At 40.9% G+C, this 288,358-nt stretch overlaps 7 protein-coding genes and 1 long non-coding RNA gene across 13 annotated transcripts; 5 read left to right on the top strand and 3 right to left on the bottom strand.

Annotated features, from left to right (window-relative positions):
- Positions 1–9,163: 9,163 nt before the first annotated feature.
- Positions 9,164–15,920, top strand: LOC307030402 (zinc finger MYM-type protein 1-like). Of its 2 annotated transcripts, XM_079666788.1 has the most exons (7): positions 9,609–13,008; positions 13,177–13,261; positions 13,428–13,559; positions 13,646–13,755; positions 13,843–13,964; positions 14,110–14,184; positions 14,480–15,920. In XM_079666788.1, the coding sequence occupies exon 1, from the start codon at positions 10,775–10,777 to the stop codon at positions 12,419–12,421; it is 1,647 nt and encodes a 548-aa protein (XP_079522914.1). In that variant the 5' UTR covers positions 9,609–10,774; the 3' UTR covers positions 12,422–13,008; positions 13,177–13,261; positions 13,428–13,559; positions 13,646–13,755; positions 13,843–13,964; positions 14,110–14,184; positions 14,480–15,920. The 2 variants fall into 2 exon arrangements, 1 of the variants encoding a protein (XP_079522914.1); XR_013805652.1 differs by lacking the exons at positions 9,609–13,008; positions 13,177–13,261 and adding an exon at positions 9,164–9,602.
- A 20,643-nt stretch (positions 15,921–36,563) lies between these two features.
- On the top strand, positions 36,564–41,538 carry LOC307029836 (uncharacterized protein). The gene is made up of 3 exons (XM_079665923.1): positions 36,564–37,080; positions 38,489–38,674; positions 40,905–41,538. Exons 1-3 carry the CDS (start codon positions 36,744–36,746, stop codon positions 41,165–41,167), a joined length of 786 nt encoding a protein of 261 aa, XP_079522049.1. The 5' UTR covers positions 36,564–36,743; the 3' UTR covers positions 41,168–41,538.
- An 11,149-nt stretch (positions 41,539–52,687) lies between these two features.
- On the top strand, positions 52,688–164,704 carry LOC307030403 (anoctamin-9-like). The gene is given in 25 exon segments (XM_079666789.1): positions 52,688–52,844; positions 87,289–87,354; positions 90,728–90,850; positions 91,045–91,184; positions 93,028–93,077; positions 93,189–93,247; positions 94,310–94,389; positions 101,432–101,566; positions 105,989–106,082; positions 109,597–109,657; positions 109,795–109,877; positions 111,137–111,241; positions 116,253–116,417; positions 117,587–117,623; positions 119,584–119,695; positions 141,803–141,857; positions 141,965–142,062; positions 142,176–142,372; positions 143,613–143,765; positions 144,267–144,403; positions 144,405–144,412; positions 144,503–144,622; positions 144,706–144,799; positions 144,896–145,008; positions 162,587–164,704. Coding segments are annotated over 25 exon segments (2,340 nt in total). The 5' UTR covers positions 52,688–52,823; the 3' UTR covers positions 162,621–164,704.
- On the bottom strand, positions 62,803–64,534 carry LOC307027904 (uncharacterized protein; the record flags this gene model as incomplete). The annotated part of the gene is made up of 5 exons (XM_079662598.1): positions 64,484–64,534; positions 64,109–64,220; positions 63,598–63,738; positions 63,218–63,332; positions 62,803–62,927 (listed from the first exon to the last, which is right to left on the bottom strand). Exons 2-5 carry the CDS (start codon positions 64,214–64,216, stop codon positions 62,803–62,805), a joined length of 489 nt encoding a protein of 162 aa, XP_079518724.1. The 5' UTR covers positions 64,217–64,220; positions 64,484–64,534.
- LOC307028960 (uncharacterized protein) lies at positions 64,445–72,022 on the bottom strand. The gene is made up of 7 exons (XM_079664377.1): positions 71,487–72,022; positions 71,311–71,391; positions 70,927–71,000; positions 70,676–70,797; positions 65,179–65,372; positions 65,007–65,092; positions 64,445–64,737 (listed from the first exon to the last, which is right to left on the bottom strand). The coding sequence occupies exons 1-5, from the start codon at positions 71,568–71,570 to the stop codon at positions 65,299–65,301; spliced, it is 435 nt and encodes a 144-aa protein (XP_079520503.1). The 5' UTR covers positions 71,571–72,022; the 3' UTR covers positions 64,445–64,737; positions 65,007–65,092; positions 65,179–65,298.
- LOC307027903 (uncharacterized protein) lies at positions 65,534–69,217 on the top strand (the record flags this gene model as incomplete). Its single annotated transcript, XM_079662597.1, has 6 exons — positions 65,534–65,546; positions 66,609–66,881; positions 67,410–67,575; positions 67,842–68,119; positions 68,238–68,572; positions 68,708–69,217. 6 exons carry the CDS (start codon positions 65,534–65,536, stop codon positions 69,215–69,217), a joined length of 1,575 nt encoding a protein of 524 aa, XP_079518723.1.
- A 148-nt stretch (positions 164,705–164,852) lies between the features above and the next one.
- On the bottom strand, positions 164,853–171,695 carry LOC307030406. The gene is made up of 3 exons (XR_013805655.1): positions 171,632–171,695; positions 168,806–168,938; positions 164,853–166,452 (listed from the first exon to the last, which is right to left on the bottom strand). It is a non-coding gene; the product is annotated as an uncharacterized lncRNA (long non-coding RNA).
- Positions 171,696–181,448: 9,753 nt separating this feature from the next.
- On the top strand, positions 181,449–189,542 carry LOC307030503 (uncharacterized protein). 5 transcript variants are annotated; one of them, XM_079666983.1, is made up of 8 exons: positions 181,449–181,770; positions 185,689–185,830; positions 185,966–186,360; positions 186,586–186,900; positions 187,025–187,206; positions 187,894–188,066; positions 188,572–188,786; positions 189,094–189,542. In XM_079666983.1, the coding sequence occupies exons 2-5, from the start codon at positions 185,702–185,704 to the stop codon at positions 187,152–187,154; spliced, it is 969 nt and encodes a 322-aa protein (XP_079523109.1). In that variant the 5' UTR covers positions 181,449–181,770; positions 185,689–185,701; the 3' UTR covers positions 187,155–187,206; positions 187,894–188,066; positions 188,572–188,786; positions 189,094–189,542. The 5 variants fall into 5 exon arrangements, 4 of the variants coding, with proteins under 4 accessions (XP_079523109.1, XP_079523108.1, XP_079523111.1 ...); XM_079666982.1 differs by having other exon boundaries at positions 188,567–188,786; XM_079666984.1 differs by lacking the exon at positions 181,449–181,770 and adding an exon at positions 185,224–185,593 and having other exon boundaries at positions 188,567–188,786.
- Positions 189,543–288,358: the final 98,816 nt, after the last annotated feature.

Below are 288,358 nucleotides of genomic sequence, written 5' to 3'. Positions count from 1 at the left end.
GGCTTCCCCAGCAAGTATAGCCTGTGAGGACTCCCATACCTTCACTAGGCCAGGGACTCTATACCCTTCCAGCCGTTAGACTCAATACCCTACGCTGAAATACTTGCTGATTCACTTTTATATGTATAAAAAATTCCCCGTACAGTCTATTCAGCTTTTATTGTCCGATGTTTATTCCAACAAGTTTAGCAAGCCTCTCAGCGCGCTTCAACACCGTCTTTCAACGATGTGACGCTGACATGGAGTCGTAACCCAGGCTTATAGAACTCTTTATCGTGACGTTTGGCTTTATAGATTCAACCCCAACACACCAAAGGATATAGTGAGGCCTGGTCACTTCAGAATGACTTTCTGAAGTTTGCGTTACTCTCCTTTGGATCACAATCTCCAGCCCCGTCGAGCTTTGGATTTGTTATTTTGAGTCAGTCTTATATGGAGACTTAATACCTCCAGTTTTTAAGCCAGGGACTTCAATACCCTTCCCGCTGCAGGAACTCAATATCCTACTTTCCAACTAAAACACGTATTTGTATTGTTACTATAAAAAAACTGTAAACTTCGTCTGACAACCCTAAAATTTGGAATATGGTCAAATCATAGATTTCGAATTAAACTGGTGTCTGCTCACCTGGTAGCCTATTGTACAGAGCTCTGTTTTTAGTTGTCAGAAGAGGCCGAGATGTTTAGCCCTGGACCATTCGTCCGCTTGCTGCTGGAGGTCTTTTCCCCGAAAACACCCCACTCAGACACGTCGGGTCACCATTTGTTGGAGATTTGGAGGATGTTTAAAACCAACCTCGTCTCCGCGTGTCGTTTGGTAAGCTGGGTAAATTCGTAAAAAGGAAGGGATTAAGAAACACCAGAATGCAAGTTAAACAATAATCTTGTTTTAATGATAAAAAGTAACAATACAAAGGAAGTACTTCCTGCTCTTCCTCCAATCCTACGGATCTGGTCAGTTTGAAGAAAAGAAGAGACTGGTCTAAAGAAAACATAGGCTTATATCCAAAAAACCCAGGAGGAGCTATGCGGCTAATAAAACATGTTTAAGTTAATTTCTCCACAATGTTTGTAGCCCTCCAGTACCCACATATGAAAGAATAAAAACAGAGGAATCAAATAAAACACCAATACAGGAATAGTTGATAAATGATTATACAGGACATATGATCACAGTAAGGAATACACACACATATTCTCAATGAAGTGACCCTTGTTATAGGTCCGAATGTCCTGTCCCCGGAAAGTCATGAGTTTTGGTTGATTAACCGAAGTTTAATTGTTCTTGTGGCTTAATGGCTTCCCTGAACTTCCCTTCACCCCAAAGTTAGCTTACTAGGAATGAATACATTTTATTGATAAGCTCAAAAGGACGTTTATCTTGTTTACTGCTGGGTGACCCAAGTCTCAAGACCTGCAGGATGTGTAGGAGATAAACATTAATTCTACAATACTTTAACTGCCTTATATCTGAAGATGTATCCGGGAATTCCCCTGTTAATTGCAAGGACTATTGATAATTAACAGAGAGACCCTAGGGGCCTCTTCTTGGTATCTGCTAGGCAGAAGTCACTCAATGCAGAAATCACAAGTTTAACACACATTCTATATAAGGTGACATTAAAATGAATATAGCAGATTGAACTTTCCTGCCATAACACGTTACTTTAATCCTTAAAATAATTCAAATTATCCTTCACTAGCTAGCATACATTGTCACTATCTGCTAACGTTTTAGCCTTCTATTTCTAATAGTTTTTTTCATAGGCTATAAACAGAGGTGGTATAAGTATATATATATTGTACTTGAGTAAAAGTAGAAGTACTCAGATCTTGTACTTGAGTAAAAGTAGAAGTACTCAGGTCTTGTACTTGAGTAAAAGTAGAAGTACTCAGATCTTGTACTTGAGTAAAAGTAGAAGCACACAGATCTTGTGCTAGAGTAAAAGTAGAAGTACTCAAATCTTGTACTTGAGTAAAAGTAGAAGCACTCAGGTCTTGTACTTGAGTAAAAGTAGAAGCACACAGATCTTGTACTAGAGTAAAAGTAGAAGTACTCAGGTCTTGTACTTGAGTAAAAGTAAAAGTACTCAGATCTTGTACTTGAGTAAAAGTAATAGTCCCAGAGTGTAGGAATACTCTGTTACAGTAAAAGTCCTGCATTCAAAATGTTCCTCAAGTAAAAGTAGAAAAGTATTATCATCAAAATATAGTGAAAGTAGCGACAGTAAAAGTAGTCATTGTGCAGATTGGTCAATTTCAGAATAATAGATATGATATGTTTTATAATGATTGATCATGAAAGTGTTCTCAAAGCTGGTAAAGGTACAGCTAGTTTGAATGACTTTGTATACTGCAGGGTAGCTTGTGGATTTACTCCAGGTGGAACTAAAGTCTGATTTAACACTTGATTATATTTCACATCATTCATCCACATCTGTAAAGTAACTAAAGGTATTACATACATGGAGTGGAGGAAAAGTACAGCATGTACCTCTGAACTGTAGTGGAGTAGAAGAACAAAGTAGCAAAACATTGAAATACTTAAATAAAGTACAAGTATCTCAAAATTGTGCCCAAGTATAGTAGGCTACTTGTTGAGTTTATGAACTTAGTTACTTTACACCATGTGGCTATAAAGATAAAAAGACTTAAGCCTTGCACAGAGGCATGAAAATACATTTTCAAAATGCTCAACAGTGCTGTCAAAATTATAAACTGACTGCTACACAATTTAAAATAAATGCTTTTATATATTTCTATTAGATGTGACTCTTTGGCGTTTCTGTTATTATTAACACTGCTGCTTTAGTTGTTCTGACTGCTAAAATCCTCTGTTATTCCGTGGGGTGGGGGAGCCGGGGGCTCGGATCCTTGTCACCTTTTTTATACCTGATGAGTTTGCATCCCTGTATGTTAAAAAGCCTCAGTCACCTTAATTCATGAAATAAAAACATCTCAGGTCAGTAACACTCAAAGCTAAATGTGCAATACCATGTTCAGCTGTTACTATTTATAATGTTATTGTTGTTACATCAGAAGATGTACATATTGGAATGATTTCTTAATTTACAGTAGGCTATTTTTTACAATGTGTGTTGGAAGGATTTATTAAATTACTATGAATATTGTCATTGTTGAAGGCTTTTAGAGAAGGGTGAACTATAAGCCTGAATTACATAACATTTTATACCGAAAAACATAAAAGCCACAATAAATAAATCACAATTATTCTAGTTATTTTTACCTCCAGTATTGCTTTCAACCCACCAGCTTTTATGGTGTTGTTACGTCACTAACTGTAAGCTTGTCACATACAGTCTATGGTCACTCAGAGTAACCTACTGTTAATTTAGCTGCTGGAGAAGAAAGATCAGGGGGGAGCGGGGGAGAGAGCTGTGGTTTTTGGTTTCATTCAGACTGTTTAAAAAACGGTAACAACGGACTATTTTTCTTAGCGGATGCATGTCAATTTAAATCAATACAACTATTTTTTAAATCAATAAAAACATTTTCTAAATCCATAAAAGCATTTCAATTAATATTGGGAGTCATGTTGTTACTTTGTTGAGAATGTGGCCATGTAATAAGCGGGATAATTTGCAGCGACTTGTTCCTTATGGGGAAAATAACACCCTTCATCCAGAGGAGGATCCCTCCGCTACACTTTGGGATCCTGATCGACCAACGAGGCTCCATTAAAATATACATATTTTTAGTGAATTACTGAGTTTAGGCACGTTAATAACGTTTTAATGAAGTTGAATACAGTATATTCATATGTGTCAGTGATTTCATGTCAATTCGGCGAACATAAACATAAATTATCGTGGTGAAGATGATGATTAAATTAGGATTAAAAATCGGGAGCCGGGCTGCATTTCCTCCCGTTATTTTGTTAAATAACAACATGGTGATGTTTTGTAAATGATTACATGTCTCTTATTTAGCACAGTAGTATGATATCCGTGACATATGGATCTTAACAAAGTTCCGCTGTACATCCAGCGTACTGTATCTGACTTTATTTCACATGAGCTCCAGTGTGGAACCCCACGGCACCCCCTGGTGGATCAATGATCCATTGCAGCTGGCTTCATTATAATTACATTTTTCTATCACGGGGGCGGTCTCAAGTCAAGCTGGAGGTTTTCCCTTGAGCGAGGGCAGATCACGTACCAATCACGGCCCTCGCATTTCAAACTGTCTGAAATTAATCGCTACATCTGTAGCAGCCCTTGGACTCACGCTTATGTTAAATCATTTGTTTACCTCCCTCACTTCCGTTAACGCTTCTCATGCCCTGATTCGCTAGCTGAACAGCCAATCAGTGTTATCCCTTTGTCCGACTTCCGGTGGTGTTCTCGACGCCGATTCCACATGTTGAATTGGCAAGTAAAGGCGTCAGGTTGGCAGAAAAGACCCGACGGTGCGGCGCACACCACTCCGAATAGGGCGTGCCCACGCTCATGTTCGGCCTGACTCCCATTTACTGCCGATTTCGGGCCGGTGTATCTGGGCCTTTACATCACACCTATGTAAATGGATGGAAAAGATCATTGTCCGTAGGCTCTCACATGTACTGGAACAGAAAGGGCGGCTGAATAGTTTTCAGAGCGGATTTCGTAAAGGGCGGTCCACAATAGATGCGCTAGTAAGAGTGAGTAACGATGTGGAAAAAACATTGAAAATGAAAGAGATAATGGCAATAGTGTACTTTGTCATTGAAAAGGCGTATGACTCTATGTGGAGGGATGGGTTACTGATCAAATTGGGTAGAATGGGTATTGGAGGGAGAATGTACAATTGGGTAAGGGCCTTTTTAACAGACAGGACATTTAGAGTAAAGGTTGGAGCAGATATTTCCAATTATTTTGAAATAGAAAATGGTATTCCCCAAGGGAGTGCAGTCAGTCCAATATTATTTAACATCATGATTAATGATATATTTACATGTTTAGACACATGCATACAATCGGCTCTGTACGCAGATGATGGAGCTATTTGGATGAGGGGAAGAAATGCCCCATACGTAATGGAGAATATAGCTAGAGCGATTACAAAAAGTGGAGAGGTGGTCATATAACTGGGGATTCAAAATGTCAGAAAGCAAGTCATGTTACATGGTATTTACAAACAATCATTAAAAGACATTTACAGATCAATTATGAGGTCCACAATAGACTATGGTTGTATAGTGTATGGAGCAGCAGCAAAAACATCGCTTTTAAAAAAATTGATGGAATACAATATAAAGCATTGCGGCTGTGTATTGGAGCAATAAAGTCATCCCCTATTAATGCAGTACTGATAGAAGCAGGAGAGACACCTCTGGAGATCAGAAGAGAGAAACTTGCTCTGTCATATTGGGTCAGACTACAAGGAAGTGGAGAAGAAAATATTTCAAACAGAATATTACAGGATTGCTGGGAATATGCAAAATTCCAGGGACGTGGGTTTGGCTGGACGAGTAAGGAAAGAACGAGGGCATATGGAGTGGAGAATATCACGTTTGCCAAAACAACCCCATTTAGCAGTGTTCCCCCATGGCTGTTCCCAGAAGCTAAAATAAATATGAGTATTGTAGAAAGGAAAAAAGAGTGGCAAATAAATGAAGTGACGAGAACACCACCGGAAGTCGGACAAAGGGATAACATTGATTGGCTGTTCAGCTAGCGAATCAGTGCATGAGAAGCGTTAACGGAAGTGAAGGAGGTAAACAAATGATTTAACACAAGCGTGAGTCCAAGGGCTACTAGCTCCAGTACCTCCCGTTCGTCCTGCTCCTGTTCGTTCATGTTTCAATGGACGAGAGTGAAAATGGAAAGAAAAACGCTATTTGTTGTTTGTTTATATCACGGAGTCTGTTCTTCTTCTCTGTCTTCCGGTTTTTCCGGTTGTTGCCTCTTTTGAATGATGAATACACACTACTGCCGCCTGCTGGTAAGGAGAGTTATTGCCACTCATGCATGCGCAGTTCATACGTGCTCGGCTCAAATTTGCGGTGTGTTCCAGTGCGCGAAGTCAGCAAATACGCAGGAGAGTCCGGCAATGCAACAGTCGGTGTCAAATTTATACAGATGGCTCTAAGAACAAGGAAGAGCATGTTGGAGTTGGCATATACATCCCAGACTTTAAAATATATTTTTTTAAAAGAGCGTCTGATCAATTATCAGTGTATACAGCAGAAATGCCTGCTGTAATAATAGGATGTCAGTGGGTTGAAGAGGTCAGACCAGATAGGGTGGTTATATTTACAGATTCATTGTCCATATTACAAAGCATACAATCAACAAAAACTACTAGAGAAGACATTCTCATAGAACTGAATCATAGCCTGTTAAGACTGCGGCATAGATCTGCAGTTCTGCTGGGTGCCTGCACATGCGGGGGTGAAAGGGAACGAGTGTGCTGATAGATTAGCAAAAAGTGCACTACAAAAGCAAATAACATTACCAGTTCAACTTGGTAAAGGAGAAGGAAAAGCAGTCATTAAGAAAAAAGGGATGGAGATCTGGCAAAAAAGGTGGGAGAAAGACCAGAAAGGCAAGGACTATCACAAAGTACAAAATAAAATTACAATTAATATTCATAAAGAAAGAAACAGAAGGGAGGAAATCATGATGGCTAGACTCAGAATAAATCACACGGCTTTGAATAGTACGATGTATATCATGGGGAAAAGTGACAGTAACAAGTGTGGGAACTGTGCAGTAAAAGAAGATGTAGAACATATATTGTTACATTGTGACATCTATAAAGCGGAAAGAGAACAATTAAAGGCTAAAGTCTTAGAGGCAGAGAGGGAGTGGAGTGTGTTTGGTGTTTTGGGAACAAAAGGAGAGGGAGTAAAAGCTACCAGAAAGGCATTGTTTAAATTCTTGAGTGAAACTGGGGTAGGAAAAATAATTTAACATTAGGTCTGGAAAGAACATAGATTTGTTTTTTTTGTTTTGTTTTATTTATTTAATGGTTTTATTGATGTATTGATTTATTTTAATTTAATTTTGATTAGAACATAGGTTAAAGAGTTGGAATGATGTGATGATTCATACTCATGTACAGTAGGTGGTGGTATGCACCTTTTAAGTTGTTTGCAATCCGCCAAAAGCAAGAGAAGAAGAAGAAGAAGGTTCTGTGTTTTCTGTTAGTCTTTGTGAGTTCCTTGTGTATCTTGACTGTGTTCACGGAGAAGAGTTCTGTTTTGTTTCCATTTTGACCTTGGAATAAAGGTGTTTTTTCTTTGAAATCTGCGTTTGGGTCCTGCCTTCCTCGCTCAACTCTGACACCGTAGGGTTGAAACTCTTGCTACAGATGTGAATGAAACGCTGTTGCAAGAACTGAAGAAAGCCGATGTCATGTCCATTGCAGTAGATGAGTCCACAGACAAAAGTGATACGCACAATTGTGCATATATGGCAAATGCTTCCGAGAGGAATTGCTTGGCTTACTGCCGTTAGAACAGTGGTTCTCAAACTTTTTCTGTCAGGCCCCCCCTTTGGAGAAAAAGAAAAGTCGGGCCCCCCCCCCAACACAAATAGTCAGGCTCAGTGGCAGCGCCAGAGATTTATTTTGGGGGTGCTGTGGGGTAGCTTGACGTTTCATAGAGGGTGCTCAAACATTTAGGGATTCCCATTAATGTACCGGGCGCTACAGTGGAATTTTCTACTGCAACACTCCCCACGCAAATACACAGTGTGACAGTTACAATGAAGGCTCGATAATCAGCCCACGGCACAGGTGTAAGCAGGGGTCAAGTGCTATTTTTATAGGTGGTGTGTGGACCTCACATAGGGGGGGTCCAGGGGCAAGCTCCCCCGGGAAGATTTTTAAATATTGAAGTTAAAAGCATCAATCAGGTGCACTTTGACAGCAAAATGAAGAGATCTATGGATACATCTCTCAACACCCATATGAAACAGAACTGTAAACAGATTTACTTTTTCTCTATGGATATTTTACAAATCACCCTTTTAAACTTTATTCTTTTTTTACTGTCATATAGTATTTCATACCTGTTTTTAATTTATTCTCTTCTTTTTTTATAACTATAATGATCATATAAACGTGTGCCTCGGAAATAATTGTTTACATTAATGGTGACCAAAACATTTGAGACCCACTGAGATAACACTGAGAGAGTCCTTTAGCTCACTAAGTCTCTCAGTCTGACAGGAGAGGACTCTCCTCCACTTTGTTATTGAAAAAACTCCTTATATCCGTTAGCGTAGCTCGCTAGCACCAGCAGCTAACAACAACGATCTCCGGTACCGGTGCGGTCTCTCTCGCTCGCGCACACACACACACAAAATGGCTCGTTCCACACACACACGCAGAGCCGAGCTTTAAAGAAACACAGAGACCCTGACATAATAGTACTGTATCATATTATTTTCGAATCAATAATTTTTCAAAATATGATTTTTTTTTGTTTTAAATAACCAATTTTCCTCCTCGTCTCTCGCGCCCCCCCTGGCATGCCTCTGCGTCCCCCCTTTTATACACTGCACATCAAGCCTCCAACACCGCTTCTTCCGCAAGCTGCTGTCAGAGATGTCAGCTGAGCACCACGACCTGCTTTTGCACAATGATGTCAGGTGGCTGTCCAAAGGCAAAGTACTGGAGCGTTTCTGTGATCTCAAAGAAGAGATTATAACTTTTCTCCGCAGCAGCAAACAAAATAAGGCAGAAGCAAACTTACAACGCATACTGGTCGACAGCTACAGGGCAGATGTCTGCTTTCTGAGCGACATATTCAAACATCTGAATGACCTAAATGTGGGACTGCAAGGCAGAGACAAAACGGTCATTGATCTTGTGGAGCAGATGCGCGCATTCCAAGTCAAGCTGGACCTTTTCGCGACCGACTTGAGCACGGGTCGGATGCTGCATTTTCCGACGCTCCACAAACACATCACATCCCGGCACAAATCACGGATGTGATGACAGATTTCATTGCGAGTTTGAAAGAGAACTTTGCCGGTCGATTGGATGGACTTGTCAGAGACCCCTTCACTGTTGCAATAGAAGAGGACGTATCCACCAGAGCAAAGGAAGTGGTCCCCTCCATCGACGAGGGGAAATGTATACTGGAACCAGGGGTGGACTGGCCATCTGGCATACCGGGCATCGTCCCGGTGGGCCGTTGACCCAATGTGGGCCGGTCCGCAATGTTTTTTTTTTCTTTTCGTTTTTTTTCGTCTAAATTCCCTCCAATTGGGCCGGCCAATTGGCTACAGAGGGCTAGCAGTGTGTTGCCAGCATCGACACATATTATTGGTCTATTGTTTGTCATTGTCAATCAATCATGAGCTGATAAGCTCAGAGAGCCCTGACAGTGCTGTCAATCACAACACAAACCAGGGTGGGGCGGGACCTCATGGCATGGGTGGGAGTCGCGGGACGGGCTGCCTGCTGCTGAGCTGAAAATGGATAAGCAGAAGAAACGCCCGGGTGGCGCTGAAAAACTGCGACTTAAAAAGCTGAAGTCTCTGGAGGTGGAGGCTGCTAAATATTCTAAATTGACGGACCTATTTGGTGCCGTGGTCACCGCCCCAGCAGGTGCTTCTGCGCCGGGAGACGAGCGAGTGGAGGCATACATCGTAAGTAACGTTAGCCTGGGCTGGCTAGGCTACATTTTTGAGACATGTCCAAAAAAAAAGTAGAAAACGTTTTTACATTGAATGTGATGTGACCTAATTAACTGCATAGTCCTACTTGTGACAACATATTAGCCCAGAGTTGAAGGGCTGTGAATGTTGGTAGTTGTGGTTGATTTAGTTTAAATATGCCGAATTGTGATATTATGGGTTTTTATTGTTCAGATGATTTAGCTAGGCTAGCTAAGAGCTGCTAACGTCAGCGGTTTCTTGTAGCCATAGCAACAGTAAACGTTCACATGGACCAACGAGCTGTAAGTAGAGATGAAGCTGCAGAATCAAGCTGTATTGTAAATACAGATGAGATACTTTGAATTTTAGCAAAAAATATAAGTAAACCTATAGGAAATAATTAGATTAATTTGCAATATTTGCCATTGAATTTATTGTAATCTTTCAATTCATTTATTGTTTACTGAGGTGATAACTATTTCATAATTTGTGTGTAACTTTAATTTCTTTGTAAATGTGTTACTTTTACTGTAGTTTTCAAATGGCTGTGTATAGTGCTGTCTTGAGCATTTTCAGGTATTGTCACAAAGATCTGACTTTTTTGCATTGGAAAACACTAAGTGTCATAATGAAAACATGGCAAAGCCACTAGTGTTGTTACGCTCGCGAACGTTTCGTTCAATATGAAATAATCTTTTATCTTGTACATTATTCTGTAGTTTTGAGTTATTTCCCCATCTAATGATAAATGCTTTCCCTATGTCCAGCCCAAACAGGTTCAGGGCAAGTCCAGCTGGTCAGTTCAGGGAGAGAGCCAGACCAATTCAGGCAGCCCAAAGACTGCACCACCTGAGAGGGAAAAGGCTGTAGAGAGTGAGGAGTATGTCAGCCCAAAGACAGGATCACCTGAGAGGGAAAAGGCTGGAGAGAGTGAGGAGTGTGTCAGCCCAAATACAGGATCACCTGAGAGGGAAACAGCTGTTGAGAGCTATGAGTGTGCCAGTCAAATAACAGATTTGTTTTCACAACCTGATCAGAGAAATCTCCAGTCATTTTTAAATTACCATCCTCAGCAAAAAAGTAACAATCCAGTGGTGCAGAACGTGTTCTGTAGCAGAGACGGCACCATTAGAAGGTGGCTGACATACTGTCCAGAGCGTCACATGCTGTATTGTTTCATCTGCATGGCATTCGGTAAGAGAACTGATAGCAGTCTGTTCATCAGTGGAATGTCAGATTGGAGGCATATACACCAGCGCACAGAGGAGCATGAGAGAAGCAGTGGACACAGAAACTGTGCTGAAGCTTACCTCTTGAAATCCGCCAGTGCTGATATCAGCAGTGTGTTTGGTGGCAGTCAGATGTCGGCGCACAGAGAGCAGGTCAGAAAGAGACGGCAGGTTTTGGAGCGCATCATAGATGTCATCAAGGTTCTTGGGAAGAGGGGGCTTGCATACAGGAGGTCAGAAAATGAGGCAGCATATACTCTGGAAGACCACACAGTTGATCATGGTAATTTCTTGGAACTCATACTTCTACTGGGGAAGTATGATTTCTGTTTAAAAGAGCACCTGGACAGCTGCATTGAGAACAGCAAAAAGTTGCATTTGTCTGGTGGCACGAGAGGCAGAGGCTCCCTTGTAACTTTACTCTCCAAAACCACAGTCAACTCAATGATAGATGCAATTCACCATCTGATTCAAGAAAACATCTCCAGTGATATCAAGAAAGCAGGAATGTTTTCAGTGCAGCTGGACACAACACAGGACATCACCTCTCAGGATCAATGCTCTATAATTATGAGGTATGTTAGTGATGTTGTTCATGAGAGGCTTGTTGCAGTGCTGAAGTGCAGTTCATCCACTGGACAGGCCTTTGTCAACATGCTGTCAGAAGTTCTGGACAAAATGGGCCTCAGCAAGACCATGTGCATTGGAAATGCGACTGATGGGGCATCAAACATGCAAGGCCAATACAAAGGATTCTCCTCACTATTGTCTGCACAATCTCCAAACCAGGTGCATGTATGGTGCTACGCACATGTACTAAATTTGGTGCTTGCAAACACAACCCAGATTGTTATTGAGAGTGGGTCCCTGTTTGCGCTCCTCAATGGCATTGCGGTATTCATCAAAGAGTCATATAAAAGAATGAATGTGTGGGAAGAGTCAGGCCGAAACAAGAGACGTAGACGCCTTGCTCCTATTGGCGAGACACGCTGGTGGGCCAAGCATGAGGCCCTGAAGAAGGTGTTTGGCTTCTTTGGAAAACCGGAAGATGGTCTGTACGTTGATGTGCTGTTGACATTATCAGCTATACAGAAACAGGCAACAGTGAAACCATGTATCCGTGTCATGGCCAGAGGATATGCAGAGTCATTGCTCAAGTATGAGACGATCTTGACGGCTCAAATCTTCCTCCGCATATTTGAACATACCTCTCCATTGTCTAAATACCTTCAGACGGCAGGATTGGACATCCTCTCTGCTCACAGAATGGTGGCATCGACACAGGATATGCTGAAAAGCTTGGGAAGAGATTTTGAATCTGTAAAAAAAGCAGCAGACACATTTGTCAACTGGACAAACACAGAAATCCAAGAGAGAGATGACACGGACATTGAAGTGGAGGCAACACTGCCACAAAAGAGGAGGAGGATGAAGAAAGTCTTGCCTGGAGAGATGGCTCAGGATGAGACCCTGGATGATGCAGAAAAATCCTATGAGGTGAATGTGCATAACCGGATCATGGACACAGCAATTGAAGCCATTCATAGGTGCTTTTTAAACACACGGCAATCTATATGCTGACTTGGCATGTCTGGATCCCAGAAACTTCCCTCAGCTCTGCACCAGTGCTCTTCCCCAGTCTGCCCTTCAAGACTTAAGCAAGTGCTTGCAAGGATTCGACAGCAGGGCAACCAAGGAAAATATGCAGGCCGAGTTGAAAAGCTTTGCACTCCAGTGGAACAGGCTGAAGGCATCCCCATTGGCAGAGTACAAAGCAAGAACAGTAGAAGATGGATCAGGTGGTGAGGAGGACAACACAAAAGAGGTTGAGATAACTCCCATAAGCTGTTGCTCCTGCAAAGAATGCCCTCTGTGCTGCTACCAGATACTTCGCCGTTTCAACATGCTAACAGATGCATACCCTGTCCTAGGCCTTGCTTATAAATACCTGCTTACATTATCCCTCACACAGGTGGCTTGTGAGCGCACATTTTCAATTTTGAAGTTTATTAAAAACAGACTCAGAAGCACTCTCTCATCTGATAAATTGGAGGCATTTATGTTGATGGCCACAGAGAAAGACATCCTCATGTCCTTGGACTCTGACTCTGTGATAGACAGACTTGCAGAGAAGAGTGAGCTGCTTAAAAAGCTGCTCCACTGATAAGGCGAGAAATATTTAATATTATTGTTATTATCACACATCACACATTATGGATGTAGTAATTCATTATTTGTCATTTTAATGATGCTTTTCAGAAGTTGTATGGTGCTTATGTGTTGATCCTTAATGGTGTGATCATGTACACTAAATTATCAATTATTCTCCATTACAGGTTGTTCTGATATATTTGAGGAGTCGTTCTCCCTCTGTTCTATATGTGGACTTGTTCTCTCATTTGGGACCATTGTTAGAATTTGGTAAGTTTATCATGTATTTTTTAATGTTGTATAAATTCATACTTCATAATTTAAAAAAGGTTTTGAAAGAAACGCACATCCCAAAAGTTTTCAACTCTAGGTGCAGGACAGAGGAAAACATTTTATTTATTTTTCAGACTTAATAATGTATCCAATTTCCTCTCAGGTTGACCACTTGACATGTGAGAGCTTGAGGAGTTGTTCCCCCTCCGTCCATGTTCGAGGACTTGCTCTCTCTCTGCCTCCACTCTCTACCTTCACTGCACCAAAGTTTGGCTGTTGAGTCTCCTCTAGTATGGTGAGTTTATCATTTTTTATGTTTTATGAAATCATACTTAATTTGTGATGATTAGAGACTTAATAATGTATCCGATTCCCTCTCAGGTTGACCACTTGACATGTGAGAGCTTGAGGAGTTGTTCCCCCTCCGTCCATTTTCAAGGATTCGCTCCCTTACCACTTCACCACTTTTTGAGAAGTCTATGATTTGTTGAGTATGTCATGTGTCTTATAATGTTATATGAATTCATACTTGATTTGTGATGATGAGAGACTTAATAATGTTTCCATGTCTCTTTTAGGTGGACCACCCTATATATGAGAGCCTAAGGAGTTGTTTTCCCTCTGTCCCCTTTTGAGGACCTGCTTTGTCTCCTCCATCATTCACTGGGCCACTATTAGGTTCCTGAGCTTATTTCATGTGGTGAGAGGAATGCAATATGTGTATGTTTAAAGGTTATGTTTAAAGGTTTATGTGAAGAAACATACTATATGTGTGATAAAATGACAATTGGTAATTCATAAATGTCTCTTTATATTCTCTGCTACCATTATCTCCTGTCAAACAGGTTTTCCTGACCTGCTAGAAGTTCTTCTATGATGCTTGAGTCATCCATCATATCTGAGAGCTTCATCTTGACTTTGTGAGTTTATTATGCAACTTGTTTTGTCTCAGATTGAAACAAAAGGTTTGATTATGATTATTTCCTGGCTGAAGATTTTCATATTGATGGTTTTAATTTCAAACATCTGCATATCTTTTAAGTTCAATTAACAGTTATGCAGGTAGGCCTTAGGGCTCTTTTGAGACTTAAGTCATCCTTCATGACAGATACATTTGTTGACTAAGTGTCACTACGTCACAAAAAGGCTACATGGCTACATATATTTGTCAGTACACAGATACTGAGTACAAGTTCTGTTTGCTGTTTCTTTCAGGTCACGAATTTGGTGAGGAGTGGAGCTGGCTGGCTGCGGACGAGGAAGTATAGAGCAATACATACTTGTGCACATACACGTATATGAGAATGCATATCTATTCAGACCTGTAACCCATGTCTTAGACTTTTCACACAGCTACAGTATATATATATATTTTTTTTTCCAATTCTCTATTTATGGTTTCATAATGAGTGAGTGAGTGAGTGAGTTTCAGCTCTAATGCTGCTACTGTCTGTAATATGTTTCTATTTAGATTATTTGTCAGGATATATTTTTGTTATTATTGTCCGAGGCTGGTTTTAACTAATACTGGGCTTACACCAAAAGATTTTCACAGTCACAGACTAAAAACTGAAAGGGTAGCATAAGGGTTCTTCCCGTTAGTCTCGTCCCACCCCTAGTCATGACATAACTTCTGTTGTGATTTGACACTATAATGAATAAAGATTGATTGATATAGCTGTCAATTTTAGTCCTTGAGTTCATAGTTAAGTGCTTTATTTGTTAACTGCTATCAAGGAATATGACTCTCCTTTGTAGTATGCATGAGAGAAGATGCCGCAAGTTTAGTGGACTTCTATGTAGTGTCCGCTGAAAATGTAGTGGGCTGGTCTGGACAGAAAATGCCAGGGCTGAATTTTTGTCCCAGTCCACCCCTGACTGGAACTTGTTGACATGCAGTCATCCGTAACCATGGCACAAGAGCAGCGCACTAACGGGCCAGCGAAGTTTTGGAGTGACGTCAACAGACAGCAGTTCCCCAACATTCAGAAAGTAGCGATCTGTGTGCTCTGTATGTCTGCTCCTTGACTGACAGCACTCTTCACCAATGTCTTAGGATTGCATTGACATCCTATGAGCCAAAAATCCCTGCCCTTGTTAAAAAGAAAACATTTTCCCTTCTCCCATTGAGAAAGTCAGCGATGACAAATCACAAATGAGGTGATAGTAAGCACCTAGTTTACTATAGTAGACGTGTAGTGTAGTATTCATTCATATAGTTACCCGTATCCCTTGTTATGGGTTTGTGCACTGAAGGGTTTGACAGTTCTTTTTGTATTCATTTAAATCCAATTTGTAATGTGTCTGGGTCAAATGTGACCAAAACTTATGAATTTTTGTTATTACTTGAAAAGTGAAAAAATAGTATTGCTACAGTACTACCTCTTTGTGTTACATTGGAGCTCTTTAACTGTTTGTTAATGCACTTTTTGATGTGCATGTATCATATGTATCCAATTTTATTTTGTATGTATGAACACATTTATGCAGACTGCTATTATTGTATTCGGTTAAATGCACGTTGTGATGTGCCTGGTTCAAAAAAAGAACCTGAATATTTTACTTCTAAAGCGAACAAATGTGATGCTACAACTGTGCACTTTTTGTTTTGTATGCACTTTGAGAATCCTCAGATTCTATTAAATTATTGCTAATTTGTTGCGTTTTTATGCACTTTTTGAAGTTCCTTTGTTAGATTAAGGATGATTAAAAATGGCATGTTTTTCATCGCAGTAATATATGTTGGTTTAAAATGTGTCATTACCCGCTTTTTACAGGCCGCCGAATGTCTGGCCCAGCTGAATTTAGTAATTATCAAATCTGGCCCAACTGAATTTGTAATTGAATAGCTGCACTAGATAGTAAATTAGAATGCTTCTCAACCATAAACCTTGAACAACTGAATTCAATGATTGTTTCTTCTAAACCATCAACGTGTATCTTAGACCCGATTCCAACTAAGCTGTTAAAGGAAGTTTTTCTATTAATTAGCACTTCCTTATTAAATATTATGAATATGTCTTTATTATCAGGCTATGTTCCACAATCATTTAAAGTAGCAGTGATAGTAGTGATAAAACCTCTTCTTATAAAGCACAACCTCGATCCAGAGGCAACCGACCTATTTCTAATCTACCGTTCCTCTCAAAAATTATTGAGAAAGCAGTCGCAAAACAGTTGTGTGATTACTTAAAACACAATGATTTATTTGAAGATTTTCAGTCTGGCTTTAGAACACATCGTAGCAAAGAGACGGCACTTGTTAAAGTCACAAATGACCTTCTAATAGCCTCAGACAAAGAACTTGTCTCTATTATTGTCTTGCTCGATCTCAGTGCTGCATTTGATACTATCGACCATGATATCCTATTGCAAAGACTAGAGCACTTAGTTGGCATAAAGGGAACTGCTTCAGGCTGGTTTAGGTCCCATCTATCTGAACGCTCTCAGTTTGTGTGTGTCAACGATGAATCATCCATGCAAACCAAAGTTAGTCATGGAGTGCCACAGGGCTCAGTGCTTGGACTTATTTTGTTCACATTATATATGCTTACGTTAGGCAATATTATAAGGAAATAGAGAATGCAATTACTGAAGAAATTGCTAGTGGGAAAGCTTTATGCTGAAAAGCTGACGCTGAATTGCTATGCTGAAATGTAATGTGTAAGAAGAAAGTGAATCATTTAGATTGAAATTATACATGAACACTGGGGGCTTGAATGTGTGTGTGATAAGAGAAGAAAATAAAGTAAAAAGGGTTGGAAAATCAGCAGAATATTTGAACTGCAAACTATTAAACTAACTTGATGGCGAATGATCTGTCGCCATGGCAACGGTATTTCATCACACCTTATAATACGCTTAGATATGTTGATGGCTGCATCGTTACCAAACCTGTTTAGTTTTGGGCTGTTTGGAGCATTTTCACTGAAGTTATGAGAAAACCGTGTTTCATGGCGAGCATTGTGTTGCCATGGCAACGGCATTTGAAGAAATCTCAAAAGTGTCCTGTTGATTTCTTCACGGCTGGACTGTTAGGATACATGTGAAGTTTTAGCACTTTTTGACCATTTTCATATAGAAGTTATAGCAATATCGTGTTTTAATGCAAGGGATGCGTTGCCATGGCAACAGCTTTTGAGGAAAACTCACTAATGGCACGTAGACATGTTGAGGGCTGGAGCATTAAATGTCATCTGAAGTCTGGTGGTGTTTTGACCATTTTCATATCAGCTACGACAACATTGTGTTTTTTGGCGAGGGATGCGTTTCCATGGAAACAGCCTATGGTGAGATTTCAGATTTGGCGTAGAGCTGTTGAGGCATGGACCGGTGATGTACAAGCAAAGTTTGGGGACAATCGGACTCTCCATTGGAGTTACAGCGACATCGTGTTTCATGGCAAGGGATGCGTTTCCATGGAAACAGCATATGATGACACCCCATAATTGACATAGAGCTGTTGAGAACCGGACCATTAACCATTATCTGAAGTCTGGTGCTGTTTTAGACCATTTGCATAGGTATCACGACAACATCGTGTTTTATGGCGAGGGATAAATGGTGAGATCTCAGATTTGGCGTAGAGCTGTTGAGGCATGGACCGGTGATATACAAACGAAGTTTGGGGGACGACCGGACCGTGACCATTGGAGTTACAGCGACATCGTGTTTTATGGCGAGGGATGCATTTCCATGGAAACGGCATATGATGACACCCCATAATTGACGTAGAGCTGTTGAGGGCAGGAGCATTAACCATTATCTGAAGTCTGCTGATCTGAACATGTCAGTTGGAGTTATGAAATCATCCTGTTCCATGACACAGGTGTTTATATTTGAGCTAACGATGTGTCCAGAGATCAAAGGTTTCCATGGTGATGTGCAGTAATCAGTGAAAAGAGAGCATTTTCATCATTCTGAATGAGAGGTAAACCTCTTACACGTGAACGTTTTGTTGAAGAACCGTAACAGATATCGGTAACATTTCAAAGCGTGAAGCATGTCAAGGAACTTGAGCATCTGAAGTGTACTTTTTGCGTACTTTCGGGTTAATAATGTGGCCTTTTCGGCAGATTAACTAAAGGTGTGCGGCTGCTGTGGTGGGGAAAGGTGAGGCTGAATTTAGAATGGGGTTTAATGGAGACATGTTGAAAGTTTTTGTCAGTTTCATGCCCTAAAGAGGCCTTTTGTTTAATTATTTTGCTTAATTCTTTTTAATTTTACAAGCTACGAGATGTTTTCCTAAGTTTCTCATGAAGAATTATGTCTCAGGAATGTAGGGTTTGGGAGTTATGGCAGGTTTAAAAGAAAATATGAAGGCAAAATTAAATCTGTCCTGCACTCTAGCTGTGACACTCTAAAATCTGAAGAAGGCCTCTTTACCAAGGTCTGAACAATGTTTAATATCTCTAAAAGTAAGAATCAGATTTAAAAGTTGTGTTACACGAACAATGTCAGAAAGATGTGTAACATTTTAAAGTTGGAATGAGGCTTCTGAGTGAAAGTATGAAGGAGTAGTTGCAGTTGAAGTTGCATGAAGATTTTTGAAGTCTGAAGAGTTTCTCCATTGACTTCCATGTTAAAAATGTAATGAATTATGGGATGGATTTCTGGAATTATGAAAGTTATGAATAAGAAAATAGCCATCGATTCCCGACCGAGCTGAACGCTTTGATGTTCGAACGGAGTTTCTGCGATGTGGAATGTGGGAGGAGAAGAGGTGCAAAATAACTAAATTAATAAATGCTGCAGCATCTATACTAACCAGAGTTAGGAAAAGGGACCACATTACTCCTGTTTTGGCTGCCTTACAATGGCTCCCTATAGAACATAGGATATCATTTGAAATTCTTCTTCTCGCCTACTTGTTTGTTAGAAGTGAGCTTTAGAATAGATAAGGACACAAGCAAATAACAGAGCGTTAGCAAAGACTTACCATGCAGGGACTCCAGTGACGCGGTTGCAGAGTCCAGGCATCCCTCCCTCCCTACGTTGGCCGGTCTATGGCCATAAATAGCGTCCAACAGGTCGAACCACTTCCAGCTTTTCCTATCTGAAAAGGGCGCCTGCCCGTTAAGGAGCAGACATCTTACCTTAAAGAACTCATTATACCCTACTGTCTTACTAGGGCATCGCGTTCCAAGAATGCAGGGTTGTTGGTTATTCCTAGAGTCTCTAAAAGTACAATGGGAGCCAGAGTCTTTTCTTATCAAGCTCCACTTTTGTGGAATCAGCTTCCAGTTTGTGTTTGGGCGGCAGACAGCCTATCCGTTTTTAAGAGTGCGCTTAAGACCTTCCTTTTTGATAAAGCTTATAGTTAGGGCTGATTAGATTCAGCCCCTAGTTTTGCTGCTATAGGCCTGGACTGTCGGGGGACACCTTACTTCTTCCTTGTCTCTGTCTGTACCTGTGTACTCTCATGCTCCGAATAACCCAGCTTCCCCCAAATGTCTTTTTGTTGTCTATCTACGCCGGGATCCTGAATCGTGGCTGATCCTGTTGCCGTAGTCCTGAGTCATGGATCACGAGCCCTGGATCCTGAGTCGTGGCTTAATTTTCTTACATGCTGTGCAAAGAAAAAGCAACCCCTTAATCCAGATATCTTACCATGGCACGCGCATGCATTCACGTGCACGGTTGTGGCAAGACCACCAAAACAGAAAGATATGGACACAAGATGTGTGCAAATGTATTTAGTTTCCTATCCATGTGGACATGATTTAAGTAGGGGGGGTGGGGATTTAACCTCCTCTAGGGGGGTCCGGGGTCCTGAGATTTTTTTTTTAATGTTGAAGTTAAAAGCATCAATCTGGTGCACTTTGAGAGCAAAATTAGGAGATCAATGGATACATCTCTCAACATCCATATGAAACAGAACTTTAAGCAGATTTCTTTTCTTTATGGATATTTTACAAATCACTCCCCTTTCAAACTGTATTTTTGTTTATTAATAACAACTTTTTTTTACTGTCATATACTGTAGTATTTTATACCTGTTTACTTTATTCTCTTATTTTTTTATAACTATAATGATCATATAAAGATGTGCCTTTACCTCACTGGTTGGAGAAAAAATGTCTTATAGTCGTTAGCATAGCTAGCTAACCAACAAAGTTATTGACTGTATGATCAGGATGACAGATGAACAGATCGCCACTGGGCTTTCAACTAAAGACACAGCCACGCAAAAACTGCGGCATGTGTAGGGCTCCTTATGGGTACTGCAATTTTTGGAAGTGCCGGAGCGGTGTTCCCCTACCTCACTGACCTCCTCATCCTCTACCAACCCCCCCGGTCCCTCAGATCCACCTCAGCCGGATTGCTTTCCACCCCCAAGGCCAAACTCCGGAGCTTTGGGGACAGAGCCTTCTCTGTGGCAGCCCCGAAACTCTGGAACTCCCTCCCCCAAGACCTCCGTGAGACTGAGTCCCTCACCCTGTTCCAGTCCCGCCTCAAGACTCATCTCTTCAACTCTGCATATCCATAAGCCCCCCCCCCTTCAATCAAATTCCTTGTGACTGCCCTTTCTGTTTATCTTATTTTATTGGTTTTGTTTTATTTGATTAATTTATTATTATTTTTTGTTTGGATTTGTTTTGTTTTGTTGATTTTGTTTGTTTTTGCCTGTCCTTGTTTGTCTACCCTCCCCCCGACTGTAAAGCGTCTTTGAGTTTGAGAAAAGCGCTATATAAATATAATGTATTATTATTATTATATTATTATTATTATTTTAAGTTTTTAATGACAGCCTTTTATCTACTGACTCTGGGAACTGCGTTGTGCTCCTACTTTTTTTTAACTGCTGCTTTCGATATAGTCGACCATGACATCCTGATCTTTTGCTTGGAGCAGTGGGTGGGCATCGAGGGGAAAGGCCTGAAATGGTTCAGATCATATCTGAAGGATAGAACTTTCTCTGTCAGCCTTGGTGACTCCGAGTCATCCTCTGCTCCACTCCTGTATGGGGTCCCACAGGGCTCAGTATTAGGCCCCCTCCTATTTCCCCTCTATTTGCTCCCTCTTGGGTCCATACTTATGGCGCATTTCCACCATGGCACGGAGCGCGGTTTAAGCGTGCCGTGTCGTGCTGGGCCCGTTTTTGGTTGCGCTTCAACTAGGCCTGGTCCCGGCCCGGGGCTACTTTTTCACCTTTCTTCTGGCCCGACAAAATTGTGGTTCTATCGAGGCCAACAAACGGGCCAACAACAAATATGCTAAACTAGTGACGACTGCTGATTGTTCAGAGAGAATCGTCACAATTCTCAAGCGAGTTAATGCATAGCGTCGCATATATTAAGGCAGTGTTTTTCAAAGTGGAGGCCCCGACCCCCCGGGGGTGTTATAAATAACTGTATATCTATCAATCTATGTGTGCTTTGATGCCAATCTTTTAATATTTTTTATTTATATTTGTTTTTTAAATCACACGACCGCCCTTCAAGCCAATCAGAATCAAGCTGCCGCTACTGAGAGTGAAACTGAGTATCTGCTCAGCTTTTGGAGCAAGTGAGAGCTAGTGAATATTTCGTTCTGCAGCTGGATGAGAGCACGGATGTAGCAAATATTGATGTTTATATAAATGAATATAAATATGTTTATTTTTAATATTACTGTTGAATATTATATATAATATTATTAATAAGTAGCATAAGTAGCTTTCAAAAATGCAAAAAATATACACTGACGCTCACCTGCAGCTCGTTACTCGTGTTGAGACCGTGTTGCTGTTGGTCCTGTCCTGTTGTCTGCGGAGGCCCACTCCCACCTGTTGAGTGCGGCTGTGCTTGGGTGGTTTCCCCCCGACGAAGAGGTCGCGAGGAGACGGAGCGGCTCCACCGGCTGCTGCCTGCTTCCACCTGTCTGGTGTCTGTGGTCTGCGGAGGCCTGCTCCAACTGTGGAGTGCGGCTGTGCGGAGAAGGATTTTGCCCCTAGGACGTCGCGGAGAGACGGAGTGGCTCCACGCTTCGGGCTGGGGCCTGCTCCCGTCGGGCGTGTGCTGCTGTGCGGAGGAGGATTTGCCACAGCTGGGGCTTGCTTTTCCACCTTTTCTGAATGCAGTGTGGCTGAGGAGGAGGGTTCTTGCCCGGGGAACATCTGAGAATGGCACATGTTGTGTTTCTGCTGTGCCTGTTTGCTGTTTTGGACTGTGGGAAGATCTCTAGTAATCGAGAGGTCTACTGGATTCGGGTATGTTCTGCTACCCGCGGTGGGCATCCCCTGCGGAGGTTCAGATGTGCTGCACAAACAATTGCCAGTTGCCTTGTCGCGGACAATCTGCTCGACAAAATATGTTTGTCTTTTTTGTTTGCCTGCTATGATGATTCTTCAGGACTGTTTCTTAAGCTCTAGTCACACTTTCACAGACTTTGCTGGTGATTCTAGAGTAGATGACGGTGTATGTGTGTTGTTTAAGAGGAAAAGATGCCTGTTTTTTTTGTTGTTATTACTGTCAGGAAATGTACAACCTAACCCTGGTCCGCCCAGTAGTAATAGTCAGATCGCTACTCCTGCGGATTTTAAAGCTAGGTCTGTGTTGAGTTTCATCCACTTGAATGTGCGCAGTCTGTTAGGTGAACTAGATTTTGTCCGCATTTGAGCAAGCTCGACTGATGCTGACGTCATTGTTTTATCAGAAACATGGCTAAACAAATCTATTTTGGCCTCTGACATTGCCTTAAATGGTTATAATGTGTATCGTACCGACCGGCCTAATAAAGGTGGTGGCGTTGCCATTTATGTTAAGAATAAGTTCAGTGTAACCACATTAGTTTCCAAATCTATCAGTAAGCAATTTGAATGTTTAGCCATAAATATAGAAGTGGCAAAGGGGCAACAGGTCATGGTAGTGGGCTGTTACAGACCCCCCTCAGCTGTCAAAGACTCCTTGTCTTCACTAGCAAATCTTTTATCACAACTAGACTACAAGGAAATAGTGCTACTTGGAGATTTTAACTGGGACTGGTTAACTACAGTGTCAGAGGATTTTAAAAACCTTTGTATGTCTTTAAATGTTACTCAGATTGTTGACAGTCCTACTCGCCCAAACATTAAGTCCCCTAATAAATCCTCCCTAATTGATCTCATTTTAACTAATCTTCCCCATTAATACTCATCTGTGGGAGTATTTGCAAACGATCTGAGTGATCACTGTGCCACAATTAGGGACACTAAGGTCCAAAAGGTTAAACCTCGCATTATCATTAAGAGAGACAAAAAACATTTTGTGGAGCAGGGTTTTGTACATGATCTGTTTGGGTTTGATTGTGGAAAAATCGATCTGTGTGCTGATGTAGAAACTGCATGGTCTTATTTTTATCTTGGTTTTATGGAGATCATTGATAGACATGCACCCCTGCGTAAATTTAGAGTAAAGGGACGAGACAATCCTTGGTTTTCTGCTGAACTGTCTAGTCTCCTTCATGAGAGAAACAAGGCCTGGGAAAAGGCTAGGAAATCAGGCTCAGAGGTAGAATGGCTGCATTTTAGGCAGCTAAGAAATTAGTTGGGTCTAGAACCTCAATTCCGTGACCATTCTTCTGCTAAGATGTTTTGACACTTGATTTGACATCATTGGACCTTTTATAAAAAATATAGACCCAAGGTCTCTCCCAAAAATCCCGGCAATTTTTGCTAGAGGGCCAAATCCAAGATGGCTGCTCGCGCCATCTTAAAAAATTAACTTTTGAACCAGAGCGCCTAGAGTCATGTGTAAATGCACTTTTTGGGGTAAGTCGGCCACAAGGATTCAATTTCTGACATCAGTTTGGTGCGATGACATCGTTCGGACCCACAAATCCAAGATGGCCACCATCCGGTCGAGAAAATATACACGTTTTGAACGGGAACATGCAGGATCACGAGGTACCGGTCACGGCAGTAGAACAAGCACTCACTGTTATAAACTGAAGTATATATATGTACTATATATGGGGGCGGAGCTTCCTACAGGCGATATAGGCATTTGCCTAGAGCGCCACCCAGAGGGGGGCGCCACAAATAAACAATTTTAAAAAAAAAGTTTGCTTGGCGCAGTTTTGGCTCTATATCTGCAACCATTATTTAAAAAAAAATAAAATAATCTAACATAAGGGAAAATGAGCCAAAAATCTAAAATGGTCGGTCGGTCTAAGAGCCTCAGCTTTAAGTGTTCACAGTCAGAACATGCTAGAGCGCTGTGCATTGATGGGTATCTGTCAAGTGTTTTTAAAATTGAGCGTTGAGGAAAGAAAGACTAAGTTTAGAGAACTGTGAAGAGGCAAAAGCCATCGGGGCGCAGTATAAAAACAGAAGAAAAGAAGAAGAAGAGAAACGTGCCAAGTTGAAAGGTAGGCTAGGCCATTTTGATTGTATTGTCAACATTAGCGAATGGATCATGTAATCTTGCTAGTTAGCCAAGCCAACGTTAGCTAGCCAGCGTTTGTTATTACCATTCAGTAGAAACTGTCATAAGGCTATTTTTGTTGTGTCATGAAATAGAAATATTAGTAATAATAACAATGTTAGTTTTGGTGTAGCGAGCTACATGTTAAGTTTACCTCAGAAAGCAGATTGACTATCCGAGTCAAAAATTTGCCAAATTCAACCCTGTCATAATGTGCGCTAACGTTAGCTAACTAGCTCAGTGGTTCTCAACTCCAGTCCTGTTGAATGTTTTCGTTCCAACCCAGAACTAACACACCTGATTCAACTGTTCTAATAAGATAGTCATAGCTCTTGATTAGTTGAATCAGACCTGTCAGGCTGTCCAAATGCTTACTAACTAAATAATAGCTACATTTAACAAATGGAAATTATTCTTAATTTCTTATCTGCCCCCATATCAATATCTAATACGTAGGCCTACTTGTGTTTCTTATAGGGATTCATGAGTATGCCGCACGATATGGATCATAGCTTGTGACAATGTCCAACATTCCGTGTATCCTGCAGTGTGGAAGGGTTTGCAGCAAAGCCACCGATGCCATTACCTCAATTGAAAAATGGGACACTCTAAAGAACAATACAGAGTTATGGAGCGGTCTTGACAAGTTCGGAGACGTCCACACATCCATCGACTGGGATACAGGTCCCGTCGGACACTGTGTCCATGATACATGTAGGTTGACCTTATGCAATGCCACAAAACTGGAACAGGCCAACAACAGACAGAAAAAACGAGTTGTCGATGAATGCCGAGCTCAGTCTTCGTCTACGTCTGACATTAGTTCCACAGCTGCAACTCCATCTTTCAAGCGGCTGCGATCTAGTCTAGGGCTGATACACGATAAAAATAAATGTGTGTGGTGTTGTAAGACGGAGTCGGCAAAACATCCAGAATCAAAGTTGGTCCTGATTTCATACGATCATGCATGGGCAGCGTTCAAGAGCCATACGGTGGCTCTGGAAGATGAACTAATGCGCGACAGAATCAACTGTCTGATCAATTATGCAGCTGATCAGCCGTATGCACTTGAGATCAGATATCATCACAAATGCTGGTTTAAATATGTTCGTAACTACCAGAGAATGAGTGAAGATGACAAACTTCCCCACATGCACAATGTCACTCTCCGTGAAGCTCAGACAATTTTCTTTGATAACATCAGAACAGTTATCTTTGATGAACATGAACTAAGGTCACTGCAGAGCCTCCTCAGAGATTACAGCTCTATCGTTTCTCGGTATGGATTCCCAACATCTGGAGTCAAGTCATCCTACATCAAAGATATCCTGACCCGGGAGTTTAAGGACAAGATCGGCTTCCACTCTCCCCATCAGAGAAACCAGAGCGACCTAGTCTATGACACGTCTGGGAGCGGTTCATATGTCGAAGCAGCGATCTCCTCTATTGGTGTCAGCAGTGAGCAACTGGTGCAAAATGTGGCTGCGCGGCTCAGAGATGATGTCAAGTCCATCAAACTCGTCCCATGGCCTCCACGAGTCGAGGAGCTAGAGGAGGAGGAGGAACTCCCGCCTCTCGTTTTGCAGTTGCTATCGGCTTTGCAGGGGAAGCATGGGGTAGATCTGTCTCCAAGCACACTTTCTCTCACCTCTCTCATCACACAGTACATTATAAAGCGACCCACCACTACCGCCATCAATGCCACCGTCACCCTTCACGGATTGACTCGTAGCAAGGAGCTTGTTGATTCGTACTACAAGCTGGGCATGGGGACCGAACGTGCTTCTGCTACGTGATGTTTGGACAATGCATGACCTTGAGCGGTGCTCGGTCTGTCCGGCAGAGATCGCTGAAGGGGAACCAAGCATTAGTATCATCGACAATGACGATTTTCGGAACGATACATTGACAGGAGGAGGTACTTCACACCGCTGTAATTGGATGTTTCTGCAACGCGAAGAACGTCTTGTACATAAGCATGAGGCAAACACCCAGGATGAGCAACCGCGGATCAAACATGCCAAGACTGTCTCGGACGTGCTGACTGAGAAGGCCTCTGAGATGCAAACGGTTATGCCATATAGGACCGTCAAGCGTGGCGAGCCTCCGATCCGTCCTAAGCCTACTACTGTCTCATCGAGTACTGAGCCTCAGCGCCAGCGAAGCATTATTCATGCCCTTGCACGTGCTGATGTGAATGGTGACCGCCCTGTTGCAGCCGAACAGAATATCCCTTCGTACAACGGGTTTCACGCTGGATTGAATATGTGGCAGGACAAAAGCAAGGCTTATTTTCATACATCTTACAATCAACCGCCCGACAAGTCAGTTGTGAAGGACGTCATGGACAAGCTGGTTACCATCATCGCAACTAAGCACATACCCTTTGCCTTCTTAGTTGGAGATCATCCCGTGTATGTCCTCATCACCCTGCTCAAGGCCGAAAACCCAAGCAAATTCAGTGCCATTGTACCTTTTCTTGGTCCCTTCCATACACAGTGTGTGATGATGAGTGCCATCTACAAGCGGTACAAAGGTAGTGAACTAGGTGAAGTACTTGTCGCGGCTGGAGTTATTGCCGATGGCTCCGTCGATCGTGCACTGAAAGGCAAACATTATAAGAGGGGGCTACGCTGCTTGCGACTCATGTACGAGGCCCTTATGTGTCAGCTGATGAAGGAGAACCTCGGGCCCGACCTGGCTGATGAGACGAGGGAGAACCTTGACATTCTGAGAGATACGAGTCAATCCGAGGAATCCCGCGCTGATGCTCATGTGGCACTAGAGAATGATGCTGACCTCAAGAGCCTTGTCACCAACATGTTCACCCACGTTGAGGCCAGTGACATGGCAAACTACTGGAGGGATTTCCTGTCCATGACAGACGCGCTCATGCAGAATGTACATGCGGTCCATATATGCAACTGGGATGAGTATGTGAGCTCTCTGCGTGCGATGCTGCCATGGATGGTAGCTTACGACAACAATAGATATGGGAAGTGGCTGCCAGACTTTTGGGCGATGTTGCCAGCTCTCCCTGCAGATCAGGTTGCGTTCCTTCGTACTGACTTCACCCAGTCCATCACAGGCAACCCCTATTCCAACATGGCCTGGGACATGTGGATCGAATGCACCATGAACAAGGGTAGCAAAATGAAGTCTGGTTGGCTCTCTATCCTACAGAATGAGAAGCAGCTGCTGGTGCACTCCAGAAATGTGAACAATGTGGCCCAGATCCGGGCAGCTCACAATGCCCTTGCAAACCGAAAAAAGACAAAGAGGAAGCACACGGAATGCGGCCCCAAACGGATGCGAGAAGATGAGCAGTGTGTGCAAGACCTGGTTGAATGCATGCATGAGTTTGACACCTTCCCGTTCGATACGGCCTCAACCACCCTCCGTACCTTGCAGTCGGCCATGCCCGCCTCTGATGAGCTCGTTGCAGACTTCAACTCAGCCCATGCCGCAGGGGAGAAGAAATTGACCCACTTTTTGGAAGAACGGGTATTCAATAAGAATACCTCTCTTCATGCACCCGTCCCTCTGTGCAAACGATTGACGTTTGCGAAGGCGTTAAGCAAGGAGAAGCCATCAGATGAACTCAAGGCGAAAGCTGCAGAAATGGAGCGAAGCGCCCTCAAGGCAATGATAAACCTGGTTGAGGGCAGTCAACTTGTGAACCTCCCCGAGTTGCTCGAACATCGTATTGTCGAGGAGTGTGTGCCATTATTTAACTCCAACGGCACCTTCAGAAAGACACAGAAGAGCATGCTCGTGCAGAAGCTCTCTCTGGAATCTGTAGATCTGCAGGAATCATACATCGCTCTTGTGGACATGGGCATGATCTGGAGGATGGCAACTCCATCAGCAGAGGATCGGCGGACGCAAGATGGCAACCCATACAAGTGGTCGGACTATGTCCAGAAGCTATCATCTATTATCCTTGCAAGCCATCATAATGCTCACCGTATCATATGTGTGAACGACCCGTACGACACAGCATACTCGACGAAGGATGACGAGCGAGACCTGAGGGTACAGGGAAACACACATGTGCCCAAAACCTACATGAAATTGGGTGACGCATTCCCCACTGCCAGAATGTTCAAGACGCTGCTGTGTAGCTCCAGCAACAAGGGGCGGCTGCAGAAAATGATATGCAGCTACCTGACCGATCTTGCACAGAGTGTTGATGTGGAGATTGTCTACTCTGTCGGCTCCCACTGTACCAACTTATCAACCCAACAACCGATGCAGAACTACAGCTTTGACCAGTCTGAGGCTGAGACTGTCCTGTTCTCCACCTATGTAGTTTTGCGCGAGTCAGGCTACAGTGGTCCAGTTGTCATCGATGCCACTGATACTGATGTATATGTTGCGGCAGCACTTATCTCACAGCAGCTGCCAGGTATGCTCTGTATCAAGAGGAAGCAGGAAACGGTACGCTGCTGTGACATGACAACTGACATGATGGCCGACTGTATTGTGCAGCTGCATTGTATGACAGGCTGTGATGCAAACTCAGGCTTTTACGGCAAAGGTAAGAAGTCTGTGTATGACCAGGTGGCGAAGAGCCCTGTTGCCCGACAACAGCTCTCGCGATGTGGAGATAACCTTGCCCTGACAGAGGAGGTGCTGGAGCAGCTCTTTGCCTTCACACGTAGCATCATCTACGGTGACAACAAGAGCAAAACCATGGCTGAGGCCCGTGCTGCTAAATGGAGGACCATCAAAAATAAATCCTTCATCCGTCTCCCTCCGGATGCCGACAGCTTGCGTCAACATTGCCTCCGTGCCAACTACCTGGCGTATCTGGTGCGCCATCCATCGCTAAAGCACCATCCCTCACCAATCGGACATGGTTGGGAGCTGGTTGGTGGTTGCTGTCGCCCTGTACGTCACACGCGACCCGCACTCCCGATGCATCTACCTGCACCAAGGCCAACTGAAGAGGGACAGGAAGATGAGGAAGATGAGAGCGATGATGATGACGAAAATCGAGTTGCTGCTGTCCAGAGAGGCGATTCATCGGAATCGGAGGATTCAGAATGTAGCGAGGCAGGGTGCTCTGATTCAGACTGATACGGACTCTCAGTGTCATATTGATAAATAAAAAAAAAAAGCAGAATTGTGTTTCATTTGTGTTATTGTTCAAAACTTGCCATTTCTCGAGGCAGCATTTTTGCGTTATTACATGTTGTTTGAAGTGTTCTCATTTGCTAACTAGTCAAGTTACAGCTAATAAAAGTATTTTATTTGAAGGTTAAGTAGTTGTATATCTTGTCATACATTCTTATTTCATGGTAAAATATTAATATGCAGATTATTTGCTTATAAGTCGATCAGTACTCAAAACGTGTGTAATTTCTCGACCGGGTGGCGGCCATCTTGGATTTGTGGGTCCGAACGATGTCATAGCGCCAAACTGATGTCAGAAATGGAATCCTTGTGGTCGACTTACCCCAAAAAGTGCATTTACACATGACTCTAGGCGCTCTGGTTCAAAAGTTAATTTTTTAAGATGGCGCGAGCAGCCATCTTGGATTTGGCCCTCTAGCAAAAATTGCCGGGATTTTTGGGAGGGACCTTGGGTCTATATTTTTTATAAAAGGTCCAATGATGTCAAATCAAGTGTCAAAACATCTTAGCAGAAGAATGGTCACGGAATTGAGGTTCTAGACCCAACTAAATAGCTTCACTTCACATGTCAAAAGTGCTAAATCAAAGTACTATCTGTCAGTTACCACAAACAATCTGAATAATCCTGGAACATTTTGGAAAGCCATTAAATCGTTATCCACCGGTGATATCCGTAATGAGCTACCTCCGTGCATTACCACAGCATCTGGCTCTATATCGGACAGGGCTACTATGCTAAATTGCTTTAATGAGCATTTTGTGTCCTGTGGTTCTCTATTTGATTCTGTCACTAACTCTGCTTCTGTGAACACTACAGTCTGGGACTCTGAAAAACGTGTGTTGGAAAACCCTTTTAGTTTTACTCCCTTTACTGTTGATGTTGTTCGTGAAGCTTTAACCAAGTTAGGTCCTAAGAAACCGGCTGGCCCGGACAACGTAGAACCTTTCTTTTTAAAGATAGCTGCAGATTTTATTGCTCCACCTCTCACTACTCTTTTTAACCTCTCCCTCAGCACAAACAAAATTCCAAAATTGTGGAAGTCAGCGTATGTCCTGCCTTTGCTAAAAGGAGGGGAAGCCACCTTATTAAATAACTATAGGCCAATCTCTAAATTGTCAGTTCTGGCTAAGGTTCTTGAATGCTAAGTGAGTGAACAGGTAAAGGTGTTTTTATGTACAAGTGACATCCTGTCTAAACATCAGTCAGGCTTCAGAAAGCAACACAGCACCATCACTGCCACAATAAAAGGGGTGAATGATGTGGCAAGTATTTTAGATAATAAGCAGAGTTATGCAGCTCTATTTATTGACCTTTCCAAAGCGTTTGACACCGTCGATCATCGCATCTTAAAGCAGAAGCTAGCCAGTATAGGCATGTCCAGCCATGCAGTGGGGTGGTTTGTGAACTACCTCTCTGAAAGGTCCCAATGTGTTCATTAAGATGGGCTGTCTTCTGAGTGGTTGAACATTGCAAATGGTGTTCCCCAAGGTTCTGTTTTAGGTCCACTTTTATTCTCCATCTACATCAACAGTTTAGGTGAAAATGTCGATGAAGCTACTCTACATTTTTATGCGGATGATACCGTGATGTATGAAGTATTATTTGAATTATTTGAAGGATTAAAGTAACGTGTTATGGCAGGAAAGTTCAATCTGGTATATTCATTTTAATGTCACCTTATATAGAATGTGTGTTAAACTTGTGATTTCTGCATTGAGTGACTTCTGCCTAGCAGATACCAAGAAGAGGCCCCTAGGGTCTCTCTGTTAATTATCAATAGTCCTTGCAATTAATAGGGGAATTCCCGGATACATTTTCAGATATAAGGCAGTTAAAGTCTTGTAGAATTAATGATTTATCTCCTACAGACCCCAAAAGAGGCCTTGAGACTTGGGTCACCCAGCAGTAAACGAGATAAAGGTCCTTTTGAGCTTATCAATAAAATGTATTCATTCCTAGTAAGTTGACTTCAAGGTGAAAGGAAGTTCACAGAAGCCATTAAGCGACAAGAACAATTAACTTATGTTAAAGATATATGATAGGATGTTTGTGTGTGTTGAAGATGTTTAGGGGGAATGAGTATGTGTCCTGTCAAAGAGTCCTCTGTCATGACTCCAAATCATTGATTGGGGGATCTGCCTAAGGGCAGAGGGACAAACACACACACACACGCGCGCACAGAAGCAACAGATGGAATCAACAACTGCTGACCCACTACCTGGGGTCCCGCCCAAAAGTGAAACCGACCAATGGAACACTGCCAACTCACTGGCTAGCTCGCTCAGAAGTGAACTCGCCAATAACAAATAGCTAGGGAAGAGCAAGCGACAAAACTCCTCCCCACCTGTGTATAAATGTTTTGATGATTTTGAGGATTGGGACTCTTGTTTTTGACTGGCCGTTCCTGAGACGTGTCTCACACGGTGGTAGAACCTGAGCCCGGAGTACTCTGCAGAGTGCTTCGTGATTAGGTGATTAGGTGATTGGGTGATGTATTGTATGTTTTTGCCATTAAAGCAGATTATTGTTTAACCCTTATCCTGGCTGCTTTGACTTTTCCTTCTTTTAAAACAAACTCATAGAGGAACGAAGAGATATTACTGTTGAATATTATTAGCAGAGATTCTGCCTCAGCATGTACTGTGCAGGTCCCTCCATTAAGGAGGCTGGTGTTCAATTACAGACTGTTTTTAACATTATTCAGACTCAGCTCTCTGAACTAAAGCTTCTTTTAAATGTTGAGAAAACAAAGGTAATGCTCTTTTCTAAAGCTAAAAAGACACCAGAGCCTGTTGTAGATATTGTAACTACGCAAGGAATAAAACTTGAAGTGGTTACCTGTTACAAATACCTTGGTATCTGGCTTGATGATTGTCTCACTTTTAAACTTCATGTCAATAACCTGCTTAAAAAGCTGAGGGTTAGGCTAGGTTTCTTCTACAGGAACAAGTCCTGTTTCTCGCTTGAGGCCAGGAAAAGGCTAGTCACTGTGACCTTTTTACCTGTGCTGGACTATGGTGATTTGATGTATATGAATGCACCTGCCAATTGCCTGGTCAAGTTAGATGCTGCGTATCACAGTGCACTGAGATTTGTGACAAACTGTAAAGCATTAACCCATCACTGTACCCTGTATGCAAGGGCTGGTTTGCTTTCACTAACTGTACGGAGGCTCAGTCACTGGTACATTTTTATATACAAAGCCATGTTAGGGAAACTTCCATCTTATATTTGCTCCCTGATCTCACGGAACATTGTAAGTGGCTACTGCCTGAGATCGAATGCTGTGGTTCTATTAAATGTGCCAACTGCTAGGACTGTCTTAGGGAAGACAGCTTTTAGATGCGCAGCTCCTCTGTCTTGGAATAGTCTGCAAATTAAATGGAAACTGAACAATCTGGTGCCACTAAATGTTTTTAAAGCTCGGTTGGATGCTACTCAATCGGAAGCTATTGGTACCTGTTTATGTGGATAGTTATGTAAATGATGCTGTATGATGTCCTTTTGTTGTTCTATTTTTGTTTTTATGTTTCATGTGTAACTACTTGAGCAGGTCTCCCTTGAAAAAGAGATCAATGATCTCAATGGGATTCATCTGTATAAATAAAGGTTTGAAATGAAATGAAATGACTGAACAAAAATATAAATGCAACCCTTTTGTTTTTGCTCCCATTTTTTATGAGATGAACTCAAAGATCTAAAACATTTTCTATACACACAAAATTAACATTTCTCTCCAATATTGTTCACAAATCTTAAAAAATCTGTGATAGTGAGCACTTCTCCTTTGCCGAGATAATCTATCCCACCTCACAGGTGTGGCATATCAAGATGCTGATTAGACACCATGATTATTGAACAGGTGTGCCTTAGGATGGCCACAATAAAAGGCCACTCTGAAACGTGCAGTTTTGCTTTATTGGGGGGGGTCTGGGGGGGTCCGAAAACCAGTCAGTATCTGGTGTGACCACCATTTGCCTCACGCAGTGCAACACATCTCCGTCGCATAGAGTTGATCAGGTTGTTGATTGTGGCTGACATGTTAGGGTTAGGGTTAAACCCTAACCCTCACCCTAACATGTCACCCATTGAGCATGTTTGGGATGCTCTGGATCGGCGTATACGACAGTGTGTTCCAGTTCCTGCCAATATCCAGCAACTTCGCACAGCCATTGAAGAGGAGTGGACCAACATTCCACAGGCCACAATCAACAACCTGATCAACTCTATGCGAAGGAGATGTGTTGCACTGCATGAGGCAAATGGTGGTCACACCAGATACTGACTGGTTTTCGGACCCCCCAGACCCCCCCAATAAAGCAAAACTGCACGTTTCAGAGCTGCTTTTTATTGTGGCCAGCCTAAGGCACACCTGTGCAATAATCATGCTGTCTAATCAGCATCTTGATATGTCACACCTGTGAGGTGGGATGGATTATCTCGGCAAAGGAGAAGTGCTCACGATCACACATTTTTTCAGATTTCTGAACAATATTTGAGAGAAATGGTTATTTTGTGTATATAGAAAATGTTTTAGATCTTTGAGTTCATCTCATGAAAAATGGGATCAAAAACAAAAGTGTTGCAGTTATATTTTTGTTCAATTTATGTTAATTGTTCATTTTACATTACATTACATTGCATTTAGCTGACGCTTTTATCCAAAGCGACTTACAATAAGTGCATTCGACCAAGAAGATACAACCTTGAAGAAAACAGAATCATATAAGTACATCAGGTTTCATAGAGCCAAACATTTCAAGTGCTACTCAACTGGCTTTAGTTAAGCCAGCCCTTTATTAGTATATAAGTGCTTTGTTAGTAATTCTATCGCTCGAAGTGGAGTCCAAAGAGATGAGTTTTCAGTCTGCGCCGGAAGATGTGTAAGCTTTCTGCTGTCCTGATTTCAATGGGGAGCTCATTCCACCATTTTGGAGCCAGGATAGCAAACCCACGTGTTTTTGCTGATGGGAACTTGGGTCCCCCTTGCAGTGAGGGTGCAGCGTGCTGTTTGGCTGATGCAGAGAGGAGTGCACTGAAGTATTATTTGAATTATTTGAAGTATTAAAGTAACGTGTTATGGCAGGAAAGTTCAATCTGGTATATTCATTTTAATGTCACCTTATATAGAATGTGTGTTAAACTTGTGATTTCTGCATTGAGTGACTTCTGCCTAGCAGATACCAAGAAGAGGTCCCTAGGGTCTCTCTGTTAATTATCAATAGTCCTTGCAATTAACAGGGGAATTCCCAGATACATTTTCAGATAATGCCGTTAAAGTCCTGTTAATTAGTGATTCATGTCCAGCATGCATTAGTTAAGAAACGATAAGGGTGTGTGTTTTGTTTGATTTCTTTGTTTTGTTCTTTCATGTTTGGGTACTGAATTGCTACAACATTTGTGCAGTGGTTAGCTAAAACATGTTTTATTACTCTGTATGAAAAGAGAGCAGTTCTGCATTCCAGTAGATTGGAAGAGCTGGGGGAGGAGACATTCTTCTTAAAAGATCTCCAGCATGTCAAATATTAGGGAAGTCTACATGATAAATATATGTGTGTGTTTAATTACTTTGTATCAAGAATAGCAGTAATGTTTTCCTCGGTATTGTGGATATTAAGGTAACTCACATGTGATATTTGTATAATCCAACTATATCTTAAAAGATGCCAAGAGTAGGTGAAAAAAAAGGTGCTTTAACAACTGAGGAGGGGAAGATGGCCACAGAGACAAAGAGCCATAAAGGGGAATATGTGTGTGTGCTGGCTGCAAGATGTGAAATAAGATAAGGAAACTTGTTATTTAGAGCAGGTTTGTTCCAGACACCTGGTATCTGGTTTTCGTCAAACTGAAAGAGACTTTTTGTTTCCGGGTTTCTTCTGTTGCGTCGCGCTGATTGGGTACGACAGGCCATGTGTTGGTCTCTCCCAATGAGATGACCTCTGGGGGAATTATCCACACACCTCCTCCTGTGTTTTTAGTATGAAAGCCTGTGTTTTCTCTAAGTTCGTTCTCTTTTCCTCCTGTTGCTGAAATGGTAATTCCTTTTACGGCTGGATGAACCAGAGCCGGAGCATTCTGCATTCTGAAGCTGCTGTTGCAGAGTGCTTCGTGATTAGGTGATTGGGTGATGTATTGTATGTTTTTACCATTAAAGCAGATTATTGTTTAACCCTTATCCTGGTTCTTTGACTTTTCTTTCTTTTAAAACAAACTCATAGAGGAACGCGCGAAGCAGAGATTCTGCCTCAACAGCACGTGCTGGAGTGTACGGTTTAACCATGTCCTGGATGTAGGAAGGGCCAGATCCATTCGCAGCATGGTACGCAAGTACCAGTGTCTTGAAGTGGATTCTAGCATTTACTGGAAGCCAGTGAAGGGAGCGGAGGAGCGGCGTGGTGTGGGAGAATTTTGGAAGGTTGAAGACCAGACGAGCCGCTGCATTCTGGATGAGCTGCAGAGGTCGGACGGCAAATGCAGGTAGACCAGCCAGGAGGGAGTTGCAGTAGTCTAGGCGTGAGATGACGAGAGCCTGGACCAGAACCTGTTTTTGAACCTGTTCAAAATTATATAATATTATAAAAACAGAAATCATTTAAAAAATGCTTTAAAAATATGTTTACTGTTGATATTACTGTTGTAATATTGTGTTAAGAATGTTTATAACAGAACCTAACCCTAACCTAATGGCAAACAAAAGATGAATACAAACATTTTTTAGAAGAATAACTGATTATTAATTATTAATACAAATATATATTAAGAAAATGTATTAAGCTGTATGATTAATTTGTCATATTTTCCATCATAATGTAATCATCATTTAAAAAAGAAATTGCAACAGGGGGGTCCCCGCCAGAGGATAATGCTATATGGGGGTCCTTGGCATGGCAAAGTTTGGGAACCCCTGTATTAACGGACGCTTGCAGCATTTTTGAAAACAGAGAAGCTAAAAGAAATGGCAAAGAAAAGCACACCGTGGTCGATTGATGAAATTACGACGTTCCTCCAGCTGATCGCAGATGATAAAATCCAGCGGGAGCTCGACCGCGCAACTCGCATCCTAAAAGTTTTTCAGGAGGTCTCTGCACTGTTGTCCGAACACGGGTTCTCAAGGACTTTCCAGCAGCGTAGGAAAAAACTCAAAACGCTTAAGAGTGAGTATAGAGCCATCAAGGAGCACAACGGCCGGAGTGGTTCAGACCAGTTGGACGCTATTTATGGCCATAGACCGGCCAACGTTGGGACGGAGGGAGGCCTGGGCTCTGCAACCGCGTTACTGGAGTCCCTGCATGGTAAGTCTTTGCTAACGCTCTGTTATTTGCTTGAAAGCGTTGTGTCCCTATCTATTCTAAAGCTCACTTCTAACAAACAAGTCTATTTTATCCTTACATTATGTTCGACAACCCATGCTTTTATGGAATCCCGAAGAGCTGCATAGCTAGCCAGTAGCGTGGCGTGGGAAAAAAATTAGGGGAAGCCAATAATACGTCCTTTCTTTTGGGGTGGGGGGTGTGTGGTGGTCAATGTAATAAATAACGTAACCAGATGAGTGATTACAGCGCCCGGTATCATTTTACACACATTTGTATCATACAGATGCAGGACTTACACACGCCTGTTATCTGACCGACAGGTCCGCACGCACTCTCCAGCTGAAACTCTAATAAGCATTCATTCACAAACTAAATCAGGAGACCTTTAACATTTTACGTCCGGTTCGCTCCTTTGTTCCTCGTTGTACACAGCTCCAGATTGGGCATTGGCCTGTCATCAGACTGTATTTGTTGTTGCTGCTGCAGCGGAAGTTTAGTACAATTATTTTTGATTAAATACTCCAAATCTCCACCCTCCATAATTGCACTTGCTTCAGTTGCTTGCTACTTTCTAACGGTGGTGAGAGTGGTGCAGTGACGCTATCTATCTTCTATCGATTAGATTTATGATTCGAAAATTATAAAAGTAGGGTAGACATATGGATATTATCCGACTGAACAAAACGTGCATTTATCCAACAGGTTCGTTTTACAGTGACCTTTTTTCGAGCTATTTTCCAAAATCCTATGGAGAAATCCCATTGCTATTTTGTCGAGGGAAACCGAGCGCAGCTTACTTCCACTTTTTGGGACGTGTCACTGCAACACTAAGTTGATGCGATTTGATTGGATTGTGAGGCAAGGGAAGCCAGCCGCCTCTGGCTTCCCTTGGCATGGCCCTGACCAATCACAGGTTGGCAGGGGCATGACGTGAGCCTCATCTGATTGGTCAATCCCTCCATTTTTTTTCACCAAGGGAAGCAAATTTCGGCTGGCCTCCTCTCGCAACAGAGAGTGCAATCTACTGTTTCACCATAACATCTAGAGGGGCGCTGTTTCACTCTTTGTAAAATACTCAATGAGAATGGGGGAGAGACGGGCCAGCAGCAACACACAACAAAGAATTTCCGAAACTAAACGAAGTGCTTTTATTTATTAATTAAAATTATAACTACAATCCGAAAAAACAGGGGAAGCCTGGCTTCCGTTGGCCTCCAGGAGAAAACGCCACTGTAGCTAGCTAAGGCAGATAGCATTAGCTAGAGTTATTGTTTGCTACCACATGTGCCATTGTTTACGTTCAGTTTTTCTTTTCTACAGTTGTTGTTGCTATTTAGTATTTTGCTGCAGTAGTTTGTGGAATTAACAAGTCATGTTGCTGTTCTAGATGATGCCATTGGGACTAGTGAGGAGGAACAGTCCCGAACAACGGGTGATGGCAGTGTTCCGTCCTCAACATCGTCATCGAATCCAGAACGGACACCAACTCGACCACAGACACCAGCCGAAGAACCGACACCAACTCAACCACCAACGCCGAGTGCCATCACGACATTGCAGCGTGTGGTTCTAGGTAGGCTTGGGCGGTATGACGGTATTACGGTATACCAGGGTATTTCGAAATACCGTCGGTATGATTTTCAATACCGTGACGTCACAGACTGTGCGCCAAATCATAGATGCGTTTCATTCTATTACACTGACACGGAGTTTTGACAGGGACGACATTGGTTGTAATGCACAGCACGCGCCAGCAGAGGGCAGGGGAGGGCAGTCCGTCTTTCCCGCTCTCAGAGCTCAGCACAGAGCTGAGCTGAGCAAGATGGCGGCAGCATTTGCCGGCCCCGAACTCGGACAACTAGTAAAAAAGAAAAATGCCTCTGCGCCTGTTTGGGACTATTTTGGGTTTACTCGTCGCCAGTGACTTCATCCAGCACAACGAGAGACGGAGGCACTTCTTTGGGAATGTTTAAGACGGGGTGAGTGAGTGTTGAAATTTTTTAATCCTATGCAACTGGTTGATGGTTTTGTAGTCGAGGTCGGACGGTTTTAAAAACGAAAGCATTTACGTGCTAAACATTCACGCGAGTAATCCAATGAATCAAATGGAAATAAGGTTTTTAACACATGCACGGAATAATATTGCCAAACTAGTTAGTGAATATAGCAAACTTTATTCAATAAGTGTTAGAAATTAAAATCAATGTTTTAATGGGGAAATGTAGTTTAAACATGCCGTCAGTTTTAATGCTCTTTTATACTGAAAAACCAGAAATTCTTGTGCACAAGCAGTTAAGCTTTTATTCTGAAAATCCTTCATCTACGCATGTAGCATGTGGCTAATATACGATTTCCTAAAGAGGTGAATTTAGTAGCGAAATGATATGGAGTGGTGCAAACCGAAGCCTACTGATTTAACACTACAACTATAGATGTCGAGATACTACCATGCTGAATATTAAATGAAGGTACAGTTTATTTGAATACATTATTGTTTACAGACGAAAGTAGCATGTGACAACATCCGGAATGACCGGAAACCAAACGAGCCGAGAAGTATTTTTTAGAGTATTGATTACAGCGTTTAGAATGTGTTAAATGAAAAGTGATGAAAGAGAATATGAGGAGAAAAGGCGTGTTGAGCATATATTGGATGTGAAAGGAGCCAATCCTCTGTTTAAATGCAACAACGGACATTGGAGACGAGGCGAGCCGGCAGGCGGGGAGGAGCAAGCAGAGGATATATAACAGCACCGGAGGAGAGATCCAGCTCTTGGCTTCCCTAACGAGGAGCGGATCACAGCTGTTTGTCTGACTGAACAATATCATGCTTGTGACCAACCCGCGCCTTTTTTAATTAAAGTACCCAATTGAACTTTCACAGAGACTCCATTTAGTCTCCTTTTAAAGCTTCTCTCCTGGACGGGAGAATAACGAACACAGTTTACATAAGTCAAGTATTTACTCCCGGAAAATCTTTATGTATGAAGATATATTGTTAACTTAGCTCACTATGGAAACAACGTCGGACATCTACAAACGCGTCCTGTATCCGATCTCAAAATGTGCCATTTGCACAATGTGTCATGTATGCAGCACTTGCGCGCACGTCGCGGCACTTTGCGAGCGTCTACCGGCTCGGGCTGCATTTTACACCGAACATATAATATACCGTTCGAAACATCTATTTGCCGCCGAACGCCACCTCACTCAAGTCGACCCAAGTCATACCGTCAGTGGCGGCTGGTGGAAAATATTTTTGGTGGGGCTGTCTGTTGATATAGTGAGTAAAAAAAAATGTGGGGGGAGAAATTACCCCTTAAATTGGGACTGATACCGTCATATACCGTATACCACGGTATGATGTCAGCAAGGTATGACGGTATGAAAAAAATGATACCGCCCATGCCTAGTTCTAGGTAAGAAATAGGCATGGCAAAACGACTGGAATTGTGACTTTTTTTAAACTTTAGATCATCCATCGTCAGTAAGTAAAATAAGCTATACCACTGTGTGGAAGTGCTCTGTTACAAGTAAGTAACTAGCTAGTAAGCAGCTAGTACAATTGTGTGTGACATCCTATTATATACATATATTTATATTCATTATCAACAGGCTGGACATAATGTAATTCACTTTTACAATCATTGTAAACATCTAGGCCCATAACTGTCTTTAGTTCATCCTTACTGTTGTTCTGCTTATACATTTTTTTTTTATATCCTTGTGTGACCTGTACCTGTCCTGTGTTTTTCATTCTTATTGCTAATTATTATTGCTATAATTATCTTATCGTCATACAGGCAAGAGGAAACGAGAAGGAGACAAGCACCTAGCACAGCAGGAACGGCAACATGAACGGAACCTGGCCCAGGTGGATCGGCACTGGCAGCTGACCATGGAGGCTGCTGCCCGGGCGAGGGAGGAGGAAAAGGCCTTGAGAAGGGAGGAGAACGCTCAAACTCAGACATTTAACCTAGCCTTCCTGCACACTCTTGGCCAGGTTCTAGGGGGCAGCCGACGTGGGCCCGTCTCCTCAGGAAGACGAACCACCTCTGTAATTTAATATTAATATTATTAATTTACATCTCTCTTGGTTTTGTTAATTTGTAAATGCAACATTTGCACTTTCTTGTTTATTTCTTATCTTTCCTTTTTTTTTTTTATAATGCCATGTCTTTTTATGCTGCTGCAATACAAACATTTATTTATTTATTTGTATTGTACAATGCCATGCCTTTTTATGCTGCTGCAACAAAAACACTTCCCAAATTGGGATTCCATAAAGTACTTCTCATTTTATCTCTTGTTGATAAATGCATCATCTGATTTCCTCCCATAATCTGATTAACAAACTGATTTTCGTGAGCATGTAAACAAAGTCACTGAGTAGCCACTCACACACAAACACAGTTTTGGAATCCATTCATAAACTGAAATGAAATGTACACGTTTAATTAAAGGGCTTTAAATCAGCAGAACAAAAACACTGAGAATTGTGTCGTAGTCCAACGTTTAAAAAAAAAAATTCAGAGTCACATAATTTTGAAGCAGAAGTTTTAGGCCTATATTTTTTCTAAATAATAATAAAAATAGGCTACTACTACTAATAACATTTATGTGGATCTTTGAAAAACAAAGTAAGCCTACAATATCCCTCAAACACAATTGTAAAAATAGCCCAATTTAAGACCTAGAACTGAAGATATAAAAATTATTCATGAATTTATAAAACAATAAGAAACGCCATCAGTTAGGAAAAAGCCCATAAGATAAAAGTTAATTTTAAGAAGAGATTTAAAGCAAGAAATTTAGTTTGCTAGCTTGAGGTCCTCCTCTAAAACATTATTTGACACAAATCATTACTTAAAGTCAAAGATTTCCTTTTATAAATAAACTGGAAGGGGGTATTTAGAAAAAAAACAGAAAGAGAAGGAGGATAAAAGATCATTTGTATTTATTTTTATAGTTTACTTTGATATTTGCTTAATTTATTAGAGAGATTTTCTTTTCATGATCTGATATTTTTCTGAAATGTTCTTATTATGGGTCAGTACTTACTGGTGTTTGAAATTCAAATATTTACTAAATAGTCAATTCTGATAAAAAAAAATTGTTTAAATCATTTGACAAACACATGTGAAAGAGAAAAAAAGATGTATTTATGTTCAATAGGCAAGGCAAGTTTATTTATATAGCACCTTTCAACACAAGGCAATTCAAAGTGCTTTACAAAAAAAGAAAGACATTAAGAAAATGGCATTAAAAAGAAAAGATAATAAAAGAAACATTAAAAGAAAAAATACATGGATAAAAGTTACAGTGCAGTTTAAGATTTGAATAGTTCAATTAAAAGCAGCGACAAAAAGAAAAGTTTTCAGCCTGGATTTAAAAGTAGTAAGAGTTGCAGCGGACCTGCAGGTTTCTAGGAGTTTGTTCCAGATATTTGGAGCATAATAACTGAATGCTGCTTTACCATGTTTAGTTCTGACTCTGGGGACAGAAAGCTGACCAGTCCCTGAAGACCTGAGAGATCTGGATGGTTCATAATTTACCAGGAGGTCAGAAATGTATTTTGGGCCTAAACCATTCAAAGCTTTATAAACCAGCAGCTGTATTTTGAAATCTATTCTTTGACATACAGGAAGCCAGTGTAAAGACTTCAGAACAGGAGTGATGTGATCCACTTTCTTAGTGTTAGTGAGGACCAGTGGCGGCGACAGATTTTTTCTAGGGGGTGCTGTGGGGTAGCTTGACGTTTCATAGAGGGTGCTCAAACTTTTAGGGTTTCCCATTAATGCACCAGAGCTACAGTTGAATTTTCTACTGCAACTCATACTTGTTAACCCTCCCGATTTTCGCGGGAGACTGCCGATTTCATTGCCCTCTCCCGGTTTCCTCCTGGGTTCATATTTCTCCCGCATTTCTCCCGATTTCTGACAAAATCCGATTTACTCAGGACTGTTTCCACTCGGACTTTAATACAACTACACCATTGTTTGGTTTCCATGGTAACACGTCTCTTTAGTAGCGCGCGCAACTGAAAGTCTGAGAGGGTGAGGCAGATAGTCACAGAAAACAAAACAAAAATCGACAACTACTCTACTCTCTGCTCACTCCTTTCCTGCCCACACATATGCTCCATCAAGGATGGTGTTACAGGCCGCAAGGCAGTGCACTTAGAACTACAATATAAGCATGTTAATGTTAATCTAACAGCTCCGGCGATCCACTAGCATCCCCCCCCCTCCCCCCCATCTTGCATTTTGAAAGTCTCCCGAAGATTTTTTTTTTAAATATTAAAGTTAAAAGCATCAATCTTGTGCACTTTGAGAGCAAAATGAAGAGATCTATGGATACATCTCTCAACATACATATGAAAAAGAACTGTAAACAGATTTACTATTTCTTTATAGATATTTTACAAATCACTCCCCTTTTAAAACAAAACGTTTGAGACCCACTGAAATAACTAGACTAAAGTTAACTATCTAAACACTGAGAGTCCTTTACTTCACCTGAGCTGAGGTTATCTGAGACTCTCAGTCTGACAGGAGAGAGTTCTCCCTCCACTTTGTTGTTGAAAAAGCTCCTTATATCCGTTAGCTTGGCTAGCTAGCACCAGATGCTAACCACAACGATCTCCGGTAGAGCTAGAGACCCACCGGTGCTCGCGAACGCACACAAAATGGCTCGTGCCACACACACACAGACAGAGCAGAGCTCGAATGAAACACAGAGAGCCAGAAGTAAGCTACTTGCATGGGCGCGGGAAGGGGGGTGCTGAGGGCGCTGCAGCACCCCCTAGCGGCAGGCAGGGGGTGCGTAGCTCCCCTGTCTGAATTATTATTTGACGGTTATTGCTGCTCCCGCTGTGCATAATCTGTGTAATATGTAGCCAATAAATTCCACATTGTTGGTAAAATAATATTGGCCTGCCCCGAATGTTTTTTCTGTAGCCCCGGACAATTCTACCTCAATAATATAATACATTAACCGTGCTTTACATGAAACTCATCAAGACACTAGAAAGGACGGCAGGACTGTAATTTCCCGTGTTCAGTGAATGCAACAGAGGGAAGACACCAGACCAATCAGAGAGTTGCATGGAAATAAAAGTGTGCTTGTGTCATTCAAGCTCGCGGCTCTGTGTGTGTGCGGAAATAGCGCATTTAGTGTGTGTGAGAGAGGGGGAGAGAGAGAGGGACCGGTGCCAGCAGCAGGGAACGTGTTGTTAGCATCTGGTTAGCTAGCTGCACTAACGGACAAACGGAGCTGTTTGTTCCACAACAAGCTGGAGGAGAGCTCTCCTCTCAGACTGAGAGAGAGTCCTTTAGCTCACCTGAGCCTGAGTGTTTAGATAGTTAACTTTAGTCTAAGTTATCTCAGTGGGTCTCAAACGGTTTGGTCAAAAATTATTCAAAAGATTATTTCCGCGCCTTCATATGATCATTATAGTTATACAAAAAATAAGAGAATAAAGGAAAAACAGTTATGAAATACTATATGGCAGTAAAACAAGACTACAGTTTGAAAGGAGAGTGATTTGTAAAATATCCATAAAGAAAAAGAACATCTGCTTACAGTTGTGTTTCATCTGGGTGTTGAGAGATGTATCCATAGATCTCTTAATGTTGCTCTCAAAGTGCACCAGATTGATGCTTTTAACTTCAATATTTAAAAAAAATCTTCCCGGGGGAGCATCCCCCCGGACCCCCCTAGAGGAGGTGAGGTCCGCTCCCCACTCGTAAAAAATAGCACTTTACCCCTGCCTATATGCCGTGAGCTGATTATCGAGCCTTCATTGAAACAGTCGCGGGTTTACTGTGTGTTTGCGTGTGGGGAGTTTTTTTTGTGCGTGCTCTATAGCGCCCGTAATAGTGTTCACTGGAGTCCAGCCCCTCAGCACCCCCACTCAAAATACCTTCCCGCGCCTCTGGCTACTTGTACTCACGAGGCCTATTATGTGCAGAATCCCTCTCGCTTTCAGGTGGTTTTGATTGAGTGTCCACACGTGGACGTTTAAGGACTAAAAAACGATCCATTTGTCACTTTGCTGTTAGCAAATAATTTGGCGCTCCAGCTAACAGGAAGTCACTCAAGTGTCAGAAAGTAATTTAGCCTATGGATAGGTCAAAAATCTAATGGGTGCTGGCCATTGGCCTTATCACCTGTGTTGGCTTTATGTTTTTGGTCAAACATTTGTTTGTTTCACATTTGCATTGATGTAATCAATAATTTTTCTAATTTAATTTAAAAAATAATAATAATTTTCGAAAAGGACTCGAGCAGCGGCGTTCTGAATTAGCTGCAGCTTTCTAATAGATGTTTTAGTGAGACCTTTGAAGACACCATTACAGTAATCGAGTCTACTGAAGATAAAAGCATGGACAAGTTTTTCCAAATCCTGCTGTGACAGTCTTTTAATCCTAGATATATTGTTTAGGTGAGAGTATGCTGATTTAGTAACTGTTTTAATGTGACTGTTGAAACTCAGGTCAGAGTCCATGACTACACCTAGATTTCTGGCTTTATCTGTTGTTTTGAACATTGCAGACTGAAGCTCAGCGCTAACTTTTAAACGTTCTGCCTTGGCTCCAAAAACCATTACCTCAGTTTTATCTTTGTTTAATTGGAGAAAGTTCTGACACATCCAGTCATTGATGTGTTCAATGCACTTACTCAGTGTTTGAATTGGAGCATAGTCTCCTGGTGAAATTGTTACGTAAATTTGTGTGTCATCTGCATAGCTATGGTAACTTATTTTGTTGTTATTCATTATCTGAGCCAGTGGTAGCATGTAGATGTTAAAGAGAAGAGGCCCTAAGATGGAGCCTTGAGGTACCCCACATGTCATATTTGTCAACTCAGATGTGTATTTACCTATAGAAACAAAGTTTTTTCTGTCCTTTAAGTAGGATTCAAACCAATTTAGAACTGTTGCAGAAAGTCCCACCCAGTTTTCTAGTCGGTCGAGTAATATGTTGTGGTCAACAGTGTAAAACGCAGCACTGAGATCTAATAATACTAACACTGAAGTTCTGCCACTGTCTGTGTTTAAGTGGATGTCATTGAATACCTTTACAAAAGCAGTCTCAGTGCTGTGGTTTGGACGAAATCCTGACTGGAACACATCAAAACAGTTATTTAAATGCAAGAAATTACTCAGCTGTTGAAAAACAACTTTTTCAATGATTTTACCTAGAAATGGCAGGTTTGATATGGGCCTGTAATCGTTCATTACTGAAGCGTCTAGATTATTCTTTTTTAAGAGCGTTTTAATGACTGCAGTTTTCCGGGCCTGTGGGAAAATACCTGAGTGAAGAGATTTGTTTACTATATGAAGTAGATCTGAGGCCATGCAATGAAAAACATCTTTGAAAAATCCTGTTGGAATAATATCAAGGCAGCAGGAGGAGGATTTCAGAAGTTGAATAATGTCCTCTAGGTTTTTATCATTAATCTGATGGAATTGTGTCTTGGAGTTTGAATTGATATTAGGTGGACATAGGGACAACATATTTGCTGTACCTAATACAGAGGCATTGACTGCTTGTCTGATTTTCTGAATGTTTTCAGTGAAGAAGGAGGCAAAATCATTGCACGCCCTGGTGGATAGAAATTCAGAGGCTACTGACACTGGGGGGTTAGTTTTTTCTTGGTAATGATGTCAGAGAAGAAAGACTGTCGTGCGTTTTTTAATTCCAAATTATAGAGGCCAAGTCTCTCTTTATAGATTTCAAAGTGAACCTGGAGTTTTGTTTTTCGCCACCTACGTTCAGCTTTTCGACACTCTCTTTTTTCTGCTCTCACGGTCATGGCCTTTCTCTATGGAGATATTTTCTTCCATGTCACTTCCCTTACCTTAGTTGGAGCAATGGCATCTATATCATTTTTAATTTTTGAATTAAAATGATCTACTAGCTCATTTACTGAGATGTTAGCTGGGGCAAGTGTGGAAGAAAGATTCTGAGTAAACATTTCCCTAGTATTTTCAGTTAAATATCGCTTTGTGGTTACCTCTTTTTGAACATTTTTGTGAACAGAAATAGAGCTCTCAAAGAAAACCCAGGAATGGTCAGAGAGGGCAACATCAGTCACCACAACCTCAGAGATATGCAGACCCTTTGAGATAATTAAGTCCAGAGTGTGCCCCTTATTGTGGGCTCCGTCACATGCTGAGTCAGTCCATAGCTATCAAGAACACAAAACAGTTCTTTAGCCCCTCTGTCCTGGGGGTTGTCAACATGGATGTTAAAATCACCAACAATGACTAGACGGTCAAAGTCAATACACACTATAGAAAGCAGTTCAGTAAAGTCATCAAAAAAGCTTGCACAGTATTTGGGTGGTCTATAGATATTTAGGAACAGAGCTCGAGAGGAGCATTTCAGCTGAAGGGCCACATATTCAAAAGAAGCAAAGTTCCCATAAGATGTCTTCCTGCATTGAAGGGAATCATTGTACAAAATAGCAACTCCACCTCCCTTCTTATGCATTCTTTCCTGACTCATAAAACTAAAGTTGGGAGGTGTTGATTTGATAAGAACAGCTGCACTGTTATTTCGTTCAATCCAAGTTTCCGTTACAAAATTAAAATCGAGATTGTGCTCAGTGATAAAATCATTGATTAAAAATGTTTTACCTGCCAAAGACCTGAAATTTAATAAAGCTAGTTTAAGTTTGTTGGATACACTATCAGTAAGATTTTTTGTGACAAGCTGTGGCTGACATGGAATCACTGCTAAATTGGATAAACTCACACAAACATTTGAGCACTTCCTCTTTCTAAGCTGATTCACCGCACTTAATCTATTACCTATCAACACAGATATCGGCAAAGCTAGAGGCAGGCAGGGCCCCGGCATGTTGAGAGTGCCATACGCCCTTGAGCCTGGACCCAGCACATATCAGTAAGAGATTGTTGCATTTTGTACACACACATCCTTATCAGGCTTCGGAGACTGCAGATGCTTTCTTGAAGGGAGGGGAGGTGGTTGACGTAGGCACGGTGCTCTGCTTCGGTGATTTTGGTGGGCGTTGTTGAAAGACGGGGGTAAAGGACATGCCAGGGGGCGGAGGTGGCTGACGTAGGCACGTTGATGAAGAAGGGGCTGATAGTGCGCGTCTCTGCGGTGATTTTGGTGGGCGTCGTTGAGGGGCGGGGGTAAAGGACATGCTGCCAACCTTGCGTATAGCCTTAGTTTGGTCTTTGAACTCCAGGAAGGAATCGATGCCAACCCTCTGTATCTTCGTGTGTTCAGCGATCTCCAGGAGGGTGGGCGAGGGTGAAAGGGTGAACGGAGAGAAGAGAGAGATGTGGGGTGAAGGAAGAGTATCCTCAGAGGTGATAGGGGGGGTGAAGGGCGCTGGAGACTTTTCCATTTGTCTCTCATAATCAAGACATTCCTCAGGCGGGTGCAGTGATAGATTTTCAAGGTTTTCTGAGCGATGTGTTGTGTCTTTCTCTTGTTTTGATTCCTCTTGTTGCTTGTCCTTGGCAGAGGGAACAGATTGATGACGTAGGCAGTTGAATACGTTAGAGATAAACAATTTCACTCCTGACTTGTTCAGGCAAACTCCATTTGCCTTAAAAAGATGTCTGCGGTCCCAGAAAAAGTTAAAGTTGTCAATAAAATTGACAGAATGGTCAATACAGACAGATGAAAGCCAGGTGTTCAGTACAAACAGTCTGCTGAATCTCTCCACTCCTCCTCTGACTGGCGGTAGAGGGCCACTGATGAACACCTCTGCATTTAGAAAGCTGACAGTTTCCAACAAACATTTAAAGTATTTTTTCAGCATTTCTGACTGTTGTTTCACAACATAATTTGTTCCAATATGCAGTACCACATCCTTGGGAAAACAGAGTACTTTGGTGTTGTTCTTACAACACAGACCTTTTACATCTCTTTCAGCAGAGTCACCCACAATCAGAGTTTCAGGCCCAGTCGTTAGCTTTCCCTCTAGCCTTTTACTTTTGGAGTAGCTATTGGTCCTTACCCTGCTGTGTGAAGAGGACAGGTTATCCAGGTCATCAGAAAGAGATCTCAGGTTCTCGGTCAGCGGAGCGTATCTGTTCTGGATTGGCACACTCTGTGGTTTAGGAGGATTGTTTGTAGTTCTCCCTGTAGCAGCTGTCTACGGCTGTTTACTAGTAGGAACAGGGGTTGAAGAGGCGCTCTTCCTGGGTGCTAACAATGCAAGCCAGCCGGTTGCATCAAAGATTTCAGAGCACTGGGCTCTGCCTGTTGTTCGTCCTCCCAAATTCCATGGAAATGATTTACTCTTCGGCCTTGCACCCAGAGAGTTCGAGGGAGGACTACCACTTGTAGATTTATACACAGTACACAGCCCTCCTGTTCCTTGGAATCCTTGTAGCTGCTAACTAGCTTTGAGTTAGCATGCCTTTGTCCATTCTTTTGCAACACTGGTAAAGTGGTGTCATTCCAACCTAGTCCATTCACTTCCACGTTAACGTCCAACCGTTGCATTGTCATTTCCAGCACGGCCATCTTCTGTAGAAGTTTGTGGAAGTCATCTGTCGAGAATGGAGGCATTTTGCTGCTAACTAGCTTAAGCTAAATAGCATGCAGTACCAGGCTTTAGCTGTTGCTAGGCCACGCGACTGTAAGACTGAGGTCGTCGTAAAGATATTGAAATATGGCTGAAACCCTCCGTCTATTTACAAAGAATAACTGTCCCAGTGATAAGTTAATGTCCAGGAGCCACTGCTCGAAGTTTTCAGAAAAGAAAAATAGAAAAACAGCATAAAAAAGTAAGCAGAGGCAAGAACAAGCAGAAAAGCGTCTGCACTGTAAGAAGGCTGGTACTACAATACAATGTAGTAATAATAAAAACAATAAAAACAAAACAAAATGTCACTAACCTTAATGGCCCACAATCTTTCAATTTTGGTGTTTATAATTACAAACACAAGAAATGTATATCAACTTACTGAACCATGATATTATGAACCAAAACATTCAAGTTTCCTGTATACAATGAATATTTAGCTATTCAGGTAGCGCATCAAACCCTCTCGTATGTCAGTGCCCTCCTCCTCTGCACCTTGCGCCACTGCTACTGCTGGTGCATCCCATTCATCATCATAGGCCTCTCCATGACTCTCGCAGAGGTTATGCAGAGCACAGCATGTCATTTCTTTTCATGAGGCAACGCCACCTCACCACGCCAGGACAGCCTCAAAACCCGAGCGTCATGCAAGCTCCCAGGCATTCCTGAAAACACATTCCAGAAATGTCCCTTTCCATCTACAACTCCTCGAAGGATGATGGAGTGCCAGCCTTTACGGTTGAAATAGTCACAGTGGTATTCCTGTGGTGCCAAGATGGGTATGTGTGATCCATCAATAGCACCTACACACTGTGGGAGCCCCCACCTGTTCTCTGTGTAGTCGGCCATTTCTGCAAACTTCTCCCGGTCTGGTGAACAAATTAGTTCTGGTACTAACAACGTCTCTGCAGCAGCACAGAAGTCTTGCACACACCGGCACACAGTTGTGTTGCTCATTCCGAAAAGATCTCCAATGCTTCTGTACTCTGAGCCGGTCGCAAGCTTCCACAGTGTGATGGCCACTCTCTTCTTTAGAGGTATACACTCGCGGAATGTTGTGTCCTGTCTCTCCATCGCTGGCTACAGTTTGTTGCACAGGTAGACGTAGGTTTCCTCAGACATCCTGAAGTTCTCCACCCACTGAGTGTCTGTGAAAGATGGAACAATCACAACCCACTACTCGGTAGCTCTGCCGTGCATCCAAACACATGGTCTGAGGCGGCGACCTAACTTCTGAAATACACAAACAAAAGGATACATATTTTTATACGTAAAAGTGGTAGCTACAATTAATTAAATACTTGAAACACTTTGGTTGTATAGTGAGCGTGAAACACATTGCTAGTTAGTGAACGTTAGCTTACAGAGTAGCGTTGTCGTTGAGTCGTCCTGGAGTAGTCTCTGCCGCGTTGTACGATTGCCATAAGTCTCCCAGCTTCTTCTGTATTATGTCTTGCTATAAGCAGCCCTATAAGCAGCCTTTTCCAAAACAAAGTTTTCCTTCTTGCTGTGATAAAAAAACACATACCAAGAAGCAAGGAAACGATCGCTTCTACATCCTCCATTGTTGTGTGTTTTGTGAGTTGTGTCGCATTGAAGATGACGTCACAGCAGTTGTATGCAGCATCGCTTCGCCCGCCAAGAAGCCGATCGCCCCGCCTACACTGCGTTACTATAGTAACTACCCCAGTTCCTAAACTGTAATGGAAGCGCAGCATTAAAGTGAGCCAGGCCTAACAAGGCCTAACAAGGCCTAACAAAACCGTACTAAGTCGAGCGAGGCCTGCGATGGAAATGCCCCATTAGAAAGCGCGGCATCGCATTCCACATTATGCTGATGATAGCCAGATGTATGTCCCACTAAAAAAGAAGGATGGTTACTCAATTAGCCCACTGTTAAAGTGTCTAGAGCAGTGGTTCTCAACCTTTTTACACCAAGTACCACCTGAGAAAATAGTTGTCTCTCCAAGTACCACCATATGACCAATGTTAAAATACAGTCTATGCACAGTTCATGCAGGACTCGGAGGCAAATGTATTCATAATAACATTATTTATTGTCAGCCACAGCTACATGTACAAAGGGCAGTCTCTCTCTCTCTCCCTCTCTCTCTCTCTCTCTCTCTCTCATCACTCACTCACTCACATCCCGAACTAAAACTTGAGAGTCAGATTAAATCAGTGGTAAAAACGAGCTTTTATCACCTGAAGCAGCTAGCCAAAATAAAACCTTTTCTCTCCGGACAGCAGTTTGAGACAGTAATCCACGCCTTTGTCACCACTCGGCTGGATTACTGTAACTATCTCTACATGGGGGTCAGTGGGTCCTCCCTTGCTCGTCTGCAGCTGTTGCAAAATGCAGCGGCAAGGCTTTTAACTGGCACACGGAAATATGACCACATTTCCCCAATTTTGGCTTTGCTCCATTGGCTGCCAATACATCATAGGATTCATTTCTAAATGGCATGACCCCACCTTATCTTTCTGAGCCGCTACACCCCTACACGCCCAACCGCCCTCTCAGGTCAGCAGATCAACTGCTCCTGAATGTGCCCAGAACCAGGTCTAAGCTCAGAGGGGACCACACTGTGGAACGATCTGCCCATGCATATCAGACAGGCCGCCACACTGCCTGCTTTTAAAGCGCTTCTTAAAACCCACCTCTTCTCCTTAGCGTATTAACATCTTTTAGAGTGTTGCTTTTATTGCTTTTAAATTGTCTATTGTTTTTACTTATACTTGTTTTATGGTGTATGAGCTGTGCTGTGAGGTTTTTTGTATGTTTTTGGTTTTTTTATTTGCCTGTACGGCACTTTGGTCTGGAGCATAGGTCTGGAGGTGTAAAGTGCTTTATAAATAAAGCTGTATTGTATCTCACCTGCAGCACAGCGCAAGTAGGCGTAATATAAGAAGTAATGTTTCCTATCTTTCCCGTGGAACATTGAATGCAACATTAAATGGGTCCGTTGATGACAAATGTGACGTCAGCGGCTCGGCTCACCTTTACCTGTGTGAGCGCTCACGAACAGCAGTTACGCGTGGACATGCGGAAGTGAACGCCAGCAGTCAGAGTTCCTGTTGGAGCAGTAAGACGAGGGATGGTGAACATGTGAGGCGGTATACTGCCTTTCAACCCGGGATACAACATGTTCTTCAGGACCGCCGAGGTAGGCCCTGGCCCGGGAAACGGCTTCTTACACTTGTATTGAAACGCTACAGTTACACTGTTGACCATCGCGTGTCCCTGTCCGAGATCACGGACTTCAGTAGTTCTGATTTAAAGGACGTGTATTCCTCTGTCTAACCTGTCCACAGTAGCTTACTGAATGTATGTAAGTCACTTTGGATAAAAGCGACTAACAAATGACACGACGTAATGTAATGGAGCAGATTAACACTGCGTGTGTGCAATGGGTCAGAAATGGAACCTGTTTATCAGCAGGAGCAGTGTACACACCCTGCTTGAGTTTACGGCAGAGTTCTCTCTGTGTGTGTGTGTGTGTGTGTGTGTGTGTGTGTGTGTGTGTGTGTGTGTGTGTGTGTGTGTGTGTGTGTGTGTGTGTGTGTGTGTGTGTGTGTGTGTGTGTCCACACAAATGCATTTAAAAGATTTGCAAACTCACAAATACATTTGCAAGTGTAAAACGGATCTGCAAATACGCTAAATATTTTCACAAATAAAAAAAAAAAGATCTGTCAATATCTTAACATTTACAACTTTCGATCAGGTATTTATGAATCCATTTTGTATTTGTCGACCAAAAATGCGCTCAAATCTCTGCTCGGATCTCACATTTCTGCTTGTGGATCGTCTTTTTACACACACTGAATTTTTTTACACACACGGAATTTTGAGACATATTTTCCGCCGGTCTCCGCTAAAATCTACTCGTGTCACTCGGTTATTTTCGGAAACCACGTGATGGCCTGCTGATGACGACATTTCCGCATGATTTCAAAGTAAGAGCATGATGGTTTGTTTAATGCTCTGTTTTTTTTATTATAATGAACAGCGGAACGTTAGATGCATTCTTTATCACCATCACCATCTTCATCATCATCATGTTATAGTGATACAGTTAGTTTGTGTTATTGGTTTAATATAGCATATATCGAGCACTTTCTTTGATGTTGAAGTACAGGCTACAGGCTATACGCCACTTTCAGGTCCGGGGGAGCTGCTGGCAGCGAAGCAGCCCAGATAAAACTCTTTCTTCATTGTTTGTTGTGTATTCAGTCAAGCGGCCGCGGGTCGAAGTTACAAAGCACTTCACATCTTATTAATCGGCCTAATTTTACCTTACCAGTCCAGTAATAAAGTAATCTGTAGAAAAGCACCGTATTTAGGTCAGCCTTCATAGTAAGGCTACATTAAATGTTATAATATTCATCGTGTCCTTTCTACTGTATACGCATATATTCCTGTATTTAATGTTGTCATGTTTATACTTGTTTCCACACATTTCACCATTTGGGATGAGTGAAGTATTTATCTATATATGATATCCATATATCTACCTATCTGCCTGCCTACCTACCTACCTGCCTACGTACCTACCTACTAGTTGTTTTGTTTGGAAAGGTTTTGTCATTGTATTGCTCTTTACCAGCACCTGCAGAGTACAGGACTTTACATTGTAAATAGTATATCAATCCATTGGTTTCTAGCATATATCATTTGCAAGTGTTTAAAACAAATGTGGGATACTGATTTCATAAAAAGAAAGACATTAATGATTGTCATATTTTATTATGTAGGATACAGGACTGGACTATAGTCAAGTAAACTTACTTTACTTATTAGTATTTCCATTTTATGGATTAAGAGGGAATTATTCTTACTTTTTACTCCACTTCATTTATGCAACAACTTTATTTAATTTTATGATTAGATTGTTTTGCTTGTATCATCCTTTGCAAATACATAGTCACAATGCTGGAAACAGGGCTGTTTCCCTGAGAAACGTAGATAATCACTTATGAGAATATAATGCATTGGTATAAATTAAACTAGCCAACAGTATAAAAAGCACTACAAAAGTTTTGTCAATATTAACCATAAACATTTACATAAGTTAAATGACACATACTCATTAATGCAGCTATATAATCAAAACACATACAGAGAACCTTTTTTAAAAGCATAATGAGTACTTCAAATGTAAGTCCATTTTGCTAGTACTTACATACCTTTACTTAAGTAAGACCATAAAGGCAAGACTTTTACTTAAGTCAAGTATCTGAATACTTTGTCTGCTACTGGTAGTCCATGGATCCATTGCTCTTAATTTCCAGTCGTAAAGAGAACCAACTGTAATGTGTTTAAGTAGATGTCCTTTCCAAAGGAATCTGATGGTAACATTGGGTCAATATTAGCATTTAAGGTGTTCCATCTGTTGATCGCTCAGATGACTCCGGGTGACAGGAACAACTATTACCGAGTGTTCCTCACGCAGATGACCACTGGCCTCCCAGTCAATGTAGGGGATCTGTAATCTCTGTCACAAAAAACAAAACCGTTTTTAAAAATATGTATACTTTTCTTCCGCTGTTATGTACCGTTATAATTGTATACAAGAGAAGAATAAAGAAGTATCACTACATTCCTATGCATTTATTCCTCCATGCACATATCCCATACAAATGATTGATGTTATTACCTCAACATCATCAGGATCATGAATGGGATTATGCAGTTCTCCCATTGCCCACATTTGATTTGGAGTCATGTTCTGCTCAGTCCTTAAAGGATGGTGGTCCCAGCCATCACGGAACACTTTCAGGCTGTGTTGAAGACGTGGCAGGAACACATAGTGGCAACAGAATAAATGGGTACTGTTGCTGGGATCCAAATGCCCTTCATCCTCCAGTGAGTGCAGGACAATGTAGAAGATGCTGGGGACTCAGGGCTCGACATTAAGGGCTGCCCGATGGCCCGTGGCAAACTAGTATTTAGCTCGGGCAATGAAGACTAAACATATCTAGTTTAGGTAGTTTGAGAGGTAATTAAAATAGCTACGTGTGATATTCTAACCTGAAGTGTGTGTTTTGTCCGCTCACCGCTGCATTTGATCATGCAGAGCTGCGTGTCGACTCGTCAGCAGCAGCTGACTCTCTCTCTCCCGTCAGATTAGACTTCACTCGCGTTTATGTCCATATCGATCAGATCCAGCTAGTTCTAGCTAATGATATGACTACCTGATTATTAAAAGACACCTAAACAATAAGGGTCGCTATGCAACTGGGTGAGGCCACACAGTATAGCGCAGCATTATGCATTTGTTTACATGCCAACCGGAACCCCGAGGCATTACCAACAGATCAACGCACAATCAACCCATACAGCACATCTCTTTCTCCACATTAAGTGTTAGACATTAGAATTGACTATTCTTGTCTGTCACATAAGTGGCGCAACTGAAGCGGTATTGCGATAAAGGGAAATAATTTTGACCGAAGAGATTTAGATTTGCCGGCTAACGGGAACTCTGACGTCGCCATTTTGTGTGCTTCGCGGATGCGCTCGGCTCCTCTCGACTGCTGCTCGGGTCTGCTCGGTCAGCTTCCGGATGAGGAGGCATTCGTTCGACCAACTTACAGTAGATAACATTACAAACATTTTTAACAGGGGCCATAATAGTGTAAATAATGTTTGTTTTGGCAGTTACAACTGAATGTAATGTTTTCTACTTTTTTACATCTGGGAAGGCATTTGCCTTCATCAGATGGAAAGTGTCTTGACCAACAACTTAAGTATTTCTTATAGCTATGCAGGACATGCAAGAGAGCAAACAAGAACAAACAAACAAGTGAAATGAAGAATAACATTGAAATTGTACAATATAATATTGTGGTGGTTCATCTTATAATTCAGTCTAGAGAATGCACCAGACGGCATCTAAGGCCGGCAAAAATCTAAATGTTTTAGGGGGAGCCCCCCCAAACCCTTCGTGTGTCATTTCGTCCGCTCGCATTTTTCAGGGCAATCTCTATTGGGCTCAGGGCCATCTGTAAATTAGCTTAGATGGCCCACAGGGCCATCTGTAAATTAGCTTAGATGGCCCACAGGGCCATCTCCCAAAATCCTTAATGTCATGCACTGTGACTGCCATCCAGACATCTCTCCACAACCGTTCAATTCTAGTGTTATAAAAAATTAAATAATGGGGTTTAGATTTCAACATTTTCAGCACAGCATGTGGAAAAAAATATAAAAATATTTCAATGTATACAACAATCAAAAGACATGCCCTACTGTTGATTGTGCACACTTTTGCCTGAAATGAAGCTGCCACTGTTAGGCCCACGCACAGTCAACATGAGCTCCGCCACCCCAAAATTCTCCACACCATGCTCTGCTCTCACTCTAAAGAAAAGTAATCTTCATGAAATGTACAAGTTATCATTTCATGTAAAAGCATTCTAAAAGGCAGGTATTACAAAAACCACCCATTTGATTTTGTTAGAGGAAGGATAGATTAATATTGCTGACTAATCAAGATAACAGGTTAGGTGAATATATTCGACAATACGACATACAGTTCCCCATAACCTCAATCAGTAACCTGTTCTGTGTGATTACGGCATTTGGTTCACCATCTTTCACTTTAAATGTAGTGTTCTGCCACCAGGTGGTGCTACTGTTACCTAGCCTCCACTTTAGACAGATATTTGTACCTGAGTGGGTATCCAAACTGTTCGACAGATTCTCTGAAGAATGCCAGTGTAGTAGAAGAACAGTTGTCATTTGATGTTCCAAGGTACATAATCTATGGAGACACAATCAATTCATTTATTTTTAAAGCTGAAAGGAATACTAATAGCGGTCAGATTATTGAAGTCTGAGAGGTTAGGTGTAGTACATAATGCGTGGATTTGCTGTTAACTGGATAAAAACATTAGCATTTCTCATATGTATATAAATGTGTGTGTGTGTGTGTGTGTGTGTGTGTGTATGTCTATGGATTTTTAAGTATTGTAACACACCTTTCTGGAAAAACCATCAATGACAATGTTGTAACTTTAAAAAGAAAAAAACAATTGAAACATATGCATGTTTAAAGAAATCCCAATATTACTTACAAAAACGTGTCCTGACCATAGCAATGGCAAATAAACACAAAATTGAATTTCTATAAATAATCACTTCAAACTTACCAGATAAGTTTATGGTCGGTATCTATGTGCACCAGATATTTGGGACAGGGTACAGAATATGTGAATCTTACCGCACAACCCAAACGTGTTAGTCTTGACAAAACACCAAGAGTGTCTACACGGTGCATTGATGCCCTGACCCGATCCCACTGTACTCTGTGTCCTTGTGTGAGAAGAGCCCCTTTCACCAAGCGGTATCCAGAATTAGGCATTGTTGTCTTGATGGTTGACACCATTTCGTCAAGCTCATGGTTTGTACATGTGCTGTACAGTCTCCTAACAGAAATGTTTACTTCATTCATCCGTCTGTACAGTGTTGCTCTTGACACACCTAACACATTTGCAGTTACCGTTGCAGGCATGCCCATTTCGAGCAGATAAACTAGGTAGTGCTCAGACATTTCAAGTCTGGGGCGTCCGACTACAATCTCACTCTGTTGGGTTAAAGCTGTGATTGGCTGTTGTTGGCTTTCCCTGTAGCTCCATAACAAGCAGCTCAGCTAACACATCTGTGATTTCCTGGGGAATTTCAATTTTTGATGTTATTGTGCTGATGAACACCATTTCCTGGGTGCATAAGAATTCCAAAAAGTCAATGTCCAATGGCCTTTGTTGGAGAGCCTGTTGAAGTCGTGTGTAAAGCCTCTCCAAGACATGATGCCTTAGCAGTTCCTGCAGTGGAATGATGCATGTTTTAAGTTACCCATGATGACAAGTTTGGACAAATTAGTTTACTCATTCCTTACAAAACAACAAATCCAAAGATAAACCTGCAAAAAACTCTGTGAAGACTACTTATTGTGTAGTACAATGTGTAGGTCGAAGATATGTAATCCCATTTGTTGCAGTATACGTTTGCCAGAGGGAGGTTATTTGTTGATGCACGGTTGGGACCGTTGATGAACGGTTTGGACCTGCGGGACATCAATGGTGGGTGCACCAGTCTAAAGCGGCAGTTCAAAGCATTTGTGCAGTTAGCTATGTATTTTATCTGAAAGATAAAGTACTCAAGTTTAAGACAACGTGTGTCTTTTTTAAACGTATAACACTATACACATTGAAACCCCATTTAATTTAATATATTTTTTTAATGTATATAGGCCTTATTTCAGGGTGCTTTTTGTATTCCACATTTATTTCTAATGCCCTATTTATTTTGAAGATCTCTATAAAGATGTTAAATGTTTAAAAATATAAAACGTACGTTGGTTGGAAAACAGTAACAACATTGTTTATTATGGTCCAAATTATTGATTTATATGGAGGCCGATGTCGTACAATTGATATGCAAACGTCTTTAATTATTGCTTTTACGTTGGTTTGCCACCTTCACCCTGAAAATGGCAGTGACATAACGTTAAACGTGCTACATTTATCCTTTTAGCTTGGATTACAGATGAAACATTTCGGACTTGTTGTGAAAAGTCAATACATTTCCAATGTATATATTATTTATAAATTAAAGCTACATACCAAACTTGGACGATTGGATCCACCGACAAGCTCCATGGTTGAAAGTTTTTATAACTCAACAGGTAACGGTTAGCCCAGCGCCATATAGCCAAGTGGACAATGTTGTACCACAGCCATGGAGAGTGGCAAAGTCCCACCCCTTCCGGTGGACCTCCATGGGACCTTATTTTCGGAAAAATTATGTATTGAAGTCAATGGAAAGAGAAAGATTATCTTTCAATCCCGTTTGAATTGTGCCACGAATTACACATTATGTTTGTCAATTTAAAAGATAATTTTGCAAGTCAAAAAAATAAAAATGTGTCGTAAAACTGTGAAGTAACACATTTGTTTGTGTGAAACGCTGAATGAACTACAACTCCGGTCTAGCAGAACAACACACGTCACCAAGATGGCCGTCACTACTGTCTTGTCAACAAAAGGATTGACTACCCTCACTCAGTAGCGTGGCGTGGGGAAAAAATTAGGGGAAGCCAATAATACGTCCTTTATTTTGGGGTGGTGGGGGTGTGGTGGTCAATGTAATAACGTAACCAGATGAGTGATTACAGCGCCCGGTATCATTTTACACACATTTGTATCCTACAGATGCAGGACTTACACACTCCTGTTATCTGACCGACAGGTCCACACGCACTCTCCAGCCGAAACTCTAATAAGCATTCATTCACAAACTAAATCAGGAGACCTTTAACATTTTACGTCCGGTTCGCTCCTTTGTTCCTCGCTGTACACAGCTCTAGTTTGGAGCAGTTCTGTCATCAGATTGTATTTGTTGTTGCTGCTGCAGCGGAAGTTTAGTACATTTATTTTTGATTAAATACTCCAAATCTCCACCCTCCATAATTGCACTTGCTTCAGTTGCTTGCTACTTTCTAACGGCGGTGAGAGTGGTGCAGTGACGCTATCTATCTTCTATCGATTAGATTTATGATTCGAAAATTATAAAAGTAGGGTAGACATATGGATATTATCCGACTGAACAAAACGTGCATTTACCTAACAGGTTCGTTTTCCACTGACCTTTTTTCGAGCTATTTTCCAAAATCCTATGGAGAAATCCCATTGCTATTTTGTCGAGGGAAACCGAGCGCAGCTTACTTCCGCTTTTTGGGACGCGTCACTGCACCACTAAGTTGATGCAATTTGATTGGATTGTGAGGCAAGGGAAGCCAGCCGCCTCTGGCTTCCCTTGGCATGGCCCTGACCAATCACAGGTTGGCAGGGGCATGACGTGAGCCTCATCTGATTGGTCAATCCCTCAATTTTTTTTCACCAAGGGAAGCAAATTTCGGCTGGCCTCCTCTCGCAACAGAGAGTGCAATCTACTGTTTCACCATAACATCTAGAGGGGCGCTGTTTCACTCTTTGTAAAATACTCAATGAGAATGGGGGTAAGACGGACCGGCAGCAACACACAAGAAAGAATTTCCGAAACTAAAGGAAGTGTTTTTATTTATTTATTAAAATTATAACTACAATCCGAAAAACAGGGGAAGCTTGGCTTCCCTTGGCCTCCAGGAGAAAACGCCACTGCCCTCACTATCACCACAATGAAACACGTCCAGAAGAATGTCATGCAAAGCTGCCTGCCTGCCTTCCTTTGATTCTCTCTGAACTGCCTGGTCTTTTTAATGTTTAATGTCAACCATTTGTGCAGATAGCGTAAAGTAGAAAAGATCGCAGATGCTAATGTAGCGTTAGCATTTCTCCCCCGGGCTTAAATTGTGAATGATCACACCGGTGTGACAGTACTCTTCAAAGGGTTCACAAAATATGACTACTACTCTTACTGTTTAACATGTTAGGTTGCTTAATGTTACTTCATGTTAAGGCTAATACAAATGACAAGGCTGTAATGCTAATTAAAGTGCTAGCTACTAACTAGGTAGCTAACTTGATCCAGCCACTCCTGGTCCTTTCATCAGACGGGAAGTGAAAGAACGAGCAAGACCCATTGCTGTTATGATAACAACCTGGTACTAAGCACACAGGCATCTTGTTAAAATTATCTTATCTTAGCCAGCGCCTTATAGATAGATTCTGTCTATATGGCGCTGATCTTAGCTATCTCTTAGTGGAGGAAAACAGTTATGACATCACTTACGCTACTCTGGGATTTGTAGTCTTTCTAGTGGCGTATTTTTCATAGTCTTATATTTCAACAGTTTTACGACAAACTGACTTTTTTGACATGGAAATTATTTTTTAAGATTGACAAACATCACGTGTAATTCATGACACAATTCAAATGGGATCGAAAGATAAGTTTTCTCTCTCCATTGACTTCAATACATTATTTTTCCGAAATAAGGTCCCATGGACCGGAAGTAGATGGCATAGGCCAAAATGTTTTATAATAGGTTGATGGTGTCACGGGAAACTCGCGAGAAAACAAGTTCCCATTATGCATCCGTGAAAAATAGATACAAAAAAAAATCTACTTTATTGCAGCAGGGGTTAAGGGTCGAGTTGACGTCATGTATATAATCATACACATATGGCTAACTCCATAATATCATGACAGAAAAGGCGGTATTCTGTTCCCCACAATGACCGTCTCGCTGCACATTATCCCGCTCATTAAACGGACAGATACTAAAATAAACTAACGACTCGACTCCCAATATTAATTGAAATTATTTGTATTGACTTAAAATTATCTTATTTCTTCCGACAAGAAAAAAAACAACGTTCCACGGCGCACCAACGGCTTGAACTGCGACAACAACTTTACGGCAGCACAGTCCAACTTTGTTCAGTTTCTGATCCACTCACAAGTCCTTTAACACTGCAGAGCCCATTCCGTGTTCCTGTTTACTTCCTGTCTGCCTTCTTCTGGTGAGTTATCTGACGTCCAGCGTTCCGTCTTTTTTAACCTATTTTCCTTTCTCTCTCTTGATCCTCCTTAGCAAAGGTCATTATAGTCCTTGACAGCGGCCTGTAGCTCTTATTATACATCCATGGTCTGTAGTACTGTATTAACAACGTGTCACATGTTCAGAATCGAGTAAATGTGAAATGTTCGATACAGCTGTATAGAATATACAGGGTGGGTAGGCTATATTGTTGGACCACTACATTTCACCCTATACCTCATTACACTTATATTTCCATAAAATGAATACTGTACAATATTTTCACAATGTTTTACCACTATTATGACAATTGGCTCTAACGTTATTGCACTTTTGTCAATGCAAATTGAACTCTAAATGCAAACATAAAAACACTGTACAGAACTACACGTAGCCTACAGGCATCTTCATTCATGGTGAATCATTTCTCAAAAATATTTTTACAAGGTTTATTAACGAGGCTTTTTGTAATGTGGCTGTTTCAATTATGTAACATTGCATGTGGTTCACCCAGTGTAAGTTGCTTCTGCCACTTTACACAAATAAAAACTCATGAAATGTGGGTCCAGGAGAATCTTTATTGACAGGCCTGAATCGCAAAAATTAGATTCAGGCCTTAGATGAGACCAAAACCTGTTTCATTGGTGGCAATGTACGGCTCTAACTGTGCTGCAAAATCCAAATAGCTCGCATGATGGCCAGGTAGGCGCAGGGTCCCATCCTACCCAGAAGTTGACCAGTTGTCTTAGCTGTGTTGGGGATGCTGAAGGAAATGGAAACAAAACAATATTTTGAAGAGTAACTGAAACATGATAGCATATTATGAATATGTTTTAATAACGCACTCATCGGTTAGAAAGCCATCCTCCCAACAAAGTTACAACACTTTTTATGGAAGAAAATGAAATAATGAATCCCTGTTTTTAGAACTAGGGCAAAGCCATCTTAATGATATCCTGCCAGTGATGTCACAGGGACAGTTGACTCCTCTTTTGTAAACTTTAACTCTTAAACACACTTAAAGAATGAACAAATATAAAGAAAATCAATTACCATACTCGATGAACTGGCGAAGATACTCTGCAACCTGACTTTTGACAGCCATAGAGTACTCCCCTTCGTCATCTGACGACAACTCCAAAGGCCACTCAATATGGTCAAGCACGGTCTGTAACGATAACAGGTATAAAAAAAATCTATCTTTTGGAATAAACAAAGATCAAGGAACATTGTATTTTTGTAAAGCTATACAATTGTAAACATAAAATAGTTGTTGAAAGAATTATGTTGTCCATTAACACATTGCACATTTAATGATCTTTTGCAAAATGTTCACTTTCATAATATTTTAGATGTATAACATGCTGGAGTCAAAAAGTTAAGATATTTAACTTGCAGAATGATTACATTTAATATTCTACATTCAATGTTACCTTCGCACTACAAGCTGTAGCAGAATTTATTGGGAACATCATCGGCACCACATCTGCCCTTCCTGTCAGGAGTTGGAACACTTCTGTCTCCTTTAAGCCCTTCCGGATTTGTTTGATCTGGCGCATTGTACGCCCAATTACCTTAAAGATGCAAAATAATTGCGACATTAGGTTTATTACCATGTAAATTATTACAGTATGTGATTTACGCTAGTAATAACATAGTTGTTGGAATGAATACATATTTATTTATATTCTAAGCCAGGTTCTTCAATGTTGTCTAAGGACCCCTTATCTAAAGATACAGGACACTAAAGGAGAGACAGAGCAGAGCAGGGACTCCATATGTAAAACTCAGTTGTGCATTAAACTGGACCTACAATAACATGTTGGGTGTCTTAATAAGCCATGATACAAACTAAGGCTTGACAATAATATTATGAAGACATACAGTAGACATGGGTAATGTTTCTTCATGAATAGGCTGATAAATGTGTGTGTGTGTATTTACCGCCATCTGCAGCATTCTGTAGAAAAGCCATTTCCTGTTGTCCACAGTGACCCCTGGGAGGTCCCATGTGAGTGCCAATGCTGTGACATCCTGCCTGACTCTCTCCATCAAGCTTTGGTAATCAAATGATTATAATCAACGGATTAATTGATATTTAGTCAGTGTTGGGGTAATAACTCAAACAAAGTAATGCGTTACACATTACTAGCTACTTAAGCAAGCAGTAATCCCTTACTTTACTTAGTAACTCATTGCTGAAATAAATAACTTAAGACATTTTATTTTTCTGTCCTCCCATTATGCAGATTGTGATAGTCGAAGACCTATTTAATAAACTCAATTTACATGGGAAAGTTATTAAATTGTTATACATACCAGCCCAACTGTCTGTCGGATGTCCAGGTCAGCAATATCCTCCAGCTGTATTGTGGCTGTGTCCATGTTGCCCCCAAGCAACACGTGAATAACGGCTGGGCAGAGACCAGATAGACACGGACCACCATGAATGAAAGAATGCCCCATCATCCTGCCTGCCATAAGGAAAAGGTCGCTCTCGGCTAATATCTGTGAGGTCGAAGGAATTAGGTGGTTCTGCTGTCCCTCAAACAGCAAGGTAGTGTTGCAGTTACCTGTAAAATAAATATATGAGATGGAAAACAAAAAAAAGTTAAATGTTTTGTTTCACTAATATTGGAAATTTTTTGTCTATATCAGATGTCCACCACTTACTTATACTTGTTTTTTGTGTATTGTTTTTTTTTTTTTTTTACTATTTGTGCACCTGTATGTTAGGCTTTTTATCTAGTGTGTCTTGCCCTGTGGTGTTTTTCTCAACTACTACGGTAGAACGTATTGACCCTTGGAAACAAAATAAATAAATGCATTTTTGAACATCTACCAAAGTTGATGGGAACCCATGCTGGAGATTTTTCATTATCAGGCTGAAAAGGTGTCGGGTCACACCATCTCCAGTGGCGACATCCCCTACAAAATAGAATGAATTGCACTTAAATGATAGAGAGGAGACAACTAAACCAGAATGAAATCAACCAAACAATTGTAGTATGTACCTTCTAAAGTCCATCTTAAGGGCCTTGACCACTTAGTTTGTCGGCTTTTATAGAAGCCATGGCCATCTCCTGCTTGTCCACATCTTCAAGGATGTCTATGCCTAACCGGAGAGGAGCCATCTACTCCCTCTGGCCAAGCAAATTCCTCCTGAAGACTTCAGTGGCCCTCTGAGGGTCAGCAACAGTCTTCCATGCTGAAAATACAGTGTGAAAGCATTTTAAATGGACCAATTCATTGAAGTGCAATTTTAAAAAAATGGTAATTTCAGTTATCGGCATGGTCCAATTGGGATCAGGATGCCCTAAATAAAGGGACAACATTGCTAACCTGGTACACTTACGCGAGCGACGCTACATGAATAGATCTGGTTGAACATGATTGACATTACATTTACAATATATATAATATATAATATAATTTACAATTTGAATTAGACTTGATGCTGAAAAAAACCTCTTGGCTAACTGGCACATTTACGGAAATGTTGATTAATGTGCACTGTCCCTTAAATAAAGGAATAAATAAACCTGAATGCAACTCATTTTATACAGCCAGGTCAAGTTAAAAAAAGTGTCATTAAAATGAAATGACTAAATGGGAACATCACCGCTCATAAATACAAGCAGGCTTATTGAATCAACAAATGTGACCCGCTCTATCGAAATCAGTCGGAAGTCGCAACGGCTCATTTCAAAATAAACGTGGATTTGAGTAAAAAACTAGTTTTTCGGGGTTTTGGTGTTTTTGTTTGATTTCAAATAAACAAAGTCTTGGCTTTCAGAATCTGAAACTTTTATTTTCCAAATCAAACGATAAATACATGTTTGAAGCTTGTAATGGGAAGATGACAGCTCTCACGCTGCTCTTCCGCAGCGCTGCCCACCCTCCCTCCGGCTGACATTATGAATGAAAAGCGTATAGTAATCATAGATTACACGGCAGAGTCCGTGACAGTTGATTTTCATCTGATTTCAAATAAACAAAGTCTTGGCTTTCAGAATATTAAACTTGTTTGCCAAATTCAGATGATAAATACAACTTTGAAGCTTGTAAAGGCATAATTACAAGCGGAGAACGGAGTAATGTAACATCACAGCTGGCATAACAACGGCCGGTGTTTCTTGTGAGTGTTTTCCCCGGGAAACCAACACAATACACACAAACGCAAAAATACACACATGCAAAAATACACACACACACACACACACTATATAAACCAACATTATTCCTCGTGACCTTCCCCCAGTAAAACGGAAATATTTTTCCTCTGTACTTTGACAATTTATTAGCCGCTAATCAGATCGATGGATTTCAGAGAAGAGCAAATTAGAAGACTGTTGAACTCCAACATTGTGAGAGGGACAGCTGATCACTGATTACTTTTTGACGGCACCAGTTGAAGTTTCCCCGTTATCTGGCTCCGATTCAGATTCAGACAGCCCTGACACTGACAGCAGCCCTCAGACCACGGATGCTGAAGATGATGAGGACACCACAGAGGAGCGACCACTGCTGAACGACCCGGTGGCTGAGACACTTCAGTCCGTACGGCATTATGTGAGCGAGGACAGCGCTCAAGATATTGAGAGGACCCGTGACTACAGGTGTAGCTATACATTTAACGATGGAGTTCCCTGTTACACCCGTTACACCCCTGAGGAGATGGTCAAGAGACGAGACCAAATGAATGAAATGACTAATGGTAAGTAACGTTATATTATTTAAATAACTTTGACTGTGGTAACGATATGTGTGAGTGAGTATGGGTTAGTGTTAAAAACATAACAACAATTAAAATAATGCTCACATAACCACCTACAACTTAAAGTTGGCTAATACTCATTGAAAAATAATTGTGATGAACATTTTCATAAATGTTTCAACCCTAAATTTGATCCACATGGGGAGACATATTTTTTTGGCTACCCCTTAAATCACATGTGGCCCCAGCCTAATTATCTAAATATGTGCAGAGATAGGCAGCTACAAATGTATTATCTCATGTGAGAGCAGTTTACTCTGGAGTCACTGCCAACCTGTGGGTACAGGCTATTTGCCAGACTAGCCTGTACTTATTATTACCCTTTATAATAGATAGAATATGTGTGTATGGGAGTGTGTTTAACATAATACTATAGGCAATGTGTGTTCTGTTACACGTTAAAGATTTAAGTTGTGTGTGATGAGTGATTGACACAACACATTATGCAATGTTATACGATTTTTCCAGGTGAAAAGCATTTGGTGCTACTTGGAAAGATAAGCTCCAACATAAACCTCTCCAATGAGACCGCTTGTGCAAAGAGAGGACACCAAAAGGAGCGGCAACAGCAGAGAACGTCCTATTTCTTAGATGGGCACAAAATCTGCCGGGAGACTTTCAAGTTTCTACATGGGTGAGTTTGATTTTGAAAAGGCTACTTCAGTTTTGGTAGTGTTACTATTTTCAAATGAAGTGGTAATAAGCCATGCATGAGTTGAACTGAGTTTGACAATAACTGAATAGAAGCAGAATTTAAAGCAATAGTAATATATATATATATATATATATATACTCTATGCTTTTACATAATGAAAAAATACAACAACAATGTATATACTTCAATGCATACATTAAAGAAAGCCATAAACAATCAAAGACTGATGTTTTAAACCATTCCAGAATTTCTCAAGACAAGCTGACAGGCATCATCAAGTTCTACAAGGAACATGGCTTGGCCCCAAGGATGAGACGTGGTGGTCGTGTGGTGACCAAAAGGGTGTTGTCCTTTGAAGACATCCAGCGAATTGTATGGTTCATTACCAACTTTTCAGATGTCTTTGCCATGCCACTTCCTGGACGGATTCCAGGGTTTAAGACGACGGACATCAGTGTTCTACCAACAACTGAGACCAAGTCCTCTGTGTGGCGGAAATACAAGGTTCAGATGCAGGAGAAGGGTGGGTATTTTCTTATATCTTAATCTTGTTTTTTGGGGGTTTTTTACACGAGGAAACCTCAAGGGAAAACTAATGAGTAATCTAACAATGCTATCTTTGTCTTTAATCACCTTTCCAGGTCACCGTGCTGCTGGCAACAGCACATTTAGGAAGCTGTGGAAGGAGCTGACTCCCAGTGTCATTATTGGGGGGCCGATGACAGACCTATGTTGGTTCTGTCAGAAAAACAACATTGCCATCTACCGCAGCTCCAACCTTCCCGACTGTGTCAAGTCAGCGAAGCTCAGGAAGCAGGAAGAACACCTCCGCACCGTGGGGGTGGAGCCTCAGGCTTACCAGGAGATGGTCGCCGGCTGTAAAGAAACAGCAAGAGAGCTGGGTTTCAAATTAGGACCCAACCAACCCTGTAGCAGAGACATCACCATCCACTACAGCTTTGACTATGCACAGCAGGTGAGGTGTATGAATGTGATGAATGCTGTGATAATCCAGAATCTTTGGAATGTAACAATATGAATATTCACACATTTTTAGAATTAGAGTATAGATCACTCATTAGTTAATTCATCTGTTGGTCTGGTGTTACAGGTTCACTACCCCAGTGACTCTCTCCAGCCCGGGCCCATTTACTTTATGGTTCCCAGGAAGTGTGGACTGTTTGGTGTCTGCTGTGAAGGTGTTCCTCAGCAGGTAAACTACCTCATAGATGAGGCTCATTACAGCAGCAAGGGTTCCAATGCTGTCATTGCCTACCTCCACCACTTCTTCTCTCAGTATGGGCTTGGGGAGAAACATGTTCACCTGCACTGTGACAGCTGCTCTGGTCAGAACAAAAACAGATACCTCCTCTGGTACCTTGCTTGGCGGTGCATGGTGGGACTCCATGAAGATATCTCCCTCAACTTTCTTATTGCTGGCCACACCAAATTTGCACCTGACTGGTGCTTTGGCCTGTTTAAGCAGCAGTTCCGCCGCACACCAGTGTCCTGCCTGAAGGACATCATCCAGGCTGTCAGGTCCAGTACCGGCACTGGAGTCAACATCCCCCAGCTGGTTGGCAATGAGTCAGGGGAGACCTTCGTCAAAACAGACGACTAGCACAACTTCCTTGCCCCCAGCTCCAGACCGCTTCCAGGTATCAAGAGATGCCATCACCTATGCTTCACCAGTGCCGAGCCTGGAGTGGTCTACGCCAAGGAGTTTGAAGGTAAAGAAGAAGAATCCTTCATGCTGCTACGCACAGGGTGCTTTACTGACCAGGAGGCATATCCCACTGAACTGACTCCCCCTGAGCTTGATGAAAAACGGCAGTGGTATCTTTTTGAGAAGATCAGAGAGTTCTGCACTGAGGAAACCAAAAACATCACCTGCCCCCAACCCTTAACACCTCATCCTTAATGAGTGAGAGTGCACAATACATCAACACTATGTAATTCTTCTATAAATGCTGTAAATATTTCAAATTGGTTTTAAGTACTGTTAGCTACTCTGTTGCTTGTTTGCTATTTTTATATTGTGTAGTATATTTATCTGTTCTGTTGCTTGCTTCTTTCTCTGAATTAACTTTTGTGCCAAATGATTCTAATGTTGTTATAGGTTAACATGCAATCAGTTCATTTAAGTATTTATTCATAGTGTTTTTCATAAAAATTGTATATTGATGAGTGTGCACGTGGGTATGGGTGTGCACGTGGGTATGGGTGTGCACGTGGGTATGAGTGTGCACGTGAGTACGGGCGTGCATGTGGTCTGGGTGTGCACATGGCCATGTACATGGGAATAGATGTGTGCGCATAAGCATGTGCTCAAACATGACAAATACATGTTAAATTGATGAGCGTGCACGTGAGTTCGGGAGTGCACGCGAGTACGGTGTGTATGCGAGTGCCTTTGTTCCATGTATTGATGTATGAAAGTGACATCAAGAGAACGTGTGTGTGTGTGTGTGTGTGTGTGTGTGTGTGTGTGTGTGTGTGTGTGTGTGTGTGTGTGTGTGTGTGTGTGTGTGTGTGTGTGTGTGTGTGTGTGTGTGTGTGTGTGTGTGTGTGTGTGTGTGTGTGTGTGTGTGTGTGTGTGTGTGTGTGTGTGTGTGTGTGTGTGTGTGTGTGTGTGTGTGTGTGTGTGTGTGTGTGTGTGTGTGTGTCTCTCTCAAAATCATGGTTCGGTGACATTCATTATGTAAAGTGACGTATTTTGCTTAATATTTGGAGGACAAAAACAATGTTGATATCATTAGAAAGCTAAGAATCTCATCTTTCCAACAGTGTATCAAACTCAAAATGTGTTTCAGGGTCAATGTGACTGAAAATGATAGAGCAGGTCACAAATGTGTCAGCTTTTTTGTTATATCTAACTTGTGCAATTTCATGACTGTCAGTGACCCCAGAATGCACAATTCTTCAAATACACAATGTTAGGGGATAATAACACATTTATCCCTCGTACAAAAAACTGCTTTGGGTATCAGAGGGTTATAACATTTAAGTACTAACACATGGGAAAATGGATGCTATAATTATCCACAGTGGAAAATACAAACCAAAAAAAAACAAGTACCTGCATCAGGAGCCATTGTGTAAGTCTGTGACGGTCCAGCCACACAATCTTCAATCCCGTGATCTGCTTGTCCATATAGGCTTTCCTCTGAGCCTTGATTTGCAGTTTCAGCAGGGTGGTTACTGGAAATATGTTTAGATGTTTTTTAAATAATTTAACAAGTATTTATTGTTAAATTGGCTTAAACGTTGAAATAAACTCAAGAACAGACAACATACATTTGACAAACAAAAAACGTTGGTTTTATTTACCTCTCCCCGCATGTGCTGGCGTGAATTTCTAAGAATTCAGCAGGGACTGTTGAACTGCAAATAGGACAATTGGTCTGCGCAGAAAAAAAAAGCAATTAAAAATAATGACATTTGTTTATTGTATGCTCTTAAGACCAATGCTAAATACTTAAGTAAAATTACACTTGGCAATAAACTTTATCTGCATTTAATTGCCTAATATACTTCATAATAAACAGAAGAAAACCCACAGGGAACTACACACTTTAATGAATTCCCACATCCTGTTTGAATTTTTTTTTTTTTCTGTAGGAAACTCAGATAAGGATGTGAAATGTGTTGGGTCTAACAAAAAGTTAGTCACTTTAAGATAAAGATCTAAGGGAATGTAATAAATGATATGACCTCCACAACAGTTTCCTTTGAGGATGACACCAGCAAAACCTCATCAGTGTCAGTGTCCCCAAACTCATCGGATTCAGCATTCTGGGAATTAAAAGTATTACTTTTAAAATCGTATGTCATAATTATGCAAAAAAAAGTTTGGGCTTATTCAAGTAAATTTAGGCTTATCAACTCACATAGTCTCTGCACTCCTCCAAATGTATGCCGAGGAGTTGGAGTGGCATGCTCTGTCCACATTTGCGACACGTTGACTTTGGCATCTTAGAAAATTCTGTAGCATTGAAAGGCAGTGGAGAATCATCCAGATGTCCTTGCTGAGGGACAATGTAGAGTCATTTTTCCTCAGCTGGAGACATTCTTCAGTTGAGTTCCAGTATACCCTTCAAGTTCTGGAGTAATTACCGTAAGATTTCTTTGGCCACTGTCACCTTAAATAAAATAAAATATGTAAATACATTGGTTAACAATGTTTAAATGTGGTAAAAAATAATTATGTGATGTGATTAATATAACACTTCTACCTGTAGCCTTATAGAACAGCCAATCTCCGTTGAGGGACTCCAGCTTGGTAAATTCCATTTCAAAGATAGCACCGATCTGAATGTAAGAATGCAAATAGTTTAGAGCATTTATGGATTAAATGCATTCCAATTTATATAAAAAATAATTAAACTTGGTTTTACCTCACTATGGTCAGCATCCTCTGGGATTAGCGCACATTTTTTGCCAAGGCCAGCCCGCATCATTTTCAAGTCGGTGCTTGCATTTGGAGTTTTATTTGATGGCCTTGGCAGAGCGACAACACTGAGTTTCACACTTTTTACCATCCTTGGTTTTGGAGGATGTGCAAATCTTTTTTGGCCTCTTTTTGGTCTTGGTCGACCTCTTCCGAAGTGTCCAGGGAAAAGTCTAAAGCAATGAAGAATGAATGAGATGGTGTGTTAAATGCACAGCATTTTATTGAATAACTGGATTATTTCAGATCTGTATATTTTGCAATTTAAACAATTACCTTGCCATCTCAACCTGAATCCCTGAAGTACTAGGCAGCGGGGCAGCATGGGGGAGGAGTGAAAGCAGCGGCAGCAGTAGGAAGCGAGTGGGCGGGAGGAGAATTCCCTCTTCCAGAAGAATTTGTGACATTACGGGATGGACTAGCCCCAATAGTTCGGCCAATTAGCTCAACCAGGTTTAAGGCCAGTGCCTCTACATCTTTTAGGTTCTATTGGATACAAATACATAATCAACAATGAAAAAGAATGCATGTTAATTAAATTACTTTGAGTATATTACTTTGAGGATTTCCCAAGGTAATTCAAAAAGTTGTTAAATGACACAATGGACAATATAACCCGTTCATGCGGCTTATGAGTTTATCCTGGTAATGATCATATTTGGGATAGGGTGTTTACATGAGCATAGTAATTCACATACTGTATTTCGTTAAAATCTAAATCTGAACATGGTACTGATTACTGAATAATTTTTGAGTCGGAGCCGTGATTTTTACAGGAAAAAAACTTGCTCATCACATAAACTCACTTAGCGGCTATGCTGGTCCTTTAACACCAGGGCTCGATATTAAGGACTGCCCGATGGCCCGGGGCCATCTAGTATTTAGCTCGGGCAATGAAGCCTCATCTGCTGGTTGCCCGATCGGGCAATCTATTATGCCAGTATCATGCAGCTCGCGGATCCAGTATTGAGTGACCCGACAGTAAAACTAAACATATCTATAACTAGTTTAGGTAGTTTGAGAGGTAATTAAAATAGCTACGTGTGATATTCTAACCTGAAGTGTGTGTTTTGTCCGCTCACCGCTGCATGTGATCATGCAGCGCTGCGTGTCGACTCGTCAGCAGCAGCTGATCTCTCTCTCCCGTCAGATTAGACTTCACTCGCGTTTATGTCCATATCGATCAGATCCAGCTAGTTCTAGCTAATGATATGACTACCTGCTTATTAAAAGACACCTAAACAATAAGTGTCGCTATGCAACTGGGTGAGGCCACAAAGTATAGCGCAGCATTATGCATTTGTTTACATGCCCAACGGAACCCCGAGGCATTACCAACAGATCAACGCACAATCAACCCATACAGGACATCTCTTTCTCTCAATTAAGTATTAGACATTAGAATTGACTATTCTTGTCTGTCACATAAGTGGCGCAACTGAAGCGGTATTGCGCTAAAGGGAAATTATTTTGACCAAAGAGATTTAGATTTGCCGGATAACGGGAACTCTGACGTCGCCATTTTGTGTGCTTCGCGGATGCGCTCGGCTCCTCTCGACTGCTTCTCGGTCAGCTTCCGGATGAGGAAGCATTCATTCGACCAACTTACAGTAGATAACATTACAAACATTTTTAACAGGGGCCATAATAGTGTAAATAATGTTTGTTTTGGCAGTTACAACTGAATGTAATGTTTTCTACTTTTTTACATCTGGGAAGGCATTTGCCTTAATCAGATGGAAAGTGTCTTGACAAACAACTTAAGTATTTCTTATAGCTATGCAGGGCATGCAAGCGAAAACAAACACAAACAAGAACAAACAAACTTGAAATTGTACAATATAATATTGTGGTGGTTCATCTTATAATTCAGTCTAGAGAATGCACCAGACAGCATCTAAGACCTGCACAAATCTTTTATTTTCTTGGGGGAGGCCCCCAAACCCTTCGTGCCATTTCGTCCACGCAAATTTTTCAGGGCAATCTCTATTGGGCTCAGGGCCATCTGTAAATTAGCTTAGATGGCCCACAGGAACACTGAACACTGTCATTCACATTGGTCCACATTGTTTGTATTTTTGTCACCTGGCTCAAGGAGGTGTTTTGTTAATATGTGTTCCTACCTACTATTGCTGCTTAGCTTTAAAAATGTTCACCAATATGACTCTTAGTCTTAGCTACTAAGTCGCTACTTGCATTTTCAGGTAATTGTGCAGATAACTTGTTGGCCGGATAATAAGGTAGATAAGTGTGCTGGATATATTTACACACAACTGTTTCTTTCCATGTCTGTAGACCAACCAACTAACATATTTGGGTTATCTTCATGCTCAAAAATAGACAGAACAACATAAATCCTAGAAAGCATAATTACCATATTCATGTCCATGTAACGACATATTTTATGTAAAAAAAGTGTAAAAAAAATTACATAAAGTGGAATTTATAGTTAAAGTGTTATCAAAAACATTAAAGGAATTTTACTTCAGAATTTCATTGAATATGTTATCTGTTAAGCTAGCTAGTGTTGGCTAACAGGCATGTGGCCAGGTAGCATTAGCTTAAAAGTAATTTGGGAAATATGATAAACATTACACACCTTTTTTAAAATATGAAATTTAAAAAACATTCGCTGCATCTTAAATAAAATAAAACATATTTAAAAAAGATGGAACTCACAGGGGGTTGATTCGGTTGATTCGGGTTGTCCTACTTGAAAGTTGGTCTCTTGTATCGAGGTAAATCTGCCAAGCCCAAGTCGATCACTGTATCAAAACGGCGCAGCGCTCTAAGCCCCAAGGGTACTACCGCCATCTACTGGCTGCAGTGTTTTTGTGTTATGCATTTTTGCATGAGAAAAACTAGAACACTCAGTAGCTATAACAGCATTTGGTTAAATCAGATGAAAGAATAGAATTACTTATATTTATATTGACTGTGCGTGGGCTTGGCAGTGGCAGATTAATTTCAGGCAGAAGTGTGCACAATCAACGGTAGGGCATGTATTTTAATTGTTTTAATAATTTATATGGTTATAAAATATAACATTGAAACACTGACGCAAATAACAAGTATGTGGAATGTGTTAAGTAAGTTTACTTGACTACAGTCCAGTTCTGTATCCTACATAAATCGTTAATTTCTTTGTCAATTACTTTTATCAAATGAATATCCCACATTTGTTTTAAGCACTTTCAAATTATATGTTAGAAACAAATATTATAGGATTTATATAATATGTACAATGTATTTAAGTCATGTACTCTGCAGGTACAGATAGATAAAGAGATAGATAGATAGATATATGGATAGATGGATATCATATATAATAATAATACATTACATTTATAAAGCGTTTTTCCTGGTGCTCAAAGCGCTTTCAAGCAAGTAAAACAAAAATAACAACAAAAGTAGAAAGTGCTAAGCTAGGAGGAATAAGGGCAAGGGGTTATATAGATACTTCATTGATCCCAAATTGTGAAATGTGTGGAAACAAGTATAAACATAATAACATTAAATACAAATGAAAGCAATAGACAGGAATATATGCATATACAGTAGAAAGGACACGATGAATATTATAACATTTAATGTAGCCTTACTATGAAGGCTGACCTAAATACGGTGCTTTTCTACAGATTACTTTATTACTGCACTGGTAAGGTAAAATTAGGCCGATTTAATAAGATGTGAAGTGCTTTGTAACTTCGACCCGTGGCCGCTTGACTGAATACACAACAAACAATGAAGAAAGAGTTTCATCTGGGTTGCTTCGCTGCCAGCAGCTCCCCCCGGACCCGAAAGTGGCGTATAGCCTGTACTTCAACATCAACGAAAGTGCTCAATATATGCTACAGATGTAGCACTGAATTTCGGACTCCAGCTTGCAGCTTCCTGCCTACGGCCCGCCAAAGACCAGTATAGAGGAATGTTAAGCCCTCCCACTATTTTCCAAGAGGGCGTTGCCAGATTTTCAATTTCAGGTTTTAACCAGGAGATGGCGCTTCATTCACAAATACAGAAAGACAAGTTTCATGGACTTTCAGTTGTGTTTTGAAGAGCATTTGAACACATCAATATTTTAGATCAACTAAAGTATATCTAATCTTGTAATTCAATAATATATAGTCTTTATATATTAAATAATCATAATGTAAATGTTTACATTACACTTCTTTATTTGTTATGCTCATACTTTAACCTTTACAATCGTTTGCTTTAATATGCAGTATATTTTTGTGTTTGCTTCCTCCTGCTCCCTTTCGGACACATACTGTATGATTTATTATTATTATTAATATGAAGATATTATTAAGATAAGATAAGATGTTACTTTATTGATTGAACATTTTAGTTTAGAATGTGCTGTCCCACGGTAATTCAGAAGGCTCACAGGTCACATTCCGACCATTATTTAAAACAATAGGTGCTTTCACACCGTCTACAGTTTGATTTGTATAGAGGGAGCTCTGTCAGTTTTCGAATTACCCATTTGCTTTCGGGGAGCCCTATTTTTCAGAGCACATCCTGCTACTAAATATGTCACACGCACGCTCTGTTGACTGGCGCAGCAGCGCGGATGCGATCAATTGCTATAAAAACACTCTTCTACTAATACAGACGGTGTCACTATGCCGGCGGATGTGGCCGTTGTTGAAGCCTCTTCAGGCTCCGCATCGGCAGGCCTCTCCCTCGGTGTGGAGCTGTCAAGCTTGACCCTAACGCCGCTTACAGCCGGCCAACTAAAAGTTGTTTTCCGTTCACGTTGTCATTTTTAGACTCCTTCGCTTCTTTGCTTGTGAATCCAAAAGCTGTGACGCTTGGCTGTTTTCGTTTTGCCATATTTTTTTTATTACACAGCCAGAGTTAAAAAAATATCAATATGAACATTTCAAATACCGCGCCGGCATCACCGCCATAACCATAGCAACGTAAGTAAGAATGCAGCGCCGCCACGTACAGATGGCAACACCCAGACATATTCACAAATATAAAACAAATATTCAGAAACTGTAATGAACAATAACTATTATTTATTTCAAGAACTGTTATTTACAGAAACTCAACATTTCTAATCTGTGTGACACAAATATGCACGATTGTTTTGGGCTCCCCCTATTTATCTCAAAGTCAGCCTTCAGGGGAGCTCCCTCCCTCTTCGGGGGAGCCAAGCTCCCCCTAGCTCCCCCCCATTTCGAACAGTGTCTGTGGCTGAATGGCCAGCGATTAGGTGCGGCGCATTTATCATAGGTGATCAGAGCTAACTGCCTGCCGTCAGATTTCATTTAAAAAACAGATCTGATTTTAAGACTATTTCTGCGCTCATAAAGAATGATAAGAATACGAATAATGCGTATTGAACTGGTTTAATTAATTGGTGAGTTTATTTAACACTAGAACCGCCAATCGGGTCAATTTGTGTGATGTGTGTTGTGTGTGTGCAATGTAACTTTTTTTCAATAAAATATTAAAGTCTCCCAGTCCGTGACTTTTCCTGAAAGTGTGTTATGTAGCACCCTATGTTAAAAATTGCATTCTAATAGCGGGATTTGACGGGTTTAGGTAGGCCTATACAAAAACCTCTGGCGGTTCTAGTGTTAAGGTAATTAGGTACAGTAGAAGCCCTTTTTTATCAGTAACGAATTTAGCAGTTTAACATAAAAGTCAACTAACTGAGGGTCACTTTCAATGACAGTGTTGTGTCTAACTGTAAGCTTGTCACTCAGAGTAACCTACCGTTAATTTAGCTGCTGGAGAAGAAAGATCAAGGGGGGAGGGGGGGAGAGAGCTGTGGTTGATGGGCCATTAGTTGTGTAAATAAACAGCTGAGAGCTGCCGTTTCATTCAGACTGTTTAAAAAACTGTAACAACGGACTATTTTTCTTAGCGGATGCATGTCAATTTAAATCAATACAACTATTTTTTAAATCAATACATACAACTGTTTTTTAAATCACTAAAAACATTTTCTAAATCCATAAAAGCATTTCAATTAATATTGGGAGTCATGCCGTTACTTTGTTGAGAATGTGGCCGTGTAATAAGCGGGACAATTTGCAGCGACTTGTTCCTTATGGGGAAAATAACACCCGTCATGTGTGTGTAGAGGTGTGTGTGGTTAAAACACTTTCATGAAGTGAAGGAATTTCCTTCTGTAAAACAGCTGTGGGCAGCAGTGAGTGTCACGGACATGAATTCATAGATCAAGGCAGACTGGTGCACACACTCTCCTGTCCTGCCAGGCGACACGCCCGTTCTAAGCCGTGTCCCTCACTCCTCACATCCCAAGCATCCCCACAAGTGTATTATGTTGTTACATCGTTTCAGATGTTATGTTTCAGTTATGCTCTGTCTATGTTCAGTGATGCCAACTTGTCACCTTTCGGCGAAATTCGCCGTTTTGAATCCAAAATAAGTCGTTTGCGTGATTCATGTAGATCTGCAATACAAATATTTTTGGGGTATGGGGGGGGCTGGGACCCGGAGTAATCTGTGGCCGTGAGCTGTTATGTGCCATCATGACACGCATGGTGTTCTTTTTTTATATATTATAATGAAGTACGAGCTGTGTGCTCGAGTCTTCCTGCCTGTCGGCTCTGCTCATGGATGTATAATAAGGCTCTGCTGCTCCGAGATGATGGTCTAGCTTCAGCAGCTACATTACCTACGGGTGCGTTCGTTAATATTAACTGTGCGTCCGGAGTCACTGTGGCACAGACTGGACCGCTGGTGAACAGCTGTTAGAACGGGCTGTTCAGGTGTTCAGAGCAGAGCTCCCTGTCGGAGCGGCAGAGCGTGATGTGAACTGAAAAGTTTTTCTGTGGCAATATTATTTAAGGAATCGTTGAGCTAGCTAGCTAGCATACATTGTCACTATCTGCTAACGTTAGCTTTAGCCTTCTATTTCTAATAGTTTTTTTCATAGGCTATAAACAGAGGTGGTATAAGTATATATATATTGTACTTGAGTAAAAGTAGAAGTACTCAGATCTTGCACTTGAGTAAAAGTAGAAGTACTCAGGTCTTGTACTTGAGTAAAAGTAGAAGTACTCAGATCTTGTACTTGAGTAAAAGCAGAAGCACACAGATCTTGTACTAGAGTAAAAGTAGAAGTACTCAAATCTTGTACTTGAGTAAAAGTAGAAGCACTCAGGTCTTGTACTTGAGTAAAAGTAGAAGCACACAGATCTTTTACTTGAGTAAAAGTAATAGTCCCAGAATGTAGGAATACTCTGTTACAGTAAAAGTCCTGCATTCAAAATGTTCCTCAAGTAAAAGTAGAAAAGTATTATCATCAAAATATAGTGAAAGTAGCGACAGTAAAAGTAGTAATTGTGCAGATTGGTCCATTTCAGAATAATAGATATGATATGTTTTATAATGATTGATCATGAAAGTGTTCTCAAAGCTGGTAAAGGTGCAGCTAGTTTGAATGACTTTGTATACTGCAGGGTAGCTTGTGGATTTACTCCAGGTGGAACTAAAGTCTGATTTAACACTTGATTATATTTCACTTAATTAATCCAGACCTGTGAAGTAACTAAAGGTATTAAATACATGTAGTGGAGTCAAAGTACACCATGTACCTCTGAACTGTAGTGGAGTAGAAGAACAAAGTAGCAAAACATTGAAATACTTAAATAAAGTACAAGTATCTCAAAATTGTGCCCAAGTATAGTACTTGTTGAGTTTATGAACTTAGTTACTTTACACCATGTGGCTATAAAGATAAAAAGACTTAAGCCTTGCACAGAGGCATGAAAATACATTTTCAAAATGCTCAACAGTGCTGCCAAAATTATAAACTGACTGCTCCACAATTTAAAATAAATGCTTTTATATATTTCTATTAGATGTGACTCTTTGGCGTTTCTGTTATTATTAACACTGCTGCTTTAGTTGTTCTGACTGCTAAAATCCTCTGTTATTCCGTGGGGTGGGGGAGCCGGGGGCTCGGATCCTTGTCACCTTTTTCATACCTGATGAGTTTGCATCCCTGTATGTTAAAAAGCCTCAGTCACCTTAATTCATGTAATAAAAACATCTCAGGTCAGTAACACTCAAAGCTAAATGTGCAATACCATGTTCAGCTATGTTACTATTTATAATGTTATTGTTGTTACATCAGAAGATGTACATATTAGAATGATTTCTTAACTTACAGTAGGCTATTTTTTACAATGTGTGTTGGAAGGATTTATTAAATTACAATGAATATTGTCATTGTTGAAGGCTTTTAGAGAAGGGTGAACTATAAGCCTGAATTACATAACATTTTATACCTAAAAACATAAAAGCCACAATAAATAAATCACAATTATTCTAGTTATTTTTACCTCCCGTATTGCTTTCAACCCACCAGCTTTTATGGTGTTGTTACGTCACTAACTGTAAGCTTGTCACATACAGTCTATGGTCACTCAGAGTAACCTACTGTTAATTTAGCTGCTGGAGAAGAAAGATCAGGGGGGGGAGGGGGGGAGAGAGCTGTGGTTGATGGGCCATTAGTTGTGTAAATACACAGCTGAGAGCTGCCGTTTCATTCATACTGTTTAAAAAACGGTAACAACGGACTATTTTTCTTAGCGGATGCATGTCAATTTAAATCAATACATACAACTATTTTTTAAATCAATAAAAACATTTTCTAAATCCATAAAAGCATTTCAATTAATATTGGGAGTCATGTCGTTACTTTGTTGAGAATGTGGCCATGTAATAAGCGGGATAATTTGCAGCGACTTGTTCCTTATGGGGAAAATAACACCCTTCATCCAGATGAGGATCCCTCCGCTACACTTTGGGATCCTGATCGACCGACGAAGCTCCATTTAAAATATACATATTTTTGGTGAATTACTGAGTTTAGGCACGTTAATAACGTTTTAATGAAGTTGAATACAGTATATTCATATGTGTCAGTGATTTCATGTCAATTCGGCGAACATAAACATAAATGATTGTGGTGAAGATGATGATTAAAAAATCGAGAGCCGGGCTGCATTTCCTCCCGTTCGTTTTTTTCGAATAACAAAATTATTTTGTTAAATAACAACATGGTGATGTTTGGTAAATGATTACATGTCTCTTATTTAGCACAGTAGTATGATATCCGTGACATATGGATCTTAACAAAGTTCCGCTGTACATCCAGCGTACTGTATCTCACTTTATTTCACATGAGCTCCAGTGTGGAACCCCACTGCACCCCCTGGTGGATCAATGATCCATTGCAGCTGGCTTCATTATAATTACATTTATCTATCACGGGGGCGGTCTCAAGTCAAGCTGGAGGTTTTCCCTTGATCAAGGGCAGATCACGTACCAATCACGGCCCTCGCGTTTCAAACTGTCTGAAATGAATCGCTACATCTGTATATTGAACCAATAACACAAACTAACTGTATCACTATAACATGATGATGATGGTGATAAAGAATGCATCTAACGTTCCGCTGTTCATTATAATAAAAAAACAGAGCATTAAACAAACCATCAGGCTCTTAATTTGAAATCATGCGGAAATGTCGTCATCAGCAGGCCATCACGTGGTTTCCGAAAATAACCGAGTGACACGAGTAGATTTTAGCGGAGAACGGCGCAAAATATGTCTCAAAATTCCGTGTGTGTAAAAAAAATTCCGTGTGTGTAAAAAGACGATGCACAAGCAGAAATGTGAGATCCGCGAGCAGAGATTTGAGCGCATTTTTGGTCGACAAATACAAAATGGATTCACAAATGCCTGATCGAAAGTTGTAAATGTTAAAGAGATATTTACAGATCTTTTTTTTATTTGTGAAAATATTTAGCGTATTTGCAGATGCGTTTTACACTTGCAAATGTATTTGTGAGTTTGCAAATCTTTTAAATGCATTTGTGGATGGTGTTTTACACACAAATAATTATGAGACATATTTAAGCCCATAGAGTACTTAACTTCTCCCACCACTGCACACCTGACGTGATTACGTTACTCAAATTTGTGGCACAGAGCTACAAATTATTGAAGTGGAAAACTGTGCATTTCTCCAAATGAATATGATGCCTCTTGGCCAGATGTTTGGCCAAGTGTTCGGACAGATTATTCGGATAATTGCTTGTGTTTCCGCGCTAAGGCAGAAAAACAAATGGCAAACGAGCATTGTCCACATGGGGCCTTAGTTAGGGTAATTCCTGAATGCTGCGCAGATCTCTGTGTGCACGACGCTGCAGCGTGAGAGAGAGCTGCCGCGCACACAGAGCGAGAATAATGAGATTGCAAGTTAGAAACAGAGTTGGTTCGATTAAATGTAGGTAACTTTTATGTAGCAATAATAAATATGAAAGCTGTTTTTATATATATATTTTACATTTCTCCAGTACCGATAAAAAAAACGATAACGTTGGAGCTATATGGGGAAAAAAATACATATATTATTTAGCTCATAATTACTTTCTACAGATCTTTGTAAAGATTTGTACATTTAAAAAGTTACTTGAAAAGTCCAGGGGCCTCATTTATAAAGGGATATACGCTCAAAAAATGGCGCACGCCAGTTTCTATGCAATGTTTGCGATTTATAAAATACTAACTTGACGGGAAAACGTGCGGTCCTCCACGCAAACTCTAACCCATGCGTACGCACTTAGAGAAACTGCGACACCGTTGGCAGAAGGAAGAATGGAGAGAAATATGTGGAAATAATACCATAAATAAAATGTTACCTCATTAATCTGAAGAATTCATTTTTTCAAACATTGATTAAAGCCAATCTTAAAATGATTTAACAAACGCCTGTTTGCGACTCCTCAGTGCACACAAAAACATAACTTGGAGAAAAAAAAAAATACGGATATGTTATTTAAAACCACCTCGAATATGTTGTGTTAATGTTATGAAATGTTTTCTCATAAATGATGCGGTAAGCAGGAGGACAGAATTACGCCTAAACCAACACACTCTCACTCCATAATCGTCCAGGAGCGACGTTTTGTCAGGGTCCCGTGGCGTGCAGTTGTGACGCTCCGAGGCTCCTTCAGCTTCATAACGGGACGCAAATAGCTTTCAACTGATTGCAATGTATTCCCATCTGCTGCGGGATTTGACGCTCATGGAAGCACGGCATTCGTTTGTGTCGGCTGCCCTTAAAGGCAATGTGAGCATCCATTCCCATTGGATAACGGAGAATTGTACACCCGGAAATAAGTCCCCTTACTGTCGATTGATTTTACAGTGATATCTGCACTACTCATCGACTAAAAAACACCAGATTATCCTTGTTAATTACACAACATTGATTGGTTTAAATTGTGTGCAATGCTTTTGTATTTTTCCCCTTCGATTCGGAGAAACAAATATTTTTTCCGAGTAAAGGATGGCAGAAGACACTACACTACCCAGAATCCCCAACTATCGTTTAGGATTACACCATCTGCTCTGTTTGACAAACCCCGTGATTAGTTCTCAAGCTCTGTGATTGGTTGACCTCCAACTGCATTCCATATGAAAAAAAAACATTTTGTAAAAGATAAAATCATACTTTATTCAGCAGTGCTTGCTTTACTCTTTGAAAGTCATCACATGCATGCATGCATTGTAATAAATGGTTTGGCTGCATTAAATGTATTACACATCTGTTGTAGTTCTTTATTTTTATTTATCTACAGAGATCGGGCTCAGAATAGACCGGAAACTATTCTTTTACCGTTCAGTTTGAATTTCACAATAAAGTTAGTAGTAATATTTTGTTTTGATATTATTGTTTTTTATTAACTACTAGACCGCTAGGTCATGTTAAGACCATCTTTCCTGTGTTGCTTTGGGGTTTTTTCCATCGCTTTTGTGTTAAAAATATCAAAACAATAACTAAATATATCCGTCATAAACTAAACTAGAAACAGCAGTATATTTTATTTTGTTAACACTGTAAACTTGACAGCTTTTTAACCCAAACCACCTACTGGTTAAAGCACGTTATTACACGTTTAGAGTAATGCAATGCAGGTAGATTGTGCTACCTGCTTGATGGGATGGAACCATGGCAGACTGTCCAAAACTGGATTTGAACGGGTCCACCACGTCCCCCCCTCCCCCACCCCGTCCCCAGAACTACACATGCTGGCTATTGTGTTTCGCAACATGTTCTATATCTATGGCACGTCTCTACTGGGAGTTGTAGTTTTAAAAGACGTTTTCGTATTTCCCATAAGAAGTTGCCAGTATACTGTGTACATCCCTGGGGGTTTAGGGGATAGGAAAGACTCAAATTTAAAACATATAATTAATAAATGGGTGAAAATTGCTTGTGCCCATAATGGGCAGCATTAATATAATATACACACATTCCAGCCATGTCAGAAGAGCTTTATTTAACAGCTGGTCTTATGTTTGTGACCCCTCCTGTTGTTAATTGATAACATTACATTACATTAATTGATAAGCCTGAAACATGCACTTGTCAAGGTTCAGAGGCAAATTTTGCAAATATGGCAGTAGCCATCGATCATCTTAAGATAAGTTATACTTTATTGATCCCAAGTTGGAAACATTTGCGTTACATCAGCATGTGTAACAGTTGTAAATATGCAGTGGTGTTTATTTGTAAATCATTTAGTATAATCACTCAAATTCTGTGTTTTATATTTAATAATTCTGTGTTCTTTATTTATTGATTGTTCAATACCTGACAAGGCCGGAGATGAAATATCTAGATACATCCTATAAGAGTATAATACATATGTATAATATCAGTTAAAATAAGTGCTTCAACATAGTTAACATTGCTGGAGGTATGCACAAATATTGATAAATGTCTTGTAATGCACTATTGAGGAACCTGCGACCCAAGTTTTTCATTCATTGCATAACTACACCGTTTGTGTATATGTGCCAATAAACCTTAGAAAATCTTGAAATCTTGAAAGGGATGTGCAAAATAGTCATTATATACAGTCTTTAATTAACTATTAGTAGAGAATAACGAGTAATGAATATACTTTATAGGGATCCTATTGATATCTAATAATAAAAATAATGAAATGCAATAACATGCTTTAACCACCAGGTGTCCCTTTCTATCAGCTGTGCACCTTTATGGTGTAAATGTACAGCCTATCTACCAATTGGATCAAATATAAAAGTCAGCCGAATTAGTGTTGATCCTGCGAGGAGACGTATTGTGTGAAAAGAAATGTAAGATGTTGTTTAATTGCCGATATATTTATGATCCACGTCACGTTTTCAGTGTTGGCGGCAGTTCCTCATGTTTGTCTCGAAGTCTTCTCATCAGGGCTCTATAAATAGAGAACTATGGCAGATATGTAATATTTAATGCAGCCTAACCGTGTATTACAATGCCGTTATGTGATGACTTTCAAAGACAAAAGCAAGCACACTCGGAATAAAGTATATATTTTTTAAATGTTTTCGGTCTGTTTCCGGTATTTGTTAATGAATATGTGATGTGAGATGTGAGACTGGAATTGCACAGGGGAAAATAACGTATCTTTAGATGCGGATTTTGTTAAACTAATACGTTTGCGCTGTGGACCAACACTATAGATGAGAGTAACAAATGCGTCACTTCCGGGCAAAAATAACGGCTCCGCCCACTTTTGGGGGAAAACAATGCTGTCAGTTGAACGGCGGTCAATACAAATTCTGAAGTTTTTGCCAAACCGATCAGAAATGTGATGGGGAAAAACTTCAGAATGTGTATTGACCGCCATTCAAATGACAGCGTTGTTTTCCCCCAAAAGTGGGCGGGGCCGTAATTTTTGCCCGGAAGTGACGTAGGTGTTACACTCATCTATACATTGACCGGGAAAGGGGTAGCAATAAAGATAACACCATTAAACAGTTACACAACATAACAGAAATAATATCGATAGCAGCGTCCCTAGCAACCACCTTGGTAACAATGAAAACGTTCTATGAACGCGATTTCCTGAAGTAATCTTCGTAATAACTAGCAAACTAAAGATCATGTTCATCCACTGCACACATAATCTGAAATAACAACTCATATTTCTCGCATCAAATTACATCAAATGTCATGTCACAACTGCACGCCAAGGGACCCGGACCAAACGCTCCTGGACGATTATGGAGTGAGAGTGTGTTGTCTAAACTGACGCCATTGTGCATTTCTATAGGTTGTAGATACGAGCATGGTTTTATGTACTAGCATGTTTAATCATGTTTTATGCCGTTTGCTAAGACTTGATAAGTCGCTCTTAAAACACAGGAAGTATGGAAACTAAGAACACCATATAAATTGTACAGCTAATATAACACAACACATTAGTTGTATTTCCTTTAACTGGTGGATATAGAGTTGCTGCAGTGGAGACGCAGCTGATCGACAGCTGGGACACAAACCACCAAATACGAAAACATAATTCAGATCCAGTCGTCATGACTCCACTCCAGAGGGATTCCCCGATCATTTCTTACAATTTCTCATCAAGAGGGTGTCTCCTGTCCCCGGCACAAACACACTGCCTGAGGAAGGCTATGTGTATTTTTTTTGTCATGAACCTTTTTCGGAACACTTATTTATTTATTTTGGTGACGATCCGACCTCCATGCTGCTACTCTGGTTCAAAGTGCATCCACCAAACAATATGATTTATCTCGACCTCCCCAAAATAACCAAAATCTGACACGGTGTGAGATGTCTTTTTTAGCTGTTCTGTCGTCATTTCCTGCTATCTTCTTCATGCAGTCAGTCTAAATGAATGAATGAATGGGCGTTTCTTTGACTATTTATAGGCAAATATGGGCGTTACGTGAAGCCCGCAAAAGCTGCACCGCATTTCGAGTCGATTGTGATTTATAAAGGGAAACCGGCGTAGGAAGTGCTGCACGCACTTTCCTCACCGGTACACAATGTTTGGTGAATCTGAACATTTCTGTACCTATTTTTGGGATTTTTACTACGTAAGCAATCTTCCCACGTAAATCCTACGCGCGGCGTTATAAATGATGCCCCAGCTGACTAGTTTTACTTCTGAAAGATGATTGTGACCCGTCATATATCAAATATTCATTTTCTTAATTGTGAGATCCAGGGCTCACAGTCTTACCTAATTGAACAACAGCATAAGGGGAGAAGAGTCATGAAGTTAGAAAAGATAGTCGGTAAGGTGTGTTATGAAGCAATAACCTGAGCCAGCTCACTTGTCACACCAGAGCAGTGTGCTTCAACGATAATGAATTTCACTTGAGGATGATTGCGTTATTTATTTTCTGTGTGTTACAGGAAAGTTTTGAGCTGTCGGACAGACAAAAGGAGGGCTACAGCACAGAGCCTTTACTTCCTTCATTGGTAAGTATAAGTGTCATCAGTAACATGCAAACAGAGAATATATCTGCTCATATGAAAGGATTCTTTGACCCTGCATGGACAGAGAAACCTGCGTGTGGTGCTGTTAGACAAACAGAGAGTGTCATCCTAAAGGCCCTTCCGTCATCATACATTAGACCGGGCCCTGTCTTTGCATCTTATTGATTGTGCTCTCTGTTCTATCATGGTGTAACTTTGAGTTGAGCCAAATCTGAAACATGGACCTGCACACATCTAAATGTGTAAACATCCAAACCTGCTTCTTGGGACAGAGCCCAGCTTCGATGAGTGGGTATGCTTGCAAGCACCACGCTATGACACATACATCAGACAGGATGTTGTATAGCAGTTCTCAGCTGATAAATCATTCCTCCTTAAGCCAGACATCGCAGACTGATGAGGCTGTACCAACAGTGCACAGTGCAGAACAAATGTGGCCATCTCAACAGAGAATGCGTCCATACTAACAGGCTGGGCTGACAATGTTTCTAGTCTGTCTTCAAATGCTCCTCCCCAACCACAGAGGAAAACATGCTGGTGTAGCACGCTCGTGAACTGTTAGCGTAACCAATATGAGGGGCCGTACAGGCCCGTAATTCATACTAGTCCTCTCAAGCACATACATTCTCCTTATACATACATATATTTTCACTCTTACACACATACATTCTCCTTTTACATTCATATATTTTCACTCTTACACAAATATATTCTCCTCTTACATTCATATATTTTCACTCTTACACACGTACATTCTCCTTTTACATACATACATTTTCACTCTCACACACGTATATATTTACACTCACACATTCAGCTCTCATATTATCATATTTCAATGCACACATTCATACATTGTCACTCACACATTTATAAGTTTTTCACTCACACATTTTTATATCTTCTCATATTCATATATTTTAATGCTCATATTTATAAATTGTTGCTCTCATGCACATTCATTCAATGTTTACATTTAATATTATAAATAATATATGCATGTATAAAGACAATATATGTATGCAAGAGAAGAATGTATGTATGTATGAAGAAAATATATGTATTACATTGCATTTAGCTCACGCTTTTATCCAAAGCGACTTACAATAAGTGCATTCGACCAACAAGATACACACTTGAAGAAAACAGAATCGTATAAGTACATCAGGTTTCATAGAGCTAACACATTTCAAGTGCTACTCAACTGGCTCTAGATAAGCCAGTCCTTTATTAGTATATAAGTGTTTTGTTAGTAATTCTATCGCTCGAAGTGGAGTCCAAAGAGATGAGTTTTCAGTCTCCCCCGGAAGATGTGTAAGCTTTCTGCTGTCCTGATTTCAATGGGGAGCTCATTCCACCATTTTGGAGCCAGGATAGCAAACCCACGTGTTTTTGCTGATGGGAACTTGGGTCCCCCTCGTAGTGCGGGTGCAGCGAGCTGTTTGGCTGATGCAGAGCGGAGTGCACGTGCTGGGGTGTACGGTTTAACCATGTCCTGGATGTAGGAAGGGCCAGATCCATTCACAGCATGGTATGCAAGTACCATTGTCTTGTAGTGGATTCTAGCAGTTACTGGAAGCCAGTGAAGGGAGCGGAGGAGCGGCGTGGTGTGGGAAAATTTAGGAAGGTTGAAGACCAGTATATATACATTTCCCTGGTGAGACCTGAACAAATCTTCGTATTCCCCACAAAATGTTGTGTTATAGTGAACCCAAAAGTCGTGATAGAGGCTTGCTTGTCAACGTCCGGGTATTTCTCCAATGGTTAACAATCCTGTGACGTTTTGAGGCGATGAAATTGTGTCATCCTGACTAGGCCTGTCACGATAATTAATTTTGTTGGACGATAAATTTTTCTGGAAATTATTGCGATAAACGATAATATTGTCGGCACCGTTTTAAGACATAATGATAGTATATAATAATAATTCAAGTACATCCTTTCAAACATAACTTTTTATTGAACATTCAACATTGCAAATGAAATGTGAAATAATATTAAAATATATAAATTATATATAATAAATAAAACAAATTAATTAAATTATAATAAATTAATTAAATCACACAACCAAAACAATAAATTAAATAGTCAGGCTGGAAAACAGAGCTCTCTCTCTCATTTATATATATATATATATATATATATATATATATATATATATATATATATATATATGTGTGTGTGTATATATATATATATATATATATATATATATATATAAATAAATAAATATGAGCACATATTATCTCACAAGCAAAAAAAACCTCCTTAAAACAACAGTCAAGTGTACAGTCCACTGTCAAAGACCCAGATGCCTCAACAGGCCATATCCAAATCTGTTTTTCTAAGTTTTCGAGCCAGGAACACCAACATGTTTGCATTGTCGGGCGGGGGCTCTCCATCTCCAGCTGCCGTGTTTGCTCCCAGCTGGGAAAACGGAATGGGGTGGTTGTGTTTTAGGTGGTTTAAAATGCGTGGTATTGCCTGCTTTTGTCGCTACCTTTTTTAAACCAATGCGACACACCGCCCGGCTAATTCAAGTCCGTAGGTTCGCCTCGTTGATTTGGTTTGAATCCGAAATACTGCCACACCGGAGAATCGAGATGTGTAGTTAGGTTTTGTAACCAATTCCATTTCACTTTAAATTCCCCGCGAGTAAGTCACACGTTGTCTCCCGCTTGTCGCTATATTATTAATTTGGCTGCTACGCTGCTGCACGTGCACGCGGAGTGTCCTGACCTGGCTGTGTGTCAGCCCCGCCCCTCACAGCGCGCCTGGCAGCCACAGCGCTCCAGGCTAAAATGCTGGTCACATCTTTATGTAAACGGCAATTTATCGAGCTCAGAAAAGTTATCGAGTCCATTTTTATTTATCGTACGATAAGTCAATTTATTGATTATCGCGACAGGCCTAATCCTGACCTCTCCCAGTGGACCAACGGGACATGTTCACGTCTAGCCGTGATACCAGGTTGGACCAAACAGTCGTCAGAAAGAATATCAGCGCAAGCTCACCCTGGTCAAATGTTAACATTAGTTTATTTTTATTAAAATTTTCCAAATCTCTCTCAGCTGATTGTATATGGTCCTACAGCATCTCTAGTAAAAGTCTGCTGCACCATAGAATGTCCAAATGGACCAATCAGACGTGAGTATTCCATTAAGCAATGCAGAAATGTTTGACCAAAACCTGTTTTTGCAAAGATCTATAATGCATTTGACTGTCTACAGTTGAGGTTTAACATCTTTCATTTGTTTTATTTTTCTCTTTCCTTTAACTGGACCAAACTAAGTCTAATACTTATTTTGAGCTGCTTAACAATGTTGAACAATATGTTGTGTTTTTTGAACAGCCCACCCAGAAGACATATGACTATGTACTGGTGGCCCATCAGGTGGATGATGAAAGGGACCAGAAGGCTCAGAGACAGAGAGCCTTCATACAGAAGCTAGAAGAGAAAAACATCACAGTTAAAGTGAGTCTGCCTCCGTTACACATTACATATCATTATCTGAGGCTTTTACCCAAAGCGACTTACATACACTCAACAACACCGTAGACAATTCTTTAAAACACTGTGACCTGACACCTGACTCGATGTACTGATAAGAATTGTATGAATCAAAGAAGACGGTGTCCTTTATTGTGTGTGCTGTTTTTGTGTGTTAGAGGATTGAACATGATGACAAAGTGTTTTTTGGCATCCGTGCTCCCAATGAGATGTTCAAAGACTACCAATACCTGCTCAAAGTCTCTGACTCCTGCAACTGGTGTGGAGATGTAAGGGGCTCTGTCACCCAGGCTACCAGGTAATATAAACATATACATATAGATTTGATTGTATCACTGCTCTGACCGAAGTCCTTGTTTAAGGAGAAACAGCATATTTGTTCCTGTATGAACACTGATCAGAGGGCATCAGATGAATGCTGGCTGCTTCATAAAATTCTTCCTAATGAAAGTCTGCAGCAACTTTTTGCAACAACACTGCTTTAACTTCCTTGCTTTTTTTCTTAAACAGATAGTACTGCTCTGCAGAGGTGTGGAGTCAGACTCGAGTCACCAATTTAATGATTTTGGACTCGACAATTTGATGACTTTGGACTCACAAAACACTTGCGACTCAACTTGGACTTGAACACCAATGACTTGACTTGGACTTGAGCCTTCTGACTTGAGGTGACTTGACAATTTAATTAAGGGTCTCCAGCACGCCGATTGCAAGATGCTGCTAGAAGAGCAGATTCCCGTCGGGGAGAGCAGAATCTTCAGCTGCTCCTACTCTTGCTGAGAATCCTTGCAGGCAGGGGCGGGACTTTATTTTGCTGAGCCACCAAGCGGCCAATCATATGCGAAGACACACCTGGATCATACCATTATGTGAAAGAAGGGTGGGGGGCAGACGCTCCAAAGACAGCAGGTGTAGTTGGACAGACCAGCTACAGGGACACGGGGAGCCGAATTTAAATGCAAGCGCGTCGGAAAAAGTCAAGACATTTAGCGAAAACCGAAAAAAGAAGCAGCATCTGGCTGCATTTCAATAATATTGGAGAAAGCAAAGCTTAGTGCAGGGTTTGTAAAATGAAAATAACCTTCAGAGCAGGGTTTTTTTTGTGGTAACCACTCTTTTGGAAGTTCAGATCTTGTACTTGAGTAAAGTACCTGAGTGTAGGATTTCTCTGTTACAATAAAAAGTCCTGCATTCAAAATGTTACAAGTAAAAGTACAAAAGTATTAGCATCAAAATATACTTAAAGTACCACCTGCAGAGGGATCTAGATGCAGGTGTTCTTTTCCCCATAGAGACCGCCTCGCTGCACATTATCCCTTGCATAAAGATACATTGTGGGTCCCTTATAACATGTTGTACACAGTGGAAATAAACATTCTGGTTACCTCAACAACAGGGATCTTATCAATTAAACTCCTTCTGAATCAAAACGTCACGGTAGCCTTGCCTTACTGATCCCTCTTAAAATAAAATAAAACACGTTACTTTACCAGCAGAGAGAAAATTGATTATTAAATTATTAATGTGACTAATAAAGGGCAGTTTGATTATTAAGTATTATTCTGTTGATCGATGTCATTACATTTGGTGAAAAGCACAATGACTTGTTTAAGACTCGTTTTGTCAAAGTTTAGGAATGGACTTGACTTGAACTTGCCCATCCTGACTTGAGACTTGACTCGGACTTGAGCACAAAGACTTGAGACTTGACTCGGACTTGCAAAACAATGACTTGGTCCCACCTCTGCTGCTCTGTGTGCCCTACCATGCAATAATGCAACAAGCCAAATACAACTTGATAAAAAAATAAGGCTGAACACACTTTTTGGAGCTGATGCAGATTCATCACCAGTCACCTCACTGTCTACGTGAATGAAAGTGTTCATTCAAGCCCTGGTGACTTGTGTCATGCCCTCAACACAATATATGGAGTATATTATAGTATATGTTGGAGCTGGGAAATGTGGATTCAACCAAAATGTTTTATGAAAAAATGTTGTGTTCTGTGTGAGAGCCAGGTGGGTCTGTGGGTGGTGCATACTAACACCTGTGCAGTCGGCATTATTCATGCTGTTTAAAACTACTCATTCGGATCCTGCCCGGGGTTTTTTCTCTTACTGCAACATTTATTATTCCTCCAGGATCCGAATTGTCCATTTCATCCTTCATCAGACCTTCATCAACACAGGAGGTGAGTGTGATTTATTTCAAAGAACTCTATATTATCACCTCTATTTTGACAATTAACGATGTTTTAATATTTTGAGTTCCCTGATGTTGATTTTTCCTGGTTATTAATCAGAAAACCTGGAGGAACTGATAAAGAAGGGTGTGTTTGAAACCATGTTCTGCCTCCATGAAGTAAGTCCTCCTTCAATCTTATTATTTTTGCTGGGACAATTGCAAAATCATGTTTTTAATCCTTCAGGATTGATCACCTGCTGGTACCATCTGATGGTTATGTTGACCGGAATGACACATCTGCACGCTTAACTACCACCTGACAATGTTCCAAACTATATTATAAAATATATAACTATATATATTTAAAAAAACACGTTTTTCCCATCGTAAACCAGATATTGAAGGTGCTGATTGAAAACTAAGGTTAATACATATTTGATCTTATAAGAAAAGGTCTTACTGGCAGAATGTGTTTTCTGAGATAAAGTGAGGAGATGTTTCCCTCTGTCAAAGTGTTTGAACTAAAGAAACAATCACTGAAGTGGCACTCAGCTGAAAATGCAAAGCTCCTACCTAAAAGTGTTTTGTATTATAAGGAAGATGGAAGAGAAAGAAAGATTTGTCAGCAAACTGAAATGTATTGGACATCATCATGTGATACACTTGCACACATAACTGCTGGTGTATTATGTTTGAACCTGGTATAAACCGCTGAAAAACAGGATAACTTAACTAACGGATATTAGAAGCTGTTTGTACAACAATATGGAGGGAAAGTCCTCTCCTGTCAGACTGAGAGACTCAGGTGAGCTAAAGGACTGGATAAAATATCCATAAAGAAAAAGTAAATCTGTGTCCAGTTCTGTTTTCATATGGGTGTTGAAAGATGTATCAATAGATCTCCTAATGTTGCTCTCAAAGTCCACCAGATTGATGCTTTTAACTTCAATATAAAAAATCTTCCCGTGGGAGCATGCCCCTGGAACCCCCTAGAGGATGTTAGGTCCACCATCCACTTATAAAATAGCACTTTGCCCCTACTTACACCTAGCCTACATGCCGTGAGCTGATCATGCCCAGTGCCCAGTACATTAATGGGAAAGCCTACATTTTTGAGCACCCTCTATGAAACGTCAAGATACCCAACAGCACCCCCAAAAGAAAATCTCTGGCGCCGCCCATGTGTAATATTAATGTTACAAAGTGACGTATGTGCTGATATTTGACCATGGTTCACAGAGAAAGAAGCAGAAGCAGCTGAAGAAGAAGTGGGCTCGATGGTCGGGTCTGTTTACAGGACAACCAGTCAACGATGTCAAGTCAGTGTCTGTCTGTCTGTCTGTTTGTGTGTGTTACACTAATTATTGGAGCTTTGTAGGTGGAATTCTTTCCCATTCTTTCTTGATGTACACCTTCAGTTGCTCAATAGTCCACGGTCTCCGTTGTTGTATTTTGTGCTTCATAATGCACCCCACATGTTCAATGGAGACCGGTCTAGTACCCCCACTCTTTCACTACGGAGTCAAGCTGTTGTAACGTGTGCAGAATGTGGCTTGGCATTTAAAAAAAGTCTAAAACCTGTCTGTACCTTTCAACATTAATGGGCACGAACACCCCCCCCCCCACTATCAAAGATGCTGACTTTTCCTCTTTAGAGAGAGCGAGAGAGCGAGAGAGAACAAATTATGGAAACACATATTCCCAAGGCACTCCTTTATAATTATTAGGATAAATAAAAACAGATCTTTAAAATAAGATACAAAGGAACAAATAAAATAAGCAACATTTATTTTTTTATTGGCTATGGTAGGTTATTGGTTATGTTCATATACTTATTTGATTATTAAATTGCAAACCGATCTTTTTCATATGGGTGTTTTAGAGTTGTACCCCCTAGATCAGGTCTCTCGTAATTGTGTGCTCAAAGTAGGGCTGTCCCGAATACCATTTTTTGGGCTCCGGATATTCGGTGGTAATCAGCAGCGAATATTCGGTGCGGAGAGATTTATATTTTTTTTATAAAAGAAATTCCCAAAAAAAGGTTTCATAACACGCTCCGAATCCGAGACACCTGACAACACGCTGTTAAGCAGCAGCGCAGAAAGAGCATACTATTACGATTTATATGTATTTATTGTCTCAGTACTCGCAAACATTAAAACTAAATGTGTCCTCTGTAGGGTAACTGTAGGGTCTGCTGTATTGTTGAGGATGTTGATGGCTGGGATGCGTGGGGATGCAAACAAGTTATTATTAGGCTGAGCTACTCAACTTTATGCCATTGCCTTAGCCCCAGATGTTCCCACATTACTCCTATTATTTTCACTATTCGGATAAAATTAAAAAAACTAATATAAAAAAACAATTTGGTTGCTTGCAACTATTTTCCAAGCAAAAGTAAGTGAAGAGCAGAAGCAGCTGAAGAAGAAGTGGGCTCGATGGTCGGGTCTGTTTACAGGACAACCAGTCAACAATGTCGTGTGTGTGTGTGTGTGTGTGTGTGTGTGTGTGTGTGTGTGTGTGTGTGTGTGTGTGTGTGTGTGTGTGTGTGTGTGTGTGTGTGTGTGTGTGTGTGTGTGTGTGTGTGTGTGTGTGTGTGTGTGTGTGTGTGTGTGTGTGTGTGTGTGTGTGTGTGTGTGTGTGTGTGTGTGTGTGTGTGTGTGTGTGTGTGTGTGTGTGTGTGTGTGTGTGTGTGTGTGTGTGTGTGTGTGTGTGTGTGTGTGTGTCTAATTATTGGAGCTTTGTAGGTGGAATTCTTTCCCATTCTTTCTTGATGTACACCTTCAGTTGCTCAATAGTCCAGGGTCTCCGTTGTTGTATTTTGTGCTTCATAATGCACCCCACATGTTCAATGGAGACCAGTCTGGTACCCCCACTCTTTCACTACGGAGTCAAGCTGTTGTAACGTGTGCAGAATGTCGCTTGGCATTTAAAAAAAGTCTAAAACCTGTCTGTACCTTTCAACATTAATGGGCACGAACACCCCCCCCCCCCCCCCCAACTATCAAAGATGCTGGCTTTTCCTCTTTAGAGAGAGCGAGAGAGAACAAATTATGGAAACACATATTTTCAAGGCACTCCTTTATAATTATTAGGATAAATAAAAACAGATCTTTAAAATAAGATACAAAGGAACAAATAAAATAAGCTACATTTATTTTTTTATTGGCTATAGTAGGTTATTGGTTATGTTCATATACTTATTTGATTATTAAAATGCAAACCGATCTTTTTCATATGGGTGTTTTAGAGTTGTACCCCCGATAAGGTCTCTAGTAATTGTGTGCTCAAAGTAGGGCTGTCCCGAATACCATTTTTCGGGCTCCGGATATTCGGTGGTAATCAGCAGCGAATATTCGGTGCGGAGAGATTTGTATTTTTTTGTATAATTTTTTTTTCCTGAAAAAAGGTTTCATAACACGCTCCGAATCCGAGACACCTGACAACACGCTGTTAAGCAGCAGCGCAGAAAGAGCATACTATTACGATTTATATTTATGTATTGTCTCAGTACTCGCAAACATTAAAACTAAATGTGTCCTCTGTAGGGTAACTGTAGGGTCTGCTGTATTGTTGAGGATGTTGATGGCTGGGATGCGTGGGGATGCACACAAGTTATTATTAGGCTGAGCTACTCAACTTTATGCCATTGCCTTAGCCCCAGATGCTCCCACATTACTCCTATTATGTTCACTATTCGGATAAAATAAAAAAAAACTAATATAAAAAAACAATTTGGTTGCTTGCTTGCAACTATTTTCCAAGCAAAGTAAGTGCACGTTTTTATCATGTGTAACCTTACTGTTTAAACGGTGAATAAAGCAACTTCATCATGGCAACTTGACAACAGCTAAGCTAGGCTACTATTTACAGCATCCAGGTGACTTTTCAGAGTTGTAGTGCCACCGTGGTAGGCCAGTTTCTTATTGCATATTTGGCACATATTCTTCTTACCGTCGTCCGAGGTGAAGCGAGGTGAAGCGTGCCGTTTGCGTTCGTAACTGTGTGTGAACGCGATGTCAGGAGCACAGGCTGATATTTTATATATTTCCACATTTTAACAGTGCAATTCAAAAGTATAATTATAGTATAAGAATATGGCAATTCGCCTTTATTAATAGCATACATTTTGAAATATATATATATTTTTAAATAAAAATAAAAAAACGAATATCCGAATAACGAAATTGAAACCCGAATAGTTGGCCGACGAACGAATATTCGAATAGTCGAATATTTGGGTACAGCCCTAGCTCAAAGTGCACCAGGTTGAAGCATTTTACTTTAAAATGTTCAAACAAATCTTCCCGGCGGGGCATACCCCCGGACCCCCCTAGAGGATGTGACGTCCACCCCCCCAATTAAAAAATGTTCATACAATACTGAATACATTTTAAGCCATTTTGACGTATATTACCTATGTCAATAAGTTTCTGTTTTTGTAGTGTATTTGTCTTTTGTAGAGATTTTTCATTTAATCTTTATGTATAAAATCTCGCCTAAAATCTTGCCTAGGGCAGCAAATTTGCTAGAACCAGCCCTGGTACTTGGCCTCAAGAGCCTTTCTTGTGCTGGCAGACACATAGAAATAAATTGGCGGGGCACACTTCGCACGCACTAAAAAATTCCACGCGCTCCGCGCTCACATTATGCTGGGACCACGTGCCTTAGCACCGCTACTATGACTCCGTCCTATGGGAAACACTGCAATCGGAGTAAAACATTGAAGATATAACATTGTATTGTTTTCTTTTTACACTGACTCAGATATAATGAAAACACTACGTCAGTCGAAGCTCAGATTTGGTAAGGAAGAGACAGGACAGGCAGAGAGAGAGAAAGTGATGGAAGTCAGGGAGGAACTGCAGGTACAATCACACAAAAGAATGTAGGCTTAATAACCCCATCCATCTATCTATCCATCTATCTATATATCTATAACTTAGTCTTCATTTACAATATAGACAATAGGCATACATCTATTGCAGTTATGATGTCATAATAACATAAAATTGTATAAAACACAATTTGCTTACATCTTTGTTCTCTTTTGAGAATCAAACAAACAATTGAAATGAACTAAATTGCTGAATTGCTTTTAATTCACTGGCAGGAGCGACAAGTGAGGAGGAGCAAAAAGTGAACAACGAGGGAGAGATTGAACAAAGAGAAAGAGTAGAGGAAAGAGAGAGTAATGAACAGGAAGAAGACAGAGAGACTAAAGAAAATGGAAGAGAGGCTGCAGGTTATGGAAAGGAGAGAGACATGGAAAATGAATGTTGACAATTTGTTGTGATCATTTTTAGCCTCTTCTGCATGTCCTGATCATTAATAGTAACAATCAACTGATTTTTATGTATTACACTTTCAAAAATAATTGATGCTGCAGCCCACTGACATGGTTTGAAATCAATATATTATCCAATTTGTGACCCCCCACAGGACTTAAAAAGCACCTAACCAGATCATGAAAATCCCCCAAATCTATACCCCGGAATCCCCCTAGCATGTTTGGACCTCGGTATTTAGGAAATCCTGGATAAGTTCCGCTGACTCTCGAGTCACTCCGTCAGTATCAGCGATTCAGCGTCTGCTAGGTTAGCACAGTGAAGGAAATTCCCTTCATTCAGTCAGTCAGGATTTGCGAATCTGAGTCTGCTGTTGACTCGTGCATGATGAGTCTGGATCTCTGGATCTGCTACGGTTACGGCTCTGAGTCCGCACGAGTCTGCAGAAAGTTTCACTGATCCGCGTCCCCTGAGCCAAACGATAACTTCTGGTAGCTGTCCTACTTGCTAAAGACTGGGCAGATGGACTGGGGTACGTTGTAATGTTATTTTACATGTTATAAGGAGGGTAGCGAGTGACGCAATTTATAGTTTTAATTTGTACGTCACCAGGTGTAGGACTCAAAGGACGCGGGTTAATGGAGAGGGGAGACTCGTCAGTCCCAGGTCATTACTAGGATCCGGGTTAATGATCCGGATGAATCAGGACTCACCCATCTCTATTTCTGGGTGCTGTTGATATATGGCTTTGGATGGTAGAGTTTTAACCTTCACTTGTACACGTAGTGACAAACTGTGTTCACTGACAATGGTGTTCCAAGTGTTCCTGAGCAGCCCACGTGGTAATATCCTTTACAGGATGAGGTCGGTTTAAAATGCAGTGCTGGCTGAGGGGTCGAAGTTCACGGACATTCAATGTTGGTTTTCAACCCCCCCTTACGTGCAGAGATTTCTCCGGATTCCCTGAATCTTTTGATGACGTTATGGACTGTAGATGATGAAATCCCTAAATTCCTTGCAATTGTACATTGAGAAACATTATTCTTAAACTGTTGGACCTTTTGCTCACGCAGTTGTTCACAAATACCTCATTCACACCAACGCAACTCCGGTTCAAGCTCAAGCTAGAGCTTTTCTGCTTCAGAACCGGTTCTTCGGTTTAGCTCCGGCTCTTTTCACACTGCCCAGAGTCCGACTGGTGCTGCGTCATTGCGTCATGGTTTGCGTCATGACGTAACCGTTTGCGTGCCTGCTTCATAAAACCAAACCGCACGGAAACCCCTCACAGCAGCTGACACCGACAACAACAACAATGGCCGATTGTGCTCCAGCTTCCTCTGTACCTCTTCGGAAGACCAGATTCCCAGTAGGCAGCTGGTCTCTTCAGTGGACCACTGCTGCTTGTTAAGTTTCTCCATCGTTGTGTACAAACTGAATAAAACGCGGGCTTTTTATTGTTGTTCAGGAGTTGATCTGCCCCTGCCCCCGCCTCGACGTAAGCGTGATGTATGCTGTGCTTTTGCTCTAGCTGGACAATTTTTTGGTGCTTGAAACGAACCAGATTCCGGAGCCAAGAGGCTGCTCCGCTGCGGTGTGAAGAGGAAAATCCGGTGCTTTTCAAGCTCCAGCTCCGAACCGGCCCTGAAACACCGTTGGTGTGAATGAGGTAAAAGTGGTCAACTTCGCCCTACCTTGCTTGTGAACGACTGATTTCAGGGATGATCCTTTTATACCTAATCATGACACTCATCTGTTTCCAATCAACCTGTTTACCTGCAGAGGTGGCAAAAGTACACACTCTCTTTACTCAAGTAGAAGTATAGATACTTGTGTAAAAAAATACTTTGCTAAAAGTAGAAGTACTGATTCAACATTTTACTTAGGTAAAAGTACAGTCTCTGAAATGTACTCGCAGTAAAAAGTAACTTTTAAACTGGCTGTTTGTGCAAAACAAACTGAACCTTACATCATATTAATATAATATTAACATAATTGAAAAGGAGCTTAATTTCAACTTGTATTACTGCCATTCTGAATGTATTCAGTGTGAACAACAAAAACAAAGTACCTGTATTTGCTGTCGCCAACATTATGGATGGGTTCCTTTGCCTTTAATATAGGCCTAAACAAATCAAACTAAAATGATTATAGTGCATTTTTTGCGCCCACAAGTTCAAACCTCTCCCTTAAGTAAGGCCATGGATGCGTCTTACTGGTGGTCTGATGAATCGCCTCTGTCGATGTCATCTTCATTTTCAGTCCTGTCGCTGACTGTACTAGCGTTACTCTTGGACATTATGCCGTTACACCTTTCTCCCGTCTCTGGGAAGCTGTTTCGTCATACGTCTTTTACGTTGTTTTCGTCTGTCGGGCATGATCTGCACACCATGGCTCGTCTTCTCCATTTGTCACATCCATTTCGTTTTAAATCAGTCTTGATGTCGGGGAAGGCCCGCAATGATGCAAAATAAAAATAATTCGTAATTCACCTCACATGCATTAAAACAAAAGTAACAAGCCTGTTATGAAAATGTAAGAAGTAGAAAGTACAGATATTTGTGTGTAAAATGTAGGAAGTAAAAAGTAAAATACAGATACCTGAAAAATCTACTTAATTACTTTGTTACTTCCCACCTCTGTTCCAAGGTTCCAAACAGGAGTTTTTTCTGCATTCCTCAACTTTCCCAGTCTTTTGTTGCCCCTGTCCCAGCTTTTTTGTACGTGTTGCAGGAATCACATTTTGTGGTGTTTTATGTAGATAATGTTATTGATTCGTAAAATGTGTGAAAATCGAGAAAGGGCACGTCTCTAAAAGTGTCATTGAAAATTATTGAGATTTGAATTTGATAACCTTGGAGATAAGGGACTCGATCAGATATTCCCAGTAAACCCTCACTACTTGTTAAACCTGACAAGAGACCTGTTAACAAACATTCATCAAAATGTATTTTGGTTATGAAAAATATCTGTGATTAAACACTGTACACCAATAAAAGTCCCAGGTGAGCAAACACTTTTTATAGTCGCCAATGTTTTTTTACTTCATGTCTGCCTGTGTGTTTCCTCCCTGCAGGAATTACTTCGGAGAGAAAGTGGCTTTGTACTACCTGTGGCTGGGCTGGTATACCAAACTGCTGGTCCCGGCTGCTGCTCTGGGCGTGGTCATTTTCCTTTATGGACTTATCTTTTTCAACTCCAACCCTCTAATGTGAGTCAGAAGGTAATATTATCTGGTAAATGAACTTAAACGTGGGAAACACTGGTCTTTTTTGGTCGTACACTTTAAGGATTTTTTTAAATTTGGAATATTTTGGACATCTGTAGTTGTTGTAAATCACTCCATGTAATTATTTCTGATCTGCGTGTGGGAAAGTTTAGACCAATCAATCTATCAATAAACAACCAAATTAAATTTTTATACTCCTGAAATATTGGCAGAGACACAAACACTCATGCCCCAGATGTTGAGTTATAGTCTAGCAGGAAGGGCCCTTGTGTTTTGTTCTACCTCGGATAGGGGTATTTCAAAATCTAACTATGATTTTTCTTATCTTTAGGGTCTCCCATTAATGAAATTGATTGTTGTCAAATTTTATTTTGGGGGAAAAAACGTTGTATTGGTTCTTTAGAACTACCCCAATCCCTGAAAAAGAGCCAAATTAGACCAGGCCGAATATGGGAACGGTGACAGAAAAGCCCATAACTTGAGAATGACCACTCTTTTCCTCTTCAGATTAGCTGAGGTATGAACCAGGTTGCTGTCCTACTTCACCAATTATGTACCTAAAAGAATACTGAATTATAGTCCTGTAAACTTAGCTATAGTTAAGACGGAAGTTGTACTTTTTGGTGATAGGAACATAGGACTCAATCACTTTTCTCAGAGATATGTCCCCATCAACACCATACGTGAGAAAATTGGAAAAGACATGTCTAACTGTCTACCAGCATGTCGTGCACTCACTGGCTGTGGCACAACAAGTAGTTTGTACAGAATAGGAAAGACAACAGCATTCACCAAATCAAGACCCATCTCAGTGAGCTCAAATATCTGGCCCATTGTGGACTCTCTTCCAGCTTGGAAGAGTCTTTGCCAGTCGCAAGAGAATTTGCGCTTCTATGGAAAAAAGGAAATTGGACTGATGTGCACAAACTTGGATGAACTGAGGTTCATAATTGCATCAACAACAGATGCAGCCTCGGAAAATCTGCCGCCAACAGAGGATGCATTTCAACAACATGTAAAGAGCAATGTTTCAGACAGCGATATGGTGTCACAGGCCGAACCCAAACCCTTGTTATGGAGTCCTGTAGGCAAGGGGTGGATTGTCAGAGATGGGGCCATTCAACCAGTGCTATTTACAAAAAACCCCAGCACCTACAGAAGTGAGAGACATTACTCACTTGTATTACAAAGATGCAAAGTGTGGAGAGAGTGGAAAGTGCCAGTGCCTCTCTGTTGGCCTTCCCTGTACGGGGTTCTGCACCTGCTGTGCAGATTGTCAACATGTGTCCCCTAACGTTTCTGAGGAACCTGACATTTAACATTATATTCTAGTATCTATATACTTGACCTCTCACAGAATTATTTGATGAATTGTATACTGTACTTTGAATTAAGGTTCCAGTTTCAATAAAACCTGTACTATTTACACCTTTCTTTTAGAGGCTTGCAATTTAGAACTAATACACTTTATTTTATTGGGTTACTCTTATTCTGACTATTTTGTGATGTAGGTCACCTACCTGGTATTTCCCTCTCCAAATATGATGACCATCAGAGTGAGCATTCTTAACTTATAGGCTATTATGCCATCATGTTTTGGGACATGAATTTATAGAGAGTACGTGAGTGCATTCAAAAGTGGAAGAGAAAGGAATGAAAAGTGAACGTCGAATGTCCCCCGACAGTGGAAGTCTTTAGCAGCATATATCTAGGGACTGGTTCAAGGCAAGCCTGAGCCGGCCCTAACTATAAGCTTTATCAAAAAGGAAAAGTCTTTAGCCTACTCCTAAATGTGGAGAGGGTGTCGGCCGCCCGGACACAAACTGGAATAACCATTCCTAGAATGCAGGGATATAATGGGTATAATGACAAGGACAAATTATGATCAAAGATAAAGCCGAGACTCCTTACAGTGGTGCTGGAGGCCAAGTTAATGCCATCCAGAGTAAGTTTAGTGACTTTTTAACCTAATCTATACTTAAGCCACTGAGGGATTGGAGCGGGAGAACTTTGTGAATGCTCCATCTTGTGTTCAATGGCAGAACTGCATGTTACATCAGGGTGTCCGCGGGGTCTTAAAAAGTATTAAAAGTTGATAAATCAATTTAGTGAAAATTAAGGCTTTTAAAAAGTATTAAAAAGTATTAAACGGCATTTTCCAAGGTATTAAGAAGTCCCACAGCAACGACAACATGAAACACCCTTTAATTTACTGAAACGACATGTCTGGAAACCCCCTCAAGGCGGCCCCATGCATAGCGCGCCGTAAAATGCTGCTTCTTATTTTAAGTTTCGTTGCCTTGCTCCGCTCTGTGGGGGGGTCCCAAGGTGGGTAGACCGGCATACGCAACGCTCTGGGGGTCCAACGGCTCCGTGTGTAAGCCCTATATGATCATTTTCTGATTACGATGAAATAGCCCGCCTCCCTCTCCCCACGTCTCCTGCTGCTGCTGGGCTGTCAGAAGAGGGGGAGGAAAAGAGAGGAAGTCACCGTTTATTAAATATTATTATACAGAGAACAGAGTCGTCATCAATTTGTTTAAAGCTCAATAAATAACAAAGAAGACCTCTGACCGGCACTTTTCTAATTTTGTACGGAAGATTTAAACTTTAATGGACATGTTGACCGGCGGAACATTTTTTTTTACGGAAACTCTGCCGCACGGTCCCCTCGTTCCTTGGAAGAGGCGGAGAGGTGGGTGTTTTTCATCTGCTGGTGGACTACCTGAGAGATATACAGCAGGAGAACACGCCGTCCACCGCGGAGAATAAATAGAAGGGCAACCATGGCAACCATGTTCCGGGGTCTTCTTCGCTGCTTTTGGTGTATTTTGTGGCGGCAGCAGCGCCACTTACAGGCCTGACATATGTACTACATCATTTCCAGCATTTGCAGCGGTCTAGTGTGAACGGACATATTAATGAATCGAATGCGTGTGAACGGAAGACTTTTTTGCGTTTGCGTATGCGTTTTACCGTATGCGTCCTCGTGGGGCCGGAGTCTAAGCCAAGCTATATCCGGTCACAGGGATCTGCTATTTTAAAGTAAAGTCAACACATATAGACCCTAATATAGTCTATATTAAGAACGAGAAAAGTCTTAACATATATATCCTTTTTTGTAAACATATGACAAATGTGTGAGGGTGATGACGTCAGAGCATCGTCCTATGTGCCAGTGCTTAGCCCCGGACAGCCCCAGCCCAATTTAACCCCTGGGTATTTGTGAGGGAGCTCCTATGGCATTACCCCGCTGAAGCTCACCAAAGTTTGATATAATTCATAGTTCAAAGTTTTGTCAATTGTTTTGTTTATTGGTCAAATACTGGTTTCTAATGGTTTCTGATGAGTTTTAGTGGAATGAAAGAGCACAGAGTACAGAAGCAACAAAGCAGCATACTGCATTAAACCTGACCTTCACAGAGAGGTTGAAGTTCATGTGGAAAGGAGGCTTCAGTAGTCTGTCTGCACTCTGTTTAGTTGTGCTATCTTACAATCAATATAGTCAATGTGAGGTAAAGTGTGTCGCCAATGTAACCGGTTAGAACTCAAAGTTGCGATGAGGTCTTAAAATGTATGGAAAGGGTCTTAAAAAAGGTCTTAAAAGGTATTAAATTTGACTTCAGGATTCCTGCATATACCCTGTACATTAAACTTGTGCTGATAAAAACAAAAACAAAGACACATGCATTGTGGCTCCAACAGTAAGTATATCTTTAGATAGTCTGTTTCAGAGTTCACAATAACTTCAGTTGTCTGTTTTTAACATTACATAATTTAAGTTTTTAAGTCCTTGAGGTATTATTGAATTGTATTTAGTTGATTGGTTTCATCAGGCTTGATTGATAAATATAATTGAGTATTATCCGCATACAAACAAAATGTAACAGTGATTCCTTATAATATTGCCTAACAGAAGAATATACAAGTTGAAAAGAATAGTACAGAGCCCTGTGGCACTCCATGACCAACTTTAGTTTGCATGGAAGATTCATCGTTAACACGTACAAACTGAGGTAGTACAGATAAAAAGGACTTAAACCAGCTTAGTGTGGTAAAATGTATGTGGTCAGACTAATAAGTTCAATTTCAATGCCCTACCCCAGTTCAAGTTGTATTGTCTTAACTGTAGGTTGGTTTGGGTAGGTCTCATGAATTTCATCACCCCTTTCAAATAAAAAAAATTGACCAACACCACAGGTTCTCCTAAATTACCTTCATTGGCCACTTTGGAACTAATGTGATTTTGAGACTGGTTGTTGCATGAGGTCCAAATGTCTCTAAGTCTATGTGATGAGTGACAACAACACTTTCTGTTACCTAAGTTTGTTCTGAAAAAAGAATCTTCTGAATGACATTTTATTCTGAAAACCCTTTAGACTTTGACTCTCTGTGTGTCCTTAGTATGGAAGTGTGCCAGTCCAGCATCATTATGTGTCCTCGCTGTGATAAGAGGTGTGTCGTGTGGCAGCTGTCAGACACCTGCACCTACGCTAAGGTAAGCTCTTCTTATGTCATGTTATTCTGTTGATTTGATCACTCACATTGGAAAGAGCAATGGTAAGGACCACACAACTTGATCCGTTGTTTACATTGCAAGTTGTGCTCCTTTTATGCTACACAATGCAAATCTTCAATTATTTTATGGTAGGGTGTGGAGGATGACAGTGGAGGAGCTGTGTTTTATGCCAGATGGTATTATGCTGAACAGTAGGCGGGCGTTTGGTGTCTTCTTAGTTGGCTCTGTGCAGACACTTCACCACACTAATCTAATCTTGTAAACAGAATAATCATGGGAGATATTAACCCATGCTGGATTTGCATGAACAAAATATGTAGTTTTTTTTTACTGAAATGTGTATGTGTGAAGATGACATTGGATGTATCCAAAAACATCATTAAAAGTTTGGTGGAAAGTATTTCATGTGACGTGAGGCACAATCTACAGGAAGACGGGCAGATAAGTTGCACTCTGCCTTAGGTTTTCGCAAATTACATGTGCTGTAAGTGTGTCCTGCGTCTTGTCTTCTGTGTGTGTGTGTGTGTGTGTGTGTGTGTTTGTGTCATATGTGTGTGTACTGTATGGCATATGTGTGTGTACTGTATGGCATATGTGTGTGTACTGTATGGCATATGTGTGTAACCTGCTCCCTCTTCTGTCCTTGTGATTACTTGTGAGATTGGGTCAGATCTTATCAAGCCGACCGGCCTTCACGAGTCAGTCTTGTGTAATGAGTGTTGAGCTATTGCTTTGTGAAGAAGAGGTGTGTCAGGACTTCACTTACTCCTGCTTTTGGGAAAAGCCTTATATGTGATTTTTTTGTACCATATTTATGCTCTTCCTACTTTATGAGCAATATCATGATTAGGCCTGCCCTCGACTGAAGGCTTTTTCTAGTCGACCAATAGTCGTCAATTCAGGCGATAACTTGACTAATCGTCGCATGTATATTCTCAAATGGCAAAAAGTTAACCTCTATTCTCCCCAAGATGTGTACTGTTCAAGGGACTGACATTGAAAGGGTCACTACATATGAATACCTAGGTTTTACTATTGATCAAAACTTATCTTTCAAGTAACACACTAAAAATGTTGTTTCAAAGCTAAAACAAAAAGTAAGTTTCTTTTTCAGAAACAAATCCTGTTTCAAATCAAATCGAATCAGGTTTTATTTATATAGCAAATTTATAAACGATTTTTGGTCAAGCCAAAGTGCTGTACATATAATAAAAATAGCTTGAGAAACTGTTTCTCCTTTCAGACAAGGAAACATTTGATCTCTACAACGTTTTTACCTGTATTGGATTATGGTGATCTGCTTTACATGAATGCCTCTGAACAGTGCCTAAAGAGCTTGGATACAGTGTACCATTGTGCATTGCATGTTACTTTGTATGCTGCTGCTAATTGGCCGTCTTTGTCTGCACACAGACTTTCCCATTGGTAGGGTTTTATATATAAATCTCTGCTATGGCTGGTTCCCTCTTATATTTGCACATACAGTGGGGCAAAAAAGTATTTAGTCAGCCACCAATTGTGCAAGTTCTCCCACTTAAAAAGACGAGAGAGGCCTGTAATTTTCATCCTAGGTACACTTCAACTATGAGAGACAGAATGGGGGGAAAGAATCCAGGAAATCACATTATAGGATTTTTAATGAATTAATTGGTAAATTCCTCGGTAAAATAAGTATTTGGTCACCTACAAACAAACACGATTTCTGGCTCTCACAGACCTGTAACTTATTTAAGAGCCTCCTCTGTCCTCCACTTGTTAACTGTATTAATGGCACCTGTTTGAACTTGTTTTCAATATAAAAGACACCTGTCCACAACCTCAAACAGTCACACTCCAAACTCCACTAGGGCCAAGACCAAAGAGCTGTCAAAGGACACCAGAAACAAAATTGTAGACCTGCACCAGGCTGGGAAGACTGAATCTGCAATAGGTAAGCAGCTTGGTGTGAAGAAATCAACTGTGGGAGCAATTATTAGAAAATGGAAGACATACAAGACCACTGATAATCTCCCTCGATCTGGGGCTCCACGCAAGATCTCACCCCGTGGGATCAAAATTATCACAAGAACAGTGAGCAAAAATCCCAGAACAACACGGGGGGACCTAGTCAATGACCTGCAGAGAGCTGGGACCAAAGTAACAAAGGCTACCATAAGTAACACACTACGCCGCCAGGGACTCAAATCCTGCAGTGCCAGACGTGTCCCCCTGCTTAAGCCAGTACATGTCCAGGCCCGTCTGACATTTTTGCTAGAGAGCATTTAGATGATCCAGAAGAGGATTGGGAGAATGTCATATGGTCAGATGAAACCAAAATATAACTTTTTGGTAAAAACTCAACTAGACATGTTTGAAGAAGAAAGAATGCTGAGTTGCATCCAAAGAACACCATACCTACTGTGAAACATGGGGGTGGAAACATCATGCTTTGGGGCTGTTTTTCTGCAAAGGGACCAGGACGACTGATCCGTGTAAGGAAAGAATGAATGGGGCCATGTATCGTGAGATTTTGAGTGACAACCTCCTTCCATCAGCAAGGGCATTGAAGATGAAACGTGGCTGGGTCTTTCAACATGATAATGATCCCGAACACACCGCCCGGGCAATGAAGGAGTGGCTTCGTAAGAAGCATTTCAAGGTCCTGAAGTGGCCTAGCCAGTCTCCAGATCTCAACCCCATAGAAAATCTTTGGAGGGAGTTGAAAGTCCGTGTTGCCCAGCGACAGCCCCCAAAACATCACTGCTCTAGAGTAGATCTGCATGGAGGAATGGGCCAAAATACCAGCAACAGTGTGTGAAAACCTTGTGAAGACTTACAGAAAACGTTTGACCTCTGTCATTGCCAACAAAGGGTATATAACAAAGTATTGAGATGAACTTTTGTTATTGACCAAAGACTTATTTTCCACCATAATTTGTAAATAAATTCTTTAAAAATCAGACAATGTGATTTTCTGGATTGCTTTTTCTTATTTTGTCTCTCATAGTTGGGGTATACCTAGGATGAAAATTACAGGCCTCATCTTTTTAAGTGGGAGAACTTGCACAATTATTAATTTTAGTGTGTGTGTGTGTGTGTGTGTGTGTGGCGAGGACACATTGAGCCTTTATGTCTAGTTTCTATCATTGATATCTGAATATAACAACCCAATAAATACTACACATCAAATGGAAAAATATGGGGATAATTACGATTATTATTAAGATGTTATGAAATGGATGTGGAGGAGATTTGTTTCCTGTGGAGTTTGCATGTCACCTTGAGGAGCTCGTCCTTTACTGGCTCAGAAAGATCCACACTTTGGATTTCCTGCCTGAAAAAATTCACTCAAAGACCAGGCACAGCCCTGAATGAAGTCTGAGAGGACTGCATATTTTTTTTTCTCCGACAAATAGACTAATGAAAAATGTGTCGACTAAGACTTTTTTTGTCGACTAACGTTTAGTCGACTAATTGGGGCAGCCCTTATCATTAAGTGTTTATATCCACACAGGTTAGCCACCTGTTTGACAATGAAGGAACTGTGGCTTTTGCTATGTGCATGGCAATCTGGGGTGAGTTTCTAATTAGATTTCATTCAATGTATTATGATACCTAACCCAATGTTTTTTACTATTAAGTCTTATCTAAAATGCTCTGCTCTTATATATAATCTAACATGTTCCCTCTTTAACTGGTTGACTCTTTTCAGCCACTCTGTTCCTAGAGCTGTGGAAGAGACACCGAGCCAGACATGTTTCTCAGTGGAAGGTCTACGACTGGTGTGAGGAGGAGGTACACAAGTCACATTTAAATCTAGATCCTGTGTGTGGTTATCTGTAGTGTTCTGTTTCATTTAATAATACATTTTAGATGTTTTTGTAATGATAGTTTATTAAATCTAAACCAATTGGCATAGGCAATTGTTTTAGACGAAATGAGCATCCATAATTAGTGAATCAGTTTAACGAGAAGAGAACTAGGGTTGTGTAATCTGCAGACATTATTGGAGAAAGAATGTTTGAGACATTTGACAAATCCTAAACGTAGAAAATGAATAATAATGGTCCCTAAAAGGACCCCTGTGGGACCCTTGGCTTTGCTCGAATTAAAACCCTTACCACAAACAAATTGTCTTCTGTGGGAAACACAATATTTCAGCCATTTGTACGTAGTATATGGAAACCATATTCATGCAACTCTTCGGTGTGTGTACATTGCATTGGAATCTACATGAAAAACAATCCTATGTAAATGTTTATATTGTTGAAAAACATGACCAACTACATATGGGTCTAAAGTTATTAAGGCAACATGGATCATCACTTTTAAACAATGGAACGCCCGTTTACAATGAACATATGTGAGCAAGTGGCTGCATAACAGAATGCTTCACCTGTGCAGAAATATTGTCGTGACCAGTTGAAGATAATTTTTGTTAATCTATTATGTCACTTATTTCTTGGACATTAGGGGGTTAAAGAGAATAAATGGTCGGAACATTTCTTGGAATAAACTCTAGTGGATTGCATTGACAAGCTGCTATTTTGGGAGATAACTCTTGACCAAAGAAGTCAAACAGAAACCCACGACTTTAAGTCGAAAGAATAATTATTTGAAGTCTACACAGTATTCTGCTAATTTGCAGTAAAGAGTATAGACAATATTAGATTAGATAAGATTAGATTAAATATATCCCGAATAAAATGTCAAAAAGACGCACATTCGATGCACACACGGAGAGTTGCTGCAACAGGCTTTGTAGAGTAAAGTGTATCCAAAATATGAAGTATAATATGCAGTCAAAAATTGCTTGCGCTAAGTACCTTTACCCTCATCCAAGCAATATATTTAACATACAAGGACAGACAACCGACTCCAAATATTTAGTGTTAGAAAGAAACAGCAGAGCCAATTGTTCACTTATCACAGTATTATTGGATATTGAATTACTGTTGTCTGGAACAAATCTGATTATTGTTATTTTAGATACGTTTCAGTTGACACCATTTTGTGTAAATTATTATTTGTGGGTTTTGTGTGTGTTTTGACAGGAAGAACTCATTCTTGAAATAGTCAATGACCCAAACTGTAAACCCAATCAGTTCAGACACTCCTACCTGCGCAGCACCTTGGTCCTCTTCTTGGTTACTGTCATGGTAAGAGAAACACATACACACACAAAAACACTTTCTATTTTTCAATAGAAATAGTGGCGGAACACTGCATCAACAGATTGACAAATTAAGACTGTATAAGACATGATTTTACCATCTTTATGCAACTCTCCTGCTATCTACAAATCATGTGTATGTATGATATGTACCCTAAAAGTCTAGAGTAGGACTCAATAGTGTCCATTAAGTTTGGTACAGGAGTCACCAGATCTTAAATGTCATTTGCATACAGTAGTAGCCTGTGTTCCTTCCTGATCCTAACAGCTAATGTTTCTGAAAGAAAATGATAAACATTAAGGGGTTCAAAGAACACCCTTGACAAGTCCAACTAGACAAGCTGAAAAAGTGAGAACTAACCCTGTTGGTTATCACTATAGACTTTGTTCCTTTAAATATTATATCAAATTATATGGGTCTGCTCTGTCTCTATCTCCGTGAGAAGTTAGAGATATTAAAGCATCATTAAATGTTGGTGGCAAAAGCCTCTTGATAAACCTGCAAAACCAGAGCCAAGATTTCCAAATATTCCTCATAATATTCCACTGTAAACCCATCTTCCCCTAGTAATTTACCAGTTTTCGTTTTTAAATGTGCTCTTCTTATTTCACCCTCAATTATTGGTGACTCCAACTCTGCCTGCGGAATGTAGCTTGGGCAAATGATATTAGAGAAGAGTAGCTGTTCTTCCTCATCATTATCACTGTCGGGTACTGTTGCTGTATATACCGTATCTTAATATTGATGAAATACCTTGTCTATGAAAAATCATCACCTATCCCCCAAACTATTAACCCGCACCAGCCTGAACCGTAGATACAAGGCAGGATGGATCCATGCTCTCATGTTGTTTACGCAAAATTCTGACCCCACTGTCCGTATGTCGCAGCAGAAATGGAGACTCATCAGACAAGGCAACATTTTTCAAACCTTCTTTTGTTCAGTTTTGGTGAGCTCGTGAGAATTGTAGCCTCAGTTTCCTGTTGTTATCTGACAGGAGGGGCACCCGGTGGGGTCTCTGCTGCTGTGGCCCGTCTGCACAAGGTTCCACGTGTTGTGGTTCAGAGGTGTTCTTCTGCATACCTTGGCTGTAACCAGTAGTTATTTGAGTAACTGTTGCCTCTTATCACCTTGAACCAGTCAGCCTTCTCCCAGAGAACTGCTGCTCACAGACTATTCTCTGGAAACCCTAAAGATGGTTGTGTGTGAAAATCCCAGTAGATCAGCAGTTTCTGAAATACTCAGACCAGCCGCCTGGCACCAACGGCCATGCCACGTTCAAAGTCACTTAAATCCCATTTCTTCCCCAATCTGATGCTCTGCGCAAACTCCAGAGCACCAGAGGGATCTCTTTTGATGTGCTTCTTAAAGTAATCCCTTTGTTGTAAGTACCTGTAGAAGTCATTTTTGTCTAGATCAGACCTGGGCATTGTACGGCCCCCAGGCCACATACATTGGTTGACTCTGACCGGCCCGTGTAAGGTTAATTGGAAATTCCAAAAATAAACATATTTTCTCATTTTACCTCATGCATGGACTAAAGCTACAATGCTTTTATTTTGAAGTTGTTTTTTATTCACGTACATAATGACGCAATACGGCAAATCAAGATGTGCGCGTTATTGGATCATTGTCTCAGGACGACTTTAGCGCTCAAAAATGTCAGCTCATGCTAAAAAATGAAAGGTAGATGCCGAATGTAGGGTTTTCAACTAAAATTGAACTGCTAAGTATTTATTTACTGAAGTCAGAGGTAAAGCCGTGTTTAGTTTGCGGGGAGCAGATCGCCGTGTTCAAGGACTACAATTTGAGTCGGCATTACGAGACGAAACACGCGGAGAAATACAAAAACTTGGCTGATGCTGAATATGCCCTGAAAAAAAAGAAGCCTTTGAGCAAGTCCCGCTGTCCAGGCGAACCGTGACGAGAAGGATCGAGGACATTGCAGGGAATCTGGAGCTTCAGCTGCAACATGAAGTGGCAAGTTTTGACTTTATCTCCTTGGCTTTGGACGAGAGCTGTGATGTCCACGACACAGCGCAGTTACTCGTATTTGTTCGTGGGATAACGCCGGACTTCAAGATTACGGAGGAGCTGGCATCAATGCGGCTGATGAAAGGGACGACGAAAGGGAGCGATCTGTTCACGAAGGTAAATGCGTGCATGGACACGCTGGGACTGAAATGGGACTGACTGGCAGGTGTCACAACAGACGGTTGTCCAAATATTACAGGTAAAAATGTTGGACTTTTGAAACGTATGCAAGATAAAGTGACTGAAATCGACGCATATCAGAAATTGGTATTTTTGCATTGTATTATAGACCAACATGTGTTGTGCAAGTCAGTGCTAAAAATTCACCATGTTATTGATGTTGTTACTAAAATAGTAAACTTCGTCAGGGCATGAGACTGAGCATAGTGACATCGGCTACAACACAACTGTCAGATGGCTCAGCCTGGGCAAAGTGCTAAAAAGAGTTTGGGACCTGAAAGCAGAGATTCAAGAGTTTTGTGAGAAGAAAGGCAAAGACATCCCAGAGCTCTCAGATGAGGACTGGATGGCAGATTTTGCATTTGCTGTTGATGTGACTGCACTGATGAATGAACTGAACACCAAACTGCAAGGCAAGGGCCTTTTTGTTCATGAAATGCACAGCCTGGTGAAGGCTTTCATGAGAAAGATGCAGTTTATTTCAAGCCAACTGGAGAGCAACACTCTCACTCACATGTAAACCCTGAAAGAAGTCACACCATCAGCAGATCACCTCCGCAGGTACTCATCCATGTTAGGAGCATTGCATGGTGAGTTTTCAAGGCGACTTGAAGATCTCCGAACAATCGAGGATGAAATGCTCATGATTTCCTCTCCCTTTACCTGCAGTATGGATAATGCACCCAGTGATGTTCAGCTGGAACTCATTGACCTGCAGTCTGATGCAGTACTGGTAGAGCGCTTTAAGTCAGGATCTCTGCTGGATTTCTACTCTTCTCTCAAGGAGGAGGACTTTCCAAACATGAGGAGACTCATGAAGATGTTGGTTCTCTTTGGCTCTACCTACATATGTGAACAAACATTTTCAAAGATGAGGTTTATGAAATCCAGGTATAGATCCTCTCTCACTGATGATCATCTGTCAGCTGTGCTTTGCATCTCCACCTCAGACATTCAACCTGACTTTGATGCACTCGTTAAAGCCCAGCAGAGACTAGATTTCTCTCACTGAACAAGAAAAAAGAACTTAAAAACACCAAATGAGGTGGTTAGACTACAAATGTAGGCATGTAAAGGTACCAACTAGCAGTGAACTGGGACACTTTCTTTGGAAGCCTTTTTCTCAAAATCACAGTTCAGTGATGTTCAGTGACAGTTCAATATGATGTATCTTGCTGAATGTTTGGAGCACAAAGACAATGTTGTGATGTCTTAAGAATGCTAAGAACCTTTACAAAACTTTCCAACAGTATATGAAACTCAAAATGTGTTTTGTAGTGAATGCGACTGAAAATGTTCACTAATATGAGTCAGAAATTGTGAAAAACTTTCACATTTTGTTTACCATTGTTTTGGGAAATTTGATTGAATAAATTAAATTAAATTAAATTTCCCACCCCTGGTCTAGATCATATTTATCTTTCAAATGCTGGAAACTCTCAGGCTCCCCATTCTTCTCTAGGTGCACCATGCTTTAATACCCATTGTTTGAATCCCTTATCGTTCCCTGCTGGTTTTAAATTACTATTGAATGCTACCCATTTTAGTAAACGTGCACTTTTCTCTAACTGGTCCTTTTAATTATTTCGAACCATACTTTTTAGAGTGAACATTGTAATTGTATATAGTTAGGTTATAATTGTCTTGCATGTTTCTTTATCGCCAATTATGTTCTGGATTGGTTTATCTACAAACTCTTTTTCAATTTCATTCCACTTTGCTGTGTAATCTGGTTTGCACAACACACAACATATCTTAACAGGGCAGCAATGAAGTATTCCTTTAGTTTTGGAAGGCCCATGCCTCCTTTATTTTCCAGTAGCTGGAGAGTTTCATATCTGACTCAAGGTTTTTTGCCCTGCCAGATAAACCTTGATTTTAACCTATCCCATGTCACACATTTAGTTTGGGGAACCTCTACTGGCAGGGGCCGGAAAAGATAAAGACATCTAGGCAGAAGGTTCATTTTGTCTCAATACTTGGGGTAAAATCTAGATTAGGTAGATTAGAACACCCTTTTGTATTTCTTGATTTATCTTGTTATAGTTTGCTCTATATATTTTAGATTTTCTCTTAGTAATGATAACCCCAAGATATTTGTATTTGCTTTAAATTCTAATTAAGATTAAATGATTCCCTAATCGTTGTTGATGGTGTGTAATTTAGAGCTAGTATCTGTGTTTTGGAAATATTAATTTTGTATCCCGAAAGGTGCCCATAAAATCTGCAAATAAAGTGGGTGATCTCTGTAAGCTACTTTGATCAGTCAGGTTACCATTGATTTTATTGTAGCATTTGGCTATTGATATAATCTTCTTATGCCTTGTGCTGATTTGGTATACTTCTAAATCGTTCCAAAATGTGATACAAAAATTCATAATTTAGCCGATCAAATGCTTTTCTGCGTCAATGATTACTAATAAAGTATGTACTATGTTTAGTCTTATGTGTTTGGTCCACTATATGTAGAGTTCTTTTTGATATTATCCTGTGTAATTTTTGTGTATATTTTATAGTCCACATTCAATATAGAGATGGGTCTATAGTTCCCACAGTGTCCTTTATGCCTTCCTGGTTTTGGTGTGACTGAAATAACTGCTTCGGGAGGGACCCTTCGGAATAGAGAGAGCCCCTTACAGCCATTTTTTTTGCCGCACCCACGTGACTCCAAGAAAAAACAAATGTAAAGGCAGATTGCAAAATCACATTGACAGAACAGAAAATAAAGCAAGATGAGCACTATAGAGGCTGTGATAAAAACTGTGTGTGTTTTGTGCTCTAGCTCATGCTGATCATCGGCCTGGCTCATGCCCTGGTGGTGTTTCGAGTGGTGGCTGCACCCTTAATGTCTGAGGGCAGCTGGGAGTTCATCAGGGATCATGCCAACACTGTGGCTGTGATGCTGGGAGCTGTGCTGCACTACCTCACCATTCAGATAATGACCCGGGTACGTATACATCCCCCCTCTCTTCATCGTGCATTCACACAATGAAGAACAGGAAGAATTGCGCTAAGATATACCACATCATTCAAAACATCATTGCTTATTCTGTAAGAAAATGTAAACTACATAATGACACTGTAGCTCCTGTGCATTTTGATGTGCTATGTGCATATTTATCTAAATAGAATAAAACCTTTTCTGACATATTTGTTGAAACATTGAAGCTTCAGGTTATTCACCGACATGAGAAGTCCTACAAAGTTGCTTGAATTTGGATAATGTTTATTGTCCCTCAGTCGTCAATAAAAATCATATATTTAAGCAGCATTAAGAGAGGTGAAATGTAACTTAAGTAAGTACTGTACTCACCATAACGGAGATTTAGCTTATTACCATTTGTACTCTAAGATGGCATGAAATTGTTTGTATTCTAAAACTTTTCAACCAAAATACTTCAGACCTATTTCAAACTGATGAACAGAACAAATACACAATGTAATACTACTTCTAAGCAGAGATTCAGTTTAATAACATTTCATTTGGGCTCAACATCATTTTTGATTTTAAAGTTATGAATCCGTCCAAGCGTGACAATAAATTCAGACAAATTCAGACATTTAAAACGAAAAGGAATGCACTTTTTAGGGTAAAGTACTTATTTATTGCAAACTATTTCTTGTGCGACCCAAATGTATAAAGCATCAATAAAATGAGCTTCACCTTTACCGATGCTACATTAAAATTATGACAACTTGATTCATTAATCAATAATTATACCTTTTTTAAACATTTACAGCCATGAAATAAAATAAGTGATCACTGCAAAATGGAGTTTCTGTAGTTTTACTACTTAGTTTTTTGATTGAGTAAAACGAAACAAAATGATTTTATTTTCTAACCTTCTGAAAATGATTGACGATACACTGTGTCATTGTCCTGCTGGAGAAATCAAACCTCAGAATTACAGATTTAATATGGTATATTTATATTTCATGTACTTATGAGCTTATTAGTACGTGGTGATTGTGATTTCACGATGTTTCTGTCACTCCAGAGGAAACAGCTGGAAGCTTCTGAGAAACAGCTGAGATACAGGAACACCATTCAGCTGTTGTAGGTCTGCCTGCCAGCAACGGAACCATCACATATTTATGTTTCTCTTTCACCTGTAGGTAAACAGATGGGTGTCCCTTAAGCTCTGTGACATAGGTAAGACCAAATCATAATACTGTATGCCCTATGAATCAGAATCGGTTTATTACCTGTAGGTTTACACATACCAGGTATTTGCTTTAGTATATGTGGTGCATACAAAGACACAGAAAGAAGAATACGTAAAAAGATACAATACAAATGGTACTGTTATGACAACTATTTAAAAAAACTATTTTATGACAATTGTAACAAACTAGAACATTCCGGGAAATGTTGACTGTGTGACTGAAACTTGGGTGCATGTCCCGATGCTAACATTACCCCCGCTGAGTAAGTCTTCATAGCATTAGTTGTATTAAGGTAAAGAAAATCCAATAATTATAGCTCAATTTTAGCTGACTATTTTAACTGTTTATCTATTACATTTTTGGATTCTTGTACGATATTCCTGCATTGTTTCTGAACATCTTTAGATTACCACTGGATTTAGTTAACAACCGACAGGTGTGTTCAAAGACCAAAGCATTTCCACGGCAACGCCCTGCCAGTGAATGAGAGACAGCCTATCAGAGAATGTATTGACAATATTGTGCTGCATTATTGCTTCTAAGTTAAAAACTGTAACTCCAACCAGCTAAATATCCTACCCAGAGTATTTAGGATACCAGATGAACACCTGATGACTCTCGTGTTTGCTATATGTGTAAGTCCGTTTGATGAAATGAGCATATCGATGCGGCCGTGACAAATTTCCCTACATTACGATCACCAAATTATGTATGAAGAGTGAAAGTTGTGGCCAGCCGAGCAATAGTTGGAAAAAAAACTCTTCAGATTTTACAGCTCCTCTCCCCTCTAGCCGTGATGTAACCCACTAAGTCTTAAATGTCCCATGTCATGGCCGTTTCTACTGATCATAATTCCATTGTTGAGGACTACTAGAATAGATTTATACTGTGCAATTTTCCAAACTCACATTGGCTTCTCATACAGCCTCTCTGTATAGTAGCCTATGTGCATTCACTCTCTGTCCTAAACAGCTTGTCGGAGCTCCTGCCCCCCCCCCCCCCCCCCCTGTGAGCCCAGTGTGCTCTGATTGGTCAACTCGCCCACTCTGTTCTGATGAGTCCACCACCGTTACAGCGGTGTTACAATGGCGTTTGTTAGCAACCAGAAAATGACACCAGCAATGACAAACAGATGAGAATGCTGCGTCGGGTCTGGGTGCCGTGTTGGCGGGACATTGCGAGGCTCGCTGCTGTGAGGAGCGGACAATGTGAGCTGGCTTACTGGTGTGGTTTCCTGTTTGCTGCGTGGAGTTGGCGAGACAGCGAAACCCAGCCCGAACACACACGCACACGCAACCTGTGTGTGTGTGTGTGTGTGTGTGTGTGTGTGTGTGTGTGTGTGTGTGTGTGTGTGTGTGTGTGTGTGTGTGTGTGTGTGTGTGTGTGTGTGTGTGTGTGTGTGTGTGTGTGTGTGTGTGTGTGTGTGTGTGTGTGTGTGTGTGTGTGTGTGTGTGTGTGTGTGTGTGTTACAGGGTGTACTTTGAGGGTTTGTGACTCTGCAGACCGTTTACATGCACAATAAGCTACATAACACAAGGGGACGGATAATAACCGGAAAAGCATGACATGGGCCCTTTAAATGACCAGGCTATGCTCTGAATTAAGTCTGAGGGGGTTTCCGGCTGACTCATTACATGCAGCGCTCGGATGGAGCTTTTTTTTCAACTAATCGACGAATGAACAATTGCTCGATTAAGATTTTATAAATCGACTAGGGATTAATCAACTATTAAGGGGCAGCCCTAGTTTTCTGCGATTTGAAAAGCGGCTGGACACATCCCTTTTTAAAAGGCATAGCAACCCAATCCCGGTCATTCCGCACCTTTTGATGTGTTTTTTGTGTTTCTGAATGAGAATAAGATGAGATAAGATTGTCGAATACTAGACTGTGTGTGGCTTCGCCAGTCACACAGAATTAACAGTATTTACATATTGTGTGTGTGTAGAGAAGACCAACTCGTTTGCTGCCACTGAGAGGAACTTCACAGTGAAGATGTTCACCTTCCAGTTCTTCACTCTCTTCTCATCGCTCTTCTACGTGGCCTTCTTCCTGGGCAGGTACTCTGTAACTGACTGTGTGTTCTTTTGTTGTGTGTATGTTTTTCAAGCTCATGTTGTACTTCCTGCATCCTTCTGTTGGACACGGTCCCCTTGGGTCTGCATGTACATTTCATCAGAAGAAGGTGTACCTATCCCTATGTTTTCATATCTTACTACTGCTAATTTGTTCGCATGTTTGCACCACTAACCTACCTAGCTTAGCTATTTTTCTGCGCATATTGGGCGTCCTTACAGCGGACAGAAGGACGGAACTAACACATCCAAGAAAGACTTGGCTACAGTTATATGTAGCAGCCAAGTGCTGCATGGCCACTTTCAATTAATTGATATTGTATTTAGCCACTAGTGGCTGATTGCATTCCTTTGGAGCTGGTGGCTTGGAAATACAGATTGCGTGTGAAAGCCTGTTCACAGCAGAGAAAATAGGTATTTGATCCCTTGCAGATTTTGTAAGTTTGCCCACTTAAAAATAGATAAGCAGTCTATCATTTGAATAGTAGGTTTATTTTAACAGTGAGAGTAAGAATATAAAAAATGTTTCTATGGGATTAAGTTCCGGAGACTGGCTAGCCACCCCTGTGTTGCCTTGGCCGTATGTTCAGGGTCATAGTCCTGCTGGAAGACCCCTCCATGACCCATTTTCAGTGTCCTGGCTGAGGGAAGGTTACGCTACATGGCCCTGTACATCCTCTCCTCGATGCAGGGAAGTGGTCCTTTCCCCTTAGAAAACACCCCAAAGCATAATGTTTCCACCTCCATGTTTCCACCTCAAAACACGGCGTGTCCAGTTGATGCCAAAGATCTCTATGTTGCTCTCATCTGACTTCATGATCTTCTCCCAAGCCTTCTCTGAATCATTCAGATGTTCATTGTCAAACTTCAGACTGGCCTCATGTTCTTCTGGAGCAGGGGGGCCTTCAGGCTTTGCAGGATTTGATCCATTATGGTGTATTGTGTTACCAATAGTTTTCTAGGTGACTGTGCTCCTAGCTGCCTTGAGATCATTAACAAGTTCCTCCCGTGTAGTTCTTTGCAGATCCCTCAGCTTTCTCCTGATCATCAAAACCCCACGGGGCCAGATGTTGTGTGGAGCCCCAGACCGAGGGCGACTGATGCTCATTTTGTCTTTCTTCTATTTCTGAATAATCACACCAACAGTTGTCTCCTTCTCACCAAGCTGCTTTCTGATGGTGTTGTAGCCAATCTCAGCCTTGTACAGGTCTACAATCTGGTCCCTGAGGTCCTTACCCCTAGATTCCACCGGGTCCGTCTGCGTCGCGTTACGGCCACGTCATGGGTGCGCCGCGGCGTCCGCAAGGATCGCGGCCACTCTAGTCAATGGGTGCTCTTCCACCAGACGTGCCGCGTTACGGCTCAGAAGCGTCTCGGCCCTGGGCTCCGCTCAAAATAGGATTGAAGTCTATTTTTCGACGCATTGCAGAGGCGCCTGGCAGGAAGTGGACCGGTCAGAGGATCCGGCCCATCTCCAAAATAAACTAATTTGCAGACCCTATCCCTCCGTAGTCTTTCAAGTAGGAGAAGAAATGCCAGCGTTCTCCTCCGGTTTACAAGCACTGTGTAAATTATATATATAGAATAATTATGGTGATGAATGCATTTTTTTACCGCTAAAATACAGCAACCCATCTTTGATTCATATCGTTTATAACTGCTTCTGAAATGCGCCCGGAAGGGTATGACGCCGGAGGAGGCCGGACCAAAACCGCGGCGCAGCCGTAACGCGACGCAGACGGACCCGTTGGAATCTAGGGGTTAGACAGCTCTTTAGTCTTGGTGGAGAGGTTGGAATCTGATTGATTGATTCTGTGGACAGGTGTCTTTTTATACAGGTAACAAGTTGATATTAGAAGTACTTTTTTAAAGGAAGAGGACTTATGTAACCCGTCTGTGGAAGCCAGAATTATTGTTTGTTGCAAGGGGATCAAATACTTATTTCACACACTTAAATGCAAATCAATTGATATCTCTTCTTTAATGTACATTTCTGGATATTCTTTTTGATATGTCTCTCATTAGTCAAATAAACCAACCATTAAAATAAATTATAAACAGTTCATTTCTTTGTAAGTTGGTAAACTTGCAAAATTGGAAAGTGATATATAATAATTATTTCCTTCATTGTATAACATGAAGGTGAGAACTACAAACCCAAATTCCAATGAAGTTGGGACTTTGTGTAAAACGTAAATAAAAACAGAATACAATGATTTGCGAATCCCTTTATACCTATATTCAATTGAATACCCTACAAAGACAAGATTTATAATGGTCAAACTGATAAACCCTAACCCTTTTTACAAATATTCACTCGTTTTTAATCTGATGCCTTCAACACGTTCCAATAAAGCTGAGACAGGGGCATGTTTACCACTGTGTTACATCACCTTCCTTCTAACAACACTCAATAACTGTCTGGGAATCGAGGACGCTAATTGTTCCTTCTTGCTTGATGTACGACTTCAGTTGCTCAACAGTCCAGGGTCTTTGTTGTTGTATTTTGTGCTTCATAATGCACCCCACATGTTCAATGGAGACAGGTCTGGACTGCAGGCAGGCCGGTCTAGTACCCCCACTCTTTCACTACGGAGCCACGCTGTTGTAACGTGTGCAGAATGTGGCTTGGCATTGTCCGGCTGAAATAAGCTGGGACTTCCCTGAAAAAGATGGAGCCGGCTCTAAGTACCGAAAACCGGTTCTTAGCTGGCCCCACTCGGCTGACCAAGAACCAAGACGTCAAGCTTACGTCGGAGGGGGCAAGATTAACCTGAGCTAACAGTTAAAGGCGAGTACGGCAAATACAAGTTGTAACAAGCAGTAGCGCAGAGCAAAGTGACTAGAACGCAACCACACTCTTGTAAAAAAAACACACTTTATAAAACCAGGCTTAGTGTGATTCTGTTTATGTTTACCTTACTTTGACCATCCGTTCGCTGTTATTGATCACTGTGGAGAGCAGGCAGAAGTTTTGTTTTGTATTATAGCAGCTACAAGTAGTCAAGAAAGTCAGATGCAGTTGCTATGCTAACATCACCCATTTCATACCAGAGAAACTTTCATAACACCGTTGTGATGCCAAACAGCGTCAATTCATACTGAAACTCATTCACTTATGGGGAATTGGGGATATGTATCAGCTGCTTGTGTGACAGTGAGACAGTGAATACTTTCCAGCGGCCGCTGCCGTGAGTTAGCGGGAGACTAAACTCTGCCGTGAGTTAACGGGAGACTAAACTCTGCAGTGAGTTAACGGTAGACTAAACTCCGGTGGACGAACAGCACTGCAGCGTTAGAAAAAATAATCCTGAGTCCTGAACCACATCAGGGCTCAACGCTAACTTTTAAAAGTGGTTGCCAGGCATCAGCTTTTGGTTGCCAAAACTGAAAATACGGTTGCCATTTTTAGTTACCTTATATTTTAAATAATTAAGATACTATGCAGTTATACATCAACTTAATAATGAAAATGTGACACAAAAGAATGTTCAAATGCTTTAGAATAAGTCATTAACACAATTATTTGAAACTTAAGTGGTAGGAAACTTGTCCCTCAATTGCTGGTATACAAAACACCAGTAGTGCAGCTGCTGTCACGTTCTTCACAGATCACTAGTTTCTTGGTCATCCGTTGTCTCCCTTTCAAATGGGTTTTCTTGGACTTTGTGCTGAATCCTACCATAGATCCCTTGGCCCTTCAGCATTGAAATCTTGGATTGACCAGACTAATACATTTCTAATGTTAAATAAATGAAAACCAGTCACAGTTAAGAATTAGATATTAATTATGAATGCTATAAATTACCTTTAATATGTCTAACTATATTTAAAATGTGTTACCTTTGTATAGAAGTGATTATATTTGTATGCCAATATTTTCCTATGGTAAAGTTTTGTTTTTTTGTTTGTTGTCCTCTTTTGCTTTCGTTCGGGTTCACCTTGCGCTTTATCAGTTAAATCACTTTGAACATTCGTTTGAGATGTTGACGGGTTGGCCGAACTTTTTACCCCACAGTCAAACCACTTAATTTGCTTCGCCATTTTTTGTAAAACAAACACACGGCGTACGCGAGTAAACGTGCATTGCTTTCTGGCTCCGTAATCACACCAATGCAAGTGCAACTTAAGTATCAGGTTCCGACTGGTCACAACAATAATTAAATATCGCTCTTAATACATCCATATTGGGGTGTACATTTAGCTGTTCACTGTCCTTATTTCTTTGTTAGAAACTGGTTGCCACTGATGGCAACCAAAGGCCAAGAAGTGGTTGACATTTTTACTGAATGGTTGCCAATGGCAACCTGGCAACCGTTACTGTCGAGCCCTGCACATTAATAAACAATGAACCACGGCACTCTGGAGAAAAGTATAAGGGTTGAGAAGTAGTTATTTAATTTAATCTGGCTTCGTATGATTAATAGACGTAAATGGTGATGTAATGACGCAGCAACGTTACCAAAAAAAGTGGGGGCTATGCGCATGCAGTTTTGCCCAGAGCGAAAGCTGTCTCACGCTCTGAAATCTGGAAAAAGGAAAAGTAGTTTTATTGCTTATGGATTATCAGAAATCATTTCAAAGTGACACAGACACATTGGATTAACCTTCAGCAGCGTTTTTATCGTTTTAATGCCATTGAAGACAACTTTTGATCAGACAACAACAGAGTTATATTGCCGTTTTGGCTACCCAGCGCCACATGTTTTGATGTCTGTTTTTGTTAATATTCTCACGAGTTCTTATCATGGAGTGATGATATAGATACCTATCGATTCTGTGTACTCTCACGATGCTAATCGATGGGTTGGATTTGCAGTTACAATAAGTAATAAGGGTGTTATACCGTCTTTTCTGTGCAACCGCCATTAGCATTTTTTCGCTCGTGGCTAATTCAAAGGCTCAGCGTTAGCTTTTTTGGTTTTCTTTGCGAAAAAGTTAAATAATGATCAGTTAGCTGAGTTTCTTCCCGTTACATGGATATAAAACATTCATAGTTTATTAAATATTAAGAAGCCCTCAGATGCTGTTTCCTGCAGATGATGCATTTTTCCGCGGGTCGATGGGGTTCAACAGGTTCAGTGAAGGGAAAGAATCAATTATCGAATCAGGAGGCCGGCCTGGAAATTGGGGGTATTTCTTTTCCACAAAGTGCCTGATCTGAAAGAATCAGAACAAGTGAGAACTTGGAAGGTCAAATTTGTTGGCTGAATCTGCAAACGAAGAGAAAACACCACCAGCATAAAGGTCGTTAATAGACCGCAGGCCTTTGTCTGACCTGTCTTCTGACGGAAGACAGGATCCGAGCACGACGGAAGGAAAAGGTGATCGCGATAGACCGGGGCTAGACCTGATGACGCTTGTAAGCCAAACTGCTTCCTAAACTGACCCCAAATCTTTAAAGTGTTGGTTAAAATCGAATTGCAAGCAACTTGTTTAAAGGAGACCTATCATGCTATATTTAAATGGTATAGTGTATGACCATACCTATATAAGGTATATTTATTTTTCAAAATACCAAACAGATAATTTTTTAGCCATGCCTCGTTTCGCTCTATTCCAAGCCTGTCTTTGAAATTCTGAGCAGCAGCTGACCACGCCCCCCTGCAGAAGAGGGGGGCATGAGCCGGCGAGAGTCACGTTACCATGTTTGTTGTGATTACGAGTGTGGAATAAACCTGTCATCTCAGAGCAATGCATACGTTCAAGCATATTATCAATTTGATCCAGAAACTGACCCTGATGCAGCGGAGGTTTTGGTGGAGGTGCAAACATCTCGGATGCAGCAGGACGTTTCTGAATGGTTAGTTGACAGGCTGTTGTCCCTATTTATTTTTACTCTGTTTGTTACGATGCTTGCTACTTATTCCGTTCATATCTTGGCTAATTAGCAAGAACGCAATGTGTTCAGTTTGTAACTTAGAGTTTGACCCCGCAATAAGTCTCTGAAAGGCGGGGAAAAGTTGTGTGGATAGAGGCAGAGCGCAGCGGCACACAGAGCGCACCCAGAGGACAAGCTGCGTCACCTCACTTTGTAACCCAGGAAAGGAGCAGGAATCCTGGGTACGTGAGTGTTAAAAGTGCATTAAAGTGTTTTAATCCGACAGCTGCTGATGTGCACGGAAGTCTGTCTGTTTCGTGAACATTTGAATAGCCAAATGGAAGGAAATCCGTCCTATAGTATATGCGAATGAGAGGTTTGGCAATGCACGTGACCGTGGCTCATTCCCCTGATAGGTGGAGAGTTGACCAATAAGCGGAGCACCTCTTTGTGACGTAGAAAAGTGTTGAAATCTGGATCCGTTTTTTTCAGATCCGTTACAGCCCCTTTTTTAGAGATTTGGCTAAGGAGGAAAATAGAGAGGGTTGTGTTTTCTGACACTTGGTGAGTTCCCTGGAACACCGAGGACACATATTCATGTATAAAAGACGTACAAAGGTTCATTTTGCATGATATGTCCCTGTAACGACGAGACGCCGTTACTGCTATTTATTAAATGTCATTAATTATATAAGTGTTCACCCCTCATTTTGTCTGTTGTTTCCGGTCGTCTCCGTGTTCCCTCCTGCTGATTATCCGATTGTGTTCACCTGGTGCCCTGTGTCTAATTGCTCCCCCATCACCTGTGTCTTGTTAGTCTGTGTGTGTATTTAGGTGCTGTGTCTTGAGTGGTAGTGTGTGTGAGATCCTGGTGGCTGCAGGCTGGGCTCACGTGAAACAGCAGCAGCAGGATTGAGGCTGTGTGTAATGTTTTAATAAATGCCCACACCGGGTGATATTTTTGGACGTTCTGCCTCTGCCTCCTTGCTTGGTCGGGCCGCTCAGTCTCACAATTGGGATTCGACCAAGTGAGGAGGTAAAATTTACGAGAGCAGGAGACGAGAGACAAGCAGCAGGAGACGATAGACAAGCAGGAGGAGACGAGAGACAAGCCGGAGGAACGTGCACCTCGAGTTTGGAGGGAGTGCAGGCCCGGGTGACAGAATTGAAGGAGGAGTCGGAGGACAGAGCTGGGTGCCGTCGCCAAGATCAGGGGAGGGATATATTGGGTCCATGGCCTTGGGGAGGGATATATTAGGTCCATAGCCTCAAAGGAGGGATCTGGTGTGTCCATAGCCTCAGGGGAGGGATCTATTCTGTCCATAGCCTCAGGGGAGGGATCTATTATGTCCGTTCTAGAAACTCAAGGACTTGAAGGAAGCCAAGACTGTCTATCCCGGGTACTGTGCGCTTTAGGAGAAAAGGGGGGGAATGTAACGACGAGACGCCGTTACTGCTATTTATTAAATGGAATTAATTATATAAGTGTTCACCCCTCATCTTGTCTGTTGTTTCCGGTGGTCTCTGTGTTCCCTCCTGCTGATTATCCGATTGTGTTCACCTGGTGCCCTGTGTTTGATCCTCTCCTCACCTGTGTCTAATTGCTCCCCCATCACCTGTGTCTTGTTAGTCTGTGTGTATTTAGGTGCTGTTTCTTGAGAGTGGTAGTGTGTGTGAGATCCTGGTGGCTGCAGGCTGGGCTCACGTGAAACAGCAGCAGCAGGATTGAGGCTGTGTGTAATGTTTTAATAAATGCCCACACCGGGTTATATTTTTGGACGTTCTGCCTCTGCCTCCTTGCTTGGTCGGGCCGCTCAACGGTCAGTCTCACAGTCCCCTTTAATTGGAAAGGGCAATTGAGAACATACCACCGACCAAAGTGGGAGACCCGAAGAGGAAGCCTACTTCTGGGCCCATCGAGGGTGTTCGCCCTGTGCTAAATTAGTGTTCCAAAAAAGAAGCTTATTAATATTACATGCCCAATGATATCGGCGGAGATTTGGCAGGGCCACCCTCAGACTTGGGGAGTTGAAGAACTACTCTTCTGATACGAGCCCTCTTGTTGCACCATAACAAATAATTAATCTGCTGGTCAAGTGCTGAGAAAAAGGATTTATTTATAAATATTAGAATGTGTCGGAAGGAATATAAGAACCGAGGTAGCACCACCATTTTTATCAAATGAATGCGTCCCATTAAGGAGAAAGGCAAGGAAGACCGTCTAGCTAAGTCTGCTTTGAAGCGCTCTACTAATGGACTAAGGTTCTTGGCAAAAAGCTCTGTAAACAATTTAGTAATATGAATACCCAGGTATTTGAATCCCTCTGAGACCTTCTTAAAAGGAAAGAGAGCTTGGGGAAGTTTTTCAGCGAGGGTGTTAACAGGGAAATATTCGCTTTTCTGGAGGTTGAGTTTGTAGCCAGATAGCTTCTTAAATTTCTCTAAAATGCTTAGAATTATAGGAAGGGAGGACGATGGGCTGGAAATGTACAGTAAAAGGTAATCTGCATACAAAGAGTTTTTGCAAAAAACCGAAGCGCATGATGCCTCTAAATCCTTCCTCACTACGAAGCCATAAGGCTAGAGGCTCGACGGCGAGCGCAAATAATGACGGAGATAGAGGGCAACCCTGCCTATTTCCGCGACAGAGCGAGAACAGACCGGACTTAACACCGTTGACTAAAGCTACCAGAGATGTATAGAGGAGTTGAATCCATGAAACCAAGTCCCTGCTGAAACCAAATGTTTTAAGTACATAGAACAGATATCCCCACTCTACTCTGTCGAATGCCTTTTCCGCATCCAAAGAGAGAACAACTTTAGGGGAACTATTAGAGGGAGAATAAATAATGCTAAACAACCTCTGGAGGCGGCTAGATAGAACCTTAGCCATGATCTTAAAGTCTAAAAGGGATATCGGCCTATAATCAATCAATCAATCAATCAATCAATCAATCAATGTTTATTTATATAGATCAATATCACAAATGTTAAATTTGTCTCAGTGGATTTCACAGTTTGTACAGAATATCAGTATGACAATACGACACCCTCTGTCCTTAGACCCTCACATCGTACAAGGACAAACTTCCGGAGAAAACCCCACAGTTTAAAGGGAAAAATGGGAGAAACCTCAGGGAGAGCAACAGAGGAGGGATCCCTCTCCCAGGACGGACAGACGTGCAATAGATGCCGTGTGTGCCGTGTCAGCTGTTTACTCCTGTCATTCAAACAGGACGCCTGGAGAGGGGGCGGGGCTTATATCCATGTAAAGCCAGACTGAAAATCTTCAAATAAATCATTGTTTTTTTAAGTAATCACACAACTGTTTTGCGACTGCTTTCTCAAGAATTTTTGAGAGGAACGTAAGATTAGAAATAGGTCTATAGTTGGCTAAAACCTCTGGATCGAGGTTGTCCTTTTTAAGAAGCGCTTTTATCACTGCTACTTTGAATGATTGTGGAACATAGCCTGATAATAAAGACATATTCATAATATTTAAAGTGGACCTATCATGCTATATTTGAATAATATAGTGTAGGACCATACTGTACCTATATAAGGCATATTTATACTTTTTATTTTTCAAAATACCAAACAGATCATGCATTTTAGCCATTCCTCAGTTCGCTCAATTTAAAACTGTCTTTTCATGGGCTGATTCTGTGAGAACAGCCCCGTCTACAGGCCTGGCATATATACTACAGCGTCTCCAACGCTTTCGAACGGCAATGTCCGTGGCTGTCTCCTCCTGATTGGTGGAGTTGGCCCAATAGCCGTAGCGCCACCTCTGTGACGTCATAGAAGTGTTCAAATCTGGATCAGTCTGTATCAGATCCATCGCAGCCCCTTTTTAAGAGATTTGGGTATGGAGGAAAATAGAGAGGGTTGTGTTTACTGACACTTGGTGAGTTCCCTGGAACACCGGGGACACATATTCATGTATAAAATACGTACGAAAGTGCATTTTGCATGATAGGTCACCTTTAATAAAGATGTGCTAATTAATGGAAAAACCTCCTTCAACAGCTTAGTTGGAATTGGGTCTAAGATACAGGTTGATGGTTTAGAAGAGAGAATCATTGAATTTAATTGTTCAAGGTTTATGGCTGAAAAGCATTCTAGTTTACTATCTAGTGTAATATTAGAACTTACGTTTCCGGGAGCTGTTGATAACACTATACTGGTCAAAGGCAAGAGGTCATTAACCTCTTAAGCCCTGAGCCTGTTTTTCAGGTTTCAGGCTCCAAAATGCCACTAACACAGCAAAGACTATATCTACACTTCTAAAAGGGCTTAATTAATAATATTTTCTCTCAAAGCAAGGTTACATCTGTGAGTTGGATGTAGAAGTGTCAGAATCAATATAGATGTTTTTATTTTAAAGTAACTTCGGATGGAACATAGTAAAAACATGTAAATTATAATGTCCGCCTAAAAAAAAAACATTACTTATAGTGAAAACCACCCTTGAATGATGGGTTAGTAGACTAAAAGCTTTAGGAATCCAAACTATAACATATAATAAGTCCCTGTATCAAGATTGATGCAAAACAAGTGAAATTTGACCTTTTTAGAGAGGTTTAGAAAAATAAAGTCCAGGCGGTCTCACCTCTGGGTAATTTGGGAACCATCGGTTCCATTTGACCTTTTCACTGTAAAAATAATTGTATTACTTTGAATTGTCACTACAGGTATTCATTCCATCCAAATACAACTGTTGTGAAAAAAGAAAAAAAAAAGGCCCCACAATGCTAACAGTGAGCCTCTGGATTAGCCCAGAGCGAAAACTGCTAACCTATTACTGCACTGAAAATCACTCCTAGCTCCCTTATTACTTATCCCAGCTGTACATCCAACACATCGTTTATGATCGTAAATACACAGACTCTAACGGTGCCCACCTCAACACTGAAAGATACAAACTCACAACGTTATCAACAAAAACGTAAATCAAAACAAGTGGCGCAAGATAGCTACACAATGCTAACATTACATACCTTTGGCTTTGTCTGGTCTAAACTGGTCTTCAATGGCATTAAAACGATAACAATGATGATGTAGTTAATCCATAGGTTAATATCCAATGTGGCTGTGTCCCCTTTGAAATGTTCTGATAATCTAGAAGCAATAAAACTGCAATTCCGTTATCTGCTCTGTGCTCCGTGCGTTCTGGGTCCTGCAATTCCTGCTTCCTTACGGTAGTAAACAATAAATGAAGTCGGCTGCGTAATGTTCTTACGCTGGCTGGCATTCTTCATACTTTACGCAGGACCATATCTCTGGAACCCATTGGTTGATTTGGGTGATTTAAACCGGATGTTGTTTACTTTCTCTTTTCTGGCTGATAGCTCCGCAATTCGGGGTCCTACAGTGATGACATTACATGTGTGGAATATGTGGAGTCTCAGCTTTAATTGGATATCTTGTTTGTGCAGTGACGATAAGTAATATGCGCATTGCTGCCGTGAGTGCTGTGAAAAAGTCTGTTAGCATTAGTTAGCTTTTTTTTGCTCCATGCTAATTCAAAGGATTGGTATTACTTTTGTGTTTCTTTTAGCTAAAAATGGTTCATATTGTTAGTTAGCTGAGTTTCTTATCGTTAAAAGGGTATGGAACATTAATAGTTTCATAGATGTTGAGAAGCCCTGAGACATAGTCTCGAAAGAAATGGTGGGGGGGGTCCACTGGGGGGACCCTCGGGGTTAAGAGGTTAATGTCCATTTTAAGTAACTTTCCTGGAGCGTTAGCTCCAGCCTCAGACAAAGCCGTTAGATTCCTGCGGGAGTCACGAGGGAGGCAAAGAGGAGGCAAATCCTACTCAGATTGAGCTAAGTATCGCTGGTGTTTTATTTTATTTTATTTAGTTTTTTAGCCCCTCATGCTATAATCATGTGTATTTTCTCCATTCCTGTTTATGTGTCTTCTCGCAACTATCACTGGCCCCGTGTATCTCCTAATCGATATAACCGGCTTGCTCTCGTCTATCCCACATGCTCCACTGAGATCCAATATCTAGTTTCAGGAGGCCTGTGGAACTGCCAGTCAGCTGTTCCTAAAGCTGACTTCATCTCTGGCTACGCTTCCCTGCAGTCTCTGGATTTCCTTGCTCTCACAGAGACCTGGATTACTCCATCCAACACATCCACCCTAGCAGCTCTCTCCACAGCATATTCCTTCATCCACACACCCAGTACCTCTGGCAGAGGAGGTGGCACTGGTCTCCTGCTCTCTCCCAACTGGAGCTTTTCCCTTTTCAAGCTACCTAACTTCACTCCGTCCACCTTTGAATTCCATGCCGTCACAGTAACCCATCCTATACAATTAACCATTGTTGTTCTCTACCGTCCACCAGGCGCCTTGGGAGACTTCTTGGAGAAGTTAGATAATCTCCTCTCACACATCCCTGAAACTGGCCCTCCCGCTGTACTTCTCGGAGACTTCAACCTCCAGACTGGGAAGATATCTGAACTAACATCTCTTTTAGCCTCCTTTGCTTTCTCACTGTCTCCATCACAACCAACTCATAAAGCTGGCAATGTCCTTGATCTCATATTCTCAAGGAAATGCACTACTTCTAACCTCTCTGTAAACCCGCTTCGCACATCCGATCACTTCTTCATTTCATTCTCTCTACCCCTTTCCAAACATAACAAACTAATCTCTTCTAGCTCTGCCGTAACCTCCGTTTCCTCTTCCCCTCTACCTTTGCCTCATCGGTGTTCTCAGCCCTCCCTTCCTCTGACTCGTTCCAACTCCTGCCTCCAAACTCTGCTGCAGAAACTCTCCTCTCTACTCTCTCATCCTCTCTGGACTCTCTCTGTCCTCTCACATCTCGGCAGGCTCGTCAGTCCCCTCCTGCTCCCTGGCTAAATGACGCACTGCGTGCTAATAGAACCATCCTTCGGACAGCAGAGCGGGAACGGTGGAAATCCAAACACCATGACGACCTCCTAACCTATCAGGCTCTCCTCTCCTTTTTCTCTACTTTGATCTCTCAGGCAAAAAGCACTTTCTTTCAAGATAAGATCCAATCTTCCTATTCCAACCCCAAAAAACTATTTTCCATCTTCTCCACCCTCTTGGACCCCCCCAAAGCCCCTTCCCCCTCCTCCCTTCTGTCAAGCGACTTTGTTAACCACTTTGAAAAAAAGGTTGATGATACTCGGTCTTCTTTTTCTGACTCACCTTTACTCACCGCTGGGTCACCCGACCCACCTTTCACCCACACACTGACCTCCTTTTCCCCTCTCTCTCCAAGTGAGGTTCTTACCCTCGTTACCTCTGCCCGTCCTACCACCTGTCCTCTGGACCCTATCCCCTCAAACCTCCTTCAGACTATTGCTCCTGATATTCTACCGTTTCTCACCCATTTCATCAACACTTCTCTAACTTCTGGACACTTTCCAAACACTCTCAAGGAGGCAAGAGTAAACCCTCTCCTAAAGAAACCCACTCTCAACCCGTCTGATGTTATAAACTACAGGCCTGCCTCGCTACTCCCGTTCCTGTCTAAAACACTTGAACGCGCTGTCTTTAAACAACTCTCCTGTTATCTCCATCAGAACCACCTTCTGGATCTGCACCAGTGTGGTTTCAAGGCAGGTCACTCCACAGAAACTGCCCTCCTTGCTGTCACTGAGGAACTGCACACTGCTAAAGATGCCTCCCTCTCCTCTGTCATCATCCTTCTGGACATGTCTGCTGCATTCGACACGGTGAACCATCAGATCCTCCTTCGCACTCTCCAAGAACTTGGAGTTTCAGGCTCTGTACTTTCCCTCCTCACCTCATACCTCAAAGATCGCACCTACAGGGTTACTTGGAGAGGGTCGGAGTCCGACCCTTGTCAATTAACTACAGGGGTCCCTCAGAGCTCTGTTCTCGGTCCCCTCCTCTTCTCCCTGTACACAAACTCGCTCAGGTCTGTCATTAGCCCGCATGGTTTTTCATACCACTGCTAAGCTGACGACACCCAATTAATTCTGTCCTTTCCCCGCTCAGAGACCCAGGTTGTTGCACGCATCTCTGCTTGCCTAGCAGACATCTTTCGGTGGATGTCTGCTCACCACCTCAAGCTCAACCTTGACAAGACTGAACTGCTTTTTCTTCCGGGAAAAGATTGTCCCACTCTTGACCTAACAATCAACATCGGCACCTCTATTGTTTCCCCGACTCAGACTGCAAGGAATCTGGGTGTGACCCTAGATAACAAACTGTCCTTCACTGCAAACATCGCTGCAACAACCCGCGGCTGTACACTCTTTACAACATCAAGAGGATACTTCCCCAGCTGACCCAGAAAGCGAGGCAGGTTCTGGTCCAGGCTCTTGTCATCTCACGCCTAGACTACTGCAACTCCCTCCTGGCTGGTCTACCTGCATGTGCCATCCGACCTCTGCAGCTCATCCAGAATGCAGCTGCTCGTCTGGTCTTCAACCTTCCTAAATTCTCCCACACCACGCCGCTCCTCCGCTCCCTTCACTGGCTTCCGGTAACTGCTAGAATCCACTTCAAGACACTGGTACTTGCGTACCAATGGATCTGGCCCTTCCTACATCCAGGACATGGTTAAACTGTACACCTCAGCGCGTGCACTCCGCTCTGCATCAGCCAAATGGCTCGCTGCACCCTCACTGCGAGGGGGACCTAAGTTCCCATCAGCAAAAACATGTGGGTTTGCTATCCTGGCTCCAAAATGGTGGAATGAGCTCCCCATTGAAATCAGGACAGCAGAAAGCTTACACATCTTCCGGCGCAGACTGAAAACTCATCTCTCTCGACTCCGCTTTGAGCGATACTATATAGGTCAGGGGTGGCAAACTCATTTCAGTTAAGGGGCCACATACTGCCCACTTTGATCTAAAGTGGGCCGGACCAGTAACATCATAGCATAATAACCCACAGGCCCTACATAACGACAATATTTCTGTTTAAGTGCAAATAAGTAGCTACAAGTCATTCGGAAAATGTCCACATGTAATGAGACGCAAAACGTTATGAACAAACTGAAATGTACTGTATTAAGACAAACAAGTGCAATTTCAAGTGCTACACACATGTTCTTTACAACAGATCACAGTTTCCACCTGAACTGACTCACCACAAAATGCAAATAAAAACGTGGGAGCTATTAAGTGAGGAGTTTGAGTTACCTCCCTTGCCTTGAAAATATAGAATTTTTATATTGGCAGTGCAGCCACAGTGTCACATCAAATCAAACTATTTTTTGCCTATTGAAGCCGCTGATTGACATTATAATACACAATTTTCAGTGACAGAATAATATAACATTTTCAAATATTTCAGTAGGTTCTTATTTTCACAGAACTGAGGTCACAGAACTGATTAATTTGCTCATGAAACTTGACATCTTTTAGCCCTCACAAGGGCATCAATATCAGGCTTAAAATCCTGACTAGCAGCCAATTTGATTATTTCATTCAGGCACTTGTGTGTGAGTCTTGAGCGCAGCTTTTTTTTAGTAATGTTCATTACAGAGAAAACCTGTTCACAAAGGTAGGTGTTCCCAAACATGCTCAAAACCGTTGCTGCCAGGGCTGTCAATTTGGGGTATCCTGGCAAAAGATACCGATAAAATGTGCCCAAGTCCGACGAGGCAAATTTGTCCTTTGAATCCTGATCACATTGTAAGTCGATTATCTCAAGTTGTATGTCGACGGGCAGATCCGCAGCCTTAACTGCAAATGGCGAGTGAAAAACTGCAAACTCTGTCTCAAGCTCACCAAAGACCTGAAACCGCCGCTCAAACTCCCGCAGCAATTCCGTAATTTGTCTTTGTACCGTCTCATGTCAGCAGTAACTCCGGTCATATGCACATTTCTTAGATGAGGGAAATGAGCAGGGTCACCACTTGACAGCTGTGTCTCCCACAAAGCCAGCTTCAACTTAAATGCGCGTATGCTGTCATAATATTCTGTGACAACTTTTTCGCGACCTTGCATCGTTATGTTCAGATTATTCAAGTGCTCTGAAATATCCACCATAAATGCAAGGTCCTGCAGCCATTCTGTTTTTTTTTTAATTCATGCACTGGCTTACCCTTTTTCTCCATGAAATGTCCAATTTCCTTGCGTAGATCAGAAAAACGCTTCAGCACGGCACCTCGGCTCAACCACCTTACTTCAGTGTGATATGGTAGGCTACAGGTGATGTCTTTATCACTGAGGAGGCTGTCGAACTGACGGTGATTCAGCCCTCTGGCTCGGATGAAATTAACCGTTTGAACAACCACTTTCATGACGTGATCCATTTTTAACGACTTGCAACACAATGCCTCCTGGAGCAAAATACAGTGGAATGTCCAAAAACGATCTCCTCCATCTGCTGCTTGTACTTTCTCCCTGAATTTCGTTGCAACACCTGCTTTTTTCCCATTCATTGATGGCGTGCCGTCTGTAGCCAGACTGACAGCACGGGTCCAGTCCACTCCAACCCTGTCCAGTGCTTCAACGAGAGCGCTAAAAATGTCATCCGCTTTAGTGGTGTCTGTCATAGGAACCAACTCAAGGAACTCTTCGGTGACCATCAAAGTCTCATCAACACCACAAATTAATATGGCCAGTTGAGCAACATCTGTAATGTCAGTGCTCTCATCGATTGCAACTGAAAATGCTACGAATGACTTGACTTTTGTTTTTTTCTGGCTATCCAAATCTGTTGAAAGATCGGCAATCCTATCCTTCACTGTATTCCTCGTTAGACTAATGTTGGCAAAAGCTTGTCGCTTCTCAGGGCACACAATTTCTGCAGCCTTCAGCATGCATGTTTTCACAAACTCACCCTCAGAGTATGGCTTTGAGGCTGATGCTATTTCGTTAGCGATGAGATAGCTGGCTTTCACTGCTGCGTCACTTATATCTCGGCTCCGGGTAAAAATGGCCTGTTGTTTATTTAGACCTGATAGCAGGCCATTTATCTTTTTCTTTTCTCCATTGTCCTTGCAAGCAGTCATATTTCTCTCCATGGTGAGTCTCATAATGGCGGTGAATATTATATTCTTTGAGCACAGCAACTTGCTGCGAACACACCAAGCATACAGGTTTTCCATTTACCTCTGTAAAAAAATAGGATGCAGTCCATTTTTCTTGGAAAACTCGGCACTCCGTGTCCACTTTTCTCTTTTTTGACAGAGACATTTGGGGATGAGGGTGTCAGAGGTTATTGACTGCAATCACTACTCTTACTCATCACTTGTTTTACAGTCTGGCTGCGCTCTCACTGGTACCGGTGCGGTAGTGCGCCCACTAGTGGAAGGATTCAAAATAGCAGTTTTTTTTCCCTCCTCACAGCCTACTTAGCAAAGTCCTTCAGCTCCGTGGGCCAAGCTGAAATGCTTCCCGGGCCGGATCCGGCCCGCGGGCCGTATGTTTGCCATCCCTGATATAGGTGCTTTGTTAATAATTATTTTAAAGGACTGGCTTATCTAAAGCCAGTTGAGTAGCACTTGAAATGTTTTAGCTCTATGAAACCTGATGTACTTATATGATTCTGTTTTCTTCAAGTTTGTATTTTGTTGGTCGAATGCACTTATTTTAAGTCGCTTTGGATAAAAGCGTCAGCTAAATGCAATGTAATGCTCTCGCTTTACGCAGTGCTTTCTTATATTCATTGAGAGTAATATGCCAAATTAAACGAGATTCTTCAAGTTTAGTGGAACGCCATATCCATTCAAGTTGTCTCGACTTTTGCTTTATTTTGCGGGTAACTGCCACACAAGAGTGAGTCCTTATCTTTCTTCAACAATAGAGTGATTGATGCCTCAGACCAAGTAGGTGGTAACCCGCCTTTCAGAAAGGCATCATTGAATAAACTCACCAGGATCGGGGAAAGTACAGAACAAAAACTTTTTTTAAACTCAGTGGAGTAGCCATCAGGACCAGGCGATTTACCGCTCTGTAAAGATTTGATAGCCTCTGTTACTTCAGAGATGGTTAACGGAGCTCCCAGATCACCAGAACCTCTTCCATCAACTTAGGGATAAGCTAGAGTGTCTAAGGGGTTAGGGTTATCCCAATCCTGTGGAGAAGACTCTGAGGTGTATAATTCAGAATAGTAGTCTGAGAAGATACTACCGATTTCAGCAGGGTCTGTTGTAATATCACCTGTTGGCGACTTCACTCTAGGGATCAACCTGGAGGCACCGGTCACTCGCGATGGATATGCAAGCAGTTTAACTGCCTTATCTCCCTGCTCAAAAAATCGTTGCCTGGTTTGCAGAAGTTGGCTCTCGATCTTACCAGTTGATAACAGATCATATTGAGATTGAAGCTGAAGCCGTTTTTTATACAAAATAGAGGTGGGATTAACCGAGTATTGGCTGTCTAAATTTCGGATATCAGCTGAAATTTCTGTCGAAAGAAATGATGAAAAATGTGATTTGTGTTGCAAGAAAAGCCTTACATTTGGGTTCGGACAGCAAATGAGGGCTAAATCTCCAGAATTTAGAGGGTGGTCTACCATGGGGAAAATGGATTGGACCATTGCATGGTCGGAGATAACTATGCTATGGTATTCACAGGAAAGAACGTTATGTAATAGTTTATCGTCAAGTAAGAAGAAGTCTATCCGTGAGTAAGTGTGGTGGACATGTGAAAAGAAAGAGAAAACTTTACTGGAGGGAAACTTAGTCCTCCACGGGTCCCTCAAGCCCAGCTGGTCGGCGTGAAATTTTAAGACTTTGGTCGATTTAGATAGAGTAGACTGCTTAGTGGACAATCTATCAAGCTCTATATCCTGGACCAGATTAAAGTCACCTCCAATTATAATTTGATGCTCATTGAGATTAGGTATAGAAGTAAAGAATTTGGATATGATTTTGTCATCGTCCCAATTTGGAGCATATAGCAAGGCCAGGACCACAGGAGTATTTTGTAATTTGCCAGATACTATAACGTACCGGCCGTTCGGATCAGATATAGTAGTGTTTAGTTCAATGGCAATATCCCTGTGTGTAATGATAGCTTCCCCTCTAGCCCTCTCGGAAAACCTTGAATGACACAAGTGACCCATCCATGGCCTCCTGACGCGAGACATTTCCGCCATATGGAGGTGTGTCTCTTGTAAAAAGCAGATGTGTCCTCTAAGGTGTTGCAAATGTGAAATTACCTTGTTGTCTTTAGTGATATTGTTCATCCCTTTAACGTTCCAGGAAATAAACCGGATATTTCTACCACTCACTGACATAGTCCTTTAAGTTGTGGCATAATCTGAGCAGAGAATAAAATAAAAGGGGAGGGGGAGAGAGAAAACAGGAAAAGGGGGGGGAGAAACAGACACACACACACACACAGCAAACCCCAGTCCCATTGGGAACATCAAACACATGGGCGTAATTTCCACTGGGGACAGGGGCGACATGTCCCCCCCACTTTTCAAAATCCAGTTTGTGTCCCCCCCACTTTTCAAATGTGTTTTTTTTTACGCAAGTAAAAGTGGTCATGGAGGAGCGTCTGTGTGTGTGTGGCAGGAGCGCATTTTGTGTGAGAGAGAGAGACAGAGAGAGACAGAGAGAGTTACGGGGGTTGTTGTTAGCATCTGGTGCTAGCTCGGAGCTAACGGAGATTAGAAGCTGTTTCAACAATAAGGAGAGGGAGAGTCCTCTCCTGTCGGACTGAGAGGCTGAGGTAACATCAGCTCAGGGAGGTAAAGGACTCGCTGAGTGATAATATTGTAAACTTTAGTCTAAGTTATCTCAGGTGGTCTCAAACGGTTTGGTCTAAACAAATATGTCCATCTATTTAATATAGTTGTTCAAAATAAGTAAAAAAAATATTCCAATGTCAGTAAAGAATTAAAAACACAGTTTGAAAGGGGAGTGATTAGTAAAATATGCAGTATATCAATGATGTGTTATTGGTTGTGAGAATATTTTAATGGTTTTTGGAGTATTGAAATATATACAGGTCTGTTTCATATGAGTGTTGAGAGCTGTATCCATAAATAACTTAATTTGTGCACCAGATTGATGCATTTAACTTCAATTTAAAGAAAAAAATCTTACCGGGGGTGCATGCCCCCGGACCCCCCTATAGGATGTGAGGTAATCACAAATAAAACAGGTTCATGGATAGATAAATTTGCACACTCATTATATACACTACACATTTTTCTTGGATTAATTAACACCATAGTCCCTAATATATATGTGTAGAAAGACAGGAAATGGAATTAAATCGAGAACAATGTTTCATTGCGGAGGACACCCTGTTTTGTCTCCCCCCCACTTCTCAAACCAAAGTTACACCCTTGATCAAACATGTGTATCTCCTTGGATACAAACCTTTCTGATGTGGGTCAGTCCTATCGTTCCCTTACTTAATCTCTGTTCCTTCTACATTGAACAGTGAATAAATTCCCCATTAAAAACCCCTGAGTTAGCTGCCATAACCGACATCAACCTCGCAGAATAACACCAATTATCTGAGCACAACCAGCTAATCACGAACGTATGTAAACAGTGAGACTGACATTCAACTTAAAGTGCTATATTTAGAAACAGTGACCAGTCTACGTAAAAATTAGCTTACAGGGAGTCCTTCGTAGAGTAGCATGACTAGTCACCGTACAGTTCAGCGTAACAATAGTGCAGTCCGGGCTATGCTAACGAGCAGCTAAGTTAGACCACTCAGTAATGTGGCAAGTTAGCAGGTGGGCCGAACATAGCTACTGTGTTTTATAGCAGTGCATGCTACCTCTGTTTAGCGGCAAGATACTTCTTAGCTTCCTCGACAGATGACAGCCGAACTTTGTCTCCATTCTCCGCCGTAATCATCAGCTTGGCCGGGTACTGGAGAGTAGGCCTAAGTCCGAGTTTATACAGCTGCGCCATCACCTCGCGGTACAGAGCTCGCTGCATCACAACCTCGGGAATATAATCTTCGTAGAAGGCAATCGGTTTCCCCTCGTACCGTAGGTCCGCTCTCATTTTCTGGGCTTCACGGATGACACTTTCCTTGGTCTGGAAGTTGTGGAATCGGATGATGACAGGCCTTGGTCTGTCCCCAGGCTTTGGCTTCGCGGCTAACGACCTGTGAGCCCGGACCAGTTCAGGAGAAGTAGGCAGGATTTGGTCCCCCAGAAGCTGGGGTAGTAGGTTGGAGAAGAAGGTTGCGGGCCCTCAATCGACTCCGGGAGACCAATGATGCGGATATTCTTTCGGCGGCTGCGGGCCTTGAGGTCTGCAGTATTCGCCCGTAGCTTAGCATTGCTAGTGGCTAGCGCCGCGTATGTAGCTTCCAAAGTCGACAGGCGCCCGTCGACCAAATCCGCATTCGACTCCAAAGAGGTAATACGCTGCCCATAGTCATCTAAATTCCTTGCAATTGTACGTTGAGAAACATTGTTCTTAAACTGTCGGACTTTTTGCTCACGCAGTTGTTCACAAAGTAGTGAACTTCGCCCACCCTTGCTTGTGAACGACTGAGCTCCACTGGGTTTCTCCTTTTATACGCAATCATGACACTCACCTGTTTCCAATCAACCCATTCACCTGTGGAATGCACCAAACAGGAGTTTTTTCAGCATTCCTCAACTTCCCCAGTCTTTTGTTGCCCCTGTCCCAGCTTTTTTGTACGTGTTGCAGGAATCAAATAAAAAATTACTGAATATTTGCATAAAAACTTAAAGTAGATATATATCTGGTCTTTGTAGTCTATTTAATTGAATATGGGTCGAAAAGGATTTGCAAATCATGTATTCTGTTTTTATTTATGTTTTACACAACGTCCCAACTTCATTGGAGATGTGAACTTAGCCCACTTCTCCTCCATGTTGCTCCCGCTTTTTATAAATAACTCATAGCTGAGTAGCTAAAACATTATATCTCCATCTGAAATAATAGATTAATACTATTGGTGTCAATTGGGCAAACAAATGTGTTAATCCAAATAATACTGTTATTAACCATGATCAACCACAAGTTTAAAATACTTATATTTACTTTTATTTTGGGGCGAGATAAAACAAACATGTGTGGTGTTGTAATATAGAAATGCCAATAACGGAGTAGTTAGATATTATAACAGATCAGCTTAGTTTTGACTATTTCCAAATTATCTCATGAAGTCCAGCACATATCCGACACTTAGATAAAGCATTGACAAAGCCGCTGTCAACATTTAAAAATCAAACCTCTTATTGTCCCTTTTTCCTCAGCACGTACTGCTGTCTCATGTACTGTAGTACAGGAGGACTGTAGCCAGTTTCAAAATGCTCTTTGTTGATGTGAAGCTAAAGTTTTGTTGTCACAGGATTAACGGCCATCCAGGGAACTATGTCCGTATCGCTGGATGGAGACTGGAGGAGGTGAGGAGACTTTAGTTTTAGTTTAGGGTTTTAGTTATTTTTTGTCTTTCATAAAGCATGTTTGCACCACATTTCTTATTCTATGATATATTTTGTGTGTGTTGTAGTGCCATCCTAGCGGTTGTTTGACAGACCTCTTCATCCAGATGGCTGTTATCATGCTGCTCAAACAGACTCTCAACAACATTTTTGAGTTCATTGTGCCGTGAGTGTGCTGTATTTTCATTTAGGATCTACTATTAGGCAACAATGGTTATAGTGTCCATTGAATAAAATCACAGTTACTTTGCATTCCTGTCAAAACGTTGTGTTTTCCAGTTGGTTAAAGAGCTGTCTGAGAAGAAAAACAGCAAAGAAGCTGCAGAGGAAGTGTGGTCACTGTTACAGGAAGGCCTGCCGTGACGAACAGGGACGCATTGAACCATGTGACGTCTGCAAACTTCGCCACTGGCTGTCTAATTATCACCTGGCCCACACGGATGCCTTCAGTCTGTTCAATGAGTTCCTGGAGATGGGTATGTCCACAGTCTGCGCTGACACTCACAACCAAAAACCCAACTCTCTAGCTCCACGAGGGATTGTATCCTTGTGCAACATCCTTGTGACGTCCTGACACATCTGCAATGTCTGCACTAGGTTAAGTTATCTTGATTTGAAGAGTTTGTTTGTGCATGGGCATAATACGAGAACAGACTCGAGGGCAGAACTATACAAAAACGTTTCCTCTTTAGAAATGAGATTTGTTGTTAAGAAGACTAGCAAAAGTAATAACAAATAAATAACACTTTCAAAATTAAGGAATTAAAACCTATTATCAAATAAAGGCTATTTGGATTTGCTCTCCCTATGCTATAGGCCTATAGAAGAAAAAAAAACTCTCGGCACTTCTACTGTTTTTATGACAACAATATCTGTACAATGAACCATCACTGTGAAAAACTAGCATCGCTCCTTTGGATTGTCTGTTTATGCTGCTATATATTAATTTGACATTGCTGCATGAACATCCACTGGAGGATTGTTGCTCTCACACTAAGTTTGAATGAGGTTATCACCGCTCCGTCTCACAGCCTTACAGCGAGGAGGAAGATCTGCACACGGAGATAAAAGTATAACACTCACTCACGTCGTACATACTGCATGAAAATAAAGATTATAAATATTAAACTAAATGTTGTACATATTGAAGTAAATGTCATGCATATTAAAGTGCAACACATCAGGGTCTGCCCAGCAGATCTGAATTATGATCATTTTTCGTTTCAAATCAGATTTTCCTCCAATTTCTACAGTGAGGTTGTTGATGTTTTTTGAAAAGTTGAAATCATTTCATCTTAAAGTGCTCAGAACGTCCACACTAAAATAGATTTTTTCAGGCGGCCGCACGCTTCTGCATACGCTCACTCTAATGAAAGGCTTGAAATGACTTGCAAAAGTAGCATGACAGGTAATAATACACAATAAGCTAACATATTAATATAGAAGAAAAGCACACATTAGTTGTACTAGAATACAATATAAACAAATAAGTAGGTAAGTAAAGCCACTTCAGAACTTACATAAGTGAACATAATTCAATATGTGTTGCCTGCTGTATATAGAAAATCCTCAAGTGGTAAATCCTATTATTCTTTCTTATGCAACAGTATTTAAACAACACCCATTTCTCAGAACTTTTTTCCGTTATTCATAATGCACTTTCCACATTCCTTGAATAATTACCTTTCCATTGTACTTATTGTCCCTCCCCTCCAGTGGTCCAGTTCAGTTTCACCACCATATTCGTGGCAGCGTTCCCCCTGGCCCCCCTGCTTGCTCTCATCAATAACATTTTCGAGATCCGTCTTGACGCCATCAAAATGGTCCGCCTGGAGCGCCGGCTGGTCCCTAGAAAGACCAACGACATTGGTGAGGCTGTGTGTCTGTTACTGTAATAATACATGAGAGCAGTAGCCCATAAAAGAACCTTAAATAAAGGATCACTCCACAGGAAACTTTTCACATCCTGTTGCAATAACATTCACCTATACTGAAACATGTACAGGCATCTAATGAATGTATTAAACAAACTGTATGTGTATCTTGTTTGTGTGTCAGTTAGTAAAAACATCTCACAGATTGAAATGGCTAAGAATAATTGTTAGGATGGTAAGAAAATCTGCCACCATGTGATCTGAAGACTCCTGAATGCTGTTTCACGTAGAAGATCGTCTTTTCACCACGCTTCCTAACATAATGCATGAATCATATTTGGATGAGTCAGTTTTTTTCGATGATGATGATACAAAGTTACTTGTTTCTCTTTTTTATAACCTATGACAATACCTCTCTCTGGTAGTTCCTTCAGTCAGCCGTTGATTATGCTGTGTGCAGGTGTGTGAGTGTAACAGCACTGTCCTCTGTCTGCAGGTGTGTGGACAAAGGTGTTGGAGGTCATCGGTGTGTTAGCAGTGATTGCTAATGGTTTGGTTATTGGAGTCTCCTCAGACTTCATTCCACGCCTTGTTTACCGTTATCGTTATGGCCCCTGTGCTAATGGAAGCACTTTCCACACAGTGAGTTCTGTAACGGCTGGGAATAATGTATGTTTACACGTCGGCCAACTGTATAGTGTGTCACCATGATGGGTTGTGATCTCTTTGCAGCTGCATGCAGGGCTACATAAATGACACTCTCTCCACGGCTTTTGTAAGACACCAGGCAGTTAGAACTGACTTTATTCCAGATCAGATGATCACAGGCGGCTTTAATGTCACGCAGTGCAGGTGAGGAGATTCAATCCAACTATTAAAGACAAACCTGTCACTCATGTAATAAACAGGACTCTCTGTGTGGTGTGTGCCTGCAGCTACAGAGACTACAGGAGTGATGAAGACTACAATCTGACTTCTCAGTTCTGGTTGGTTTTGGCTGTGCGCTTTGCCTTCGTCATCCTGTTTGAGGTGTGTACTCCATAATTTATTCGTCAGTGCTGTCCATATGAACTGAAGAACGCAGTGAAATAGTTTCTGTGTATGTTCTCTTTTGTTTTCCTGTAGCATGTTGTGGTGGTGTGCAAGTTCATTGCTGCCTGGTTCGTTCCCAACAACCCCATTCAGGTGAAGAATGATCGGCTGCACGACAAACTGTCCCGTCTGAAAGAGGAGCTACGGTAGGCAGCGTGCCCGAGAGCAACACATGAACCAATCTGATTATAGTTACTTTCGTAAACCTGAAGTGAATACATTTTGGAGAGAGAGAGAGATTGATTAAAACAAGAGCATTGGGACTCAAACCAAATTTGAAAAAGTGTATCTTGAGTTCTGTAAAAACATACTGAGAGTCCACAGAATTTGTCCAAACCATGGCTGCAGAGCAGAACTGGGACAATTTCCCCTCTTAATTAAAACATTTGTGGAACCATTTGATAGATTCAGATTCACACCAACACAATGCATACTTAGAACAGCGAAGCTATCTGAACCCAGATAAATATACCTTGAATGGAACATTATGTCAAAGTGATGCTATGAAAATAATTCCCAACCCACAAGTAAAACAAATAGACAAAGATAATAAACTAAGATATTCTAAGCAGTGGAAAACAGAAATCCAAGCAATACATAAACTAGAATGCTATAATTTTCTGAACAGAGAATTTCAATTAGCCCAATATTTGAACCAAATAAAACATCCAATAACAAGACAAACCCTTACTAGATATAGACTGATGGCGCATTTCCACTACAGGGCCTCGCTCGGTATGGCTAGGCCTCGTTAGGCCTTGTTAGGACTAGCTCACTTTATGCTGCGCTTCCAGTACAGTTTAGTAGCTGGGGCAGTAACTATAGTAACGCAGTGTAGGCGGAGCCGTGACGTCATCTTCAATGAGAACTACAGAAAAACAACATCAGCTGTTAGCACTCAAGCTCACAGCTCCTCATATCTGTTCAGAAACTAGACAAAAGTTAATCAAGTACAATCCACAGACTGTCTGTCATGGTGAATACAGTCGCTGGTTTATTTATGTCTGTATAGGCCGTTGTTGTGAGTGTGGACGGTCGGAGCATGTACTGCGTTAGTTTAGCCGATCTCCATTCAGAAAACACGCATTTTAAAAGGTTTTTCCGCCTGCCGTCTGTCTGCAGACTTGTCAAAGCATTAATTCATTGTTTTTACTAACCGGTATCAGTATGTTGTTACTTCGACATCATTTTGAAACGTGTATTACAATTAAATCAATTCAAATATATTCAATTTGTTGTGGTTGTAGCCTCCTTGCCAGTGATTCTCCCTCCAGTTTAGCATACTCAGCCCGACTCAGCCTGGTTGTTGGCCTGGAAAGAACCTCGATTTTATGGGGCCAGAAAAACTGTGAAATAGTACTCGCTAGCCGGAACTACGCCAAGTGGAAACGCAACCAAAAACAGGCCGGGCACGGCACGCTTAAAGCGAGCTCCGCGCTATAGTGGAAATGCGCCATGAGTGACCATAAACTTGCCTTTGAAATTGGCAGCCATAAAAGAGAATGGCTAGAAAGAACAATAGGCTTTCACACCGGAGTACTTTTCCCAGGAATGGTTCCGATAGTTCCTGGGATTTTGCGTTCACACCAAAAAGATCTGGGACTTCTGGGAAGAGAGCAGGGACTTTCCTGGGGAGAAAAAGGTTCCAATTTCTGATTGGCTGGGCGAATTGCAAACCACGTCCCGTAAAACTCTGAAAAGTTTTGTGAAGCCGCCATTTTGTGTGTGTGTGTGTGTGTGTGTGTGTGTGTGTGTGTGTGTGTGTGTGTGTGTGTGTGTGTGTGTGTGTGTGTGTGTGTGTGTGTGTGTGTGTGTGTGTGTGTGTGTGTGTGTGTGTGTGTGTGTGTGTGTGTGTGTGTGTGTGTGTGTGTGTGTGTGTGTGTGTGTGTGTGTGTGTGTGTGTGTGTGTGTGTGTTCTTGACTAAAAATCAAATTGGCTTCCTTCCAAAACACCGCACCACCGACCATGTACAGATGGAGCACTGAATTTCTGACTCCAGCTTCCTGCCTACCACCAGCCAAAGACCAGTATAGAGGAATGTTAAGCCCTCCCACTATTTTCCAAGAGGGCGTTGCCAGATTTTCAATTTCAGGTTTTAACCAGGAGATGGCGCTTCATTCAAGATACAGAAAGACAAGTTTCATGGACTTTCAGTTGTGTTTTGAAGAGCATTTTAACACATCAATATTTTAGATCAACTAAAGTATATCTAATCTTGTAATTCAATAATATATAGTCTTTATATATTAAATAATCATAATGTAAATGTTTACATTACACTTCTTTATTTGTTATGCTCATACTTTAACCTTTACAATCGTTTGCTTTAATATGCAGTATATTTTTGTGTTTGCTTCCTCCTGCTCCCTTTCGGACACATACTGTATGATTTATTATTATTATTAATATGAAGATATTATTAAGATAAGATAAGATGTTACTTTATTGATTGAACATTTTAGTTTAGAATGTGCTGTCCCACGGTAATTCAGAAGGCTCACAGGTCACATTCCGACCATTATTTAAAACAATAGGTGCTTTCACACCTTCTACAGTTTGATTTGTATAGAGGGAGCTCTGTCAGTTTTCGAATTACCCATTTGCTTTCGGGGAGCCCTATTTTTCAGAGCACATCCTGCTTCTAAATATGTCACACGCACGCTCTGTTGACTGGCGCAGCAGCGCGGATGCGATCAATTGCTATAAAAACACCCTTCTACTAATACAGACGGTGTCACTATGCCGGCGGATGTGGCCGTTGTTGAAGCCTCTTCAGGCTCCGCATCGGCAGGCCTCTCCCTCGGTGTGGAGCTGTCAAACTCGACCCTAACGCCGCTTACAGCCGGCCAACTAAAAGTTGTTTTCCGTTCACGTTGTCATTTTTAGACTCCTTCGCTTCTTTGCTTGTGAATCCAAAAGCTGTGACGCTTGGCTGTTTTCGTTTTGCCATATTTTTTTATTACACAGCCAGAGTTAAAAAAATATCAATATGAACATTTCAAATACCGCGCCGGCATCACCGCCATAATCATAGCAACGTAAGTAAGAATGCAGCGCTGCCACATACAGATGGCAACACCCAGACATATTCACAAATATAAAACAAATATTCAGAAACTGTAATGAACAATAACTATTATTTATTTCAAGAACTGTTATTTACAGAAACTCAACATTTCTAATCTGTGTGACACAAATATGCACGACTGTTTTGGGCTCCCCCTATTTATCTCAAAGTCAGCCTTCAGGGGAGCTCCCTCCCTCTTCGGGGGAGCCAAGCTCCTCCTAGCTCCCCCCCATTTCGAACAGTGTCTGTGGCTGAATGGCCAGCGATTAGGTGCGGCGCATTTATCATAGGTGATCAGAGCTAACTGCCTGCCGTCAGATTTCATTTAAAAAACAGATCTGATTTTAAGACTATTTCTGCGCTCATAAAGAATGATAAGAATAAGAATAATGCGTATTGAACTGATTTCATTAATTAGTGAGTTTATTTAATACTAGAACCGCCAATCGGGTCAATTTGTGTGATGTGTTGTTGTGTGTGTGCAATGTAACTTTTTTTCAATAAAATATTAAAGTCTCCCAGTCCCTGACTTTTCCTGAAAGTGTGTTATGTAGCACCCTATGTTGTTAAAAATTGCATTCTAATAGCGGGATTTGACGGGTTTAGGTAGGCCTATACAAAAACCTCTGGCGGTTCTAGTGTTAAGGTAATTAGCTACAGTAGAAGCCCTTTTTTTATCAGTAACGAATTTAGCAGTTGAACATAAAAGTCAACTAACTGAGCGTCACTTGCAATGACAGTGTTGTGTCTAACTGTAAGCTTGTCACTCAGAGTAACCTACCGTTAATTTAGCTGCTGGAGAAGAAAGATCAAGGGGGGAGGGGGGGGGAGAGAGCTGTGGTTGATGGGCCATTAGTTGTGTAAATACACAGCTGAGAGCTGCCGTTTCATTCAGACTGTTTAAAAAACTGTAACAACGGACTATTTTTCTTAGCGGATGCATGTCAATTTAAATCAATACATACAACTATTTTTTAAATCAATACATACAACTATTTTTTAAATCAATAAAAAAAAAATCTAAATCCATAAAAGCATTTCAATTAATATTGGGAGTCATGTCGTTACTTTGTTGAGAATTTGGCCGTGTAATAAGCGGGATAATTTGCAGCGACTTGTTCCTTATGGGGAAAATAACACCCGTCATGTGTGTGTAGTAGAGGTGTGTGTGGTTAAAATACTTTCATGAAGTGAAGGAATTTCCTTCTATAAAACAGCTGTGGGCAGCAGTGAGTGTCACGGACAGGAATTCATAGATCAAGGCAGACTGGTGCACACACTCTCCTGTCCTGCCAGGCGACACGCCCGTTCTAAGCCGTGTCCCTCACTCCTCACATCCCAAGCATCCCCACAAGTGTATTATGTTGTTACATCGTTTCAGATGTTATGTTTCAGTTGTGCTCTGTCTATGTTCAGTGATGCAAACTTGTCACCTTTCGGCGAAATTCGCCGTTTTGAATCCAAAATAAGTCGTTTGTGTAATTCATGTAGATCTGCAATACAAATATTTTTGGGGTATGGGGGGGGCTGGGACCCGGAGTAATCTGCGGCCGTGAGCTGTTATGTGCCATCATGACACGCGTGGTGTTCTTTTTTTATATATTATAATGAAGTACGAGCTGTGTGCTCGAGTCTTCCTGCCTGTCGGCTCTGCTCATGGATGTATAATAAGGCTCTGCTGCTCCGAGATGATGGTCTAGCTTCAGCAGCTACATTACCTACGGGTGCGTTCGTTAATATTAACTGTGCGTCCGGAGTCACTGCGGCACAGACTGGACCGCTGGTGAACAGCTGTTAGAACGGGCCGTTCAGGTGTTCAGAGCAGAGCTCCCTGTCGGAGCGGCAGAGCGTGATGTGAACTGAAAAGTTTTTCTGTGGCAATATTATTTAAGGAATCGTTGAGCTAGCTAGCTAGCATACATTGTCACTATCTGCTAACGTTAGCTTTAGCCTTCTATTTCTAATAGTTGTTTTCATAGGCTATAAACAGAGGTGGTATAAGTATATATATTGTACTTGATTAAAAGTAGAAGTACTCAGATCTTGTACTTGAGTAAAAGTAGAAGTACTCAGGTCTTGTACTTGAGTAAAAGTAGAAGTACTCAGATCTTGTACTTGAGTAAAAGTAATAGTCCCAGAGTGTAGGAATACTCTGTTACAGTAAAAGTCCTGCATTCAAAATGTTCCTCAAGTAAAAGTAGAAAAGTATTATAATCAAAATATAGTGAAAGTAGCGAAAGTAAAAGTAGTCATTGTGCAGATTGGTCCATTTCAGAATAATAGATATGATATGTTTTATAATGATTGATCACGAAAGTGTTCTCAAAGCTGCTAAAGGTGCAGCTAGTTTGAATGACTTTGTATACTGCAGGGTAGCTTGTGGATTTACTCCAGGTGGAACTAAAGTCTGATTTAACACTTGATTATATTTCACTTAATTAATCCAGATCTGTGAAGTAACTAAAGGTATTACATACATGTAGTGGAGTCAAAGTACACCATGTACCTCTGAACTGTAGTGGAGTAGAAGAACAAAGTAGCAAAACATTGAAATACTTAAATAAAGTACAAGTATCTCAAAATTGTGCCCAAGTATAGTACTTGTTGAGTTTATGAACTTAGTTACTTTACACCATGTGGCTATGAAGATAAAAAGACTTAAGCCTTGCACAGAGGCACGAAAATACATTTTTAAAATGCTCAACAGTGCTGCCAAAATTATAAACTGACTGCTCCACAATTTGAAATAAATGCTTTTATATATTTCTATTATGTGACTCTTTGGCGTTTCTGTTATTATTAACACTGCTGCTTTAGTTGTTCTGACTGCTAAAATCCTCTGTCATTCCGTGGGGTGGGGGAGCCGGGGGCTCTGATCCTTGTCACCTTTTTCATACCTGATGAGTTTGCATCCCTGTATGTTAAAAAGCCTCAGTCACCTTAATTCATTTAATAAAAACATCTCAGGTCAGTAACACTCAAAGCTAAATGTGCAATACCATGTTCAGCTATGTTACTATTTATAATGTTATTGTTGTTACATCAGAAGATGTACATATTGAAATGATTTCTTAACTTACAGTAGGCTATTTTTTACAATGTGTGTTGGAAGGATTTATTAAATTACAATGAATATTGTCATTGTTGAAGGCTTTTAGAGAAGGGTGAACTATAAGCCTGAATTACATAAAATGTTATACCTAAAAACATAAAAGCCACAATAAATAAGTCACAATTATTCTAGTTATTTTTACCTCCCGTATTGCTTTCAACCCACCAGCTTTTATGGTGTTGTTACATCACTAACTGTAAGCTTGTCACATACAGTCTATGGTCACTCAGAGTAACCTACTGTTAATTTAGCTGCTGGAGAAGAAAGATCGGGGGGGAGGGGGGGAGAGAGCTGTGGTTGATGGGCCATTAGTTGTGTAAATACACAGCTGAGAGCTGCCGTTTCATTCAGACTGTTTAAAAAAGTGTAACAACGGACTATTTTTCTTAGCGGATGCATGTGAATTTAAATCAATACATACAACTATTTTTTAAATCAATAAAAACATTTTCTAAATCCATAAAAGCATTTCAATTAATATTGGGAGTCATGTCGTTACTTTGTTGAGAATGTGGCCATGTAATAAGCGGGATAATTTGCAGCGACTTGTTCTTTATGGGGAAAATAACACCCTTCATCCAGATGAGGATCCCTCCGCTACACTTTGGGATCCTGATCGACCGACGAAACTCCATTAAAATATACATATTTTTGATGAATTACTGAGTTTAGGCACGTTAATAACGTTTTAATGAAGTTGAATACAGTATATTCATATGTGTCAGTGATTTCATGTCAATTCGGCGAACATAAACATAAATGATCGTGATGAAGATGATGATTAAATTAGGATTAAAAATCGAGAGCCGGGCTGCATTTCCTCCCGTTCGTTTTTTTTCGAATAACAAAATTATTTTGTTAAATAACAACATGTTGATGCTTGGTAAATGATTACATGTCTCTCATTTAGCACAGAGTATGATATCCGTGACATATGGATCTTAACAAAGTTCCGCTGTACATCCAGCGTACTGTATCTGACTTTATTTCACATGAGCTCCAGTGTGGAACCCCACTGCACCTCCTGGTGGATCAATGATCCATTGCAGCTGAATTCATTATAAATATATTTATCTATCACGGGGGCGGTCTCAAGTCAAGCTGGAGGTTTTCCCTTGAGCGAGGGCAGATCACGTACCAATCACGGCCCTCGCGTTTCAAACTGTCCGAAATGAATCGCTCCATCTACAGGACTGTCTCAGAAAATTTGAATATTGTGATAAAGTTCTTTATTTTCTGTAATGCAATTAAAAAAAAACAAAAATGTCATACATTCTGGATTCATTACAAATCAACTGAAATATTGCAAGCCTTTTATTATTTTAATATTGCTGATTATGGCATACAGCTTAAGAAAACTCAAATATCCTATCTCTAAATATTAGAATATCATGAAAAAGTATACTAGTAGGGTGTTCAACGAATCACTTGAATCGTCTAATTAACTCGAAACACCTGCAAGGGTTTCCTGACCCTTGAAAAACACTCAGCTTGGTTCAGTAAACTAAATCACAAGTATGGGGAAGACTGCTGATCTGACTGCTGTCCAGAGGACCGTCATTGACACCCTCCATCAGGAGGGTAAGACACAAAAAGAAATTTCTCAAAGAGCAAGCTGTTCACAGAGTGCAGTTTCAAAGCACATCCACAAAAAGTCTGTTGGAAGGGGGAAATGTGGCAGGAAACGCTGCACAACCAAGAGAGATGACCGCAGCCTTAACAGCATTGTGAAGAAGAGTCGCTTCCAGAATTTGGGGGAGCTTCAAAGACAGTGGACTGAAGCTGGAGTCCAGGTATCAAAAGTCACTGTTCACAGACGTGTCCGGGAAATGGGCTACAATAGCCGTATTCCCATGGTCAAGCCACTTCTGAACTCAAGACAACGGAAGAGGCGTCTGACTTGGGCTAAGGAAAAGAAGCACTGGACAGTTGCACAGTGGTCCAAAGTCCTCTTTTCAGACGAAAGCAAGTTTTGTATTTCATTTGGAAGTCAAGGCGCCAGAGTCTGGAGAAAGGCTGGAGAGGAGCAAAATCCAAGTTGCTTGAAATCCAGTGTGAAGTTCCCACAGTCAGTGATGGTTTGGGGAGCCATGTCAGCTGCTGGTGTTGGTCCACTGTGTTTCATCAAGCCCAGAGTAAATGCAGCTGTGTACCAAGAGATTTTAGAGCACTACATGCTTCCGTCTGCTGAAAAGCTCTATGGAGATGAGGAATTCATTTTCCAGCATGATCTGGCACCTGCCCACAGTGCCAAAACCACCAGTAACTGGTGTACTGACCATGGCATTACTGTCCTCGATTGGCCTGCAAATTCCCCTGACCTGAACCCCATAGAGAATATGTGGGGTATTGTGAAGAAGAAGCTGAAAGACACCAGACCCAACAATGCTAATGAGCTAAAGGCCGCTATTGAAGCATCCTGGGCATCCATAACACCTCAGCAATGCCACAGGCTGATTGCCTCCATGCCACGCCGCATTGATGCAGTAATCCGTGCAAAAGGATTCCCAACCAAGTACTGAGTGCATTAATGGACATTTTCAAATGTTTGATTGTGTTTTGCTGTTATAAATCCTTTTTTTTTTTACTTGGTCTGAGGAACTATTCTAATTTTTTGAGATAGGATTTTTGAGTTTTCTTAAGCTGTATGCCATAATCAGCAATATTAAAATAATAAAAGGCTTGCAATATTTCAGTTGATTTGTAATGAATCCAGAATGTATGACATTTTTGTTTTTTTAATTGCATTACAGAAAATAAAGAACTTTATCACAATATTCTAATTTTCTGAGACAGTCCTGTATATATACCCTTCACACTTTAATTTAACAAACAAGTACACCAAACAAAAAATTGTAAGATATTCACTTTTTTCATTGATTTCAAGAAAGCTTTCGACTCTATTTGACATGAAGGGCTCTATTATAGACTTCTACATTGTGGTACTGTATGCAGTATAATAGTCTTAATGGCTACGGGATGAAACTGTCTCTGAATCTGATTGTTTTGGTAACGCCTGCCAGATGGCAGCAGACTGAACATTTTGTGGCTGGGGTGATGGGGGTCTTTTATAATCCGGAGGGATTTCTTCCTGAGCCGCTGGGAGTAAAGGTCCTCCATGGATGGCAGCTCCGTCCTGGTGATGTTCTGTGCAGTTTTCACCACCCTCTGTAAACATGACATGTCACTTATTAGACACTTTTATCCAAAGCTACTTACATACTCAATACTGTGGACAATCCCCACAGGAGCAATTTGGGGTGAAGTGTCTTGCCCAGGGACACAACGACATGCTGACTGCAGTGGGGTTTGAACCTGTGACCCCCTGATCCCAACACCAAGGTTCTATCCACTGCGCCACAAACCTCCAATTGTGGCGTAAAGACTTACGATTGAAGGCAGTGCAGCTGCCGTACCAGGCTGTGATGCAGCCAGTCAGAATGCTCTCTATGGTGCACCTGTAGAAGTTCAGGATACTCTCTATGGTGCACCTTTAGAAGGTCAGGATCCTCTCTATGGTGCACCTGTAGAAGGTCAGGATCCTCTCTATGGTGCACCTGTAGAAGGTCAGGATCCTCTCTATGGTGCACCTGTAGAAGGTCAGGATACTCTCTATGGTGCACCTGTAAAAGGTCAGAATACTCTCTATGGTGCACCTGTAGAAGTTGCAGAGTATCCTGGAGTCCATGTTGAACCTCCTTAGCCTGCGGAGGAAGTAGAGCCGCTGTCGAGCTTTCTTGGTGATGGTGGTGGTGTGAAGAGCCCATGTCAGGTCCTCAATGATGTGGACCCCAAGGAACCTAAAGCTGCTGATTCTCTCCACCATAGTCCCATTGATGGCGATGGGGGCGTGTCCCTCTCTCTGCTACTTTGTGTAATCCACAATCAGCTCCTTGGTTTTGCTGACATTGAGATGGAGGTTGTTATCCTGGCACCAAGATGTCAGGTTTCCGACCTCCTCTCTGTACGCCGTCTCCGTCTGTGATCTGGTCGATGACGGTCGTGTCGTCAGCAAACTTCACGATGGTGTTGGAGCTGTGTGTGGCCACGCAGTTGTGTGTGATCAGGGAGTAGAGGAGAGGGCTGAACACGCAGTCTTGAGAGGCTACGGTGTTGAGGATCAGGGTGGAGGATGTGATGTTTCCCACCCGCACTGCCTGGGGTCTGCCCGTCAGGAAGTTCAGGATCCAGTCACAGAGGGCGCTGTTGAGCCCGATGTCTCTGAGCTTGATGACCAGCTTGGAGGTCACAATGATATTGAAGGCTGAACTTTAATCAATTAACAGCATTCTCACATATGTGTTCCTCTGGTCCAGGTGTGAAATGGCAGTGTGGATGGTGAGGGCTATGGCGTCGCCTGTGGACCTGCTTGCTCTGTAAGCACACTGTAGGGGGTCCAGAGAGTCAGGGAGGTTTTGACTAACCGCTCAAAGCACTTCATTATGATGGAGGTGAGTGCTGCTGGGCGGTAGTCATTGAGGCTGGTGATTTGTCTTTTTGGGGACAGGAACGATGGTGGAGTGTTTGAAGCATGTGGGGACTACAGACTGCAGCAGGGACCTGTTGAAGATGTCTGTGAACACCTCTGCCAGCTGAACTGCACACACCCTGAGAACACGGCCAGGGATGCCATCAGGTCCAGGAGCCTTGTGTGGGTTAACCCTTTTAAAGGATTTGCATACATCTGCCCTGTTTTAAACAAAAGGGCAGGGCTCCTGATCCTTCTGTACCTCCACAGCCTGGCTGCTCTCAAAACGTGCAAAAAAACAGTTCAGCTCATCTGGGAGTGATGCGCACGCAGACACTCCCGCAGCACCCCCTGCTGCTCCTTTGTAGTCTATCATTGTTCTTAGTCCCGCCCACATGTTCCGGGTGTTACAGCCTTTTGGAGTCAAATCCCACCTTCTCTTTGTACTGTCTCTTTGCACTGCTGATAGCTCTCCGGAGTTCATACCTAGAATTCCTGAACTCCTCCAAATCTCCAGCTCTGTGCGCGATAGTGCTCGCTTTCAGTTTGCCCCGCACCTCGCCGTTTATCCAGGGCTTTTGATTTGGGAATGTTCGTACTAGGGGTGTAGTGGTATACGTACGAAATTATTCTGTATGGGCCCTTCGGTTCGGTACACGTGTGTACCAAAGTGTACCGAACAAATATAACGTTAAACGTAAAAAATTGAGAACATGAACAACTTTTTGGAAGTAATCTCAGGTGCTGCGTCGCAGCGTTCAGTGTAATTTGCTCACATTCAAATCAAATCAAGTGTTATTTATATAGCAGATTTATAAACGATGGTCGAGCCAAAGTGCTGTACATACTGTATTTAATTTTTTAATTTTAATTTTAATTTTTAATAAACAAGGTAAATATTATATAATTGGTATCAGTAAAATGTATAATCTACAATAAAATCTTGTTTAAAATTGTGTTACGATGTCTAAAGTTACTGATAAGTCACATGTTTCCCGCCTGGCCTTGTCCGTTTATCATTACCCTCGCAGCAAGTGCAGCAGAAGCCAACTGTTGCTATCTTTAAACTATGCCACCGAAACATAATTTCAGCCAATCAGCGTCGTCAAATCTGATGGTCACAGGGCGCCTACTTCAGCGCCCGGGTTATGGCTAGAAAGGATCCGTCTTGTGTAAAACTCTCACGAGAGTTTGGAAGGCAGCCTTTCAGTTACGATCGTTAACGTCAGTGGGCCACAGCAAATTATGGTGAGAAGCTAAACCGGGGGTCGGCAACCCCTGGCACGCGTGCCATTGCTGGCACGCGGCACCGTAACCATTGGCACACTAGGAATAAGTGGAATAAGTGTGCAAAATATTTACATTCATTTTCGGATCCTGAACGCGAGACCGCCGCCAGAGCGCGTCTCCCCGTTACCTGCAGAAGGAAGCCATGCACGCAACGCAGCCCCGCTCTCTTTATCTCCAGGTGACTTTCTGCCGCTTTCCTCCGTGGTGCAGTGCTGATCGTTTCACCACGGAGGAAAGCATTTCACTAATTGCAGTACCCATAAGGAGCTGTACAAATGATGCAGTTTTTGCGTGGCTGTGTTTATTTAGTTGAAAGCCCAGTGGCGAACTGCTCATCTCTCATCGAAATAATATGCAAAGGGGCGGACTGGCCATCTGTGTGTTGAACTTTCCTGTCGGCTCCCAGACCGTAGTCGAGGAGGGCAGAAGCAACAAGCTTCAGGTTCAATAACCCACTTTAGCTTAAATGACTGGAGAGAGGCGAGCTCTTCTTTGGAGGACGTTGCATTTATTTAGCTGTTCTTCTGTTTCACAAAATACATCACAGACCTCTGTTTTTCTGCTTTTACGTTTCACTTCCAGAAACATACACACGTTCCCTCACTGTCGCTCTACCATTCACAAACACACATGCACAAGCCGCACCCCTCTCTCTCTCTCTTAAAGGGACAGCGATCTCATCTCACTCTGCATGACCCTAATATCATAACTTGTGTGTTCTGGAGAATCACAGAACGGACGATCGTCCTTATTATTATGCCGTTTAAACCAATTATTTAAATGTGTTTGTTAAATTCGGCATCATGTAAGTTGCGCTGACAGGTCCACACACTGCTTCCCCGCAGCGAGGCTCCCCCGCCCTCCTGCTGATAGTTGACGAGCGTCAAGCTCCCAAGCTCCTCACCCCCCCCCCCCCCCCCCCCAACCCTTTGATAATTCTCGATCGTTGGCACGCTGATAACATTTTCTTTTTAAATGGCACTTCATATCAAAAAGGTTTCCGACCCCTGAGCTAAACTATCTATTAGTTATGTCAATGACAGGGAGTGTGATTGTTGAAATAGGGTGTTAGCGGTCTTGCTGTTCAAAGAAGAATGACAACACTATGGTTTATTTTTTATTCACAGGCAAGTCAACATTGCCGCAGTAAAAGTCCGAAGATAGCTCCTGGTGCAATAAAATGTTCCCTTTCAGTGTTTTACTATTATGTCTGATGTTTCTCTATTAATATTGCTGCTGCATTAATGTGTATGTTGCATGTTCTGCTACCGTAGGTGTGTTTCCGAGCAGCTCCGATTACAATGAGTTACAACGAGAACGTGACGTCATATTTACACAAGACTGATCCTTTCTAGCCATAACCCAGCGCCCGGTGCAGTCTGTGAGTTGTTTGGACTCGTATCCAAGGAGACAAAACAGGGAGCTGTCATACACTCTGGAAGCTATCATTAGCAGCTAATATGAAAACTCAGTTTTTGACATAAAAATGGAATTATGGATTATCAATAATTGACAGACACATTGGATTAACCTTCAGCCGCTTTTTTTTCGTTGTAATGCCATTGAACACAACTTTTGATCAGAATAACAGCAAAAGGCGAGCATATCTCCGTGTTTTGCTACCTAGAGCTACGTCGTGTGATGTCTGCATTTGCTTCCCCTGTCGCGAGTTCTGATCGCTCAGTGATGATACTTATATTTCTAGAATCTGTGGAATCTCAGCTTGTTAGCTAAGCTTGTTTGTGCATATCCGATAAGTATATCGATTGATTTATACCTAGAGTGCGTTAGCATTTCGCTCAGGACTCATTTATATGCTTCTTGTGAGACTTGTGTTTTTTTTCGGCAAACATGTTTCATATCAGTTTGCTGAGTTTCTTCCAGTTAAATGAGTAGGACACATGAATAGTTTATTACATTTTAAGAAGCCCTGAGACAGAGTTTCGTGAGAAACAAAATGGTGGGAAAAAAGCCCCTTAACAGGTTAAATGGGAATTAAATCATTTTAAGTCATTTTGAGTGTTCCCAAAGCCCCGGTGTTCTGCAGTTTGTGTGGGCCTATTGTACTTGTAGCGGCCAAAATCATATAGAACTAAAACAGAGAATTAACTTAAAATAATACAGCCGCTGAGGCACTAGTTAGCAGATCTTACGCAGGGCAATGATCCAGGTCCAGACAAGATTCTCCGTTGTGCATTTTATTCCTATAACAAAATACAATGAACAGATTTCCTATATATCTTTCCTTAGGCCTTTCCTATGGCTTTCGCTTGTGTGGCTTGACACACCCTGGTAAAAAAACTGTTTGCCTACTAGTGCTCTGGCTCCCACCACCCACCTGTCTCCAATATATACAATTACCCCAGGTGCTCTAATCACCCAGTGCCCAAATCATGCCTTCAAAATAAAAGCATATAAACTACTTTAACTTATGACACTAACTAAGAATACATATAAATAAATAATAATAAACACTATAAACAGCAAGAAAATAAATGTTACACTATTAAATAATATAAAAAGATATATATAGCTCCAACAGTACTGTTGCACAGTTTATGTAGAAACTATGTCCAGGACAAGGTGTTTGGAAGTTTTGGAAACACAAAAACATAAATTGGAGAAATAAATTAATACGGATATGTTATTTAAAACCACCTCGAATATGTTGTGTTAATGTTATGAAATGTTTTCTCATAAATGATGCGGTAAGCAGGACGACAGAATTACGTCTAAACTGACGCCGTTTTGCATTTCTATAGGTTGTAGATACGAGCATGGTTTTACATACTATCACGTTTAATCGTGTTTTATGCCGTTTGCCAAGACTTGATAAGTCACTCGTAAAACACAGAAGGTATGGAAACTAAGAGCACCATATGTGGTAAATTGTACAGCTAATATAACACAACACATTAGTTGTATTTCCTTTTAACTGGTGGATATATAGTTGCTGATCAAAAGCTGGAACACAAACTACCAAATACAAACAAATAATTCAGATCCAGTCGTCATGACTCCACTCCGGAGGGATTCCCTGATCATTTCTTAGTTTCTCATCAAGGGGGGTTCTCCTGTCCCCGGTGCAAACACACTGCCTGAGGAAGGTTAGGCTGTGTATTATTTTTTTTGTCATGAACCTTTTTCGGACCACTTATTTATTTATTTTGGTGACGATCCGACCTCCATGCTGCTACTCTGGTTCAAATTGCATCCACCAAACAATATGATTTATCTCGACCTCCCCAAAAGAACCAAAATCTGACACGGTGTGAGATGTCTTTTTTAGCTGTACTGTCGTCATTTCTTGAGATCTTCTTCATAAAGTCAGTCAAACTGAATGGGCGTTTCTTTGACTATTTATAGGCAAATATGGGCGTTGCGTGAAGCCCGCAAAAGCTGCACCGCATTTCGAGTCGATTGTGATTTATGAAGGGAAACAGGCATAGGAAGTGCCATACGCACTTCCCTCCCCGGTACGCGATGTTTTGTGAATCGGAAAATGTCGGACCATTTCTGTACCTATTTTTTTGCTTTGTACTACATAAGCAGCCTTCCCACGTGAATCCTACGCATGGCATTATAAATGAGGCCCCCGAAGTCATAATTTAAGGGGTCCCCGGACCCCACCATTATTGTTTGGTCACGATTTCCACAGCCCCACCTAAAGTATTTTCCACCAGCCGCCACTGCCGGCATGTGATCATGAGGTGCTCTAAATGAGCGGAAGAGTCAGAATAAATAACCCTCACATCTGTGCACCAGTTGTTATTAGTCATTACACACACACACACCGCCATTACTTTTCCCCGAGTTAACAGTCCGGTCCTGACGAAAAATTGTGAATCCGTCAGGAACAATGGCGGAATCCGGTATAGCGGGGTTGAGCCAGGTCTCAGTGAGAATTAATACGTTACAGCTCTTAATGCCCCATTGAAAAGCAATCCGACTTCTGAGTTCATCTAGCTTATTTTCAATCGATTGAACATTAGCCAGAAGAATACTCGGAAGAGGGGGTCGTTTCTCGTTTCCTCAGTCTGACCAGCAACTTGGCACGGAACCCTCGCTTGGTCTTCCTACTGCGTCTCTCAGGTAGGACAGCAACAGGTAGGACAGCAACAGGTAGCCATGGCGAATCTCCATTGTCCGTCGGTGGGTTATTGTCCACGAAGTTTCAGATGTGAAGAAGTTCTTCTCTGCTATATTGTATAGCAGAGTTGGTGCGGTCGGCTTGCATGTTTCGAACCATGTTAAAAGCATAACTGCAAAAGTAAATAAACACGCACAAAATACGATGTCAGGAGAACAAATACCAGTTTACCATAAACAATCATATAATTGAACATAGTATGAGTTATACCTACCTTGGTTTAACCATAACAGCATCAGGAAGTTTCAACATGGCAGTGAATGCACTCAAAGAAAAAGCCAGAAGAGCTCTAAATGCAATTAAGAGAACATTTTATAATTTCCAAATTCCAATTAAAATCTGGCTTAAAATATTTGATAGTGTGATCCAGCCCATTGCGCTGTACGGTAGTGAAGTATGGGGTCCACTCAGTCACCAGAGCTTTACCCGCTGGGAGAAACATCCAACAGAGTCTTTACATGCAGAATTCTGCAGATACATTTGACTTGTTCAGAGAAAAACACCAACAAATGCATGTAGAGCAGAATTAGGCAGATACCCACTGATCATTAACACTCAAAAGAGAGCATTAACATTCTTTAACCACCTTAGATCCAGCCCCTGAGACACCCTCCACTCCAAAGCCAAGAGCTAAACCCAGAAAAGAGTCCCCTATGTCAGTTGGTGCTGAGGCTAACTGCCTCCCCTCACCGCCACTCTGACCAGTCTCACAACAACACTGCTCTCCAAACAACAATCACAGTCAAACGCATTATAACACAATGTAAAGACAACTATTTACAACATTGGGAAGAAGAAACTAAAAGCCAAAGTAGATTAGAATGTTACCTGGCTCTAAACAGAGATTATGAACTGGCAGAATATCTCTCTACTGTCAGAGATAGAAAGCAGAGACAGATCCTAACCAAGTACAGGCTCAGTGACCACAAACTGGCAATCGACACAGGAAGACTCAAAAGATCAGGTTCCCCGCAGCAAGGCTCCCCCGCCCTCCAGTTGACAGTTCGCAAGCCCCCCCCCCGTTGACAGGTAACGAGGTAGCCAATGCAGATGGGTGAGGATGGAGGTGATGTGGTCAGAGGATGGGGGTGATGTGGTCAGAGGATGGGGGTGATGTGGTCAGAGGATTCGGTGCAGGTGATGATCCGGGCAGCAGAGTTCTGAATGATTTGAAGTTTATTGAGGAGTTTGATGGGAAGGCCTGAGAGCATGGTATTACAATAGTCAATATGGGATGTGAGGAATGCATGAACCAGGACTTCAGTGCTGGATTGAGACAGGGCGGAGTCAGGAGAAGAATGCAGTCCGGGTGATGTTTTTTATGTGGGTTACAGATGAGAGGGAGCTGTCCAGAATGACACCAAGATGTTGTGTTTGAGTTGTGCTCTTGATAAGCCATTAAAACAGTACAATAAGAGTCTCCTGTACACCAAAACATTCCCATCTGTTATGGAAAAATAAAGTATTCCAAAAGAAATCTGAATACTTTTTTTAGGACACGCAACTGTATTCAGATTACTTTCAGAGCCATGTATTCAGGCACTAATTACATTTAAAAGTAACCCTCCCAGCCCTGGACACAATAGCGTGGCCTTTCTCCTTTTCCTAACTGATTGTGTTTTTGTTGTTATTTCAGTGAAAGGAAGCGCAGCAAAACGACAGATGTCTGACCTGCAGCAGCTGAGTCCGCACTGCTTCCAGTATCATAGGAAACGTGATACTTGTGCTAAGATTTCACTACACACAACTGTCATGTGATGTTTTTTATGTGTGTAAGAAAGTAAATGTATTGTCATTTTATTTTGTTCATTAATTGTTGTTGTTTCAAGAAGAATGTCTTCCGTAGGGAAAACCTACACTTCATACATGGACTGCCGGACAGAACACAGGTTTCATGAAAAATGCACTGAATGAACAGTCATCCTAAAGCATTCATTATACTAATAAATAATGTATTGTTTTATCATGAGAAAAAACTTGAAATCTTTATCAGAAAGAAACCGTTGAAAAAATGAAATGCAATGGGTTTTGTACTGTAAACCTAGTGAACATGCTCCCGTGTAATTCTGTGTGATGGCAAAGCCACACAGTCTAGTATTCGACATACTTATCTCATCTTATTCTCCTTCTTTCGCCTCAAATGTTGTCATGCTACTCGTCCAGCAGCGTTGACATGAAATACACAAAAAAAACATCAAACCGTGCGGAATGTCCGTGATCGGGTTGCTATGTCTTTTATGAGAGATTTGCCAAGCCGTTGACACGCAAATCGCATAAAACTGCGATCATTTGCCCCACAGGAATGAATGGGAAATCCATTTGAACAGAGCTCAAAAACACCCCACTTTGACCCCATACAGATTCCGCATACTTTAACGTAGAATGAAAATTACAAGTTTAAATGGTTTTCGAGACTATGGCCTTTATTAGACTAATTGGAAAAGGTTTTGGAAATGAAATTCCCCTACTGTGTTGCTGCACCGTCAGACCATACATGCCTGGAATCACGTGATGGACAGGACAGGCTGAAGAAGACCCATGCCTATTTCTATCAAGTGCAGACCCAGTTTTTTCTATGTGATGTTGAATATGCTGACTTTGTTCTGTGGGTGAATGGAAAGATTCATCTTGAACGCATAACCCCAGATATTGACTTTTGGGAGAAGGTATACCCCAAAGCTCATGAATTCTTTCAGAAGGTCATTCTCCTCGAGTGGGCAATTCTTCACCAGAATTTCCAGTGCAATTACACCAGTCTCCATTACTGCACCAAAAAGGTCTCTCTGCCTGATACCAGACCCTGCTCTATGTTCCACTCTGACTCAGCCAACCGATACCCAAGCACTGATACCCAAATGGTGCCTTTGTCGTGGAGAGGAAAAGCTTCCCATGATAGGATGTGATAACACAAATCGTGAAACTACCTGGTTTCATTTTGATTGTTTTGGTATAACAGTTGCCCCCAAAGGAAGCTGTTATTGTGACAAATGTCATCAGCATGCCCCCTCTCAAAAGAAACAGAAGTTTTAATCGATCTGAATGACAGTGTATATATTTATTTGATCGAACATGTTTCTTTTACATCAAATCTATATAAAGAACATGTAAGTGTAACAATCAAAAAAAGTTGTGTACACTAATATGACACAAAAAGCATCGTCATTTAAACTGACACTGAAAGAGCAAAACCTCAACTCAAATATCCAAAACTCTAAACACATTTTCACCTCTGCACCCAATTTGCTATTCAACTTTCCACTTTTTGAAAAGTAAAAGTTTAACAGTATATTTGTGTTTCTGCACATGTTTTTGTACACTTGAACAATCTTTATTTGCAGGATTCTCTATATCAAACGCCATAAAAGATGAGTGTAATTGAGCACGATGGTGTGTAGTTGGTTTTACAAAATGTCTTGTACTATGAATGAAGTGTGCCATTTGGTGCAAAAGTTTGGTTTTGGCAAGTTATGTAGTTTTGGGTGCAGTGCTTCATTCTGCAGTATATATGAGTTGTTTTGCACTTTGTGTGTATGGTTTTGTGAATTCTGTTAAGTGTTTTGAGAAAATAAGCCCTGCTTTCAAAAAATGTGTTATAGCATTGAAAAAAACTGTATTATGGACACAATGTTAATCTATCTCTGCTATGTGAGGTGATCTCTGCAGTTTACAGTTAAAGGAGCATGTACTTGTTTTTCACCCTTTTTCAATGGGTAAATTGGAAACCTGTAATACATATAATACTTTTCCCTTTCAATTGTTTTTTTCAAAATGAATTTACCCAAGCTTAAATATTCTACCAGTACTATTCCAGTTTGCAGTGCAGGTCTGAAACCACATTCAAGCAATTTGGGATGTGTCCAATCTGACAATAGAAAACTTGAGCGAAAACATATTAATCTTCCATGCCTGAAAACAGCTTAAATAATTGTTCAAACATTCCCCTACACAACCAACCCCCAAATCACTGATCTGATTATCAAGAAATATAATCTACCAAGTACAACATTGACAATAATGCAATAATAATTATAATACAAACATGTAATATTTTTAAATCTGATATGGTTTGATTGGGGTGTAACAGAATGTAAAAGGTTAATAAACGGGTATTACAGTATCACACAAATTATTAAGGTCACAGCACACTTCGGCTATTTTATCCATCAATTTAATCCCATCTACATCTTTAGAAAGTAAAACAATCTGTAGGAATTGGCCCTCCCAAAATGGTATATTGCTGCCTTACACATCCTACGACATGCTCAATATGAATTTGCACGTTAGCAATTTTCCTTGTGTCGATAACATCTTTCATTGATAATTGTTTCCGGCCTTTCATGAATGCAGGCACCTTAACCTCAGCACACATGAAACCCACTGAGTCACTTATATTGAAAGCTCGGTCTGCCAAAATCAAATCACCAGGCAAAATGTTATCTAAGAAGCCAACATTTTCTGTAATATGCTTATGGACCTGCCACCCCATGCTCTTGAAATGAATGATATAACACCCTGCGGACAGATTCCTATCAGAAATGTTATAGTGTAGTTTGACCAAGTCTGAGCCCCTGCCATTACATTTGATGGCCTGTCAATGAAAACTTTGAAGCAGTCTATTATAACAGCCAATTTAGTACCAAAATGAGTGCGGAAATCCATAGGCATTGTCAGTTGGAGTTCCTCCCGAGATGGCCACTTCAAAAGGAAACTCATACGTTTGAACATGACGTCGATAATCAAGGTAAACACATGGGATACTGTAGATGTGGATGTGTTGTATTTATAAACCAGCTCTTGCATGGGTTGGTTTAATCTTAATTTCATTGGTGTCAGGATAAATTGTTGAAATTTAGTGAACTCTTAGCGTTCACACTGATGTGCAGTTCCACAAGATTGTACACCATCATTAGAATGGCATTACATTGCATTTAGCTGACGCTTTTATCCAAAGCGACTTACAATAAGTGCGTTCGACCAACAAAATACAAACTTGAAGAAAACAGAATCATATAAGTACATCAGGTTTCATAGAGTTAAAACATTTCAAGTGCTACTCAGTCCTGGGAAAATGGCAAAAGTAGAAAGTCCCGTGTAGAACCGCACACGGTCATCATCGGCCTTAAATGTACTCTCTGAAATGGTGGACTTTACAAGCTTTTCTTTTAAATTAATATTTTCTGTTGTTACATTATTAATTTCAAATGACATTTTGGCAATCATTTCAACAGTCAAATCAGTCTGAGTTGCAGTGCCAGTCTCTGGTTCAATCAGTCCTTCTTCTTCCCCAGTGGCTCCCAGGACTGGTGCGGGCTCCGCTTATAGAGATGGTATATCAGATACCATGCGGTAGAGATCAAGTATACTAGTCGATGGATGAACTTTTTCTTGCGCGTTTATACCTGGCATGTGTAGCAGGGGAAGGTGCTGTAATTCTCTCGTGGCCCAATTTGACAGACGGTGCCCAGTCAGGAAGATTTTTGTCAAAAAGTGCCACTGGTTTACCTGCAAATAAATCAGATTGTAGGTCAGTTATATCCTGGGAGAACTGTTAATTAATACAAATTTGACCTCTTTTGACAGGACAAGTCAGACTTTAGATATATTTAAATTATATACATTCTTTAATTAACTATTAGTAGAGAATAACGAGTAATGAATATACTTTATAGGGATCTGCAGATAAATGTTGTCTTCTCAAGCACTAACTATATCTCGCCTGATGGTTGGCACTTGACCATCACCTTCCCTGAATTTGACTCAGGTGTAATTAAAGTCTGATTTAAAGGGTTGTTTATATTTCACATCATTAATCAGAATCTGCAAAGAATCTAAAATAAATGTAGTGGAGTAAAAATACCAGGTTAACCTCTGAATTGTAGTGGAGTGGAATTGCAAAGTAACAATTAGCTGTCATGTGGGTATATTAATGCTGCCCATTATGGATACAAGCCATTTTCACCCATTTATTAATTATATGTTTTAAATTTGATAAAACCAATGTGTTTCTTATCCCCAACACTTCCAGGGTTAGGGGGTACAGTTAGAGACCAGTTTAATACTGGCAACTTCTTATTGTGGGAAAAACGAAAACGTCTTTTAAGAACTAATGGTAAAATTATATTTTTATCATTCATCAAAGATAACAGAAAAACATGCATTATGGAGAGAGCTTTGACAGAGGATTACTCACAAAGTACACAGTAAAAGTACTTCATTTTATTTCTGTTACAGAAGTCAAACTAGTACCGAGTCCAACAGTGTCGGTTTTCTTAAGAACTTGAGGTAAACAAATATTTGTATCACTCGTCAAATATAGCAGGAAAAATTAAGAGCAGCTGATTTGAAAAAACAAGCTCGAGAGACGGCTGAGTTGACAGAATCGCGGTATAGTTTAAATCGGTATAGTTTAAATCTCATAACAATGTTGTCCATTTTAGATATAGGCTTATTATATGTACAGCCCTTAATAACATTCGTTTTCTGGGCTCAATATGTGTCTTAGCCGTTTTCGTTGTGATCGCTAAGTTAATTCCCCTTGTTTATAATATTATCACCGTTCCAAGCAAACAAGTGCTTTTGTTTTGAAATCACTTCTGTGAGTTTTGCCTCGCTCCAAGGACCATTTAGTAAGATAAAAAGCAAAAACGCCTCGCAGACGCTCTTCCGTTTACTTTTTTAATGAAAAACAAATGGACCGTAGATACACGGATTGACCGCTTGACCGTCCTCATCTGCGCTCGTATTTTGTAAGGTAACTTTTGTTAGCATAATATGAAAAAACTGTAGTTTTTTTGTTTCTGTTTTCTAGTGATTTGATTTTTTGTTTTGAGAAGTAGAAAATGAAAATCATCCCGTTTTTTAAGTTGAGTACGTCCCTTTTTGACCATGATAAAGAAAAACGCCTTGTATTTCAATTTTGGTTTTCAATTTTAAAACGAAAATTAAATATCCACTCGTTTTTTGTTTTTGAATATCCTTTTGTGAAAAGAAAATCCAATGAACACACACCTGCAGTCAGCCAATCAGCCACACAAATGTATCTCACAGAGTTAAAGGAGATCGCGAAACTAAGTGGCAAAGACTTTGTTGATTTGCTGAGAGGAGAACTCTCCTCCATCAGTGACTCTGTTGAAGACACTTTTGACCAAAGAGAAGACACAGGAACAGAACATGCCTTGGAGGCCTTAGCACAGGTGAGTCCTCGACCCAGTTCTCTTCCCCTACAACATGTTTATGTGCCTTTATCTGTTCCAGCACCACCTGAACGACCCTCCTAAGAGAAAATGCAGGCCCCTAGGCCTCACCGATCTCTATCCGCCTGAACTGAAGAAAGTTGTCGTCGGACATATAGTCAAGCATGAAGACTCTGCAGCACAAGCTCCATTGAGACTTCGACCCTTCTCTGGACGCAGTCCCCGTCCAAACAATGAAGTGGATTATGAGACATGGCGATCTAATGCAGATTTCATAATGAGAGACACACAACAATCAGATATACACAAATCACGGAAAATTCTTTAAAGTCTTTCGTCACCTGCTGTCGACATAGTAAAACACTTGACACCTCACTCATCTCCATCAATATATATCTGGACATTCTTGATTCAGCTTTTGGCACAGTTGAGGATGGAGACGACCTCTATACAAAGTTCCTTAATACACTGCAAAACTATGGTGAAAAATCCTCAGCCTATCTTCCGCGACTGCAAGTGATGCTGAACACCACCCTCAGGAGAGGCGGTGTAAGTTAAACCGATCTGGACAGCCAGCTTCTGAAGCAGTTTTGCAGAGGATGTTGGGACAACACCTTAATATCTGAACTAAAGTTGGAACAAAAGAAACAGAGCCCACCTACCTTTGCAGAGCTCTTCTTGTACTTTGTACTCAAGAAGGCAAACGTGACTCCAAAGCTTGTCGTATGAGGAAGTACTTTGGTGCTTCAATGCAAAAGGTGTCTTCACATTTCCAAGGTGCCTATGGTCAGTATGCTGGAGAGTGCAACAAATCGCAAGAAAGACAAAATGAGTCTAAATCTGAAATACAAGTCCTGAAAAAACAAATAGCTGATTTACCAGCTGTCAAAAATCACACAAAAAGACGACAAAACCCATTCAAAGAAAGCATCTTACAGAACTGCCAATACTTCAGTTGAGAGTACTAGATCACAAAGAGCAGAGCCTAGCTGCCACGATGTAAACAATAACTACATTAACAAACCAAGGCCCTGGTACTGTTTCAGGTGTGGCGAAGACGGACACATAAAGCCCCAATGTGAGGCCGAAACAAACTCCTCTCTCTCCTCCAAAAGGAAGCTGTTAAGACACTTGTTGTCATTCGTAGCTAGCATGCTCAGAGCGCAGCAGAGAGGAGAAGCAGAGAGATGAAGTGGAGGAATTACGATTAACAAGTGAAATACGAGTGATAAAGAGTTGATTTAGGATCTGGAAAATAATACCTATCTGTGTGTTGATTAATGGAGACCATATCTTAATCAGCCACAGGATTGAGGATTCTTCTGTGGTGTACGCGGGAAGACGACGTGTACATCGGACACAAGATGGCGAGCCTACCCCACGGACTCCGTTTCTAAGGACAGACTTCTTCATCGTGCCAGTTAGGGCAGCGGTTGTCAAAGTGTGAGGCGCGCCTCCCTGGGGGGGCGTCAGAGAGCTTCAGGGGAGGCGCAGCATGAGAAAAAAATAACGAGAAAAAGTTGAGTAAAGTGTCACTTGCACACCTTTGGCTGTGTGTGGAGACCGAGTTCCCCCAACTCGCCAAAAAGGCTGTAAAAGTGCTCATTCCCTTCACCTCCACCTACCTGTGTGAGTGCAGGTTTTCCGCATTGACTTTGATCAAAAGCAAGTACCGGTCAAGGCTCCAGCCAGAGGATGATCTGCGTTTATTCCTGTCTACGTTGCATCCCCGCCAGAGTCCTGCTCGGGTATAATTTTCAAGACCCGCTCCCGCCCCGTACCCGCAACGTGCAATACTGAACCCGCCCCGCCACCCGCACATATTGCCTATTAGTTCCGCAAACCGACCCGACCCGCCGGCACAAGATCCGCAAACCGACACGGACCTGCATATCCTAGTAGCAATGAAAACATGCAATTATTAACACACGCAGTTGCGTATTTGGCTCAAAAAGCGTCGGATGTTGGTTATTTTCTCCATCTAGGATGACGCCAAAAGCCTCCCACACGTTGGATTTCGCTCTTGAGGAAGAGTTATTTACAATGCTGTATTCTCCGCTAGAGAGCTTCACCTCAGCCATTTTGAATGTGGCGCGCTCAGCAGCAGACCCGGTGCAGAGGTTATGATTATGCGCGGTCCCACGGGGGAGAGGTCTGAGGAATCTTTAAACATTAAATGAAATCATTATAATTTAAATATATTTATTTATTATCCAACACCCGCGTAACATCTTCTTTGTTTTACCCAGAACCGAACCCGGATTTTTTTTGTTGAAAAGATACCACCCACGAATCACTTTTGTTGCGGGTCACCCGTCGGGTACCCGACCCGATGCAGGACTCTGAACCCCGCATCATCCGCCTGTGTGCATCAAAGACGCAGACACATTGTTCCCACTAAAGTAGGGGTGAGTGTAATAAGGAGGCAAAGTTGACGTTCAGTGTGTTGCCGGGAGCATACTGTACAAGGATTTATCCACGATGTTGAAAATGTTCATTTAAAAAAAAAAAAAAAACGTTTAAAACATAAAGATAAATCGGTTAAAAAAAGTTATTGTTTACTGTTTTAAGGAGGTGACGCTACTCAGCTAATCAAATCGGTGCAGTCGGTGAGCCAGCACGATAGATTCAAACACAGAGATGGGACAAGAAGAGAGAAACAGGCGGAGTCATTTCAAATGGCGTGCTCAAAAAAGAGAAAGCTGGACAGCAAAAACAGAGCATTTAATGACATTTTCTCTTACTGGACCTCTTTGAAATGCAAATGAATACCCCTGCATTATAGCAACAACAACAATAATGATAATATAAATAATAATTGGGAGGTGGGGCGCGGCTGTTCTTATGTTCTCTGAGGGGAGGCTCACCTTCCCACACTTTGAAAATCCCTGAGTTAGGGGATCCGCTACGCAGTAGCGTGGCGTGGGGAAACAATTAGGGGAAGCCAATAATACGTCCTTTCTTTTGGGGTGGGGGGGGCGGGTGTGGTGGTCAATGTAATAACGTAACCAGATTACAGCGCCCGGTATCATTTTACACACATTTGTATCATACAGATGCAGGACTTACACACGCCTGTTATCTGACCGACAGGTCCGCACGCACTCTCCAGCCGAAACTCTAATAAGCATTCATTCACAAACTAAATCAGGAGACCTTTAACGTTTTACGTCCGGTTCGCTCCTTTGTTCCTCGCTGTACACAGCTCCAGTTTGGGCATTGGCCTGTCATCAGATTTTATTTGTTGTTGCTGCTGCAGCGGAAGTTTAGTACAATTATTTTTGATTAAATACTCCAAATCTCCACCCTCCATAATTGCACTTCAGTTGCTTGCTACTTTCTAACGGCGGTGAGAGAAGTGCAGTGACGCTATCTATCTTCTATCGATTAGATTTATGATTTGAAAATTATAAAAGTAGGGTAGACATGTGGATATTATCCGACTGAACAAAACGTGCATTTATCTAACAGGTTCGTTTTCCACTGACCTTATTTTGAGCTATTTTCCAAAATCCTATGGAGAAATCCCATTGCTATTTTGTCGAGGGAAACCGAGCGCAGCTTACTTCCGCTTTTTGGGACGCGTCACTGCACCACTAAATTGATGCGATTTGATTGGATTGTGAGGCACTTGGCATGGCCCTGACCAATCACAGGTTGGCAGGGGCATGACGTGAGCCTCATCTGATTGGTCAATCCCTCCATTTTTTTTCACCAAGGGAAGCAAATTTCGGCTGGCCTCCTCTCCCAACAGAGAGTGCAATATACTGTTTCACCATAACATCTAGAGGGGCGCTGTTTCACTCTTTGTAAAATACTCAATGAGAATGGGGGAGAGACGGGCCGGCAGCAACACACAACAAAGAATTTCCGAAACTAAACGAAGTGTTTTTATTTATTTATTAAAATTATAACTACAATCCGAAAAAACAGGGGAAGCCTGGCTTCCCTTGGCCTCCAGGAGAAAACGCCACTGCCGCTACGTACGGTTTGTTGGACTGTTGATAACTCACTGCCAGAGCGGTAGGAGTGTCTGGATATTCTGTACTGAACTGAACTGAATTAGATACCTAACTGGGAGGGAACTTGAACAAAGTTTAAGTGTTTAAAGGTCCCATGTCATGCTTTTCTGGTTATTACCCATCTCCTTGTGTGTTATGAAGGTTTTTATGGATGTAAACGGTCTGCAGAGTCACAAACCCTCAAAGTACACCCTGTAGCGAGTAAATCTCTAACACAGAAAAGACCTGTCTATGCTGCCCCAAAACGCCTCGTTGGAGATTTTCTTTTTCCATTGTTTTCTTCCTGGGTACAGTGACGTGCCCGTACCCAAAGGGACCCATTGATCCAAATGGACCAATCCGTGGAGCCATTACGTTGCGTCCGCGGAGCCGTTACGTTAAGACTTCCTCACTCAATCTTCCTCACTTCACTTCACTTCAGACTTCCTCACTCACTCAATATTTTCTCAGCTGCAGCTTCGCCGATTTCTCATGAGATACGGTGGGACGCGGCAAGGCTGTGAGTCTGTGTGTGAGCACACACACAAACTCCCAGCCAGGCTGCGGGTGTGTGTTTGTGCTCGGGCTGGTTTCTGGCTGGGTTTCTGTGTCTCGCTGTCTCACAGACGGCCACTGGGCTCACAGGGAGGGGGGTGCAGGAGCTCCAACAACCCGTTTAGGACAGAGAGTGAATACACATACTATACAGAGATGCTGTATGAGAACCCAATGTGAGTTTGTGAAAATTGCACAATATAAATCTATTTTAGAAATGGCCATGACATGGGACCTTTAAGTGTCAAACAACACTGTATTTTGTTTTCATAATTGTCAATATTGTGATGTAAGGTATATTGGTGTTTCACTTAACTTTGATTTGATATAATTTATATTGTGTTCCTACCTTTGAAAAGAGGGAAAATAGTTAACTCATGAGAACAGATAAATCAAAAATAGGTGCAGCCTATAAATATAAAATAAGTTAGTTACTCTTAGACCGGTCTAACATAACTTAAAGCATCCAATCAAATATAGATTGTTTGAATTCAAGAAAACTAACCTAGGTTAAAGAACATCAAAAAGTGTGCTTCACTTACCTGCATGAGTATTTCTACTGTCTGAATAATTGTTTCATGTCTTGTCTTTGTTTACTTCAGTGCTGGCTTGTTCATTTACATTTTATAGTGTTCATCCCACTCCTTTAGAACATAGAACTGGTCCAGTAGCGCACATAGTGTTGTGTCTTTGATATACCTGCTACACAAGCCTTGTTTTGTTAGTGGTGGCAGGCTATCACAGATGGCAGGCTATAGATCGCTTTTGTTGGCAGACTGTTGGACACAAACTCGGAGGAGCTGATAAAGCAGACTTCAGGCTGTGAAAAACTATTTAGATTAGTGTAAGACTAGGGTTAAAAGCTAAAAGACTGTAAAATATCACGACTGATTTTCAGTGAAGAAACACTGCTGCTGCCATCTTGTTCTCGGTCTTGTTCTCTCTCTCATAGTCTCAATTTCAAGCCTTTTGAATTCCATGCGGTTTAGTTTATACACAGGAGCTAAATTAGAGTATATGACCTCGATCAGAGAGTGGTTGGTTGTTGAATGTGATATCGGAGGTGGGGTTCTTATAGAATGGCGACCAGTTCACATTCACAGAACAACCTGACACTTCCAGGCTATTTAGCCTGGAAGGATAGGGGGCACATGGCTAATAAATAATTTGTCAATTCATATTTAATGTGTTGTATGTCCATATGTTTAAATAGTACCTTCCTTACTTAGCCCCTCTTGTCCTCCATGCCCTATTATAGTTTTTTTTTATTGATAATTATGATTCTATAGTCTGTTTAATGTTTTATTGTATTCACTCGTGCCAACAAAGCAACTCGATTATAACGGAGCCCCCTAGATGACATGGAGAAGAAGAAAAAAAAAAAACACATTTTGCGAGATCTCGCGAAACCCCTTGGCGATATCTCGCAAAGCATTTCATTTAGCTCAATGTACTTCCGGGTCAGTCCAGCAACACAGAAACCACAACAATGGAGCGGTTTTTCGATTTTTACTTTGAGCTTGGCCTGAAATACAAAGGTATAACATCAGTTCTTGGCAATAGGCACGGGTTTCACATAAGTGAAAGAGACCTCAAAAGAACACTCAGAGCGAGGGGACATCCACGTTGCAAAGCATACTCTGAGCTGAGTTATTGACAGATTCGAATTTCGCCGATACATTTTCTGCGCACTTCATTCTTGCGGTGTTTAGGCGCGGCTTCTCTTTTTGTCTTGGGGTAGGTTTTCGTTTAGGCATGTTCATCTGGGTTAGAACGAGCGAGTGGTCAGTATAATTTGCACGCGACTCGAGGTCGGGAGAGAATGTTTATTTATTTTCTAAGTGATTCATTCATTACACGTTTGTTTTTGTCAAGTCTTTCTTTTCGTCAAGTGTGCTGTGTTGTTTTTTTTTCTTTCTGGAGCCTGGCAAGCTCACATAAGTGAACAATAAGGCAAGATGACGATGGGGAAGAGGACTGCTGTGCTGTTTTTGCTAATGCTAATAACATCTAGCATTCGCTGTTTACAAAGCAAAGCCAACGCCGGGATAGCCGTGGGAAGCGAGCAGGTGCTGCGGCTCTACAACAGGGAATGTCTGCTGTACTTACGGAGAAGAGCCGCCCCGGAACCGGGCCTGCTGGACCACGTCCCGGAGGAGCTGCTAAAACGGCCGCGGAAACGAGGGAGGAGACGCGGCATTAAACATCGACTCCTCCGGAGATGCAATAAGCCGCCGTTAACATCAATACTCAGCAACGTCCGTTCCCTAAAAATTGGGACTCCCAGCAGCTTCTACTGAAGCCTTCCGAGTAAATCGCCCGAACGCCGACACCTCCTCATCTTTCCACCGCTCCTATGTTTTTTTTGGTGTTGCCAGTTATTCGCTCTCCGTTTGTGCGCGGGGCTAATGCTAATGCTAATAATGCTAATGCCAGCAAATACAATGGCGGCTTCAAAAAACTTTTCAGAGTTTTACGGGGCGTGGTTTGCAATTCGCCCAGCCAATGGAAATTGGTACTTTTTTGGTACCACCTCTTTAGCAGGCACTAAAAATGGGGGTAAAGGTTCCCGGCACTAAGTACTCTTTTTGGTGTGAACGCGACATAAGGGGTACTAAAGGAACTAAACAGGAAAAGTACGGGGTAAAAGTACTCGGGTGTGAATGACTCTTGGTGAGGCAATTACACAACAAAAGACACTGTGTGTACTCCCGATATCGAACTCTTATGCCTAAGTCTGAGACCATTTTACCTACCTAGAGACTATGGGAACATTTCTATCTGCGCTGTTTACATCCCACCCAGTGGGAACGCATCAAAGGCTGCCTCGCTTGTAGTTGACTGCGTGCACGAGCAGTTAAAGAACAAACTTGATGCACCTGTATTTGTTATTGGAGATTTTAATCACTGTAAGCTAGAACCAGCACTTCCGGTGTAGGTACCATATCTGCACGGCCTACCAGATCAGCACAGGGTCCGTTACGCTTACTAGCGACGTCACGCATTGGCTGTACGGCAACCCAAGAGGACATTTCACACGGCCAAATTCCGCAAAGAATATTAGAAAATAACAATCGCCAGTGAATGTATGTTAGTGGAACTGTGTCAGGAAAGTGAAGTGTTAATTAAGTAATGTTATCGAAGAACTGAAATGCATGAAATTGAAAGCAAATCCCTCCGAAATATGGTCGTAGACTTTACTGATGATTTAGAATGTATTGAAACTCCAGACTCAACGTAAGAGCCTGTGCCTCTTCGGGGGGTGCTAACATTTAAACATAAACTTTATTCTTTACTTTCTCCGTCTTTATATGTAGAAGATATCAGATACCCTCATGTTGTTTCCATAGCAAAAACAACTAATGACATCACGCATTGGCTGTACGGCAACCCAAGAGGACATTTTACACGGCCAAATTCCGCAAAGAATATTAAAAAATAACAATCAACATTCATCTGAACGAGGGAGGTGATTTATTATCATTACAACGTAATTTTCCGATCATTTAATTATGAATATGGAGAGATACATTCTTTGAATAAGCGAGAAATGGATTTCACTCCTGTTTGACAATAATTGTGAATTTATTTCCTTTTATTTAAAATTAGAAATCAAATGTGATCATACACCAACGCAGTTTTTAAAGATATACATTTATCAACACAGAATCATTTACCAAATTACACCATATCCAATAATTTTACGAGTCAGAAAATGCTATCCAGTGCATGACGTTAAGGATTTTGGGTGATGGCCCTGTGGGCCATCTAAGCTAATTTACAGATGACCCTGAGCCCAATAGAGATTGCCCTGAAAAATGCGGGCGGACAAAATGACGCACGAAGGGTTTGGGGTGCCTCCCCCTAGAAAATTTAGATTTTTGCAGGTCTTAGATGCTGTCTGGTGCATTCTCTAGACTGAATTATAAGATGAACCACCACAATATTATATTGTACAATTTGAATTTTATTCTTCATTTCACTTGTTTGTTTGTTCTTGTTTGTGTTTGCTCGCTTGCATGCCCTGCATAATTGTTGAGGCAGAATCTCTGCTTCGCGCGTTCCTCTATGAGTTTGTTTTAAAAGAAGGAAAAGTCAAAGCACCAGGATAAGGGTTAAACAATAATCTGCTTTAATGGTAAAAACATACAATACATCACCGAATCACCTAATCACCTAATCACGAAGCACTCTGCAGAGTACTCCGGGCTCAGGTTCTACCACCGTGTGAGACACGTCTCAGGAACAGCAAGTCAAAAACAAGAGCGCCGATCTTCAAAATGATCACAACATTTATACACAGGTGGGGAGGAGTTTTATTGCTTGCTCTTCCCTAGCTCTTTGTTATTGGCGAGTTCACTTCTGAGCGAGCTAGCCAGTGAGTTGGCAGTGTTCCATTGGTCGGTTTCACTTCTGGGCGGGACCCCAGGTAGTGGGTCAGCAGTTGTTGATTCCATCTGTTTCTTCTGTGCGCGTGTGTGTGTGTTTCTGTCCCCCTTGTCATGCTTTGGAGTCATGTAACTCTTTAACAGAACGCACACACATTCTCCCTAAACATCTTCAACACACATCTTATCTTTAACAGAAGTTAATTGTTCTTGTCGCTTAATGGCTTCTGTGAACTTCCTTTCACCTTGAAGTCAACTTACTAGGAATGAATACATTTTATTGATAAGCTCAAAAAGGACCTTTATCTCGTTTACTGCTGGGTGACCCAAGTCTCAAGGCCTGCAGGATTTGCATCAACAAGAATGAATTTAACTGTATTATCTTTGAGGAAAACCCCCTTTGGCTTCCCCTGTTAATTGCAAAAACCGCGGATGATTAACAGAGAGACCCTAACACTCTCCTGATATTCTGGGAACTGCAAAAGCAGATGTCAAAGGTCATTTGTATTATGCCTAACCACAGATAGCCAAATAAAACACCCTTTTGATTACACATAAAAGTGGAAGAAAAGACTATTGCGCTATATTTAAAAGAGGAAAAATGTACTTTGTCCCTTCAAATTTAACACACACAAGTATATGAGGTGACATTAAAATAAATATATCACAATATCTCTAAGAAATACTTAAGTTGTTGGTCAAGATACTTTCCATCTGATGAAGGCAAATGCCTTCCCAGATGTAAAAAAGTAGAACACATTACATTCAGTTGTAACTGCCAAAACAAACATTATTTACACTATTATGGCCCCTGTTAAAAATGTTTGTAATGTTATCTACTGTAAGTTGGTCGAACGAATGCTTCCTCATCCGGAAGCTGACCGAGCAGACCCGAGCAACAGTCGAGAGGAGCCGAGCGCATCCGCGAAGCACACAAAATGGCGACGTCAGAGTTCCCGTTATACGGCAAATCTAAATCTCTTCGGTCAAAATAATTTCCCTTTAGCGCAATACCGCTTCAGTTGCGACACTTATGTGACAGTCAAGAATAGTCAATTCTAATGTCTAACACTGAATGTGGAGAAAGAGATGTCCTGTTTGGGTTGATTTTGCGTTGATCTGTTGGTAATGCCTCGGGGTTCCGGTGGGCATGTAAACAAATGCATAATGCTGCGCTATACTTTGTGGCCTCAACCAGTTGCATAGCAACACTTATTGTTTAGGTGTCTTTGGATAAGCAGGTAGTCCTATCATTAGCTAGAACTAGCTAGATCTGATCAATATGGACATAAACGCGACTGAAGTCTAATCTGACTGGAGAGAGGGATCAACCCAGAGGTAAAGGACAGTCCATGATGAGTGTCTCGGGCGGACGGCCCGGGGGCAAAGCAGAGCCCATGATGGAGTTCTCGGGCGGACGGCCCGGGGTCAAGGCAGAGTTCATGGTGGATTCCTCGGGCGGACGTCCCGGGGGCAAGGCAGAGTTCATGGTGGAGTCCTCGGCTGGGGAACTCAGGAGACCGGGCTCGAGGGCGAAGGCCACTGGGGAACTCAGGAGGCCGGGCACAAGGATGGGCAAGAGCTGGTGGAACCCCTGGCGGGTCAGGTGTAGACGAGACCCTGGACAGAACCTGGGCTGGTGTCAATGGGATCCACGACGGAGCAAGGGCTGGTGTCGATGGGAACCGAAACAGGACAGGACACGGTGTTGGCAGGAAAATCAGCGGAGCAGGTGTCGGCGGGAACCCCAACGGGACTGGACATGGAGTTGGCAAGGACCCCCGGCAGAAGAGTAGTCGGCGGGGCCTCCAATGGCACAGGACACAGGGTTGGCAGGACCCCCTGCAGAAGAGCAGTCGGCGGGACCCCCAACGGGACAGGACATGGAGTTGGCAGGACCCCCGGAAGAAGAGTAGTCGGCGGAGCCTCAAACAGCACAGGACATAGGGTTGGCAGGACCCCCGGCAGAAGAGTAGTCGGCGGGGTATCCAACGGCACCGGACATAGGGTTGGTAGGACCCCCGGCAGAAGAGTAGTCGGCGGGATCTCCAACGGCACAGAACCTAGGATTGGCAGGACTCCCGGCAGAAGAGTAGTCGGCGGGGCCTCCAACGGCACAGGACATAGGGTTGGCAGGACCTCCGGCAGAAGAGTAGTCGGCGGGACCCCCAACGGGACAGGACATGGAGTTGGCAGGACCCCCAGCGGAACCTCCAACGGACCAGGACATTGGGTAGGGACTTGAGAGGGAACTCGAGAGGTGACTTGAAAGGGAACTCGAGAGATGACTTGAGAGCTGGCTGGAGAGGGGACTGGAGAGGGAACTCGAGAAGACACTCGAGAGGGGACCTGAGAAGGAACTCGAGAGGAGACTTGAGAGGTGACTTGAGACGGTTGGTAAGCCGACAGGACACAGGAAGCTGGAGTCGGGACCATGGCTACTGGGGCCGGTAGTGAAGCCAGAACCATGGCTGCTGGGACCGGTACTGGAGCAGTCTGTGGGTGAGTGAAAAAAAGATTCATCTGTGCAGCCAGTTGTTGCATCTGTGTAGAGATGTTTTCCTGAATCTCTGCCTGGCGTCCTACCAGCTCTTTTATTCCCTGGGTGGTTATGCCCAGCTGTTCCTCGTGGTGATCAACCTTCACTCCTTGTGCTGACAGGGCGGCGTGAAGCGTTCTTGGGTCGGCTGTGTCCATAATGGTCAGTTTGTTCTGTTATGAACTCAGACACTCAGGATGTAGGACCCAATTGCACGACCCGGGAGACAGAGGTAGAGTATTGGTAAGATACTTTATTTTCCAAAAAAAACAGCAAGATGAACAAAAAATGGTCACTATCGAATCTCAAGTTGAGATGACAAAAAATGAGAAAAAAATTAAATCGCTCACGTAGTGAGGAACAAAACTTCAAGAGCACAAGAGAGCATAGACCTGACAATGACAAGACGAACTGACACTGTACACTGGGAGGCAGGGGAATTTAAACACATGACAACAAGACACAGGTGAAAACAATCAGGGGCGGGGCTGGTGATGATGAGCACAGGAGACACACAAGGGGTACATGTGAACACAATCAGACAATTAGACACACCAGGGAAACTAACGACAGGGAGGAAAACACAGGGAGAAGGACCAGACAATATACAAGGAGGAAAACATGACAGGGAGAACAGAACAGCAAAAACCCATTACCAGACACACCAAACTAAAACTGTGACATGAAATAAGAATCGTGACAGTTTCAATACATTCTAAATCATCAGTAAAGTCTACGACCATATTTCGCAGGGATATGCTGTATATTAACTTTCAATTTTATGCATTTCAGTTCTTCAATAACATTACTTAATTAACACTTCACTTTCCTGACACAGTGCCACTAACATGTAAGGGAAACTTCTGTGTAGCAATGCAGTGGGAGTCACCGACTCATGAAGTAGACACGGGGTGAGCTGGAGCTTTGATGTCAAACACTGATGGTTTATTTAGGAGCTTTGGCCGGAGAATTCACATCACAAATCCAAGAGCCAGAGGTTGTGACTTCACGGTAGAGTTGCCACGTTAAATCTGAAGAACTCTACCCCAGACCCATGTATTTAGCTAGATCAGAGAGAATAATCAACATGCTGCATAACAAGATATAATCATAACACACCCCAATCAGCTGACGCCAACAGGCAGGAACAGGGAGACAAAACACTGAGAGCACAGCAGCCAAGTATGAGAAGCCGTCTAGCTCACAACTCATACTTGGTCTTACAAACAATATCAGAATCTCTCATGTACACCACCAGAGTCTTTCACACACAGTATCATACCGTCTTTAACGTACTGTCATTCCTTCCTTCATTTACTATCATACTATCATGCATAAATAACTATTCTCTCTCACACACAAAAACTAAATCTCTTAAACACACCATCATACTCTCGTACACACACCACTATCGTCTTTCACATACAACTATAATCTAATAAAACATTATAATAGTGTATGTGAAAGAAGATAGTAGTATTTGTGTAATCGGTAAACAATGTATGTAAGACAGAATAATAACCTATGTAAGAGGGAATAGTATTTGATGTTAATAACAATAGTTGTATTACGTAAAACGGAATAGCAGTGAATGAAAGGCCGAATAATAGCTTATATAAGAGGTAATAATAGTTCATGTGAATGACTATAAGTATGTGTATAAAACAGAATGATTGGGTGTGTGCATAAGAATAGTTGTGTGTGTGAGAGACTATGATTGAAAAGGAAGTTAGTATGATTGAAACGGAAGTTGGACTAAATTCTCAGCTCCTGATTGGCTCTACGTTTTTTATTTGACGGACTCCGCCCACCCCCACATAGCGCCATTGTGAGATGATAAAATGGTGGAAAGGGAGCGACTTAATGAAGCCATAGGCCTCTTAACTAATATTTTAGATAGGCCTTCTCCAAATGTTGTCACATCGCTGTCAGGAATAATGGATCAAAGACGACAGTCGACGTCGTCCACTAGGTAATTCTAGTGCGAGCGTTGACGAGGAATTGCAGCGGGCCTTCAGACGCGGATCAGGTGTATCAGGGAGTGGCAGTGGAGCCTCATTAGGCGCCAACCTGAACCAAGTTCTGCAACCCCGATATCAAACTCAGCAGTATTTTGGGGGATGGACTTCAAAGTCAAGGAAGAGGTACGTTTATTTTTTAAATGTCAACTGTGGTCATTTTAATATGTATGTTGTTGATTGAAGCCTACGTTTCTTACTGCTTGAAGCTAACGCTTCTTAGCCTACTATGGCGGGGCAGTCAAATGTTAGAAACGAGACTAATCACAGGGTTCCCGCGGGGTCTTAAAGAGTCTTACATTTAATAATCAAAAGTTAAGCCCTTAAATATGATTTTAAAAATCAAGAAAGGTCTTCAATATGATTTAATAGGTCTTTAAACGGATTTGGAAGGTACTTCTGTGTTGCAGTTCCCCCCCAAATTATTTATATGGAAATAAATCAACATGGAACCAATAACTTGCTGCAATAACTTTACATCCCCTGGCCCCTTATTGGAGAGCACCCAGCTAGTAACTAGCAACCAAGCTTTAGCTAGTGTCAGTCAGAGCCGGAGGTATCTTCACATCTTTTTACGAACATTATGGGAAAGTGTAAGTTTAACCGAATATAGTTGGAGAAAGGGGAATTGTGTGCTTGGTTGAAACTAGTGGAGGGGAACGTGTTAGAAGCCCGCTGCACCTTATGCTAGTGTGTAAAGGCTTTTGGAATCACACACGTAGTCAGCGAAACATAAGACCCAGGTAAGGAATAAACAACAAACGCCTGCCATGTCCTCTGTGTTCGCCAATGCTTCGCGAGCATCACGCGTGTCCAGTGTAATGTTACCCAGTAATTCAGCTCCCGCAACAACATCGGGGATAACCTTGGGTCTGTTTCAACCCTAAAAGCGGAGGTGCTGTGGAGTGTGGACGCTAAATACCATAGCCAAACACCAATCATACAATTATATTGAACGTGAATAAGTTTACTTATTTCTTCTTTCATTGCAATTTTCCTTCATACTTTCTTGCCGTGAAATAGGTATTACATTTTATTCACAGTGGTCTTGCATTTGAGTTTTTGAAACCTGCAGGAACCCTTATTCAGACCATAAGCTTAATTTCGATACATTAACGGTTGGGGATAACGGTATGCCCTTGTAACTGCGACTGGTACTCTTACTACTAATGATAATACACTCTCAGGCCCTGCTGTATTGTTTCTCACATACAGTTTTTACTTAATTGTTACAGATTTAATTTAATTTTCAGTTTCTCAGTTCTCTTTTACTATTTTGTTTAATCTAATATTGCAAGTGTTTTTATTGTTTGGGGGGGGTTGTTGTTTAGTTTGCATGTATATTGCTACTGGATGTCAACATTTCCCTCAGGATCTACAGAGTATCTATCTAATCTATCTATCTAACAATAATGATGCTTTCTTTTTTAGGACCACTGGCACTGTCCAAAATCACCCCACCTTCACCAAGGATCCGGGGCGGATCTAGACAAATATTCATGGGGTGGCAAGAGGGTGGCAGGAGAATTTCAGGGGTGGCATCCCCTGGCAGAAGTATATGCTGATTTAATCGCAGTCATATCAATCAATGTTAACTTGGAAAGCCACAATATTGATATTTTAACTCAATAACATTAGGTGACATTATTGTGGCACATCAGTAAAGCCTTAAATATAAATATATAATGTGGCACACGTAATTTAATGAATTTTAACTGAATGAGTTGGTTTAACTCTTAGACCAGCAGGGGTACCAAATATGCAGACTGCTGTAATAAGTACATTAATTAACTGTCTCATCGATGTGTGTCTGTATGAATATGATATTAACAATCATATTATTCCTATCAGCTGTCAATCACTGTTATGATTCACATATTCAGTGTTATTATTAAAAAACTATATTTTTTGGAGGAGTTAATGATGAATGTTCTTCAAGATGCTAGCTCACCCTCCTTCAAATTTGAACGACCAGTAATTACTATCATAATTCAAAAGAATCAAAGGAACAGTTCAGCGCCCCAAAACTTCATTGCAAACAGTTACAACCTTGACTTTACATCAGAAAGAACAAACATTAAAGAAATGACTAACTGTATCAATTAGGGTTAAAAAAAACGTGTATTCAGCTAAAACATACATCGCTGCAGTTATTATCCAGTGGAATGCCCGTACCTACTGGCCTAGTTAAATCAAAGTGGTTACTTTTTTTTGGCTGGGCAGTGTAGTCTTACACACCGTCTTATTTGACTTTCTCAGGACTTGAAACTGTTTTTTGGGGGCAGACCCCCACAAAGAAAAAACATATATTTACACATGTAAGGTCATCTTCTTAAACAGTTTATTATTCTCATCGACTCATCCGTGAGCAGAGCATCAAGTTGGTATGTCTATAACAGCTGAATGTGGCGATTACCATCTTCATCAGCAACAAAACGCCTCTCAAACTTATTAAGATTTAAAGCTATGGTGCGTTTTGATTCAATGCTGAGTACAGCCAAACTTGACAGGCTCTTCTCTGTCATAGTAGACCGCAAACAGTTGCGGCGCCAGAGTATTTGTGTTGGGTAATCTATGGTAGGGCTAACACAGTGGTGGGGTTCAAATTAGTATTTGCAATGTAATTACATACACACTCCCCTTGACAGTGAAACGCCACGCGTGAGGTTTAGATTATTTCCCTGTCTCAATCCAAATGTAACTGTATGAAATAAAAAGGCACATTTGTCTTGTAGTAAATAAAAAGGGCGACCTGGAGCCAATCCTGCAATTTCCCCGCAGGTGAAAGAGTTGAAAACCCAACCCCTGCAGGGGGTCCCCAGGAGATTTTTTGAAATACTAAAATCAAATACACATTCTGGTGCTCTCTTGAGAAGAAAAATAAATAAATATATATTACTACACGACGTATTTAAAAAAATGAATGCCATTTTAGTTTTTTGTTACTTTGTTCTGAAAGCTGAACCTGCTGCTCCTCACAGAGAGGAGAGGGAAGAGGCTGTGTGAATTACTTTACATTGTGGATAAGGGTGGATAGCCCTCATTGTTCTGTGTGTCAAAATGAAAGACAGCCCACACACCTATCAATCATCAAACCGTGGGGTCTTATAGTTGTACCGATGTATATAGAGATGTACTACAGCAAAAGTATTCTCCGTCGGGACTTCCTGCAACAACACCACGCCGTTATCGTGATTCTGATTGGCCAGAAGATATTATCAAAGATGTTCTATTGAGAAGACGATCACTGCGTGACAAAAGTGTTCAAAACCGTTTCTAGTCTTCGGTATTTCCAGACAAGTGGCTACTGAAATCAATCTTACTAACTGCTGTCTGTGCAATTTACTCCGCGAGTTGGCAGACTTTATTTTGCTTACTTTAACATCATTGTTCATGGTGGGGCTAAGCCATTTATTGGTATGGCTTTAGCCTACCCCAGCCATACCCTGACCGCAAATACCTCATTCCTTCTGTCTCTACTTGTATCCGAAATGCTTCTTGTTTTGCGCTGTCCTCCCGTTCAAATGAAATCGCCGCCAATCAGATTTCCAAACTCGCTAGGGGGGGGGGGAGGGGTTACAAGGCTCGCGTCTTGTGCTGCATTCACTTGCACTCGGACATTAGAGATTTTCTCTCATAAATGTCCGATGAGCCACAACTTTTCTTTCAAAACAAAGCTGCCAAATGGGGTGGCAGCTGGGGTGGCAAGGCATTTTTCTGAGGTGGCAGCTGCCACCTCGTGCCACCCCGTAGAACCGCCACTGCCAAGGATGTAATTTTGTTACCTCATCCTGAATGGGATGCAGTTTGTAAGCACAAAACAAAGAGAAGGCTTCATCAAAAAAGGCTTTATTTTAAATGCCTTCGAGATGAAGAAAATCTGGGACTGCAGGACAGTCATTGCTGAGCTAAGGGAAGCATTCAAGGACAACATTCCAGAGGGAGTCAGGTATTGTCTGAATATTTAGGCTATGTCTGGTATTGTTCATGAGTTGATTGCTTCAGAATAATTGTATGTATTTGTATTTTGCTCTTTTTTTTCAGTATTTAACTTTTGATGCCATGTGGAAACAAACTTGTTTCACCAAAGCTGCGTGAGGGACAGGAACTGAATGGCTTTCTAATTCACAAAGTGTTCAAGTCAAAGGCAGTGTACATCAGGCCATCAAACATGCTTCAAAATACGGTAACCGATATGAAGCGATACTTATTTTTTTGTAATTTGTTTGTAGGACAGAGGTTTCTTCTTTTCCCAATGAACTTAACCCCTTATATTATGTTTTTTAATTATTTTTTCACATTTGTGTATGTTTTGTTTTAGTTGGACAGCTCAGATTCAGAGGATGGTATGATGGCAGACACACAATCCACATCCATTGAACAGCACATTTCCACTCAGGCTATCCCTGACTGTGTGACAAGGGCTAGAGGAAACCAAATAGCATCAGCACCACTGGTTTCTAGTTATCCTTTCACAAGAAGTGGCAGAGCAAACCGAGCCGGGGCAGAGCAGCAATCTTCAAGTGGAAGAATAACCACAGAAAACCAGGCCAGTGCAGTTGAGCAAGAATCCAGTGGCAGCATGGCCAGAGAGACCGAGCGCAGTGCAGTTGATGACTATACTACCTACCTCTCGATCATGGGTTCCATCTCTGACCATTCATCTGATGATGAGGAGTTAAACCAAGCGACTATGGCCAGTCTTCAGAGTCATATGTAAGTGAGTGGGTGATAAAAATAGTGCAGTAATTAAAGATAAACAGGAACAGGGTGAGCATATGAAGTGAATCTGATAGGACTTTTTTACAATATTGACTTCATATAGGCACACCAGCCACTAGCCATTTTCCACTTGTAAAATCCTTTAGGTGTGCAATGGGGGTTTTGTTGTTGAAAAGTATGCTCTTATCCCTATCCTAAAACATGTTTTTCTTTCTACAGGGAAATCGCAAACACCAAGTCTTCACAGGAAGTGCTCCTCGATCTTGCATCCAAAATTGACACAAACCAAAGATGCAAGTTTAACATAAATAGGTCGGCAGTTCTGGATGGTGCTGTTCGTGGCTTCAAACGACTTTCCTACAATCCTGCATCCCAGATGTTCGTCAAGTTTTCCGATGACTTGGGAATAGATGAAGAGGCTGTGGACCTCGGTGGCCCAAGGAGAGAGTTTTTAAGACTCCTTATGGAAGCATTGGCACTGTCACCAATGTTTGAAGGAAGGGACAGCAAATTGAACTTGGCTCTACAGTACTGGTAAGTGTGATATATTTGGCCGATGTGTATTAATTTATTCGGACTTATGATCACAGCCCTTTAGTCAAATATTTTTCCCATTCTTTTAATACTGTGTTTTTTCATAAATCAAATTTTTCTCCAGCTTTAAGAGAAGATCGGTATTTCATTGCTGGACAGGCCATTGCTGTTATTCTTGTTCATGGGGGTCCTCCACCAGGATTCCTTGCAACAACACTTTATTCATGTCTTGTTGGTGGGCACTCCTCAATTAAGCCTGACTTGGAGGACATTGTTGACGCTGACCTTTATGAAAAGGTTAAAAAGGTAAATGCATTGTAAATATATTGGAATATGCAAATCTTGACTATATTTTCATTCGATATTAATGCCACAGCTTGACCACAAAAATGTAAATAATAATAGAAACAATATTTGTTTTCCTCAGTAATCTTGGGTGTCTAACATAAATGGATATAGTACTGAGTTATAATCAGCCAGTCAAATGTGTTCAGAATTTAAACCACTATTTTTAGCGAGACAGATATGTCACACAGACCCTGTCTGCCTCAAAATCCCCTGCAAATGCTATAGGCTCATTGGTCGTAACTGTGCCATTCTAGCTCATCTCAAAGTCTTGCTGAAATTCTGCAATTGGCTGCGGAATAATTACGTTACTTTCGTTATAATTTTTCAGCATTATGCTGAAATCTTTATGTACAGGTTTAGGTTCATTGTGTCACCAAGAGAAAATATTTACTGCTCTGGTAAAACAGCAAGATATTTGTTGTGATATATCTGGTTTCTTAGATTCATGCCTCTTTTGTAGTATTTGCTGTTGATAAGAACTTAATCCGCAGTACTTCTGCCGTTGCAGTTGAGTCGAGCCGACCCTAAGCTGTTTGACTTGACCCATGCTTTGTGGTTCCTCCCCCGACTGCACTCGGCTACACTTGTTTACTTTCCATGCAAGCAGCAGCCCATCTCAAACTTTCTTTTTTGTTTTGTTTTTAGGTGTCAGAATGTTCTTCTTTGAATGACCTCTTACACACCACAGAACCACTGCAAGATTTTCTTGCAAATGCAGGGTGTCTCAGGCCGTTGAAATCCATAGAAGACAGAGACCTTTTGGTCCAAGACATTACCATGTTCCAGGTGGTCCACAGAGTTGCAGGAGCATTTCAAAGGTTTGTGCAACACTATAGCCTATGAACCAAATTAGTGATATAATTTAGGTGCTAACAAAAAAGCTAAAGCTGACTATATTTTAAACCTTTTTTTCAAACAAAGATACAAGAAGAAAAATGTTTGAACGTGTATATTTGTATTGGAAAGAGATTGTTCCTTATAAAATAGGGCTGTGTAAGAATAAAATAAACACAATCAAATCAGTTAATGTGGTCAGAAACATATTACTCCCTGTAAATGAAGCTCTGAAGTATATTTTCGAACAAATTACATGTACTTAATTTTCCCAATTGTTTGGCAAGTCTGAGCATATTAATTAAAGATTGTCACAAACATCAAACTTTGTTTTTGCCCTCTTAGATTTCAGTGATCTCTGATGGAATTTTTTTATTTTCAAGCTATTTTTCTGCAATGGTGATGGAAGTTATCTCTTTAGTTCTTTACTATTAGCTAACACAATTGTTCACACAAATTCTTCTCTTGACCCTCATTTGTATAGTGTAGATTTAAGGAAGCGCTAAAGGTCCTTGGCGTTCTAGATGCATTTAAAATGCATCCAGAAAGTTTCCGGCCTTTGATGTGCCACGAACCATCGGCTCTCACTGCTGACGTAATGGACCATCTTTTCCATATCCTGCTGTCTGAAGTGGGAAGCAACAAAAGAAGGACAGAGGAAGTTGTGGTACCCTTTTGGAGGGACTACCTGCAGGATGTGGAAGGTTAATACTGCTGCTAGATGTAGTACTGTCTCCAATGATGTTGATCACTTAGTGTGCAAATACTTGCTACAACATAATGCCACATTAACATTACTCTTTTCATTGTCTGCCTTTTTCCTTAATCTTGCTTTGTTTCTATTTCCTTTTTCTTCCTTTCTTTCTGTCTTAAAATATCCTCTTACTTGTCACATGTTTGGTTTCTTTGTCTTTCATTCTTTACTAATAGATTTTTTCTGTATGGTATTTTGTACTTGTTGGTATGGTTTAACATTTTAATTATTGTTTTGCTTGCTTTACTGTGTTTTAGATCAAGAGGGACCACCAAAGTTAGGGAAAATCCTTGCCTTTGCAACAGGTGCAAGTGTCATCCCTCCAGTTGGCTTCTCTCCTCAGCCTTCAATTGATTTCCTGCATGGGCACCCCTCAAGCCCCAAACAGCGTCTGCCCATGGCGAACACTTGCATAAACTGCCTGAAGTTGCCGCTGCTTGAGACTTATGATGATTTTAAAGAGTGCATGGACTTTGCACTAGGTAACACACAGGGTTTTGGAAGAGAGTAATGGGAACATTATGTTCGTTCCATCTACCTCGTTCAGGAGTTTACGGTTGTTGTGTTTACGGTTCAATAAGAACATTCACCAGAACTAAAAAAAATGATATGCCGTGATTACCATCATCACTCAACGGGTCAAATAGTTCTTCAATTCTGTTCATCATGGTTTCATTAACATTAAAGTCATTTACCGGAACCACAATGTTGTTGTCTGTCACTAATGGTAAGGGGATGTGTTCATTGACTCCAACTGTCTCGTTTCCTTCAAAAATGTCATCAATTGCCAAGTTTCCAGCTCCAGCACTGTTTAGAACTCCTCTCTGCCACAGTTGGAGAGGAGTTTGTCCACCCATTGTAGATAATCCATGGTGGTTCCACTGATTTTGGAATTCAGCAGCTGACCTTTGAACTCTTGGCAGGTAGATGTACTGTAGTGAAGACAAAACAAATGGAGGTCATTCGTAGAATCCAATATGCCCTCATTTTCCATGAAGGTAAAAAGGTTACTAAAGTGGAACGAGACAACTCTGTTAAGCTCTGCCCACAGCTGTTCTATCCTCTGGTTATGGACACTGCGTCCCGTAATGACACTGCCTCTGTTTAATCCCCTTCTCTCTAGCATATACCTGGCAACCCCTGTGTTTTCCATGCCATGGTCACAGCGTACTCTTGAGGGAAGGCCAAAGTTGTGTACGCCAGTACAAAACATTCCCAGAACACTGGATGCCCTGTTGTTATTGAGGCATTGCAAATAAATGATGGTGCGACTAAAGCCGTCAACACATCTGTTAGAGCCATTTTCTGTGTTGACATGAGTGTATTCTTTTCTTATTAATTTAGATCTTAATATATTCTTTCCATTTATGTATTAGTACCGAATTAAATATTCGGTGAAAAACCTTGATTTACTGCGAGCCACACCTGTGATATAACGAAGGGGTGGGACTGAGCGTGAGGAGGAAATTGTCTCCAGCAATGAACGGGGAATCGGAACAGTCTTTGACCTCACGTTATACTGATAATTTTGTTTATTTGTTTGTTTTAAATATATGGAAGCAAATAAATCGGCCAAGGAAGGCAAAGAAATCAGCGCTTACAGAGCTTTATTTGGATGGTTTTTAACGTGTGAGTCAAGAAGCGGATCCCTGTTGACATGGCACAGTTTTTAGATATCCCACAAGAATGGGCCACGACATAGTCAAAGACTCCGGACCGCTGGAATAACTGATGTTAAAGACGCATCGCTGACTGGAATCCCGGCTTGGATATTTGTGAATGGAAGAAGGATATTCCGCGGACAGAGCGGAAGGATTGCGCAACGATCAGCTGTTGAGCCATGCGGAGGGCCGCGAGTAAATAAAAGACGGATAAAGAACAGTGAGTAAAGGACTAATATTAGGAATGAGATGAACTCTTAAGCCAGAAGAAAGATATTAAAGATGATCGGGATGTGGATGCTGGATGCCTGCCAAAATAAAGAAACGGAATGGAGCGGAGAGAAATGTTAGTGACGACGCAATGTTTGGATTAAAGTGCGGATTGAACGATCAAAATAATTGATAAAGTGTGATCCTAAGGACAAGGAAATGATGTCATGATGGCTGAAGAACCTGATAAAATAGAAAATGAGTTAAAAACTTTCAGTGCGAAGCGCAGAGGGAAACTGGGCGCGTGCACACGCAAACTGAATGAACTCAGACCACTGCTTGCTGATAGTGGAAATAGTGAAAGGGTGTTACGAGGTGTGGAACAATTAAAAGTGACTGAATGAATTTAAAGATGCTCATGCTGCTGTCCAAATGCTTTTACCTTCTGAAATAAAGGAAAATGAGACGTTGGACTGGTATGAGCCCAAAATGGAAACATTTGAGAATTTCCTAAAGGAAGTGGTTTCATGGAGCACTTTTCCACCAGACCCTCAGATGCTTATTAATCCTCATGATAGTATCTCCAATGTATCCGATGAGTCTAGGATATCAACATGCTCAAAACAAACAAGACAATCTGGTACTTCGATAGCCTCAGCTCATCTTAAAGTAGCCACGGAGAAAGCTGCATTACGAGCACGGATGTCCACATTAAAACAGAAACAGGCATTGGAAATGAAGAACAGATTACTGGAGAGAATGGAACTGGAGGAGCATATAGCCGAATCGGAAGCCAGATTAAAGGTGTTTGACAGTTTCTATGTGGGCCGTGAAAGACATTCTACAGTACAGGAAAGAGATGGAATTAATGAATATTTGACTAACCACATTGCTAAAACATCACTTCACGGCCAACCCAGAGCTCAAATACCTGCACTTGCATTAGAAACCTCTGAACTAGCTCCATTGTTGAGCCCGAGAACATCAGAGCCACCAGCCCCATTGTTGGGCCCTGTTAACTATGTTCGTTATTCTCGCGTCCAGGAGAGAAGCTTTAAAAATGAGACTAAATGGAGTCTCTGAGAAGATTCAATTGGGTACTTTAATTAAAGAAAAAGGCGCGGTAGTGCTACAAGCAGGATATTGTTCAGGTGAGGAGAGGAAAGCTGCAGCTTCCTCTCCAGTGGTCGGACGAGCAGAAGAGACCCCACAAAGCTCCGTCACCTCTCTATACAGGACTGTCTCAGAAAATTAGAATATTGTGATAAAGTTCTTTATTTTCTGTAATGCAATTAAAAAAACAAAAATGTCATACATTCTGGATTCATTACAAATCAACTGAAATATTGCAAGCCTTTTATTATTTTAATATTGCTGATTATGGCATACAGCTTAAGAAAACTCAAATATCCTATCTCTAAATATTAGAATATCATGAAAAAGTATACTAGTAGGGTGTTCAACGAATCACTTGAATCGTCTAATTAACTCGAAACACCTGCAAGGGTTTCCTGAGCCTTGAAAAACACTCAGCTTGGTTCAGTAAACTAAATCACAAGTATGGGGAAGACTGCTGATCTGACTGCTGTCCAGAGGACCGTCATTGACACCCTCCATCAGGAGGCTAAGACACAAAAAGAAATTTCTCAAAGAGCAAGCTGTTCACAGAGTGCAGTTTCAAAGCACATCCACAAAAAGTCTGTTGGAAGGGGGAAATGTGGCAGGAAACGCTGCACAACCAAGAGAGATGACCGCAGCCTTAACAGCATTGTGAAGAAGAGTCGCTTCCAGAATTTGGGGGAGCTTCAAAGACAGTGGACTGAAGCTGGAGTCCAGGTATCAAAAGTCACTGTTCACAGACGTGTCCGGGAAATGGGCTACAATAGCCGTATTCCCATGGTCAAGCCACTTCTGAACTCAAGACAACGGAAGAGGCGTCTGACTTGGGCTAAGGAAAAGAAGCACTGGACAGTTGCACAGTGGTCCAAAGTCCTCTTTTCAGACGAAAGCAAGTTTTGTATTTCATTTGGAAGTCAAGGCGCCAGAGTCTGGAGAAAGGCTGGAGAGGAGCAAAATCCAAGTTGCTTGAAATCCAGTGTGAAGTTCCCACAGTCAGCGATGGTTTGGGGAGCCATGTCAGCTGCTGGTGTGGGTCCACTGTGTTTCATCAAGCCCAGAGTAAATGCAGCTGTGTACCAAGAGATTTTAGAGCATTACATGCTTCCGTCTGCTGAAAAGCTCTATGGAGATGAGGAATTCATTTTCCAGCATGATCTGGCACCTGCCCACAGTGCCAAAACCACCAGTAACTGGTGTACTGACCATGGCATTACTGTCCTCGATTGGCCTGCAAATTCCCCTGACCTGAACCCCATAGAGAATATGTGGGGTATTGTGAAGAAGAAGCTGAAAGACACCAGACCCAACAATGCTAATGAGCTAAAGGCCGCTATTGAAACATCCTGGGCATCCATAACACCTCAGCAATGCCACAGGCTGATTGCCTCCATGCCACGCCGCATTGATGCAGTAATCCGTGCAAAAGGATTCCCAACCAAGTACTGAGTGCATTAATGGACATTTTCAAATGTTTGATTGTGTTTTGCTGTTATAAATCTTTTTTTTTTACTTGGTCTGAGGAACTATTCTAATTTTTTGAGATAGGATTTTTGAGTTTTCTTAAGCTGTACGCCATAATCAGCAATATTAAAATAATAAAAGGCTTGCAATATTTCAGTTGATTTGTAATGAATCCAGAATGTATGACATTTTTGTTTTTTTAATTGCATTACAGAAAATAAAGAACTTTATCACAATATTCTAATTTTCTGAGACAGTCCTGTATATCTAATTTGGTTCCTTCTCTTCAATGGCGGTGGCGTAGTCTTCCGCCCTCCTTTCACCAATGTCCGATATCACACATAACAGAGGATTTTGACATTGTACATTCAATATATAATTAAACACGCCTCTTCTCCTCATATTCTCTTTCATCACTTTTCATTTAACACATTCTAAACGCTGTAATCAATACTCTAAAAATACTGGAAATACTTCACGGCATTTTGGTTTCCGGTGGAGTTCCGGATGTTGTCACATGCTACCCACGTCTTTAAACAATAATGTATTCAAATAAACTGTACCTTCATTTAATATTCAGCATGGTAGTATCTCGACATTTATAGTTGTAGTGTTAAATCAGTAGGTTTCGGTGTGCATCACTCAATGTCATTTCGCTACTAAATTCACCTCTTTAGGAAATAGTATATTAGCCACATGCTAAATGCTAACCGGAGATGAAGGATTTTCAGAATAAAAGCTTAACAACTGGTTCTGCACGAGAATTTATGTTTTTTTCAGTATAAAACAGCATTTAAACTGACGGTATGTTTAAGCTACATTATACCATCAAAACATTGAATTTAATTTCTAACAGTCCCTCCTTACACACCTAAAAGGTGTGTAATACTGAAATCAATGAGTTCTTCATCTGAACTTTGCATAGTACATAACTCATATTACAAACATACAATCAAAATGGAATGGTTCAATAGCCTTAACTTTACAAAAATACAAAAAAATACTTTGACTGTGCTCAAACATAAAAGTTTTCCCTTGTGCATAACTTCTATTGTTAACATTCAATATCATTCTTCAAATATTGCAGCAATGGCTTGGTATTAGAATATTTCTTCCTCCCTCCTTTCACAGAAACCGTTCTCATACCACGCTCAGTGTTAAGGCACTTGTTTTTACAAAGTGAAAAGAAACAAACCATTTTAGACTAGCAATGATTTATAAAACATAAGATCTACCATATTAGGATAGTATTAAAGAATAAAATAAAATATCTTGGATGGTGAAAAGTAAATTGAAAAATAAAAATAAACTATCTTGGAATAGTATGAAGTAAATTGAGATGGATTCACTCCATTTTAGCATTTTAGTTTGCTCACTTCTTCACATGATTTCATCATTTAAAGAATCACATCGGCTGGACATTCATTGATCAATCTCATCTCCGAACATCCATATCATTCTACATCATTCAAACTAACTCATCATTTTCATCAACATCTGTATACTGGGGTGGGTCGTCTTATTCTGCTAGCATTTGTAACTGTCTTCTCATGAGAAATGTACCCTCCCTCCTTTCATACCATTTAAGTTATGAAAGTAATATGTTCTCTAGAAGGGGCCGTCGTGATCAATCGGTACGTTCTACTCTGGGGTACGGCATTCTAGACAGTCATTTCTGGGAGAAGATTTTGGTCAGTTACAACAGTTGTAGAATTTCATCACTTAAAAGTTCCTACTCAGTAACTTTGGGTGGTCTGTTCTAATGCAGTGATAAAGTCCCTGAAATGGTGTGAGAACTCGTGGAATATCAATAATTCATTATACTAATTTATTTTAAATTCTGGTCTACTTAAATAGCTATGCTAACCCCTTTAACAGTGTGTGGAACCTTGGGTGCCGAGCATGTGATAATTACTTCCTCCTTTAACAAGGATTTTAAAAACAGAAGTCATTTCATTAATGGTTTGTAGTCCAATTCAGGAATTTACACTTATGGCAGATATGTTTCTCCTTTAAATAACATCTCTAAATGTCAGGTCATCACTGATTGAATGGTGTCTTTTAAAACTCATACTCTGGTGCCGTGCGCTCCCTGTGAAGCTGCAAGTAAGATTTAAAACATCTGCAGGGTGAGTTGAGCAACCCCTTCTCCCTGAACGATATTTGTTGTAACAAATATGCACCATCACAATGAGTGACCCAAGGCCCCGCATGTATTGCTCCCAACTACATTAGTTTTTTAAAAATTAAACTTTGCTAGCCCGAGAGGAACAAGATGGCAGCCTGAGCTGAGAGCTCCGCACAACCTCAGTGATTAATTTGAGTTTTTTACCTCCACTCAGAGAAAAAGCTTAACATCTTTATTGACTATAGTTAAGAGTTGACATCTAAGGAAAGACTCTTGCTACAAAAAGAAAGAAAAAGAAGGAAGGATGCCAAGAAGAAACCCACGAGGCAACCAAGACCTACCAGAACCGGAGGATGAGTCTCAAGAGGATGATAGAAATCCTTCGTTTGCTGAGATAATGTCCGAGTTAAAATCTCAACGTTCTGAGATAATTAATCGTCTCGATGGAATTGATAATCGTTTGGAGATTGTGACTAGTCAAGTCTCAACAATGAAAGAAGCACTAGCTACAACAAACCAGGCCCTTGAGAATCAACTTCAGCGTATGGACGAAGCTGAACAAAGAATTTCGACATTAGAAGACACCTTACAAACTACAGCACGGGACCTTCACAGAGCCGAAAAGTTGATAAAGACGCTGGAATCTAAGACGGATGATCTAGAAAATAGAGGGAGACGTAAAAACCTTGTTTTACTAGGGCTCCCAGAGAAGTCAGAAGGCAGCCAATTACTACTTCAATATATTCAACAGAAACTATCTTCCTGGCTCAAACTCTCCCTCGATCAGAACCTAGAGTTGAAGCGGGTTCGCCGCTCTCTACGACCATATCCCGAACCAGGGAAGCCTCCAAGACCAATTTTGATCCGCTTTCTACGAGTCAGAGATAAAGAAATGATACTCAGTCTGCGAAGAAAATGTCAATCCACGAGGGTAATACTAAACTCACCATTCGCCAGGATCTGTCTGCAGAGGTACGCCGAAAGCGCAAGGAGTTCGACCTGGTGATCAAATTATTCCTCGAAAAAGGCATGCAGGGCCGGCCCGCCGCACTGGCGTTATAAATGTTCGCCTAGGGCGCTGAACTGTAGAGGGAGCGCAGGGGTGCAGTCCAGATTTTAAAAAAAACTTTTTTTTTAATAGGCCTATGTATATTTTTTTATTTTTGTAGGCGCCCCCCAGATTCCTTTTTTTTAGGCGCCGCTCAGATCAGGATTCATTCGTTTTTTTGAGAATATGAAAAATAAAACGGGCGCCCCAACACTGCACCACCCCTCTCTATGTTTTCTTTGGTTCTGTCCATTTGTGTTTCGCGTGTCGCGCGCGCTCGCGCTCGCGTTTTGAACGAGAATTAGAACTTCACTGTCACAACATGAAGCGGGGCAACCCCAACAAAAAGCCGTCTGGGGCGCATTGGAAAAGGCGAAGAAAGAGAGAGGAGGAAAAACTCCAGGAAAACAGAGGTATGTCTGACATGGCCGTGGGAAGTAGGGGTGCTGAGGGTGCTGCAGCACCCCCTGGTGGAGGACAGGGGATCTGCACTCCCACAAGATATAATACAAAAAAAACGAATTTTCAGCCTTGATGTAACAACATTCATAATTAAGTAAAGATAACACCCTTTTCACCCCGGTTACATTTTCCATTTGCCCTGTACGATGGGCGCTGTAGTGATGAAAGTGGGGGATGTTGGCTTAGCAGGCGCCCGCAGCTCACAGCCAAAGTTAGAGAGATAGAGTGAGGGGATACCGCAGTACCGGCGTGGATTGTTGTTAGCTTCTGCTGCGCTAACGGATATAAGAAGCTGTTTCTATAATAATGTGTAGGGAGAGCTCTGTCCTGTCAGACTGAGAGGCTCAGTGAGGTAAAGGACTCTAGATAGTTCACTTTAGTCTAAGTTATCTCAGTGAGTCTCAAACGTTTTGATCACAGTTTATCTAAACAAATATTTCCAAGGCACACCTTTATAATTATTAGGATAAATAAAAACAGGTTTGAAATCATTCCAATGTATACTATAGGACAGTAAACCAAAAATATCGTTTAAAACTGGAGAGATTTAAAAATATGCATAAATAAATCAATGTTAACTGATCAAATAAGATATGAATGAACAACACAAATAAAATAAGTTACATTTATTTGTTATTGGCTATGGTAGGTTATTGGAAATGTTCACATACTTATTTGATTAATAAAATGCAAACCGATCTTTTTCATATAGGTGTTTTAGAGTAGTATCCCCTAGATCAGTCTCTAATTGGGCGCTCAAAGTGCACCAGATTGAAGCATTTTACTTTAAAATGTTAAAAAAAAATCTTCCCGGGGGGACACCCCCGGACCCCCCTAGAGGATGTGAAGTCCACCCCCCCAATTAAAACATGTTATAATACTAAATACATTTGAAGCCTTGTTATATAAACTGTCCACCATGTCAATATGTTTCTCTTTTTGTAGTGTATTGGTCTTTTGTAGAGGTTTTTCATTGCCAGCTAAAATCTTGCCTTGGGCAGCACATTGGTCAGAACCAGCCCTGGTGTCATCCCCACAGCACCCCCCCATTTGAAACATGTTCCCACGGCTATGATGTCTGATGACTGTTTGTGTTTATTGGCATTTTTCAAGCAACGGTATAAAGCTAGCTAGCTAACATTAGCTAATGATAGCAGCTGATATATAGTATGATAGAAGCTAGCAGATGAGCTGCTTTACCATCTAGCTTGATAGCTCTTTTTACACCAACTGCACTGTGTGGTTTTTCTTGTATTCTTTATATATATTTATTATTATTAAAGCTATCTATTTTGTTCCATCTTTAGCTTACAAATGGTAATGGACACAAAATAATTCTGCTAAATCATTAACTAGCTAGGTTATCACTTAAAAAATATATTTTGCATATTTGGGCACAGGAAATGATGTCAGCTAGTCTGAACTGCTCAGTATTATTGCAGATAGATACCTACTACATTATTCTCTGTGTAATTTCCAGGTGCATTGTTAAAATATCTGGGTAATCCCACTCCCACCACTGCACAACCTGAGTCTACTGCATCACTGCCTGTAGCAGGTGAGTTCAGTCAAGTTTTTTGTGATATTGCCTGTTGAGTTTATTAGGGTTGTGGGTAGTTCATACACATGTTCACACCTGCACATTACAATAGCACCTATATCAATTATAATGTACATGTTAATGTAAAACAGTGGGTGTCCGACTGTATCCATGCATGTTCGACTGTCTGCAGGTGAAAACATATCACTACCTGTCCCAAGTGAACCTGCTGCTACACAATCTGCAGGGGAAACATTGATCCCGAGTACCACAACACAGTCTGCAGCACGTGACGCCACAAAGGCAGCAGCTGTTGACCCTGCCGACTGGCCATCCATGTCTGATAAGGTAAGAACAGAGTTTGTGAGCAGAGGACCCTATCAGGCAAAACCACACTTCATTTTTCCAAAAAGACAGGATGGGAGAAGCTGCCACCACCAATACTTTTATAGAAAACTGGTAAATGGGGAAAGAATCAAGAGAAGCTGGCTATTGTACTCACAGAAAAACGACAGCCTTTACTGTTTTTGCTACGAGCTGTTCTCCCAGAAGGAATACAAATTAATCAGTGCAGGAATAAATGACTGGAAAAATTACCACCAATTACTGAAAACACACGAGAACACTCCAGAACATACTAAACACATGGAATCATGGAAAGAGTTAGAGTTTCGATTACAAAAGGGGCAAACTATTGATAGGACTGAGATGGCGCTTACAGACATAGAAAGGAAGAGATGTCGTGAGGTAGTAACAAGGTTGGTCGCCATCATTCAATCATTAGCTGAGAGAAACATGGGCCTCAGGGGAACATGTGACACACTCAACAAACCCAACAATGGCAACTTCCTTAAAGAAGTGGAGCTGATGGCAATGTTTGACCCTGTAATGAAAGAACACGTTGCTAAAGTCAAAAGGGGTGCAAGCCATACCACATATCTCGGAAAAAATATTCAAAATGAACTCATTGAATGTATCGGTGAGAGAATCAGTGCCCACATGATTGAAGAAATTAAGAAGGCTAAATATTATTCCATCATTCTGGACTGCACACCTGACATTAGCCACACAGAGCAGTTATCAGTCATCTTAAGGATTGTTACAATGGAGGAGATGCCACAAGTTAAGGAACACTTCATGGGGTTCCTTGTCGCTGAGGAATCAACTGGCGAGAGTTTGTCATCCCTCATCCTGGACAGGCTCCAAGAACTGAACATCCCCTTTGAGGACTGTAGGGGACAGTCTTATGACAATGGTGCCAATATGCGAGGGAAAAACAAAGGAGTTGAGGCCACGTTACTTGAACTAAACCCGAGGGCACTATTCGTGCCATGTGGCGCACACACTCTCAATCTGGTGTTAGCTGATGCAGCGAAAAGCTCCCTAGATGCCACTGGACACTTTGGCTACCTCCAAAAGCTTTTTACATTGTTTTCAGCATCCACAAAGCGCTGGGACATTTTGATGAGCCATGTCACCACTACCTTGAAATCATGGTCTGAAACCAGGTGGGAGAGCCGGGTCAACAGTGTGGAAGCTGTGCGATATCAGGCTCAACATGTTCGAGATGCACTTTTGGAGGTGAGGGACAAGGCCACTGACATAATGATCAAAATAGAGGCACAGTCTTTGGCTGAGGAAGTGGGGTCCTACCGCTTCTCCATTTGCACTGTGGTGTGGTACGACATCCTCAGTAAAGTCAAACAGGTCAGTAAGGTCATGCAGTCTGTGTCAATGCAACTTGACATCGCAGTTGACCTCCTGAGAAAGACAAAGGCCACCCTGGAAGACTACAGAGCCACTGGATTTGCCTCTGCTCAGATCAGTGCTAAAGACATGTGTGAGGACATGGATGTGGATGCTGTCCTCAAGGAGAAGAGGCTGAGGTCAACCAAGAGGCAGTTCTCTTATGAAGCACCTGATGAGCCAATGGCCAATGCCCTAAAAAAGATGGAAGTTACATTTTTCAACAGGGTGGTTGATGTTTGCATCACTTCCCTCAATGAGCGTTTTGAACACCTGGAAGAAGTTCAGGCAAAGTTTGGGGTACTTGTCAACTTCCCCGAACTGCCCAGAAATGAGCTGACAAAGCAGTGTCAAACACTGAGCAACACCCTGAGCTCTGGCGGACAGTCAGACATAGATGGAAAAGAGTTGGCACTGGAGCTGATGAACTTTCCAACTCTCACCTCACCCAGAATGACCACCCTGGAACTGTTGGTGTTCTTGGAAAGGAAGAACCTGAGGGAGGTTTATCCTAATATGTGGGTGGCCCTCAGGATCGCAGTCACTATGCCAGTGACAGTGGCTTCAGCAGAAAGAAGCTTCTCAAAGCTGAAGTTAATTAAAACCTACCTGAGGTCTACAATGGTCCAAGAACGCCTAAGTGGACTTGCCATCATCAGCATTAACAGTGATGTTTCTCGTCAGCTGTCATATGAGGATGTTATCGATGACTTTGCAGCAAAGAAGTCAAGACGAGTGCAATTCTGAGTGTTTAAGTCAAGCAAGTCAGTAAGGTATTTATTTATTATTACAATATGTGTGTTCAAAAACAGAAATGTAATTGTTCTTTTTTTGTATAAATCGTTTTTATTTATTTGTTAATATTTTTTCATTTATTTTATTTTATTTATTTATTATTACAATACGTGTGTTCTTAGGTGTTCTTTAAAATATTTCTATAACTCCTTCTGCGGAAGCTACTTGTTTATTAAAAGATGTTTGTTGAATTATAACTAAAGCAAGTGTGGTTTTTGTATTTGTGTGTAGGGTGGGGGGGTTGGTGTTTTCAATGTATACTATACTACTAGTAAACAAATAATATCGTTTAAAAACTGGAGAGATAAAAATATGAATACATTAATGAGTGTTAACTAGGTCAAATAAGATATGAATGAACAACAAAAATAAAATAAGTTACATTTATTGGCTATGGTAGGTTATTGGTTATTGGTAAGCCTTTTTGCCTATGTCAATAAGTTTCTGTTTTTGTAGTGTATTCGTCTTTTGTAGAGATTTTTAATTTGTTCTTTATATATTCTATGGGGGGGGGCGCCAGCTAAAATCTCGCCTAGGGCTGCAAATTGTCTAGAGCCGGCCCTGAAGGCATGTTCAGAGGGTTTGCTTATCCTCATCGGCTCCGTATTCTTCACAAAGAGAAGATTGTTTTTTTTGAAGATCCCAAAGAAGCCGACACCTTTGTTAAGCAGCTGCAGTAAGTCGCTATTTTTCTAACCTACCGGAGTGGAGGTAAGATGTACATTCTTTTTTCTCTTTTCTCCTCTTCTCTCAATTAACTGTCATTGGGATTGGGGAAACGTTTGGAAATCGTTTTTCGCAAGGACACATTAAGAGGACTTTCCAGGATCGAACTGGTTCATTTGTATTTTGTTATATTTACCAGTGTCTTTGCTTCCGGCAACAAAGAATGACGTAACGGACCACACCAACAAAGAAGGTAGTCGAGGGGTCTGACAAAACAGTAACATACAGTTCTGTTTCAAATACACCCTTCCTCCTCCACTCTTACTTCACCATGTACACTCCTCTGATCTTTCTTTTTTGATTTGCCTTGTTTTTTTATGGCAATATATTGTTTGACATGTAAATGATCGGATGGAACATGCCATGATGACATTTGGGATGCGGATTTCTATATACCCGTCCCCTGTTAAGGAGGAGAATTAGGAAGACATTTATTTATTTTCAATGAGAACTGAGGATGGGAGCTCCAAGTTGCCAACACAAAGAGGACATTTCGTTAGATCTGAGATGCACATTTCTCTGACGTTTGTTTCTCTCTGGGCTACAATAAATTGGGTAGATGAATTGTCAGGGTCAGAAGACCCTGGTTTGGGTGGGATGTTATATTGTTTTCTTTTTGTATTTTGCGTTTGTGTTACATTAGTTATAATGTTAAATAATAAAAGCAGTGACAATCCGTTTTGTGTATGGGGCCAAAATATACAACATATTAAATATAATCCCACAGATATGCAGCAGTCAGCATGCAAAACATGAAAATCTATTCTTGGAATATTAAAGGCTTGGGAAATCCCATAAAAAGGAATAAAGTACGATCTCTTCTTAAAAAAAGACAAAGCTGATGTGGTCTTCTTACAAGAAACCTTTCTCTCAGATACTGAACATCTTAAATTGAAAAGAGATTGGATAGGTCAGGTGTATTTCTCATCATATAAAACCCATAGTAGAGGGACAGCTATTGTGATAAAAAAAACTTGCCCATTTGAATTAGAAAAATTAGTTACGGACCCAAATGGTAGGTTTGTTTTGGTTGTTGGTACTATTTTTGGAACCCCAATCACCTTTTTAAATATCTATGCTCCCAATATAGATGAACCAATGTTCATGTCTGACATGGTGCTGCTCTTCAATGAAAACTGCAAAGGATTAGGACTGATGGGCGGCGATTTTAACTGCACTCTTAACCCTACATTAGATAAATCTAACCAGTCCAAGAGCCACAATCTTAAATCCTCAAAGGTCCTTCAGGGGCTTTGTGCAGAATGTGGCCTTATTGACGTATGGCGTCAATTAAATCAAGATGTCAAAGATTACACTTTCTTTTCAAATGTCCACAACTCTTATTCTAGAATAGATTATTTTTTTATTCCCTCAAAATACATGCATAGGGTAAAAGAATGTAAAATTGATTCCATTAATATTTCAGATTATGCAAGAGTTCATCTAACTATTCACTTGGAGAGTGGAGAATTTGTATCCAGGCGATGGAAATTTGATAACTCCTTACTTAGAGACGAAAAATTCAAATTAAAAATGCGAATGTGGATAAGGTACTATATAAAAGAAAAATAATGACCCCTCTATAGATCCGAATATTATTTGGGAAGCTGCGAAAGCTACTTTAAGAGGACTTAGTATCTCATACACATCTTTTAAAAAACGTGAAAGTGTTAAGCTCAGACAAGAACTTGAAAGAGAAGTAAACAGATGCGAAGTACTTCATAAATCCGCATCAACAGATGAAAACTGGAAACAATTAAACACAGCCAGAGCTAAATTAAATATTGACTTAACAAATGAAATCATAACACAAATGAATCTTATCAGACAAAATAATTATGAATTCGGCAATAAACCAAGTAAACTACTTGCCTATCAATTAAAGAAGGAGCAAGCAGAAAGGGCTATAAAGGCAATTCGTCTGAAAGACGACAAGATAACCTACCACCCAAAACAGATTAACCAGACTTTTTATGAATTTTATAACAAATTTTACAAATCTCAATGTGATTACTCACAAGATGAACTGGACAATTATCTCCATAACATTAATTTACATACATTATCTGATTTAGATCAAGAGTATCTAAACTCATCAATTACAGAAGTAGAAGTTTTGGCTGCAATTAAATCTATGCCTATAAATAAAAGCCCAGGGCCAGATGGCTTCTCGGCAGAATTTTATAAAGAGTTTTGGACTGAACTTCAACCTATATTTATGTCAATGGTTAACAACTTCTCTCACAACAGAACACTTACTCAATCAATGAATCTTGCATATATTACTGTACTACATAAAGATGGGAAAGACCCCTTGAATTGTTCTTCATTTAGGCCTATAAGCCTCTTAGATCATGATTATAAGATTATCACCAAATTATTAGCAAAACGATTGGAAATTATTTTACCCAAACTAATTAGTCCTGATCAAACAGGTTTTGTCAAGGGCAGATATTCTTCTGATAATATAAGGAGACTTTTGAATATTATAAACCATTTGGACACCTGTCAGAAGCCATCTCTGCTTCTTTCTTTAGATGCCGAGAAGGCTTTTGACAGGGTTGAGTGGAATTTTCTTTTTGCTATCTTGAACAGATTAAATATGGGCTCTCGATTCATAGAGTGGGTCAAATCAATTTATAAAAATCCTAAAGCAGCGGTTATCACTAACTGCAGTTCCTCAGATTTTTTTTCACTAACAAGGGGGACAAGACAGGGATGTCCACTGTCACCTTTGCTTTTTGCAATTGTAATTGAACCACTGGCGTCATGTGTGCGAGACAACATAAGTATTAAAGGAGTGAAGATTAACGATGAACACAACATTTCTCTGTATGCTGACGATATCATTCTTTACTTAACAGACCCAGAAAATTCAGTACCACATCTGCTCGACACAGTAGAGCAATTTGGAAGATACTCAGGATATAAAATAAATTTTAAGAAATCGAATGCTTGTTTCTTACATATGACGCCAACAGCAAATCTGGAAAAGTCTTGTTCTTTTAATTTGTTACCAGGTGGCTTTAAATACTTAGGAATAAATATAACACCACACCTGGATAATCTCTTTAAAGAGAATTACAATCCGCTCATTGACAAAATCAAACAGGATTTATCCAAATGGTCCACATTACCAATATCACTGCTAGGAAGAATCAATGTCATAAAAATGAATATTCTACCGAGATGTATTTGTCTTTTTCAAATGTTACCATGCTATTTATCCGCTGATTATTTTAAATCTCTCAATAGACACATCTCAAAATATATCTGGTGTAATAAAAAAAGAAGAATCAAGTTAATTACTCTTATGAAACCAGAAACCATGGGGGGTCTTGGTCTTCCCAACTTTCAACACTACTTCTGGTCAGCTCAATTAAAAAATGTACTATCTTGGTTTCTGGGAAGAAAGGATTCACTATGGGTTCAGATAGAAGCCAGTGTCTTTGACCCGCTGCCAGTGGAAACTCTTATATTTGTTAAAGACTTCAATAAGGGGAAAAATATGGCCAAATGTTTTACAGTGGTCAATACACTGTTAGCATGGAGGGACTGTACAAAAAAAGTTCATGTTAACTCAGGTATTTCAATCTTTTCTCCTATTTTGAACAATCCTGATCTTAGCAAATATTTGTTGTCAATCAATATAAACAAATGGACGAAATCAGGTATAAAGCAATTGAAACATTTGTTTCACAAATATATAACATTGAAATCATTTAATGATTTAAGAGCAGAATATGACATTTCAAATAAGGATTTTTTCAGATACCTGCAAATTAGGAACGTGATCCAATCAATTATTAAAAGCAATAAATTGAGATCGGGATTGTTGGAAGAGGAGGAGGTATTGATGTCATCGAGCACAATCAAAGGTAAAATTAGAGAATTTAATGCAGTTTTTTCTAAAAGAGCTCAGTCATCCTTTTTTTTATTTTATTTTTTATATAAATGTTTTTGGTTTCTTTAGTGTGGGCATGTGCGGGTGGAGGGAGGGAGGGGGGAGTGTAGTGAGTGTACTGTGATATTACAATTTATGAAATGGCATCGATTATTGTACACTATAATGAAATAAAAAGACTTGTAAAAAAAAAAAAAAAAGTAAACTTTGCTATCGCTCTTTGCCCAGTGTCTTTTTAAAACTCTACATCTTGGACAACAAACAAATGTTATTTCCTCCTTAACAGTTATCCTGTGGTAATAACCATGCTACAATGGAGAAATCAATACTTTAGATTTCAATACTATCTTTGGCTTGGTACTAGCTCTACCTTTAACATTTTCCATACAAATAAAGATTTGTCTGCTTTTATAGAGTGGTTACTAAAACCATCCCTTTAAACTGTAGATATATACTGTAACAAATTAAATCTTCCCCAAATTCACACATGAATAAAAATCTCTTAAAGAATAATTTGTTCATATGATGAAAAGATTTAATAATATGTTCTACCCTCAGTGTGTTTTTAGGGTTATTTAATAGTTTCCTCTTTCTTTCTTTATAAATTCACCAATTGATTAATTCATGGCTAATAAATCTTTTTCTTTACGTATTTCTCGTTGGTGAATAAGTGTGTTTATGTGTAAACTCACTCACTCCCATTTTCCTTCTCTCCCCCTCTGGTTGTCAAGCCACGACCCCCTCACGTTCTGCCGGACCATGCCAACTCCTCCGTCCTGTCCTCTTCTCCGTCCACCTTCTCCTCAGTCCATCTGCTCTTGGATCCTTCCGCTGTAACTCTTTCCAGTGGCCCAACTGCTTTGCATTTCATCTCCTCCTTTACAGTCTCTACTTTGTTGCATGGAGGGCGTATTCTGCTCTCATGTCCCACACTCTGCTCTTGTGCCCAATCCCGTGGCTCAGCTTGGAACTTCATGTCCTGTGAGGGACCGATGAGAGTGTGCCTTTCATGTCACCTGTAGTTCTGGATTCCTCAGGTGGAGATGGTTCTGGATAAAGTCTTGTCATTGTTGGTTCAGCTCTGCTTCTCTGTCTGTTCGATGGAGAAGGAGGAGTCTTCCTTGGTGAGGTCTTTTGTCTGCTTGGAAGTTGGGGTCGTAGCGTTCTGACAGGCGGAGAGATAGAGAGAGAGAGATCTCGGGACGCATTATCTATAGTTAATTCTAACACACTGAGGTAAAAATAAATCCAACCTTTTCCACTCTATTTTCCTAATCTTACTATCTATCTTAGTTGTTAAATATCATCTAAACACAATTCATGTCTACTAATAATTTGACCATATCCCTAAACATTGCTTTCACCCACTGTAACATGTTTACTCCAATTAACTCTTTCTGGAAACCATTTTCTTCTATACATTTAAATACCTACATGTTTCAAGCACCACATATTTCACACACTATAAAAGAACGTCCCCATATTTTCTCCATCACTTTAAATCTCACTGTTATTTAGAACCTTAGTAACTTTTGTGACTGGACATATCTGCAATGTTGCCACTATCTGCTGGGAAATGTTGTTCATAGAGTTTGTACGTACAAAGCTGTACTTGTGGGTTAGTAGCCTGTTTCTACTGTAATCATTTTCAATAATTGTGCTCAGGTCATCGGTCGGTTGTTCATAACTTAACAGGGGGTGTTTCTGGTACAGACTAAAACATGGATCCAGTATATTTGGAGATTCCCCTAATCTGTAAATCCCTATCACTTATATATCCCGATCACTTAAACCCATCTCATCATTTGATACAAGAACTGCATATAGGGGGGGTGAATCATCTTGATTATAACCGCCTCTGGTTTGGGACCGAGTATTTCTAACTCCTCCTCTTGTTGCTCAGCTGATCTTTTGGCTCTGGGGATAAGTGAAAGTCTGTGAAACACAGCTGGAGTCTTGTTAGTGATGTGGGCATTCTCTATGAGTGAACTAATGGTTCCATGTTTTACATGATATTGTACTCTCCATCCAACCAACAAGGTGCCAAGTATAATGAGCATAATCAACAATGCTATTCTGACTCTTATCCCTAGGGGACCCCACAATTGGTTTGGCTTTGTTCTCATCATCTCTATTTTATCCCTGGTTGTGTCAATTACAGCATTTTAATAATGAGTACAAAAATAACGTATACAAAAATTTGACTCTTTTTCAGATGTAAAACAAACAACAAAAATAGGTTTTCACATTAATGTACAATCTATAAAAATCTATAGACAATTCGTCTTTTGAACTGTTTCTATCTTTATCTTATTTATATTTATTGTTTTGTTCCAGCTCTGCCAAATCAGTCCTAACTCCCAATAATGTTCTGGAAGTTGCCAGTGAAGAGTGACAATGTGTGAGGTGGTGTCAATTTGCTCCTTTTTCTTTACCTTTAAACCGGAGCGCGTGTGAAGTTCATTACAACTTTTCACGGTTCCATCCACCGGGGATCAGCCCACCGTCTTTTGTGAACTTCCACCCTCACCCATTCACCTGGCCGAGGAGTCTCTTCTGGTGTCTTGTCTGGTATCTCTGTAGTTTTCCTAGCCTGTGTAGACAAAACTTGCATAATATTACTCAAAGTTCTGACATATTCATCCACTTCTATTTGTCTAATATCTAAAACTGGACCACTCCCTCCTTGGAGAAGGCCCTAGCTTCGGCATACCTCTTGTCGTTATGAGACCGATGGTTAACTACATGTTATTATTTATTAACTACAACGTCACCGAATCAACATATCTGTATAATCATGACACTCCCTCCTTTGAGCATAACATGCTCAATTAATATTGCAATGATTACCCTATTATGAACAGGACATGTAAAACCCACAACGTTGCATTAAATAAATATAACTTCTCCGTGTACCCACAAGGCGTAAAAAAATATCGTATGATGTATGGCTTTCTGATGGTATAAATGCATATTCACAAAAAATCTGCCATTAGCACAAAAAAAAATAGTTTGCTTCTTTCAATAATGGCTTTTGTCATTGTATCATGCATCATTGTTGCTACGAAAAACAATACCCCTGGTGTTGCTAATGCGTCTCAATAATTCTAGGATTAGAGGATTGGTTGACACTGCTGAACTAACATATGATAAAATAATATTTCTCCAAACTGGAGGGAAAATATGAACTATTCTCACAGAGGGTGACCTGCATGAAGGGCTGGTGCCCCTCACTCAAAGTGAGATATTGCCTTACGCACTACACTATAAATCAGTAAAGTTACTCAAGAACAAATAAATAAAAACTGATTCTTGAAACTGTTGTAAAAACCCTACAACTTCTTCCTCCAAGCTCTCAATCAGTGTTATGTTATTTAATCTGCAGCTCATGCCTCAAAACAGATACTTCAGACCGATTATAAAATTGTGTTTAGAGAAAAATGTAATCTGACTCCATAAATCACATAATTGTTTGACTAAAAACCACACTTCCACTAACAGTAAATGAAGTTCCCCTTTGAACACAGCCCCGGTCTTCTGACGGGGTCTATCTATGTACTGGCTGGAAAATGTTGGGCCAGTTTCTGTCGCTCCGTCACTGTTCTCCCGCTAACAGTCACTCTCTAGTTCTGCTGGGTTCTTGTTGACTTCTTCACTGGTTTGAGACAAGCGACCCTATTGGAACACCTCCCTTTGTAGCCAGACTTCACCGCAGCAGAATCGAGTTTCTGTTTTCAGGTCTGGACAGCTTCATGTCAGGTGTATCGCCGCCCCTTGCATATTTTGGGTGGAAGCCCAATCGTCTTGACCTCACTAGCTGTGTCGACACAATAGTTTTCTGTGTGGGGGAACAACATCACTCGTAATGTATTTTCCTTCTCATAATTACAAAAATAGTCTGCTAAATGTTCTACTCTGCTACTTCTAATCTGTGGACACTGTATGTGTAAATGCAATATTCTACTCTATCTTTTAAATAACATTCAACCTCTCCCTCCTGTGGTGACATATGTGGCTCTATGTAGCTGGATTTCAAAATACTCTAGTGCTGAAGATGCATCACCTGATGGTCTGGCCCTCTGAGCTTCCTCATTGTTGTGGTTGATACCAGGCTGTCAGTGGCATTTGATTCATGTTTAGAAATCCTGTTCCTCTTTGACATCCCTGGGACCCCACTCCTCTGTCGTAGTCATGGAAACCTCCCCTGGGGTAACTGCATGGAGGGCCATTGTTTGGTGCAATGTTCTGCGGACACTCTCTGGACCAATGTTTCAGCCGACCACATTTGTAGCAGTCTTCATCTCTTCTTGGTCTTGATTGTTGCTCTCCTCTCCATTGTGCCTTTTGTTGATGCTGTATGGGAGTGTATACCTGTGCTTGCGGCTGTACTTGGGTAGGAGGATATGCAGGTGTTTGCTGTTGCCGAAATTGTGTGGGAAGATATTTTGGTACTTGCAGCTTCCTGTGTTGTGGACAATATCTGGCCCAATGTGAGAACTGACCACATATGGAGCATCCTCCACCTTGGAAACCTTGTCCTGTTGGTCGATTATGGCCTTGGAAACATCCTCTTCCTCTGCCACCTTGTCTTCCTCGGAAACCTCCTCCCCCTCTTTGTTGATTCTGCACCTGAATCTCTGGCGTGTCGGGAGGAGAGTCTTCGGCCATGCCTTGGTGTTTGGATACTTGGAGCGGCTTCTGTTATTCCTGCTATGCCTTCCCTCATTGGCAGGTCTGCTTCTTGGAACACATCCATGTTGTCTGCCGGTCCAATACTGACATATTTTAGATGATGTAACAGACCTATGACTCTTGATTTCCTTTGGTCAGCTTTCACCCATGCGCTTTGCTGTTGTAGGTGTTCTTCATGTTCACAGTCAAACACTGCTATTACATGGGCCTCTGTTGGTCCAGGCTTATCATCAGCTGGAAACAGTCCTCTCATTTGCCACTGTTCCAACAGTTTCTCAATTTGGTTCCATGTCTTCTGTCTAAGATTTGGAACTGTTGTAGCATCTGATCTGATTTTTATCCTTCTCTTGATATCTGCAGTTGAGCCTGGCTCTGCGTCTGGTCTCAACTTAGTTTCTTTTGGTGGCATGTTCTCTTCCTATTCGAATGAAATTATTAGGTTATCAAAAATTGAAGCACTAATCCTCCGACTAGCACCTTCGTTCCTGATAAATAATATCCTATGTCATCCGAACTTAACTTTAAATCTGGGTTGTTGTTTTTTTCAAGGTTTTTTAAAAAGTTTTAAATATTTTTTAAGTTATAGATTTGTTTTTATTAAGTTTTTTTGTTAAATATTAATAAAGTAAATTAAAATATAAAAATTATGCAAATTTTAAAATATGAAATGTTAAAAAATAAAAATTGTACAGTGTACAGTATGGTTTTGACTTTGAAATTTGAAAATAGAAATCTGGTGAAAATCTAAATCTACTGTGTACATACCGAAGTACATACCGAAGTGTATGAAATTATGCTAATGTCACAACTTGTGTTAGCTTCAATAAATTGGTGTTTGAATATTCTACAGTCTAGCCTAGTAGGACAGTAGGGTATAATGAGTTTTTTAAGATAAGATGGCGCCTGCCCATTAAGGGCTTTGCAGGTGAGAAGAATCATTTTTAATTCTATCCTGTGTTCTATAGGGAGCCAGTGTAAGGCAGCTACAACAGGAGTAGTGTGGTCCCTTTTCCTAACTCTGGTTAGTACACGAGCTGCAGCATTTTGAATCAGCTGAAGCGACTGAACTGACTTCTTGGTACACCCTGAAAATAAAGAGTTACAATAATCCAGCCTTGAAGTAACAAATGCATGGACTAGTTTCTCTGCATCGTTTTGAGGCAAGATATGCGTAATTTTGGCAAAGTTACGTAGATGAAAGAAGGCGGTCCTTGAGATTAATTTTATGTGGGCGTTAAAAGATAAATCCTGATCAAATATAACACCAAGATTCCTTACAGTCTCACTGGAGGCCAAATTAATGCCATCCATAGTTAATATATCTTTAAATAGTTTGTTTCGTAGATTCTTTGGGCCGAGTACAATAACTTCAGTTTTGGCTGTATTTAACATCAAAAAATGTAAGGTCATCCACGTTTTTAAGTCTTTGAGGCAGTCTTGAATTTTATTTAGATGATTGGTTTCATCAGGCTTGATGGATAAGTATAATTGAGTATCATCCGCATAACAATGGAAATGTACAGAATGATTCCTTATAATATTGCCTAGCGGAAGCATATATAGTGTGAACAAAATAGTTCCAAGCACTGAGCCCTGTGGCACTCCATGGCTCACTTTGGTTTGCATGGAAGATTCATCGTTGACACACACAAACTGAGACCGTTCAGATAAATAGGACCTAAACCAGCCTAAAGCAGTTCCCTTTATGCCAACTAAGTGCTCTAGTCTGATTTCATGGTCGATAGTATCAAATGCAGCATTGAGATCGAGCAAAACAAGAATAGAGACAAGTCCTTTGTCTGAGGCTATTAGAAGGTCCTTTGTGACTTTAACCAGAGCTGTCTCTGTGCTATGATGTGTTCTAAAGCCAGACTGAAAATCTTCAAATAACTTGTTGTTTTTTAAAGTAATCACACAACTGTTTTGCAACTGCTTTTTCAAGAATTTTTGAGAGGAACGGAAGATTAGAAATAGGTCTGGTAACCCTTTATATTAAGGTACGCAAATTAACCATCAACTAGTTGTTAATTAACATGCATATTAGCAGTATATTGGCTCTTTATTAGTCATTAGAAAACACTTATTAATGCCTAATTTTACATGACCATATTCTACAAGTAATAAGCCATTAGTTGAGTTTTTCCTCAATAACCCTCTAATTCAGGGGTGCCCAACCAGTCGATCACGATCGACCGGTCGATCGCAGGGAGATTCCCAGTCGATCGCGAGATGCGTCTAAAAATAGAACAACAATATTCGGTTTTATCGTTAATGTCCTATAACATAATCTTCCTGTGCCAGAATAATGCACTTGAACGCATCAAAGCTTTGTGATTGGCCGGCGTGACCCCATGTGTCCGGGTGTGGCTGGTGGGCATTGGGCATAGTTCGCTGACGTTGTCCGTCTCAACCTATGGTCTCAACCCGGTCTCAATAGAAGTGGCCGTCCGCTCACACACAAGACCGCAATTATGGCAGAAGCAAAAAATATATAATTTTCACTCCGAGTGGGAGGAAGATTATTTTTATATATTCCAATTCGAAGTCCATCTGTCTCATCTGCAATGCGAGCGTGGCTTTATCGAAGAAGGGTAATTTAGGAGCGGCATTTCAAAACAGTGCGCAAACGCTACGAGACGGAATTCCCTCCTAAAACTGCCCTACGCTCCCAAAAGGTGAGGGACCTGAAAGAACAGCTAAATGCACAGCAGTCCATTTTCACCAGGCCCAACAACAAGAGCAAGGCTGCTACCATAGCATCTTATCGTGTCAGTCACGTTCTTGTGAAACACATGAAGTCTTTCAAAGATGGTGAAGTTGTGAAAGAAGCATTCCTGGAGGCTGCAGACACGCTTTTGGGGGACAGTAAAAATAACAGTAGCATTTCAACAGGTTTTTGGTATAATAAAAACTCAAGTTAGATACCGTTATTAATCAGCTGTAATTTTTTGTTTGTTTGAACTTATTCATTATAATTATTGTACAACATTGTATAAGAATGCAAACATTAAGATCTGTTCTGTTTAAATTTATTATAGTCTATTATCAATTCAGGTTAAGAAACTTTGTTGCTTGCATCCTATTTTAAAGCCATTTCTTTTTATACTCTACTAAAATGCAACAAAAAAAGGGTTTGATTCTATTAATTTTGTCTTTTTTATTGCACTTTGGCAGCAGATTCCTGTGTAGCTTCAGATCTGAGTTGTCTTATTGGTAAGCCTAATTTATACTTTTGTAGCAACACTATTTTTATATAATGGCAAATAAAGGGTTCAGAGTCTTTTCTTTTTTTCCTGTGTCATATGTGGCAGCACTGTTCAATGTTTCTTGAAAACATTACCCACTGTAGTATGTGACGTGTGAATACATTCCAACTCTGTATCAACAACACTGTTGTGTAACTTCAGTAAAATACTTGTATGTGTGTAGATTAGAAAGAGGTAAGATAAAGGATCTGCAGTATTTTATGAAGTATTAATCGTATAAAGGTCAGTTTTATACAAGTAGAAGTGTGTATTTACCTGGTAGTAGGCTGTCAGTAATTGCTACGCCTCTCTGTTTGGTCTGGTAGATCTCGGCAGAATGGCAACTTTAAAAGTAGCTCTCGGTTCAAAAAAGGTTGGGCACCCCTGCTCTAATTAGTGCTTATGTATTGCAAGTAAGGAAGTTGTTGTACACGAGTTTTGGTCTTAATATGCTCTGCTCAATATGGGCCTAATAAGGCAGTAGTACCACAAGAATAGTAATTCTCCCATAATAACACTTAACAAATATGATCTATTCTTATGTAACAAGACATGAAACTATAAGTGTTAATTGTGTCTAAATTAGGGCTGTCAGTCGATTAAAAATATTTAATCGCGATTAATCGCATGATTGTCCATAGTTAATCGTGATTAATCGCAAATTAATCGCACATTTTTTGATCTGTTCTAAATGTACCTTAGAGGAATATTTTTCAAGTTTTTAATACTCTTATCAACATATGAGTGGACAAATATGCTTTATGCTAATGTTTATTATCATTTGAACAATGACAAATATTCTCATGAATATTAAACACAACAACCTCTGAACATTACAAATATTCGCCTCAATTCAACCTGGAACCTCTCTCACACAATAATACAATACAAGTGTGTGTGTGTGTGTGTGTGTGTGTGTGTGTGTGTGTGTGTGTGTGTGTGTGTGTGTGTGTGTGTGTGTGTGTGTGTGTGTGTGTGTGTGTGTGTGTGTGTGCGCGTGCGCGCGCGTGCGTGCGTGTGGGTGTGTGAATGCAAATATGAAGAGGAAGAACAATAGAACAACAGAGATAGAAAGATAAAAGTGAACACAATCATCCTACAATTGTGTATTAAAATATGTGTGTTTCAGTGTGTGTGTGTGTGTGTGTGTGTGTGTGTGTGTGTGTGTGTGTGTGTGTGTGTGTGATGGATCGTTGGAGCTATGTGCAACTCAAGGCATACAGTATATGCTCGAACGGGAGCTGCCTGGACGCTGCAATCATGTTGCGCGCACTATTGTTAGAAATTAAAATCAATGTTTTGATGGTATAATGTAGCTTAAACATACCGTCAGTTTAAACGCTCTTTTATACTGAAAAAACAGAAATTCTTGTGCACAAGCAGTTAAGCTTTTATTCTGAAAATCCTTCATCTACGGTTAGCATTTAGCATGTGGCTAATATACGAATTCCTAAAGAGGTGAATTGAGAAGCGAAATGACGTGGTGTGGTGAAAACCGAAACCTACTGATTTAACACTACAACGATAGATGTCGAGATACTACCATGTTGAATATTAAATGAAAGTACAGTTTATTTGAATACATTATTGTTTACAGACGAGAGTAGCATGTGACAACATCCGGAATGACCGGAAACCAAACGAGCCGAGAAGTATTGTTTAGAGTATTGATTACAGCGTTTAGAATGTGTTAAATGAAAAGTGATGAAAGAGAATATGAGGAGAAACGGCGTGTTAAGCATATATTGAATGTGAAAAGAACCTATCCTCTGTTTAAATGCAATAACGGACATTGGAGACGAGGTGAGCCGGCTGGCGGGGAGGAGCCAGCAGAGGATATATAACAGCGCCGGAGGAGAGATCCAGTCTCTTCTCTTCTTGCTCAGGAGAGCCAGATCACAGCTGTTTTCTGCCGGAACAATATTCTGTCTGTAACACTACCGCGCCTTTTTTAATTAAAGTATCCCATTTGAATCTTTTCAGAGACTCCATTTAGTCTCATTTTAAAGCTTCTCTCCTGGACGCGAGAATAAAGAACATATTTAACACTATCCGTGCTGAGTTTGCTGACTTTTCGTTCAATGTCCCACTGTCTGGCTACCTGCATAAAGTCAAGTATTCAGCGCAGTTGTGGCGAAATGTCGCTCCTCTGTTTTCATTTAAACAGCTCCTTATATCCGTTAGCGCAGCTAGCTAGCACCAAATGCTAACAACAACAATACACGTAAGGTCTCTCTCTCGCTCAACACAAACACACACCCTCCCGGTCCTCCCGATGGCCAGTCGGTGCCTGCCGGTGAGCGTGGAAGTGTGGTCTGCCACAAGCGGGAGGCAGGAGATGGTATTTTAGTAGATAGTGCGCGCAACATGATTGCAGCGTCCAGGCAGCTCCCGTTCGAGCATACAGGACTGTCTCAGAAAATTAGAATATTGTGATAAAGTTCTTTATTTTCTGTAATGCAATTAAAAAAACAAAAATGTCATACATTCTGGATTCATTACAAATCAACTGAAATATTGCAAGCCTTTTATTATTTTAATATTGCTGATTATGGCATACAGCTTAAGAAAACTCAAAAATCCTATCTCAAAAAATTAGAATAGTTCCTCAGACCAAGTAAAAAAAAAAGATTTATAACAGCAAAACACAATCAAACATTTGAAAATGTCCATTAATGCACTCAGTACTTGGTTGGGAATCCTTTTGCACGGATTACTGCATCAATGCGGCGTGGCATGGAGGCAATCAGCCTGTGGCATTGCTGAGGTGTTATGGATGCCCAGGATGCTTCAATAGCGGCCTTTAGCTCATTAGCATTGTTGGGTCTGGTGTCTTTCAGCTTCTTCTTCACAATACCCCACATATTCTCTATGGGGTTCAGGTCAGGGGAATTTGCAGGCCAATCGAGGACAGTAATGCCATGGTCAGTACACCAGTTACTGGTGGTTTTGGCACTGTGGGCAGGTGCCAGATCATGCTGGAAAATGAATTCCTCATCTCCATAGAGCTTTTCAGCAGACGGAAGCATGTAGTGCTCTAAAATCTCTTGGTACACAGCTGCATTTACTCTGGGCTTGATGAAACACAGTGGACCAACACCAGCAGCTGACATGGCTCCCCAAACCATCGCTGACTGTGGGAACTTCACACTGGATTTCAAGCAACTTGGATTTTGCTCCTCTCCAGCCTTTCTCCAGACTCTGGCGCCTTGACTTCCAAATGAAATACAAAACTTGCTTTCGTCTGAAAAGAGGACTTTGGACCACTGTGCAACTGTCCAGTGCTTCTTTTCCTTAGCCCAAGTCAGACGCTTCTTCCGTTGTCTTGAGTTCAGAAGTGGCTTGACCATGGGAATACGGCTATTGTAGCCCATTTCCCGGACACGTCTGTGAACAGTGACTTTTGATACCTGGACTCCAGCTTCAGTCCACTGTCTTTGAAGCTCCCCCAAATTCTGGAAGCGACTCTTCTTCACAATGCTGTTAAGGCTGCGGTCATCTCTCTTGGTTTTGCAGCGTTTCCTGCCACATTTCCCCCTTCCAACAGACTTTTTGTGGATGTGCTTTGAAACTGCACTCTGTGAACAGCTTGCTCTTTGAGAAATTTCTTTTTGTGTCTTACCCTCCTGATGGAGGGTGTCAATGACGGTCCTCTGGACAGCAGTCAGATCGGCAGTCTTCCCCATACTTGTGATTTAGTTTACTGAACTAAGCTGAGTGTTTTTCAAGGCTCAGGAAACCCTTGCAGGTGTTTCGAGTTAATTAGACGATTCAAGTGATTCGTTGAACACCCTACTAGTATACTTTTTCATGATATTCTAATATTTAGAGATAGGATATTTGAGTTTTCTTAAGCTGTATGCCATAATCAGCAATATTAAAATAATAAAAGGCTTGCAATATTTCAGTTGATTTGTAATGAATCCAGAATGTATGACATTTTTGTTTTTTTAATTGCATTACAGAAAATAAAGAACTTTATCACAATATTCTAATTTTCTGAGACAGTCCTGTATATGCCTTGAGTTGCACATAGCTCCAACGATCCATCACACACACACACACACACACACACACACACACACACACACACACACACACACACACACACACACACACACACACACACACACACACACACACACACACACACACACACACACACACACACACACACACACACACACAAACATTTGTATTGTATTATTGTATGAGAGAGGTTCCAGGTTGAATTGAGGCGAATGTTCAGAGGTTGTTGTGTTTAATATTCATGAGAATATTTGTCATTGTTCAAATGATAATAAACATTAGCATAAAGCATATTTGTCCACTCATATGTTGATAGGAGTACTAAAAACTTGACAAATATTCCTCTAAGGTACTTTTAGAACAGATAAAAAATGTGCGATTAATTTGCGATTAATCGCGATTAACTATGGACAATCATGCGATTAATCGCGATTAACTATGGACAATCATGCGATTTAAATATTTTAATCGACTGACAGCCCTAATTTATATCTAAGAAGATGTTCCCTATTTTAAAGTGAAGTCTTGTTCATAACCAATAAGCTAGTAGTTTGACTCTAATTAGGTATTTATATCTAAGAACATGTTCCCTATTTTAAAGTCAAGTCTTGGTCATAACCATAAGCTATAGTAGTTTGACTCCAATTGACCTGAACAGGTTCCCTATTCTAAGTTGCCTCCTCTTCACACTTTGTAAATAAATGATTGCACACAACTACTGAAATTAACCAACAGTACATGAACAAAGTAGGCACACGTTGACATTTCTGTTTTATTAATGAACCACTAAATAGAGGTTCAGACACATATCAAAACATGTCAAGTTTCTACAAGGCTGAGCACATATGCAGCCTTTACTTTTTTTTATAAAAACTGATTTTTAACAGAGTTTATTTATTTGTGATTATACTGTGTGACCTGCTTGTGTATACTTACACAATAGGTGTACTGTTCTCTCTATGTGTTGTCAACCCAGTCTCATGGCATTTCGTGTTAACCAACACGATTTCCCCCTTTTTTTCGTGTTGCACAGCACGATTTTAAAAGCAATGTATATATACATATAAAAATAAAGTGTTACCGTTGTATGTATTGATTTAAATTGACATGCATCCGCTAAGAAAAATAGTCCGTTATTACCGTTTTTTAAACAGTCTGAATGAAACGGCAGCTCTCTCCCCCCTCCCCCCCTGATCTTTCTTCTCCAGCAGCTAAATTAACTGTAGGTTACTCTGAGTGACCATAGACTGTATGTGACAAGCTTGCAGTTAGTGACGTAACAACACCATAAAAGCTGGTGGGTTGAAAGCAATACGGGAGGTAAAAATAACTAGAATAATTGTGATTTATTTATTGTGGCTTTTATGTTTTTAGGTATAAAATGTTATGTAATTCAGGCTTATAGTTCACCCTTCTCTAAAAGCCTTCAACAATGACAAAATTCATAGTAATTTAATAAATCCTTCCAACACACATTGTAAAAAATAGCCTACTGTAAGTTAAGAAATCATTCCAATATGTACATCTTCTGATGTAACAACAATAACATTATAAATAGTAACATAGCTGAACATGGTATTGCACATTTAGCTTTGAGTGTTACTGACCTGAGATGTTTTTATTACATGAATTAAGGTGACTGAGGCTTTTTAACATACAGGGATGCAAACTCATCAGGTATGAAAAAGGTGACAAGGATCCGAGCCCCCGGCTCCCCCACCCCACGGAATGACAGAGGATTTTAGCAGTCAGAACTAAAGCAGCAGTGTTAATAATAACAGAAACGCCAAAGAGTCACATCTAATAGAAATATATAAAAGCATTTATTTTAAATTGTGTAGCAGTCAGTTTATAATTTTGGCAGCACTGTTGAGCATTTTGAAAAATGTATTTTCATGCCTCTGTGCAAGGCTTAAGTCTTTCTATCTTTGGTCACACATGGTGTAAAGTAACTAAGTTCATAAACTCAACAAGTACTATACTTGGGCACAATTTTGAGATACTTGTACTTTATTTAAGTATTTCAATGTTTTGCTACTTTATTCTTCTACTCCTCTACAGTTCAGAGTTACATGGTGTACTTCTACTCCCCTACATGTATTTAATACCTTTAGTTACTTTACAGATGTGGATGAATGATGGGAAATATAATCAAGTGTTAAATCAGACTTTAGTTCCACCTGGAGTAAATCCACAAGCTACCCTTTAGTATACAAAGTCATTCAAACTAGCTGCACCTTTACCAGCTTTGAGAACACTTTCATGATCAATCATTATAAAACATATATCTATTATTCTGAAATGGACCAATCTGCACAATGACTACTTTTACTGTCGCTACTTTAACTATATTTTGATGATAATACTTTTCTACTTTTACTTGAGGAACATTTTGAATGCAGGACTTTTACTGTAACAGAGTATTCCTACACTCTGGTACTTCTACTTTTACTCAAGTACAAGATCTGAGTACTTCTACTTTTACTCAAGTACAAGACCTGAGTACTTCTACTTTTACTCAAGTACAAGATCTGAGTACTTCTATTTTTACTCAAGTACAAGACCTGAGTACTTCTACTTTTAGTCAAGTACAATATCTGAGTACTTCTAATTTTACTCTAGTACAAGATCTGTGTGCTTCTACTTTTACTCTAGTACAAGACCTCAGTACTTCTACTTTTACTCAAGTACAATATCTGAGTACTTCTACTTTTACTCTAGTACAAGACCTGAGTATTTCTACTTTTATTCTAGTAGAAGATCTGAGTACTTCTACTTTTACTCAAGTACGATATACTTATACCACCTCTGTTTATAGCCTATGAAAAAAAATTAGAAATAGAAGGCTAAAGCTAACATTAGCAGATAGTGACAATGTATGCTAGCTAGCTAGCTCAACGATTCCTTAAATAATATTGCCACAGAAAAACTTTTCAGTTCACATCACGCTCTGCCGCTCCGACAGGGAGCTCTGCTCTGAACACCTGAACGGCCCGTTCTAACAGCTGTTCACCAGCGGTCCAGTCTGTGCCACAGTGACTCCGGACGCGCAGTTAATATTAACGAACGCACCCGTAGGTAATGTAGCTGCTGAAGCTAGACCATCATCTCGGAGCAGCAGAGCCTTATTATACATCCATGAGCAGAGCCGACAGGCAGGAAGACTCGAGCACACAGCTCGCACTTCATTATCATATATAAAAAAAGAACACCATGCGTGTCATGATGGCACATAACAGTTCACGGCCGCAGATTACTCCGGGTCCCAGACCCCCCCATACCCCAAACATATTTTTATTGCAGATCTACATGAATCACACAAACGACCTATTTTGGATTCAAAACGGCGAATTTCGCCGAAAGGTGACAAGTTTGCATCACTGAACATAGACAGAACACAACTGAAACATAACATCTGAGATGTAACAACATAATAGACTTTTTGGGGATGCAGCTTGGGGTGTGAGGAGTGAGGGACACGGCTTAGAACGGGCGTGTCGCCTGGCAGGACAGGAGAGTGTGTGCACCAGTCTGCCTTGATCTATGAATTCATGTCCGTGACACTCACTGCTGCCCACAGCTGTTTTATAGAAGGAAAACCTCCTTCACTTCATGAAAGTGTTTTAACCACACACACCTCTACACACACATGACGGGTGTTATTTTCCCCATAAGGAACAAGTCGCTGCAAATTATCCCGCTTATTACATGGCCACATTCTCAACAAAGTAACGACATGACTCCCAATATTAATTTAAATGGTTTTATGAATTTAGAAAATGTTTTTATTGATTTAAAAAATAGTTGTATGTATTGATTTAAAAAATAGTTGTATGTATTGATTTAAATTGACATGCATCCGCTAAGAAAAATAGTCCGTTGTTACCGTTTTTTAAACAGTCTGAATGAAACGACAGCTCTCAGCTGTGTATTTACACAATTAATGGCCCATCAACCACAGCTCTCTCCCCCCCTCCCCCCCCCGATCTCTCTTCTCCAGCAGCCAAATTAACTGTAGGTTACTCTGAGTGACAAGCTTACAGTTAGACACAACACTGTCATTGCAAGTGACCCTCAGTTAGTTGACTTTTATGTTCAACTGCTAAATTCGTTACTGATAAAAAAGGGTTTCTACTGTACCTAATTACCTTAACACTAGAACCGCCAGAGGTTTTTGTATAGGCCTACCTAAAACCGTAAAATCCCGCTATTAGAATGCAATTTTTAACAACATAGGGTGCTACATAACACACTTTCAGGAAAAGTCACGGACTGGGAAACTTTAATATTTTATTGAAAAAAAATTACATTGCACACACATCACACAAATTGACCCGATTGGCGGTTCTAGTGTTAAATAAACTCACTAATTAATGAAACCAGTTCAATACGCGTTATTCTTATCATTCTTTATGAGCGCAGAAATAGTCTTAAAATCAGATCTGTTTTTTAAATGAAATCTGACGGCAGGCAGTTAGCTCTGATCACCTATGATAAATGCGCCGCACCTAATCGCTGGCCATTCAGCCACAGACACTGTTCGAAATGGGGGGGAGCCAGGGGGGGCTTGGCTCCCCCGAAGAGGGAGGGAGCTCCTCCGAAGGCTGACTTTGAGATAAATAGGGGGAGCCCAAAACAATCGTGCATATTTGTGTCACACAGATTAGAAATGTTGAGTTTCTGTAAATAACAGTTCTTGATATTTATTGAAGATGTTACACTATAAATATTCCCCAACGTTAGGGAATATTTATAGTGTAACATCTTCAATAAATATGGCATCATCTTCAATCACTTTACTATTATACAGTATGTATGTATATATTTCTACCTAACTCACTACACACATCATTAGTCTCCTGTTGGTCAGACTACAGCAGAGAGTTTGGAAGAATATGGTTTGGTTTTGATTTCTTATATTGACAAATCCAATGGCTCCTTCATATAGATCAAATGTGACCTGAAAATCCTAGGGAATATGTAAACATAAGTGTTATTTTCTATAATATACAGGTGCAAAACAATAATTTCATTTACACAGTATTCATTTTTTATTTTTCTCAACAGGAACAAGAAAAAAAGGGAAGCTTATATTCTAAATGTATTGGTTAAAAAAACACAAATGTCTCCAAAAACTGCATGATTATAGTAACGCTGGAAGTTGCCTGTAGACACAGTTCAGTCTCCTTTCTCAAGCCTAAAGGGATGCAAATACTTTGAATAATCAGTTTCACTCACCTTTTTTAGCTCTTGCCTGGCCATCTGCTCTTGTGTGCCGTCTAGGATTACACCCATGATCCAGGAGGTATAGACGGTTATTGAAGATGATGCCATGATTTTACATTATAAATATTCACCAAAATTATTCAAAACGATATTCTTCCAAACTCTCTGCTGTAGTCTGACCACCAGGAGACTATTGATGTGTGTAGTGAGTTTGGTATAAATATACTTTATAATAGTAACGTTATTGAAGATGATGCCATATTTATTGAAATGTTTACATTAGAAATATTCACCAAAATTATTCAAAAGCACATTCTTCCAAACTCTCTGCTGTAGTCTGACCAACAACAGACTATTGATGTGTGTGGTGAGTTTGGTCGTAATAAGCTGTATAATAGTGATTGAATATTATTGTATTCTCTTTTTTCGGAGTTGCACTTCGCAGACGGTCCCTGAGCACTCATTTCTTCTCCGGCTGCGGATAGAGACCAATGTAATGTTTCCAGTTTGGAGGACAGCACGTATTTGCTTTTTTTTATAAAAATGTAGTTCGTTGTCAACCTTACTACGGTACTTAGGAGACGTAATTTGTGTCTGAATAACGTTTTGTTCATGAGTTATTGATCCGTGAAATCTGAATCTGCCAATATCGTTCCAACTTTACTCAACTGCTGCTGCGCCAGTCAACAGAGCGTGCGTGTGATATATTTAGTAGCAGGATGTGCACTGAATAATAGGGCTCCCCCGAAAGCAAATGGGTAATTCGAACACTGGCCACAGAGCTCCCTCTATACAAATCAAACTGTAGACGGTGTGAAAGCACCTATTGTTTTAAATAATGGTCGGAATGTGACCTGTGAGCCTTCTGAATTACCGTGGGACAGCACATTCTAAACTAAAATGTTCAATCAATAAAGTAACATCTTATCTTATCTTAATAATATCTTCATATTAATAATAATAATAAATCATACAGTATGTGTCCGAAAGGGAGCAGGAGGAAGCAAACACAAAAATATACTGCATATTAAAGCAAACGATTGTAAAGGTAAAAGTATGAGCATAACAAATAAAGAAGTGTAATGTAAACATTTACATTATTATTATGATTATTTAATATATAAAGACTATATATTATTGAATTACAAAATTAGATATAATTTAGTTGATCTAAAATATTGATGTGTTCAAATGGTCTTCAAAACAAAACTGAAAGTCCATGAAACTTGTCTTTCTGTATTTGTGAATGAAGCGCCATCTCCTGGTTAAAACCTGAAATTAAAAATCTGGCAACGCCCTCTTGGCAAATAGTGGGAGGGCTTAACATTCCTCTATACTGGTCTTAGGCAGGTCGTAGGCAGGAAGCTGTAAACTGGAGTCTGAAATGAAGTGCTACATCTGTAGGCATTGCTGTTTTTTGATGTGGACAATGCTTTCTGTCCTGCACACAGTTTACATTTTACCGTAATATTTTTTGCGTTCTTATCCCCACAAATTGAAAATAGTGGTTATATTTCCAAGTTGCAAATGCGCTGCTGCTCTCGCTGATACTTGCATCTGCCATTGTATGTGTGTGTGTGCTGGTGGTGAGCGTTGCCGTGTGTGTGTGTGTGTGTGTGTGTGTGTGTGTGTGTGTGTGTGTGTGTGTGTTAGCATTAGCAAGTGTTTGTGTGTGTGTATTTTCCCCATAAGGCAAGACCCGCCCAACTCTGTCTCTGATTGGCTTACCCTGAAATGTTACCCCGCGGTTAACCAATCATCACTCCTCTCTGGTTACTTTCACTTTTCCATGGTGTTGTGAGAGGACATCGCTGTATTCGCCTGTAAGTTACATCTGCAGGGAGATTCGGTTCAGTTCCATCACATAATGTAACGCAGTAACGCACCCATTTAAATCACAGTAACTATAACGACGTTACTCAATGGGAATAGGTAACTAGTAACGCTCTTAGTTACCGCAAAAAGTAATTGCGTTACAGTAACGCGTTACTTTGTAACGCGTTAGTCCCAACACTGGATTTAACATCTCCAAATGTCATCACATAAAGACAATACATGTTACTAATCCTTACAGTGTAAGTGTAAGGCGTACACTTACACATACAGTCATTGCTTTCTGACGGACTTGACCCTTTTACTCTTCAGGTTGCATAGGGAAAATTAGTTGCAGTCTACTCATGGATGTCTACTGCCATGCTATTCAGTTCACTTTCTCCTACTTCCTGTACCCGGTTTCCTTTCTAACCTTCAGTAAAACATTTACAAATATATAAATGTGAAAATATGAAACATACAGGTCAATAGCACCTTGTGGTACTACTGCCTTATTAGGCCCATATTTAGCAGAGCATATTAAGACCAAAACTCATGTACAACAACTTCCTTACTTGCAATAAATAAGCAATAATTAGAGGGTTATTGAGGAAAAACTCTCAACTAATGGCTTATTACTTGTAGAATATGGTCATGTAGAATAAGGCATTAATAAGTGTTTTATAATTAAGCAATAGCTCACAACAGGCCGTGGTATATGCTCATTATATCACAGCTAAGGGGCGTGGTTCGGCCCGAAGCGAAGCGGAGGGTCGACAACCCACTTAGCTGTGATATAATGAGCATATATCACGGCCTGAAGTGAGCTATTGCTTTTATAAAACGGTTACCAAGTGTGGCAATATGAAAGAAAAATACACACTCTAATTTAAATAGTTTTTATTAGTAAATAATTATGTTCAAAATAAAATAGTCCCTCCGTTGCCTTCTGCACAAAACATAGTGCAAGGTGGTTGCTATGCAACAACACTAACAGCAAGCGAACATATTAGACAGAGAGCGTTGATCCATTATTTGGCTGTTTATTTACATTAATGTGTATGTTGCTGTTTATTGTGCAGCCACTGAAAAACTGTCCAGCATCAGTAGCATGGCTTACGTGGTCACTTGTATAGGTTGAGGTTGTTCGAGGCTGTTGCTTGGCGTGGCGAGAATATTGCTCCACTTTCTCCGGTCCCCGAGATTGGGCTTCCAGTAGCTCTGGAGAGAGCTTTCGCACCTGTGGCCACTAACGGACATAATTTTTCTGCTTTGTTTCAAGACCCGCATCAGAAAGCTTTTGAATGGTGCTACTTTTCCAGTTGGTCTACCTGCTCTTCACGTAGCTCTGCATGTCGTAGTTTAGGTGCTTTTTTTTCTGGAGATAGGAACTGCTCAATCCACTCCTACATACTATAGTAAGACCCCCCCGGAGGTCGAAGTTAATCTTAAATGTTTCCATTTTATGCTTTGTAAGTTTGTTTCGTAACGGAAGAAATTTAAATATATTTATAAAACTGACAAGTCAAATCAAGCAATCTGATTGGTCGATAGCGTTTTTGTGGACCTCTTTGATTACAGATTTGAAAACATCGTTGCTTGCTTTAAAAGCAGCACAATTCATTATGTTAAACCTTCAAAAGTATCTAGATATCCCTGCCCTAATGCCAAAGGAACTGCACACTGAATATGTTTTGCCGTTTGATGTCTATGTCTGAATCGCTGCGTCAAAAAGGAGGGCTTCTGCCCAGCTTCTGCCCCGTTACTTCTCCGCTGCTTTCTTGTTCCAGTATGAAAAACGAAATTGCAGGCAGTTTGCTTTTCAGCCCAACGGTATACTGTTTTTCTCAGACGCGGAGGGATACTGACTTGTTGTGAAAAGTAACTTACAATTCTACCCGTGGTATACGCTCAGTATATCACGGCTAAGAACCAATCAGATTGCTTGATTTGACTTGTCCGTTTTATAATGACTAATAAAGAGCCAATATACTGCTAATATGCATGTTAGTTAACAACTAGTTGATGGTTAATTTGTGTACCTTAATACAAAGTGTTACCATAGGTCTATAGTTGGCTAAAACCTCTGGATCGAGGTTGTGCTTTTTAAGAAGAGGTTTTATCACTGCTCCTTTAAATGATTGTGGAACATAGCCTGATAATAAAGACATATTCATAATATTTAATAAAGAAGTGCTAATTAATGGAAAAACTTATTTTAACAGCTTAGTTGGAATCGGGTCTAAGATACACGTTGATGGTTTAAAGCAGCGGTATTCAACTAAAATTCAACGAGGTCCAGTTAGAGAAAATCTCCCAAAGGTCCGGAACATCAAAATGTCTAAGTTGCTTTATGAATTAGTTTGATATATATTGAAGTAGCCTGTTGCTGTATCAACGTCTGCATGTAATCAACAACTGACTGCCAATCAAATAAAGAAAGTACAATTCATAAACAACAATACTTATTGTCAATTAACATTGAACTATACAGATATACAGTAAAATACTGTGGATATGTTTAATGTTCCTCTCTGGCTGCATTTAAAAATAAAATAGGAACAAAATAAATAAAATAGCTTTTGAAAATATGTGCATCTTAAAAGTGCTTAATTTTAGATAAATAAAATATAGTGTAGCAGCAGCTTGAGTTTCCCTTTTTCTTTGTTAACCGTTTCACATCATGACTTAACAGTTTCAGACGATTATAGAACAATATCAGTCTTTACACATCATAACAATTGAACAGTTTTAAAGTTTCTCTTTCTTTCCCTCTTATATTGCAGTCCCTCACTCACTTTTTTTTTAATTCAGTGCGAGAATTGAGCTGGAGCTTGTCCTGCCAGGAGTTTAAATCTGGGCTGAAATTGTGTCAGGGCCATTCTCATACACACATGCAGGTGCCCATTGGTTAGCGTTGGTTAGCCTGCCCTGGAACGATATTTAGTTTTAATTTTGATCCTGGTGGACTGATCATATTGGGCTCTGAGACTGCTTATTTTTTGTGACCTCAGTTCTGACTTGAGAGGGAATATTTGGTCAAACACTTTATGTTTTGTCTCATAGTGGCGTTTTGGCACTTTTAATGAGCGCCACGGTCTCTGAACAAATGAGACACACTGGTTCTGTGCTCCCAGTGGGCAGGATGAACATGAATGAGTCCAGTCAGGGTTAAAAGCTCTGTTCTCACTGTCCACTTTCCTCTTCTTGGAGAGCGCCATGTGTAATTATTTGTCTCTCCCTGTCTGCCGCTAACACGCCTGTTCACTCTCCTCTCCGCTTCTCTCCTTGTATTGCTAATTATTCTCTTCACTCACTTTCCTCTCCGCTTCTCTCTGCCGCGCTCTCGTCTCTTCTTCTTTGTTTCTCTCCCTGTATCGCTCACTCATTTCTTTCGCCCGTCAAAATTGAATTCCTCTATTAATGTATTGATTATAGGTCCGGGTCTGTATAGGTCGGCATCTGGGTCCGGATCCGGACCGCGGTCCGCCTGCTGCCGACCCCTGCTTTAGAGGAAAGAATCATTGGATTCAATTGTTCATGGTTTACGGGTGTAAAGCATTCTAATTTACTATCTAGTGTAATATTAGAACTTACAATTCCAGGTGCTGTTGATAACACTATACTGTTCAAAGGCAAGAGGTCATTAATTTGTATTTCTAAGAGTAACAATTTTATCATTAAAAAAGCACATAAGTGTTAGGGATAGTGAAACAGGCAGGACCCAAATGCAGGTTGAACAGAGAAAAATCCTTTATTTCAAGGCTAAACGTCAAAAACAGATCACTACCCCGTGACACAGTCAAAGACACACTAGAAACCAACAATGACAGACAGCAAAAACAGAACTTAAATACACACAAGACTAATCAACGAAACAAGAGACAGTTGAGGAGGGAGGAGAAAACACAGGGGCACCAGGTGAACACAATCAAGTAAACAGGTGGCAGGGAACAGGTAGGAGGGAACACACACAGACAGGAAACCAAGGAAAGATCAAAAGAAGACAAAATACAACGCAGACAGAAAACAAAATACAGATCTAGACAAGAAAAAACACAACACATACAGTTCGTGACAATAAGATCATTACTACTGAGTGCTATGGGAATAGAAGGCTCAATCGAGCTGTGGCTCTGTGTCAGCCTGGCTACAGTGCTGAAAAGAAATCTTGCATTATTCTTATTCTCATCTATTAATGAAGAGTAGTAGGCTGCTCTCGCTTTATGCAGTGCTTTCTTATATTCATTGAGAGTAATATGCCACATTAAACGAGATTCTTCGTTTAGTGGAACGCCATATCCTTTCAAGTTCTCTCGACTTTTGCCTTATTTTGCGGGTTTCGGCATTATGCCATATGCTATGTTGTTATATTTTCTTCTTTTTCAAAGGAGCAACAGAGTCTAAATTTATTCGCAGCGCATCTGTAGCACTATCAGCAACATGATCAATTTGGGGTGGTGTACATTTTGTATAAGTTTCCTCCCTTACATACAGACAAGCTATCGAGTTAAGTATTGATGGAATCTCTTCCTTCAATTTGGCTATAGCACTAACAGATAGGTTTCTGCTGCAGGAGCTTTTGACTAATGCTTTGTAGTCTAGTAACAGTACTTCAAAAATTACTAAGAAATGGTCGGATAAAGCAGGATTATGCGGTTGGACTAATAGTTTCTCAATTTCAATACCATAAGTCAGAACAAGGTCGAGAGTGTGATTATAGCAGTGGGTTGGTTTGTTTACACTCTGACGAAAACCAACAGAATCTAATATAGAGTTAAATGCAACAGTAAGGCTATTTTTATCATCGTCAACATGAATATTAAAGTTATGTACGATAATTACTTTATCTGTTTTAAAGGTGGGTTAGGTAATTCACTTCAGAAACACTTTTTGTTATATTCCATGGAATGCTCTTAACTAGACCCTCCAGAAAAACGCGATCGCAGATCTTTAAAAGGCCGCATATTTATCAAAAGGCCGCATAATCCCCGCATTTTTCCACACAAAGTTGAGAAAAAAAAAAGTTAACTTGTCTTGAGGTGAAGTAATGATGATGATGATGCTCGCACATCACAGAAGGTAAACAACACCGTAGAGTGAACGTGTGGAACTCACACGACGAACGTTTCTGTGTGTGTGTGTGTGTGTTATATATATTCGCCTCAATTCAACCTGGAACCTCTCTCACACAATAATACAATACAAGTGTGTGTGTGTGTGTGTGTGTGTGTGTGTGTGTGTGTGTGTGTGTGTGTGTGTGTGTGTGTGTGTGTGTGTGTGTGTGTGTGTGTGTGTGTGTGTGTGTGTGTGTGTGTGTGTGTGTTTTATAGAGAGAGAGAGAGAGAGAGAGAGAGAGAGAGAGAGAGAGAGAGAGAGAGAGAGAGAGAGAGAGAGAGAGAGAGAGAGAGAGAGAGAGAGAGAGAGAGAGAGAGAGAGAGAGAGAGAGAGAGAGAGAGAGAGATTAAAATAGCCCCATTGCTTTTACAATAAATAAACAATGAATGTGTTTAATTGAATAGGAAAGGGGTTTAACGTTAGTGGCAGGTTGTGTGTGAGAGAGAATAAATAAAACATCCCAATATTTAAAAAAAATCTATTATTTTTCGCAACTTTCCGCATATTTTGCAACTTCCCGCAATTTCACCGCATAAAATCACATAAAAACCCTGCATGTTTAATCGCATAATCAAGGATTTTTGCCCGCGTTTTTCAGGAGGGTGTACTTAAAGAGCAACTTGCAGGTTAGAGACACCAGTGAATAAATGTGTAGGAAAATGATGAATACACTAGATTTTCCCAAAAATATACAGAAATATACACTACAGTGACATCTGGCGTCGTTTTAGTAAGACATTTTCACTTCAGCATAAAAAAGCCTCCGCACATGACCTCCCGCGTGTGACGTAACATGGGGGAAACAAGGGGGAGAGCGGCCGGTCTAACGTATGAATAAACATGGATCACAATGCTAGTTTTGACACAGAAGAGGTTGAAAATATATATTCGAGTGAATATGATAATAATTATGAGCCTGCTATGCGTCCAAGAGACCAGGAGCAGCCAAGGATTAGAAGAAATAACGGCCATCGGAGAGAAATGGAGCTTTGGTGTGTGGAGAACCAGTGGAGAACAGAGCAGCTGTCTTGGTGAGTGACCGGCGTTAGCATGTTAGCTAACGTCAGTCACATCACAACATTGTAAAGTTAGCAATCATATATCAGGCTATAACTAAAGTAGTATTGATAATATAGTAACGTTACTGGCAAGACTGTTGATACTGATCCATAACAGAAACTAATGTGCAAGTATCAGCCGTATCTCGCGTTACCTAATGCAACTCCAAACTACGGTGCTGACCGGAGGGGAGACGCGAGATACGGTTGATACTTGACGATCTGGCGGAGAAAGGTTGTGGAGCCTCCGTTGATATGCCGTTGTAAATGGCTTGATAGAAAGCAGGTGTGTAGTCGGGGAGGGTGCACAGCTGATTGCAGCAGGTGAGTGGAGGTTGAGCCGGGAGCCAGGAGTGACAGCCACCACGTACACACAAACAACACAGACAGGGGGAAACAAACAAACACAAAGGAGAGCACACAGCGTTACTGTGGCAGTGGGGTGTGGTTTGGGCGCTGGCTGCTGGAGTGAAGGGAGTGGCTCGGCCGGAGGCCAGACAGCTGATCGGAATCACGTAGAGGGGGTCGACCGCCCCGTACTGTACATTAGCCGTAAGCTCGCCCAGAGGGAGGTGAACTACAGTACGGTGGAAAAGGAGTGCCTCGCCATACGGTGGGCGGTCGGCGCCCTGCGGTACTACCTGCTGGGGCGCCCTTTCACCCTCTGGTCGGACCATGCCCCGCTCCAGTGGCTCCACCGCATGAAGGATGCCAACGCTCGGATCACTCGGTGGTATCTGGCGTTACAGCCTTTCAACTTCAAGGTGATCCACAGGCCGGGTAACCGGATGGTCGTGGCTGATTTCCTCTCTTGCTCTGCGGAGGGGGGAGGGAAGAGTCAGCTTGTGGCCGGCGAGATCCCGGCCTGAGTCGGGCGGTGGGGGTATATGGCAGCGGGGTGTGGTTTGGGCGCTGGCTCCTGGAGTGAAGGGAGTGGCTCGGCCGGAGGCCAGACAGCTGATCGGAATCAGGTAATTAGTGCGGGAAGAAAAGCATGTCGTAACCTGGTTCTGTTCTGTTATGCAATAGGCGGGATCCTGGAAGGTCGCCAAAGGACCTGTGAAGTTTCCCACCCGGGCAACGTTTGAGACCCGCGCATATTATTGTTTGGAGTTAATAAACGCCTGTGTTCCACCAACCTGCTCTTTCCGTCCCGATTTGAACCCTGTGTGAGCGGAGAGGCTCACAGTTACCCAATGCAACTCCACACACTACGTCTTACGGTGCCGTGTACCGGAGGGGAGAGAGAGCAGCGAAGGGGGGGAGAGAGATGTAATACGGTTTCTTGATAAAGCTGTGGAGACGGAGCATGTGCTGCAGGGAGGTGGATGCACAACGCACCCAGGAACGAAAGCTAGCTCCGGTCCTTTTTCCGTGAGGGAAACTGTGGACTCGATGCCCTGACAGGCTTGAGTTTTTGCAACTTGCACAAACACAAGCTCACCATGATTACAAATGGTGAAATGCAATGTAAAATTACAGAAAAAATACCAGCTCACTAAATCACAACCGCTCAAACCAACTACAAACTACTACCGCGGATTGGGCAGAGAACGAGTCCGAGAAAGTTCACTCCCCCATATGACGCGTTTGACGTATGACGTTAAAAAAAAGGCGTTTTTAGTAGCAGAGCTCAAAACGGCTCCTTTTCGTCTGAATTCCTGCCCTTATGTCTTGTAAAACATATCAAATCCTGCAGTAACATTTTTAATTGTAATTTTCAGGCAAGGTTAAGCATAAATGTAGTAAAAAAAAAAACCTGCAAGTTGCTCTTTAACATCCCGATAGCAATGAATATACTAAATGCTTAGACAATAAATACATTAAAAAAATGTCATCTGTGGAAGCCGCGGCGCTGTAAAAAGCACGACCAATCATCTGAGCCGGCCCGGCTAAAATAACTGTATGGCCTTCCACCTGTCAGCCTTCCATCTCGTGCACAAACTTATGTCGTGCCCTCATTGGTCATGTGCGCGTTCGTGTGTGTTGGAGGAGGGGCTCTGTGAGGAAGTCTGAAGGAAGGGGTAGATTTTTTTCGGCTGCGTACTTTCAAATTCTAGCGCACTCGAGCTGGTTTCTCCATTCTTGCCTACCCTACCTTTAAGTACCAAAGTTGTTTAAAACTCAGAGAATTCTGATAAGAATTCTGAATAAGGACCTGGTGCACGGTAAACTGTAACAAATAAGATTGGCTGCAAAGTTTTCCAGGTCGGATGCGTAAGACTAAAAACAAGGCTTTCAAAGGAGGTATAATTTAATTTTGGTTTAGTATTGATAAGTAAACTTGAGTCAAAGATGGCTGCAACTCTACTTCCTCGGCCCGTGCCTCGGGCAATATGAGTATTGATTTGGCTGGGTGGAGTGGCCTCATTTATGCTGATTTATTCTTCATGTCTCAACCAAGTTTCAGTGAGACGGCATATATCAATATTATAATCTGATATTAAATCATTTACCAATATTGCTTTGGATGCTAAAGATCTTATGTTTAAGAGTGCACATTTAATCTTCCTCTTTTGTTGCACTGTAGTAGTTGTTACATTTACTTTTATTAGGTTATTATGTATGACACCTCTTCTTGGGAGTCAGGAGGCCTGATAATTTATTCCGGAAAATTACTCAGACCTACTAATTGACCTTACAGAAGTCATTGAGTCCATGTAAGTTTACTGCTTGGCTCAGATCCACCAACGTCAGCAAGATCTCACCTCTATTAACTCCTGAAGAACCAGGTTCAATTAACTGCTGTTTCAATTCAGACGACCCGCTAAATCTGTTTAAGCCAGGGGTTCCCAAAGTGTGGGAAGGTGAGCCTCCCCTCAGAGAACATAATCACAGCCGCGCCCCCCACTCCCAATTATTATTGCTATTATTATTATTGTTGTTGTTGCTATAATGCAGCGTATTCAATTGCATTTCAAAGAGGTCCAGTAAGAGAAAATGTCATAAAATGCTCTGTTTTCGCTACCTTTCTCTTTTTGCTGAGCGTCACCCCCTTAAAACATTATACAATCGCTTTTTTAAACCTATTTATCTTTATGTTTTAAACATGTTGAAGTTAAGGATGGCAGCTTCCTCATACGTTGCACTCGGAGATAAATAGTTGAGACGGAGATGTCTTTAGCAGCAGGGAGGATTAACATTTCACCAATGTTGTGAGGTTTACCTGCCTTAGCTATCCGTAACGCCACTCGGTATGATGCTTCGGTTGCCTTTCTATTCACAGTGCTAAATGTGTCAATGATATTTTTCTGTGCACTGCTGTGAGAAGAAACCGTCTCTCCTCTCTTATCAGTGGCACCTCATAAACCATAATAGGTCTTACACTCAACTTAACAAACCACTTGTGTTTTGTTTATACTGTAAATATAGAAAACCATAAAATATGAAGCATTTTCATTGTGGGTTATACAAGAATATAATTGATTATATTTGATTATAACTAACTTTCGTTTTAAGTATTCAACCTAATATGGAGATCTCAACACCCTCTTTTTAAAATGCAAAGTTATCAAAAAAAGCTAAAGATACATTTGTAAAAATACATACATACGTAAAACTTCAAGCATCAATAACATGAAAGGTTCTTCAGTATGTGTAATAAGGATGTTCTCCGCTGAGTTCAAACTGGCGTTCACCGAAAACATAGTACCTCACCGGAATGTTCTTGTTTTCACATAGGTCAGGCACCAGAGTAAAAAGAGCCATGTGCCGTCATGATAATGGTAGATTTGTGTGCGTACTCCCACTCTGCCTGGTACTTGCAGGAGCGGGGGGCCTATCTGTTGTTCCAGTGTAGACTCCTCAATCCATATATCTTTTTTAAATCCATGACCCTGATCTTGGAGCGATTGAGGTACCTTCCTGGACGACACTTCCAAACGAACGGCCAGATAGCTCGGTCGACCATGCAGTTATCAGGTTGTCGTTGTCCTTTTTCGGAAATCCACTGCGATCTGAGTGGCTTAGCGGGTAGAGATGTTGCCTGCCCCACATAGCTAGAAGAAACATCCTCCTCCGCCGGCAGGGGTACAGGTGACTTATAGCCGCTGATCCATGCTTACCGGGAGAGAGCATACCAGGGGAACCCCTCTCTCTCTCTCTCTCTCTCTCTCTCTTTTTTTTTTTTTTGCTCCCTCTCTGCTCGTGTTTTTATGCTCGAAACAGGAAAGAAAAACCTAAAGACACCTCCTCCATACCCATATTTGTGGATACTGGGCATGGCCTCTAGTGTGCAGGACTTGCAAAATATTATTCTCGGCTATGGCACAAACATCTTTTTCGGGCCTCAGGTCTTACACTCAACTTAACAAACCACTTGTGTTTTGTTTATACTGTAAATATAGAAAACCATAAAATATGAAGCATTTTCATTGTGGGTTATACAAGAATATAATTGATTATATTTGATTATAACTAACTTTCGTTTTAAGTATTCAACCTAAGATGGAGATCTCAACACTCTATTAGGTTTTACTTTAAATTGTCCTTGGGCAGACACACACACCGTTAATATTTGGTATTTTATTGGGTTTGGGATTCCTATGAATGACTGCCCAGGTGAGAGCGCAGAGAAGCGTGTAAGACTGCGACTCTGCCTCCTGGTCTCAACTCAGTTTGTCATGGATTAAGTCCACAGAGTTCTGAAATGTTTGCCGAAATGAGATTTTCCCCTTCCAAAGTAGGATGAATGCCGTCTCTCTTAATCAGACCAGGTTTTCCCCAGAAGGCTGTCCAATTATTTAAGAAGCCCACATCGTTTGCTGGGCACCACCTAGACAACCAGCGCTGAAATGATGACATGCGGCTATACATGTCGTCATTGATCAGATTGGGGAGGGGACCAGAGAAGATTACGGTGTCCGACATTGTTTTAACATAACTACACACCGACGCCACATTAAGTTTGGTGCATTCTGATTGACGTAAACGAACATCATTACCACCGACGCGAATAACAATCCTACTGTATTTACTTTTATTCTTGGCCAGCAATTTAAGATGCGCCTCAACGTCGCCCGCTCTGGCCCCCGGAATGCATGTGACTGTGGAGGTCTCTAAATTTACGTGTCTCATAATAGAGTTACCAATAACCAGAGTTGGCTTCTCAGCGGGTGTCTCGCTGAGTGGGGAAAATCTGTTAGATACGTGAACGGGTTGGTGGGGATCTGCGGGTCTTGCATTAGGCCCCTTCTGAACAGTTACTCAGTCTCCCGGCTGCTCGGGAGTTGCCGGGGGATGGCTAATAGGAGCTACCTCTTGCCGGTCAGCACCGACTACCATGGGTTTTACTGTAGCTGGGTTACTTTCTAACATGCGGAACCGGGCTTCTATGGCTATGATTCCCGCCTCCAACCTAGCAACTATACTACAGTTAACACATGTATTGGTACCAGTAAAGGAGGTAGGGAACTAACCAAATATGAGAAAGGTAGAGCAGGAAATAGCACCCGAGTATGGGGAAAGAGCCATGGCTAGCTATCAAGCTAAAGTAGCTACCGTTAGCGAACCCGAAAGGAGTGTAGGCAACTGTGGAGTTACAGTCGCTAAGAGAAGGAGAGTTGTGAGTGCTTAAGCTGTAGCAACGTGTGATTACAATGATCAAGAATTTTAAAACGATCGATTTAACTCTATATTAGATTCTGTTGGTTTCTGTCAGTTTAAATAAACCAACCCACTGCTATAATCACACTCTTGACCTTGTTCTGACTTATGGTATTGAAATTGAGCAACTATTAGTCGAACCGCATAATCCTGCTTTATCCGACCATTTCTTAGTAACTTTTGAAGTACTGTTACTAGACTACAAAGCATTAGCCAAAAGCTCCTGCAGCAGAAACCTATCTGTTAGTGCTATAGCCAAATTTAAGGAAGAGATTCCACCAATACTTAACTCGATAGCATGTCTGCATGTAGGGGAGGAAACTTCTACAAAATGTACACCACCCCAAATTGATCATGTTGTTGATAGTGCTACAGATGCGCTGCGAATAAAATTAGACTATGTTGCTCCTTTGAAAAAGAAGAAAATAAAACAACATAGATTAGCTCCATGGCATAATGCCGAAACCCGCAAAATAAAGCAAAAGTCGAGACAACTTGAAAGGATATGGCGTTCCACTAAACTTGAAGAATCTCGTTTAATGTGGCATATTACTCTCAATGAATATAAGAAAGCACTGCGTAAAGCGAGAGCAGCATACTACTCTTCATTAATAGATGAGAATAAGAATAATGCAAGATTTCTTTTCAGCACTGTAGCCAGGCTGACAGAGAGCCACAGCTCGACTGAGCCTTCTATTCCCATAGCACTCAGTAGTAATGATTTTATGTGCTTTTTTAACGAAAAATTGTTACTCTTAGAAACAAAATCAATGACCTCTTGCCTTTGACCAGTATAGTGTTATCAACAGCTCCCGGAAACGTAAGTTATAATATTACAATAGATAGTAAACTAGAATGCTTTTCAGCCATAAACTTTGAACAATTAAATTAAATGATTCTCTCTTCTAAACCATCAACGTGTATCTTAGACCCGATTCCAACTAAGCTGTTAAAAGAAGTTTTTCCATTAATTAGCACCTCTTTATTAAATATTATGAATATGTCTTTATTATCAGGCTATGTTCCACAATCATTCAAAGTAGTAGTGATAAAACCGCTTCTTAAAAAGCACAACCTCGATCCAGAGGTTTTAGCCAACTATATACCTATTTCTAATCTTCCGTTCCTCTCAAAAATTCTTGAGAAAGCAGTCGCAAAACAGCTGTGTGATTACTTAAAAAACTATGATTTATTTGAAGATTTTCAGTCTGGCTTTAGAACACAACATAGCACAGAGACAGCTCTGGTTAAAGTCATAAATGACATTCTAATAGCCTCAGACAAGGGACTTGTCTCTATTCTTGTCTTGCTCGATCTTAGTGCTGCATTTGATACTATCGACCATGATATCCTATTGCAAAGACTAGAGCACTTAGTTGGCATACAGGGAACTGCTTTAGGCTGCTTTAGGTCCTATCTATCTGAACGCTCTCAGTTTGTACGCGTCAACGATGAATCTTCCATGCAAACCAAAGTTAGCCATGGAGTGCCACAGGGCTCAGTGCTTGGACCTATTTTGTTCACCCTATATATGCTTCCGTTAGGCAATATTATAAGGAATCATTCTGTAAACTTTCATTGTTATGCGGATGATACTCAACTATATTTATCAATCAAGCCTGATGAAATAAATCATCTAAATAAAATTCAAGACTGCCTCAAGGACTTAAAAACGTGGATGACCTTACATTTTTTGATGTTAAACACGACCAAAACTGAAGTTTTTGTACTTGGCCCGAAGAATCTACGAAACAAATTATCTAAAGATATATTAACTGTGGATGGCATTAATTTGGCCTCCAGTGAGACTGTAAGGAATCTTGGTGTTATATTTGATCAGGATTTATCCTTTAAAACCCACATAAAATCAATTTCAAGGACCGCCTACTTCCATCTACGTAACATTGCAAAAATCAGGCATATCTTGCCTCAAAACGATGCAGAGAAACTAGTCCATGCATTTGTTACTTCAAGGCTGGATTATTGTAACTCCTTATTATCAGGGTGTACCAAGAAGTCAGTCAAGTCGCTTCAGCTGATTCAAAATGCTGCAGCTCGTGTACTAACCAGAGTTAGGAAAAGGGACCACATTACTCCTGTTCTGGCTGCCTTACACTGGCTCCCTATAGAACACAGGTTAGAATTTAAAATTCTTCTTCTCGCCTACAAAGCCCTTAATGGGCAGGCGCCATCTTACCTTAAAGAACTCATTATACCCTATTGTCCTACTAGGGCATTGCGTTCCAAGAATGCAGGTTTGTTGGTTGTTCCTAGAGTCTCTAAAAGTACAATGGGAGCCAGAGCCTTTTCTTATCAAGCTCCACTTTTGTGGAATCAGCTTCCAGTTTGTGTTCGGACGGCAGACACCCTATCCGTTTTTAAGAGTGCGCTTAAGACCTTCCTTTTTGATAAAGCTTATAGTTAGGGCTGATTAGATTCAGCCCCTAGTTTTGCTAATATAGGCTTAGTTTGTCGGGGGACATCTTACTTCCTCCTTCTCTCTGTCTATACCTGTGTACTCTCATGTTCCGATTAACCCAGCTTCCCCAAATGTCTTTTTTTTGTAGTCTATATACGCCGGGATCCGGAGTCATGGATGATCCTGCGGTCCTGTGTCATGGATTGCGAGTCCTGGATCTTGAGTCGTGGCTGTGGTCCTGGATCATAAGTCCTGGATGGATATACTCGTGGATTAATCTTCCTATTATACACACATGCATTTCCAAACATTTGGACTACCTATGTTGCAAATGTATTATCTTTTCAATTTATACACGGCATCTATTGCACGTCTGTCCGTCCTGGGAGAGGGATCCCTCCTCTGTTGCTCTCCCTGAGGTTTCTCCCATTTTTCCCTTTAAACTGTGGGTTTTCTCTGGAAGTTTTTCCTTGTACGATGTGAGGGTCTAAGGACAGAGGGTGTCGTATTGTCATACTGATATTCTGTACAAACTGTGAAGTCCACTGAGACAAATGTAACATTTGTGATATTGGGCTATATAAATAAACATTGATTGATTGATTGATTTAAGTTAAGATAATATAAGCTATCAGCAGCAGAACAGACACACAGGATACCCGGAGGTGACAACACGCTTACAGCAACAATGACATGGCACACACCAGAACCGGGGAAACGCATTATGCTGCATTCACACCGGACACGATGCGATGTTTGGGGGCTGCGCGATTACATGTAAAGTCAATGCAGAGACGCGGACAGATGCGAATTCGCTCCGACGGCGAGCATGAAGCGGTGGACGCGGCGCGAATCACGCGATTGAGGCGATTGAACTGTGCCGCTTCAAACACGAGAGTTCAATTTTGTTCAACTCGAGCGTCAAATTCATGTTCAGCAGTGAGGATCTCAGCCTGCCGTTACTGACGTTCAACCAGAAAACATCAGCCATTAGCTGTAGCAGTTAGCACACAGAGATCACAGCTCCTCATATCTGTTCAGAAACTGCACAAAAGTTAAACAAGTACAAACCACAGACTGTCTGTGTCATGGCAAATACAGTCACTGGTTTATTTATGTCTGTAGGCTGTTGTTATGAGTGTGGAGTGAGCATATACAACGTTAGCTTAGCCTGGTCGACCCAATCTCCATTCAGAAAACAAGCATTTTAAAAGGTTTTTGGCCTGCCGTCTTGTCTGCAGACTTGTCAAGCATTAATTCATGGTTTTTACTAACCGGTATCAGTATGTTGTTACGTCGGCATCATTTAGAAACGTGTATTAAAATGTAATCACGGTAAAATATGTTCATTTTGTTGTAGCCCCCGAGCCAGCGCGTCTTGTTTGAATGATGCGAGTAAAAACAGCTAGCAGCCGTGGTGAAACTCGAGCGATTAGAGCGAAGCGAATATTCGCATCGCGTCCGGTGTGAACGGACAATTAGACTAGAGCGATGCGATAGGAGCGATTAGAGCAAAAGCGAATTTTCCAACCCAGTCTCATGGCATTTCGTGTTCACCAACACGATTTTTAATCTATTGATTCGTGTTCACCAACACGATTTTCCCCTTTTTTTCGTGTTGCACAGCACGATTTTAAAAGCAATGTATTTCTACTGGTAATGTGTTTCGTGCCTGCAGCACGTCTTTTTCTCCGGTCGGGTCGTGGAAGACCGGAAGCTGTGTGGTTCATAAAAACATGTTCTTACCCAATATCAAGCCACAATTATTGCTTTTATTTTAAATCGTATAATTTCGGACTTTTTTTTCCGTCTGTGAGGAAAATAAATGGGGCTCAGAGCCTCAGAACACTGAAATCTGTATTTCTTAAATCTTTTTTTCTTCTAATTTGTTATTCTTTTTTAAAATAACACACTGTTATTTACTCACCAATAACACACAATTATCCTTGCTTTTATTTATTTTTATTTTTTTTAATTCCATAATCTCGGGCTTTTTTGGCCTCCTTCAGGAACTGAATTTCAAAATAAAAATAACCGGAAACAGACGTAGGCATTTCGAGCGATTACCCAAGATCCTCAGCTGTGGTTTAAGCTCGCTGATTGGATGGTTTAGCCGCAATGCATGCTGGGATTTGGTGTTTATATGATATGAAATCCGGAAAACATTTTAAAAGAATAAAATAATACTTAATTCCGAGTGTTCTTGCTTTTCTCTTTGAAAGTCATCACATAACGGCCTTGTAATACACGGTTTGGCTGCATTACATATTACAGATCTGCCGTAGTTCTTTATTTATAGAGCCCTGATGAGAAGACCTATGGAAAAACTGGAAGAAATGCCGCCGAAACTGAATACTTAACGTGGATCATCATCGTATATCAACAATTAAACAACATCTTCAATTTCTCTTCACACAATACGTCTCCTTGCAGTATCAACCTTAATTCGGCTGACTTTTATATTTGATCTAATTCGTAGATAGGTTATATTTACACCATAACGGTGCACAGCTGATATAAAAGGACTTTGATTTTCTTTGAATATAAGAATGTAAATACTGAGTCTGAAATAGTATAGCAATATGCTATAAAATTATGTGAAAACATGAATAAAACTACACATCTTCAGATGTTGTAGGCTACATACATAGGTGTCCTACACTAATAATACAAAGTTATTATAGCTGTGTGTACCTTGTGTGCACCGCCTAGTGGTTAAAGCACGTTATTTAATTATTGTTTTTATGTGTTATATTTGATTAAAAAAATATTAAGAGTACATACTTTCATAGGGGGAAAGTAGAAGGTCTGTGATAGAAATATAGAATATACAAAATCAAGAAGATACTGTAAGTGATCTCTACAATAAAACAGTTTAGAGCAGGATGTACAAAGATATTAATAGGAGGAGGTGCAAAACAGAAAAACGAATTAACCTTTATTTAAACATTAAATAATACTTTAGATTAAGGTCCTCTTTTAAATAAGAAAAAAACTTTGGGGGTATCTACAGATAAATATCAAGCCTGACAAAGTACTTAACGTATAATATATTGCTTTCCTGCAATGTTAACTATGTTGAAGCACTTATTTTATCTGATATTATACATATGAATTATACTATTATGTATGTAGATAGTATAAGAAATGTGCAGAATATGACAGTTTAATGGTGGAGGTACAAACACATATTGATAGATGTCTTGTAATGTGCTGTTGAGGAACCTGTGACCCAAGATTTTCATTCATTGCATACACCATAGTTGTGTATATGATAAGCCAATAACCTTTGAAAATCTTGAAATCTTGAAAGGGATGTGCAAAATAGCCATTATACAGTCTTTAATTAACTATTAGTAGAGAATAACGAACTCGTAATGAATATACTTTATTACTCGTTTCCATTCATGTCAATTGCAGATAAATGTTTAGTCTTCTCAAGCACCAACTATCAAATATCTCTGCTGATATGTATATATTAATGCTGCTCATTATGGACAAAAGCGATTTTCACCCATTTATTAATTATATGTTTTACATTTGATAACACCAATGTGTTTAATACTGGCAACTTCTAATTGTGGGAAAAACGAAAACGTTCAGTAGAGACGCCCCATGGAACATTTTGCGAAACACAATAGCCAGCATGTGTAGTTCTGGGGGGGGGGGCGTTCGATTCCAGTTTTGGATAGTCTGGCGTGGTTTTGTTCCATTTCAAACAGCTGTTTGACGCTCGGCGTAACCTTGGCGCACTGCCACTCCAACATCCAATCCCAGCGCTTGAAGATTAATCACGGGGACTGTAGTCCTAAACGATAGCTGGGGATTATGGGTAGTGTAGTGTCTTCGGCCATCCTAAACTCCTAGAGGCCTACGTATGTTTCTGTTTTTATTTTGAAATTCAGTTCCTGACGGACGCCAAAAAGGCCAGAGATTATGGAATTAAACCAATAAATAAAAGCAAGGATAATTGTGTGTTATTGGTGAATAAATAACAGTGTGTTATTTTGAAAAAAATAACAAATTAGAAGGAAAGATTTAAAAATACAGATTTCAGTATTCTGAGGCTCTGAGCCCCATTTATTTTCCTCAAAGACGGCAACAAAAGTCCGAAATTATACGATTTAAAATAAAAGCAATAATTGTGGCTTGATATTGAGTAAGAACATGTTTTTATGAACCACACAGCTTCCGGTCTTCCACGACCCGACCGGAGAAAAAGACGTGCTGCAGGCACGAAACACATTACCAGTAGAAATACATTGCTTTTAAAATCGTGCTGTGCAACACGAAAAAAAGGAGAAAATCGTGTTGGTGAACACGAATCAGTAGATTAAAAATCGTGTTGGTGAACACGAAATGCCATGAGACTGGGTTGAATATTCGCATCGCGTCCTGTGTGAACGCAGCATTAGAGTCTTTTCTTAACCCCATCTGGCTCCATTACTAAGCATAGTTGAACTGCAGCATGATCAGTCAATGCTATAGGTCCTATTGAGCAGTCTGAAACGCTCTCCACTAAATCTTTGCTGATCAGAAAGTAATCTATCCTTGAGTGAGATTCATGGATGTTAGAATAGAATGTATACTCTCTCTCTCTCTCTCTCTCTCTCTCTCTCTCTCTCTCTCTCTCTCTCTCTCTCTCTCTCTCTCTCTCTCTCTCGAGTTGACAAGCCTCCAAATATCTGTCAGTCCAAGGTCCTTCCCCAAAAGCTTGATTGCTATTCTGTCTTTTGGTACATTATTGGAAAAGGTGGTTTTATCCAGAACCCAGTCCAACACTTGATTTAAAATCTCCAGCAATAACAGTATGCCCATCAGCTATGCTCCCCATTACTTTATTTATGTTATGAAAGAAACCTGGATCTTCCACATTTGGGGCATAAATGTTCCACAAATTCACTTTTATTCCGTTAATTTTGGCTTCCAAACAAATCCTTCTTCCATCCTCGACCTTTTGCTCATTAATAATAACGAAATTCAACTTCTTATGCACCAATATAGCCACTCCACGCTTTTTACTATTATATGAACTATGGTATATTTGACCCACCCAGTCCCTTTTCAATTTAGCAGCCTCTGAATCGATCAAGTGAGTCTCTTGTAAAAAGGCTATATGTGCTTGTTGTGATTTGAGGTATGATAAACATTTCTTCCTCTTTATTGGATTTTGTAGCCCGTTTACATTCCAGGACACTATTCTTAAACCACTAGCCATCTGAACAGGTAACGTTTATATGCCTCAGATTGAGATGAAAGCTGCCATGGAGGGAGAAAGACAGTGAGTAATGAAAAACAAAAAAAGGTGCCGCTTAGCTGCCTGCCAAAAAAACAAGTTATCAATAACACATGATACTCCTCGTATAGAACCCCTTCAGAACAAAAAACAACATACAAGGCCCCCGTACGAGGAACCTTATACCTACCCCTTACCCTGCTCTCATTCATGAGAGAGCCACCGTGAGGCACATTGAAGTGATCACCATCGATACACTTTAAAAACTTGTTGAGAGCTAAAGGCGCAACAGCGGTAGGCCTAATTAAAGTTTAAAAGTCTCAAAAATGCTACAACTACTGTCACAAACTGGATGAATGTGAAGTATTTTGTTAAAGGAGGATGAAAGCGTAATTAAGGAGCAATATTGGAGTGACTGATGGTTATTGGACTCAGGATGAATTCATTTGGATTCCCGCTGTATGAAGAAATTAAAGGACGGCGCGCAAGTGTAGACAATTCACAAAGGGATTTTGCCGATGTGTTTATGTGGATTCAAAAGTCGCAAATAATCTACAAAATAGAGGAGACCGATCTGATCGGAGCAACTGTGACAAATAATCCAACTGAAACCGACATGGACAATGACTATGTTTTAAAAATGCGCTTATCCAGACAAGCCTGGTTTGGACACTTTACAGGCAGAAGAAATATTTCTATTAAAGAAAGAATGATACATTTCTGTCTTTTTATGCCTTTAATACTAACTTGAATTTTTATTAAAATGAATTAGTTAATTATTTTTTATATTGTATTGTAATGTAGAGACAAGGCTTTTAGTGACAATCATGTATTGCCTTACAATTATATGTAAAAAAAAAAAAAGTAAAAAAAAAAACACTGCCATAGGACTTGAGGTCCACCCCCACTTGAAACATGTTCAAATGGATCGGTTATCAAATACAAAGGCACACTTTTTTAAAATAGTAACCGTTGTCCATTTCATTTCTATTTGGGTAGTAGAACAACCAGCACAGAAGAACTTGCAGGTACAGGGCAGACAGTCCACAGTCGGACACGTTATTGATGTTAGTGAGATTTAAACTAAAGGGCTATCACTATGGGCAGCAACGCTTTAAATATTGACAAATACATCCAGCAAAACACCAAAAAGAAAACTGGTACTGGCCTGCTGGGTGTATAATTCCTGGCCTGACTTATTGTCCCAGTCCGGCCCTGCCAATGGCACATGTATTTGCGTACTAGTTCATGAGTGTAGCATTTTTAATGGTAGTGTAAATTGCAAACAAGTGAATATGTCTGTATCTGAAAAAGAGAACCGTGTGCAGTGGGTTGCAAAAAAATCCATGTGTAATTGAAAATTGGGTGCAGAGCTGAAAATGTGTTTAGAGTTTTGGAGACTTGAGCTGAGATTTTGCATTTTGAGTGTCGGTTTAATGTCGGTGCTTTATGTGTCGTTAAAGTGTATTAGCACTGAAAAAAGCTATAATATATATGTTTTATAGATGCTTTCAAAACGATTTATTAAACAATCAAACATCATCATAATCAGTTTTTGTTCATATTAATAATTCCCAAGGAATCAATAAGAGAGTCAAAACACTATTCAAATTGCAGAAGTTTCATTTTATTAATAATCTTCCAAAAAAGTTTACATCCCAGTATACAATGGAAAAGAGCACATTTTGAGCTATAAATAATAAACCTGACAAGAATAAGAAAATCGACGGTTAATTCTTGCTTCTAAGATTTATGTGGGGTGGACAGCAGTGTCAGGGACTGATCAGCGTCTACTGCGGCGAAGTGGTTCTGACGTGGTCCCAGGCACACAGTCTGCTTTTCTGCAGCTGCACGTATCCACTGCAGTGTAGCTGTGGTTCACCTTTGAGCCATCTGCACAAGTCAGCTCCACACTCTTCTTACTGACGCTGGCCTCTTGGCAACACTCACACTGGTGCATCATCTTGTTAGCTGCCGCAGAATATCTACACACAAACAGACAACAGTTTTTACCCTCTGCATCGAAAATAACAGCTCCTTCAACGGCCAGTGACTTGATCAGAAAATATATAAATAATCTAATACGGTTGCCCTGTCTTAATATTAGGTACTTGTTGTAAGTCCTCATTATTGTTATTTGTATTGTGCTGACATGGTGTTTATTTCTATTTACACTTTTTCTGACAGGGAAATTCTACCTTTGGCCTTCACAACACGTTAATCTAGCAAAAAGTGACAAACCTTTCGAAGCAGGGCCAGATTATTCATGTTGAATGAGGCCTTTCCGGTGCCACCATAACTGGGCCCTTTGACAGGCGAGTTCACAGTGAATTAGGAAAGCGTGAGTGCAGTGAGGCACTGCTGACAGTCAACCTTCACAAAAAACTGATATAATTAACTTTCTTGTCACACCAGAAAGAGCTGCCCTTCAGATTTGTATGAAACTAGGTGGATTCTCCGATTAAGTGAACATTCAAATTAGGTGCTAAAAATACTCACATGGACGAGCTTCCACAGTGTCCAGCGCAGGATGTAATGTTGAGCGGCTGCGCACTCTTGCAGCCACTCACTTCCATGACTGTTAGCTTACTCTTCATCTCACAGACGCTCTTCCGCTTGCCTGGAACACACAGCAACTGTTAGGCTCTAACAATGGCACATGATTCCCAGATATTTCCTCTGATGCTTCCCATTTAAAACCAAATGATCATTTTGGATTTAGTAGAAATTATTAAAATACTTTGACTCCACTAACTTACAGGTTTTGCAGCATCCAGTAGTGTCAGTAGTCTCAGTGCCCTGCATTAAAAAAAAGACACGTCATGTTTGGGGTTGGACAGTTGGGTGGTTGAAGGGGGGTTAATGGTAAGATAAACTTACAGGTTCACAGTCCAAGGGGTTAAAGGGAGAACAGGTTGTCTTGGTCTCCTTGGTAACAAGATGTCCATTCATCTTCTCACAGGTATATTTCACACACTTGTCATTCGTGGGAATAAAGGTGTTGTTGACCTGTACCAATGGCATGAGCAGAAACTCAGTCAGATATTCAAAAAGGGTGGTTCAGTTAGCCTCATCCACAAACACTACTTAATCGCTACTGTAGAAGAAAAAGACCACCAATAGTTTTCACACTTGTGAAAAATATATTTATTTAAGTTAAGTATTATTTTTTACTTTGGAACAAAATCATGTTTACTGTTAATATCAACTATCTAATTCAGGTTGTACACGTCTGCTACGAGTGCCATTCATTTTCTCATACTCCTGGTCAGCAAAAATGTGAAGAAACACTCGCACAGCTGTGGGACCGACCTCAAGGATATGTGTTGTGTTGTCCTGTGTGGTGAAAATGCAGCTTTTCTGAACACATTTCCCGCAGCACTTTCCATGTACGGTCTGATATTCATAACCCTGGAAAAAGAGACAAAGAGAGTGAGTCCTTTGGCCTTGTAAGACAAGGGTACAATGTGTGTGAAGGTGTGGATGTGCACTTATGTGTCCATGTGCAGCTACGATTTGTGATTAGCATTTCAAATGAATAGACCATCTATGGAAGGGAACTTGATATGACAGCTGGAAAACATAACTGGGATTTTCTGTTTAATAGATATTCATCACTTTATCAATGGACAGTAGATGAATAAATAAAAAAGTGATACAATTGAGTTTGTCTGTTTTTGTAAGTATATCTTACTTTGGAGCATTTCGTGTTGCACACAACAGGTCTGCAGTTAATGATGTTCAACCTAGTAATGGGATCCATTTTGGGGCCACAGAAACACTCCTGGCAGGGTTTTGGTGTGAAAGGTCCCGATGTTCTTGATGGTGCTGTTGTTGTTCCTGAAGGTTGTCCTGCTCCTGATGGTGCTGTTGTTGTTCCTGAAGGTTTTCCTGCTCCTGATGGAGATGTTGTTGTTCCTGAAGGTTGTCCTGCTCCTGATGGAGATGTTGTTGTTCCTGAAGGTTGTCCTGCTCCTGATGGGGAGGTTGTTGTTCCTGAAGGTTGTCCTGCTCCTGATGGGGAGGTTGTTGTTCCTGAAGGTTGTCCTGCTCCTGATGGGGAGGTTGTTGTTCCTGAAGGTTGTCCTGCTCCTGATGGGGAGGTTGTTGTTCCTGAAGGTTGTCCTTCTCCTGATGGGGAGGTTGTTGTTCCTGAAGGTTGTCCTGCTCCTGATGGGGAGGTTGTTGTTCCTGAAGGTTGTCCTGCTCCTGATGGGGAGGTTGTTGTTCCTGAAGGTTGTCCTGCTCCTGATGGGGAGGTTGTTGTTCCTGAAGGTTGTCCTGCTCCTGATGGGGAGGTTGTTGTTCCTGAAGGTTGTCCTGCTCCTGATGGGGAGGTTGTTGTTCCTGAAGGTTGTCCTGCTCCTGATGGTGCTGTTGTTCCAGGTGGTTGTTCTGTTGTTGTTGTTGTTGTTGTTGTTGTTGTTGTTGTTGTTGTTGTTGTTGGTGGTGTTGATGGCGGTTCTAATGGTGGTTCTGGTGTTGTTTCTGTTGGTATTTTGTCACCAGGCTGTAGAATACACATATATTTAGAGTACAAATTGATTAGTTACTCTCAAACATCTGTTCATTATTCTATGGAAGATACCCTGCATGTGCTTATTTCAGGATTCATGGACTAAGTACTGATCCATTGTTGCCTTTCTGAACTGGTCTGTTTTATGTACATTCTGACTTGTAAAAAGAAACATAGGTTAACATAAGTAATAAAGAAGGACAGGCACATTTTGGTGATTCTAATACTGCTTCATAATATTTTAATGGAGTCAAAAGTGAAAACAAGTGTTTCTGGTTACTGGCAGCACGTCATACCTACTGTGCCTCTTGTATTTATGTAATTTATGTAATAAAGAGCTGATGAAATCTGTCTAACAGGCTGTGGGTTAATACGGCTAATGGAAATGTTTCTGCTATTTCAGGCAATCACACAATGATGTAGTAGCTATATTGGTATATGGGGTTTGGACTTACCTTGTACTCATTCATGTCATAGACACATACACCTTTAGGAACTGCAAAAACAAAGAGCTATGAGTTAGCTAGGCTGTGTACCTTTTTACTGAATGCATATTGATGTTTTATTTATGTTACTGGGTAACTGTCATTTTTGTAAAAATCCCTAAATGTGAACATTATTTCTTTCAGATGTACTTTTTAAGCAATATATTGTGAACAAATATTAAAATGTGTAAATTAATGTTATTTCATTTCAACATTGAATAGCCGGATTGAAGCCTGGACAGCATTTGTCTGCCTTCAGAGAATCGAAAAATGCATCTAAAAATCAGATAAAGAAAATATTATGAACTCTTTAAAAGTGTTTGGACCGCAAATTATTTCAGGACAATAAAAGTACATAGAAGGCTTTGACTGTTTAGGATTGCATTCAAGTTTTGAACTAACATTTAAAGGCAATCTTACATACATCCACATCCACAGCAGAGCTCATTGCTGTTTTAGTTTTGTACTTTTGTTAGCAGATAATCCTACAATGATAAAGTAAAGTCACATACCACACTCGTAGGACTGGCAGCAGGTGCCGCTGGTAACGTTGCGTTGGAAGCCCACTGGGCAGGTGATTGGTCGTGGACACAGGTTTACATTGCACTCTGTATGGCACAAAGGGATGAGATGATTATATATGGATGTGGAAATCAGTTTCAATTGACCTTTTATAACAATAACTTAAAGAACCATAACAGCAGTCCTGCACGTTTCAGTGGGAGACTGTTGAGAGAAAGACACTAAATTAATTCAACACACTCACACCTGATGGCTGTTTGATGTGCTCAACACTTAGCAGCTCTATTAAAGGTCTTACTCATAACCTTGAGCAACAAGAGGAGAATCAATATTGTGATGGAGGAGATATCCCATATTATTTAACCATGTAAGAAAAAAACAAAACCACCGCTTGATGGGAAGAAAACATATCCTTCTATCTCAAACACCCACATTTGCTATGAAAAGAAGCCTGCCTTAATGTTAATGATATATCATTAGCAAACAACACTGGTGTGGTTCTTAAGGGATTCTTTTTCACAATCTTAAAGCCTATGCTATGTGTGATGTATGTATGTATGTGGATACATTTAATGGATTTTTCCCCTAAATGCATTTTTTTTTATACATCAATAAATATAAAATGTATATAGCATTAGGGGAAGCAAAAAACTCAACATACACAAAGTTGTAGGTGATTAAGAAGAATCAATACTCAAGTAAGACCCATATTGTGCCATTTTATCAGTACCATATTCCAATGGCCATTGACGGACTGCTATGTTCAATCATGGTTAAACAATCACATCACAATAGCTTCTGAAGCTCACAGAAAAATGCTTCTTTCAACCTGTTGATATTAGGACAGAAGGAGCTATACACATATTTCTTTGTACAATACAAACTGACTAAACCTTGGCTTAAAAAAACTTCTTGGCATTATTCCTAAACTTTTGGGGGTTGGATGCACTTTTTGTGAGTTGTCTTGGATACAGGTTTCAATTAAATTAATGTTATGTAGTGTACTTTATACATTTCAGTATGTATATCAGTAAGCAATTGCCAATGGCTCCCTTTCCATAAGACTGTTATTTGACTGTGCTACAAAACAGGCCTATGAGCAATGTTAATTAGATTAGGAAATCTACCACCACCAAACGTGCTGTAACATTTGTATATATTCATACTACAAGTGAGCTGACAGTGGTAGTTTCTCTCAACAGCAACGGAAGCTTCTGCAAAAGCTTTAAGTCAATGGTGGTGAATATTCAGTCTTAAAAATAATTTGAACATGTAATAAACACCTCAAACACTGCATAAGTTCTCAGATAGACATCAATATCATGTCAGTATAAGTGGATTGTTGAAGTCAGCATATTTCCAGGCAGGGGATCAGTCAGTCTGATTCCTCACTGATTCCATAAAAAGAAAGCTGGCAGCTCTGTCTTTGTAAGACATTCATTTGTTGACAACACAAAGTAACAGAATCAAATCTAACTCTGTGAAACTTCAACTGACCGCAGGACTGTGTTGTGCAGCAGCCTTCTGTTTTGTTGACCAGCTGCTGACCCGGCCCGCTGCAGACAGGGCTCTGCACTGTGGGGCAGGTGGCAGGCTCACACTGGATACTCATGGAATCCTTGTCACACTCACATATGTTGCAGCCACTTATCCATGTATCACCAGGCTGTTTACGATAGGACACAGTTGAGACACTCAGCTCATGCTTTGCTAGTGTACCTGATTATATGACATATATATATACTGTATATGTGACATATTATCTATATACAGATTTAAATATCATCTATAAACACATTTAAATATATTACCTCTTTGGGTCCACCATCAGGTCCAACACAATCTGAAATTCCAAAAGGAACAAGTCACATGAAGGTGTGCTTCAGGTTTTAAGAAACAAATATTGTATGACGCAGTCAGAAATAGGATATAGGATCTGCTCTTACCACAGGAGGCAACACATGTATCATAGACAGTGTTGAATAAGACGGTGCCAGTTGGACAGAAGCAGCCCTCTTTGGTGTTGTTAGTGGATGCTTTACTACCTGTCTCGAACTTCTTGTTGTATCTGATTTCAGAAATTGAATAACTGGTTAATACAGTGATGAAAGGACTCTAAACTGTGTACACAATTATTAGGCAAATTTGTATTTTGACCATATCATAATTTGAATGCATATTTTCAATTACAATCTGTATAAAGCATATGAAAGAGGGTGTAAGGAGATCCAACACCCTATATCAGGGGTATTCATCTTAAATTCAACAACTGTGTCACATTTTGACTTAGATTATATCAGTCTCAACACATCTTAACAATTGAACAGTTAGACAGTTTCTCTGTCCCTTTTATATCCCACCCCCCACTTTATTTTGTTCAGTGAGAGAACTGAGCTCTAGTTTGTCCTGCCAGGAACTAAAATCTGCTTATTGACCTCAGTTCAGACTCGAGTGGGTATATATATTGGCACTTTTAATGAGCGCCACGTCTCTGAGCGTATGAGACACACTGGTTCTGTGCTCCCAGTGGCAGGATGAACATGGATGAGTCTGTCCATTCTTGGTTAAAGCTCTGTTTTCACTGTCCACTTTTCTCTTCTTAGAGAGCACCATGGGTACTTATTCTTCTCCCCCTGTCTGCCGCGCGCTTGTCTCTTCTTCTGTGTTTATCTCCCTGTATCTTTCACTCTCTTTCGCGCCCGCTCAGCGCCGGTTAGAATAGAAGCGCCCCATCAGAACTGAAAATCCCGTAAGCATTTATTGATTATAGGTCCGGGTCTGTATTGGTCGGCGTCTGGGTCCAGGTCCGCGGTCTGCCATTTGGTGATGGAACCCATTACTCTGCACTGCTGTCATATTCTAAAACTGTGACCTACCTGAAGGGCCCAGAAGTCTCAGGTGTTCAGAGACATGGCCAAGGTAAGGAAGGCTGAAACCACCACTGAACAAGACACATGAGTTCAAACATCAAGACTGGGCCCAGAAATATCTGAAGACAGATTTTTTAAGTTTTCTGGACTGATGAGATGAGGGTGACTCTTGACGGACCAGATGGATGGGCCCGCGATCAGTACCGGGCCCAGAGCTCCACTTCAACACCAAAAAGGTGGAGACTGGGTTCTGGTATGGGCTGGTATTATTAAAGATGAGGTTGTTGGACCTTTTTGGGTTGAAGATGGACGCAAATTCAACTCTTGAACCTACTGCCGGTTTTTAAAAGATACTTTCTTCCATCAGTGGTACAGGGAACAGTCTACATCTTTCAGGAAGAATGCTCAATCGCATGCATCAAAGTTGTCCGCTGGTGGCTAGCCAGTAAAGGCCTTAAAGAACACCTCTCTGAACAGAGTCTGGGAGGCTGTGGTTGATCGTCAACAGATCAAGAATCTGACAGACTCAATGAATGGAAGGCTTGTGACCGTTATTGAAAAGAAGGGTGGCTATATTGGTATATTGCCTGTTCTTTTGTTTTCTTTTTTTTGTCAAGAAGCTAATTTGTACATTTTGAGTTGTTTGTTTATTATTCTCACTTTAACATGTGAGATGGAAAATATTCGTTTTCCCTTTAGTTGCATATTAATTATGCACTCTAATAGTTGCCCAATAATTGTGCACAGCCAAAACCTCTCTTACTTTCTTATATATTCAGGTTTGAGTTTCATTAACATTTTGGATTGACCCAGAGCACTGTAGTTGTTCAATAATTAAAATAACCCTAAAAAATACAACTTGCCTAATAATTGTGCACACTGTGTAAATGTTTTTGAGGAATTGACACACAATAGGGCTTGGATACGAGTTTATCCTTGTCACACACTGCCAACATAAAAAACTGACATTCACTAGAGACAATCAACATAATTTATTCTTGATAAGGGAACAGTTTGCATATACACCAGGGAAGTGGTGTGCAAATGCTAAGATCTCTAAAGCTATAAAAACAATCATCAAAGATCACATTTGTTACCTGTCATTGCATGTAGGCTCTACGCTGGTCCCACAGGCCTTGTACACTTTGTTTTTTGGACACGTGTGCTCTGTAAAATTGAAACATGTTTATAAACACATTTTATCAAAACTCCATGCAACACCTATACTTACAGTATATAGCCTATTGACTTTATCTTACCACAGCGCCCATTGGTTGCATTCCTCCAGTCGATACAGACTCCTTCATTAGAGCACCCAGTGGCATAGGCCTCCAGGCTGGTGCAGGTGTTATTGTCACTGTTGCAATTGTCAGACACACAGGATTTCACAAATGGTCCCGGAGGTATGACTGTGTGGCATGCCTTGAAAACACTAGAAGGAACATACAAGCCAGTACAGAATGTCAGAGAAAGTAATACGAAAAATATAAACATAATCTAAGATGTGAAGGAAGGCAATCAAATAACTCAGCATGCATTTCAGTAAAGATTACATAATTTTTCTCAACCCTTATTTTCTTACTTTAAATTGTTTTCTTATTTTTATCATCAAGTAACTATTACTGGTAAAGTGTTGGTTGGACTAATAGTTTGATAAAAAAAACGTCAACATCTTTGTTTTTGTCAAGTTTTAGTTAAATAAAGGTCTGGGCTTCTTAGTCAAAGAAAATCCCTCAATACTTTTGCCCAGTTTATGTCAAAATGAAATGTTGATATATTAGTATTTTTTTAATCTTCAGATTATATTGAAGACTTGAGCTATAATTGAACCGTCTTTCTTTCTACCAAAGCCCTGTAGTTGTCATTGTTACTTTCAGTAAATACATTATTTGAAGACGTTAAAGACGTCACCTGCTTGTTAGGATATTACAAATTGCAGGTTTGCACGGGGGCTGCGTTGTGGTTGCTGGTTTTGAGGTGGTTGTGGGTTTTGTCGTTGTCGATGGGGTTGTGGGGATAACACACGGTGTGCCTGGGACATGCCACTGGCCTGCGGAGTCTGAGCAGCTTTCCACCTGGCCGTTTGGAGAGCGACAGTCATTGTTCTGTGAGTTATCACAGGTCCCTGGAAAAAGAGACAGGAGAATGAAGGCAACTTTTTTGGGCTCATACAAGAACTAGCTGTTATGATAATGGTTAGGGTTAATACATCCACCCATCCTGATGTGAGAGGCAAGAGACAGGGCACACCCTAGACACATTGCCGGGTCATCACATGCAACAGCCTTTCATGCTCATATGCTCTAATATGACTGCTGACATGGCTGGTCTTGTTTTCTCTTTGTCTGCTGATTCCAGATAGCTGAGTTAAAGTTCCAACACGGTAAAATCCTTCTTTTTACTCTAAAAAATGTATTTGAATATAAAAGTCTCTTTAGCAGTGTTAGACTGTCGACTCAAATTTACACTTTAGTTTTGAAACTAAATCCGAGCCTTGGCTAAATGCGACGACTCGGGCTGCCCGACGTGAGTGCCGTAGAGCTGAAAGAAGATGGAATAAGGAAAAACTACAAGTCTCTTTTCAAATGCTGAGGCAGCGTTGGCGTCTCTATCAGAAAACTGTAAAAGAGGCAAAAAGAAAACATTTCTCTGACATCATTCTTTTAAACTGTCACAAACCTTGTGTACTATTTCAGACAATAGATTCAGCTCTTAATGCCCCTCAGACTACCTGTGTGGAGACCTCCCCTGCAGTCTGTGAATATTTTCTTCAATTTTTTATTAATAAAGTCACTTCAACTAGGACTCAAATCACTGCTCCATCAAACGACACCTCTGTCTCTGCCCCCTGCTTTGCTGTTTTTTTACCGTTTTGAGCCTATGACTCTGTCCTCTGTGCAGGAGATTGTCTCCAAAATAAAACCCTCTGGTTCTCCAATTGACCCTGTCCCTCCTCGATTTTTTAAAGAGGTTTTCCCCACTATAGGACCCTTTGTTCTTGACGTTTTTAACAGCAGTCTGCTCACAGGGGTTGTTCCGGAAAATTGGAAACGTGCCGTTGTACAACCACTTGTTAAGAAACCTAGTCTGGATCCCACAGTTCTTTCAAACTTTAGGCCCATTTCCAAATGGCCTTTTATGTCCAAAATCCTAGAGAAGATTGTATACAGTCAACTTCTCGCTTTTCTGGAAGAGCACAAGGTACTCGAGGTCTTCCAATCTGGTTTTAAAACCTTGCACAGCACGGAATCAGCTCTTTTAAGAGATTTTAATTATATCCTTTTAGCAACAGACTCAGGTGAATGCATTATCCTTTTACTCCTTGATCTAACGGCCGCTTTTGATACAGTGGACCATGAGATCCTGATAGCTCGTTTGGAGCAGTGGGTGGGCATTAGGGGCAAAGCCCTCGAATGGTTTAGGTCGTCTCTGACTGTTAGGACTTTCTGCGTCAGCCTTGGGGACTCTGAGTCCTCGTCTGCTCCTCTCCTTTGTGGGGTTCCACAGGGCTCAGTGTTAGGCCCCCTGTTGTTCTCCCTGTATTTGCTCCCTCTTGGGTCCATTCTTAGGAAGCACGGTATCGCTTTCCATTGCTATGCAGACGATTGCCAAATATATGTGCCACTTAAAAAGAACGACTCATATTCAATTAAACCGCTGTTAAACTGCCTTGAAGACATTCAATCCTGGATGTCATGCAACTTTTTAAAATTAAATGATGACAAAACCGAAGTGATGGTTTTTGGTGCCCCTCGGACCACTCCTATAGACCTAGGACCCCTGGGCCACTCCACCAGGCCTACCATCACAAATCTTGGGATAAAGATGGACCCTGAACTCAAGCTTGACAGCCAGATCAAGGCAGTTGTTAAAAAAAGCTTCTTCCACCTCAGGCAGCTAGCCAAAATAAAGCCTTTTTTAAATAGTGACCTCTTTGAAACGGTAATCCATGCCTTTGTCACCTCCGGCTTGGATTATTGTAATGCACTATATATGGGGATAAGTGCATCCTCCCTTGCTCGCCTGCAGATGGTGCAAAATGCAGCAGCACGGCTACTAACTGGCACACGCAAATACAAGCACATTTCCCCCATTTTATCTTCGCTCCACTGGCTGCCCGTTCATTTGAGGATTCATTTTAAAACTCTTTTATTTACTTTTAAAGCCCTCAATGGCCTGGCCCCGCCCTACCTCTCTGAGCTGTTACACAGCTACACGCCCACTCGCACTCTCAGGTCAGCTGATCAGTTGCTACTGAGGGTGCCAAAAACAAAGTCTAAGCGCAGAGGGGACCGTGCTTTCTCTGCTGCCGCCCCTAAACTGCGAAACGACCTGCCCTTGCTAATCAGACAGGCTCCCACACTGTCTGCTTTTAAATCCCGTCTTAAAACCCACCTCTTCTCCTTAGCATTCGGAAACAAGTAGATTGTTGCTTTTATTTGCTTTCAGTGGTCTATTGTTTTTATTATATGGCTGTTATTTATTCTTTAATTATTACGTTTATTCTGGTTGTTTTGTGTTTGTATCTTGTATTTTAAATGTATTTATATTATGTTGTGTGAGTTTATCTCTCTGTACAGCACTTTGGTCTGAAGGTTTTAAAGTGCTATATAAATAAAGTGGTCTATTGTTTTTATCACATGGCTGTTATTTATTTTTTAATTATTACGTTTATTCTGGTTTGTTTTGTGTTTGTATCTTGTATTTTAAATGTATTTATATTATGTTGTGTGAGCTTATCTCTCTGTACAGCACTTTGGTCTGAAGGTTTTAAAGTGCTATATAAATAAAGTTGGATTGGATTGGATTGGATTTTGCCCTCTAGATATTCTGAATGTGTGTTAGCTGTACCACATACTAGTTTTATCCTGTTTGTAAAGACATACAGTAATGGGTGTTCTCCTGATCATTCGATTTCTTCCAGATCGGTGAACTGTTGCATTGACTATTCTTCTATCAACATTAGGGCCTTCTTAAAGTTACAACCGGCTGCCAGTGTCAGTGCAACAAGCAGCTCTCGGGTGCACTCCGGTTATGAGTGGCATTGAAATGTTTATTATTTCCTTAATACAATTATTTAAGGTGTCACTCACCGCACTGTCCCTCAGTGTTCCCGCCAAAGAGGGTGTAAGGTAGGTCAATACTGATTGAGGAACCCATATAGACCACTTTTGTGTTGAGCTCTGGTATCTCCAATGTTATCACCATATCTGTGCCAGTGATGTATAGAACAGAATTTCTGAAGGCGGGAAATTTACGTTTCTGATTCACATACACCTGTAGGACAAGGACACAAAACACATTAGAGGAGACTGTATCATTTCAAGCATGAAACACATAACTTTGGTTGGCACAATAACCACTCATTTAGCACTCTCAAAATAATGAAAGACATGAGAGAGTAACACAAGTAACCACCATGGCCCCTAGTAGACCCCCCCACACACAACAACACTGACTATAACACTCCTTGCTGTTAACCACCAACTATGTGCAATATGTGCTATATATATATATATATATATATATGCCGATAATAACTGCAATATATATACCTGGCTGCTAAATCATCAGAACTGTCACAGGATGTGTTTTTTGTAAATTGTGTAACTTTTTTTTATTATAATTTCTTTTTAAATCTTAAAAAGAAAAAATGTATGCATGCTACTTAGGTAACACTAAGCTGTCTTTGGCTATTTTCTGCTGTAACAATGTTAATTTCCCGTCTGTGGGACTAATAAAGGTATTCTGATTGTGATTCTGAAGAACGACAAATACATTTGACAATTTGAAAGCGTGATTACCGCATTAGTTGCTGTTCCTCCAATCTTCAACTGAGACAAAACAACTGTGTAGGATCGGTAGGTTATAGTGAGAGTCTGGGGACAGAATGTGACATCTGAAGGCTCACAGTCATGGTTGTTTACAATAATAGTTAGGTTATATCTCGTAATAATTTCTTTGACCAGGTAGTAAGAGCAGTTCTCCTTGAAATTGAATAATTCTCCATCGAAAGTTATGTAGTGTTTTTGAGCCAAGATGCTGCATACACCTGCAGAAAAACAAAAGCGATTTAAGAAAATGATGTGTATCAACTGAACCAAGCAGGAACATTTTTTTTATTTCCAACGCCACGTCTGTTCATTGGCAATTGAGTTTTACTTCAAAATCCATTGAGTAGCACTTAAGAGGTACTACTGAAGCAGTTATGTCTACACATTTTGAACATTTTCAATTTTAGATGAATACATTTATCTTAGAAAGAGGAATGTGGTTAATTGGCAGTGGTATGCACATGAATAGAAATAGTGTTTTTATTAACATTTGTTTTGCATTATCTATGAAGCTTATACACTAGGCTTAAGTTGCAGATTGCATGTCATTCAAGCACTTGTTTGCAAAGTGCGCCTCTTTCCATCATTTTCATGCAAATAATAGGATAAATTTTGGCCGATCCATATTTTGCTATATTTAGTAAGGTCAGATTCTTAAAGTGTTTTTATTTACTCTCAGAATGAGTGTGGAGCGCTGTACCAGGATTCGTTCAGCTAACTACGTGATTGGTTGCTGCTTTACTAAATCTGGCTCTCAGTGCTTTCTAGTTTATATTGCCATTTCTATGAATTGCTCAAAATAATGTACGTTGAGAACAATGACACAAGATCATCTACTGTATATAAAGTCCAAATTGGTCAACTGTATTTTAAAGTTGAAATTGCTACTTACATTCACATTCATGGTGGAAGCAGCACCCGTTATCATCGTAGACTTTGAAAGCTTGGCGTCCATTGGCGCATATGGGCTGTTGAGCTGTGGGACATTTAGTAGGTGTCTTTGTGATTGTGCCATAGTTGCAGGTAGCTGTGGTGCAGTTGCTGAGCATCCATGACTCTCCATTCTGTATGGGAAATGCGAGTTAATTATACAATTATAAAAATATTTTTTTGCGATAAAAGGCTCTATTTTGGATTCTTGAACATAAAATGGCTACCGTCTAACTAAAATGTTTAAAAACACAATCATGACTAAAACAACATTGTATCTTTATCACACCTTTCTTGGTGGATACTCATCATTGCAGTCCACTGGGGTCGTTGAGGGAGTGGATGAAGGGATAGTAACATATGTGGTGGAAGCAATTGTTGCCTTTGTAGTGGTGCCAAACAAAGAAGTGGTAGACTGTGCGGTTGTGCTGGGTATTGGTGTAGTGGTACATGAAGAGGATTGGATCTCAACTTTACAAGATGCATTGCAATATGCAACGTAGCACCAGTCTAAGCCATCAGTGACATTGTACACCAAGTCCCCTGTGAAATTCAGAGTGGAGATAAATGTTACATCAAACAAAGTTTGATTCAAAAGAATTGTTCAGACCAAAAACGGAAAAGAAAATTAAGGCAAGAGGCCATGTTTGATAATGGCGGCTTTTATTTAAAAATAAAAACAAGTATGCACTACATTAGCCTGACAAACTTAACCATGAATAATCTATCTTGTAAAGTTGACTAATCCTTATTTTATGTTATCAACATGTAGTTACATTTATGAGATGCAACATACATACAACTTTTTTAATTTTTTTGTATAGTAATTGTATTGTTAAACAAAATTGACACACTTTGTAATGATGTCTTTATCAAAATTGAATTGAAAAAATGCTGGTTTCTCTTTATATTAGAGACTAAATGTATGAGATAATTAAATACTTTTGTACTTTTACTTTGGTAAAAAAAAAATCATTTTATTTAAGAAAAAAAAAAAAGTGGAACAAAGAAAGGACTATCGGAAAAAGGAAAAACAAAGGTTGTCCCTGTACATTCTGTGAAGAGAATACATGATTACAAAAACAAGATAATGATATAATGGAACATTAATAATAACTTACCAGGCTGGTGTGATGTCCCATTGACGATGCAAACACATGAAGTTGTTGTTGTTGTTAACCGTGATGGTGTGGAAAGAACTGTGGTTTCGGCTTGCCCAGTAGTATAAACAGTTCTGGTCCCTTCTGGTGTTATTCGGCCAATGGAAGTTGTAGCTTTAGCTGTTACTCCTGTAGTTATAGTTGAAGCCACAACAGTTGTCTTGAAAATAGAAGGTTTTGTAATTATTGTTGATGTTTGTGGCTTTCCTGTGACTATAGTAATTGTTGTTGTTGCACCTAAAACTGAGGTTGTGGTTTCCACAAGAGCTTTGGTAGAGGTTGTAACTGGTCCAGTGGTGACTTCTTTAGACGGTGTTGTCGTTGCCACCTTTACTGTTGTTCCTGATGATGTTGTTGTTTCTGCAGGTTTGGTTGTGGTTCCCTCAGTTTCTGTTACAATAATTTCAGTAGTCGTGGTAACCACAGAGGGTTTGGATGTTACAACTGTAGTTTCAGGCCGTTCTGTTGTAACACCTGGCGAAGTTGTTGTAGTCTCAAACACAGCTGTGGTAGAGGTTGTAACTGGGCCAGTGGTGACTTCTTTAGACGGTGTTGTCGTTGCCACCTTTAGTGTTGTTCCTGTTGATATTGTTGTTTCTGCAGGTTTGGTTGTGGTTCCCTCAGTTTCTGTTACAATCATTTCAGTAGTCGTGGTAACCACAGAGGGTTTGGATGTTACAACTGTAGTTTCAGGACTTTCTGTTGTAACGCCTGGCGACGTTGTTGTAGTCTCAACAACAGCTGTGGTAGAGGTTGTAACTGGGCCAGTGGTGACTTCTTTAGACGGTGTTGTCGTTGCCACCTTTACTGTTGTTCCTGATGATGTTGTTGTTTCTGCAGGTTTGGTTGTGGTTCCCTCAGTTTCTGTTACAATAATTTCAGTAGTCGTGGTAACCACAGAGGGTTTGGATGTTACAACTGTAGTTTCAGGACTTTCTGTTGTAACAACTGCCAAAGTTGTTGTAGTCTCAACAACAGCTGTGGTAGAGGTTGTAACTGGGCCAGTGGTGACTTCTTTAGACGGTGTTGTCGTTGCCACCTTTACCGTTGTTCCTGCTGATGTTGTTGTTTCTGCAGGTTTGGTTGTGGTTCCCTCAGTTTCTGTTACAATAATTTCAGTAGTCGTGGTAACCACAGAGGGTTGTGATGTTACAACTGTAGTTTCAGGACTTTCTGTTGTAAAGCCTGGCAAAGTTGTTGTAGTCTCAACAACAGCTGTGGTAGAGGTTGTAACTGGGCCAGTGGTGACTTCTTTAGACGGTGTTGTCGTTGTCACCTTTACTGTTGTTCCTGCAGGTTTGGTTGTGGTTCCCTCAGTTTCTGCTACAATAATTTCAGTAGTCGTGGTAACCACAGAGGGTTTGGATGTTACAACTGTAGTTTCAGGACTTTCTGTTGTAACAACTGGCAAAGTTGTTGTAGTCTCAACCACAGCTGTGGTAGAGGTTGTAACTGGGCCAGTGGTGACTTCTTTAGACGGTGTTGTCGTTGCCACCTTTACTGTTGTTCCTGATGATGTTGTTGTTTCTGCAGGTTTGGTTGTGGTTCCCTCAGTTTCTGTTACAATAATTTCAGTAGTCGTGGTAACCACATAGGGTTTGGATGTTACAACTGTAGTTTCAGGACTTTCTGTTGTAACAACTGGCAAAGTTGTTGTAGTCTCAACAACAGCTGTGGTAGAGGTTGTAACTGGGCCAGTGGTGACTTCTTTAGACGGTGTTGTCGTTGCCACCTTTACTGTTGTTCCTTCTGATGTTGTTGTTTCTGCAGGTTTGGTTGTGGTTCCCTCAGTTTCTGTTACAATAATTTCAGTAGTCGTGGTAACCACAGAGGGTTGTGATGTTACAACTGTAGTTCCAGGCCTTTCTGTTGTAACGCCTGGCGACGTTGTTGTAGTCTCAACAACAGCTGTGGTAGAGGTTGTAACTGGGCCAGTGGTGACTTCTTTAGACGGTGTTGTCGTTGTCACCTTTACTGTTGTTCCTGCAGGTTTGGTTGTGGTTCCCTCAGTTTCTGTTACAATAATTTCAGTAGTTGTGGTAACCACAGAGGGTTTGGATGTTACAACTGTAGTTTCAGGACTTTCTGTTGTAACAACTGGCAAAGTTGTTGTAGTCGCAACCACAGCTGTGGTAGAGGTTGTGACTGGGCCAGTGGTGACTTCTTTAGACGGTGTTGTCGTTGCCACCTTTACTGTTGTTCCTGATGATGTTGTTGTTTCTGCAGGTTTGATTGTGGTTCCCTCAGTTTTTGTTACAATAATTTCAGTAGTCGTGGTAACCACAGAGGGTTTGGATGTTACAACTGTAGTTTCAGGACTTTCTGTTGTAAAGCCTGGCAAAGTTGTTGTCGTCTCAACAACAGCTGTGGTAGAGGTTGTAACTGGGCCAGTGGTGACTTCTTTAGACGGTGTTGTCGTTGCCACCTTTACTGTTGTTCCTGCTGATGTTGTTGTTTCTGCAGGTTTGGTAGTGGTTCCCTCAGTTTCTGTTACAATAATTTCAGTAGTCGTGGTAACCACAGAGGGTTTGGATGTTACAACTGTAGTTTCAGGACTTTCTGTTGTAACAACTGGCAAAGTTGTTGTAGTCTCAAACACAGCTGTGGTAGAGGTTGTAACTGGGCCAGTGGTTACTTCTTTAGACGGTGTTGTCGTTGCCACCTTTACTGTTGTTCCTGATGATATTGTTGTTTCTGCAGGTTTGGTTGTGGTTCCCTCAGTTTCTGTTACAGTAATTTCAGTAGTCGTGGTAACCACAGAGGGTTGTGATGTTACAACTGTAGTTTCAGGACTTCCTGTTGTAACAACTGGCAAAGTTTTTGTAGTCTCAACAACAGCTGTGGTAGAGGTTGTAACTGGGCCAGTGGTGACTTCTTTAGACGGTGTTGTCGTTGCCACCTTTAGTGTTGTTCCTGCTGATGTTGTTGTTTCTGCAGGTTTGGTTGTGGTTCCCTCAGTTTCTGTTACAATAATTTCAGTAGTCGTGGTAACCACAGAGGGTTGTGATGTTACAACTGTAGTTCCAGGCCTTTCTGTTGTAACGCCTGGCGACGTTGTTGTAGTCTCAACAACAGCTGTGGTAGAGGTTGTAACTGGGCCAGTGGTGACTTCTTTAGACGGTGTTGTCGTTGTCACCTTTACTGTTGTTCCTGCAGGTTTGGTTGTGGTTCCCTCAGTTTCTGTTACAATAATTTCAGTAGTCGTGGTAACCACAGAGGGTTTGGATGTTACAACTGTAGTTTCAGGACTTTCTGTTGTAACAACTGGCAAAGTTGTTGTAGTCTCAAACACAGCTGTGGTAGAGGTTGTAACTGGGCCAGTGGTTACTTCTTTAGACGGTGTTGTCGTTGCCACCTTTACTGTTGTTCCTGATGATATTGTTGTTTCTGCAGGTTTGGTTGTGGTTCCCTCAGTTTCTGTTACAGTAATTTCAGTAGTCGTGGTAACCACAGAGGGTTGTGATGTTACAACTGTAGTTTCAGGACTTCCTGTTGTAACAACTGGCAAAGTTTTTGTAGTCTCAACAACAGCTGTGGTAGAGGATGTAACTGGGCCAGTGGTGACTTCTTTAGACGGTGTTGTCGTTGCCACCTTTAGTGTTGTTCCTGCTGATGTTGTTGTTTCTGCAGGTTTGGTTGTGGTTCCCTCAGTTTCTGTTACAATAATTTCAGTAGTCGTGGTAACCACAGAGGGTTTGGATGTTACAACTGTAGTTTCAGGACTTTCTGTTGTAATGCCTGGCGACGTTGTTGTAGTCTCAACAACAGCTGTGGTAGAGGTTGTAACTGGGCCAGTGGTGACTTCTTTAGACGGAGTTGTCGTTGCCACCTTTACTGTTGTTCCTGCTGATGTTGTTGTTTCTGCAGGTTTGGTTGTGGTTCCCTCAGTTTCTATTACAATAATTTCAGTAGTCGTGGTAACCACAGAGGGTTGTGATGTTACAACTGTAGTTTCAGGCCTTTCTGTTGTTACACCTGGCAAAGTTGTTGTAGTCTCAACAACAGCTGTGGTAGAGGTTGTAACTGGGCCAGTGGTGACTTCTTTAGACGGTGTTGTCGTTGCCACCTTTAGTGTTGTTCCTGCTGATGTTGTTGTTTCTGCAGGTTTGGTTGTGGTTCCCTCAGTTTCTGTTACAATAATTTCAGTAGTCGTGGTAACCACAGAGGGTTTGGATGTTACAACTGTAGTTTCAGGACTTTCTGTTGTAACAACTGGCAAAGTTGTTGTAGTCTCAAACACAGCTGTGGTAGAGGTTGTAACTGGGCCAGTGGTTACTTCTTTAGACGGTGTTGTCGTTGCCACCTTTACTGTTGTTCCTGCTGATGTTGTTGTTTCTGCAGGTTTGGTTGTGGTTCCCTCAGTTTCTGTTACAGTAATTTCAGTAGTCGTGGTAACCACAGAGGGTTGTGATGTTACAACTGTAGTTTCAGGACTTCCTGTTGTAACAACTGGCAAAGTTTTTGTAGTCTCAACAACAGCTGTGGTAGAGGTTGTGACTGGGCCAGTGGTGACTTCTTTAGACGGTGTTGTCGTTGCCACCTTTACTGTTGTTCCTGCTGATGTTGTTGTTTCTGCAGGTTTGGTTGTGGTTCCCTCAGTTTCTGTTACAATAATTTCAGTAGTCGTGGTAACCACAGAGGGTTTGGATGTTACAACTGTAGTTTCAGGACTTTCTGTTGTAACAACTGCCAAAGTTGTTGTAGTCTCAACAACAGCTGTGGTAGAGGTTGTAACTGGGGCAGTGGTGACTTCTTTAGACGGTGTTGTAGTTGCCAGCTTTAGTGTTGTTCCTGCTGATGTTGTTGTTTCTGCAGGTTTGGTTGTGGTTCCCTCTGTTTCTGTTACATTAATTTCAGTAGTCGTGGTAACCACAGAGGGTTGTGATGTTACAACTGTAGTTTCAGGACTTTCTGTTGTAACGCCTGGCGAAGTTTTTGTAGTCTCAACAACAGCTGTGGTAGAGGTTGTAACTGGGCCAGTGGTGACTTCTTTAGACAGTGTTGTCGTTGCCACCTTTAGTGTTGTTCCTGCTGATGTTGTTGTTTCTGCAGGTTTGGTTGTGGTTCCCTCAGTTTCTATTACAATAATTTCAGTAGTCTTGGTAACCAAAGAGGGTTGTGATGTTACAACTGTAGTTTCAGGCCTTTCTGTTGTTACACCTGGCAAAGTTGTTGTAGTCTCAACAACAGCTGTGGTAGAGGTTGTAACTGGGCCAGTGGTGACTTCTTTAGACGGTGTTGTCGTTGCCACCTTCAGTGTTGTTCCTGCTGATGTTGTTGTTTGTTCAGGTTTGGTTGTGGTTCCCTCAGTTTCTGTTACAATAATTTCAGTAGTCGTGGTAACCACAGAGGGTTGTGATGTTACAACTGTAGTTTCAGGACTTTCTGTTGTTACACCTGGCAAAGTTGTTGTAGTCTCAACAACAGCTGTGGTAGAGGTTGTAACTGGGCCAGTGGTGACTTCTTTAGACGGTGTTGTCGTTGCCACCTTTATTGTTGTTCCTGCTGATGTTGTTGTTTCTGCAGGTTTGGTTGTGGTTCCCTCCGTTTCTGTTACAATAATTTCAGTAGTCGTGGTAACCACAGAGGGTTTGGATGTTACAACTGTAGTTTCAGGCCTTTCTGTTGTAACGCCTGGCGACTTTGTTGTAGTCTCAACAACAGCTGTGGTAGAGGTTGTAACTGGGCCAGTGGTGACTTCTTTAGACGGTGTTGTCGTTGCCACCTTTAGTGTTGTTCCTGCTGATGTTGTTGTTTCTGCAGGTTTGGTTGTGGTTCCCTCAGTTTCTGTTACAATAATTTCAGTAGTCGTCGTAACCACAGAGGGTTTGGATGTTACAACTGTAGTTTCAGGACTTTCTGTTGTAACAACTTCCAAAGTTGTTGGCGTCTCAACAACAGCTGTGGTAGAGGTTGTAACTGGGCCAGTGGTGACTTCTTTAGACGGTGTTGTTGTTGCCACCTTTAGTGTTGTTCCTGCTGATGTTGTTGTTTCTGCAGGTTTGGTTGTGGTTCCCTCTGTTTCTGTTACAGTAATTTCAGTAGTCCTGGTAACCACAGAGGGTTGTGATGTTACAACTGTAGTTTCAGGACTTTCTGTTGTAACGCCTGGCAAAGTTTTTGTAGTCTCAACAACAGCTGTGGTAGAGGTTGTAACTGGGCCAGTGGTGACTTCTTTAGACGGTGTTGTCGTTGCCACCTTTACTGTTTTTCCTGCTGATGTTGTTGTTTCTGCAGGTTTGGTTGTGGTTCCCTCAGTTTCTGTTCCAATAATTTCAGTAGTTGTGGTAACCACAGAGGGTTTGGATGTTACAACTGTAGTTTCAGGCCTTTCTGTTGTTACACCTGGCAAAGTTGTTGTAGTCTCAACAACAGCTGTGGTAGAGGTTGTAACTGGGCCAGTGGTGACTTCTTTAGACGGTGTTGTCGTTGCCACTTTTATTGTTGTTCCTGCTGATGTTGTTGTTTCTGCAGGTTTGGTTGTGGTTCCCTCAGTTTCTGTTACAATAATTTCAGTAGTCGTGGTAACCACAGAGGGTTTGGATGTTACAACTGTAGTTTCAGGACTTTCTGTTGTAAGAACTGCCAAAGTTGTTGTAGTCTCAACAACAGCTGTGGTAGAGGTTGTAACTGGGCCAGTGGTGACTTCTTTAGACGGTGTTGTCGTTGCCACTTTTATTGTTGTTCCTGCTGATGTTGTTGTTTCTGCAGGTTTGGTTGTGGTTCCCTCAGTTTCTGTTACAATAATTTCAGTAGTCGTGGTAACCACAGAGGGTTTGGATGTTACAACTGTAGTTTCAGGACTTTCTGTTGTAACGCCTGGCGACTTTGTTGTAGTCTCAACAACAGCTGTGGTAGAGGTTGTAACTGGGCCACTGGTGACTTCTTTAGACGGTGTTGTCGTTGCCACCTTTACTGTTGTTCCTGCTGATGTTGTTGTTTCTGCAGGTTTGGTTGTGGTTCCCTCAGTTTCTTTTACAATAATTTCAGTAGTCGTGGTAACCACAGAGGGTTTGGATGTTACAACTGTAGTTTCAGGCCTTTCTGTTGTTACACCTGGCAAAGTTGTTGTAGTATCAACAACAGCTGTGGTAGAGGTTGTAACTGGGCCAGTGGTGACTTCTTTAGACGGTGTTGTCGTTGCCACCTTTACTGTTGTTCCTGCTGATGTTGTTGTTTCTGCAGGTTTGGTTGTGGTTCCCTCAGTTTCTGTTACAATAATTTCAGTAGTCGTGGTAACCACAGAGGGTTTGGATGTTACAACTGTAGTTTCAGGACTTTCTGTTGTAACAACTGCCAAAGTTGTTGAAGTCTCAACAACAGCTGTGGTAGAGGTTGTAACTGGACCAGTGGTGACTTCTTTAGATGGTGTTGTCGTTGCCACCTTTACTGTTGTTCCTGCTGATGTTGTTGTTTCTGCAGGTTTGGTTGTGGTTCCCTCAGTATCTGTTACAATAATTTCAGTAGTCGTGGTAACCACAGAGGGTTGTGATGTTACAACTGTAGTTTCAGGACTTTCTGTTGTAACGCCTGGCGACTTTGTTGTAGTCTCAACAACAGCTGTGGTAGAGGTTGTAACTGGGCCAGTGGTGACTTCTTTAGACGGTGTTGTCGTTGCCACCTTTACTGTTTTTCCTGCTGATGTTGTTGTTTCTGCAGGTTTGGTTGTGGTTCCCTCAGTTTCTGTTACAATAATTTCAGTAGTCGTGGTAACCACAGAGGGTTTGGATGTTACAACTGTAGTTTCAGGCCTTTCTGTTGTTACACCTGGCAAAGTTGTTGTAGTCTCAACAACAGCTGTGGTAGAGGTTGTAACTGGGCCAGTGGTGACTTCTTTGGACGGTGTTGTCGTTGCCACCTTTAGTGTTGTTCCTGCTGATGTTGTTGTTTCTTTAGGTTTGGTTGTGGTTCCCTCAGTTTCTGTTACAATAATTTCAGTAGTCGTGGTAACCACAGAGGGTTTGGATGTTACAACTGTAGTTTCAGGACTTTCTGTTGTAACAACTGCCAAAGTTGTTGTAGTCTCAACAACAGCTGTGGTAGAGGTTGTAACTGGGCCAGTGGTGACTTCTTTAGACGGTGTTGTCGTTGCCACCTTTATTGTTGTTCCTGCTGATGTTGTTGTTTCTGCAGGTTTGGTTGTGGTTCCCTCCGTTTCTGTTACAATAATTTCAGTAGTCGTGGTAACCACAGAGGGTTTGGATGTTACAACTGTAGTTTCAGGACTTTCTGTTGTAACGCCTGGCGACTTTGTTGTAGTCTCAACAACAGCTGTGGTAGAGGTTGTAACTGGGCCAGTGGTGACCTCTTTAGACGGTGTTGTCGTTGCCACCTTTAGTGTTGTTCCTGCTGATGTTGTTGTTTCTGCAGGTTTGGTTGTGGTTCCCTCAGTTTCTGTTACAATAATTTCAGTAGTCGTCGTAACCACAGAGGGTTTGGATGTTACAACTGTAGTTTCAGGACTTTCTGTTGTAACAACTGCCAAAGTTGTTGGCGTCTCAACAACAGCTGTGGTAGAGGTTGTAACTGGGGCAGTGGTGACTTCTTTAGACGGTGTTGTCGTTGCCACCTTTAGTGTTGTTCCTGCTGATGTTGTTGTTTCTGCAGGTTTGGTTGTGGTTCCCTCTGTTTCTGTTACAGTAATTTCAGTAGTCCTGGTAACCACAGAGGGTTGTGATGTTACAACTGTAGTTTCAGGACTTTCTGTTGTAACGCCTGGCGAAGTTTTTGTAGTCTCAACAACAGCTGTGGTAGAGGTTGTAACTGGGCCAGTGGTGACTTCTTTAGACGGTGTTGTCGTTGCCACCTTTACTGTTTTTCCTGCTGATGTTGTTGTTTCTGCAGGTTTGGTTGTGGTTCCCTCAGTTTCTGTTACAATAATTTCAGTTGTTGTGGTAACCACAGAGGGTTTGGATGTTACAACTGTAGTTTCAGGCCTTTCTGTTGTTACACCTGGCAAAGTTGTTGTAGTCTCAACAACAGCTGTGGTAGAGGTTGTAACTGGGCCAGTGGTGACTTCTTTAGACGGTGTTGTCGTTGCCACCTTTATTGTTGTTCCTGCTGATGTTGTTGTTTCTGCAGGTTTGGTTGTGGTTCCCTCAGTTTCTGTTACAATAATTTCAGTAGTCGTGGTAACCACAGAGGGTTTGGATGTTACAACTGTAGTTTCAGGACTTTCTGTTGTAAGAACTGCCAAAGTTGTTGTAGTCTCAGCAACAGCTGTGGTAGAGGTTGTAACTGGGCCAGTGGTGACTTCTTTAGACGGTGTTGTCGTTGCCACCTTTATTGTTGTTCCTGCTGATGTTGTTGTTTCTCCAGGTTTGGTTGTGGTTCCCTCAGTTTCTGTTACAATAATTTCAGTAGTCGTGGTAACCACAGAGGGTTTGGATGTTACAACTGTAGTTTCAGGACTTTCTGTTGTAACGCCTGGCGACTTTGTTGTAGTCTCAACAACAGCTGTGGTAGAGGTTGTAACTGGGCCACTGGTGACTTCTTTAGACGGTGTTGTCGTTGCCACCTTTACTGTTATTCCTGCTGATGTTGTTGTTTCTGCAGGTTTGGTTGTGGTTCCCTCAGTTTCCTTTACAATAATTTCAGTAGTCGTGGTAACCACAGAGGGTTTGGATGTTACAACTGTAGTTTCAGGCCTTTCTGTTGTTACACCTGGCAAAGTTGTTGTAGTATCAACAACAGCTGTGGTAGAGGTTGTAACTGGGCCAGTGGTGACTTCTTTAGACGGTGTTGTCGTTGCCACCTTTACTGTTATTCCTGCTGATGTTGTTGTTTCTGCAGGTTTGGTTGTGGTTCCCTCAGTTTCTGTTACAATAATTTCAGTAGTCGTGGTAACCACAGAGGGTTTGGATGTTACAACTGTAGTTTCAGGACTTTCTGTTGTAACAACTGTCAAAGTTGTTGAAGTCTCAACAACAGCTGTGGTAGAGGTTGTAACTGGACCAGTGGTGACTTCTTTAGATGGTGTTGTCGTTGCCACCTTTACTGTTGTTCCTGCTGATGTTGTTGTTTCTGCAGGTTTGGTTGTGGTTCCCTCAGTATCTGTTACAGTAATTTCAGTAGTCGTGGTAACCACAGAGGGTTGTGATGTTACAACTGTAGTTTCAGGACTTTCTGTTGTAACGCCTGGCGACTTTGTTGTAGTCTCAACAACAGCTGTGGTAGAGGTTGTAACTGGGCCAGTGGTGACTTCTTTAGACGGTGTTGTCGTTGCCACCTTTATTGTTGTTCCTGCTGATGTTGTTGTTTCTCCAGGTTTGGTTGTGGTTCCCTCAGTTTCTGTTACAATAATTTCAGTAGTCGTGGTAACCACAGAGGGTTTGGATGTTACAACTGTAGTTTCAGGACTTTCTGTTGTAACGCCTGGCGACTTTGTTGTAGTCTCAACAACAGCTGTGGTAGAGGTTGTAACTGGGCCAGTGGTGACTTCTTTGGACGGTGTTGTCGTTGCCACCTTTAGTGTTGTTCCTGCTGATGTTGTTGTTTCTTTAGGTTTGGTTGTGGTTCCCTCAGTTTCTGTTACAATAATTTCAGTAGTCGTGGTAACCACAGAGGGTTTGGATGTTAAAACTGTAGTTTCAGGACTTTCTGTTGTAACAACTGCCAAAGTTGTTGTAGTCTCAACAACAGCTGTGGTAGAGGTTGTAACTGGGCCAGTGGTGACTTCTTTAGACGGTGTTGTCGTTGCCACCTTTAGTGTTGTTCCTGCTGATGTTGTTGTTTCTGCAGGTTTGGTGGTGGCTCCCTCAGTATTTGTTACAGTGATTTCAGTAGTCGTGGTAACCACAGAGGGTTGTGATGTTACAACTGTAGTTTCAGGACTTTCTGTTGTAAAGCCTGGCGAAGTTTTTGTAGTCTCAACAACAGCTGTGGTAGAGGTTGTAACTGGGCCAGTGGTGACTTCTTTAGACGGTGTTGTCGTTGCCACCTTTACTGTTGTTCCTGATGATGTTGTTGTTTCTGCAGGTTTGGTTGTGGTTCCCTCAGTTTCTGTTACAATAATTTCAGTAGTCGTGGTAACCACAGAGGGTTTGGATGTTACAACTGTAGTTTCAGGACTTTCTGTTGTAACGCCTGGCGACGTTGTTGTAGTCTCAACAACAGCTGTGGTAGAGGTTGTAACTGGGCCAGTGGTGACTTCTTTAGACGGTGTTGTCGTTGCCACCTTTACTGTTGTTCCTGCTGATGTTGTTGTTTCTGCTGGTTTGGTTGTGGTTCCCTCAGTTTCTGTTACAATAATTTCAGTAGTCGTGGTAACCACAGAGGGTTTGAATGTCACAACTGTAGTTTCAGGACTTTCTGTTGTAACAACTGGCAAAATTGTTGTAGTCTCAACAACAGCTGTGGTAGAGGTTGTAACTGGGCCAGTGGTGACTTCTTTAGATGGTGTTGTTGTTGCCACCTTTACTGTTGTTCCTGCTGATGTTGTTGTTTCTGCAGGTTTGGTTGTGGTTCCCTCAGTTTCTGTTACAGTAATTTCAGTAGTCGTGGTAACCACAGAGGGTTGTGATGTTACAACTGTAGTTTCAGGACTTTCTGTTGTAACAAATGGCAAAGTTGTTGTAGTCTCAACAACAGCTGTGGTAGAGGTTGTAACTGGGCCAGTGGTGACTTCTTTAGACGGTGTTGTCGTTGCCACCTTTACTGTTGTTCCTGCTGATGTTGTTGTTTCTGCAGGTTTGGTTGTGGTTCCCTCAGTTTCTGTTACAATAATTTCAGTAGTCGTGGTAACCACAGAGGGTTTGGATGTTACAACTGTAGTTTCAGGACTTTCTGTTGTAAAGCCTGGCAAAGTTTTTGTAGTCTCAACAACAGCTGTGGTAGAGGTTGTAACTGGGCCAGTGGTGACTTCTTTAGACGGTGTTGTCGTTGCCACCTTTACTGTTGTTCCTGCTGATGTTGTTGTTTCCGCAGGTTTGGTTGTGGTTCCCCCAGTTTCTGTTACAGTAATTTCAGTAGTCGTGGTAACCACAGAGGGTTGTGATGTTACAACTGTAGTTTCAGGACTTTCTGTTGTAACGCCTGGCGACTTTGTTGTAGTCTCAACAACAGCTGTGGTAGAGGTTGTAACTGGGCCAGTGGTGACTTCTTTAGACGGTGTTGTCGTTGCCACCTTTACTGTTGTTCCTGATGATGTTGTTGTTTCTGCAGGTTTGGTTGTGGTTCCCTCAGTTTCTGTTACAATAATTTCAGTAGTCGTGGTAACCACAGAGGGTTTGGATGTTACAACTGTAGTTTCAGGACTTTCTGTTGTAACACCTGGCGAAGTTGTTGTAGTCTCAACCACAGCTGTGGTAGAGGTTGTAACTGGGCCAGTGGTGACTTCTTTAGACGGTGTTGTCGTTGCCACCTTTACTGTTGTTCCTGCTGATGTTGTTGTTTCTGCAGGTTTGGTTGTGGTTCCCTCAGTTTCTGTTACAATAATTTCAGTAGTCGTGGTAACCACAGAGGGTTTGGATGTTACAACTGTAGTTTCAGGACTTTCTGTTGTAACACCTGGCGACGTTGTTGTAGTCTCAACAACAGCTGTGGTAGAGGTTGTAACTGGGCCAGTGGTGACTTCTTTAGACGGTGTTGTCGTTGCCACCTTTACTGTTGTTCCTGCTGATGTTGTTGTTTCTGCAGGTTTGGTTGTGGTTCCCTCAGTTTCTGTTACAATAATTTCAGTAGTCGTGGTAACCACAGAGGGTTGTGATGTTACAACTGTAGTTTCAGGACTTTCTGTTGTAAAGCCTGGCGACGTTGTTGTTGTCTCAACAACAGCTGTGGTTGAGGTTGTAACTGGGCCAGTGGTGACTTCTTTAGACGGTGTTGTCGTTGCCACCTTTAGTGTTGTTCCTGCTGATGTTGTTGTTTCTACAGGTTTGGTTGTGGTTCCCTCAGTTTCTGTTACAATAATTTCAGTAGTCGTGGTAACCACAGAGGGTTTGGATGTTACAACTGTAGTTTCAGGACTTTCTGTTGTAACAACTGGCAAAGTTGTTGTAGTCTCAACAACAGCTGTGGTAGAGGTTGTAACTGGGCCAGTGGTGACTTCTTTAGACGGTGTCGTCGTTGCCACCTTTACTGTTGTTCCTGCTGATGTTGTTGTTTCTGCAGGTTTGGTTGTGGTTCCCTCAGTTTCTGTTCCAGTAATTTCAGTAGTCGTGGTAACCACAGAGGGTTGTGATGTTACAACTGTAGTTTCAGGAATTTCTGTTGTAACAACAGGCAAAGTTGTTGTAGTCTCAACAACAGCTGTGGTAGAGGTTGTAACTGGGCCAGTGGTGACTTCTTTAGACGGTGTTGTCGTTGCCACCTTTACTGTTGTTCCTGCTGATGTTGTTGTTTCTGCAGGTTTGGTTGTGGTTCCCTCCGTTTCTGTTACAGGAATTTCAGTAGTCGTGGTACCAACAGACGGTCTTGATGTTACAACTGTAGTTTCAGGACTTTCTGTCTTAACACCTGACGTCGTAGGTTGAACAACAGCTGTGGTCAAAATTGTGACAGGAAAAACTGTGGTTCCTAGTGATCCAGTAGTGTAAAAAGTTCTGGTCCCTGGGAGTGTCTGTGTTATTGGGCCAATAGAAGTTGTAGCTTCAGCTGTGGCTCCTGAAGTTATAGTTGTAGACTTTGTTGGCAATGTAGTACCTGTCTCCAATGTTGTTGCTTGTGATGTGGATACTTCTGCAGATGTGGTTCCCAATGTCGTGTTTGCTTGTAATGTAGTTGCAGCAACTGTGAGGAAATCAGACATTTTGTGAACATTGCAAAATGTGTATATTTTCAGAGAACTTTATCAAAATGTACCTTTTATTAAAGTATTTATTTAATTTTTGTATAAGTTTTTCTACCACATAATCAACGTTTATAAAATAAGTGTTCATGCTGCACATATTTTTCTTACCTAAAGTGGTCTCTCCAACTATGCTGAATGCAAAAGACGTAGTTTGAGGGCTTGGTGTAGTGGTAGTTACGCACGGGTACGTTCTTCTTCTTACAGTCCCATTTGCCCCACACTCAGCTGTGATGCAGTTTCCTATCCCATCCGTGGTGTTGTAGATGGTTCTCCCATATTCATATGTTTTTCCATAAATGAGGCATGTACAAGCTGCAGTTTAAGAGTAAAATGCTTTTAATTTTTTTATATAGTGTGTGTATTTGTATTCACATGAAATAATGCATAAATATTGTGTCAGGCTTGGGACAGTGTATATTTTCACTTACAGTTCACATTGTAGCTGCACCTTATTCCAGAAACTGTACAGGAGCTAAAATTAGAAGATACATTTAGTTTGCATGCCATGAGCCACCACAAATATCACTTAATGTAAGCCCACCCCAAGATGTTAATAACAAGTAGGAGTTAACATGTTTATTTTCGACAAGCATTAGTTTTGAAAATCTGAAAAACCTGGTCTGCATGGCCTGATTTTGGTTGTGTGTGTGTGTGTGTGTGTGTGTGTGTGTGTGTGTGTGTGCGTGCGTGCGTGCGTGCGTGCGTGCGTGTGTGCGTGCGTGTGTGTGCTAAACAAGTGTATCTGTTTCCTTTTCATACAGGGGCCCACAGCCAATAAGGTGCAGATCCTTGTACATTAAGAAGACTATGTGTCTGCCTTATACACAATTGGACCCGCCAATCTGCCTTTTCAGTTCAACAAGACAGCGCTTTCTAAATTTTTTAAAGTATCTTCCTGATCAGAGGAGCTTTAGCAATATCGACTTATCACAGAACTTTATCTGAATTAATGATCATTTTGATTTGAAGTCCTCTCATAGTCTCCTGTGCTACAGTACCACTTTTTGCCTGAACCATTGCTAATGGGTGCTGTTTTACTAAAACAAAATTATCACTATGTGTTATTGAAATAATTGAGGGAATGTAGATATGCAGAAAAGTGCTTTAAATACAGATTTCTTCTTCCTTACGAATGGTTTAAACTTCAACTTTCAAGCTTTCACATCTAGGTCATACACATTTATCGGGCTTTGACTTGATTGAGATCAAATTTCAAATTGTATGTACAATAAATGATCTGAAAGAGACATACCAAGTGTTACAGTTGGTTGATGGAACCTTATCTCCAATGCTGTAGTGGGTGCCTTTGTCATCATAGCAGCCACATTGACGCCAGGTGACACACTTCATGGTGTCTTCATCAAAGTAGGGCTGGGCTGGGGGACACTGTGGATAGCAGCCTGCAACACCATTATAACATGGATTAACATATGTAGAAATAGAAGTATTGCTTAATGGCACTATGTGCTTAAACTCAAAACTCTTTACTAACACTGCCAAATGCAATTTGTTGAAAGGCTTGGTCTCAAATAATGACCGTGCACAGGGGCCTCGTATATTGACATCACGTATGCTCGATGTAGAATATAGACTCAAAAGGTTGCCACAGCTGATTACAAACTGGAACACGCAGCAGGAAATACACTGAAATATTTTTTGTGAATGAAGTACCAACTGTTTATGTACAAATATGTCTGACCTTCTGAGGAAGCAGCGCTCACAGCATCCGCTAAATGCTCTTTGTAATCTCCACACTGCGACCACCAAATAACATGATTTATAAGTCTCCACCTTCCAAACAAGAATCTCGATATTGCACAGTGGTAAAATTCAGCAGAAAAGTGCCCAATATTTCCAGTTAATTGTGAAAAAAACAAACAGGGAAGCTGCAGGTAGACGTGCATAAGCAGTTTTGGGGGTTTTAACCGTACGCAACTTTGTCCAGTGAATCCTAATCACAGTTTTACAAAACCTCTTTTATTTCTTAGAATAAAGGTCTACGTATCAGTCAGTTGACCTGAGTTGTACTCAAAGCATGACCTTAATACCTTCCTCTAGTCAAGATGATGGCATGTTAAAATATCTGTGGAAAGTACCTTCGAGCGCAGTGATGAGCGTGGAACAGTTTCCTGAAGGATTCCTACATGTCTTCATGCAGTCAGCTCCACAAGGCTTGTAATGCCACTCACATTCACCAGGGGAGTTATAATAGTCGCAGAAAACAGCTGCAAGAAACAAAATATGTACTTCATTGCTCTTGTTAAAACATTCAAGGTATTAATTTATATGACAAGCTTGTTTATTTTTGTAAGACACTTTCTACAAATCCTTGAATGCTGTATCTCAGATTTTCCTGGTGTAATGGTGGCAAGACTTACGGCACAGCTTTGGAGTTCTCCATTTAACACAGGCCCCAGCTTCATTACAAGCTTTGGCATAAGCAGCCACAGCAGTGCAGAGACACTCACAGTCCCCACCAGAGTCACAAGCACAAGAGTCTCTCACGCAAGAATCAAAGTATGGACCAGGGTCAACCTTGAACACATAATAGTGTACTGTTTAGCTAAATAGTTTAGGAAAATGATAAAAGTAGGGCATAACAAAAAAATGGCGTTCCATGCTTGTAGTAGTGGCAACTATGGCGTCGGGAACAAAATAAGTCATCGTAATCAGTCCTAGATTGGGACACATTTACAAATATAAAATGTTCCAAATACCACAGCATCTGATTTGTATGAATCTGATAACGTTGTTACCTTTGAATGGCAGCTCTGGAAGGTGACACTGATAATGATGCTGCACTGTTTCTGGGACCAGGCTGCTCGATAGCGGTTTGAGGCACAGGGATCATCGACGAGTTTGGCATTTGGGCAGTCGGATGAAACCTTCCAACTGTTTGCAAATTCTAGAACATCTGCAACTTTCTCCATGGAGCGTGTGGTGAAGTCATTCTTGCTGTTACCGTCGTAGTTTCCACACATACCACATACTTGACCCTAAAGGGGGAAGCACAATGACAGTATATGATGGGACTGATACATAGTAAGGCAAATATTCTTCACCCAGGTGGAGGTATGGAATATTCATCTGATGCCTTGACCTTTCATAGAAACTGGACACTGACATTCCAGAGGGCTAGTTTACACTAAACTAGCTGAGTCATTGGAAACTATCTGGGAAAAGAGTTTGCACAAAAAAAGTATTTGGCAGGAGTCAATCAAACGCTAGTCACTAACTTGATGAGAACAGTGACAAGGCTGCCCATGTTAGCGAATGGGCTGTTCAATTAAGTTATATATAAAGTCAATTATCGAGGCTGATATTCCGCATTTTACAGATTATCGGTATCGGCATTTTTTTTTAAATCAAATTGCCGATACAACTTTGGCTCTGATGCGGCCGTTTTTCTGGCTGCACACCACTGTTCACGAGCAATGTCCCGCCCACAGCGCTATCTGATAGGCTATTACTGAAGTGTCAATCAACACTTAAGAATTTCCGGGCTGCAGCCAGCCAAAGAGGCAAGACCTTCTCAGATTACAGGCAGTCTTGCTTTGAAGGAGACTAGGCTCTGATAGGATATTGGAGGGAGGATCCTGACCAGAGCGGACACACGTGCTGAGACTGAGTAGACGGAGATAGGAGTGAACGTTGAAGTGAGTGCGAGATTGAGAGCAGCTGGTGGAATGGCTTCTTTGAGTCCTGGAGAGGAGGATATGGAAAGTGCATCTGAAGGAGGATGGAATGAAGTAAGGAAAAAGACTTCAAGAAAGAAGATAGACATGTCAAGTGACAGTCTTAGTGAATCTGATTCACAGAATGAATTGAAGAAAGTAAAGAAAAGGATTGAGAATGAAGAGTGGAAAGTGATTGTGGAGTTTGGTGAGCAATCCGCAGCTAAGCTACATCCAGTGGCCCTGACTAAAGCAATTCACAAAGAAATTGGATCGATAAAACAAGCAAGATTTCTGAGCAAAGGACGGATGTTGGTTGAGTTGATTAATGCAAGACAACAGGAAAAGTTACTGAAAATGAAGACCCTGAATGAAGTTCGAATTAAATGCCATGTTCCTGGAGCAAATCGGAAAATACTTGGAGTTATCAGTGGAGTTCCCATAGAAATAGGCATAGAAGAACTCAAGAAGGAAATTAAAGGGGGGAAAGTGACTGTAGTAAAGCGTCTTCCTACTAGGTATCAAGGTAAGATAGTGGATAGTTTGTCTGTTCTTCTTCAGTTTGAAGAAACAATGCAACAGAAGATAATGATCGGTTGCATGAGCTTTCCAGTAAGAGAATTCATCCCTAAACCTCTGCGGTGCTTTAAGTGCCAAAGGTTTGGGCATGTGGCAGACAAGTGCAAAGCAACTAAGCCCAGGTGTCCAACATGTGCGGGGGAACATGAATATGGTAGTAGTACTGCAGGTGCTAAGGTGAAATGTTGTAACTGTGGTGGGGAACATAGTGCTGCGTATCAGGGCTGTGAAGTGCAGAAAAAGGCCAAGGAGATGCAGAGATACAAAGTGCAAAATAAAGTCTCATATGCTGAAGCAACAGAAAAGGTTTCACTAAACATAGCTAGGAAATCCCAAGTAGCATCAAGTATTTTCTCTTCAAAAGATTTTCCCAAACTCCCACAGGCAAAGGAAAGCCCCACAAAGTGTTCACATAAGTGTGTGATAGGAGAGGATGCATTGATTGTTAATAAGTACAAGTTTGTGGCCTTTATTGGAAAAGTGGTGAATGTTGCGTTACAACAGACAAAAAAGAGGTCAAGACTGAAAACAATAGTGGAGGCAGCAGGTGAATTTTTGGGGATAAAGGATATAACCGTTGAAATTATACATGAAATGCTAGCCACCAATAATGATGATTCACAGATTGAGTAGATGAATGGTTTTTCTCATTCTGCAATGGAATGCTAGAAGCCTTATTGCAAATGGACAAGAATTCAAGACCTATATATATCAGTTAAAAGAAAAACCAGACGTTATTTGTATTCAAGAAACATGGCTGAAGACTCATTTGGACTTCATAATTGGGGGATATACTGCTATAAGACAAGATAGAAATGATGGCCAGGGAGGGGGATGTGCAATCTTTATCAGAGAAGTCATGTCTTATAGTAAGCTAACTTTTAAGAACAGTCATGATTTAGAAATAGTGGGTGTAGAAGTTTGGATTAATAAAAGGAAAATTAGTGTCCTGAATTTTTATAATCCATGTAATAAACTCAGAATAGAGGAATTAGACAGTCTTTGCCAAGGAAATGAAATAATATGGTGTGGTGATTTTAATGCACATAATACAATGTGGGGAGGGAGATCAACAGATTACAACGGACAGGTGGTGGAGGATTTAATGGAGGCAAAGGAATTAGTTTGTTTAAATAATGGGCAAGGTACAAGGATCAATTTTAGAGATGGAACAGAGTCTGCAATCGACCTAACTCTTGTAACAAGTGAATTAGCTTCTGGTAGCAGTTGGGAAGTATTGACAAATAACAGTATTGGGAGTGATCATCTTCCAATTATAATCAAGTTTGATATAAATCATGTGGTTGAGCTAGACGGTATCATGAGATGGACTTTTTCTAAAGCAAATTGGGAGATGTTTGCTAAATTGTGCGATAATGAATTGGATCAGATTGATATGGCAGAAAGTATTGATGAAATAAATGAGCAATTTACTTCAAATATAATTAAAAGCGCTAATCAAACTATTGGGAATAAAACTGGGAAACTTGGTAAATGTGTTAAGATGGTACCGTGGTGGAACAAAGACTGTAATGATGCAATCCGAAACAAAATCAGGCTGTTTGGAAAGCTAAGAAAGACACATTCATTACATAATTTATTAGAATATAAAAAGGCACAGGCTCAGGTAAGGAACATTGTTAAAAGAGCAAAAAGTGAGTGTTGGAGAGGATTCTGTTCAAGTATTGGGAGAACTACACCATTAGATAAAGTATGGGGAATGATTAAGAAGATGAGGGGAATAAGACATCAGAGTAACCTGCCAGTATTAGAGATTGGAGGGGAAGTTGCCACTGGTGCTTTGGAGAAGGCAGAAATCCTAGCTGAAAATGTTGTCAAAGTTCATTCTTCGGAAAATTTGACAGAAGAAGGTAAGATCAGGAGGCAGGAAGTGTTAGATGAGCATCCTAATGTATATGAAGAAAGACATTCGTCGCAGAGTGTTGTAAATATACCTTTCTCTATTCAAGAGTTGAGAAGAGCATTAAGTAAGTGTAAAATGACTGCTCCTGGGAAAGATAATGTATGTTATATAATGTTGACCAAATTAAGTGATTTTGCATTAGGAAAGCTGCTGGAGATGTACAATAAGATCTGGGAGAAAGGGAAGCTGCCAATAATATGGAAAGAGTCAGTCATTATTCCTATTAGGAAACCTGGGAAAGATCCAACCAGTCCAGGCAGTTATAGACCTATAGCTCTGACATCACACTTGTGTAAAGTTATGGAAAGAATGATAACAGAAAGGCTAACGTACTACATTGAGAAAAATGAACTAATGACTCCTTATCAGAGTGGGTTTAGAAGAGGGCGGAGTACTTTAGATCCACTGCTGTGCCTGGAGTCTGAAGTCAGGAAAGCCCAAGCGAACAAGGAGTGTGTTGTAGCTGTATTCTTTGATGTGGAAAAAGCTTACGATATGATGTGGAAGGAAGGATTATTTATAAAACTGGACATTATGGGGCTGGGAGGTAATGTATATAATTGGATTAGGGATTTTTTGTTTGGCCGTGCCATCAGAGTCCGAGTTGGCAAGTCATATTCTCGAAGGCATGAAGTTGAAAATGGAACCCCGCAGGGGAGTGTCATCAGTCCTCTTTTATTTTCTATCATGATCAATGATATATATATACACAAGTAGGATCTGATATTGGTAAGTCACTTTTTGCAGATGATGGAGCTATTTGGAAAAGGGGCAGAAATGTAAAAATATATTGTAGCTAAGATTCAGGAAGCCATTAGGGAAATTGAAAGCTGGTCTCTGACATGGGGGTTTAGATTGTCGGTGGAAAAAACTGAAACTTTATTTTTTACGAGGAAAAGGATAGGTGAGGAGGTTAGGTTAAAACCTTATGGACAAGATCTAAAGAAAGTGAAGACATTTAAATTTCTGGGAATATGGTTGGACGAGAGAGTCACATGGAGTACTCACATTGATAAAGTCGTAGATAAATGTAAAAGGGTTTTAAATGTTATGAGGTGCTTGGCAGGCACTAAGTGGGGGGCTGATAAAGCTGCTTTGAGGAACGTATACACGGCCTTAATAAGATCAGCCATAGAATACGGACTAATAGTGTATGGGTCAGCTGCATACTCTTCTCTTCAAAAATTAGATAGAGTCCAGGCACAAGCACTAAGGATATGCTGTGGGGCAGTAAGATCTACAGTGTCGGCACTTCAGGTAGAGGTCGGAGAAGTACCTATTTCTTTGAGGAGAAAGCAGCTAATTGTTAATTACTGGGCAAATCTACAGGGTCATAAAGATACTCACCCTACTAAACAAACTTTACAAACAAGTTGGGAAAGTAACAAAATAAAAAAAGAAAGCTTTTGTTTTTGTGTTTCGGAAATATGTAAGGAATTCAAAGTTAAGGAATGGAATATTAGTCCAACGGTGTTGTTATCAGCTGTTCCACCATGGTTGCTACCTCAACCTATAGTAGATTTATCACTATTGAAACGGGTACATTCAATGAAAAACAAATTCAATGTACAGGCTTATGTGAACACTGTTCTACATGAACAATATGGGCACTTTATAAAAATATTTACTGATGGATCCAAAAATCCAGAAAATGGTCTAACGAGTTGTGCATTTTATGTTCCTGAGTTAAAAGTCAAAGTGGGAAAGCGTACAACTGATCACATTGCAGTATATACAGTAGAGATGATGGCTATCTCTCTAGCACTTCAGTGGGTAGAGGAAATACAGCCAATGCGAGTGGTCATTTGCTCTGACTCCAGTGCAGCTCTGGAGAGTATAGACAACTTCTCGTCAGAATGTCGTCAGGATATTTTACATGAAATTTTACAAAGCATGTTTAGGTTAGTTCATCTGGGAATTGTTGTTCAATTTGTGTGGGTTCCAGCGCATGTGGGCATTAGAGGGAATGAAGTAGTGGATCAACTGGCAAAATGTGGTTTGAAAGCAAACCAGATTGATATTATGGTACCCATCAGTAGAGCAGAAGTCAAATCTTTTACTAAAGTGGTTATCAAGCAACAATGTCAAAAACTATGGGACAGTAACACCAAAGGAAGACATTTATATCAGATACAAAGGGAAGTAGGAACAGGAAGCACTTGGGGGAGTAGTAGAAGAGAGCAGAGCATCAACAGCAGGATAAAATTGGGACACTCTGGACTACACTCATCACTGCATCTGATTGGAAAACATCCAAATGGCAATTGTGATGGTTGCCAACAACCAGAGACAATACATCATGTATTTTTTAGCTGCCCGGACTATAACAGACAAAGATTCACTCTGAAAACTGCACTGGAACAACTCAACATCAAGGACATGGATTTCAAGGCAATATTTGAAAGTAAATCAAGAAATGAAGCAAACAAGCTGATCTTCAAATTCCTCAAAAGCACTGGTCTGAGGACAAGGATTTAGTATGAACATTTAATAACTAAACAGTAGGTGGCGATATATGCTCCAAGTGGAAGTGATTCGCCATTAAAGAAAAGAAGAAGAAGAAGAAGAAGATTACAGGCAGGTGCGAAGAACGCAGACAGAGGCAAGCAGCAGCAGTGAGCGGCAGAGCCATACATGTGTTTCGAAGGTAAATCAGTTGAGAGCCGAATTTCAATAAACATCCCAATCCCCTATGCTGAAGTTGCAAAAACACCACGATCTTATGATCCAATTCTATCAGCTTCCCAGTTACAAAGGGACCGGTGGGGGGGCGGGTAGCGTCTCGCAGCGGAGAAACTGTGACGCGCTGGGAACACTGGGGTTGCGTTCGAATAGTCCATTTAGTTTAGGAACCTTCCTAACCGAGTGAAATGACCCGGAAGTCCCTCAGTGGCAGCCATGATAAGTGCCGTTCGAATTCTCTAGAGTCTAGAATAATAGACAAGTTTACGCGCCAAAACACGGGTAGCGCCATGACACTACACAAATGCACTTCATTTCCGCCGGAAGTCTTTTGCACAGCGTCTGTCGGTGTAAACCGATGTAAACAGTCAGACGGGCACTGGTGTAAACACAGCGATTTCGATGCTAACAGTGATGCTAGCTTGGGAACACGATTCTACTTCTTTGACTGGAGATGGCGTTACTCTCCCCCACCCGAATTCAGTGCAAAACTGGGAGGATAACATGACGACGTGGCCCAGCATAAAACCAAAATAAACTGCCTTATTTAGGTCATGCCCACAGGAGCCAACAGTTGTCTGTTGTTTACATAATGCACAATTTACATGATCTCTTTATGCTGTGCAATATATCATATGTGCCTGTACTGTTTGAGTGAAAATAAAGTTTGATGTAATTTAAATTCATTATTGCACTGTTATTGCATTATTGCATTTCATATGTTCCTTAGAGTGCTACAATTTCTTTTAACACAGTTCATCATTCATATTAAGCTCATACTGTACATAAATAACACTGAATTAATTAATTGTTGAGAGGAAACTAAAGAAATGGCTTCAACAAGAAAGATCACATGTTTAATCCTAACAGGTATTACAAATTAAAATATAAAAGCAGCCCACACAATTACATCACTATGAAAATATTCATATATAATATTAAAAAATACAATGCATGCAGTATTTGTTGTGTTTATCTGTATTTAATGAACAACATGGCTGGGTGCTGGGTGCTGGTTTGTGGTCGTAGCACTCTCTATCTAACCACTCGTTCAGGTGCTTTCTCGAGTGATTGCAACCAACTACCGCACACGTAGTTCCCGAACCACTTTTCTTCATGTTGTAATTGTTATATCCTCTTTGTCTCTGCGATATCAGTGCTTTGTCGGCACAACGGAGCTAGCTAGCAAAACAAACCCAGTCCGCCAAAACGGAAGTGCATTGCATCGAAGGGAGGAGTTCAGGATGTAGAGCGGAAACGGCTCAATAACTTGTGTATAGGAAAGGAGGTTTCAAACTTACTTTATAACCTCCTTTAGCTTAGGAACCATTGGACCTCCCTAACAGAAAGGAGAGGAGAAAATGCTGCCCCACAATGCCTTGCAGCCGCAGCATTTGACGTCACACAACAGTCGTTCGTTCACGGACACAAACGATTATGACGGAGAAATGATATCATGAAAGTTACGGTGCTTATTAAGCATTTTAAAACGTATGTGGTAAGTTGCCAAAGTGCTTTGTTTTGAACGTTCATCAGTATTATAATCAAAAAGAGAAATATGAACGTTAGTTTTTACTGAAATGATCAAATAAAGTCAACATTTCACTGAGCTGTGTGGGGTTTGTTCAACTTTTAAAAGATGTTTGAATGGTGATATACACAGTTACAGGTGTTAAAGACTAACGTTTATAATAAATACATTTGTCTTGATTTTAAGATATTTTCATAGTTCATACAATCATACGTATTAGGATCATTTGTATTGATGTATAGGCTACCGGAGGGAGAGGGTGACGAGCATAAGTTTCACTTTCCTTTTTTATTTCAATTCCAATTTTGGTCATGAAGAATATGTTTCTCTGTTGTTCATAAAGCATAAAGCAACAGCATCAGAGCACGGTGCAGAGTCTCTAGATGAGTTTAAAGTAGTCCGTCGTTCTTATTAAACATCCATGTTGTAGTCCGTTGTATAGAAAACTGTAGTTTCCATAGTTTCCCCACAGCAGCAGACGGACACAATGACGTCCGCTGGCCATACTTTTCAACCCTCCCGATTTTCGCGGGAGACTCTCGATTTCATTGCCCTCTCCCGGTTTCCTCCCGGGGTCATATTTCTCCCGCATTTCTCCCGATTTCTGACAAAATCTGATTTACACACGACTGTTTCCACTCGGACTTTAATACAGCTACACCATTGTTTGGTTTCAATGGTAACACGTCTCTTTAGTAGCGCGCGCAACTCAAAGTCTGAGAGGGTGAGGCAGATATTCACAGAAAACAGAAAAAGAATCGACAACTACTCTACTCTCTGCTCACTCCTTTCCTGTAAAATACAGGTCCAGCCCACACATATGCTCCATCAAGGACGGTGCTACAGGCCGCAAGGCAGTGCACTTACAACTACAATAAGCATGTTAATGTTAATCTAACTGCTCCGGCGATCCACTAGCCCCCCACCCCCACCCCCAATTTTGCATTTTGAAATGCTCCCGATTTCTGAGGTCTAAAGGTTGGCAAGTATGCCGCTGGCGCATCATAAACACGTCGGATAATGAAAGTGCATTCGGATTCTCTAAAGTACCGCACTCTTCTCCTAAATCCTTTTGAATTCTCCTATCCACTATCCCTTAACCCCGTGACGTTTCACTCAGTGGTCAAGGAATAGGAGATAGGGTTAGAACTTAGGAGCTGATTTTTAAACTGTCCGAACGCAACCTGGGACTGTGACGGCTGCTAGTGGAGCCTTGCAGCAACTTTGCTTTCTGCACCACAATCTGGTGCTGCTGCATTGGGACTACTAAATGAGTGAGACTCAAATATCAGAAGTTCAGAATAAGTTTTAGTAGTTTTTACTGTATTTGTACTTAGTTTACTTTACTCAGGGTCAAAGAAAGGAAACCAGTTTTAAGATGTTGAAAGGTTCATTAAACATAAAAAGGCATTTCATATAAGTTGTGTTATTCTACATTTTGACACCAAGATTTTCTGATTTTACTGCAAATGTATATCGGTTCCAAATATCGGTTATCGGTCTCCTTGATTACTAATAATCGTATCGGCCTTGAAAAAGCCATATCGGTCGATCCCTAATATAAAGATACAAGTGCCTTTAAAGCTCAATTTGGTTGCTGGGTTGGGTAATACATCTTGATATCAGCACCGTTTTATTTGACTCGCTGTTATTCAGCATGTCCACCAAAAATAAATAATATTGAAATATTTCCACCAACTATTGAGTAAATCTGAAACGTAACTGCCTGTACCAATACGAAAAATTAAGAAATAGAGGCATGATTTTTACCTGGAGCTGCGGGTTGAGTTTAATGAAAAGACTGGTCTTCTGGTCCCAAACAATCACAAGTCCCGGCTTGATGGTCACCACCAGGTAGATGCCCATCTTGTGTAACCGACCTTTACCATCTTTACCACCGCTGCCCTTTACCACGCTGAATTTCTCATCTTTTAATTGGAATTCATTATCCTGTGGGCAAAATGAAATCATCATGGAGTTAAATAAGTGTGAAGGTTTGATCAATTCATCTTTCTTCTCTAGTTTTAACATGATATGGTAAATACCATTTAATTAAAGGGAACGTAAAATGCCTTCTTCAGAAAGAAAGAACCAAATCCAAATAGACTGCATGCCAGTAGCAAGGACACATTTTCATTTGCAGTGACATTGAATGTGAATATACACACAGGCTGCACACGACCACAAGGTATTCTCTAGTTAAGGCATTTGCATCAAGGCATTACCATAGGACAACAATCTATCATTTAAATGTCTATAATATGCCCTGTAAAAAATTAAGAGACCACTGCAAAACTATCAGTTTCTCTGTTTTTAAATATTTATAGGTATGTTTTGAGTAAAATGAAAGATTTTATTTTATTCTATAAACTACTTACAACATTTATCTGTGTTGGAATTCAGCAGACACTGGAATGTAATGGCTGCCATACATGTTGAGATTGAGATTAAAGAAACATTTGGAGTGGTTTCTTAATTTTCTACAGAGCTGTATGTGAGTGTTAGAGTGTGCTTCATGCCAACAACTTTCGGCAGAACATGTGCTCGGTGTACGTGTGTTGTGTTTACCCCCATGTAGATCTTGATGGCCTTGGAGCAGGTGGTTCCTGTGCTTCCACATGGAACATTTTCCGAGATAATTCTGAAGCTTCCGTTGCTCTGACCGCCGCCACAGTAGTCCTGAGTTAGGCATAGACACAGGATGCAATTACTGGAAACCAAGTTACAATGCTTAACTTTTTTTCATGAAATAAGACCCCCTTAGAGACGATTGATCTGCAATTTTTCTATGTTACTATGTATACTTATTTGTCTTTAATTGTATTCTAGTAGTAACTATAAATGTGCTTTTCTTCTCTATATTAATAAGTTAGCTTATTCTTTATTTTTGCATGCCTTTCTTTCCTGCTATGCCACTCTGTTGTCCTCTTAAACCTGAGGGCCTCGCAGGAATGGATGCAGCATTTTATCCAGCCAAATCTGATTTGAATGATATCCGCCTGCCTTAGTGATCATAACGGACATAGTTTAAGTTACAGCTAATTCAATAATCAGATCATGGTTATGATGGAAAAAGACAGATTATCGAAAGATATTTGACTGCACTGTAAACATTTAGTGTAACCATAGTAAGCACAGTTGAGACATTTTAAGGATTTCAATTGTATTCACTGTTCCTCTTTCCATCTGCCACTTTACCTGTAGAAGTGTGTATTCACACTCTCCATTGAAGTCAAACCTCTTATCATCAAACGTGACAAAGTGCCCGTCACCATAGATACCACACACTGCATCACAGAGATTGGTGGTACATGTGAACTTCCTTCCAATGCAAGAGCTGGGGAGACAAACACCAGAAATAAACTTTAATAAGTTAAACCTACCATAAAGAATCAATGCATCTTTAGGTTTTTCTATCGGGCTGTCAATGTTAACATCTTAATAATTCGTAACTGGAAAGCTTAATGTACTAAAAAAAAAAATATGCAAATATATAACATTACTAAGTTTGACCCAGAGTTGCCCCATAATACCAGAGTGGATGTTTACCATGGATCGCATAGCAGTCAAAAGAGAGAGTAAGTCATTGCTATCTTACTGCACTGGTTTGGTTCAGATGTGGTGCAAAGAGAGGAAAGGCACTTTTCTGTGTGTGAGATATTGGAGGGTCAGCACTGTAGGAACAGATAGAGCTGCAGTATGATAACAGCAGAGATGGTATGCCCTGTGTTGCACGCATTATACACAGGGGAATCGCTCTCTTGGACAGCAGCTTTTTGGCTTAGTG

This window comes from Notothenia rossii, assembly GCF_949606895.1.
Source record: "Notothenia rossii genome assembly, chromosome: 2".
NCBI lineage: Eukaryota > Metazoa > Chordata > Actinopteri > Perciformes > Nototheniidae > Notothenia > Notothenia rossii.
The sequence above is the reverse complement of the archived record's forward strand: the minus strand, read 5'-3'. Positions and strand labels throughout refer to the sequence as shown.

What these genes read in the sequence shown, in the direction of transcription:
- LOC307030402 (XM_079666788.1), top strand. Translation starts at nt 10,775, where the DNA reads ATGCTGTATTGTTTCATCTGCATGGCATTCGGTAAGAGAACTGATAGC.
- LOC307029836 (XM_079665923.1), top strand. Translation starts at nt 36,744, where the DNA reads ATGGCAAAGAAAAGCACACCGTGGTCGATTGATGAAATTACGACGTTC. An exon ending in GTTACTGGAGTCCCTGCATG is followed by an intron (nt 37,081 to 38,488) that starts GTAAGTCTTTGC and finishes TTGCTGTTCTAG; the next exon opens with ATGATGCCATTGGGACTAGT. An exon ending in ATTGCAGCGTGTGGTTCTAG is followed by an intron (nt 38,675 to 40,904) that starts GTAGGCTTGGGC and finishes ATCGTCATACAG; the next exon opens with GCAAGAGGAAACGAGAAGGA.
- LOC307028960 (XM_079664377.1), bottom strand. Translation starts at nt 71,570, where the DNA reads ATGCCAAAGTCAACGTGTCGCAAATGTGGACAGAGCATGCCACTCCAA. An exon ending in GCCAGCACATGCGGGGAGAG is followed by an intron (nt 70,798 to 70,926) that starts GTAAATAAAACC and finishes ACATATTTCCAG; the next exon opens with TAACCACCCTGCTGAAACTG. An exon ending in CACAATGGCTCCTGATGCAG is followed by an intron (nt 65,373 to 70,675) that starts GTACTTGTTTTT and finishes CTGTATTTTCAG; the next exon opens with CATGGAAGACTGTTGCTGAC.
- LOC307030503 (XM_079666985.1), top strand. Translation starts at nt 185,702, where the DNA reads ATGCCATGTGGAAACAAACTTGTTTCACCAAAGCTGCGTGAGGGACAG. An exon ending in GCCAGTCTTCAGAGTCATAT is followed by an intron (nt 186,361 to 186,585) that starts GTAAGTGAGTGG and finishes TTCTTTCTACAG; the next exon opens with GGAAATCGCAAACACCAAGT. An exon ending in AACTTGGCTCTACAGTACTG is followed by an intron (nt 186,901 to 187,024) that starts GTAAGTGTGATA and finishes ATTTTTCTCCAG; the next exon opens with CTTTAAGAGAAGATCGGTAT.